The sequence below is a fragment of the Rhinoraja longicauda genome, chromosome 3 (assembly GCF_053455715.1).
Source record: "Rhinoraja longicauda isolate Sanriku21f chromosome 3, sRhiLon1.1, whole genome shotgun sequence".
NCBI classification, from domain to species: domain Eukaryota; kingdom Metazoa; phylum Chordata; class Chondrichthyes; order Rajiformes; family Arhynchobatidae; genus Rhinoraja; species Rhinoraja longicauda.
The window spans coordinates 85,545,596-85,791,643 of NC_135955.1; the positions used below are offsets into that span (position 1 = coordinate 85,545,596).

General features: G+C 43.7%; 2 protein-coding genes across 6 annotated transcripts in view; both read left to right on the plus strand.

Annotated features, from left to right (window-relative positions):
* The window catches only part of atg10 (ATG10 autophagy related 10 homolog (S. cerevisiae)), a 232,134-nt gene extending 114,969 nt beyond the window's left edge, over positions 1–117,165 (plus strand). Inside the window, exons 4-8 of one of the 3 annotated variants that reach the window (XM_078397047.1) lie at positions 48,261–48,387; positions 51,409–51,506; positions 75,220–75,317; positions 91,503–91,619; positions 116,581–117,165. In XM_078397047.1, coding sequence (XP_078253173.1) covers positions 48,261–48,387; positions 51,409–51,506; positions 75,220–75,317; positions 91,503–91,614 — 435 coding nt within the window. In that variant the 3' untranslated portion in view covers positions 91,615–91,619; positions 116,581–117,165. Of the gene's footprint in view, positions 1–48,260; positions 48,388–51,408; positions 51,507–75,219; positions 75,318–91,502; positions 91,620–94,404; positions 94,511–102,860; positions 103,163–116,580 lie in introns of those variants that run through there. The other 2 variants (XM_078397048.1, XM_078397049.1) reach the window with 2 other exon arrangements.
* Positions 117,166–130,117: 12,952 nt separating this feature from the next.
* LOC144592141 (xanthine dehydrogenase/oxidase-like) lies at positions 130,118–243,502 on the plus strand. 3 transcript variants are annotated; one of them, XM_078396558.1, is made up of 30 exons: positions 130,118–130,242; positions 152,145–152,258; positions 157,731–157,897; positions 164,245–164,414; positions 172,462–172,538; positions 173,783–173,865; positions 174,948–175,164; positions 177,192–177,409; positions 181,060–181,227; positions 182,143–182,220; positions 184,771–184,948; positions 186,017–186,120; positions 186,820–186,981; positions 187,662–187,805; positions 189,188–189,311; positions 194,019–194,248; positions 203,360–203,469; positions 204,712–204,816; positions 207,093–207,171; positions 210,406–210,520; positions 213,580–213,660; positions 218,805–218,969; positions 223,212–223,349; positions 226,706–226,788; positions 228,572–228,700; positions 231,027–231,160; positions 232,839–232,976; positions 235,374–235,521; positions 236,761–236,941; positions 240,394–243,502. In XM_078396558.1, exons 2-30 carry the CDS (start codon positions 152,162–152,164, stop codon positions 240,459–240,461), a joined length of 3,891 nt encoding a protein of 1,296 aa, XP_078252684.1. In that variant the 5' UTR covers positions 130,118–130,242; positions 152,145–152,161; the 3' UTR covers positions 240,462–243,502. The 3 variants fall into 3 exon arrangements, with proteins under 3 accessions (XP_078252684.1, XP_078252683.1, XP_078252682.1); XM_078396557.1 differs by having other exon boundaries at positions 130,119–130,224; XM_078396556.1 differs by having other exon boundaries at positions 130,133–130,275.
* Positions 243,503–246,048: the final 2,546 nt, after the last annotated feature.

Genomic DNA, 246,048 nt, shown 5'->3' on the forward strand with positions numbered 1-246,048 from the left:
CCCTCTCCCTACACCCCCCTCCCCTCCCCCTCCCTTCCCTCCACCCCCTCCCCCTCCCCCCCACCATCCCCCTCAACCCCCTTATCCTCTCTCCCTCCCCCTCCTCCCTCCACCCCCTCCCTCCCTCCCCCCCCCCCCCTCCCTCCCTAGGAGATAGATTTAAACTTTAAAATGTGAATAACTTTAAAAATATAACACCGATTTCAATGAAACTTCTTCCATTAGCACCAAAGGGATGATGGTGAGTAAGGTGGGCCTAAAATTGTTGCACTATCGTGTACTGTTTTGGCTGTAGTTCAGGATCAAACCAACAAACCAAAGAGAGTTTTAGCATATAGATATAGTCTCTTGCATAGCACAAAGTAATATTGCACAAGTCACTTCAGGTCATTGTTTCCAAGAAACAAATTCTGACATTCGCAAGTTTTTCATATATTTATCAAAGAGGTTCGAGTTTGTGTGTGGGGTTTACTGCAGCTGACCTTTGGGATCTCTTGTCAGGATTGACTCCAAATGTAGTACACCTCAGAAGGGAGATGCTTTGCTCTTCATCAACAATGCATCATATCCCAGTGTGAAATGAGCATCTGCGATTGCACTTCATTGTTGTTCTGCCCAATATGCAATGCACACCTCCAGATTCGGGGACAGTTTCTTCCCAGCTGTTATCAGGCAACTGATCTTGTGCGTGTGGCCACCATGGTGCAGCGGCAGAGTTGCTGCCTTACAGTGCTTGCAGCGCCCAGACCCGGGTTCAATCCTGACTTTGGGTGCTGTCTGTATGGAGTTTCTATGTTCTCCCCGTGACCGCGTGGGTGTTCTCCGAGATCTTTGGTTTCCTCCCACAATCCAAAGATGTACAGGTTTGTAGATTAATTGGCTTGGTGTATGTGTAAATTGTCCCTTGTGTGTGTAGGGTAGTGTTAATGTACGGGGATCGCTGGTCGGTGCGGACTTGGTGGGCCAAAGGGCCTGTTTCCGTGCTGTATCTCTAAACTAAACTGAATCATTCTACCACATCCAGAGAACAGAGAGCTGAACCACCACCTACCTCTTTGGTGACCCATGCTATCCTTGATCGGACTGAGCTGGCTTAACCTTGCACTAAACATCATTCCCTTATCATGTATCTGATATTCTTGCTATTGAGGGCGTGCAGCGTAGGTTTACTAGGTTAATTCCCGGAATGGCGGGAATTTTATATGTTGAAAGACTGGAGCGACTAGGCTTGTATACACTGGAATTTAGAAGGATGAGAGGAGATCTTATCGAAACGTATAAGATTATTAAGGGGTTGGACACGTTAGAGGCAGGGAACATGTTCCCAATGTTGGGGGAGTCCAGAACAAGGGGACACAGTTTAAGAATAAGGGTTAGGCCATTTAGAACTGAGATGAGGAAAAACTTTTTCAGTCAGAGAGTTGTGAATCTGTGGAATTCTCTGCCTCAGAAGGCAGTGGAGGCCAATTCTCTGAATGCATTCAAGAGAGAGCTGGATAGAGCTCTTAAGGATAGCGGAGTCAGGGGGTATGGGGAGAAGGCAGGAACGGGGTACTGATTGAGAATGATCAGCCATGATCACATTGAATGGCGGTGCTGGCTCGAAGGGCCTAATGGCCTCCTCCTGCACCTATTGTCTATTGTCTATCTGTACACTGTAAATGGCTCGATTATAATCAGGTAATGTCTTTCTGCTGACTGGTTAACAAGCAACAAAAGCTTTACACTGTACCTCGGTACAAGTGACAATAAACTAAACTGAAACTGGCAGTTCACTGATGAACAGTGGATTGTTTTGAACTAGATGGGGAAACTGGCTGACAGGTCCCATGCATTTTATGTGGCATGTTTGTACCTCATAAAGAGAGGACACTTTGCCCCCCACCCCCCGCCCGCCCTAAATCTAGGGTGAATATCTATCTATCCCTCAAGTTTAAAACAAAACAGTATTAATCCAGAGAGGTTAAACATTTGGTCCTAACACAGATTATGTCTGCACCCGAGAGGTTTACTGCATCCAATAATATGAGGTTAGCTCATCAGTATTCTTGGCAATGAATGGCTTGAGAGGAAACCAGTACATTAGGGAATGGAATTTCCTTGCACAAGCAGCTCTGTAATGTGCTGATGACTATGCTTTAAAGTTTGCTGTTTCCAAATACAGCGGGAACAAAGTGACCCACTGCGATGACCAGGCTTCATGCTGTTGCAAGGAATTCTACTGCAAAATGCTTGGCGGAGGTGTCTGAGAGCTAGAGAAGAAATTGCAGGCTGAGATATACGAATCACCTTTGGATAGGGGCGAGGTGCTGGGAGACTGGAGGATTTCTAATGTGTTGGAAGGAACTGCAGATGCTGGCTTACACCGAAGGTAGACACAAAATGCTGGAGTAACTCAGTGGGACAGACAGCATCTCTGGAGAGAAGGAATGGGTACCATTTTGAAGAAACTGCCAAGACTCACAGACCTGAGCTATAGAGAGAGGTTGAGCAGGCTAGGACTTTATTCTTTGGAGTTCAGGAGGATGAGGGGTGATCTTATAGAGGTGTATAAGATCATGAGGGGATTAGATAGGATAAATGCATAGAGTTTTTGTTACCCAGAGTAGGGGAATCAAGACCCAGAGGAGATAGGTTTAAGATGAGGGGAAATAGGAATCTGAGGGGTAACTTTTTCACACAAAGGGTGGTGGGTATATGGAACAAGCTGCCAGAGGAGGTAGTTGAGGCAGAGACTATAACAGAGTCAATGTTTCGGGTCCGTGATCATTCTTCTCAACCAGGATGACTCTGTCTCTCTTTATCTCTCTCACTCCAATGATGCAGTCTGACCTCGAGTCTGAAGAAGGGTCTCGACCCGAACCATCACCCATTCTTTCTCTCCAGAGATGCTGCCTGTCCCACTGAGTTACACCAGCATTTTGGGTCTACCTTCATGCAATCTGACCTGCCAAGGTATTCCAACACTTTGGTTTTGTTATGGATTTTTTATGCATTTTCTTTTGTCGTGTCCCACCCTCACAAACGTTGCTGTAAGAACACGGTTTGTGTCTGAAGTACAATTTTGTTTCTCCCTTACACTTGTCCAACCAGCAGATGTGCTCATTGGTTTCCTGTGACCATGCATTAAAGATGTATTAGCAATAGAAATAACTTGAGAAATTATGTAGTCGTTCAATTGCCCGTCAAGAAAACTTCAGGTTTCAGTCATTTTCTTTCAGTATTATTTGGATATTAACTTTTACATGCAGCTGAAGGTCTTTAACAAGGCCCTAAATGAAGAGAACAGGCCGCCTATGATGTTGGCATTGTTAAAGACTCCTGGTTGCATTATAGGGAGAACCCTTGAGTAGCATTAAAGTTTTGGCTATAAGGTGCCACCTTGCAGCAGTTTGCCACATTACATGCAGCAGAGGTTTTAGATGTTCTGTAAGCCTCAGGCTCCTGTTGCCAATATTATGGGGACCAGTGCATAATGCATTGCTGATTTCCATCAATGCATTATCAGGGCCACGTTATTGCCACCTGTAAATGTTGCTTTCTCTTCACGCAAGGCAAAATTATTATTTTTTTGTGATCCCTTGGGAAAGGGACAGACAAAGATTACATGCTGTGGGAGTGCAGCATTGTGCAAGGTACCACCTTTTAGATGAAAAGATGCAGGAATCTAGTTCAATAAATAGCATGCTTATTCGAGCATTCATTAACTGAGCTGCATAGGTTTAATGGAAAAGAAAGAATGGGGGGGGGGGGGGGGGGGTGGGTGGGGAGAGACTAATGACATCTTATTCACTCAGAAGGGAATGAAATTTGCTGCCTGAAAGATTGTCAGAGGCAAAAGCACTCATTACATTGAAGTAGTGCCTGGAATCAGCAACTTGTGCTGTAATCTACAAGGCCCTGGACTGCGACTAAATCTACTTTCCAGTTCTCAAAGAATGAAATGTTTACTCCTCTCTCTTTCTCTTGCTCTATCAGCATGGTTTGGATGGATTGAACATTTTTTGATTGATTGAAACCAAGGCTTTCTTTGACTGCTCAGCTCAAAGTAACGGATTTGGATTATCTGGAACCAATATCCCTAAAACAGATAACTTGATGATTTATCTCACTTGTTGCTTGCGGGAGGTTGGAGTCTGCATTTTAACAGCCTTGTTTGCCTCACCATCCTGCCTGAACCAGTGCAATGTTTGTGTATCACCTCTCAGTGCAATGTTTGTGTATCACCTCTCTTCTGCTGAGCACCATCCTGCTGACTACGCATTGACTAAGATGGCCGCCATCCACATTTTTTTGTCTGCTTTTATTTTCTTCCATCTTTTCTCCTCCTTTTAGATTCTTAGAGTTATAGAGTGACGCAGTGTGGAAACAGGCCCTTTGGCCCAACATGCACCAGGGTTTTCATTTTCCATTCCAGTCGACTGTTGCTATCCATACTCACCTAGCCAACGCACATAATGTTTCACCCTATTTTATTCTCTAGCAATTGCCTAGACCATCATATTGCTACAATAAGTAAAGAATTATTTCTCAGAAAACACTCTTGCTCATAAATATATCTTTTTTTTTCTCTTTCACTTGTTTCCTCTCTGGACATTAACTTTTTGCATAAACATCTACTCGTTTTTCCCTCACCCCTGCAATTCTTTCTTTTTTCTCTTGCAACTCTTTAGTTTTAGTGATACAGTGCAGAAACAGGCCCTTCAGCCCACCGAGTCCCCGCCGACCCAGAGATCCCTGTGCACTAACACTATCCTACACACACTAGGGACAATGGCACAGTCTACAATTTTACTAAAGCCAATTAACCTACAAACCTCTACGTCTTTGGAATGTGGGAGGAAACCGTAGCACCCGGAGAAAACTCGCGCAGGTCACGAGAAGAACGTACTTACTCCATGTCGACAGCACCTGTAGTTAGGATTAATCCCAGGTCTCTGGCGCTGTAAGGCAGCAACTCTACCGCTGCACCACCGTCCCACCCACTACTTTCTACTTTTTCCTTATCCCATCCTTCCATCTTTTTCTGTAGCACTCTTAACCTGCAACATTCAGAACCGTGTTTGAGCGCAGGTAAGCAACATATAAGAGGTAAGGGGTAGGCCATTTAGGACTGAGATGAGGATTTTTTTTTTCACCCTGAGAGTTGTGAATCTGTGGAATTCTCTGCCACAGAAGGCAGTGGAGGCCAATTCACTGGATGTTTTCAAGAGCGAGTTAGATATGTCTGATGAAGGGTCTCGACCCGAAACGTCACCCGTTCCTTCTCTCCAGAGATGCTGCCTGTCCCGCTGGGTTACTGCAGCATTTTGCGTCTACGTTAGATATCGCTCTTAGGGCTAACGGAATCAAGGGATATGGGGAGAAAGCAGGAACCGGGTACTGATTTTGGATGATCAGCCGTGATCATATTGAATGTCGGTGCTGGCTCGAAGGGCCGAATGGCCTACTCCTGCACCTATTATCTATGTTTTTATGTTTTATGTTTTTATGTTTTTATGTTTCTATATCTATATAGTTAAGAGTTGAAATAAAGAATGTTTGAAAAAAACACACAGAACAAGCTGTGAATATCTTGGGTTATTGCTGAGAGTGTAGTCTTGTGTGATGAAGTTAGGAAACGGAACAAGCCTTGCATATTTATGCTTGAGAGTGCTTTGGCTGGCAAGTTGCTCCTGGGAATTCCAGTTCTTGAGATCCAAGCTAACAAAGTTAACAGTAATTTTTGACCAGTTGTTTGCAAATTGGGGGTAGTAGCATCTCACAGTTGGAGATTTTCAGATGAGTGGCTGGCTGCTATTTGCTCCTCATTGAGGTGGTGGGGCAAATGTATTTACACATTTTTATATTTTACCGTGAAGAAACATTACTTTTAAGAATTTAGATCGAGTCAAGAAGGAGCTTTTTTTACAAGCAATTGCTTGTAAAACTTTGGAATGCGATCACCCAATGTTTCCTGCGTAGGTCCGATTTTTAAAATATGTTTGTTTTTTTCAATAGCATGAATGGTTAATAAAATTAAGAACAAAGAAATGGAAAGTAACTACTTGGAAAAGTAAAATCGCTTCTCTAATGAGGAAGTTGAAAAATGGATGATTGACCCAAGACCTTTGTGGTCTGAGCAGCTGCCTGTCGTTGTACACAATGACAGAAGTACATGAAGAAAGGGGTGTCCCTGCTGAAGGTGACTGAAAGGTCAATGCAGACCTCGGGGAGAAGGAAGGGAAAACGCGGTATAAATGAACGTGGATGCTGACACAAAGCTGGTGACAGCAAATCATCACCTTTTGCATTTTACCCAGTTCTCTCTCCGTAATGCCTTCAGTTTTGAAGGGAGATTGGGTAGAGAGAGCTGGATGTTGATGTGATCCCGTTTGGCACGTATGTCTCCTCAAGGTGAATCATTATCACGTGGAATCAAGATGATCGGGTCGTGAAACAAATGAATGCAGATTTTGCAGCGTGAGCATTCATTAAACAAGAAGGCTATGCAACGTCATGACACAGCAAGATCAATTATATCGAAACGTATAAGATTATTAAGAGGTTGGACACGTTAGAGGCAGGAAACATGTTCCCAATGTTGGGGGAGTCCAGAACCAGGGGCCACAGTTTAAGAATAAGGGGTAGGTCATTTAGAACTGAGATGAGGGAAAACTTTTTCAGTCAGAGAGTTGTGAATCTGTGGAATTCTCTGCCTCAGAGGGCAGTGGAGGCCAATTTTCTGAATACATTCAAGAGAGAGCTAGATAGAGCTCTTAAGGATAGCGGAGTCAGGGGGTATGGGAAGAAAGCAGGAACGGGGTACTGATTGAGAATGATCAGCCATGATCACATTGAATGGCGGTGCTGGCTCGAAGGGCCGAATGGCCTACTCCTGCACCTATTGTCTAATCCGCCCGGCGTGCCAGTGGTGTAGGCAGATAGCTTGATGCACGAATGCCAAATCTTCCTTAAGTGGCTACGTCTGCTCACTGTATGGAGTTTGTTGCCCTGGGGCCTGCCTAGCCTTCGTGGCTCTCTGTGGTGGTGACTGGTACCACTGTGACCTGACTTCTCCTGACTATTTGCAGATGATACAAAAGTAGGTGGTTTTGCAGATAGAGAAGATGGTTGCCAAAAATTACAGCTGGATCTTGATCGATTGGCCAGGTGGGCTGAGGAATAGTTGAATACAGCGAAATGTGAGGTGTTGCATTTTGGGAAGTCTAACATGGGCAGGACCTACACAGTGAAGAGCAGGGGTTTGGGGAGTGTTGTAGAAAGAGGGATCTAGGAGTGCAGGTGCATAGTTCCTTGAAGGTAGAGTCACAGGTAGATAGGGTGGTCAAAAAGGCTTTTGGCCTTTATCAGTCAGAGTATTGAGTATAGAAGCTTGGAGGTCATGTTGCAGTTGTACAAGAAGTTGGTGAGGCCACATTTTGAGTATTGTGTTCAGTTCTGGGCACCATGTTATAGGAAAGATGTTGTCAAGCTAGAAAGCATACAGAGAAGATTTACGAGGATGTTGCCAGGATTAGAGGGTCTGAGCTATAGGGAGAGGTTGAGTAGGCTGGGACTCTATTCGTTGGAGTGTAGGAGGATGAGGGGTGATCTTATAGAGGTGTACAAAATCATGAGATGAATAGATCAGGTAGATGCAGAGTCTCTTACCCAGAGTAGAGGAATCGAGGACCAGAGGACATCGATTTAAGGTGAAGGGGAAAAGATTTAATAGGAATCTGAGGGATAACTCTTTCATACAAAGGGTGGTGGGTGTATGGAGCAAATTTCCAGGAGAGGTAGTTGAGGCAGGGACTATCCCAACATTTAAGAAACAGTTTGACAGGTACATGGAGAGGACAGGTTTGGAGGGATATGGACAAAACGCGGGCAGGTGGGACTAATGTAGCTGGGACATGTTGGCCCGTGTGGGCAAGTTGGGCCGAAGGGCCTGTTTCCAAGCTGTATGTCTGTATGAATGGGTGGTTGTGTCTTGCATTTGTCAATAGGAATTTTGATTTTGTTTTTGACCTTAACCTTGTAAATGTTTGGAGCATTTGGCCGCTGCCAGCATTGCGAGTGGTTCTAGAATGAATAAAACCTTTGGCAGGTGATCTTTCAGCATGCCGTCTACAGCCCAGCCTGTGAAGCCTGTAGAGGAGTTCAGTACATCTGGTTCATTCAAAGATTCCAATGTTAGAGATCCATTGGTCCCAAGTAAGTCCAGGATGGATATCTGTAGGAAGGAACTGCAGATGTTGGTTTAAACACAAAATGCTGGAGTAACTCAGCGGGACAGGCAGCGTCTCTGGAGAGAAGGAACGGTCTGAAGAAAGGTCTCGAACCGAAATGTCACCCGCTCCTTCTCTCCAGAGATGTTGGCTTGTCCCGCTGAGTTACTCGAGTATTTTGTGTCTCTCCAGGATGGACAGTATCCTCACAGAAAATTGGCAGACACTCTTGCATTAGTAGTAGCTGACAGATTCTATCGTTACATTTAGGCTACATTGGCTGAAGGTTCTGGCAGCTCTGCTGATTTTTGCATGACATTTTCTATTAAGCCTCTGAGCTGGTGGGAACGGGGCCAAAGAAATGTAGATTTTCTTTGATGTTCGGAGATTTGCTGTTGAAAAATTTTGGGTGGTTCCCTGTGACATGATTAAAAATTTCAAGAAGTGGAGCAGTCTGTAAAGTCACCTCTCCGGGACCTTGTTCAGACCTGAAGACAGCATTACGGTCGGTTCTTGAGGTATTGCAGCTTTTCTGCAAAGGAAGCATATGATATCCATTATGTCTGTAAAAGGCAGATAGATTGCTTCTCGCACTGAAGCGTACTTGCTTGAATCGTTATGTCAGTGAAACAAAAGCATGTCTCAAAGCTGCCCTGCAGTTCTTTGTCGAGGAGGAGTGCCGTACATTGACACCGTGAGAGGTGGGTGTATCTGTATCTGCAGCAAGTGCAACCGGACATTTTTACGTCCTCAAAATACCGCACTCCTCTGTGGGATAGACAGAGAAGCTGCATGGATTAATCGTATGTGCACTTTCACTGTTGCAAGCTCGGGTCGCCAAGAAACATCTGTCTGATATTGGTTTTAACGATTTAGAGGGCAGACTCAGTTGGCCTCCAGCTTGTTCAGATGGAGAGCTGAACAGTTGCCAATTGTTACATGTGGGGTATAAACTGTCGCAGATATTCTCTGCACACATGTGAACGTATAGTTCCATTGTAATGGCGAGGAGGCAGCAACTACTCAGTCTTGCTGTCAAATTCCAGCGTAGTTCCATGATTTGGGCCCAGCGTTGATAAATGCCAATGGGCGACTTGGAGGGGGATCTTTAGGAGATGTTTTCGCAGGGAATTGCAGCAAATTGTGGACGCAGCCCAGACAATCACACAAACCAACCTCCCTTGTATTGACTCCATTTACAACTCACACTGCCTTGGCAAGGCCACCAGCATAATCAAGAACGAGTCACACCCCGGCCACTCCCTCTTCTCTCCTCTCCCATCGAGCAAAAAGTATAGAAGTGTGAAAACACACACCTCCAGATTCAGGGACAGTTTCTTCCCAGCTGTTATCAGGCAACTGAATCATCCTACCACAATCAATAGAGCAGTCCTGAACTACTATCTACCTCATTGGTGACCCACAGACTACCTTTGATCGGACTTCACTGGCTTTACAGTGCACTAAACGTTATTCCCTTATCATGTATTTATACACTGTGAGTGGCTCGATTGTAATCATGTATTGTCTTTCTGCTGACTGGATAGCACGCAACAAAAGCTTTCACTGTACCTCGGTAACACGTGACTAACCTGATCTGAGATGGTGTTGAATGGTCCTGATGTAATCCAAACAGGATATCAGAGTTAATAGAACATGTCACAGCATCAACTGATGATTCCTGCAATCCTGGTCAAGCTTAGTGGGTTTGGGAAATGCAAGTTGGAGTAGTTTAAGAGATGAGTTGTAGTGCATCATGCAGATGGAACAAATATACTGCCAGTGGCGGAAGGATGAATGTTTAGGTATGAATCCAGTAAACTGTGTTGGACCTGATGGTGTTAAGTTTCTTGTTGTTCAACCTCCGCGAATTCAAACATACAAAATGTGGCCCATCGTGCTCCTGACATTCTTGCAGGCATTACTGTACGCCTACAGTCATTACAGTGATGTGTTTGAGTCTTTGCTCAATGGTGACCCGCACAATTGTTTCCTCTGGATGCTCTGATTTCCCCTGAAGTGTACAAAATTGTAGGTGAATTAGTGAGTGTGTGTGTGTGTGTGTGTGTGTGTGTGTGTGTGTGTGTGTGTGTGTGTGTGTGTGTGCGCGTGTGTGTGAAAAAATCTCAGGTGTGGTTAATAGGAGCGTGGGGCAAATAGGTTAGGTCTCCATATATTTTTTTTAAGTCGGCATGGACTTGATGGGCTGAATGGCCTGTTTCCATGCTGCATCTCTGACTCATAAATCTTGCACCATGGAAACAGGCCCTTTGGCCCAACTTTCACGCATCGGCCAACATGTCCCATCTACACTAGTCCCACCTGCCCACATTTGGCCCAAATCCCTCTAAACCTGTCCTATCCTATCCATGTACCTGTCTAAATGTTTCTTAAACATTGCGATTGTACCTACCTCAACGACCTCCTTCGGCAGCTCATTCAATACACCTACCACCCTTTGCGTGAAAAAGTTACCCCTCGGGTTCCTATTAAATCCTTCTCCCCTCACTTTAAACCTAGGTCCTCTGGTTCCCCTACTCTGGGCAAGAGAATGAGTGAGTCTACCCAATCTATTCCTCAAATGATGCTGTACGCTACTTGACTATAGCAATCCCATTTTCTAGTACTTGCTCCACATTGCTGGATGCTTCTTGAAATCTTATGAGAGTATCTGCCTCCTCAGTGTGTTCTCAATTCCACCCGCCCTTTGGATAATTAAACTTTCCCCTGATCCCTTCTCTGTAAATGTCCTATCTCTTGTGTTAAACCAGGGTTTTAGACATTTCTGCGTTGGTGAATCGTTTTCTACTATTTACCTTATCAGTGCCCCTGGTAATTTTATATATCTCAGTCTGATCTTCCCTCAGCACCAAGGAAAGTAAAACTAGACTATCCAGTCTCCTTAACTGAAGAGTTCTAATCTGGGCAGTGTCCAAGTGGATCCCCTCTGCACCATCTCGAGTGTAATCAGGTCCTTTAAAGTAAGGCGAACAGAACTGGTCACAGCATCCAGCTGTGAACGCAGCCAATGTTTTATAAAGATAGACACAAAATGCTGGAGTAACTCAGCGGAACAGGCAGCATCTCTGGAGAGAAGGAATGGGTGACGTTTCGGGTCAAGAAGGGTCTCGACAATGTCACCCATTCATTCTATCCGGTGATGCTGCCTGTCCCGCTGAGTTACTCCAGCTTTTTGTGTCTATCTTTGGTATAAACCAGCATCTACAGTTCCTTCTTACACAAATACAGGAAGAGTGAGGTTGCTATGGTACAACTTTATAAAACATTGTGTGTAGGAAGGAGCTGCAGTGGTTGGTTTAAACCAAAGGTAGACACAAAATGCTGGAGTAACTCAGCAGGACAGGCAGCATCTCTGGAGAGAAGGAATGGGTGATGTTTCGGGTCGAGTCTGAAGAAGGGTCTCGACTCACAGAATCTCTTGCCCAGAGTAGGGGAATCAAGAACCAGAGGACCTAGGTTTAAGGTGAGGAGGGAAAGATTTAATAGGAACCCGAGGGGTCATTTTTTCACACAAAGGGTGGTGGCTGTATGGAACGAGCTGCAGGAGGAGGTATTTGAGGCAGGGACTATCGCAACGTTTAGTCAACATTTAGACAGGTACATGGATAGGGCAGGTTCGAGAGATATGGGCCAAACGCAGGCAGGTGGGACTAGTGTATATGGGACATGTTGGTCGGTGTGGGCAAGTTGGGTTGAATGGGCTGTTTCTAACATTGTATGACTGAGGAGAGGGGAAGGGCTGGAGAATGCAGACCAAGGTTGACTGGAACAATCCAAAGAGTGAGTTAAGCTTCTTCCACAGTGAGAAAATACTGAAATCGAAAAGTTTGAATGGCTAACAGACGAACTGGATGGATGGCTAAATAAGTTGATACTTTGGAAAGAATATACTTTGACACTGAGTTGAAGCAGGTGGTCTTTCCAGACTGGACATTCCCTGGATTGCTTAATCTATCTATATGAATAAAATTATACAGATTCCGGTCCCCTTGGAAAAAGACAGCATTTGTGTGCTGTGACTGAACAAGTGATTGGCATGCTCTTTGGGAAATTGTCTGGTTTGAGGCTGGACTCATTGATACCACATTTCTAACATTTTATTAGCATGCATCGAGATAAACCAGACTTTGCACTCGCTGACTATAATCTGACAAACTGTGACTGAAACTGAAAATGGATTTGCAATTATAGGATGCCTCAAATTTCTTATTCGAAAGAAGCCAAAATAAAAAAATTGAAACATTTTAAAATCGGAAACTTGTTTGGCTGCCTGGTGTATTGTGTGGAGTGAGTTCGTAATCAATGTACGAAAGGATTTAATTATCGATTACATTTCTTAATTCAGAGTTGCTAAAATATTTTCCGTTAATTTGCTTAAAATCCCGCAGAGATAGATAAGGCAGAGATCGACAGGTTCTTGATTAGTACAGGTGTTAGGAGTTATGGGGAGAAGGAAGGAGAATGGGGTTAGGAGAGATAGACCATGGTCTCTGGACAAAAAAAATCCAACATTAATGTGACTTGAAGCATTACCTTAACTATTAAACCCATAAAGATATTCAAGGGGCCACAGTTTAAGAATAAGGGGTAGGCCATTTAGAACTGAGATGAGGAAAAACTTTTTCAGTCAGAGAGTTGTGAATCTGTGGAATTCTCTGCCTCAGAAGGCAGTGGAGGCCAATTCTCTGAATGCATTCAAGAGAGAGCTGGATAGAGCTCTTAAGGATAGCGGAGTCAGGGGGTATGGGGAGAAGGCAGGACCGGGGTACTGATTGAGAATGATCAGCCATGATCACATTGAATGGTGGTGCTGGCTCGAAGGGCCGAATGGCCTCCTCCTGCACCTATTGTCTATTGTCTATTCCTTCTGAAGTCATTGTTATCAAGCACTGCGACAAGCTTTTAAGAAAATATGAAATAATTAAATTTCCACGTGTAGCGCGTCGATAAAGGCAAGGAGCCAGGTATTTCGGGAATGTATATTTTATTGTATCGTGGGTCTCAGACGGGTCTAGTCTGCCGGAATGGCTTGGCGCCCAAACCTTGTCCTTATATACCTGAGTCCAGGACCGCCTCCCGGGACTGGTCCATTCCCGTGCCGAGGGGTCGGTAGTAGTATGGCCCGACCCTTGGGAGCCGCCACAGTACCCCCCCCCAGATCCGGAGGCACGAAACGCACTGGTGGTCGCACAACCCGACCGGACCGCGTACGGTAATCGGTCGACAGAGGGGCCGGCGGAGGCACAGTTGGAGGGACAGGTGGTGGGACCCGCAAAGGGGGGCGACCTCGTGGCCGAGGCTGGGCCACCCGCACCGGTTGGTCGATGTCTAAGTGGGCCGGCTTCAGGTGGTCAATTGACACGGCCTCCGGCCGGCCCCCCATGTCCAAAACAAAGGTTGTCTGTCCGTGCTCCAGCACCCGGTACGGGCCTTCATACGGCCTCTGGAGTGGCGCCTGGTGGGCATCACGGCGCAGGAACACAAAGGCGCAGTCCTGGAGGGCCGATGGCACGTAAGGGCGGAATGTCCCATGGTGGGACATCGGCACGGGTGCGAGCTTGCCAACTCGCTCTCGGAGGCGCTGTAGGGTGGATGAGGGCGGTTCCTCTCGCCCCGGCAACGAGGGCACGAACTCCCCGGGCACCGTGAGCGGAGACCCGTAGACGAGCTCCGCTGACGATGAAGCCAGGTCTTCCTTGGGGGCAGTCCGGATGCCCAGCAAAATCCATGGTAGCTCGTCCATCCAGTCGGGGCCGGCGAGTCGCGCCTTCAGCGCTGCCTTCAGCTGCCGGTGGAACCTCTCCACCAAGCCGTTTGCCTGCGGGTGATAGGCCGTGGTGTGGTGCAGCCGCACGCCCAACAGGTGGGCCATGGCCGACCACAGCTCGGAGGTGAACTGTGGTCCCCGGTCCGATGAGATGACCACCGGCACACCAAAGCGAGCAATCCAGTGCGCGGCCAACGCACGAGCGCATGTGGCTGTAGACGTATCAGCCAGTGGTATGGCCTCCGGCCACCGCGTGAAGCGGTCCACCACCGTGAAGAGGTGGGTGATGCCCCGGGACGGCGGGAGCGGGCCCACAATGTCCACGTGCAGGTGGTCGAAACGGCGGCAGGGTAGACCGATCCCTTGGAGTGGCGCCCGGACGTGGCGTTGAATTTTTGACGTCTGGCACGGAATGCAGGTGCGGGCCCATTGGCCAACCTGCTTGCGCAGACCATGCCACATGAACCGCGCAGCTACCAACGAGATCGTTGTCCGGATGGATGGGTGAGCCAGCCCGTGGACCACGTCGAAAACCCTCCTGCGCCACGCGGCCGGGACGATGGGGCGCGGCTGACCTGCCGACACATCGCAAAGTATCGTCGTCGCTCCGGGGCCGAGGGGAACATCCTCAAGGCGGAGGCCAGAGATGGCAGTCCGGTAGGCGGGCATCTCCCCGTCCGTTAGTTGGGCCTCCGCCAGGGCAGAATAATCAATGCCGGGTGCCACTTCTAACACGGCATTGATGGCGGGGCGAGACAATGCGTCGGCCACCCGGTTTTCCTTCCCCTCGATAAAGCGGATGGAGGTGGTGAATTCTGATATGTAGGCCAACTGGCGCTGCTGTCGGGCGGACCATGGGTCGGAGACCTTTGCCAGGGCGAAAGTGAGCGGCTTGTGGTCCGTGTAAGCGGTGAACGGGCGGCCCCCAGAAAATAGCGGAAGTGACGAACGGCCAGGTACAGGGCGAGGAGCTCGCGGTCGAAAGCGCTGTACTTCTTCTGGGCGTTGTCGAGGTGCCGGCTGAAGAAGGCCAGGGGGCGCCAACCCCCGTCCGTGAGTTGCTCCAGTACGGCACCAACCGCCAACTCTGAGGCGTCCACCGTAAGGGCTGTCGGGGCATCCTCCCGTGGGTGAACAAGCAGCACAGCCCGAGCCAGGGCCTCCTTCGCGCCGTCAAAGGCTGTCACGGCCTCGTCGGTCCACACGACGGTCTTACGCTTGCCCGCCAGCAGCTCGTATAGCGGCCGCATGATGTGGGCCGCGGATGGCAGGAACCGGTGATAAAATGCCACCATGCCGACGAACTCCTGCAGGCCACGCACCGAGGACGGACGGGGAAACCGGCGGATGGCGTCTACTTTGTCCGGCAGGGGAACCGCTCCTTGCGAGGACACACGGTGGCCGAGAAAGTCGATTGTGGCCACGCCAAAGCGGCACTTGGCGAGGTTTAAATATCAGGCACGGTCTGTGCCCGTCGAGCAGCGCGACCATCTCCTTCAGGAGGCTAGATGGGCGCCGGTCACCGAGGCCTGGCATGTGGAGGAGCCTTTCGGCCCGCTCCATTCGGGTTAGCCCGTAGGTTTGGAGCAGCAGCTCCTTAAGGGCTTTATATTTATCGTGGGCCGGTGGGTCCTGGAGGAACTCCGTTACCTCTTCGGCCGTGTCCTGGTCAAGGGCTCCCACCAGGTGGAAAAACCGGGTGTTATCCACTGTGATGCCCTGCAGCTGGAACTGGGCCTCCGCTTGGTAAAACCAAACGCGAGCCCGGGTGGTCCAGAAGGTCGGGAGCTTGATTCCTACCGCGTCGACAGCTGGGGCCTGGTCGGCCTGCGAGCCGGACGGGCGGTCGGATTCTGCTTTTCTGTCCATCCTAATGAATGGACCGTCGAGGTCACCAATGTAGCGCGTCGATAAAGGCAAGGAGCCAGGTATTTCGGGAAGGTATATTTTATTGTATCGTGGGTCTCAGACGGGTCTAGTCTGCCGGAATGGCTTGGCGCCCAAACCTTGTCCTTATATACCTGAGTCCAGGACCGCCTCCCGGGACTGGTCCATTCCCGTGCCGAGGGGTCGGTAGTAGTATGGCCCGACCCTTGGGAGCCGCCACACATGGAGCTTTATTATGCCTGCAGGGTTTCTTAAAATTCTGTACAACTCCCCCCCCCCCCCCCATGTTTTACTACTCGCGCATACCTGAGGGGCAATTTACAATGGCCAATTAGCCTGCACATTTGGGACGTGGGAAGAAACCTACTTGATCATGGAAAATGTGTGAACACAGACACACAGACAGTGCCAGAGGTCAGGATTGCTTGATCTCTGGCACTGTAAGGCGCTTGTTCTACCGGCTATGCCACTGTTGCACTCTGAGGAGAGGCAATAGGTTACCATAATCAGCAATCTAACCGGCAAGTAATCTTATAGAGGTCATCCTGGTTACTGGGAACATTCCTTGTAAATAACATTTCATAAACAGATAATTACCGATATAACCATCTCATTTGTGGTCATAAAAGGAAATTCCCAGTCAGCCATCCAGCATCTACGGGGAAGTGAAGTGACTGGGTGTGTGACTATGTCAATTCCATGAGAATTGTTAATTAGAACAATACTGTACATCACACACTATTCTATACATAAGCCTTTAAATTGACAAAGTATATGTCTTACCCTTTGCCCTTTTAAATATAAATATTTTAATAAATACTAGTTGTATATTTTAAAGCTAAACAGTATTGACGTAAAATATAGCTAAATTAGAACAAATTTAAACACCATCACAAAGTGCCAATTCATCAAACTGTGCTGCTGTTCATCAGCCACAACTGTACTGTCCTTATTAATAAATAAATGAATGAATAAATGGATAAGTTTATTGGCCAAGTATGCATATACAAGGAATGTGCCTTGGTGCTCCGCTCACAAATGACAACACAAACATACAGTTAACAATTAAAAATAAAGCATAACCACATCAAAACTATAAAGCTACAACATTACGGTCTAAACATGTGGGTGAAAATAAGCCAGAACAAAAAAGAGACTACAGACTTTGGTTATTGAGTAGAACTACCACTCGTGGAAAAAAAGCTGTTTTTATGTCTGGCTGTGGTGGCTTTGACACTTAAATAAAGTGAAAATAAACTTTTCACACTTATTTTACATAATGTTTGAAATAAAATGCTTTATTTTCATGAAAGTAAGGTCAACCTTCCCACTAAAATCACATAATTCTAATGGCGGTGCAATCTCTTAATCTTCTGGATGATCTAAGGGCATTTTATCAGGTTAAACAGAACTTTTTTTGTGAGTCAAAGTCAAAGGCTGAAGAGATTTAGGTTCACTAACTTCTCGAATTGATCCCTTATGTCCACTTTCTTGCATGCCTTCCTTCTATCATGCAGAAAAATATGAATGAGGAAGGTGAAACTGCATTACAGTTTGAGCTGGAAAACAATTTCATTGCTCAATGATCTTCAAATCCTTCGGCACCAGTTTTCCAAGAGATATTTTCCTCTGGCTCCCATTCATCATCACTTTCTTCATGTACTTTTAGGTCGATTCCAGCATTTTGTGTCCCAGAGATGCTGCCTGTCTCGCTGTGTTACTCCAGCATTTTGTGTCCCCCCACTCCCCTGACATTAGTCTGAAGAAAGGTCTCGACCCGAAACGTCACCCATTCCTTCTCTCCAGAGATGCTGCCTGTCCCGCTGAGTTACTCCAGCATTTTGTGTCCACCTAAATGATCTAACCTCAGTTCAGTTTAGTTTATTGGCACGTGTACCGATGTATAGAGAAAGGCTTTTGATGCGTGCTATCCGGTCAGCAGAAGGACAATACATGATTACAATCGAGTCATTACAGTGTACAGATACATGATAAGGGAGTAATGTTTAGAGCAAGATAAAGCCAGCAAAGTCAGATCAAGGATAGTTCAAGGGTCACCAATGAAGTAGATAGTAGTTCAGCACTGGTCTCAGGTTGTGGTAGGAAGATTCAGTTGTCTGCTAACAGCTCTCCTTCGAGCTACAATAACCGCTACTCCAGGCAGCATCCCAGTGAACCTCTTCCAAACGCTCTCCAAAGACTCAGCATCCTTCCTGTAATGAGTGACCAGAACTGGACATACTATTGTAAATGTTGGCCGACCAAAGTTTCAAGCAGCTGCAACATGACTTCATGACTTTTATATTTAATGCGCCCACACTGATGACCGCAACTATGCCATATGCATTTTTTTCTCAACCATCCAATCTACTCGTGATAACACTTTCAGGGAGTTATGTACTTGGACCCCAATATGTCTCAGCACATCAACACTCTTAAGGTTGCCATTTACTGTTTACTGTTGTCTTGCATTTGACCTCCCGAAGTGTAACATCTCACACTTGTTCTGATTAAGCTCCATCTGCCATTTCCCGGCTCACATTTCGAGCTGATCTATATCCAGCTGTAACCTTTGCCACCCTTCCTTGCGATCCACAGCTCCTCCAACTTTTATGTCTTCAAACTTACAAATCAGTCCAACTAAATGTTTGTCCAAATCATTTATAACACAGAGATTCCAGGACTGATCACTGTGGAACACCACTGGTCACAGACCTCCAGCAGAATAAATGTGTAGGAAAGAACTGCAGATGCTGGTTTAAACCGAAGATAGACACAAAAAGCTGGAGTAACTCAGCGGGACAGGCAACATCTCTGGAGAGAAGGAATGGGTGACGTTTTAGGTCGAGTCCCTTCTTCAGTCAACCTTAAACATCACCCATTCCTCCTCTCCAGAGATGCTGCCTGCCCCACTGAGTTACTCCAGCTTTTTGTGTCTATCTCCAGCAGAATAACTCTTCTCCAAAGTACCCTCCATCTTCTATGGGCCAATCCAATTGTGAGTCTAATCTACCAAGTCTCCATGGATCCCATCTGCCTTAATCTTCCAGATCATCCTATTGAGAAGGGCCGTTTTGATTGTGTTAGGAAAGTCCATGTAGACAGCATCCACTTCAATATACTCATCAATTATCTATGTCATTTCCTCAAACAAAAAGTTCATAGGATAGGACCTCACTTGCACAGAGCCATGCTAACTTTCCTTCAGGCCACGCTTTGCCAAATCCTGTCCGTAAGAATCTTCTCTAATGATTTCTCAGCTGCTGAGGTAAGGTGAGGTAATTTGCTGCTTTACCCCTATTGGTTTTCTGAAACAATTGATATTCCTCATTCCTCTGGGACCTCCCTTGTGGCTGAGAATACAAAGATCTCTGTCAAGATCCAAGCAATCTTCTCTCTTGATTCCCTCAATAATCTGGGCCAGATCCATCAGATCTTGGAGACTTTTCCACCTTAATGTTTTTCAAGAGACCCAATTCTCTCCTCTTATCTTGATATCAACATGCCTTCGAAGACCATCATATCTTGATCTCACTATCCTCTTCATCCTTCTCCACGTAACTTATTTACTCTCTCTGGCTCCAGACATAAAATTCACTAATTTGTCCTTGATTTGTTCTACCCTTTTCTCAGCAACCCTCTTGTTTTTCATCTATGTGTAAATTGCTATGGGATTTTCTCTAATGCTACGCACCAAGGACATTTCATGGCACCCATATAGCTCTCCTGATTCAGTTACTTTCCTGCTTCCATTTGTCGCTCAAGGGCACTGCCTAATTTCAGCTTTCTAAAACATACACATGTTTCTTTTTACTTTGTGACTAAATCTACCAAAGTTCTTCACCCTTGCCTTGTTCACAGGATCATGTTGATCATGAATTCTGACCAGCAGTCCTTTTAAGTGACTCCCGCTGTTCGATGTGAACTTACCCGATTACAGCTGCTCCCAATCCATTCTTCCCAGCTCTTGCTTCATGCTGTTGTATTTAGACTATCCTCGATTTAACACTTTCACCCAAAGGAATAGGCGACGTTTCGGGTTGAGAAGAAGGGTCTTGACCTGAAACGTCATCCATTCCTTTTCTCCCGAGATGCTGTCTGACCCGCTGAGTTACTCCAGCTTTCTGTGTCTATCTTCGGTATAAATCAGCATCTGCAGTTCCTTCCTACACATTGCTTTTAGGTTCCATGTTCCATGATCCATCTACATATTTGGCCACATCGTCTAGCTGTTTCACTCTGCACCTGTTGCCATGTGCAAGACACATTTAAAATAATTGCATCTTATTTTGACCGAAAATGTTGTGCTTTCCTTTATAGTTCATCATGCTTTTCATACAGTGGCACTGGGGCCGCATCTATGCATGTTGCACTACACCTTGGTCTGCAGGGTGAATAAAGGGCCTGTCCCATTTCGGCGACTTTTAAGGTGACTACAGGCGACTAGGCTGTCGCCGGTGTGTCGCGGGGTGTTGCAGGGCATGGTCGTGAGTGGTCTCCAAAGAGTCGTAGCTTTTTTTCTGGTCGCTGCGGAATTTTCTCCCTGCTCGAAAATTTTCGGCGACTGCTGGCTTGTCGCCAATGATCGTAGCTTGTCGTTTCCTGTCGTGGGCGTTGTCGCCAGGTTGTCGCCAGGTGACTTTGGTTGTCGCCGGTGCTGATCCACCTTTTATAAGAATTTTGTTTGTTTGAATAAAGTTAATTTTGGACATTTTGACCAAAGATTGATGTTTGAAGTTATTGTATTTCAGAGTAGTTTCTCATGGCATCTCTTTCAAATATTTTCATTTCATTTATTTTGACCAATAAAACAAACACAAGCATTGCACTGCATTGAAAAGCAAACTCTTTTAATTTATTTTGACATTTCACTGCGTTGGGTCTCTTCAGGGACAAGGGCTTCAACCACACAGACCTCTTCTTGGGCTTCTTCTTCCCCATTCTTCTTGTCCTTCTGTCTTGCAAAATTTTAAGCATGAGGGCCGCTGCAAGCAGCAGGGCTTGTTCTTGTAAGAGCAATGCCATCATATGTTGCTCCATGGCAGTCATGATGCAGAATGATTGGAAACCCTACCCACATCCCTTTGGCGCCAAAATTACGTGAAATGGCTACAGTTGTCATCAGTTGTGACCGACAGGGTCGTAGCTTGTCGAGGGTGGAGGTAGGTTGACTTCGGTTGTCGTAGCTTGTCGTAGGCGCTGTCGTAGATGGACGTTGTAAGTCGCGACGACTGGGTCGCCGGTTGTCGGTAGCTTGCCGTCGACTAGGTGGTAGGTTGTGATAGCTTGTCGTAGACATTGTCGTAGACATTGTCGTAGGGGGAGTCCAGTCGCCGGTTTTTCGGCGATCTGCTACGACTTTGACAGTCGCCGGCAGTCGCCTTAAAAATCGCCGAAGTGGGACAAGCCCTTAAAACACCTCTCTTCGGTCGGAAGAAAAAGAACAAAAATATTTTTGTTCACAAGTACGTCTGCAGGAGTTTTGAGCATGGCAGCTAACTAGTAAAAGCATGATTTTACCACCTGCAACAGTCCCATTTGTGGAAATTTTTCTTTTGCGCTCAGTATAAAATCACAATGTCCTACCATATAAAGGTTTCTGCATCCATCCAAACATTAGTATGAGATTTATAATCAATGGGGAAATGAGTGAAACCTTTAAAACATTTTTGCTTTGATTACTTCCTGATAACAGGGTATCAAACTCAGGGGTTATGGGGAGAAGGCAGGAGAATGGGGTTAGGAGGGAGAGATGGCACATTGTCACAGTTAAGCGATCTTTATCTTGCTTAAAGCCTTGCCCATCTTATTTTGTTTGCACCAGCGAAGGCAGCATTGACCCTGTTTCATCAGCATTACAGATTTGCTCAGCTGTCAGATCGTGATCAATAACTAATTTCTTAATAGTTTCACAAAGTTCCTCTGTTCCTCTTCTTTCGTATTGGCAGATTTCTCTTTGTTGGAAATGTCCAGTCTTTGAATTCCACGCTCAATTGTGTCGCAAGTGAGCCGTCCTTGAAAACAGGCACACAGATCTGGGATTGCTTTAAATTCATAAAATTACTTTGCTTTTTCTATTAGCACAGGCACTGAGGTGCAAGCACACTCGAACTCCTTGAAATTAGTCATAGACAGCGCAAACAACATCAAAAAGATTTGGTGTGTGCATTGTATGACATTTAGTCATAGCCGTAGTGTCAAACAGCATGGAAACAGGCCCTTCAGCCCAACTTGCCCATGTTGACCTAGATACCCAAGCATGGATAAAGTGGGACAAATGGCAGCAATCTCTGCAGGATATCTGTCTAGGAGGGCCACAGGTGGCACAGTGGTGCAGCGATAGTGTTGCTGCCTTACAGCGCTCGAGACCCTGGTTCCATCCTGACCATGGGTGTTCTTTGCCTGTAGTTTGGATGTTTTCCCCGTGACCGGCATGGGTTTTCTCCGAGATCTTCGGTTTCCTCCCACATTCCAAAGACATACAGGTTTGTAGGTTAATTGGCTCGGTATAAATGTAAATTGTCCCTGGTGTGTGTAGGATAGTGTTAATGTGTGGGGATCGCTGGTCGTTGCTGACTCGGTGGGCCGAAGGGCCTGTATCTATACTAAACTAAACTAAACAAAAAATCTCATGGGATGCATTGGCCTTGGTGAATGCATGGATACCTTATTGAGGAACTTCTCTCACGAAGAGGCTGAAGCATATGCAGGTTTGGAAAATGGGAAAGCAGCGTATACCTGTTAGGTTACGCACAGGAGGCTTCAATGAAATAGGTGTGGGAAAGGAAAAACTTAGAATAGAATGAGCCAAGGCATTGAGCGAGCACCTGAAAAATGCTCAGATTACAGAACTGGAGATTGAAAAGCATTAATTACAATGGAAGGATCTGATGCAGTGGCTATGGAAGACTCAGCTTTGCACAGGACAGGGAACAATATTCCTGGCTTCATTGTTTTCAGGAAGAGTAAGGAAGGATAATGAAGACTGACAATGTCAGTAAAGGATTTTGTTACAGATGTTTAGGCAGAATCCAAAAGAGAGAGTGTGAAGGAATAGGAAAGGACAATTGCACAGTTCTAAAAGTTGCATGAGACACAAGATTGGAGATGGGACGCAAGTGAATGATTGCAGACTGTTCGGAACAATAATACAAAATTAACCGAGTAGTTTTGTTTCAGGGTAATTTTAACTGAGTGCAAAGTGAGGGGGGGAGAATAAAAGAAATGCAGGCATTGACATTGTTTTTGGAATGCACCTGGGGCTGATTTTGGATCGGTATGCTTCCTGTTCAACAAGGAAAGAAACATGACTCTGTTCAGGAAATGAAGCCGTACACGGTTTAGTTCTGGCAAGTAACTGATCAGGGTAGCACAACAATTGGTTAAATATGACCAGAGCATAGGTTTTTTAGATTTAGATTTAGAGATACAGCGCGGAAACAGGCCCTTTCTGCCCACCGGGTCCGCGCCACCCAGCGATCCCCGCACATTAACACTATCCTACACCCTAGGAACATTTTTTTAAACATTTGCCCAGCCAATTAACCTACATACCTGTACGTCTTTGGAGTGTGGCAGGAAACCGAAGATCTCGGAGAAAACCCACGCAGGTCACGGGGAGAACGTACAAACTCCGTACAGACGGCGCCCGTAGACAGGATCGAACCTGAGTCTCCGGCGCTGCATTCGCTGTAAGGCAGCAACTCTACCGCTGCGCCACCGCACCGTGCACCACTGTAAGAAGAGGACATTCGAAAGTCGAAGATAAGAGCATCAGACAGAACCAGCAAGGATCGAAAAACTCAAGTGAACAAAATTATCTAGCAGCTGGCAGATCGACAGTGAGAATTATTCAAATACAAAATGCTCAGTTTTATAAAACGAATACATAATGCAGAAGGGATCTCATTAAAACTTGAATTCTGTAGGTACATCAGGAGTTTCAAAGTGAATGAAAACTTAAAAGGAAGCAGATTAGAGAAAGGGTTAACATTGCTTAAATATAGTCATGGAGAATATTGTAAAGAGATATGAAAAGTCAAAATAATTTCAAAGACATTTTTATGTCCAAATTTTTTTTTTAGATTTATGAGAGATGAATGAATGAGCAAGATTTAGTAGAAGGTAAATGTTTGTTGGAAATACAAAATATTTTGCACTGACGTTTACATGGGGTTCTGAAAAGGAGAATGTAAATGTATAAGATATAGATTGAGCAATTTGCAGAACTAACAACATGAAAAAAATGGTCAGGAATAAAGTAGAGGCATTCAGGTGAGTTGAGTCCCAATGCCCTTATTGTATGCATCCGTCCAATATAGTATGGATGGAAGAGTCTTGTTAAATATTTACGATCCTCTAAGTATTCAAAGTGTCAACAGGAATCGCTGGGCGGCACGGACTTGGTGGGCCGAAAAGGCCTGTTTCCGGCTGTATATATATGATATGATATGATATGAAAGGCGAGCAGCCAACTTGCCACCTGTGTAACAAATGTAACCATAGACCTGTTGGCCAAATGACACTAGTGCTCAAGCTGGAAAGGGTGCAGAGAAGATTTACGAGCATGTTGCCTGGACTCGAGGGCCTGAGAGGTTGAGTAGGCTGGGTCTCTATTTCTTGGAGCACTGGAGGATGATGGGTGATTTACAGAGGTGTACAAAATCATGAGAGGAATAGATCGGGTAGATGCACAGAGGCTCTTAGCCCAGAGAAGGAGAATCGAGAACTAGAGGACATAGGAAAGAGGTGAAGGAGGAAAGATTTAATTGGAACCTGAGGGGTAACGTTTTCACACAAAGGGTGGTGAATGTATGGAACGAGCTATCGGAGGAGGTAGCTATGGCAGGTACTATCGCAACATTTAAGAAGCATTCAGACAAGTACATGGATCAGACAGGTTTAGAGGGATATGGGCCAAACGCACGCAGGTGGGACCAATGTTGATAGAACATTAAGGTCGGTGTGGGCAAGTTGGGTCAAAGAGCCTGTTTCCACGATGTATGACTCTATGACATTTTGGAATGCAGAATTTAAAATAAAATGGTGGTTGCTAAAAAATGATAATCCAGAAAGGCAAACATTGGATAATTCAAGAGAAATTTCTAAATGACCAGTTGGAATACTTAAAAAGATGACAGAGACACACGATACTGCAGATGCTGGAATCTCATCCAGCGGACCCACCCGGGGCTTTGTGACAACCAGCATCTGACCTGCTTCTGTCAAGGGAACTTTGAATTATTTTTAAATGTCCCTGACAATTTAAAGACCCATAAAAGCCATTTGAAATGCGCTTCAATAGCTTAAAAAAATAAGGACAGCAAATTAATTTCAAAATGCCTTTATGAAGTTAATTCAGAAACAAAGAAGAAAAATAGTTAATCACTTACCATACTTGCCTATTCACTCTGCGTCGGTGACCCTTTCAGAAAAATGGCGTCATGATATATGTTCACCACTGTGGTTGGCGTGAAGCTGAAAGATCAGATGTGCTTTGCATTTGGTCCATCTGATCATCGAGTCAGTGCCCTACAATCTGGCCATTCCCATGGTGGAGCGGAGGTCAGGGGCGAGGTGCTCCTCACTGAGCTATTGACAAGAGGTGGGCGCAAACTGGACCTGCAGATTTATAGGTACCGCACAGATTTTGAGCATCATTAACACACTTGTCAGTGTGCGGTGCGGTGCCGGTGTGCATCCACAACGGTGATGCCATGAATGAAAGAAATATATGGATTCACATTGCAGCTTTTGACAGCCTCGACGCGTCTCAAAGTGCTTCAAAGGCGATGAAATCGTTTTGAAGTGTTGTCACTTGTAACTTGACAGAAAATGGCAGCAGTTTAAGTGCAGAGCAAACTGACTTAAACACCAGTGTGATGTTGTCCAGATCGCTGGTGTTTTATGACGTTGATTGAGGCATAAATATTGGCCAGGACACAGCCATGAAAGCCACTGCTCTTCTTTGAAATAAATACCAGAGAATCTTTTACATGCACCTGAGACAGAGCGCAGGTTTAGTATCTCATCAAAAGATGGTACCTGTGACATTGCAGCGACCCTTAATGCCTAAATATTTCTCTGAGTCTCTCGAGAGGGATTTATTCCCACAATCTACTGACACAGAGACCAGAGTATTACCAAGTGAGATACAGCTGACACTGAAGTGGAGACTTGACATACTTGGCATTTTCCCTGCAATAGGGGTTCCTGTTGTGATTTAGTAGAGGTTTATAAGTCGTGGAGCGTTTCCGTACGGGGTATTGGGAAACATTGCTGGCTCTAATTGTAGTCGGCGATGAGTGATCATCAATTAAAATTATAATTAAGAGAGTGAGGAGAGGATTAAGGACTGATTATTTATGCAAGCATTTGTTAGAACAAGGATACTTTGCCATGGAGTGATTCAAATAGAAACCATTGCATGTTTTTTTTTGGAAAATAAAGATGTAAAAGACCCCCTGGCGCTGTTTTGAAGAGTAAGGAAATTGTTCCCAGTTTCTTTGCCAGCATGCAACTCACAAAGAGCACCTTCCTTTCTCCTCTCCTTCCCTCTCCCCTTTTCAAGAGGCGAAGGGGAGACCTGATATGGGAAGCCTAAAGGGAGTATATTATCAGAAACTTTTTTGTCCAGTGGAAATGTGTGTTCAAGGGCCGGTGGGAAGGCAGGGGCAAAAATCAGTATATTTCCTCATTGTTGTGGTGATATCATGTGCTATTGCATATGCAGGCTATACCCCATTGCTAAATCTCATAATGTTTGTAAATCATTGTTAATGAGCATTCTCTGAATCCTTTTCTCTGCAATTGGTACATGGACAAGAGAGGTTTAGAGGGATATTGGCCAGATGCATTCAGGTGGGACTTGTGTAGATGGGGCATGTGGGGCAAGTTGGGCCGAAGGGCCTGTTTCCACACTATGACCCTGTGACTGTAATGGTGACAGTTTCCCCTCTCGACTCTGTGAATGTTCTGCATCTCCCCTTTATCTTTTCCTTATCAATCTTCTTAAGTATTTTCTTTTTTTCAGTTAATGTTGCCAATGTCATTTTCCACTTCATTTAGTTCACTCCTTCTCATCTGTAATGGTCCTCTCCCCTCCCTTTCAGCATTCCGTGGGAACCATTCCTTTCATGACTCGCTGGTCTTTCCATCCTCACAAGCACTCCGTATTTCCCATGGCAGTGGTGGGACATGCCACACCTGTCCTTTTGCCCCTTCCCTCACCTCACCACCATCCAGAGGGTCACTTCCAGGAGAGGCAGAGATTCGCTTGCACTCCTTCCAAATTAGATAGAGAGAGGGTAGAAGGCAGGCAGGTAGAGTCCAGGAAGACTCCTCCTCAGGGGATATAACACCTGTCCTTGCACCTCCTCTCCCACTTCCAAACTAGATTATTGCATTCAGCATTCCCACTGTAGTCTCCTCTATATTGCAGAACCCAAGTACACAATGGGTGACCATTTTGTGGAGCACCTGAATTCAGTCGGCAAAGACGACCCTGAGGTGTTAGTCATTTATAACTGTAATTCTCCATATCACTCCCACAGTGACCTATCTGCTTTGTACTGTTATAACAAGGACCATCAGATGCCTGTGGAACAACATTGCGTCTTCCATCTGCATATATTGCAGTGTTTTGCAATCTATTGAATTTAATAATTTGACTAACACACTTTCTCTGAATGTGTCAGATCTGGTTAGTTCTGTTGTAGATTATTCATCTGCAATATTGACTCCGTTTTTCTCTCTTCACTAGTATGGCCTGACCTACGCAGTACTTCCAACAGCTCTGCATTTCACAGCTTCTGCGTCTGTTTTTCTCCAATCTCTCTAACTGTGCGCAATCGCCCATGACCAAATGGCTTTATCAACATGGCAACCCTCGTCTCACCCTAGCAAAGAGATTCCCCTTTTGTTCTATTCTTCTCTCTCACACCCTCTCTGGAACTCAAAACTAATGTCTTCTCTCTGTCCTCGCTTCTGATAAAGGGTTTTCAATCGGAAATGTGAACTCTGCTTCTCTGACATAGGCTACCCGTGTGTTTCCTTCATTTCCTTCACCAGTCCTTGTGCAATTGCGTTCGGAACACAAGAACTGTTTGACTTGTTATTTGATTTTTAATTACATTCAATTGCCACCTTTATCTACCAATGCATGACCCGTGCATTGTGATTCCCACAGCCTGTGAATAAAACTCTGAAATCAGTCTGAAGAAGAGTCTCGACCCCGAAACGTCACCCATTCCTCCTCTCCAGAGATGCTGCCTGTCCCGCTGAGTTATTCCAGCTTTTTGTGTCTGCCTTCTGAAATCTTTTGACTCCTACGTGACGTTGTTCCAGAGATTGCTGTGGAAGTCTGAATCTTGGAATAAACCACTGCAAGAATTCCTCTTAAATGTGTCCCATCCTGACTTTCTAAACAGCATTGGGTTGGAGATGGGGCATGGTGTATGACTGAAAACTGTGGAAAGCAGAAATTGACCTCAAGCACTGACTAAACAAGTGAAAAGCAGATGGTCGGTACGCAAGTGACTGTTTAACTTCCCTCTTCTGGCTTTCTGATGTTTGGGTTACCAGATGGAAGGAAAGCCACCCAACTGAAAGCAAAGCAAAGGGTATGATTAAACAATCTTTACAAGACTGCATTTTTCAGCTACCACACTCCCTGGGGATAACATACACACAAAAAAATGTTGGGAAGTCTGCCAGGGTGGCCTGGAAGCCAACCACTGCTATATACTAGGTGCTAAACTGTTCCACATTGAATGTATATCAACAATGTGTGGTGTATGCAGTGTGTAATCTGCAGACTGGAACCAAAAAGCAGCTCTTAAAATGTTGTGAAGAAAACCTCGTAACCGGGTTGAAAATGTAATCTCCACCATTTTCTGCGGCTGGAGTGTACTGTGTGATCAAGCGTGAAAGCGTCAGGTTTAATTCACCACCAACGTGCTTGGTTACGGTATAGTATGTGAAGAGCCCACCCATTAATTGGACAATTCAGTCACACCTCCATTTAGCCGACGCCTCATCTGGGCTGCGAATTGACAAATTTTGCAATTTATTTCACGTGATGGTCTGCGGCTGGAATATTCTGTGTGGTTATGGTTGGCGCATTATAGGAAGGACGTGGCTGTGTGGGAGAGGGTGCAGTGGAGATCCACCAGAATATTGCTAGAATAGATGTAGCTACATTCAACTCTGGGGAGAGACCAGGCAGGTTCGGTTTGCTCTTTCTCGAGGGGAGAAGGCTAAAGTGGGACTTGACAGAGTTTTGTGGGACAAGGATAGGGTAGGTATTGGGAAACACAGAAGGGCATATAGTGCTGGAGCAACTCTGCAGGTCAGGCAGTGTCCTTAGAGAACATGGGTAGGTGAGGTGATTTGGGTCAAGACCCTTCTTCAGACTCTTATACTTTTGGATAGGGTAAATATTGGGAAACCTTTCCCTAAGGTAGAGGTGTCTAAAACAATAGAGTATGGTTGTAGGTAAGGAGTAAGAAGTTCAGAGGGGATCTGAGGAGGAACACTTTCACTTAGCATTGTTCTTTTATTGCCAGATTGAGGCCAAAAGCAAACTGGAGGAGCAGCACCTCATATTCTGCTTGGGTACCTTACAATCCAATGGTACAAACATTGAATTCTCCAATTAAATAAATAAACCTCTCCCTCTTCTTTCCCCCTATCGTTTCTCCCCACCCACTCTTTTCCTCCCTCTCCCCTGTGCCCCACCTCGACACACCGATTTAACTCCTCCCCTTCCACCTATCTGCCTTCCTCCAGCTTCACAATGTGCAACTTTTCAATCCTTTCGTCTCACGCTTTGTATTTTTATCTCTGACCTTTGTCCATCCATCTGCCTTTCAACCCCCCCCCTGCCTCCCAACCTGTATCCACCTATCACTTGCCAGGCTTTGTCCTGACCCTCCTCACGTCCAGCTTTCTTTCCCCCTCCCCACCACAATCTGAAAAAAGTTTGTCCTGGAAAGTCATGTATCCATATTCTCCAGAGAAGCTGCCTGACCCACTGAGTTACTCCGGCACTTTGTATGTTTTTTGTTCCCGAATATTGTTAAAACTGCTTCTGATTGTTAGGCCTGACAGAGGACGAGTGTGGACAAATGAATAAGAGTTCCTTGATGCAAGTGGAAATAAAATAACTTTTTGCAACTCTGGTGCAAGTTATGCAATAAACTGAATATCATAATCATAATTATACTTTATTAGCCAAGTATGTTTTGCAACGTGTGAGGAATTTGTTTTGCCATACAGTCATACCAATAAAAAGCAACAAAGCACACAAAAAACATTTAAACTTAAACATCCACCACAGTGACTCCTCCACATTCCTCACTGTGATGGAAGGCGAAAAAAAGTTCAATCTCTTCCGTTCTTTGTTCTCCCACGGTCGGTATGTCCATGGCCCCGTGGTAGGGCTCAAAGTCAGTCTCGAACAAGGCCTCCAGCTCCATGATGTTAGGCCGAAGAGCGACCGGAGATGCGATCTGGAAAACTATCGCATCTCCAACAAGGTAAGAGATTGAAAAAAAGTTTCCCCCAACCCCCACATAAAACAAACCAGAGAACATTAACACATACTTTTAAAACACTCTAAAAATAACAAAAAGACAAAAACAGACAGACCGTTGGCGAGGCTGCCATCACTGACGGCGCCACCCGGTGAATATTTCAAAAGAGGAGCCAGTTTAAGTAAAGATTCATCATCTGAAAGGTGAAGAAACCAAAGCTAGCCGATTCACACTTGTTCCTGATACCAACATGTTTTCAAATGAGAAAGAAAATTGCTGGGAAATCTCAGGTGGTCAAACATCATCAAGGGAAAGACAAAGGAGTTGATATTTCAGTTCAAAGAGTCTGCTTCAGAACATCTTGTCTTAAAAAAAAGACAAATTGCTGGGGTCATAACATCATAAGTGATAGGAGAAGAATTAGGCCATTTGGCCCATCAAGTCTACTCCTTCATTCATTCATGGCTGATCTATCTCTCCCTCCTAACCACATCCTCCTGCCTTCTCCCCACAACCTCTGACACCTGTACTAATCAAGAATCTATTTATCTCTTTCTTAAAAATATCCACTGACATTGCCTCCACAGCCTTCTATGGCAGTGAATTCCACAGATTCACCACCCTCAAGGGTAATTCAGCGGATCAGGCAGCATTTCTGGAGAACATGGATAGGTGATGTTTTGAGTCGGGAGTCTCACCTTAAACCTATGCCCTCTCGTCTTTGACATTTGTACCATGGGTAAAAAGGTTCAGACTCTACCTTATCGATACTACTCATAATTGTAAATATTCCAGGGCTCGAGGGCCTGAGCTATAGGGAGATAAATATTTTATTGTAAATATAATAATAATTGTAAATATTTATATCAGGTCCCCCTTTTGCTCTCAGCTTTATAGAGAAAACAATCAAAGTTTGTCCAACCTCTCTTTGTACCTCATACCCTCTAACCCAGGCAGTATTCTAGTAATAGACACAAAATGCTGGAGTAACTCAGCAGGACGGAAAGGAAGCATGCAGATACAGCAGGCAGTGAAGAAAGCTAATGGCATGTTGGCCTTCATAACAAGAGGAGTTGAGTATAGGAGCAAAGAGGTCCTTCTGCAATTGTACAGGGCCCTAGTGAGACCACACCTCTGCAGTTTTGGTCTCCAAATTTGAGGAAGGACATTCTTGCTATTGAGGGAGAGCAGCGTCGTTCACAAGGTTAATTCCCAGGATGGCGGGACTGTCATATGTTGAAAGAATGGAGCAACTGGGCTTGTATACACTGGAATTTAGAAGGATGAGATGGGATCTTATTGAAACATATAAGATTATTTAGGGATTGGACACGCTAGAGGCAGGAAGCACATTCCCGATGTTGGGGGAGTCCAGAACAAAGGGCCACAGTTTAAGAATAAGGGGTAGGACATTTAGAACAGAAATGAGGAAAAACTTTTTCACCCAGAGAGTTGTGAATCTGTGGAATCCTCTGCCTCAGAAGGCAGTTGAGGCCAATTCACTGGATGCTTTCAAGAGAGATTTAGATAGAGCTCTTAAAGATAGTGGAGTCAAGCGATCTGGGGAGAAGGCAGGAACGGGGTACTGATTGTGGATGATCAGCCATGATCACAGTGAATGGTGGTGCTGGCACCAAGGGCTGAAAGGCCTACCCCTGCACTTATTGTCTGTTGTCTATTGGGACAGGATAGGAGTTACTCCAGCATTTTGTGTCGATCTTCGGTTTAAACCAGCATCTGCAGTTCTTTCCGACACAAATATGCTGGTAATTCTCTTCTGCACCAGTTACCATCTTTATTGATACCACTGCAGAAAATGTTGACCTTCCAAATGAATGGTTTAGTTTGCAGTGTGTACTTACACATTCCTCTGTTATCACAGATTTAAAAAATCCAATCATTACTTTGCATTTTTAGCATTATCTTTCGTACTGTCTGTAATCAAATTATTATTCTTGGCCTATGTGTATAATTAACTAATATTTAACCAAAGCTTCTGCGAGCTTGGTTGATCTTGCGGAGAGTAATATGCCACTAGTTTTCTTTGAAACAAAATATCTTCACATGGTGCACATCTGCAATAAGGCAACTAAACGATAAATAATTCTGGTTGTCAACCTTTGACCTTGCTTAATAAGTGAGGAATTCTAAGGTAGTTTTCGGTCTCTAAATAACATATTAAAGTACAAAAGAATCATAAAAAGCACGGTGTCTGAAGTGTACGTGAGAGGCTGAATTTGCCTCTGACATTCATCAGATTTAGAAAAAAATAAATACTGTTTTAAGTTTGGAAATACGTTTGAATGTTTTGTGTTTAAGTTGTTCCAGTATGGCTGCATGTAATTACCCCATAGGGTTTAACAAAGATGCCCTGTAGGAGGCATGCCAAGAAGCAGAGTATTTTCTGTCTGACAGTGGGGGTGAATGGTAGTTAACTAAATCCAATATTAATATATTACTTTTACCGCTTTTCAAAAAACAGTAAATCAAAACCTTTTCTGCCTTGTTCACTAGCGTTCAAAGTTTTAAATTAAAGACGTGTATGGATGAAATTTCCCAATACAAATGTGAACCTTTAGTTTAGTTTATTGTCACGTGTACCGAGGGACAGTGAAAAGCTTTCGTTGCGTGCTATCCAGTCAGCAGAAAGACAATGCATGATTACAATAAATCCATTTACTGTGTATGGGTACATGATAAGGGATTGACGTTTAGTGCAAGATAAAGCCAGCAAAGTCTGATCAAGGATCGTCTGAGGGTCACCAAAAGATTTGACTGGTAAAACTTTAACATGAAGATTCATCTCAAGTTGTCTTATGGGAGGACTGTTCAATAGCCTGATAATACTGGGGAAGAAGGTGTTCCTGAATCTCGTGGCACCTGCTTTCAATTTTTTGCCCAACGGAAAGGCGAGAAGAGGGAATGACCACGGTGAAAATGGTCTTTAATTACATCGGCTGCTTTCCCAGGGCAGTGTGACTGCATCCTTAACACTAATCTCTTGCGGTCTTGGGCACAGCGGTTGCCAAACCAAGCTGTGATTCATCCCGATAGAAGATTCTACTGCAGAGGTTGGTCAGAGTCGTTGGAGACATGAAGTAGAGGTGTTGGTGAGCTTTCTTGGCCGCAACTTCAATGTGGTTGGTCTAGGACAGATTGGTGTTTTGTTTGGTTTGGTTTATTATTGTCACGTGTACTGACGTACAGTAAAATGCTTTTGCTTGCATGCCATCCAGTCGAAGGAAAGTCTTGAACTTTTCTTTGTTCAAGACAAATCAAGCCATCCACAGTGCACAGACAAAGGTTAAAGGGTGCAACATTTAGTGCAAGATGTAACAGAGAAACATAGAAAATAGGTGCAGGAGTAGGCCATTCGGCCCTTCGAGCCTGCACCGCCATTCAATATGATCATGGCTGATCATCCAACTCAGTATCCCTGTACCTGCCTTCTCTCCATACCCCCTGATCCCTTTAGCCACAAGGGCCACATCTAACTCCCTCTTAAGTATAGCCAATGAACTGGCCTCAACTACCTTCTGTGGCAGAGAATTCCACAGACTCACCACTCTCTGTGTGAAAAAAAACTTTCTCATCTCGGTCCTAAAAGACTTCCCCCTTATCCTTAAACTGTGACCCCTTGTTCTGGACTTCCCCAACTTCGGGAACAATCTTCCTGCATCTAGCCTGTCCAACCCCTTAAGAATTTTGTAAGTTTCTATAAGATCCCCCCTCAATCTTCTAAATTCCAGCGAGATGTAACAGAGAAGTCCGATAAAGTCCGATTAAAGATAGTTCAGAGGTCTCCAATGATGTAGATGGTGAGATTTATGCCCAGGAACTTGAAGATCTGCACCATCTCCACATTGGCAAGAAGGATACAGACTAGGACATACGTCTATAACTAACTCTTTCATTTTGCTGACATTTAGGGAGAGGTTGTCTCGATACCATGTCGCTAAGCCCTCTATCTCTTTCTTTTTTATTTTAAATTTTTTTTTTTATCATATCATATATATACAGCCGGAAACAGGCCTTTTCGGCCCTCCAAGTCCGTGCCGCCCAGCGATCCCCGCACATTAACACTATCCTACACCCACTAGGGACAATTTTTACATTTACCCAGCCAATTAACCTACATACCTGCACGTCTTTGGAGTGTGGGAGGAAACCGAAGATCTCGGAGAAAACCCACGCAGGTCACGGGGAGAACGTACAAACTCCTTACAGTGCAGCACCCGTAGTCAGGATCGAACCTGAGTCTCCGGCGCTGCATTCGCTGTAAAGCAGCAACTCTACCGCTGCGCTACCGTGCCGCCCCATTGTTTGAGATCTGACCCACTGCAATGCAGTCATCTGCAAATTTGTAAATGGAGTCAGAGCGGAATTTGCCTACACAGATGTGAGTAGGGATGTGAAATAGTCTTCTCTTTACCACAAGGAACCTTGTCCAAAACTTTATTCGAGTCCATTTTCGCAACATCCACTGGCACTACCTTCATCCATTATCTTCGTTACCTCCTCAAAAAACATAATCACATTTGTAAGATGGGACCCACCCCACATACTTGATTAGTACGGGTGTCAGAGGTTATGGGGAGAATGCAGGAGAATAGGGTTAGGAGGGAGAGATAGCTCAGGCATGATTGAATGGCAGAGTAGACTTGATGGGCCGAGTGACCTAATTCTACTCCTATTCCTTATGACCTTATGAAATGTAGGTGGGCTGATAAGTAAGTTTTCAAACTGCTCAAAAATTGGCAGAGTTGTGGATAGTGAGAAAAGTTGTTAAAGGGTAGAGCAGGAGAAAAGATCAGTTGAAATTTGGGCAGCGAAATGACAGTTTAATCCGACAAGGTGATATATTTTGGTTTGTCAAGTGCAAGAGGAAGGTATATAGTGAATATAGGATGCTTGGGAGCCCTGACATACAGAGGGATATGGGGTGCAAGTCCATGGCTCCCTGAGAGTGGCAATAAAAGTGGATAGGGTGTTATAGAAGACGTACAATATGCTTGCATTTTTTGGGGGGAGTTAAATATAAAGGTTGGGAACTCGTGTTGCAGCTGTATGAAACATTTTGGCCGCATTTGGTGTATTGTGTGCAGTTCTGGTAGCTGCATTACAGGAAAAATGCGGAGACTTTGGAGAGGTTCACCAAAATGCTGCCTGGTTTGGAGTATATTCGCTGTGAGGAGAGGTTGGACAAACTTTGATTGTTTTCTCTCGATTGTGAAAGATTGAGGGGTGACCTGGTAATTCCATCTAAAATTATGAGAGGCGTAGATAGTCTTATTCTGAGATAAGAGAAGGTGTAGTGGCCTGGCGGAGGCCAGAGAAAAGGCAAGACGCCAGGCAGTGTTTAGTAAGATTCTTTTATTAGGCTGTGAGCTCCTGCCCACAGCGTAGTTCTCCTAGGGATAAGATACGCCTTCCCTTGGTCTGGCTTTTAACCCCTTTCGCCTGTCCGTCACGTATCGAGGGGGCTGACCCAAGGAGTGGCCTGATCCGCCACAAAGGCCTGGTTTTAACGGGAGAGGAGGAAAGTTTAATGGGGATATGCAGGGCAAGTTATTTGCAGAGTGGTGGGTGCCTGTACGGTGGTCATAGAAACAGTTCCGACAGCAACATTTGAGAGGCATTTGGAAAGATACTTGAACAGGCAGGGAATGAGGCAATGCAAAGCACATGCAGGTAGATGGGATTAGGCCATAAGGTCATAAGTGGTAGGAGCAGAATTAGGCCATTTGGCTCATCAAGTCTACGCCATTCAATCATGGCTGATCCATCTCTCCCTCCTAACCCCATTCTCCTGCCTCCTCCCCATAACCCCTGACACCTGTACTAATCAAGAATCTATCTCTGCCTTAAATATGTCCACTGACTTTGCCTCCACAGCCTTCTGTGGCAATGAATTCCACAGATTGATGGCATCATGAATGGCCCTGACATTGTTTTGTTGTACCGTTTGTTCTATGTGCTGTAAGGCAGATGAAAAGTTGTACATTGTTACATTGTTATCATTTCAGTGTCCTCCGCTGACTGATGGGGCAACTTAGACAAAGAACACCACTTATTCTTTTGAGTATCTCTCTCTCGTAAGGATCTCCACTTAAAGTGCATATTCTGCACATTATTTATCCCCTTCGAAACTTGCTCCTAAAATTCCCTGATTCCAATTTGCGGTAATCCCAAGCATATTATTGTTATCCATTTATCTGGTCCTTTAATCCTTTAACATCTTCCAGAAATCATTAAATTATTCCAGGCTCTTCCAACTGTCGAGAGAGCTAAGAGTGTTTAATTGTCGTATGTGCTGGGACCAGAATAATAATGAAATACTTACTTGCTGCAGCTTTACGGCACATTAAATGCAACAACACAACAAATAAATGATCAGCCCTTCCATGTAAGCCAGACTGTGATCGTGTAAGGAAAGTACATAGTGCAACCTCGGTAGTGCCATGTCCTTGGTAGTTTGGTGCTGAGGTAGGGTTATGCAAGATGGTTTCAAGAGTTTGATCATTGATGTGAAGAAGCTGTCTTGAACCTGGAGGTAACAGGTCTCAAGCTCCGACTTCCCGATGGTAGCAGCAAGATGGACGTGTGGCCAGGGTGGTGGGTCCTTGATGTGCAGGAAGGAACTGCAGATGCTGGTTTACACCGAAGACAGACACAAAATGCTGGAGTAACTCAGCGGGACAGGCAGCATCTCTGGAGAGAAGGAATGGGTGGCGTTTTCGGGTCGAGACCCTTCTTCAGTCCTTGATATTAGCTGCCTTCTTGAGGCAGTGCTTCCTACTGATCCCTTCGATGTTGGGGAGCTCAAAACCCACGATGGCAATACCCACTAACATTCACCACTTCTGCGGCCTCCTTTGTTCTTGAGCATTCGTAATTCCTCATGATTGATTAACCTTTTTGATGCGTCTAAGTTTGGTTTCATTTTTCAGTGCCTCCACATCAGAGTTGTCGTAGAACAATTTGTGCCTTGTGCCCCGCTTGGCATTTGTGGCTTTTCTGTTTGGGGTGAGAGATCAAAACCTTGTGAGGCTTTCCTTATTGTTGCTGCCTTCATGGGAACATGATCAGTCTGGTTGGCCCTTCAAAAGGCTTCCAAGATGGCGCCCAACCCAGGTGCAGTCACAGAAGCGGATCTGCAATTACACATTGCAATTACTCCACACTTTTAAATCTCTATCATGTATCTGTACACTGTGAATGGCTCGCTTGTAATCATCTATTGTCTTTCTGCCAACTGGTTAGCAAGCAACAAAAGCTTTTCACTGTACCTCGCTACATGTGACCATAAACTAAACTGAACTAACCCTGTTGCATCATCCACAATTGGCATACTGCAATTATCCCATCACTGCCTCCTGCTGAAGAAGGGTCTCGACCCGAAACGTCGCCCATTCCTTCTCTCCTGAGATGCTGCCTGACCTGCTGAGTTACTCCAGCATTTTGTGAATAAATACCTTCGATTTGTACCAGCATCTGCAGTTATTTTCTTACACAGCCAATTGACTTGCTGAATAGTCATAAATTTAATTTAAAAGAAAGAGTAGAGCCGAGGACTGACAAAGAGCAAACTTAATTCCTAGCTGTGAAATGGAAGGTTATCCAAAGAAAGCATGAACCAACTAGTTTGAGATCGGAGATACAAAAGCATATTTTCCAAATGATTAACAGGCAGACACGTTGCAATGGAAGATATGTTAAACACGTTAGTTATCAAATTGGCAAACTTAGCAAAGTTTTGGGAAAATTTCAGCCTTATTGAACCCTTGAAGAAGTAATGAAAAGCGTAGACCATGGTGATGTTGAACACTTGGAAAGTATTTATTGAGATTTAGCTTAAGACACTTATGACCAGAGTTGGGGTACATGAAGTCAGACAAACTTAGATAACAGAAATGATTGAAAATTGGCTGCAAGGGAGAAACTAGGGAGAGGTTAGGGGAATTTTTTTCAGCTGGCAGAAGTGGATAATATTTTTCTGCACGAAATTGCATGTAGATCCGTTATCAAATCAGGCTAAGGATTTGGGGCAGAAGTAAGATTTGTGTGGGGACTGAGCAAATATTGCAAGGATGAAGATAAACAGACCTTTAGACTAGGCAAATAAAAATCCATGTAAAGTGGTTGGCTTGGTGCTTTGGTTTGAATTTAATTATGTATGTGGATTAAATGCACATTATTAATATTCATGTCACCAGTTCAATTTTTTTTTGTGAATGGAAAGCTTTAATAAGTCATTTTCCCCCAAATAATCATTTTTTAAATTTCTATCGCTTATCTATGTTTTATTTAAAACTGAGCAAGTGGTTTGCAAGTCAAACTGAATGAAGTAAGATTAACTGCATGGTAATACATTGAGACATTCTATCTCTGCCCTGCCCACTCCCCTGACATCAGTCTGAAGAAGGGTCTCGACCTAAAACGTCACCCATTCCTCTACAGAGATGCTGCCTGTCCCGCTGAGTTACTCCAGCATTTTGTGTCTGCCTTCAGTACATTGAGATATGTCAATATTTAATTTTGTGACCTGCAGCTATTTAGTGATTGATGATTTTGTAATGAGTTTGCCTTTCAATTAAAATGGTCAGTGGGAAAGACTGGAAGAACCAAAGGCTTCTGCAGTGAAAGCTTCAAACTAATATCGATTTAGTAGAACTGTGCACGCCATGTGTAAATGTTCAGAGAAAAGTAAGATTGATAATATTAAATTTACAGTGACAGAGGATCATGTGTTTAAGCTGCAAAGTGTTTCAATTGTTATTAATGTGTAATAAATGTTGTGTTTCTTGAAAACTTAAGCATCTCAAGACAAGATCCAAACTAGGTGCTCATGTTTAGGAAGGAGCGGTCTGAAGAAGGGTCTCGCTCGACCCGAAACGTCACCTATTCCTTTTCTCCAGAGATGCTGTCTGACCCGCTGAGTTACTCCTGCTTTTGGTGTCCAAATTAAGTGCTCTCCATCCACTGGTTGACAAGTTTAGTGTGTTAAAAATGGAGATTAGCAGAATTTAAAACATCTATTGTTGAAAGTACTTTGCAAGTACGTCAGCAACTGTACAGAGAGGAACGGAATCGCTGTGGTGCGTCAAAAGCTTAGATGTACAAGTTTTTTAAGAGATAAAAGATCTAGGAAATGTTGGGCGGGAAAGGGGAGAAGAAAAGAAAGGAAGGTTAGTTAAGGGAAGTAAAGAACAAAGGGCAAAAGAGGTGACGATAATACAAGGCCTAATGATGATAATAAACGAGGAAATACTATGTGTTGGAAGGAACTGGAGATGTTGGTTTAAACCGAAGATAGACACAAAAAGCTGGAGTAACTCAGCGGGTCAGACAGCATTTCTAGAGAAAAAGAATCTGACATTTCGGGTTGAGACCCTTTTTCAGACTGAGAGTCAGGAAAGGGAAATGAGAGAGATATAGTAGACGGTGATATAGAGAGATATAGAACAAATGAATGAAAGATACGCAAAAAAAGTCATGATGATAAAAGAAACATTGTTAGCTGTGGGCTAGGTGAAAATTAGTTACAGACAATGAGATTCAACAAGGAAATACAATACCCAGGCAGGTGGGGCAAGTGTAGCTGGGACATGTTGGCCGGTGTGGGCAAGTTGAGCCTAAGGGCCTGTTTCCACACTGTATCACTCTATGACTCTAAATACAATATTCCTTGTCCCAATGCCACCTCTTTTGCTTAAAACCATCATTCCCTTTCTCATTTAATTATTCTTGACTTAACTCATCAGACCTTTTATTTCTCTCTCCTCCTCCTGCAGCTGAGTGCATGTTTTATATCTAACTTTTCACTGCACTGATGACAGATCCTTGATCTGAAACATTAATCTTTCTCCATCTCCATAGATGCTGCTAATGTGCGTAGTATTGCCAGATTTCCAACATCGTTATTATTTTGCCTCTGTGTTATTATGGTTTTATGGATTTGTGCACAGATTTATTGACGAGGGAGCCTGATAACGCAGAATGAACCACTAACGTGCAGTGCAAAAAGCAAACTGTGGGAGGAACTCAGTGATTAGGCAGCATCTGTGAAGACATGGTCAATGTTTTGGGCCGTGACCCTGCAAATTTCTATGTGATGAATAACTAAAACCTGAAACGAAATTCATGGAACCTAATAATGCGAAATAAATATGAACAATTCTGGAAACACTCAGCAGAAGTGAATCGAGCTGAAACGTTTACTCTGTTTCACTTCCCAACTCTGTTGTCTGACTCAAGGAGTATGCCTGACATTTTCTGTTTTTATCGTGGATTTCTAGCATCAGCAGTTTTTTTTAGATTTTCAATCTGATGTGAGCATTCTACAGAATATAATGACAGAAGCAAAAATAGTACACTTTGTTCTTTCTCTTACTTTCTTTCCTTTCCTTTTCAAGCTTGTCCTGCAGACTGAGAGTGCTCGTGTTATGCTAGTGTATATAGTGTCTGCAGAAGGGTCTCGACCCGAAACTCCACCTTCTCTCCAGAGACGCTGCCTGTCCCGCTGAGTTACTCCAGCATTTCGTGCCTATCTTCTGTGTAAACCAGCACCTGCAGTTCCTTCCTACACCTGCTAGTGTTATGGTTATGTTGCTGGAATGAATAATCCATAGCCTACAGTAACAGTCGAAAAAAAGTGTTGACATAAATTTGAGTTAAACATGTTTGTAAAGAAACTTCCCAATTATCAGTTCTCTTAGCTAATGAGTCCATCTGGTATTCCGCCAAGATGGAACGCACAAGATTACAAGGGAACTTTATATATTTGGATGGGAATCTCCACACCCATCATTTAATGTGCGTCCAATGGTGCCAGAAACAGGCCATGACAGCTGAACCCCGTTAGACAGGTCTATCTCAGGAGACCAACGCAAACCCTTGTCCATTGAGGAATATCTTGGATTGATTGAAGGATAGAACATGGAAAAAAGCCTTTCAGCAACTGAGTTCACACACGCCATTCGTTCTAGTTCTAGCTTTCTCATCCACTCCCTACACATCAGAGGCAATTTAGAGAGGTCAACTCGTCTACAAACCCACATATCTTTGGGGTGTGGGAGGAAGCCAGAGCACCCGGAGGAAACCCACACAGGGAGACCGTGCAAACTTTACACAAACAGCTCTCGAGGTTGGGATCAGACTGTGCCGCCCCGATACAAAATATAGAAAAGCAGCGGAGTAGCAACAGGATAAAAGTACATTCTTTTAGGAAGGAGATGAGGAGGAATTTCTTTAGTCGGAGGATGGAGAATCTGTGGAATTCTTTGCATAGAAACATAGAAAATAGGTGCAGGAGTAGGCCATTCGGCCCTTCGAGCCTGCACCGCCATTCAATATGATCATGGCTGATCATCCAGCTCAGTAACCTGTACCTGCCTTCTCTCCATACCCCCTGATCCCTTTAGCCACAAGGGCCACATCTAACTCCCTCTTAAATATAGCCAATGAACTGGCCTCAACTACCTTCTGCGGCAGAGAATTCCACAGACTTTGTGGAAGGCTTTGGAAGCCAAGTCAATGGATATTTTTAAGGCAGAGATAGATAGATTCTTGATTGGTAAGGGCGTCACGGGTTATGGGGAGAAGGCAGGAGAATGGGGTTAAGAGGGGAAGATAGATCAACCATAATTGAATGAAGGGGTAGACTTGATGGGCCGAATGGCCTAGCAATTATGAACTTATGAACAGTGTAAATCTGCAAAATAAGACTTGAATGCATGCTGTAAAGCAGATCATAGACTGAGTCAGGCTACACTACATTTATTGAATGATCCCAGCAGTTTGCTTTCATGTTGCACGTTTAATGTAGTAAAAGGTCAGAAATGGCTTCACAGTTGCATTTTCTAACAAATTTGGCCTGAGGCCATGTGAAGGAGTGTTACCACAGACTTGATAGGAGCTGGGTTTTATAATATCTTTAGTAAGAGGCTAGAGAGGCAAAGAGTTTAGGTAAGAAGATCCTGAATTTAAGGCCTTTGCAAATTCGAATACAAAGCCCAGGCATAAAGTAATGTTAAGAGACAATTGACTTAATGGGCAGGGGACAAGAGAATGAAGGGGGTTCCAGAGTTGCTGTCTAAACCCACATGTAAGCAAGAGTGAAAATAATTTTGTGCACAGTGAAATGTTCTCAAAATTAGTGGATTAAATCAAAGCTGTGCAGCCTTAAATCATCCTATGTAAATAGTGATACATAATTAAAACGAGGCAGCAACTTCAGCAAAAGCATTTAAGCTGCTCCAATGAAAATTATATACACACATAATCCAGTGGCATCCCTAATGACTTTTATATTTAAACAGAGAAGCCCAACACAAGCACAAAAGACTCATGTGAATCATTTACATTAATGACTTGGATGAAGGGATTAAAAGTACCATTAGCAAATTTGCAGATGATACATAGAAACATAGAAACATAGAAACATAGAAAATAGGTGCAGGAGTAGGCCATTCGGCCCTTCGAGCCTGCACCGCCATTCAATATGATCATGGCTGATCATCCAGCTCAGTAACCTGTACCTGCCTTCTCTCCATACCCCCTGATCCCTTTAGCCATAAGGGCCACATCTAACTCCCTCTTAAATATAGCCAATGAACTGGCCTCAACTACCTTCTGTGGCAGAGAATTCCACAGACTCACCACTCTCTGTGTGAAGAAATGTTTTCTCATCTCGGTCCTAAAAGACTTCCCCCTTATCCTTAAGCTGTGACCCCTAGTTCTGGACTTCCCCAACATCGGGAACAATCTTCCCGCATCTAGCCTCTCCAACCCCTTAAGAATTTTATATGTTTCAATAAGATCCCCCCTCAGTCTTCTAAATTCCAGCGAGTATAAGCCTAGTCTATCCAGTCTTTCTTCAAATGAAAGTCCTGCCATCCCAGGGATCAATCTGGTGAACCTTCTCTGTACTCCCTCTAAGGCTAGAATGTCTTTCCTCAGATTAGGAGACCAAAACTGTACACAATACTCCAGGTGCAGTCTCACCAAGGCCCTGTACAACTGCAGCAGAACCTCCCTGCTCCTATACAAAGCTGGGTGGTAGCGTGAGCTGTGAGGAAGATGCTATGAGGTTGCAGGGTGACTTGGACAGGTTGTGTGAGTGGGCGGATGCATGGCAGATGCAGTTTAATGTGGATAAGTGTGAGGTTACCCATTTTGGTGGTAAGAATAAGAAGGCAGATTATTATCTGAATGGTGTCAAGTTAGGAAAAGGGGACGTACAACGAGATCTGGGTGTCCTAGTGCATCAGTCACTGAAAGGAAGTATGCAGGTACAGCAGGCAGTGAAGAAAGCCAATGGAATGTTGGCCTTCATAACAAGAGGAGTTGAGTATAGGAGCAAACAGGTCCTTCTGCAGTTGTATATGGCCCTAGTGAGACCGCACCTGGAGTACTGTGTGGAGTTTTGGTCTCCAAATTTGAGGAAGGATATTTTTGCTATTGAGGGCGTGCAGCGTAGGTTTACTAGGTTAATTCCCGGAATGGCGGGACTGTCATATGTTGAAAGACTGGAGCGGCTAGGCTTGTATACACTGGAAATTAGAAGGATGAGATTATTAAGGGGTTGGACACGTTAGAGGCAGGAAACACGTTCCCAATGTTGGGGGAGTGCAGAACCAGGGGCCACAGTTTAAGAATAAGGGGTAGGCCATTTAGAACGGAGATGAGGAAAAACTTTTTCAGTCAGAGAGTTGTAAATCTGTGGAATTCACTGCCTCAGAAGGCAGTGGAGGCCAATTCTCTGAATGCGTTCAAGAGAGAGCTCGATAGAGCTCTTAAGGATAGCGGAGTCAGGGGAATGGGGAGAAGGCAGGAACGGGGTACTGATTGAGAATGATCAGCCATGATCACATTGAATGGCGGTGCTGGCTCAAAGGGCCGAATGGCCTACTCCTGTACCTATTGTCTATTGTCTATTGAATGATGAATGAATGATTAAGTTTATTGGCCAAGTATGTGCATAGACAAGGAATGTGCCTTGGTGCTCCGCCCACAAATGACAACACAAACATACAGTTAACAATTAAGAATAAAGCATAAACACATCAAAACAATAAGGATACAACATTACGGTCTAAACATGTGGGTGAAAATAAACCAGAGCAAAAAAGAGACTACAGACTTTGGTTATTGAGTAGAACTGCTACTCTTGGAAAAAAAGCTGTTTTTATGTCTGGCTGTGGCTGCTTTGACAGTCCGGAGTGAGAAAAGGTTTTTGACTGTCTACCTTATCTACCCTATCATAATGTTATATTTTTCTATTAGGTCTACCTTCAGCCTCTGACACTCCAAAGAAAACTATCCAAGTTTGTCCATCCCCTCCTCATAGCGAATATCCACTAATCCAAGCATCATCCTGGCAACCCTCTACTGCATCCTCTCGAAATCCTTCACATCCTTCCAATAATGAGGCAACCAGAATTGTAGACACACAATAGTACAGATGCAGCCTAATCAAAATTCTGTAAAGCTGCAACATGAAGCTGACTAAATGTGTGAGAAAGAACTGCAGATGCTAGTTTAAATCGAGGATAGACACAAAATGCTGGAGTAACTCAGCGGGACAGGCAGCATCTCTGGAGAGAAGGAATGGGTGACGTTTCGGGTCGAGACCCTTCTTCAGACTTCTTCAGTCTCCCGCTGAGTTACTCCAGCATTTTGCATCTGCATGAAGCTGACTCTTGTTTTCAGTGTCCTGACCGATGAAGGCAAGCATACCAGACATCTTCTTTACCACTTTATCTATTTTGTGTTGGTACTTTCAGGGAAATAGATCCTGAGTCTTTGGCAGGGAGCTAAGACTATTACTCTGTTCAAGAAAATTTCAGCTCATCCACTACGAAGTGTCAAGCAAGCAGTGTGACAAAGTGGATCTTTTCATTTATCCTCACTTGGACCTGCAGTATATAATCTCATTCTTTGAATAAATTTGAATGACATCATTATGAGCAAGATTATAAATTGAAGTGCTTCCACAATTGCATGTTCGAAAGGCGCTGTGCCTAATGTGCATGAATGAATGTTAGATGGCTTAAAATTTCAATTTTCATACTTAATAACGGAATATAAGGTGGTGGTTCCATGTTTTCCTTGGATCCCAATTGCATTGCATTTCACATTCATGCACATTTGGTTGGCAGGAAATTTAAGAGTAAATTGATGGTGACAAATTAGACCTAATTTCAGGTGTTACCTTCCTAATTTTGACCCTAGGAATTACTCTCCCAAATGGGGGAACAAGTTCAGCTTAACTAAATTACCAAGTTATGTTTTGAAAAAATACCACATTGTGGTGATAGATTTTTTTCTCTAGATTTTTTCCAACTGTTTTTGTACTTTTTCTTTGACAGCATAATGTCAAGTTTATTTTTAAACAGTATATTGGCGTCTGGTAGTATAAGTGGAAAGAGTGCACGATTGTGAAACAAATATTTTCATAAACGCTTTGTGTATGATTTTATTACGTGTATGATTCTTGCTATTGAGGGCGTGCAGCGTAGATTTACTAGGTTAATTCCCGGAATGGTGGGACTGTCATATGTTGAAAGACTGGAGCGACTTGGCTTGTATACACTGGAATTTAGAAGGATGAGAGGGGATCTTATCGAAACGTATAAGATTATTTAGGGGTTGGACACATTAGAGGCAGGAAACATGTTCCCAATGTTGGGGGAGTCCAGAACAAGGGGCCACAGTTTAAGAATAAGGGGTAGGCCATTTAGGACGGAGATGAGGAAAAACGTTTTCAGTCAGAGAGTTGTGAATCTGTGGAATTCTCTGCCTCAGAAGGCAGTGGAGGCCAATTCTCTGAATGCATTCAAGAGAGAGCTAGATAGAGCTCTTAAGGATAGCGGCGTCAGGGGGTATGGGGAGAAGGCAGGAACGGGGTACTTATTGAGAATGATCAGCCATGATCACATTGAATGGCGGTGCTGGCTCGAAGGGCCGAATGACCTCCTCCTGCACCTATTGTCTATTGCCTTGCGGCTGCGGCTCACCAGCAGTCTGCCTGTCTTTTTTCTGTCTTTGTCTATTGTTACCGTTTATATGTGGGGGGTGGTGGGGGGAACCTTTTTTCTAAATCTCCTCCTCAACGGAGATGCAACCTTTTTCCATGTCGCATCTCCGTTCGCGCTACGGCCTAACACTGTGGGGTTGGCGGCCTCCAGCTGGGATCGACCTTGTAGACTCCGATCGCAGGGCCTGGACTCACCATCTTACCTGGACTTATCTGGACTTACCGCAGGCTCTGTGGACCGCAACTTCGGGAGCTCGCAGGTCCCTGGCTGGCGACCGGCTTTCGGGAGCTCCAACCGTAGCAGCTTCGACCGCCCCGAATCGCGAGGCTCGATCGACCGGCTCGCAGGGCCTTCATCGCCCTGCGTGGCTCGGCCGCGGCACTTTCCATCGCCCGGTGGGGGCTTAAGACCTTCATCGGCCTGCTCGGCTCGGCCCTGGGACCTTCCATCGCCCGGCGGGGGTTTCAAAAGTCGGGAGCCTCGATAGTCTTGAGGCAGCAGTTTGACTGCCTGACCACGGGAGAAGAATGAGGAGGAGATAAGACTTTTCTTTGCCTTCCATCACAGTGAGGGTGTGCCTGGAGCAATCACTGTGATGGTTGTTTGTGTTAAATTGTAATTGTGTGTCTTGTGTTCTTTATTGTTTACTGTCAACCATTTACTGTTTATTGTTTATTGTCAACCATTTACGCCGGACCCTGACATGAGAGGACGCTGGCGCTGTTTGTTGGCCGCTTCTCCGTCTGGATAAATCTTTTGTTTGTTTGTTTATTTTTATGTTTTGTTTGCTCTGTAAAGCGTCTTTGAGTTTCCTGAAAAGCGCTATATAAATTAAATGTATTATTATTATTATTATTATTATTATTATTATTATTATTATTATTATTATTATTATTATTATTATTTGACCCAATTACAGACTAGAATTATTTTTTTTTAGACAGCAGCCGAATAAAGGTCAGAATATCTTTGATGTTATAGTGTTATGATATAATATTGCCAATGGAAGTGATTGAAGCAAATACAATTCTAACATATCACACAAGGGGTGGTGGGTGTATCGAACAAGCTGCCAGAGGAGGTAGTTGAGGCTGGGACTACCCCAACGTTTAAGAAACAGTTAGACAGGTACATGGTTAGGACATGTTTGGAGGGATATGGACCGAACGCAGATAGATAGGTAGCTGGGACATGTTGGCCGGTGTGGGTAAGTCGGTCCGAAGGGCCTGTTTCCATGCTGTATCACTCTATGACACTCTATGTACGGGACATTTGGACAGGTACTTGGATAGGAAATGTTTGGATGAATATAGGCCAAATGCATGCAAATGGGATGAGCATAGAGGGCCGGCATGGACAAGTTTGGCCGAAGGGTATGGTTCCATACTGTATGACTCCCTCTGTCGAAAATATAACAAAATGTTATCTTCGGCAACATTTTATCATTTAACCCTCAGAATAGAAACATGGAAAGTAGGTGCAGCAGTAGGCCATTTGGCCCTACGAGCCAGCACCGCCATTCAATATGATCATGGCTGATCATCCAGAATCAGTACCCTGTTCCTGATTTCTCCCCATATCCCTTGATTCCGTTAACCCTAAGAGCGATATCTAACTCTCTCTTGAAAATACATCCAGTGAATTGGCCTCCACTGCCTTCTGTGGCAGAGAACTCCACAGATTCACAACTCCCTGGGTGAAAAGGTTTTTCCTCGTCTCAGTCCTCGAATTTAGAATAATGAAAGTTATAGTGAATGTTATGGCACGAAGCTAAGCAATGTTTTATCTTTGATTTCAGGTTAATGTGGTAAATGACACTGAGGAAGCTCAGGTCACAGCGTCTGAATTGATGCGATATGAATACCATGTTGTCTACTCCAGTAGCTACCAGGCACCAGTGCTGTATTTCAGAGCTTGTTATTCAGGTATGTTATGCTCTATGAAAATGAAATTTAAGGTCCAGTTAACATAACATTTAACCACTTAACATTTTAATTATTCCTCCTGCTTTAACATATTTGTTTCATGGTTGACATCTTCGATCTATTCTCGTCCTAACCCCCTGGCCTTTGAACCTCTTCCCCATTCTTGAGTTCATTTATCAGATTTTCTGGATTTGTCTGGCTTCTCCATTTCACATTTATTTTTTTGCTACTCTGTTACACATATTTCCTTCACATAAACCCTCCACACAGTAACTTTCATACACTCGAACAGACTTATAACCACCCAGTAACTCATGAATCTCTCACTTTACCTGATTTGGCAATCATCTTAGCTACTGTAGCACAAATTTAGCCTTTTTTTCCATTTTAATATACGCAACCCTACTCATACACCCTCTAGCAACATGTCTTTCTAACTTGCATTCCATCCTTACATTCTTTTTTGGCTGCCTACTTCTCCAACCAACATTTTCTATCCACTCTTCCCACTCTTTTGGCCTTCATGTGTGTTTTTCACGCAGTGCTATGCAATTCTTGAACTCGAAAGCAACATCTTGTCGTTCACCCTCTGACTCTGAAAGAACCTTGTCACACCTGAATGGGCCTGGACTATGGCTTCCATTATCCATCTTTCCCCACTCTGCCTCTCCTCTGGCCCTCCCACCCTACCCTGCCCCTTGCCTGGGCCTCCTGCCCTGCCTTGCCTCCCCCCTGGCCCTCTCACCCCACTCTCCCTTCCCCTGAGCCTCCATCCCTATCTTGCCCTTCCTCCTCCCTGGCCCTCTCATCCCACTCTCCCTTCCCCTGGGCCTCCCACCCGACCTGCCCTGCCTCTCCCTTTCCCAGTTCATCTTTCTCAATGTGATCGTTTACATTTTCACACAAAAATTCACTTGAATGTCATCAACTGATGTCTCGTTTTCTCCAGAATAGAATGACTTTGGGTGAATTAAAGTAAGATGGGAAAGTCCCTCTGGGAACATGAGCATGGTGCAATTTGGGCAACTTCCCTTTTTCAAGGCTTTGAAGTGCAAGGAATTCATAAAAAGTGCCCAGCCCCACTCCTTCACAATTCATCAGTTGCCTCCAAAGTGCCTCAGTACAGATTATTATCTTTAAATGGATTAAAAGCAGGAAATGCCCTGGGGAACCACCATATTTGGCAGAGTTAATGAGAATAGTTTTGGCCAGGAGATGGTAAGATGTAATCAGATGTATCTCATTGCTCTGAGGGAAGAGAAAACATGTTTTCCTCTTAATCATTCGACGTTTCATCCTGATGCCAGTGCGAATCAAGATGTTCCTGTGGAAGTCCCAGTTTACACATTGGCTTGGGCCTTGCGCAGTAATATCTGGTAGCAGCTGCCCCTTTGCTGCTTTGATGGGCTGCTCATCGAGTCGAAACCTTAGACTTTATAGACACAGCACGGACACAGGCCCTTCGGTCCAATGTGCCCTTGCCGACCAGCAATTACCCTTTACACTTACACTATCATGCAGTTGGGCAGCTTACACCCCAACGGTATGAACTTTGACTTCTATAAATTCAAATAACCCTTGCTTTCCCTCTCTCTCCATCCCTCTCCCTTCCCAGTTCTACGACCAGTCTGACTGTCTCCGAGTACATTTTATCTCTGTTGCTGTGTTGTTACTTTCTGCCAGCTAACAATGAGCTATTCTACATTTTCCTTGAACTTCATCCCCTTTGTCCTGGTTTCACACCTTACCATTCCTTATCTATGTATCTCCCTCTCCCCTGACATCTGTCTGAAGAAGGGTCTCGACCTAAAACGTCACCCATTCCTTCTCTCCAGAGATGCTGCCCGTCCCGTTGAATTACTCCAGCATTTTGTCCATCTTGGGTTTAAACTAGCATCTGCAGTTCCTTCCTTCACAATATTATCATGCACACTAGGGACAATTCACAATTTTACCGAAGCCAATTAACCCACAAACCTGTGCATTTTTGGAATGTGGTCACAGGGAGAATGTGCAAACTCCATAGTTTAATGGAAGAATGTAGTCCTTGGGAAATTTGCTAGCTCATAGGTTAGAAAGCCAGTCTGTTGAGCTTCACCAGGTTAATGGTGACACAAACACACAATATCGTTTTAAGTGAATAGGAGACATTGATTCCCTGGAGAAAGTGCGAAGAAAATGGAAATCTGGGGCAGTCGAGATGGATATTGATGCTGGCTGAAGCTTAACCTCACTTTTGAATCTGAAGGAAAGGAGTCTTTAGTTTACTTTAAAGATACTTTAGAGATACAACATGGAAGCAGGCCCTTCCATCCATCGAGACAGCGCCGACCAGCGATCACCCCGTACACGCCGCGCATTATCCTACGCACAAGGAATAATTTACAATATTACTGAAGCCAATTAACCTACAAACTCGTACATCTTTGGAGTGTGGGAGGAAACCAGAGCACCCGGAGAAAACCTATGTGGTCACAGGGTACAATCTCTGTACAGACAGCGCCCGTAGTGAGGATCGAACCTGGGTCCCTGGCATTGTAAGGCAGCAACTCTACCGCTGCGCCACCGTGCCGCCCCATGAATAGGATGTGTTTGCAGAATTTGATCAATCTGGTTGGCATCACACTTTGTACCCTGCATCCATTACTGCTATTTTAGCCTATATCTATTTCAGTATTGATAACTGCTGGATTAACTTTGTATACTCGGGCAATTATTGTTAGCTTGAATAATTAACCCACACATGAGATCATATTTTTACAGCCCTTTTAGTCCCTACCACAACAAACTTGCTGAAATGAAACGTGTTTATACTCTAAATACCAAAATTGAATAATTTGTTGAATTGAATAATTGATAAATTGTTGAAAGGTTGATGAAACCTTTGAGTTACAACTGATTTCATTGTGATTACAACTTTTGTTGTTAAGTGATGTATAAAAAGATGTCGTAGAATACATTTCATTCAGTGTCATACTTGGGTTGTCAATTCGTTAACTTCTCTTTTTTTTAAAATTATAGATGGCAGACCTCTCGCATTAAAAGAAATTTGGGAAAGTGTTCATGATTGTTACCAAGAAACCCTTTCTCAAGGACCCTGGAACACTATTACACAACAGGTAATCCATCATTTATACAGCAAATGTAGTTCAAATCACTTTTGCACATAAGCTGGAAATGTGAGTAAAATTGAATATTGATCACTTCATGTTGGTCTACATTAACACCAATTTTAGGGTTCTTTCCTCTCAGGTATAACAATGAACTACATTTGAATTTCAGTTCTTTAAAGGTGGTAGGATGAAATCTTCCACCTGTATTCCTTCCTCTAGCTTCACAGTTCACACATCTTCAGTCTTTATCTCACACCTTTTGCTTTTCATCTCTAGCTTTTGTCCAATCGTCTGCCTATCAAAAACCCGTCTCACCTATCTCTATCTATCACTCGGCAGGCTTTGTCCTGCCTCCACTTGCCTTCGAGCTTCTTACCCCCCTCACCACAATCAGTCTGAAGAAGGGTCCTAACCCGAAACAACACCTAGCTATATTCTCCAGAGACCCGCTGAGTTACTCCAGCACTTTGTGTCTTTTATTGTATACCAGCACCTGTGGTTTGTGCATTTCCTTCCTATATTGTGGTGACCAGAACTGCACATCTGCAAAGATCTCTGGACCTGTACATTAAGTTCTCGTTTCTCGCTTCGATTAAGTCCTTGTTTCTCAGTGCTTCCAAGGAGCTTAACATTTTTGGTATCTGCCCCAAACTTCTTAGACTGCCCTAAAATGCATTACCTCACACTTATCAGGATTAAATTGCATCGGCCATTGCTCTGCTCAATTTATCGGCTGATTAATGTTATTCTGTAGGTTAAAATATCCTTACCACCAATATTTCCTGAGCCTCAGACTTTATTCTATTAATTTCTCTCCCCCTAGTGTTAACTGACTGGCCTGTAATTAGATAATTTATTCCTGCTGCCCTTATTGAACAAGGTTACCACAGATCTAGGCTGATGTTCCAGTCGAGTACCTGAGGAGCTATTGTCTTTCACGTCAGACCAGGACCCTGACTATCTCTCAGCTTGACGTAAAAGGAGAGAAGATGAGTCAGTCAGTGTCCTGGCCAATCTTTATCCCAAAATCAAAATCCCCAAAACAAATTGTCACACTGGGATCCCTCAGCAGGTCAGGTTGAATCTGTGCAACGAGAAACGGAACTAACTTTTCAGGTCAAAGACCGTTCATCATAACTGGGAAAGTGAGAAAACAAGTTATGTGTTGGGACGAATGGAAAAGGCAAATGGACATCTCAGGATGTGGCCAGTTTTTCTAACATGATTCCAATGACTATGGATGGAACTCTTTGTCCAATAGAGTAATAATCAGAGAGAAGGAAAACAGTTCAAGAGGCTTGTAAGCTGTGAAATGCAGATCAGAGCTGTTGCTGAGACCTGAAACCAAAAGGAGTATGGAGGAAGGAACTGCAGATGCTGGTTTACACCGAAGATAGACACAAAGTGCCGGAGTAACCCAGCGGGTCAGGCAGCATCTCTGGAGAAAAATGATGGGTGGCGTTTCCGGTCAGGACCCTTCTTCAGACCCATTTTGACCCTGCAGTCCCTCATGACCGAGAATATGGTCTCCATCAGCAAAATCAAAAGAGAGCATACCATACCTGGAATTATAAGCAGCGAAGGGGTTGGGATGTAGAGAAGTAGTTGGAATGGCGAGAATAACTATGGGTGCTGATCGTAGAGAGTTTGCACATTTGTACACTTTCCCCATGAGGGCGGCAAGGTGGCACAGTGGTAGAGTTGCTGCCTTCCGGCGAATGCAGCGCCGGAGACTCAGGTTCGATCCTGACTACGGGCGCCGTCTGTACGGAGTTTGTACGTTCTCCCCCTGACCTGCGTGGGTTTTCTCTGAGATCTTCAGTTTACTCCCACACTCCAAAGACGTACAGGTATGTAGGTTAATTGACTGGGTAAATGTAAAAATTGTCCCTAGTGTGTGTAGGATAGTGTTAGTGTGCGGGGATCGCTGGACGGCGCGGACTCGGTGGGCTGAAGGGCCTGTTTCCTCGCTGTATCTCTGAACAAAACCAAACAAAGGGGGTGTCTCCAAGGTGGAGGTCAGATTGTGTTCTCAAAGGTGAACTGTTAGCAATACAAATGGATGCGAGGCAATGATCAAGCTCTTCCAGCTATTGCAAATAATTTACAGGACTCTGCTTCCTCTTCCCACACCTGTGAAGGTAAATACATTATTAACATTCTGTGCCAATGATCTTCCCAAGTATTGCCAGAACAGCTGCAAGATAAGCATATTGACACTTCACAGCTGTGTAGAGCAACTGCTTAACACTGTGCTTGCCAGTGAAAACATCTTTATCGCATGCCCAGTGGAAATGAGACACAAAATGCAAGGACAAAACGTTTTTTATTGTCTGGCAAACTTCCCAAAAGTGCATGGTGTTCCAAATGGAACCCATGTGGCCATTAGAACTCCACATGTGAAGCTGAATGCTTCAGGAAATATGCCACTCTATAAATGTGCAGACTGTTTCAGATCACAGAAATCGTATCCAGTATATTAATGCCCATTATTTATTGAGCAGTTTGATGCTTTTTTTTTTCCTCAAGAGAATTTTTTTGCAGTATTTCGCTGATTGGTGTTTCTACCCAGTCTCTTCTGGTCGACCAAGAGATTTAGATCACGAGAAGGTAAACACAAAAAGCTGGAGTGTCTCAGAGGGTCAGGCAGCAGCTCTGAGCTGAGAAAAGGCGTAGGTGACGTTGCGGGTCAAGACCCTTCTTTAGACTGAGAGGGAGAGGGAAACTAGAGACATGAAACGGCACAAAGAACACATGAATGAAAGGTCAAAGAATGTTAGTGTCAAGGAGTGCGTGCTTAAAGTAATTAAATCCAAACTAATTAAATAGAACACTTACTATGGTTGGTAGAAACAAGGAACTGCAAATGTTGCTGTACACAAAAGGAGACAATGTGCTTGAGTAACTCAGCTGGTCAGGCAGCATCTCTGGACCAGTTCTTCAGACTTACTATGAGTGCCCTGTTGCTTTGAATATATATCCGGAGAAGCCCCCACTATTTGTTTTGATATTACTTGCTAGCTTTCTCTCGATCAATTTTCTCTCTCCTTATTCACTGTTTAGTCTTTAACTGCTGACCCGTGCAAAATTATTAGTCCTCTGATCTAGCACAAGCCCTTGCTACTTTCTGTGGTCATGTTTTTGATTTAACATTTTCCTTGATCTCCTTTGTTAAGCACATATGGTTCAAATTTCTCCTGAGATCTTTCTGCCCACTGACTTATCCCTTAGCCGATTTACCCAATCCTTTCCAGGCAACTCTACCTTTATGCAATTGAAATTCCATTTGAGTTGGGGACATTGGTTATGAAGGCCAGGTGTTCAATCCCAGACTGTATCCAGAATTCTACCATGTTGTGATCAGTAAATAAACAGTGGCAGATTGTGAAACAACTATTTCATTACGTCCAACAAAAGTTATCCGAATCAGAAAGAGAAACTCGATGAATTATGTGACACTGTGGAATTCTCTGCCGCAGAGGGCAATGGAGGCCAATTCACTGGACGTTTTCAAGAGCGAGTCAAATATAGCTCTTTGGGCTAACGGAATCAAGGGATATGGGGAGAAGGCAGGAACGGGGTACTGATTTTAGATGATCAGCCATGATCATATTGAATGGCGGTGCTGGCTCGAAGGGCCGAATGGCCTACTCCTGCGCCTATTTTCTATGTTTCTTTTTTATGTTTCTATGAGATAGATATACCATCAGTGGTTAAAAAAAGCAGGTTAAGGAAATATTAAATCAAAACCTAGAGTTTAGTTTAGTTCAGTTTGGAGAGACAGCACGGAAACAGGGCCTTAGGCCCACCGAGTCCACACCAACCAGCGATCCCTGCACACAAACACTATCCTACAGACACCACGGACAATTTTACATTTATTCCAAGATAATTAACTAACAAACTCACTTTGGAGTGTGGGAGGAATGTGAAGATCTTGCAGAAAACCCACGCAGGTCACTGGGAGAACGTACAAACTCCGTACAGACAGCACCCATGGTCGGGGAGCTTACAAAATTATAAAAGTAAAGGGGACTGGGATTTTTGTTGGAATCAGTAGCAGGGGGTTCCGTAGAAATTAATAAAAATGTAGAAAATTGATAATGACAGAAAACTGACCAGTAACATCAAAGCAAGCAGCATTAAAGTCTCTGAATGTGTAAAATTGAAGGCTGGGGGAAATGGTAGGCAATTTAAACTAATTCTTTGCATCAATCTTCATGGCGAAGGAAACTGCAACCATTCCAACCAGGTAGGCTGGTTGGAATGGTTGCAGGCAAAGACTAAAGGGCGTAGCTTTGAGGTGAGAGTGGCAAACTTTAAAGGAGATTAGACCAAGTGGACCCGTTGGGCCCAAACCTCTCCTGCATTGGTGCAGCACCGTCTCCTCCTTCCCCACTCCCCTCCCCTCCTGTCCCCTCCCCTCCCCTCCCCCCACTCCATCATCCTAAACCCCCCCTTATCCTCCCTCCACCCCCTTCCGTCCCTCCCTCCCTCCCTCCCTCCCCCCTACCTCCCTAGGAGATAGATTTAAACTTTAAAATGTGAATAACTTAAAAAATACAACACCGATTTCAATGAAGCTTCTTCCATTAGCACCAAAGGGATGACAGTGAATAAGGTGGGCCTAAAATTGTCGCGCTATCGTGTACTGTTTTGGCTGTAGTTCAGGAACAAACAAACAAACCAACGAGAGTTTTAGTATATAGACGTGCTGAGCAAGTTAATGTACACGAGGATGGGTGCATTTGGAACGCACTACTGGGGTGGTGGTGGAGGCCATTATGACAGCTGCAATCAAGAGGCTTTTGGATGGGCACATGGATATGCAGGGAATAGTGGGATAAAGATCACATGCAGGCAGATGAAATCAGTTTATTTTGGCAGCATGTTTTGGCATAGACACTGTGGGCCAAAGGGCCTGTTCCTGGACTGTACTATGTTACGATCCAAATTGATTTTTTTATGGACTGGAAGGAGGTAACACAAGGATAGGCACTCAATCATTTACCATCTGTGTTAATGACTTGATGAATGGGGAAGAGAGTAAGGTTTTCCATGTCTGCTGATGACACAGAAATACTGTAAGTGACAGAGCATGGTGTGAATAGTATATGTAGACCCTTTTTTCCCCACTTAGCATTGATATCAGCATGAATGTCAGGGTCATTGAGGCAAAGGTCTCATTTCTGTGCTGCACAAGCCTGACTGATAAAGCATTTACTTAGGTAATGACCTTCTGCAGTGTGCACAGCTAATTGATTGTTTACAATTATATAAAAATGAATGGAGGTGTTTATTATCTCAATAATTTAGTTGCCTGTAATTGCCCACATTTGATTTTACGTGTGTTTTCACGCTATAAAATCTTCGGCTAAATTATTTGAGTAAGTTATGATTTTTCGCAGGCTAATTGTAAAATCTGTTTGATAAAGCCAAATAACGTCTATTTGTTTTGATGTTTATTTTTCAGCATGGCAATTGCATTTTTAACAAGACATCTGAGGAAATTAATGATACTCTCACTCCACTCATATTCCTGATGGCCCAAACTGATTGTTGGCTTTCGGCTCAGTGGGACTCTCGCTTGAGCCGTCATTCTCCATTTTATGTGTACCAACATCCAGTAACTTGTCTTAACTACTTTCGTTTTAAATACTATAAATCAATTACAACACACAGCTGTTTAATTGAAACTTCTGAAACTTTGCTCGAAATCTCCATGGGCACTTCCTGGTGGCTCGTAATGACGCCAATTTGCCACACCTGGCAAGATGTGCTCCCACTGAAAGGGCCAATTCTAACGTGGATTTAAAACTGTTAACTATTTGAGTCCTGCAGTGTCTCTCGAGAAACATGCCAAAAAAGTTTTCTTTTACAAAATGAACATTTCACATTTGGCTAATTTCAATTAACTGTTGTGTAGGGAAGAACTAGAGATGCTGGTTTTTAGATTTTTTTAGATTTAGAGATAGAGCGCGGAAACAGGCCCTTCGGCCCACCGAGTCCGCGCCGCCCAGCGATCCCCGCATATTAACACTATCCTACACACACTAGGGACAATTTTTACATTTACCCAGTCAATTAACCTACATACCTGTACGTCTTTGGAGTGTGGGAGGAAACCGAAGATCTCGGAGAAAACCCACGCAGGTCACGGGGAAAACGTACAAACTCCCCCAAGTTTAAATCAAAGATGGACACAAAATGCTGGAAATCAAGAAGGGTTTTACCAAGAAGGGTCTCAACCCAAAACGTCACCCATCCCTTCTCTGCAGAGATGCTGCCTGTCCCGCTGAGTTACTCCAGCATTATATGGCCATCTTCGAATTAACTATTGACGCATGATAAATTTAACAATGCAAATAATTCGAACGGTGAAAGGCTTGGATAGAGTGGATGTGGAGAGGATGTTTCCACTAGTGGGAGAGTCTAGGACCAGAGGCCATTGCCTCAGAAATAAAGGATGATCCTTTAGGAAGGAGATGAGGAGGAATTTCTTTAGTCAGAGGGTGGTGAATCTGCGGAATTATTTGCCACAGGAAGTTGTGGAGGCCAAGTCAGTATTTAAGGCAGAGATAGATAGATTCTTGATTAGTACGGGTGTCAAGGGTTATGGGGAGAAGGCAGGAGAATGGGGTTAGGAGGGAGAGATAGATCAGCCATGATTGAATGGCGTAGTAGACTTGATGGGCCAAATGGCCTAATTCTGCACCTGTCACATGACCTGATGCTTCAAATGTTAGAACATGATCAATGAATGTGATTCTGTTTACAGTCTAGTCTGTAACTCTGAGTATAATTCTGTCGGTTTGAGAATTCAGTTGTTGACTTATTTTCCTGATTGGATAGGAAATTACATATCTGTTAACAGTATGCTGATTTTGAATCTAAGTTCATAAGAGTTAGGAGCAGAATTAGGCCATTCGGCCTGTCAAGTCCACTCCGCCATTCAATCATGACTGATCTATCTCTCCCTCCTAACCCCATTCTCCTGCCTTCTCCCCATAACCCTATCTCTGCCTTAATAAATATCCATTGACTTGGCCTCCACAGCCTACTGTGGCAATGAATTCCACAGATTCACCACCCCCTGACTAATCAACTGCTATTTGTGACTAAGGCAATCGAGCTTTACCGTCCGCAGTTAATTTCACATTGGCTCCAGACAAAATTGTTTTCTTACATCCATTCATTTCTGGAGGCATGGCCGATCAATAATGCAGAATCTCCCACGTGCACAGTGTATATTGGAAGCATCGTTGTACGTTGAAGTGGCCCCGAAACAAGGCTGCAAGGGCCTTTGCAATTTCTCAGTGAAAAATAACAAACTAGGGCTTTTCCACCATCTGGACCTGAATAGAAGACCATAAAGGGTTCTACAATTTTGAAAAAGGCAGCTGAAGCAAAAACTAACCATGATTAATAAAGGACATGTACTGTTATTAGTGTGGAATTGGAATGAGTGGAGTTTATGAATGATGCTCTGTCTCTGGAAAACTTCAACAGCCTGTGGATCAAGTTGTTTCTCGTAATGCGGGAATAATATCCTTACTTTGCTGTAAAGTAATGTAGCAACATTTGGATTTAGTCAGTCTTTTGACTAAATCTGAAATATCTGTATGAGAGTGAGTGCATAGACAAAGAATGAAATTTCTTTTGCCATACAGCAAAGAATTTTCCAATGAAAAAATACCAGTGTGCGGACCTACCACTGAAAAGGTCCAGAATTCTGTGCACAAACAAATTATTTTGTCGAATGAGGGAAATAGCTTCCAGCAGTGGAATGTATTGAAAGGAGCACATTTTGCGTAGTATCTTATTGTATGTCTCAGAAGAGCATGAACATGCGTCATATTGAAGTGCGGTCACTTATTGAGAAGTCTGCTGTACTGCATTTACTAAGATACTGCAAACGGCAAGAAGATTGCCAAGGAACTTCTTTAGTCAGAGGGTAGTTAATCTGTGGGGCTCATTGCCACAGAGGGCTGTGGAGGCCGTCAGTGGATATTTTTTAAGGCGGAGATAGACAAGTTCTTGATTAGAACGGGTGTCAAGGGTTATGGGGAGCAGTCAGGAGAATGGGACTAGGAGATAGAGATCAGCCATGATTGAATGGCGGAGTGGACTTCATGGGCCGAATGGCCTAATTTTACTCCTATAACTTGTAAACTTGTGAAGATGGGCCAAAACCGTTGTTGTTGGTTGAGGTGGGAAATCTTCGTGGGACTATGAATCAAAGTCAAACCTAATTGATCTTAGCAATGATTGTCATTTGCAACCTAGATTGGTTTTAGTCATGTAAATATCACATTTTCATTTTGTAAGTAATGTGTAGTGAGCTCAATGTAACAGAAAAAAATATCTCACCAGGTGTTACAAAATGGAGCAGCAAATATTGGATGGATAGAAACATAGAAAATAGGTGCAGGAGTAGGCCATTCGGCCCTTTGAGCCTGCACCGCCATTCAATATGATCATGGCTGATCATCCAACTCAGTATCCCGTACCTGCCTTCTCTCCATACCCCCTGATCCCTTTAGCCACAAGGGCCACATCTAACTCCCTCTTAAATATAGCCAATGAACTGGCCTCAACTACCTTCTGTGGCAGAGAATTCCACAGATTCACCACTCTCTGTGTGAAAATAAACTTTCTCATCTCGGTCCTAAAAGACTTCCCCCTTATCCTTAAACTGTGACCCCTTGTTCTGGACTTCCCCAACATCGGGAACAATCTTCCTGCATCTAGCCTGTCCAACTACTTAAGAATTTTGTAAGTTTCTATAAGATCCCCCCTCAATCTTCTAAATTCCAGCGAGTACAAGCCGAGTCTATCCAGTCTTTCTTCATATGAAAGTCCTGCCATCCCAGGAATCAATCTGGTGAACCTTCTCTGTACTCCCTATATGGCAAGAATGTCTTTCCTCAGATTAGGAGACCAAAACTGTACGCAATACTCCAGGTGTGGTCTCACCAATGCCCTGTACAACTGCAGCCTTTCATTAAAAAAGTACATTCAAAACAAGAGGTTGACCAGGGAGCAGGACCGCTCAAGGATAAAGGAGGGAATTTGTGCATGGAGTAAAATAATGTAGGTGAGGTACTAAACGAGCACATTGCATCTGTATTTACAAAGGAGAAGGACACGATGGCCAGCGAAATCAGTGTAGAGAATACTGATACGCAAAGGCTCCTTGAGATTAAGAAGGAGGCGGTGTTGGGGCTCTTGAAGAGCATTAAGGTGATAAATCCCCAGAGCCTGATGGGATTGAACCCAGGTTATTAAGAAGATGCAAGAGAGGAGATTGAAGGGGCTTGCTAAAGATCTTTGCAACATCTCCAGCCACATATGAGGTCCCAATGGTCTGGAGATTAGCTAATGTTGTTCTTTTGTTTAAGAAGTATAGATAATCCCATGAATTATTGGGTGGTGTGCCTTAAATCAGTGGTCGGGAAACTATTTAGAGGATTCTTATGGATAGGATATACCGTTTGGAAGTGAATGAGTTAATTAGGGGCAGTCAGCATGGTTTTGTCCATATCAGATTATATCTTACTAACTTGATCGAGAATTCTTGAGGAGGCGGCAAAGGTGATCAATGAGGATAGGGTGGTGGAGTTCGATAAAGTCCGCCATGATCAGCTGATGGGAAAGATTAAGCCACACGGGATTCACGGTGACTTGGTCCTATGGATTCAGTAGTGGAAGGGCGTTACTCAAGCTGGAGGTCTGACCAGAGGAGTTCCACAAGGATTTGTGCTGGGACCTTTATTGTTTGTGATGTACGTAAATGACTTGGACGTAAATGTCGATGGGTTAGTTAGTAATTTTGCAGGCAACACTAAGGTAGCCGGAGTTGCAGACAGAGGATGTATGGGGCATGTTTTTTGCACAGAGGGTGGTGGTTGCAAGCAGCACACTTCCAGGCGTGGTGGTGGAGGCAGGTACACTGGTGACAATTAAGAGGCTTTTAGATAGGCACATTGATAAGCAGGGAATGGAGGTATATGGATTCACAGGCAGGCAGATGAAATTAGTTTATCTTGGTTTTGTGTTTGGCACAGACATTGTGGACTGAAGGGCCTATTCCTGTACTGTTCTATGTTCTTTCTGCATCCTATTTGGCAATATAACAGCGAAAAACTATGATGTGTTTGTCTCTAGTTAAATGGTTAATTATGTTTATTATTTACCTTTATTTTAAATAGGTTGTCAGAAAAAAATGGCTTCTACCAAAAAATATTATGATTTTAGAGTGTGTAATGAGGAGGCTTCTTCATTATGCTAAATATTCATAATGCATAATAAGGTGTGGCAAAGGGTTAGTATAATGGCTAACTTGGGTTAAGTTGTCCTCGCTCTTCAATGGTAATCCAGAACTCTGCTGAGAAGCATTATAGACAATAGACAATAGGTGCAGGAGGAGGCCATTCGGCCCTTCGAGCCAGCACCGCCATTCAATGTGATCATGGCTGATCATTCTCAATCAGTACCCCGTTCCTGCCTTCTCCCCATATCCCCTGACTCCGCTATCCTTAAGAGCTCTATCTAGCTCTCTCTTGAATGCATTCAGAGAATTGGCCTCCACTGCCTTCTGAGGCAGAGAATTCCACAGATTCACAACTCTCTGACTGAAAAAGTTTTTCCTCATCTCAGTTCTAAATGGCCTACCCCTTATTCTTAAACTGTGGCCCCTTGTTCTGGACTCCCCCAACATTGGGAACACGTTTCCTGCCTCTAACGTGTCCAACCCCTTAATATTCTTATACGTTTCGATAAGATCTCCTCTCATCCTTCTAAATTCCAGTGTATACAAGCCTAGTCGCTCCAGTCTTTCAACATATGATAGTCCCGCCATTCCGGGAATTGCAGCTGTGATGTTTGAAAATTCTTGAAATTTTCTTGCACTGTTTAACATAATGTGGAGTTCTTGCAATATCTTGAAGAGAGATCTTGTTTTAAGTAACTGAACATCACAGTCTTTTGTTTTAGTTTGCACCCAGAAGGAAACTGGTTCTCCCTTCAATGTCTGACTGCTAGAATAAATCTGACTGTAAATATCAGTTCCAAGTCTAACAATGGGATGTTCAGTTTCCTAAAACAAGATCTGCAATGGGATCCGTTCTGTGACCAATGCACACATCTGGTTGGACAAATAGAAGTGTTTTCAATGAGAAATACCTGCCTTAAAATGCCACAACATTGCACTTGGTGTCAAGAGTTTATGGGGAGAAGGTTGGTGAATGCGGTTGAGAGAGAAAGATAGACCACTCATGGATCAGCCACAAAAAGCTGGAGTAACTCAGCGGGACAGGCAGCAACTCTGAAGAGAAGGAATGGGTGACATTTTGGGTCGAGACCCTTCTTCAGCCATGGTTGAATGGCGGAGTAGACTTGATGGGCCGAATGTCCTAATTCTGCTCCCATCACTTATGAACTTATGAACCTCAAGTTAATGTATGAGAAGTAATCGAGTTTGTTCGCAGGACTGTTGACTTGCCTTATGATTTTTGACTACAAGTTAACTCTAATGTAATGTCAGTACCAGTGTTTTTCTGAGCGCATTTGAAGTAGGCAATGAAGATGATAGGGGAGGGATATGTATGTGAAATTTCCATGTATTATTATATTCTTTGTGCCATAATCAGACCATCTTGTTTCTTGAGAACCTAGAAAACTATAAAATCATTTTGGTCCATTCAAACATTCACAGCAGGTTATTTAATGGTGGTGAGTTCCTGGAAAGCTCTGCCAGGGGTGGTTGAAGCAGATACGTCAGTGGCATTTACAAGACTCTTGCATAGGCGTATGGATACGCAGGGAATGGAGGGATATGGGTTATGCACAGGTAAATAAATTGATGTGTAGGAAATTTTGTAGAAATGTGTGGAAAAATGTGTCGGACCATACTGTCCTGGACCTCCTCCATTGTCAGATTGAGACACAGCGCAAATTGGAGGAACAGCACCTCATATTTCGCTTGGGTAGCTTACACCTCAGCCATATGAATATTGACTTCTCTAACTTCAAGTAGCCCTTGCTTTCCTTCTCTCTCCATTCCCTCCCCCTTCCCAGTTCTCCGACCAGTCTTACTGTGTCCGACTACATTTTATCTCTGTACCGCCCACCCCCCTGACATCAGTCTGAAGAAGGGTCTCGACCCGAAACATCACCCATTCCTTCTCTCCAGAGATGCTGCCTGCCCTGCTCAAGTTTCTCCAGCATTTTGTGTCTACCTTCTTGACAAATTGATGGTCTTGGCATCATGTTCGGCACAGTTGTAGGCTGAAGGGCCTCTTCCTGTGCTGTACTCTTCTATGTCATGACCTTGATCCTTATCTTCCAAAAATTTTTTATCTTTGGAGATTCCGTTGTATCGTCTATGAATTTACGATATTTTATGCTACTTGTTGAGTTTAGTTTAGCAGAAACAGGCCCCTCGGCCCACCCTGTCCACGCTGACCAGCGATCCCCATACACACACTATTCTACACATAGAGTCATAGAGTCATAGAGTCCTACAGCACAGAAAGAGGCCCTTCGGCCCATCGTGTCCGCGCCGCCCGTTACCAAACACAGTCTAATTTTAATCCCATTTTCCCGCATTTGGACCGTAGCCCTGAATGTTGTAGCATTTCAAGTGCCCATCCAAATGCCTCTTAAATGCCCTTACCCTGTATTTATGTCCCCTCGTTGTTGAACCTTCCACCAGTGGAAGAAGTTCCCCGCCATCTCCCTTATCTATGCCCCTCATGATCTTGTACACCTCGATCATGTCCCCTCTCAGCCTTCTCTGCTCCAGGGAAAACAACCCCAGTCTGCTCAGTCTCTCCTCATAGCCGAGGCCCTTCATCCCTGGCAGCATCCTGGTGAATCTCCTCTGCACCCTCTCCAAAGCTATCACATCCTTTCTATAATGTGGGACAATTTATAATTTTACCAAGCCAATTATACAAACCTGTACGTCTTTGGAGTGTGGGAGGAAACCAGAGATTCCAGAGAAGACCCACAGGGAGAACGTATAAACTCTTTACAGATAAGCACCCGTAGTCAAGACAGAACCGGGGTCTCTGGCACTGTAAGGCAGCAACTCTACCGCTGCGCCACTGTGCCGCCCAATATCTGTATCTATGATGATTATTGCACAGCTCCTCTGCGCAAACTAACTGAGATGAGTTATCTCACCACTGACAAAGATGTGGATTTTCATTGAAATTCTGGAAATTAAAGGAATCAAAAGATACAGCATAGGGAAGGGAAATGGACAAAGATCAGCGATGGTCTTATTAAATGGCAGTCCAGTTCCAGGAGAAATAGTCTTTCCCCTGGTCCTCTGTGGAGATTCCCTGATCTGAGGTTCCTCACTGCTCAGACTTTAGTCAACTGGGAACAGGTTTAGTTAAATTAGCTGCAGGAAGTGATGCTTCACTCAGTGCCTTTGGAACGCCATTCAATAGCTAAATCAATAACAGATTGGGGGCCGGGGCAATCTGGCAAATGATGTTTTATATAATGTCCACTCATCAAGTAAAATCTGGTAATCATCAAGACTAGAAAAATTGTTTGTGCAAATACTGATTCGTTGAAATTGTTTCATTTTGCAGCCCTTGGTTTACTGAGATAAAATCAGTTTTAACAAAAAATATGTCAGTGAAATAGTTCAAAATGTTTTAAAACTTGGTCGTTAATTCTTTTCTCTATCCCACGGCATGGAAATTTGTGACAATGGTGAATCAAAGGAAGGTTTCACGTAATCATTCCTTGCCAATGCAGACTTTATATTGACCATCAGTTCATGCTTATTTGTTGAATATATCTAAGAGAAGTGCTGGAAATGTCCAGATGTACCTTGATTGTGTGATTAAATATAAGACGTTGCAGGAGTGCCTCTAATTAAAAACAGATAGTGCTACGAATCTTAAGACAAAGGCTCTGATTATACTTTTTAAACTGTTTAAATAATCAAATCTTCCATTCTTGATATGAAACAAAAATCTTTGGAAATATAAAGTTGGACAAATTATTTGTGAAGAGAAAGACTGAGTTAACACTTACAGCCAATGACCTTTTATTGAAACTTATGAGGTAAACTCAACTAAGCTTTAAAAAGTGGTGGACCCTGCCCGATCCATAATAGGTTCTGACCTCTCCACGATCAAAGGGGTCTCTATAAGTGGCATCCAACGTCATCAAAGACCTACGCAAACCTGGCCACGCTCTCAATTCACATCCTACCATCAGGGAGAAGGTACAGAAGTCTGAAAACTGTGACCACCAGGTTTAAGAATAGCTTCTTCCCAACAACCATCAGGCTCCTGAATGGTTACAGCACTAACCTTATCTATGGGCTGCTTTTGATTGCACTAAGGACTTTGGGCTTTTTTTTGCATTGGTATTTGTGTTATTAATGTATTGAATTTGTGTTTATTATATATGATCTATGTGTGTAAGAAGGAACTGCAGATGCTGGTTTAAACCAAAGATAGACACAGAATGCTGGAGTAACTCAGCAGGACAGGCAGCGTCTCTGGAGAGAAGGAATGGGTGACGTTTCGGGTCGTGACCCTTAACCCTGTGTGTTGTGTGTACAGACATGTTATGTTGCTGCAAGCAAGAAAGTCATTGTCCCGTTGTCGGTATCTTTGACAATTAAAACACTCGGCGGCTTGAAATTGCCAGACAAGTGAGAGGAGGAAGGAGCAAAAGAATAGGTCTATGGATGGAAGTTGTGAATAGCTTGGACGAGGTTGGAGCATGTGGTCTTGGGGTAGTACAGTGGCTTCCATATGTTAAAGGTAGCATGCTGATGGAATGGTGATGTCAATCCACCAAATATTGCATTGAACACAAGGTTGTCAACCCATGCAGACAATTGTTTCAGTGAGGAGGGCGAGGAATATTATTTATGCTCGTCACTCATTGGTAGTGATGTCAAAAGGATTTTGGAATTTGAACCACGTGCACAGGTTTCTGAAGCTTTCACAGACTAATTTGCATGTGAAACCAAGATGAGTACATGCAGCATAGAGTCAAAGAGTGATATAACATGGAAACAGGCCCTTTGGCCAAACTTGCCCACACCGGCCAACATGTCCCAGCTACACTAGTCCCTTCTGCCCGTGTTTGGTCCATATTCCTCCAAACCTGTCCTATCCATGTACCTGTCTAACTGGTTCTTAAACATTGGGATAGTCCCAGCCTCAACTACCTCCTCTGGAAGTTTATTCCATACATCCTTTGTGTGAAAAGGTTACCCCTCAGATTTCTATTAAATCTTTTCCCCTTCACCTTAAACCTATGTCCTCTGGTCCTCGATTCACCTACTCTGGGCAAGAGACCCTGTGCATCCACCCGATCTATTCCTCATGATTTTATACACCTCTATAAGATCACCCCTCATCCTCCTGTGCTTCAAGGAATAGAGTCCGTGCCTGCTCAACCTCTCCCTATAGCTCAGACCCTCTGAATCAAAGGGTGATTGAGGAGTTGTAGAAATGAAATGAATATCTGACAAAAGGTATCGCCACCTCACTGCAGTTTCCTTTCATGACTTGTTGAAAGACTTTCGTCACAGTGGTGGTGGTAGGAAATTGTTCGGGAAACTCTGCAGTCAGTGCTTGATGTCAGTGAGCTAAAGATGAATGCTGGAGTTGTCCGTGTAAACACTGAAGCTGCCTAACATAGAAACATAGAAAATAGGTGCAGGTGTAGGCCATTCGGCCCTTCGAGTCAGCACCGCCATTTAACCATGCCTACCTGTACACTGCTTGGTGCTTCATCCACTCCACATCCTCACCATTGGTGAAGGATGGTACAATCTTGGGAACCGCAGCACGTTGCTTCTTGCATGCCCTCGGCCAGATAGGAGAGGGTGGATCAGCGATCAGGTCCACCAAACACCACAGCTTACCTGAGTAGACTTAATGGGCCGAATGGCCTAATTCTACTACTATCACCTATGACATAGGGTTTACTGATGGAGCCTTAGTGTCTCTGTGCTGGAGGAGGCTCGGGGTATGGAATTATGTGGTGGCAATCTTATTTCACCATAGCAGCAACAAGGTGTCCTGCCCACAGACTATACCTTCCAATGGCCATCAAGTAACTGCTGCCCTCAACATCTTTGTCCCAGAATCCTCCACTGAAGCCATATGCGACGTTTCATGGTTAGAAATATAGAAACATAGAAACTAGGTGCAGGAGGAGGCCATTCGGCCCTTCAAATGGCTGATCGTTCCCAATCAATAACCCGTGCCTGCCTTCTCCCCATATCCCTTGATTACACTAGCTCCTAGAGCATTATCTAACTCTCTCTTAAATCCATCCAGTGATTTGGCTTCCACTGCCCTCTGTGGCAGAGGATTCCACAAATTCACAACTCTCTGGGTGAAAAAGTTCCTTCTCACCTCAGTTTTAAATGGCCTCCCCTTTATTCTAAGACTGTGGCCCCTGGTTCTGGACTCGCCCAACATTGGGAACATTTTTCCTGCATCTAGCTTGTCCAGTCCTTTTATAATTTTATATGTTTCTATAAGATCCCTTCTCATCCTTCTAAACTCCAGTGAATACAAGCCTAGTCTTTTCAATCTTTCCTCATATGACAGTCCCGCCATCCCAGGGATCAATCTTGTGAACCTACGCTGCACTGCCTCAATTACAAGGATGTCCTTCCTCAAATTAGGAGACCAAAACTGTACACAATACTCCAGATGTGGTCTTACCAGGGCCATATACAACAGCAGAAGAACCTCTTTACTCCTAAACTGAAATCCTCTCGTTATGAAGGCCAACATGCCATTAGCTTTCTTCACTACCTGCTGTACCTGCACACCAACTTTCAGTGACTGGTGTACAAGGACACCCAGGTCTCGCTGCACCTCCCCCTTACCTAACCTAACTCCATTGAGATAATAATCTGCCTCCTTGTTTTTGCCGCCAAAGTGGGTAACCTCACATTTATCTATATTATACTGCATCTGCCACGCATCTGCCCACTCACTCAACCTGTTCAGATCACCCTGCAACCTCCTAACATCCTCTTCACAGTTTACACTGCCACCCAGTTAGCTGAGCATAAAAAGGCATTGGACGTAACTACCAATTATATTAACGTTGTTAGTGCTGTGGATATCAAAATGAGCAAATGCTTGGCTTTGTGACGCCAAGGTGTAAGATGTCACAGTCGACACTCTTGGGCTGTGGTCATGTTCTGTGGTCGTATGCCTCAGTCATAATAATGAAAGGGATGATGCTGTAAAGCATAAAGTGACATTAAAAGTGGCATTGATGTGATAACAATCGGAACAGACGTTGGTTCCACACGGAAGGGAGAGGAAGCAAGTAGGGAGAGGAGTCCAGAGGGGGAAACCAAAAATTAGACGGCCAATGATTGGAAGCACCTAATTTGAGGAAGGGCATTCTTGCTATTGAGGGCGTGCAGCGTAGGTTCACCAGGTTAATTCCCAGAATGGCGGGACTGTCGTATAATGAAAGAATGGAGCAACTGGGCTCGTATTCACTGGAATCTAGAAGGATGAGAGGCGATCTTATAGAAACATATAAAATTATTAAGGGATTGGACACTTTAGATGCAGGAAACATGTTCCCGATGTTGGGGGAGTCTAGATCTAGGGGCCACAGTTTAAGAATAAGGGGTAGGCCATTTAGAACTGAGATGAGGAAAAAAAATTCACACAGAGAGTTGTGAATTTGTGGAATTCTCTGCCTCAGAAGGCAGTGGAGGCTGATTTACTGGATGCATTCAAGTGAGAGTTAGATAGAGGGTTCGCGGAATCAAGGGATATGGGGAGAAGGCAGGAACGGGGTACTGATTGTGGATGATCAGCCATGATCACATTGGATGGCAGTGCTGACTCGAAGGGCCGAATGGCCTACTCCTGCACCTATTGTCTATGTATCTATGTATGAGCATGGAACCCTCTCTGCCGCCAAAGCCCAGAATTGGTGCGACAAGTTTGATCTCTCCAATTGAGTTTGAACTGCATAATTATAACTGAAATGAGTGGAAAACGAGTCTCCAGTTTGGAACGTGGTCATAGAGTCATAGAGTGATACAGTGTGGAAACAGGCCCTTCGGCCCAACTTGCCCACACCGGCCAACCTGTCCCAGCTACACTAGTCCCACCTGCCTGCGCTTGGTCCATATCCCTCCAAACCTGTCCTGTCCATGTACCTGTCTAACTGTTCCTTAAACATTGGGATAGTCCCAGCCTCAACTATGTCCTCTGGCTGTTTGTTCCATACACGTACCTTATTGCAGGAATGGATGCTGTTTCTCAAGATTCATTGCTTCTCATCGGAACAGTGCGGAGGATCACTAGCCCAGAGAGGACAAACTGTGAATAGGATGAAAAATGAGAGTGACAGGCAACCGGAAGCTCAGGGTCACATTTGCTGACTAAATGGTGGTCTTCTCCAAAGCGGTTTTCAATTTGTCTCTCTGTTGCAGAGGAGATTACATTGTGAAGAGTGAATCCACTCTTCAAATCTAACCACCGTTTTACTTCCATTTTGATTGATGCAAGCTGCTCTTGCACTCGTTGGACATCAATTCACCACCCCACGTGCAGTATCAAGGTAAAACGATAACCTCGTACCGAGGTAGCTGTGAGCAGATGAAGCCAGCCAGGGGTATGGCAATCAGATCACTTGAAAGGTTAGGATACCAAGATATTTTTTAAAAGATGCACAAGCAAGGTATACCTCTGGCTGAAACAGTAAGATTCTTGTTCTGGTGTGCCAAAAATGTCAAAAAGATCTTTGTTTCCTGTTCATAGAGTGGAAGAAATTCATGGTTCTATTCTTTTTGTGGCATTTTTATGTTATGATGTCTGTCACTTCACCATTACTTTTTGAATTGTATATTAATCCTAGCCTCGGGCGATTCCTTCAGTTATTTTTCTTCCATCATTTTCAAGAGGCTTGGACTTCTGCCAAGTTTAAGGGAACAGTACTGCATCTGTGTTTTCTTTCTTTTATTGAAACTTCTTGGAAAAAAAGTGTTGGCCTTGTTTTAGAGTGATCAAACATTTTGGTCAAAACATCTCTCTTGCCAAATTTAAAAACTGCTGTTTAACTGAGTTGCTGAGGGATTTAAAATTTCACTGGCCTTGTCAGGTCTTCATGGCCATGATCGTTATCTTCAGTGTCTGGCACTGTACCACTCTTTTAAAGATTACCTACGCTGGAGGAGTTTCCTCACCAGAGCTCAGAAGCAGTGATTTAAGCAGTGCGTGACTACACTGAAAGATAGATGGTCATATAGAATCGGATTGTGCTTATATTTTATTGCTGGGGAAGAACCTAGAAAATTAGCAACTCCATAAATTAATTCAGTCATTACTTTAGCATCCATGCTGATTTCAGTTGGGGTAAGAAGTTAACATTCTGATCCTGAAACAATGTTTTGGGAGTGGAGTGTCGCCTGCAACCTCTTGTAAATCCTGCCGTTGCAACACAGGATTGCCAAACCCTTGTTCTGTCTGAATCTGCAGAGTTTTCTGGCACCAAAGAGCAATGCTACTAACTTTTAAGAGTGGCGCTCCTCTTTCTGAGTTTATCACCGAATGCATCTCTTCGGGTGGGGAACGATTGCATAGGGATTCGTGGCAGCGCAGGCTTGAAGAAACCTGCTTAACAAATAAAAATAAAAATAAAAATATGCTCCCGTTGTCGATAACAAAAAAAAAGCTTGCTTTTGCAGGGCCTCATTGCCTTCCATTGTCTCCCGTGATTCCTTCAGAAAGCAGATCTTTGAGTTTTGGCGTACCTGGAGATTTTAGGGGATGCAAAAAAATCGATATGCTAGATATTTCATTTTGTAAGACTTAAAAAGCCATATAATTACCTGAACGCATGGTTGTTAGTGTACTCATTCTGGGAGATATTTTGGCATATTCTGTTACTAATATGTTGCATCTGGCATTTGCAGGTTGCTAAAGTCAATGGCTGCCTGTTTGTTATGCTGTGCTTAAAGAACGGCTTATTACAATACTTGCAAAAGTCCCAAGGACACTCTTCTCTATTGCAATTGGCAACCATTTACAAGTAGCAAACAATTTTAAATAGTCCGGAAAAGTTATGTGGAATTGCCTTTTTCCTCCTTTCCACAATCCAATTCGGTTTCACATCATTCTCGGATATTTTATTTGGTACGTTTACAAAAAAAGTAGTTAATGCCATTATTTATTTTGGTGTCCATCTTGATGATGTGAAATGCTATGAAGTGCATTATAAATTTGCTAAATACATTTTAACAAAGAAATTAGGGGGTTGGAAATTTCATGGAGTATAAAATATTCATTTAATAATTTAACTAGACGATCAGCAATCTGGTTCTTATTTTCATCGATGTCCAATCAAACTGCAGAATCCACATCCTGCCATTGCTACGTGATGCAGATTGATTGTGTCAGTGCGCGAATGCTTAGTGCTGGGTTCTGCTCATTTTCTTTCAATCTTGTTGCTTGTGTTCAACAGGATATTTATATATTTTCAAACTGATTCCCAAAAAAAAAATGTCCATAAAGTAGTGTGTACTACAGTACCAATATGTATAGTAGAATCCAATTTAAAATGTTTGGAATACCGATGCAATAAAACTACTGATCAAGACGTTGAATTTAGAAATAAGAGCATGGAAAGCAGTCAGTCACCCAGTAAGTCTGCACTGGTGTTGTATCAACTGGAACTATTTACTCCAGTCCCATTTCCCTGCCCTCTCCCACATTTATTGATATTTTTCCTCCCGCGAGTACTAGTGGCACGGTGGCGCAGCGGTAGAGTTGCTGCCTTTCAGCTCCAGAGTGACCTGGGTTCGATCCTGACTATGGGTGCTGTCTGTACAGAGTTTGTATGTTCTCCCCGCGACCTGCGTGGGTTTTCCCCGGGTGCTCCGGTTTCCTCCCAGGCTCCAAAGACGTACAGGTTTGTAGGTTAATTGGCTCTGGTAAAGATTGTAAATTGTCTCTCGTGTGTAGGATAGTGCTCGCGTACGAGGGTCGCTGGTCGGTGCGGACCCGGTGGGCCAAAGGGCCTGTTTGCGTGCTGTATCTCTAAACTAAACTAAATTCTTCTCCTAAATGCTACCTCAGCAGCCACTTCTAGTGAAACGGTCACAAAATCAAGAATGGCATGCATATCAGTATAACCGCAGAACAGACACGGAATTTCTGTGGCTGATCATGGGGTCCAAGGGAGGTTCTCTGCGTTGCTTCCAGTCCAAAACCAAAACCTTCTGCTATCACCCTCCGCGTCCTTCCATGAAGCGAATTCTCTACTAGTCGGCTAGCTCTCCCTGAGTCTCCTGCGATCAAACCTTCCAGAGCAGTCTATCATACGGAACCTTATCAAATGCCTTGCTGAAGTCCATAGACAACATCTATGGCTCTGTCCTCGTCATCCTTTTTGGTTATTTCTTCAAAAACCTCATTGAGATTCGTAACACACAATCTTCCATGTACAAAGCAATGCTAACTATCCCTAATCAACTCCTGTCTATCCGAATGCATAAATCATAGATGTTAGGCTCACTGGTCTTTAGTTCCCTGGGCCTTTCCTTACAGCTCTTAAATAGAGGCACAACATTAGTCATCCTCCAGTCTTCTGGCACCTCACCTGTATCTAATGATGATTCATATATCTCAGCCAGGGCACTTGCATTTTACTCTCTCCTGCAGCTCCACACAGAGATAACCGCTTTGGTTACTGCACGCTATTGTCTAGTCACCCTCTTTCCCTCAATATATATAAGATCTCTTTGGATTTTCTTCAATATTATCTGCTGCTTTTTACCCTCATTACTTCCTTCTTAACTATGCTCCTCCATTCCTGAAACTGCTCCAGGCCACTCAATTCCAGCTGCCTATACCTGACCCATGCCTCATTTCTCCAGACCAGAGCCTCAATTTCTTTAATCGTCCTTACTCCCGCCTGCCTTGCCCTTCACTCTAACAGGAACATGCATGCCTTGAACTCTTGTCATCCTACTTTATGGACATTCCTTTGCCCACGAACAACCTACTCCAATCAACTTTAGCAAGTTCCTTTCTGTTGTCATGAAAATTGGACTTGCCCCAATTCAGAACTTTAACTCATAGGCCCGCTACCTGTCTTTATCCATAACTATTTTAAAGCTAATAGAACTGTGGTCGCTGGTCCCAAAAGGCTGACCGACAGACAGTTCAGTCATTGCCCTTCCCAACTTCCTAAGAGTAGATCAGGTTTTAGCCTCTCCCTTTCAGGGTTCTCTACAAATCGCCTGAGGGAACTTCTCTGAACAAATTTGACAAATTCCACCCCACCTCAGCCCTTGGCACTATGACAGTCCCAGTCTCTATTGGGAAGGTTAACATCCCCCACTATGACAATCTTATTCATCTGGCAGCTTCCAGCAATCACTCGGCACATTTTATTTCAGGGCATATAGTACACAACCAGATAATCGCCCTTTGTTTATTTCTCTACTCCACCCTGTACTTTGTGTTTTCAATTTCTGATTTCCACACTGGCAATGACAAATTCTGTTAAATGGTACAGTGCTTCCCTGTTCAAGTCAAGTTTATTGTCAAATGCAGACGCAACAAACTCCAGATGCTGGAATCTTGAACAGAACACAGAGCTGGAGTAACTCCACGGGTCAGGCAGCATCTATGGAGGGAATGGAAAAGTGATGTTTTGGGTCGGGACCCTTCTTCAGACTGAAGAAGCATTCTAACTTGAAATGTCGCCTGTCCATTCCAGTCACAGATGCAACTCGACCCGCTGAGTTACTCCACCTCTTTGTGTTTTGCTTGAGTTTATTATCATGAATGGTGGGGTACAGGTACATTGAAAATCTTGCTGAAGTGTTGATTCTCCAGTCCTTTTTCACTTAGACACTGAATGCAAGAGTCAAGGGAGTCAAGAGTGTTTTATTGTCATATGTCCCGGATAGAACAATGAGATTTTTACTTGCAGCAGCGCAACAGAATATGTAACCATTGTACACTGTAAACAATATAAAAATCTAGAACAAGTGGACCCGTTGGGCCCAATCCTCTCCTGCATTGGTGCAGCACCCTCTCCTCCCCCCTCCTCCCCCTCCTCCCTCCACATGTGTAGACACACACACTCATATGTACACATAAAAAACAAATGCTGATCATAAAGATGGAAAGTGAGCCAGAAATTCCTGTGTGTTATAAAATCCTTTGCTCTGATTCTTACCGTATTCTCAACCTTTACCAGTATATAAAGGTCCTAATAGAATCGTGGGCGAGCTTAGCGCAAAGTGTGGGAAAATGTAAAGAGATAAAGTGTAAGCATGTGCTTGATGGTCATCGCAGAGTAGGTGGGTCAAAGGACCTTGTTCCCTGCTGCATAGCAAGGACATGCTGTGATACTTTATCCTTAACCCAATCATCTAAACTGCACCACTTATCATTACTGCATTGCACGTTTAACTCGTTACTTGAAGTTACTTGAACAGTACTTGAACACAAAGCTTAAAGAAAGTTTAGGTTGCTAATTTTACTTGCTTTACTGTAAAAAATAACTTGGAAAAATCTGGGAAATTATGTGATGGATAGAAGGAAACAGCTTGGATTACATTGATTCATTGTGGAGCTCAAGTGTAGAGTTGATATAATAGTAGCATCCTGTGGTGAAACCTCTATGAAATTGGTTCTTAAATACTTACTTTTTATTATTTCTGCAGGAACACCATATACTTGGGCAGCCATTTTTTGTTCTTCATCCTTGTCGAACTTCTGAATTAATGACTCCAATAATGATTGGTGCCACGACGGAGCAAAGGTAAAGATTATCTATACAGTAAGCCTATTGAATAGTTAACATTGGCACTAATTGAACAAAGCTGAATTAAAATGCAATGAATTATTATAAAGGCAATGAAAATTATTTTGCTTTTTAACCAAGTAAATCTCTGTTGTGTATATATTTAATATCAAATGATAATAAATCTTCTGATTTGATGAGGAGTAAACCCAAAAGCAAAAGCAAAAGGTGGTGCAGCGGTAGAGTTGCTGCCTTACAGTGCTTGCAGCGCCAGAGACCCGGGTTCAATCCTGACTACGGGTGCTGACTGCACGGAATTTACACATTCTCCCTGTGACCGCGTGGGTTTTTTCCGAGATCTTCGGTTTCCTCCCACACTCCAAAGACGTGCGGGTTTGTAGGTAAATTGGCTTGGTGTAAGTGTAAATTGTCCCTAGTGTATGTAGGATAGTGTTAATGTGCGGGTATCGCCGGTCGGCACAGACTCGGTGGGCCGAAAGGCCTGTTTCCGCGCTGTATCTTTAAAAACTAAAACTAAAGAAAAGTGGGTTGTTCAGAGTCAGGTGTTACTTTTTTTGTCTCTTTTCAGAATCTATGCTGATTTTTCAATAGGCAATAAGTGGTCTTATTAGCTGCTCTTATGATCTTATTTGTAAGCAACACAATGTTTAATATGTTTCAGTGATATTTTTAAACTTTGTCACAAATATTATGTATACAGATTTAAGTCATTGTTGATAAAACACGATACCTTCCCGTGTATAAATCTTATGTGTTCTGAGTCAAAATTGTAAAACATAAGACTTGCGTATTTTTAAAAACATTTTTTGCTTTCATTGTTGAAGCATTGATTCCTTCATGCTAACTATCATTTGAGCTTCATCATCTTTAACTAAGCAGCAGCTGAAACATCCTGAAGTAATTATTGTCCAGCAGCATAAGACAAAGATAACTTTGAATGTGTGGAGAACTTTTATGTATTTTAAACAAAAACAGTCTTCGAGGTAGAGAATGAGAGAAGGATGCGCTCAGGTCCGACTATGTGCTGACAAATGTCAACAAAATAACCAGATTTACTTGTTTGTTCTCAAGTTTTAATACATCTGCCATGTAGTAGAAAAATCATGGATTGATGATCTTTCAAGTTTTAGTCCTCAGTAGTCTGGGAAAAAGTGTATTATATTTCCTGACTCATCATCCTGCAAAAGAGGGAGAGAAGCAGAGTCTGAAGCAATGACAACAAAATGGAATACGTTACAGTTCTCTGTGTGTAGAATCGATTGCTATTCTAATTCAAGAGCGAGGGCTTGAAAGCACGCACCTCCAGATTTAGGAACAACTTATCAAACTAGGGAACAATCCTCTCATGGGGTAATGGGATAGTCTTGAGTTCCCAACCTGCCACATTGCAGCCCTTGCACTTTTTTATCTGCACTTTCTCTGTAACTAACGCTGTAACACTATATTCTACACTCTGGGATTTTCTCTGCTCTACCTGCTGTACTTGTGTACAGCTTGATTGTACTTGTGTAGTATGATTTGACTGGATAGCATGAAAACAAAGTTTTTCTCTATATCTCACTACACTTGACAATAATAAACCAATCCCAATACCAATTCAGATTTCTAATAATGGCCTTTAACTTACTTTGGCAACACTTTTGTGTCATTATACATTTTCCGATATCTCTATTTCTAAAACAATTCCACAGGTCCCACATCAGATCTCCCAGTTTAAACTTGCATTGGAATTGCTAGTTTGACCCTGGGTTATTCCAGAATTTAAATATCATCAATGTTATGTTACAAACCGCTTTAGAAAATGTAATGTTTGTTGGCTTTTTTTTCTATAAAGTGTTCTTTGTTTCTGTATCTTGACACTGAAATATGCTTATCACCAGTTGATGCACTTTAGAAATTATCCATATATTACAATGTACTTTATTAAATGCTAAGGTCATGACGCATGTACAGTGCCCGCCATAATGTTTAGGACAAAGACCCATCATTTATTTATTTGCCTCTGTATTCCACACTTTGAGATTTGTAATAGAAAAAAATCACATGTGGTTAAAATGCACATTGTCAGATTTTAATAAAGGCCATTTTTACACATTTTGGTTTCACCATGTAGAAATTACAGCAGTGTTTATACATAGTTCCCCCCCCCCCCCCATTTCAGGGCCCCATAATGTTTGGGACACAGCAATGTCATGTAAATGAAAGTAGTCATGTTTAGTATTTTGTTGCATATCCTTTGCATGCATTGACTGCTTGAAGTCTGCGATTCATAGACATCACCAGTTGCTGAGTTGCTGGGTGTCTTCTCTGGTGATGCTCTGCCAGGCCTGTATCACAGCCATCTTTATCTTATGCTTGTTTTGGGGGCTAGTCCCCTTCAGATTTCTCTTCAGCATATAAAAGGCATGCTCAATTGGGTTCAGATCGGGTGATTGACTTGGCCGCTCAAGAATTGATCATTTTTTAGCTTTGAAAAACTCCTTTGTTGCTTTAGCAGTATGTTTGGGATCATTATCTTGTTGTAGAATGAACCGCCGACCAATAAGTTTTGAGGCATTTGTTTGAACTTAAGCAGATAGGATGTGTCTATACACTTCATAATTCATTATGCTACTACCATCAGCAGTTGTATCATCAATGAAGATAAGTGAGTCAGTACCTTCAGCAGCCATACATGCCTAGGCCATAATACCCCCACCACCGTGTTTCACAGATGAGGTGGTATGCTTTGGATCTTGGGCAATTCCTTCTCTCCTCCATACTTTGCTCTTGCCATCACTCTGATATAAGTTAATCTTCGTCTCATCTGTCTACAAGACGTTATTCCATCCTATTGTCCATCCTGGACATCCTATTTTTGCGGCTAACCAATGGTTTGCCTTTGTATTTCTGTTCATGACGTCTTCTGCGGACAGTGCGGAATCCACACCTGACTTCTGAAGAGTGTTTCTGGTCTGTCGGACAGGTGCTTGGGGATTTTTTTAAATTATAGAATTCTTCTGTCATCAGCTGTGGAGGTCTTCCTTGGCCTGCCTGTCCCTTTGCGATTAGTAAGCTCACCAGTGCTCTCTTTCTTCTTAATGATGTTCCAAACAGTTGATTTAGGTAAGCCTAAGGTTTGGCTGATGTCTCTAACAGTTTTATTCTTGTTTCTCAGTCTCATAATGGTTTCTTTGACTTTCATTGGCACAACTTTGGTCCTCATGTTGATCAACAGCAAAACAGGTTTCCAAAGGTGATGGAAAGACTGGAGGAAAGACTAGGTGCTGAGATCTCTCTTATACCTGCATGAAGGAGGCATTTAAACATACCTGAGCAATTACAAACACCTGTGAAGCCATGTGTCCCATACATTATGGTGCCCTGAAATAGATGGACTATGTATAAACACAGCTGTAATTTCTACATCGTGAACCAAAATGTATAAAAATACCCTTTAATAAAATCTGACAATGTGCACTTTAACCACAATGATCTTTTCTATTACAAATCTCAAATTATGGAGTACAGAGGCAAATAAATAAATGATGGGTCTTTGTCCCAAATATTATGGGGGACACTGTAAGTATAGGTTACTTCATTATATGTTATTAGGGTACAAATGAGATGGCATCAACTTTGTGTCAGTGTGGGACGAAAACTGAACTGAAATATGGCAACCTTTCTCCTGCATCTGCCTTAAGGCATAATGTCACAGATCGTTTAACCTGAAAGTTGTCCATGTTTTCACTAGCTTGAGTGGCTCCAAAGAAAATTATGAATTTGGCCATTGACTTGTGGATTTTTGGGTGGCTGAAACATCAGTTGGCTCTAGACTTAGTGGCATTCCCTGGGTAGAACATTTACCCCAACAACGTGAACGGAAGATCGAAGGGGGGACCCAGCTGGGAGAGGCCGAGATCGAAGTGGGACGCGCCGGGGGTGGGGGGAGGGGACGTACCCTGCCGCCTCCTGTGGCGACAGGCCTGGTTCACCGCTGCAAGGAAATATAATAATAATAATAATAATAATAATAATGCATTACATTTATATAGCGCTTTTCTAAACACTCAAAGACGCTTTACAGGGTTTACTAAAACATAGAGAAGAAAATAAATAGATAAATAAGTAAACGAACAGAAAAGGAAAAAGAAGGTGAGGTGACAGTCAGTGGTTGAAGGCAGTGCTGAACAGGTGAGACTTCAGTGATGTTTTGAATGTGGTGAGTGAGGAGGAGTCTCTGACGGTTTGGGGTAGTGAGTTCCAGAGTGTGGGAGCAGCGATGGAGAAAGCCCTGTCCCCCCAGGATCTGAGTTTGGTCCGGATGGGGGGGGGGGACAGGAGGTTAGCAGCAGCAGAGCAGAGGGTACGGGTGGGAGTGTGTCTGTGGAGGAGGTCAGTCAGGTAGGATGGGGCCAGGTTATGGAGGGCTTTGTAGGTCATGAGGAGGATTTTGTACTGGATTCTCTGGGGGACGGGGAGCCAGTGGAGCTTGTAAAGGACGGGGGTGATATGGTCACGGATCGGGGAGTGGGTGAGTAGACGGGCAGCGGAGTTTTGGATGTATTGGAGTTTATTGATGATTTTTGAGGGTGAACCATAGAGGAGGCTGTTGCAGTAGTCCAGACGGGAGGTGATGAAGGCGTGGATGAGGGTTTCTGCAGCTGTGGAGGAGAGGGATGGACGGAGACGGACGATGTTTTTGAGGTGGAAGAAGGCTGTCTTGGTGATGTGTTTGATGTGTTTGTCGAAGGAGAGGGTTTGATCAAAGATGATTCCAAGATTCCGGATGTGAGGGGAGGTGGATACTGGGAAACCATCATATTGAGGGTGAAGTTTTGGGTGGATTTGGTGAGCGTTTTTGGACCAATGATGATGAATTCAGATTTGTCGCAGTTGAGTTTGAGGAAATTGGATTGAAGCCAAGATTTTATTTCAGTGATGCAGTTTGTCAGGGTAGAGTGTGTGGTGGTGGAGATTGACTTGGTGGAGATGAGGAGCTGGATATCATCGGCGAAGCAGTGGAACTTGAGACCATGACGGCGGATTAATTGACCAAGGGGGAACAGGTACAGGATGAAGAGGAGGGGGCCGAGAACTGAACCTTGGGGGACACCTTGGGGGAGGGGAGCGGTGGGGGATATAGACTGCTCGGTGAACTTTGTGTAACTTTGTTGGCGCCAGACTCTTTGTGCACTACCTGGGTGAGGTCTGCTAGATTGTATGCAAAAACAAAGAATTTCACTGTTGCTAGGTACATGTGACAATAAAGTTTCATTCAACTAGCATATCCCACAGATTTAGTTTGATTATATTGAAGCAGACTTTCACCTTGGCTTCAGCTCGGGAAAGGTTACTTTGCTGCACTCGATTGAGCCTACTTTGCGTAGCTACGAGGCTCATAGTTTTCCACTGAGTTAGGGGTTAGGGGGTTTTTGCTTCAGGGTTAGTCCACACGCATTTGAACCTTCAACACCAGGGAGATATCTTGAGCAGGATCCATCTTGGGTTAGAAACATAGAACATAGAAAAATAGGTGCAGGAGTAGGCCATTCAACCCTTTCAGCACCGCCATTCAATATGATCATGGCTGATCATCCAAAATCAGTACCCCGTTCCTGTTTTTTCCCCATATCCCTTGATTCCCTTACCCCTAAGAGCTAAATCTGCAATTGCTGTAAAACGAGGACAGCGTTGGCAACATGCATGCTCCTTCATTTACTTTTATAGGGTACAATGAATTCAGCATGAAATGGTTCAATTTTAAATTTTCATAAGCTCAAGCTAAAGTAAACATTTCTCCTGGTAGCCATTGGATATCTCCTCATTATCACTGAAGAACCCATTTCTTTTGTGCAATTTTAACCTCTAAGCCAAGTATATGCCAGCTTTGGATTTTCTTTTTTTGAGAACAAATTTTTTATCCACTGAAACTCATCCAAGAAATTGGACCCTTGGGGCCAGAAGGTGCTCTTGCAGGGTGTGCGACAAACAAGATTAGCTACATATGGTAACGTTTATCAGTCAGCAGCAGTTGAGAACTGACCTGCCGTTAGGCTGGCTCGAGCCTCTGTGATTGATAACACATTGAGCAGTTAATATGTAGACTGTAAAGCTGTTTCAACTGTATGCTGCACTTGAAGTAAGAGCACTTATTGACTCCTCTAGTGCATGGGCGCCTGATTACTAATCTCAGATCTTTTGAGGGTATTGCAGATAAATGTGCAGAGACTTCTTTCAGGAAAGACTGTTATACGTGGCACAAAAATGTATGTTGAATGCGTGCAGGGTTCCTTTCTCCAGCTCCAGCCCGGCTCAACGCTTTCCAAGGTTTACAGAATAGACGACAAAACCCATGAAAAGTGCATAATTATTGCAGCTATTTTCTCCCATTTACGCACATAACCATATTTCTGAAAGTCTCGACCCGAATTGTCAATGATTACCTTTCTCCAGAAATGCTGTCGGAAGCACTGAGTCTATCTTCTCTTTCAAAAACGGATCACAATTTTTAATCTCAATTAAGCTTATGAAATGTGTTCGCTTATTCATTTAAAAATGAATTGAAGAAAAGGAATTGGGCAAAAGATGGAGAAAAATATTAGAGCAGCTAACTGCACTAATTGGGATCCACGTACGTTCAGACTATAATATCTAATTTCAATCCAGAATCATGTCCTTGGAAAAAGAGAGAAAATCCAAGCCCAGTGATTTTGAAAGAAATTAAGGCCTTCAGGCAAAAACTTTAATAAAACCAACTATTTGGTAGATAAGTTTAATTATGTTAGCATCATACGTGACTATTTAAAAATATCTTGGCTTGTATAGATCCTCTTTTGGAAATTAAAACTCAGTTACTGCAGGAAAAGAAATCAATTAAAAAAATTATCAGGAGGTTTTTGAGTTGTTTGTGGAACTAGATAGGCATTGTCTAGAATTGTAAATTTCTGTCAGTATTTTTAAATGTTAGTGAGTATAATGGAAAAAAATAAAAATAAAAGTGTGGCACTGTGGCGCAGCGGTAGAGTTGCTGCCTTACAGCGCTTGCAGAGCCAGAGACCCGGGTTTGATCCCGACTACGGGCGCTGTCTGGACGGACTTTGTACGTTCTCCCCGTGACCTGCGTGGGTTTTCTCCGAGATCTTCGGTTTCCTCCCACACTCCAAATACGTACAGGTTTGTAGGTTAATTGGCTTGGTATAAATGTAAATTGTCCCTTGTGTGTGTAGGATAGTGTAAGTGTGCAGGGATCGTTGGTCGGTGCGGACTCGGTGGGCTGAAGGGCCTGTTTCCACGCTGTATCTATAAACAAAAACTAAACTAAAAACCATGACAACAGGAAGTTGCAGAGACATCATGCTGAACACGTATTTCATATTTACTTAACAAGACCAAACGTGGTCTTCAATTACAGAAGGCTTAGTGGTCAGGGATGGTTGCAGTGGGACCTGGAGAAGGAATTTGCTTTCCATTATAAACTTTATACACTCCGAGGACCCCACATGAAAACCAGCAGCTACCTATGCAACAATTGTCAACTGTAATTGTATCCTCCCATCAGTTGTTATAGTAAAGTCAAAGGTTCAATTTCAAATTATTTCCTTAAATAGTGGAAGGTCACGAATTTGCTCTTTGCTACTGCACCTTAAAAAATATAACTAAAGGTTAAGTTCTCAATTCTGTAGACTATACTAACGGCATATTTAAAAATGGGTGTGAAATTCAATATTTCCCTTCATTTTGGTCTGCAAATTGGAAATTTATTACAAGAAGTACCGCATCTTTCTGATCCTGGATTCCCATCCGGAATGGATGCTTGCAGCTCCTCCAGGTGGAGAAAACCAGTATAGCTGGTTCTTTTCTCGGAACAGGGCTTTGCCTGCTGCAAAAGCTGTTGTTGATTTTAAGTTTTAAATGTTTCTGACATTTAGGACAATTTAAAAACTCTTAAAGGGGAAGTAAGTCATCTATATACTAAAACTCTCGTTTGTTTGTTTGTTTGTTCCTGAACTATAGCCAAAACGGTACACGATAGTGTGACAATTTTAGGCCCACCTTACCGTCGTCTCTTTAGTGCTAATGGAAGAAATTTCATTGAAATCGGTGTTATGTTTTTAAAGTTATTCACATTTTAAAGTTTAAATCTATCTCCTAGGGCGGGAGGGGGGAGGGAGGGAAGGAGGGGGGTGGGGGGAGGGGGGTGAGGGGAGGGGGAGTGGAGGGAGGGGGTGTGGAGGGAGGGGGGATGAGGAAGGTAAGGGGGGTTGAGGGGAATGGAGTGTGGGAAGGGGGGAGGGGAGGGGGGGAGAGAGGGGAGGGGGGAGAGAGAGGAGGGGGGAGAGAGGGGAGGCAGGGAGGAGAGGGTGCTGCACCAATGCAGGAGAGGTTTGGGCCCAACGGGTCCACTTGGTCTAGTTAAACTTAAAATTTAAGTTTTATTACTGGAAACTTAATGAATTAAAACACATAGATCTGACCAGGTGCAGGATCTGAGTGTTAACTTCTCCAGTGTAAAGTCCAGAAGGATCTTGACCTGAAACTTCACCCATTTCTTCTCGCCAGAGATACTGCCTGTCCCGCTGAGTTACTCCAGCATTTTATGTCTAAAGGCCAGCAAGACTGTACTGTGCTTGAAACTCTTTTTCGTTGTTTTTTGCAAATTTTCCATTCATTTGTCATAAGTACCATCCATATATTTACCGGTTGCAGACCTCCCAACCCTTCCAAATTTGGCGGAAAGTTTTCCACTTTCTTATTTCATTTCCACCATTCCGATTTCACCTCACATTTTTCCGCAAAACACATGCCTCGCCGCCTGCCCTGCCTCTCGCCCCGCCCCGCCCCGCCGCTGGCCTCGCCTCGCCTCGCCGTTGGCCCAGTCACGCCTCGCCGTTGGTCTCGCCTCGTCTCGCCTCGCCGTTGGCCTCGCCTCGCCGGTGGCCCCGCCTCGCCTCGCCGCTGGCCCCACCCCGCTTCGCCGCTGGCCTCGACTCACCTCGCTGCTGGCCCGGTCTCACCTCACTACCTTGGAGAGTGGTGAGGGAGGGGTGTGGGGGGAGGACATGGACTTGTGATTTGCTTTTGAAGACCACTGGAGCAAGTATGTCTTCAATGAAAATTTAGGTATGTGCAGTTTTAAATGAAACTCTTTCTTCATAACTTAGTCATACATTTTGTGTATGGAAAAAGCAAAATAGAGAAAACAAAACAAAACAATTTTTTCTTTGTGTTGTAAAAAGTATTTTTGTTCAATAACCTTTTTATAAATAGCAGAATATACTCATGATAGGCCTGACATTGTACATGTAGTCCAAGAACTACAGACTGTTGGAAATAATAGTCGTTTTTCACACATGAATGTAGCGCAACGCGAAGGCGCATTTGGAGTGCATACTTTTTTTTGCTGAAAAGTTGCATTACACGCCATATTATGAATTTTGATGTAAAATTATGAATTTTGGACATCAAAATTCTGAATTTGTAAAATCAAATGTTGGGAGGTCTGCGGTTGTATTGAATGCCTACAGGAGATGCAAGAACTGCAGATGCTGGTTTACCAAAACTAAACACACAATGGTAAAGTACTTGTGGGTCGGGTAGCATGTCCATCGATTGCCTGCTGAGTGAGCTTAACCACTATATGAATTCCATGATGACACTGGACTTCACTATTCAGAATTTCTTTTTTTGTGAAGCGGAACTCGTTTTGATGGGTATTGACTAGTTGACTTTAATATCTCTTAACTCGTCGTAGAGTGATACAATGTGGAAACAGGCCCTTCGGCCCAACTTGCCTACACTGGCCAACATGTCCCGGCTACATGAGTCCCACCTGCCTGCACTTGGTCCATATCCCTTCAAACCTGTCCTATCCATGTACCTGTCCAACCGTTTCTTAAACGTTGGGATAGTTCCTGCCTCGACTACCTCCTCTGGCAGCTTGTTCCATACACCTACCACCCTTTGTGTGAAAAAGTTACCCCTCAGATTCCTATTTAATCTTTTCCCCTTCACCTTCACCAGAGGCGTATGTCCTCTGGTCCTTGTCCATTGTCTCAGACTGATCAATGACCTTTGCAGATAGTGAAGGCGCAGATGAGCTTGACCATGTGTAAATGTTCTGCCTGTTGAGAAGTATAGCATCAGGTTTTTATGCCATAACAGTGTAGTACACAATTAGATTGCTCATATTCTGTGTAATGAAAAGTTCAAGAGGTTCTCCTGTGATAAGGTTATTTCTCTGCGGCAAAATTATCATGATCTTGCAGTGTCATTTTACATTTGGTATTATTTTATCCCAAAAACTAATTGTACCTCGTCTATAAATCACCATTTTGGAATTGTTTCCTGCTAACATTCATGAATGCAGACTGGAAGGTTCAGAATATTCCTGCATCTTATACACCATTTTGTGGAATCTTATTTTTGTTCTTGAACTGGTTATACTCTTGTTTGATTTAGTTACTTTGCAGCCTTGAGCTTACAATAGAATCTCATTGTAATTAAATCCCTGAGGAAGATGGACAATTGCATGAACATAATGTAAAATACCAGGGAGAAAAACAGAATTTCAATGATAAATTACGCGCTTAATTCAAGAATTGACACTACGCCATTAGATATTTGAGTACAAACATTTAATGTGGTTGTCTCAAATTACGTTGTGTTGCTTTGGTAGATGTACTAACCTATTTAGGATAAACTGAATAATGTCTTCATGTTCATATGCTAGTAATCACCAACATAATTTCAGAGCCTGCTTAATAAATCAGCCAGCATTATTTAGCACCGTAATGCTTTCTGTATTGCATAGTTTAAGATTGATAGACTCCAAACACATAGAAAAAAATCCAAATTTCTGTCTGCCGCAAGCTACTTTGGATAATATATTTTAAAAATGTATTTAGAAATAGCCTTACAGTCCTAATTCAGAGGAATCTATTTTCCAAGTGCAGCATTCTGATCAGTTTTCCACAGTAATATTGTAAACCTTTAATTTTTATTTCACAGTAGACCTTAAGAAATACAGCATGGAAACAGGCCCTTCGGCCCGAGTCTCCATTGACCAACAATTACTCATGCACTAGATCTATACTAGACACACTAGGGATAATTTACAGAAGCCAATTAGCCTACAAACCTGTACGACTTTGGAGTGTGCGAAGAAACTGGAGCACCCGGAGAAAACCCACGTGGTCACAGGGAGAACATACAAACTCCATACAGACAGAACCCACAGTCAGACAATAGACAATAGACAATAGGTGCAGGAGTAGGCCATTCAGCCCTTCGAGCCAGCACCGCCATTCAATGCGATCATGGCTGATCACTCTCAATCAGTACCCCGTTCCTGCCTTCTCCCCATACCCCCTCACTCTGCTATCCTTAAGAGCTCTATCCAGCTCTCTCTTGAAAGCATCCAACGAACTGGCCTCCACTGCCTTCTGAGGCAGAGAATTCCACACCTTCACCACTCTCTGACTGAAAAGGTTCTTCCTCATCTCCGTTCTAAATGGCATACCCCTTATTCTTAAACTGTGGCCCCTTGTTCTGGACTCCCCCAACATTGGGAACATGTTTCCTGCCTCTAATGTGTCCAATCCCCTAATTATCTTATATGTTTCAATGAGATCCCCCCTCATCCTTCTAAATTCCAGTGTATACAAGCCTAATTGCTCCAGCCTTTCAACATACGACAGTCCCGCCATTCCGGGAATTAACCTAGTGAACCTACGCTGCACGCCCTCAATAGCAAGAATATCCTTCCTCAAATTTGGAGACCAAAACTGCACACAGTACTCCAGGTGCGGTCTCACCAGGGCCCGGTACAACTGCAGAAGGACCTCGGGTCTCTGGCGCTGTAAGGCAGCAACTCTACCACTGTGTCGCCGAATAAAACCAGATAATGTTGGAAACACTTAACAGGTTAGGCAGCATCTGTGGAAAGAGAAACGGAGTTAACATTTAATGTTAAAGAGACTTCCTTTATCATTTATTTCAGATTTCCAGCATAAGCAGATTTTGATTTCCAGTTTTTGTTTATAATATGCTGAATGAAGCAAGGGCACTCATCATTATTAATTTGTTAATTCGACAGTAACTATTCGTAACTACATCAGGAAGTAGCAGAGATGCAAAAGTAAAATGAATGAATTATTTTGAGAGAGACCTAGGTGTAGGTTTATTATTATCACGTGTACTGAGGAACAGTGAGAAGCTGTGTTTTTGCATGCTACCCAAAGATCAGATATACATGAAAATCAGATATACAAAAAAGATCAGATATACTACACATAAATACAACCAAGTTAAATTAAAGTACAATAGATAGAGCAAAGGGGAACATACATAGTGAAGAATATAGTTCTCAGCATTGTGGTCCATCAAGTCCATAGACTGTCCATTGTCCCCAATGAGGTAGCGGTGAATCGGACAAAACCCGAGCTTATGTAAGGACCATTCAGAAGCCTGATAACAGAGAGGAAGTAGTCTGGTGGCGCACACTTTCAAGCTTCTGTACCTTCTGTCGTATGTAAGCAGGGAAAAGGAATGACGAGAAAGGGACGTCTGACTATGTCGCCTGCTTTTCCAAGGTAACGTAAAGTGTGATGGGAAGTTTGGTCTGTGTGGTGGACTGAGCTATATCTACAACTCTCTGCAATTTCTTGCTGTTCTCAAACCAAGCTGCGATGCAACCCACTAGTGTGCTTTCTATGATGGATCTGTAGAATTTTTGTAAGAGTCATTGGAGAATACTAATAGTCCTCAGCCTCTTCAAGAGATAGAGGCGTTGGTGCGTCTTCTTACCTGTCGCATCAATGTGGTAGGTCCACGTCAGATCATTGGTAAATATTTTTGGCAAGGAACTTGAAGCTCTCAACCATTTCCACTTCAGCACCATTGATGCTGATTGGAGCATGTACTCCAGTCACAAAAACACATCTCCACCACAACCCTCTGTCTTCAGTGACCAAGCTAATTTTGGATCTAACTTACCACCTCATACTGGGTCCAATACAATTTAATTGTCTAAAGACCTTGTCAAATGCTTTCCTAAAGTCCATGTAGACAGTATCCACTGCCCACATGTATGTAAAAGTTGTCACTTGAAATCTTCTCGAATAATTTTCCTCTCTGAAGAACAGTCAAGACCCAAATGTTACCTGTCCATTCCCTCCGCAGATGCTTGAGTTTTTTCAAGCACTTTGTTTGTTGCTCAAGGTTCCCACATCTGCATTCACTAAATCTCCTCTCTTGCATTCCTCAGTATCATGGGGTAGACAACATCAGAACCTGGGAACTTATCCATCTTAATGTTTTTCAAGACACACAAACCACCTCTGATTTACAATCATCGTGCCCTAGAATATCAACATATCCTTCCCTGAAATAGACACAAAATGCTGGAGTAACTCAGCGGGACAGGCAGCATCTCTGGAGAGAAGGAATGGGTGACGTTTCAAGTCGAGACCATTCTTCAGACTGAGAGTCAGGGGAGAGGGTGACACAGAGATAAGGAAGGGTAAGGTGTGAAAACGAGACATCAAAAGAAGTGAGGTTGAAGGAAAATGTCGAATAGATCATTGTTGGCAAGGAGCAGTTAATCAGGGAACAGTCAGACTGGTGCGAGAACTAGGGAAGGGAGGGGTGGAGAGAGAGGGAAAGCAGCGGTTACCTGAAGTTAGAGAAGCCAATATTCATACCACTGGGGTGAAAGCTGCTTTGATGTCATGCGGTGGCAGATTGATTATTTTGTGAATGTATCAGTGAGTGAAGGCACTGGGGGTCAGGTTTTGATATCTGTGGCAGCGAAAGATGTAGTATGTGTATACGGGCGTGAGTGGTTATGGGGAGAAGGTTAGGAGGGAGAGATAGATCAGGCATGATTGAATGGCGGGGTAGACGATGGGCCAAATGGTCTTATTCTGCTCCTATCACTTATGATCTTATGATCTTATGAATAAGAAAGACAGAGGTTAATAAATAAACAAGAACATATGGGCCAAACACAGGTAGGTGGAACTAGTGTACATGGGACATGTTGGTCGGTGTGGGCAAGTTGGGCCGAGGGACCTGTTTCCATGCTGTATGACTCTAAGACACTTTGATATTTGCTTCAATATTATAATAATTGTTTATTAAATAAACAAAAAAATGTTCAGCTGAATTTAGTGGATGAACTTGTTTCCTGAAAGCTGTCATTGCATATTGCATGAAGGTGAACTTCCTTGGTTTATTATATGAACAATTGTATATACTGTGTTAAATGATTTAAGTATTAAAATAGCAAAAGTTGAACGTGAAAAATGTGAATCCATTAATGGATGAATCCCAAAAATGTATAGTATGCTTCCAATCATTTGTCTCCAACTTGAGTAATATTTCTTTATAAAAAGGCACAATTAAATGGTGAGATTTGTGCCGTTACATTTAGGAGGGAAAATGTTCAACCTTGGTCAGGTAGCGAGGAAAGAGTGACGAGGAGCTCCGTTCCCATGGAGATGGTGAAAGCAAGACAATATCTGGTCTGAAGGTCTCGACCCAAAACGTCACCCATTCCTTCTCTCCAGAGATGCTGCCTGTCCCGCTGAATTACTCCATCATTTTGTGTCTATCTTCGGTTTACACCAGCATCTGCAGTTCCTTCCTACACAAGATCCACCTGGTCTGCTCACCTGTTCTCATCATTCTGATACATTAGTGATTGCAGAGGGCGTGTAGTAGCTTGCCATCTTGTTTTCTGTTTCAAGTTGTGTCCAAGTAAAGGTGCACTTTCATGGTGTTTCCTCCAGTAACTACATATACGAATATTGTTTTCCACATCCTTCTAAGTAGAATTATACTTTATTAAAAGAAGAATTGTACTTTCAGGAACCACATGTCCAAGGTGCGGTTGCTCTGTAGGATGGGCAAGTCTAAAGCTATTTTTTTCGTTCAGTTTAGCGGAAACAGGGCCTCTGGCCACCACGTCCGCGCCGACCAGCGATCCCCCTACACTTTCAGTATCCTACACACATTTGGGACAATTTCTAAATTTTTAGCGAAGCCAATTAATCTACAAACCTGCACGTCTTTGGAGTGTCGAAGGAAACCAGATCACCCGGAGAAAACCCACGTGGTCCCAGGGAGAATGTACAGACAGCATCCGTAGTCAGTAGCCAACCCGGGTCACTGGCGCTATAATGATATGATATGATATGGCAGAACTTTAATTATCCCAGGAGGGAAATTGGTCTGCCAACAGTCATAAAACACAAGATACACGAAACATGAAATGAAAGTGACGAGTGGAGTAAGGCAGCAACTCGACCGCTGCACCACCATGCCGTCCCGTTTCTTTGGCTGTGTAGAACTTGCTAGTTTAGTAGAAAGATTTTGGAAACCTAATTGGGAAATTACCCTCAATAATCTTCATGTTTATCCATCAAAGAACAGGAAATGGACAGATTTGATGTTGGTCTCTGCTGAACCAGTCCATCTTAGCCATAGCAGAAATCCACTGTATTTGGTTGCCAGTTCACCTGGGTTAATACGTAGGAACTTGGCTGGGCGTATTGGTCTAGATCATTGTTCAGTAATGCCTGTGAGAAGTGAGAGTGTCTGGTTGGTGTTAAAGGACAGAATAGATTTATCCCATCTCCCCCTGCTAATCCCTCCCAAATGGTGAAATAGGCTGTGCCTAGATGTTGGTAGATGTGAACAACGGGCATCTGAGCAAGACCCTGGAGGTTAGCCTTGCCCACTACGTCTTCTCCCAGCAAGGAGTAAATCCCTCCAGGAAAGGGGAGTGGACGATACTGGTGAGTAAGGGGAAAAAAATGCAATGAAAGAGGAAGCATTGTAGGACCGAAACTCTGCCTCTTAGACGTCTAAAAATGTGACTGGTTTCTGCTGATTGGAAACACATTTCAAGAGGTTACTGACAATAGGATTCGGAACACTGCAGGCTGTATAAGCCATGCTGTCACGCAGGCAATCCCTTTGTAATTCATTATAACGTCTTTGAAAATGTCCAGTTTATTCGTGGTAGTTTGATGTGATAATGTAAAGCATACACTTTTTTGCGTCGCCCAAGGTTTTGTTTAAAACTGCCGTGACAGAGAGCAAAAATATTTTTAAATTGCAGTCCCTGATAACACGTATGATATCTCTCTCTTTTGTTTTGAAGACAATGCATGTTGAATTGCTGTTTCGTTTGTTTAGGAATGTAAATTACATCACAAGTTGGCTGAGTATGATGGGGCCAGTTGTGGGACTCGACATGCCATTGAGCTACGCCACAGCCATATCAAAGTGCTTTACTGATCTGGACTGAACCACGTATGTGTTAAAATCATTTTTATATTCCAAAGTGCACTTTCATCTTGCAGTGTTTAAGCATAGATCATAAAGTCATAAGTGATAGGAGCAGAATTATGCCATTCGGCCCATCAAGTCTACTCCGCCATTCAATCATGGCTGATCTATCTCTCCCTCCTAACCCCATTCTCTTGCTTTCTCCCCATAATCTCTGACACCCGTATTAATCAAGAATCTATCTATCTGCCTTAAAAATATCCACTGGCGGCCTCCACAGCCTTCTGTGGCAAAGAATTCCACAGATTTACCACCCTCTGACTAAAGAAATTCCTCATCTCCTTCCTAAAAGAACATCCTTTAATTCTGAGGCTATGACCTCTAGTCCTAGAATCTCCCACTAGTGGAAACATCCACTCCACATCCACTCTATCCAAGCCTTTCACTATTCGGCACGTTTCAATGAGGTGCCCCCTCTTTCTTTTATACTCCAGCGAGTACATGCCTAGTGCCATCAAACCCTCATCACATGTTAAGCAGAACTTAAGCAGAATAAAGCCTCATGCACAGTGATTACTAACTGTGAATGTAGATGTTTCAACTATTACCATTCCCATGTAATTTTAATGGTGTGTTTCAAACATTAAAAAACAGGTAAGGTGATTGATTATTGGTGAAAGTCAAGTAAAATTAACAGATGTTGGCATGTTTTTAATTTTTAATTTTTTTTAACAGCTCTCTGATATAAAACAATATAATTATGTTTGAAGAAGGGTCTTGACCCAAAACGTTACCCATTCCTTCTCTCCAGAAATGCTGCCTGTCACGCTGAGTTACTCCAGCATTTTGTGTGCATCTTAATTATTTTCCCATCTATATACTAAAACTCTCGTTTGTTTGTTTGTTTGTTCCTGAACTAGAGCCAAAACGGTTACCGATAGCACGACAAGTTTAGGCCCACCTTACTCACCGTCGTCCCTTTGGTGCTAATGGAAGACGTTTCATTGAAATCGGTGTTATATTTTTAAAGTTATTCACATTTTAAAGTTTGAATCTATCTCCGAGGGAGGGAGGAGGGAGGAGGGATAAGGGGGGTTGAAGGGGATGGAGTGGGGGGAGGGGGAGGGAGATGGGAGGAGGGAGGGGGAGGAGGGAGGGGGAGGGGGGAAGTAGAGGGGGGAAGGGGAGGGGGGAGGGAGGGGGGGAGAGGGGAGGGGGGTGGAGAGGGTGCTGCACCAATGCAGGAGAGGTTTGGGCTAGTGGAATATAAATGGATAATTTGTTACATATTATTAATGATGGGTCAGGATTCTGTAGTTAGTAGCGTGCCCAGCGATAATATTCTGTGATTAGTCAGTGCTTCTTCATGAAGTTGGATCCATGGTGACGGGGCCTACGGGGTGTGGATCCTGCCAGGTATCAGTCAGAGTGGTGGTGCCAGAACAATCCTCGCCCATGAAAGTACAAGAGGTTCCTTGACACCTGCTGTGCTCCAATGTACTGATTGTGCCCCACATCAATGCGAACAAAGTACCAAATGTTTCTAGCAATCAAAACATTCTAAAAGTATTGAATAAATGCATAAATTATCAGTACAATTTAGTTTATCTTAATCCCGAGTAGAGATGGTACTGGTTCTTAGTTGAGTTTCTTTATTATCACGTGTACCGAGGTACAGTGAAAAGCCTTTGTTGCGTGCTAACCAGTCAACGGAAAGACAATAAGTGATTATACCAACATATGTTGAAAACCAAAACATTATAACATTTACAGCCGTATAATATAACACAATCTGGGTAAATGAACTGGAACTTACCTTGGTTTCTCATTGCTGTTCCTCGCCATTCAAGTGGACCGCCAGTTCTTCCACCAGAATTAATCTTGCCGCAACTTCCTTCTGGACTCCGGCGCTGAAGAGCTGTCAGGAAGATCCTGACAAACAGCTGCCAGCAATTTTGGGACTCTCATGCACACATGGGAATCCCAAACTTAGTGGCTCTAGTCCAGGGAAACCCCAGCAGTTATGCACAGAACTGTCTAGGCTCACCACAAGGTCTGCGCCATAAATGTGATTTGCATGATGCTCTGTTATTAAAGGGCGCACTTTAACATGGCACCAACTCTTGGTTTTGGGTTGAATGTTCGAGCCCCAAGAGTGTTTTCTTGACATATGTCCCAGATAGAACAATGAAATTTTTACTTGCAGCAGCGCAACAGAATATGTAAACATAATACTCTATAACTAATATAATAAATGAGAAAAAAAAAGTTCAGTGTGTTTATGTGTATATAAATATATATATATACACACACATATATATACATACACACATATATATATATATACATATATATACACACACATATATATACATACACACATATATATATATATATCAACGCACACGCACTAACACACACACACACACACATACATATATATATATATATATATACACGCACACATAAAATTATTTACTCCAGCATTTTGTGTCTATCTTTGATTTAAACCAGCATCTGCAGTTCCTTTCTACACACTGAGTGTTCACAATATCTTCTGTTTTTTAATTTCCGTTCTAACGTATTTTATAGGCAGCCAGTTCCATTCATTTTCATCTTTCCACCTGACTTCTTTGCATTTCCTTCCGAGGGTAGATCAGCCAAGAGGTAAATAAAAATAGATAGGCAAAATAAAATGTTTGGATCATTGCCCCCTTCTAATGAAGGAGAGTAAGTCATGGGGGGGAATTTGGCTAAATAATGCTAAAGAAATGAAAGATGATTTTTTTTTGGATCTCTCTCTTGCTAGGAGATCAATGGAGCATATACATAACAAGTCCAGTTGGTTTATTGCTGGGAACAGTCATCAGTGAATTCTGAGAAGGAAAACAACCATCTTTATCCAAAATCAAATGAACAGCTGCTTGCCAGTGTTATCAAGCCTTATTGTCCACACTTGCTGGTTGAGATATATCGCTCTGCTAAAGAAAACTTTGACCTGTGATACAGTTTTGTTTTAATCATTAACAAAAGAATCTGTGTTCTTCAAGATATTTTCTTTAAACAATGAGATAGTTCAAGTTAATCTGGATCTGTGTACTGAACTGCAGTATAACGCACTTTCCACCATCACAGAGATTATACATTGTCTACTGGAATCCTGAGATGATTTGGACATGTTATGAAACTAAAACGGAAAATAAACTAGATCATTCCAACAAAGGAAGAAATCGGAGATTTTTTTTCTAATAAATTAGACGCTCTAATTGTTTACGACTGATGACTCATTCTCTTAAAACCCTTTCTTCTTTAAATAGCTTTTACAATGATTCAAACACTTGGATGTATATATTTTGTTTTTAACATAGTTTAGATTTTCTGCCTGTTTTTTTTAAAGTGTCACAATGCCTGCAAATCTGACTTAATGTTAACACACACTGTGCAGAAGGCATAAATGAAAATGAGATATTCTAAGAGCTGTTTCTGAACAGCACAGATCTGAATGAAAATACAATGGAGCCCTCTTCAGGTCGACTTAAGTTACCTCTGGAAATTCCTTTCATTGATAATTTAGGGGGAAAAAAATTTGATATTTCATTTTGTGGGAGAACTTTCTTGTATTTGCATTCACCGACTGTTTTCTTTCAGTGCTTTAATTATTTTTGTAGCACTCATCCTATGACGAACTGCTCAAATATATGTGATATTTTAATTCATTGCTTTTGCATTTGTTTCTGTAACTTGATTATAACACGGTTGCCGCTTTAAGCATTCGTCGGCTAAGGACGCAACCTTGGTTATTTGCACAACAAATACAGTTGACTGCCTTCTATAGACAATAGACAATCAACAATAGATGCAGGAGTAGGCCATTCGGTCCTTTGAGTCAGCACCACCATTCAATGTGATCATGGCTGATCATTCTCAATCAGTACCCCATTCCTGCCTTCTCCCCCATACCCCCTGACTCCGCTATCCTTAAGAGCTCTATCTAGCTCTCTCTTGAATTCTAAATAGTAAAAAACACAAGAATTGTCTCTGAAAAATATTAAGCTTCGACATCCAGCAGATTTTTAAATTAAAATGTACATAGGTTTAAAATTCTGGATCTTATTTTTTTTGTGTGTTTTTATGCTTTCATTTTCCAAGGGACCCCAGAAGATTCAGCACTTGAGTAAGAAAAACCTGCATATATTTTAGATAAACATAAATCAGGTACTCCCTGCGTATGTCGCAGTGGCTGTCAAATGCTAAGTCCATATTGAATGTAATTTGGAGAGTCTGGCTTATCAGCTACTGCTAGTACAGCTTACACGTGTGACAACAGGCAAACTAATTGCATGAGTCTACAGATTTCCAATCTTGAAACGAGGCAGCTAAACAGCAATCCCTTCTCCCCTTAAGAGTTCTTGAAAGATAAGAAGCAAACACCTTGCTCGTTCATTAACCTCCTCCCTCCATGTGCACATGCGCACACACACAGCATCAATATATATAGCTTTTTTTTTTAAATCCCTAACTAGCTCTTCTCCATTTTGTGCATTGAAGTTACGTCAAATTATTATTGTACCCTTTCACTCAAACATATTGTTCTACTCAGGATATCACAATGGAATCTGAGCCTCATTCCTCCTCTAAAGCAATCCATCATGAAGGAGAACACAGTACCTTCTGCAGAAGCAACAAATCCTTGTTTGGAAAATGTGTAATTAGCTCATTTAAAAATATTTGCTCCATTAGATTGCAAATCTTAAGCGAACTTCATGGCAGTTAAATACTGTGTATGTGTGGCATTAGCTCTCGATGTTTGACTGCTTGACCATTGTAAACTGCTTGAAGGCCAATTTATAAACTGTACACTTGAACATTTAACACAAGAAACAAAAGCGGGAAGAGGCCATTTGGTCGTTCCTGCCTCTCTCTGCCACTCAAAGATCATGGATATTATTTCACGTCAGCATCTAGTTGCCCTGATATAGACAATAGACAATAGGTGCAGGAGGAGGTCATTCGGCCCTTCGAGCCAGCACCGCCATTCAATGTGATCATGGCTGATCATTCTCAATCAGTACCCCGTTCCTGCCTTCTCCCCTTACCCCCTGACTCCGCTATCCTTAAGAGCTCTATCTAGCTCTCTCTTGAATGCATTCAGAGAATTAGCCTCCACTGCCTTCTGAGGCAGAGAATTCCACAGATTCACAACTCTCTGACTGAAAAAGTTTTTCCTCATCTCCGTTCTAAATGGCCTACCCCTTATTCTTAAACTGTGGCCCCTTGTTCTGGACTCTCTGAAAAATTGGGAACATGTTTCCTGCCTCTAACGTGTCCAACCCCTTAATAATCTTATACGTTTCGATAAGATCCCCTCTCATCCTTCTAAATTCCAGTGTATACAAGCCTAGTCGCTCCAGTCCTTCAACATATGACAGTCCCGCCATTCCGGGAATTAACCTAGAAAACCTACGCTGCACGCCCTCAATAGCAAGAATATCCTTCCTCAAATTTGGAGACCAAAACTGCACACAGTACTCCAGATGCGGTCTCACTAGGGCCCTGTACAACTGCAGAAGGACCTCTTTGCTCCTATACTCAACTCCCCTTGTTATGAAGGCCAACATTCCATTGGCTTTCTTCACTGCCTGCTGTACCTGCATGCTTCTGAATATTTGTTGCTCTGTTTGGAATATATTCAGTGACTGGCCCTCATTAACCCTCTTGCCTATAGCCCAGCTGGCAAAGTTTCTTACCTCTGCCTTCAATGGTCTTATTTCGAACAATGACTCTTGATTCTCGACAACCCCACATTGTCCTTCATTCCATGCCATCCTTGATTCTTCCTTATTATGAATTTTGCATGTTTCACTGAAATTACCTCTCATTCTTCAAAACTCTAGAGAATAATGGCCCGGTCACCAGATGCACAGAATCTCTTGCTGGGAGTAGGGGAATCGAGGACCAGAGGACATAGGTTCAAGGTGAAGGGGAAAAGAATTAATAGGAATCTGAGGGGTACATTTTTCACATAAAGTGTGGTGGGTGGATGGAACATGCTGCCAGAGGAGGTAGTTGAGGCTGGGACTATCCCAACGTTTAAGAAACAGTTAGAAAGGTACATGGATAGAACAGGTTTGGAGGGATATGGACCAAGCGCAGGCAGGGGGGACTAGTGTAGCTGGGACATTGTTGGCCAGTGTGGGCAAGTTGGGACAAAGGGCCCGTTTCCACACTGTATCACTCTAAGACTCTATGACTCTCAAAGGACCAATAACCCCAGCAACCCAGGAATCAATCTGGTGAATCTTCATGGCACTCTCTCTACCACATTCTTCATAAGGAGGTCAGAACTGCACATTGTGTCAATATGCAGCCTCACAAGGACTGTATGTTTTTAGTAGGATGTGCTCACCATTGTGCTCCAATCCCCTTGATCCTGTTTATTGAAAGCATAGTGGGAGAGTCTAGGACCAGAGGCCATAGTCTCAGAATAAAAGAATGTACCCTCAGAAAGGAGATGAGGAATTTCTTTAGTCAGATTGTGGTGCATCTGTGGAATTCATTGCCACAGACGGCTGTGGAGGCCAAATCAATTGAGGCGGAGATTGACAGATTCTTGATTAGTACGGGTGTCAGGGGTTATGGGGTGAAGGCAGGAGAATGGGGTTGAGAAGGAGAGATAGATCAGCTATGATTAGACCTGATGGGCCAAATGGCCTAATTCTGCTCCTATCAGTTATGAACTTATAACTCTCAGAATATTATATAAAAAATAAGTAAATGTTACATTTTAGAAAGTGCAAAAAATTGCCCTTTTTTTGTCATAATGAATTTCTGATGTAACTGCATTTTTTTTATTCAAGAGAACAGATGATTTATATTCCAGAAATTAATGTGGATTGACAGGTGAACATGCTGGCAATTCTAAGAAAGCAGTTAGGTTCTAATTGGTGAGAGGTTGGCTTAAATATCTCATGCTGTTAACAGAAGAGGATGATTTGGTCAGTCGGTTCTGAATCTGTGTTATCATTCAAATCCAATTAGTCTATCTTGTTTCAGAGTTTTGAAACCACTTTGTATTCTCATCAATGCTAATGTCTCCACTTAGTTTTGTGTCATTAGTAAACTTAAACATATTAGATTTGGTATCTTCAGTTAAATTGTTGATGTAGGCTGTGGACAGCAGAGACCCAAACATCCTATGAAATTCTATCCAGAAAGTCTTCCAGACAACTGAACTATCCAACCAACAACTCGAGAACAGACCTGAGCTACGATCTACCTCATTGTCGACCCTTGCACTCTCATTGATTGGACTTTACTGGACTTTACCTTGCACTAAACATTATTCCCTTTAATATGTATCTGTACTCTGCGGGTGGCTCGATTATAATCATGTATTGTCTTTCCGCTGACTGGATAGGACGCAGTAAAAGCTTTTCACTGTACATCAGTACACGTGACAAGAAAATAAACCAAACTAAACTAAGCTAACTGACCCGCTGAGTTATTCCAGCCCTTTGTGGCTTTTTGGAAAACTGCATCCGCAGTTCCTTGTTTCCCCATTAATACCTAGTCTTAGTTTACCACCACTCAGTCCACACCAGTTCATTATTCCAAATTCCTCTCTCCTTATTTGCTAACATCCTGTGGGAGATCTTATTTAAGGCCTTCTGAAAATTCAAATTCACCATATTCTCTGGTTCTCCTTTGTCACTCGACTAGACATAGCCTCAAAGAACTCCAAAGATTAATCAAACACAAGTTCCCTTTCATAAATCTACATTCATTCTGTTTAAGCATATTATTGTTAGCATGAAATGTTCCCGATGTTGGGGGAGTCCAGAACCAGGGGTCACAGTTTAAGAATAAGGGGTAGGCCATGAGGAAAAACTTCTTCACAGTTGTGAATCTGTGGAATTTTCTGCCACAGAAGGCAGTGGAGGCCAATTCACTGGATGTTTTCAAGGGAGAGTTAGATTTAGCTCTTAGGGCTAAAGGAATCAAGTGATATGGGGAAAAAGCAGGAACGGGGTACTGATTTTGGATGATCAGCCATGATCATATTGAATGACGGTGCTGGCTCGAAGGGCCGAATGGCCTACTCCTGCACCTGCGTTTCTATTTTCTAAGCGTCCTGATTTAAATCCTTTGTTATGAATTTCAACGTTTTTCGAACTGCTGATGTCATGCCAACAAATCAGTAATTCTGTGGCATAATGCAGAGGGAACCACCAGTTATGTAGAACTTCTTGTAGCCCAAGAATATTCCAAAATACCTCACAATCATAGAGATAACCAGGCAATATGTATTTAGTGGTGTTGGCTGCAGAATAGAAACATAGAAAATAGGTGCAAGAGTAGGCCATTCTTCTCTTTGAGCCAGCTTTCTCCACATATCCCTTGATTCCGTTAGCCTAAGAGCTATATCTAACTCTCACTTGAATACATTGAATGACTGAGACACTGGGAGAACTCAAATAATGCATGGTGTCAGAGCCCTGAGTTACTAACTCATCCAGAAGACCACATTTCCAACACTTTTGGACTAAAGTGACAGCCTAGATTATGCAGTAATGCATTTCAAATGGCCTTGGCACATAACATTCTGACTCTGAGGCAATCGGTTAAGACTGGCGCCTAAACAATATGACCACTGGAGGTCTCAAAGATCCAGGACTACTCCTTGTTCAAGTTTTTAAGAAAACATTTTCATCAGAATGCCAAAGGTAAAGAATATTTTACAGAACAAGCAAATTCAAATTTCAGGTGACATTAGTTCTCAAATTCTTTCAATACAAAAATATTTTTTGTTTCTTTTGCAGCAAGTATTTACTAAATTAAGTTCAAACTGTGTCATTTGCTACATCCAATCGAGGAGAAAAAAACTTAAAATTAGCATTGTTTACTGTTGAGCAAATGAATATTCAAAGCTTTAATCAGAATCTTTCAGCACCGAAACGGGCCCTTCAGGCGCAACTCGGCCATGTAGAACAAGATGCTGCCTGCATTTGGCCCATATCCCTCTATCCATGTACCTGCCCAAATGTCTTTTAAATGTTGTTATCGTACCTGCCTCAACTATATCCTCAGGCATCTCGTTCCATATACCCACCACCCTGTGTGTGAAAAAGTTGCCCCTCGGGCTCCTATTAAATATTTCCCCTAAAACCTATGTCATCAGGTACTTGATTCCCCTACTTGGGTAAACGACTCTGTCCATTCACCCTATCTATTCCCCGCATGATCTTATAGACCTCTATAAGATCATTTCTCAGCCTCCTGTACTCCAAGGAATAAAAACCTAGTCTGCCTAGCCTCTCCCTATAGTTCAGCCCCTCAAGTCCTAGCAACATCCTCATAAATCTTTGCACTCTTTCCAACTTAACAACATCCTTCCTATAGCAGGGTGATGAAAACTGAACACATTACTCCAAATGTGGCCTCACCAGCAGTTCACCACCCTAATTTTAAGCTATTTTTCTCCTTGATTGGATGCAATTATATTCATTATAACTAGGAATTTGGGCTTGAAAGAAATTTATGAAAAGACAATCACAAGTTATCTGTGAATTACTTGCATTTTTTAGTTCTTAATTTTAACGTGCATAACTCAATAAGCATATTGAGAATTGCTTCAGTGTCAATGATTTAAGGACATTTAGGTTGTAAACAATTTAGAATCCATTTTATTTTTTACAAATTAGTTGCTTGTACAAATTGCAATTTGTTTAAGTTATTTGAACATAGATTATCAACAGGTCGAAAAACAGTTCGAAAAACAGTTATTTGGGTTGTTACAATAGACAATAGACAATAGGTGCAGGAGTAGGCCATTCAGCCCTTCGAGCCAGCACCGCCATTCAATGCGATCATGGCTGATCACTCTCAATCAGTACCCCGTTCCTGCCTTCTCCCCATACCCACTCACTCCGCTATCCTTAAGAGCTCTATCCAGCTCTCTCTTGAAAGCATCCAACGAACTGGCCTCCACTGCCTTCTGAGGCAGAGAATTCCACACCTTCACCACTCTCTGACTGAAAAAGTTCTTCCTCATCTCCGTTCTAAATGGCCTACCCCTTATTCTTAAACTGTGGCCCCTTGGTCTGGACTCCCCCAACATTGGGAACATGTTTCCTGCCTCTAATGTGTCCAATCCCCTAATTATCTTATATGTTTCAATAAGATCCCCCCTCATCCTTCTAAATTCCAGTGTATACAAGCCTAATTGCTCCAGCCTTTCAACATACGACAGTCCCTCCATTCCGGGAATCAACCTAGTGAACCTACGCTGCACGCCCTCAATAGCAAGAATATCCTTCCTTAAATTTGGAGACCAAAACTGCACACAGTACTCCAGGTGCGATCTCACCAGGGCCCGGTACAACTGTAGAAGGACCTCTTTGCTCCTATACTCAACTCCTCTTGTTACGAAGGCCAACATTCCATTGGCTTTCTTCACTGCCTGCTGTACCTGCATGCTTCCTTTCAGTGACTGATGCACTAGGACACCCAGATCTCGTTGAACATCCCCTCTTCCTAACTTGATACCATTCAGATAATAATCTGCCTTTCTATTCTTACTTCCAAAGTGAATAACCTCACACTTATCTACATTAAACTGCATCTGCCATGTATCCGCCCACTCACACAACCTGTCCAAGTCACCCTGCAGCCTTATTGCATCTTCCTCACAACTCACACTACCCCCCAGCTTAGTATCATCTGCAAATTTGCTAATGGTACTTTTAATCCCTTCATCTAAGTCATTAATGTATATCGTAAATAGCTGGGGTCCCAGCACCGAACCTTGCGGTACCCCACTGGTCACTGCCTGCCATTCCAAAAGGGACCCATTTATCCCCACTCTTTGCTTTCTGTCTGTCAACCAATTTTCTATCCATGTCAGTACCCTACCCCCAATACCATGTGCTCTAATTTTGCCCACTAATCTCCTATGTGGGACTTTGTCGAAGGCTTTCTGAAAGTCGAGGTACACCACATCCACTGACTCTCCCCTGTCAATTTTCCTAGTTACATCCTCAAAAAATTCCAGTAGATTTGTCAAGCATGATTTCCCCTTCGTAAATCCATGCTGACTCGGAATGATCCTGTTACTGCTATCCGAATGCTCAGCAATTTCGTCTTTTATAATTGACTCCAGCATCTTCCCCACCACTGATGTCAGACTAACTGGTCTATAATTACCCGTTTTCTCTCTCCCTCCTTTCTTAAAAAGTGGGATAACATTTGCTATCCTCCAATCCACAGGAACTGATCCTGAATCTATAGAACATTGAAAAATGATCTCCAATGCTTCCACTATTTCTAGAGCCACCTCCTTAGTTCAAGGAAGGGTACTGAAGGACTGTGCTGAACAGCTGGCTGAGGTATTCACCAGGATCTTTAACCTATCATTATCTCTGGCTACGGTCCCCAAGTGCCTGAAGTCGGATATCATAGTTCCGGTGCCGAAAAAAGCAAAGATCTCCAACCTGAACGACTACCGCCCGGTTGCCCTAACGCCGATAGTCATGAAGTGCTTTGAGAGGCTGGTCCTCTCACACATCAAATCCAGCATCCCTGACTCACTGGACCCACATCAATTTGCATACAGGGCAAATAGATCCACAGAGGACGCCATCTCTCTGGCTCTTCACACTGTCCTGACTCACCTAGAGAGACAGGGCACGTACGTGAGGATGCTATTCATAGACTATAGCTCCGCCTTCAACACGGTCATCCCCACCAAGCTCATCACCAAACTCCACCAGCTAGGCCTCAGCTCGTCATTATGTGACTGGATCCTGGACTTCCTGCTGGAACGACCGCAGGCAGTGAGAATGGGCCCGCACCTGTCCTCCACTATCACCCTGAGTACCGGCACACCACAGGGCTGTGTTCTGAGCCCCATGCTCTACTCCCTCTTCACACACGACTGTGTTCCTGCATTCGACACCAACACCATTGTCAAGTTTGCAGATGACACAACGGTGATCGGGCTTATCACCAACGGGAATGAAACAAACTATAGAGCGGAGGTGCAGAACCTGGCGGACTGGTGCTCGGATAACAACCTGTCCCTAAATACCACCAAGACCAAGGAGCTGATCATCAACTTCCGTAGGTCACATAACGGGGAATATGCCCCGATTTCTATCAACGGGGACAGTGTGGAGAGAGTGTCCAGCTTCAAGTTTCTGGGCACTCACATTTCGGAGGACCTAACATGGTCCAATAACACTGCTGCGCTGGTCAAGAAGGCACAACAAAGACTGTTCTACTTAAGAACACTGAAAAAGTCTGGTCTACCCCAACAGCTGCTGACGACCTTCTACCGCTGCACCATAGAGAGCATCCTAACGCATGGCATCCCTGTGTGGTACCTCAGCTGCACGGAGGCAGAAAGGAAAGCTCTACAGCGGGTAGTCCATAGAGCTCAGAGGGCCATCGGAACACAGCTACCAGACTTGGAGGGCATCTACAACACACGATGCCTCAGAAAAGCCACCAGCATCCACAAAGACTCTTCACACCCCTGCAACAGTCTGTTCGAACTCCTTCCATCGGGCAAACGATACAAGGCCTTCTACGCCCGCACCTCCAGACTCAGGAACAGCTTCATCCCCAGGGCCATAGCTGCTATGAACCGGTCCTGCTGAGCCGGATGGCCACAATGCATAGATCAACTTGCACTTTACCCTGTCTAAAACTGTCACAATTGTTTCGTTTCGTTGGGTTGCTGTTGTCTAAATTACTTAAATTATTGCATCGTATGGGAGGCGCATTCCCAATCTCGTTGTACCCCTGGGTACAATGACAATAAAGATATATTGTATTGTATTGTATTGTATTAAGTAACCTGGGATGCAGACCATCAGGCCCTGGGGATTTATCAGCCTTCAGTCCCATCAGTCTACCCAAAACCATTTCCTGCCTAATGTGGATTTCCTTCAGTTCCTCCATCACCCTAGGTTCTCCGGCCCCTAGAACATTTGGGAGATTGTGTGTATCCTCCTCAGTAAACACAGATCCAAAGTAACGGTTTAACTCGTCTGCCATTTCTTTGTTCCCCATAATAAATTCCCCTGCTTCTGTCTTCAAGGGACCCACATTTGCCTTGACTATTTTTTTCCTCTTCACGTACCTAAAAAAACTTTTGCTATCCTCCTTTATATTATTGGCTAGTTTACCCTCGTACCTCATCTTTTCTCCCCGTATTGCCTTTTTAGTTAACTTTTGTTGCTCTTTAAAAGAGTCCCAATCCTCTGTCTTCCCACTCTTCTTTGCTATGTTATACTTCCTCTCCTTAATTTTTATGCTGTCCTTGACTTCCCTCGTCAGCCACAGGTGTCTCTTACTCCCCTTAGAGTCTTTCCGCCTCTTTGGGATAAATTGATCCTGCAACCTCTGCATTATTCCCATTTACAAAACATTGGAAATAGATCATCCTGAGGTCTTTAAACAAGCATGGCAACAAAATTGGTAACTGTTCATAATGTGATTAGTTATTAAGAGTTGTACTTCATGAGGAGCATGGGAGCTTTATTGCAACTGTGCAGGGCTTGGCGAGAAGGCAATTGGAGTATTAAATGCAATTTTGTTCTCCTTACATTAGAACCAATGTGCTTTCCATTGAATTACACGAGTCTTGTTCCAGGGAAGGCAAATTTGCAATCGGATCGATTGAACGGGGAGAGTATTCTTAAGAGTTTAATAAAATGTGAAGAGACCTCACCATAATATATTACAGCCCAAATGGTTTGACAGTCTATGTGCAGGGAGGATGTTTTCCCTTGGCTGAGGAGTCGGAATCCATGAGGCACAATTTGAGTTTAAGGGGCAAGTCATTTAAGGCTGAGATGAGCAGAGACATTCTCTCTCAAAGGGTGGTAAATCTTTTGAATTTTTACCTCAAAGTGTTTGCGGAGCCCCAGTCAGTGGGTTCATTTATAGCACAGATCAATAGATTCTTGGACTGCAAGGGAATAGTTCGAGTAAAGAGCACCGTAAAAGACGAGAAGACAGAGCAGGCTTGAAGGACTAAAAGGCTGCCTGCTGCTCTTAATTAGTATGTTCTTCACAGTTGTCATCCATCTTCTTCTATTGTGTTTTTTCCAGTTCTTCCACTTCTCTCTTGGCTTGCTGCAGTCCATCAAGCCTGACCTTGGTGGTCCTGATGATGAACTTCAATAATATCATGCAGTGAGAAAAATCTAACGGTGTCACTCTCTGTTCACCTTTGATTTGACGGCATCCATCTTACTGCTAATTCAGTGCAGGTTTTTCATTGTTTTATTTTGCTGTTAAATATAATTTATGAAATCGGGATACAATAGGAATACAGTACAAAGTACTGGTCAAGGTAAGCAATGACCTGGAATGATGATCAGAGGAGATCGGTACAGCAGCAATGGAAAATTTAAATTTAGTTAATTAACTCTATTCTCTCATTTAAAGACGACCTGATAGGCGTGATGGTGACCATGAAATGGTGAAAACAAAATGATTCACTCATGAAGACAAAAGATACTGCAGATGCTGGAATCTAGAACAAAAATCAAACACTGGAAAAAGTTAGCAGGTCAAATAGCAACCATGGAAACAAAAGGTGGAAGTCGAATGGATTGGAGAGGTTGAGAAAGACATTGGCCAAATGCGGGCAGGTGGATCTAGTGTAGATGGGGCATCTTGCTCAGCATAGGCATGTTGGGCCATAGGGTTTTACTTGGGGGGGGGGGGGTTGATTTAGAAATGCAGTGCGAAAACAGGCCCTTCAGCCCACCGAATCCACACCAACCATTGATCCCCGCACATTAACATTACCCTACACACACTAGGGGCAATTTTACATTTATATCAAACCAATTAACCTATGAATCTGCACGTCTTTGGAGTGTGGGAGGAAACCAAAGATCTCTGAGAAAACCCATGCAAGTCACAGGGAGAACGTCATGCGTACAGTCAGCACCCATAGATGGGATCGAACCCGGGTCTCTGGCGCTGCAAATGCTGTAAGGCAGCAACACAGGCTTGTGGAAGTGTAAGTATTGATGAGAATATACAGTGGTTTCAAGGGGATTTAGGCAAGATAGGTAAATTGGCAAAATATGGGCAGATTGAGTACATTGAGAAAAATGTGAACATCAAAAAACTGCAAATGAAACTAAAAACAAAAATGCTGGAAATACACAGTGTTATATTCCAGGTGGCAGAATGAAGAATTAGAGAACTAGACTCACACGTTAGTTGCTGGTATCATGTGCTTTTTTATTACCCAGCATTCCCTGCTTATATTGAACACCAACTCATTAACATAAAACATGAATATGTATGAATATGTTAGAACACCAACTCATTAACATAAAATATGAATATGTATGAATATGTTACACCGCTCTCCTTTTAAAACAAATATTAAATCTAAGTACGTGGTTACAATTTTGTTGCTGTGATACTTGACTTGATTTAAACCAGTATTGTTTATCCTGTATGTATGAAACTTAAATGTTCAAGTGTACATAATATATTTATTTTGCATATCTATACATTTTCTTGTTTTACTTGTGCAGTGAGTTATCTAACCTACAAATCTAATTTAATTACTGGTTTACGGATCATGCCTGATCGTTTAACAGTCACTGGTGTAACAGGTTTAGGTGTTGATTCAACTGTAGGCTTGTTTGGCTCTGTTTTAGTACACTGACTTTGACCAGAGGAATCTGTTTCTTTGTCTGTACTATCTGAATTTTGTGTTTCAACCAGAGTGGTCTTTTCCAACTCACTTTCAGATAAATACTCAAGGATTTGGAATTCATGCTCAGTTTTTGGTTCATCTTTGGCTGGAATCATTTGATCAGCATGAACACTTTTGATCTTATCTCCAACTTCAACTAAGTATCTTTTTGTTCCACACACTTCCACTATTTTCCCAACATCCCGTTTGTCTCGACCGGACTTGTTGGGAGGACTGAGAACACGAACTTGCTCATCTGACTTGAAGCTCCTTTCCTTTTTGTGGGAGTCAAAGTGGCGTTTTTGACTTAACTGTTTTTGCTCAACTCTCAAGGTCAAATTGGGTTGAACTAGACTTAGGTGTATTCTTAGCCTTCCCTTCATCAACAGTTCTGCAGGTGAGTAACCCGCTGTTGTGTGTTATGTGGTTCTGTACTTCAGCAAGAAACTAGACAAACGATGTTTCACGCTGAGCTTTGAACTACCCTGCAAAACCTGTTTCTTTTTTTTTTAATCAAAAATATTTATTCAAATATTAAAATAATATATACAATACAATAAAACCAAAACAGAACCCACCACCAGAATACTATACAAACAAATATACCAATTGACACTATTATACAATTATATTACAATCCCCATCCAGGATACATCCAATCCCCCGCGGTGCTCAGCGGTCCCGGAAATCCTCCAGGGTGCCCGTGGACAGCGCATAGTCCCTCTCCAACACCACCCGGGCGTGGATGTAACCCCGGAAAAGGGGGCAAAACCTGTTTCTTGAGAGCACCTTTGACAACTCTAACAGACCTTTGGATGGTATGGGGGAACAAGTGTGTGTTTTACACCATTCCGCTGTTTGAACTCTTTGAACTTTTCTGAACAAAACTTAGGCCCGTCATCGGAAACATGTTCTTCCGGTAAACCGTGGAGTGCAAAAATTGATCTCAACTCATCAGTGGTACACTCAGCAGTAGCGCTTGACCCCATATGCTTAACCTCAATCCATTTGGAATGACTATCTACTCGTACCAGAAAGTGATCATTACCCTTTTCACAAAAATCTACATGAACTCTTTGAAAAGGTCTACTTGGCCATGACCAGGGTTGCAGTGGTGTTTTTGGTGGTTTACTCCGGCAATTTTGGCACATGCTACATTTGCTCCAGTGACTCGATGTCACTGTCAATACCAGGTCAATACACAAAACTTCTGACAATTGACTTCATGCTTACTGTGCCAGGATGTTCGGCATGAAGTGCATCCATAATCTTGTTTCTCAAAGACTCTGGTACAACCACTCTGTAACCCCACTTAATGCATCCCTGCTCACATGATAATTCATGGCGTCGATTATGGAAAGGCTTCAGTTCTGAGTTCAATCCACTATCGATTTCAGTCCAACCGTTCAATGTCTGTTCATAGACACTCTTCAGCACTGTGTTTTTCTCTGTTTCTGCTACAATTTCTGTTGCAGTCACTGGAAAGTCTTCATCTACAATTTGCAGTGTGTAGATTGAGTTCTCACTTCCCATGTCAGTGTTCTCATGGGGCAACCAGGGCAACACATCTGCAACTGCGTTGCACTTGGAGCTTCTGTACTCAACCTTGTAGTCATACTGGGACAGCAGAATTGCCCAGCGCTGCATCCTTGATGCCGCCATGGAAGGTATAGCTGACTTGGGACCAAGTATTTAGATTTAGATTTAGATTTAGAGATACAGCGCAGAAACAGGCCCTTCGGCCCACCGGGTCCGCGCTGCCCAGCGATCCCCGCACACTAACACTATCCTACACCCACTAAGGACAATTTTTACACATGCCCAGCCAATTAACCTACATACCTGTACGATCTTTGGGAGGAAACCGAAGATCTCAGAGAAAACCCACGCAGGTCACGGGGAGAACGTACAAACTCCGTACAGACGACGCCCGTAGTCAGGATCGAACCTGAGTCTCCGGCGCTGCATTCGCTGTAAGGCAGCAACTCTACCACTGTGCCACCGTGCCGTGTCACTAGTAGTGGCTTGTGATCAGTCACTAGGGCGAATGGTCTGCTGAGAAGAAACTGGTGGAATTTCTTGATTCCGAACACGATCCTTTTCTATCTGTGCATAATTACGCTCACTCGGTGATAGGGTGCAGGATGCAAAAGCAATAGGCTTTTCCTGTCCGTCATCTATTACGTGGCAGATCACTGCATCTGCACCATAACTTGAAGCATCACATTGAGTCGAGTGTAAGTGCGAGACAAATCCAGTTTAGTGAAGACTTGCTCCGCTAAGTTCTGCATACAGATCTTGCGAGGTTGGCAACAGATATTGTTCGTTGTCAACGGCTTGGTTGATTGTGACTTTGTAGTCACCGCATAGTCAAACAGTTTTGTCGACCTTGGGTACGGCTAGAATTGCCGTTGCCCAGTTGCTCTGGAGTACTCCATTCCGGAGTTTCACGAGTACTCCATTCCGCTCCAACCTGTCGAGTTCTTCCTCCACTTGTTGCTTTAGCGCATATGGTACAGGTCTTGGTCGACAATACACAAATCTCACATCTTGCTTAAGTCGAATGTGCGCGGAGTACCCCGTTATTCTCGTGTAACTGTCGGCATATATTTGTGCATGTTTGCTTATGACATTTTCAAGACGTGATTTGGACAAATCGACGCTGAAAATGTTCTTCCAGTCTAACTTTATTGTACTCAGCCAATCCTTTCCAAGGACGGTTGGTCTAATTTTGAGCTGGCTACTATGATGGGCAGTGTTACTGACTGACCATTATGCTGAACTTTACAGTTCATTTGTCCGCATGTCTCCAAAACTTTGCCCGAGTAGGTTCTCAGCTTGATCTTACTCTCAGACAATGGTGTCTGTGGGAACTTTGTTTCGTACAGGTCTTTGCTCATGACCGAACAATCTACTGCCGTGTCAATACACATATCGATTAACTGTTCATTAATCAATAGTTTAGTTCGAAAGTCCTTGCCTTGGCTGGCTAGTCGGTTGCATAAATGGTGTACAGCCCAAGTTCACTTCCATCTGGGTTCATCTCCAAGTTGTGAACTCCTTTTTGGTGTTGTCACTTGTTTCCAGCAGGTTGTTTGTTTCCTGCTTTAAGCTTGGCCTGACATGCTGAGGAGATATGGCCTTCTGGCAGTTATAGCACTTGGCCGTTTTGAACTGACAAAATTAGGATGAGTGATTACCGTTGCAACAATAACAACTGGCTGAACTCGGCTCCCTGCCATACTTTGATTTTGGTTTAGCGCCTTTTGGTTTGGCCATAGGCACTGTTTGGTGACTGTAAACGGCCACTTCTGTCTGGTGGACGAAACACACGAGCATTCTTTGATGCCGTCTCCATTGTGGTAGCAATCTTGCATGCTTTCTCGAATGCAAGATCTGGAGTGTTCATGAGTTTGGACTGAATTCGTTCATCCACTAGACCACAAACAAATCTGTCGCGTAGTGCACGTTCGAGAAAGGTTCCAAAGTTACAGTGCAAAGTTAAGTATTTCAAGGCAACAATGTACTCACTGATTGTCTCATTCTGCTTCTGGTTTCTAGTGCCGAATTTATAGCTTTCTGCAATTTCCAGAGGCTTTGGGTTGAAGTGCTCCTTCAACTTCTTCATAATGTCATTGAATGGCACGTCGAGAATCACGAGTGTGCTGTACACTCCAGGACCGATCTCCGTGAGCAGAATCGCTTTCATGCGTTTGCGAACGGCCTTATTTGTTGCAGTCACTCCTTCACCGCTAATCTCCATTATGTTGTTTGCCGTGAAGAACATGTTCGCTCTTTCCATATAGGAGTTGAACGGCTCTCTACTTTCGTCGAAAGTGCCAAGGTTTCCGATGTTTTCCGAAGCCCGTGGACGCCGCCATCTTGTCCCTCTTTTTTTTAAAGGACGAGGAAAGTCCGCTCAAAACCCCCGATTTCCTGTCTGTTCTGGTGTAGCAATTCACCTAAAACTTACTGTACAAAGGCTATATAAGATAAAAGCTGTACAAAGGCTAAAAAAGATAAAAGCAATTTATCTTTTTTTGTAAACCAGCTCCCGCCGTTCCTCGTTTCTGCTACTCATCTAACTTTTCCCGATGGAAGCAGGTTTATCGATGCAAGGGAGTTCTGAGAACATGGAGAGATCATGTCAACAAACTCATGGAGGACTTGGTACAATATATCAGTAAACGTATTTAAGGCTGGTTCTGAGTGTTCGATGTTTGGTGGGATAGATCAGCATAGAAAGGTATTGGGAAAACAGATGGACGCAATAAAACAGAAGATGGACACAATGAGCAACTCAGCGGGACAGGCAGCATCTCTAGAGAGAAGGAATGGGTGACGTTTCGGGTTGAGACCCTTCTTCAGACTGGTTATGAACAAGGGAAATGAGAGATATAGACAAGGAGAGATGTAGAGAGTTAAAGAACAATGAATGAAAGATATGCAAAAAAGTAACGATGCTAAAGGAAACAGGCCATTGTTAGCTGCTAGTTGGGTGAAAACAAGAAGCTAGTGCGACTTGGGTGGGGAGGGATAGAGAGGGAATGCCGGGGCTACCTGAAATGAGAGAAATCAATATTCATTCCACTGGGCTGTAAGCTGCCCAAGCAAAATATGAGATGCTGTTCCTCCAATTTGTGTTTAGTCTCACTCTGACAATGGAGGAGACCTAGGACAGAAAGGTCTGTGTGGGAATGGGAAGGGGAATTAAAGTGTTTAGGTAGGTCCAGGCGGACTGAGCGAAGGTGTTCAGCGAAACAATCGCCCAGTCTACGTTTGGTCTCGCCGATGTATAAGAGTCCACATCTTGAACAATGGATACAGTAGATGAGATTGGAGGAGGTGCAAGTGAACCTCTGCTTCACCTGAAAGGACTGTTGGGGTCCCTGGACAGAGTCGAGGGAGGAGGTATAGGGATAGGTGTTGCATCTTCTGCGGTTGCAGGGGAAGGTACAAAAGATCTGGGAAGTGATCTGAGTGATGGCGAGAGATACCAAACTCTACTTGACTTTCTGGCTGTCTGAGCCAAGAACAAGAAGAAAAAAAAGTGCCATCACGTTGGCCTAGCTGGTGAAAAGAAATTGAAGCCATATGTACTTGTGTGCGTCCAGACACCCTTCAATGGACAACAAGCTGCCGACCAAAACTGTAATGCAACACGTCACAGAATGTCAGAAGCCACCCATTGCAGCCTGGATAGGAGTGGACACCACATACGTTGGGCACTTACAGTGACGGAGACGATTGGTGGCATTACATGCCCAAGGGTTCCATCAGCGTAGCCGCTATTATCTACCACTCCACTACCTCTCTAGACAGGTCAAAGAGGCCTACCAAGGGAGTTGTGATAATTCTAACTCAGACCTGATCCAGTATCCTCTATCACATAATACAACATGGACCAACGATCCTCAACCAGAAACAAATTACCAGCTCATACCTACATACTAAGGGTGGCACGGCGGCATAACGTGGAGTTTGCAGCGCCGGAGACCCGGGTTCGATCCTGACTATGGGTGCTGTCTATACAGAGTTTGTACGTTCTCCCCGTGACCGCATGGATTTTCTCTGAGATCTTCGGTTTCCTCCCACACTCCAAAGATATACAGGCTCATAGGTTGTGTAGGAAAATAACTGCAGATGCTGGTACAAATCGAAGGTATCACAAAATGCTGGAGTAACTCAGCAGGTCAGGCAGCATCTCAGGAGAGAAGGCACAAAATGCTGGAGTAACTCAGCAGGTCAGGCAGCACCTCAGGAGAGAAGGGTCTCGACCCGAAACGTCACCCATTCCTTCTCTCCTGAGATGCTGCCTGACCTGCTGAGTTACTCCAGCATTTTGTGATACAATAGACAATAGACAATAGGTGCAGGAGTAGGCCATTCCGCCCTTCGAGCCAGCACCGCCATTCAATGCGATCATGGCTGATCATTCTCAATCAGTACCCCGTTCCTGCTTTCTCCCCATACCCCTTGACTCCGCTATCCTTGAGAGCTCTATCTAGCTCTCTCTTGAATGTATTCAGAGGATTGGCCTCCAAAGCCCTCTGAGGCAGAGAATTCCACAGATTCACAACTCTCTGACTGAAAAAGTTTTTCCTCATCTCTGTTCTAAATGGCCTACCCCTTATTCTTAAACTGTGGCCCCTGGTTCTGGACTCCCCCAACATTGGGAACATGTTTCCTGCCTCTAATGTGTCCAACCCCTTAATAATCTGATACGTTTCGATAAGATCCCCTCTCATCCTTCTAAATTCCAGTGTATACAAGCCTAGTCGCTCCAGTCTTTCAACATATGATAGTCCCGCCATTCCGGGAATTAACCTAGTAAACCTATGCTGCACGCCCTCAATAGCAAGAATATCCTTCCTCAAATTTGGAGACCAAAACTGCACACAGTACTCCAGGTGCGGTCTCACTAGGGCCCTGTACAACTGCAGAAGGACCTCTTTGCTCCTATACTCAACTCCTCTTGTTATGAAAGCTAATATTCCATTGGCTTGGCTCATACCAGGCTCGTAGGTTGATTGGCTTGGGTTTGTATACTTGGTATAAGTGTAAATTGTCCCAAGTGTGTGTAGCCTTGTGTTAACATGTGGGGATCGCTGGCCGGTGCGGACTCAGTGGGCCGAAAGGCCTGTTTCCGCGCTGTATCTCGAAACTAAACTAAGTTAAACTAACATACTAACTACTTCTTGATCTTACATACTGTATGTATACTACATACTGTCTGCAATGACTGATGGTCTCAAAGTTACTCTGACCAAATGGCAACGGTATGAATGTGTGTCAAGGATGCAATGTATGCTGCAATGCGCTGCCGGAGGTCACGAAATGCCATGAATGGCACAACCCATCTTCAACATCAGCACCTTCAACAGCATGGACCTGACAGGAAGAGACCATGGACCATGCCTTGAAGCAACATAGAAAACATAGAAACATAGAAAATAGGTGCAGGAGGAGGCCATTCAGCCCTTCGAGCCAGCACCGCCATTCATTGTGATCATGGCTGATCGTCCCCAATCAATAACCCGTGCCTGCCTTCTCCCCATATCCCTTGATTCCACTAGTCCCTAGAGCTCTATCTAACTCTCTCTTAAATCCATCCAGTCATTTGGCCTCCACAGCCCTCTGTGGCAGAGAATTCCACAAATTCACAACTCTCTGGGTGAAAAAGTTTTTTCTCACCTCAGTTTTAAATGGCCTCCCCTTTATTCTAAGACTGTTGCCCCTGGTTCTGGACTCGCCCAACATTGGGAACATTTTTCCTGCATCTAGCTTGTCCAGTCCTTTTATAATTTTATGTTTCTATAAGATCCCCTCTCATCCTTCTAAACTCCAGTGAATACAAGCCCAGTCTTTTCAATCTTTCCTCATATGTCAGTCCCGCCATCCCAGGGAATCTCGTAAACCTACGCTGCACTGCCTCAATTACAAGGATGTCCTTCCTCAAATTAGGAGACCAAAACTGTACACAATACTCCAGATGTGGTCTTACCAGGGCCCTATACAACTGCAGAAGCTCTTTACTCCTATACTGAAATTCTCTTGTTATGAAGGCCAACATTCCATTAGCTTTCTTCACTGCCTGCTGTACATGCACGCCAACTTTCAGTGACTGGTGTACAAGGACACCCAGGTCTCGCTGTACCTCCCCCTTAGCTAACCTAACTCCATTGAGATAATAATCTGCCTCCTTGTTTTTGCCACCAAAGTGGATAACCTCACATTTATCTATATTATACTGCATCTGTCATGCATCTGCCCATTCACTCAACCAGGTCACCCTGCAACCTCCTAACATCCTCTTCACAGTTTACACTGCCACCCAGCTTTGTGTGATCCGCAAACTTGCTAGTGTTGCTTCTAATTCCCTCTTCCAAATCATTAATATATATGGTAAACAGTTGCAGCCCCAACACCCAGCCTTGCGGCACTCCACTCGCCACTGCCTGCCATTCTGAAAAGGACCCGTTTACTCCTACTCTTTGCTTCCTGTCTGCTAACCAATTTTCTATCCATGTCAACACCCTACCCCCAATACCATGTGCCCTAATTTTTAGTCACCAATCTCCCGTGCGGGACCTTATCAAAGGCTTTCTGAAAGTCTAGATACACTACATCCACTGGCTCCCCTTGATCCATTTTACTTGTCACATCCTCAAAAAATTCCAGAAGATTAGTCAAGCATGATTTCCCTTTCATAAATCCATGCTGACTTGGACTTATCCTTTTACTGCTATCCAAATGCACCGTTATTACCTCTTTAATAATTGACTCCAGCATCTTTCCCACCACCGAAGTCAGGCTAACTGGTCTGTAATTCCCCGTTTTCTCTCTCGCTCCTTTCTTGAAAAGTGGGATACATTAGCTATCCTCCAATCCACAAGAACTGATCCTGAATCTATTGAACATTGGAAAATGATCACCAACGCATCCACTCTTTCTCGGGCAACCTCCCTGAGGACCCTGGGATGCAGACCATCAGGCCTAGGAGATTTATCATCCTTCAGTCCCTTTAGTCTATCCAATACTATTTCTCGCCTAATGAAAATTTATTTCAGTTCCTCTACCCCCCCCCCCCCCCCCCCCCCCCGATCCTCTGTCCTCCAGTACATCTGGGAGATTGTTTGTGTCTTCCTTAGTGAAGACAGATCCAAAGTACCTGTTCAACGCTCCTGCCATTTCCTTGTTACCCATAATAATTTCACCCGTGTCTGCCTTCAAGGGACCCACATTTGACTTTGCTACTCTTTTTCTCTTAAACAGAGAAAAAAAGTGGAAGCACAAGAATCTAGACCAGTCTGAAGAAAGATCCTGACCCGAAATGTCATCTATCCATTTCCTTCCACAAATGCTGCCTGGCCCACTTAGTTCCTCCGGCACAGGATGAAATGATTTCAAGGTGGTCCCGCAGAGGAGGATATGGTCAAATCCCAGGAGCAACACATTAGATAGGGGTTATCAATGTTAGAGAGGGGTTATTTATGAATATTCAGAGGTGGCTTGTCAGCTATCATGTGCTCCCATTGTAAATATGTAACACAGTGAAACCATTCTCAGCACTCAAAATATTGATCCATGCAATTATAATTATTGAAATTTTATTCACTCAGCTGCTGTTATCTTTGTTCTTACAAGTATAAAAACTCAATGTATTTTGAGTTCAGTGAGTTTCCCCAGAGTGTTTCCAAGGGAGATTCTCTATAATGCCCGCTTGTGCTGAATAAAGACATTTTGCATTTACAGCTCCAGATCGACCCGGGTCTCCGGCGCTGCAAGTGCTGCAAGGCAGCAACTCTACCAATGCACCACCGTGACGCCCTACGTCCTACTAAGTTAAAAGTACAGTTGCGTGAACAAGCACCTCTGACTGCAGGGGACTTAATACGTTCACAGCAGGAAGCAGCTTAAAGATCTGGTTCGTAAACTGACGTGACCATGGAACATTCTTGCGTGTACGACCAAATGCACAGACAATGGAACTTTGTAAATTGGTCCACATCAAATCAGGCATCTTCAACTCAGCAACCAATGATTGGAGGTATTTGCGTAACCAAAGGGCAGTCCACACAACACGAACTTTGAATGTCTTCAGGGGTTTCTGTCCTCAGGCATTTTTGTTTACCATCCACGGAAGAGGTAAAGCTACCATATTGGCTTGGGTTACCATATATCCCCTTGTAAATATGTGCACAGTGACACAGTGGAACCATTCTCAGCACTCAAAATATTGATCCATGCAATTATAATTATTGACATTTTATTCACTCAGCTGCTGTTATCTTTGTTCTTACAAGTATAAAACTCAATGTATTTTGAGTTCAGTGAGTTTCCCCAGAGTGTTTCCAAGAAAGATTCTCCACAATACCTGCTTGTGCTGAATAAAGACTTTTTAGTGTTTACTGCTCTCGTCTCTGTGGCTCATTCAGTCCCAGCACAAGGCTAAAGGCAGAATGCAGAATGGAAAAGAATATAGTAGGGAATAGTTCCTGTTTGTAGAAAGACATTGACTATATCAAAAAATACGGTTACGATTTGAAAAACCTTTTGTTTTCAAGAATTAGAGGTGTCGGCGTGTAATTGTCCCATACACCAAGATACAGTGAAAAGTATAATTTTGCGTGCTATCCAGGCAGCAGGTAACGCAAAAGAGAAAACAGTGCAGAATACAGTGTTACAGCTACTGGGCGCAGTGGTATAGTTGCTGCCTTCCAATGCCAGAGACCCGGGTACATTCCTGAATATAGGTGTTGTCCGTATGGAGTTTGTACGTTCTCCCCGTGACCCGAGTGGGTTTTCTCCGGGATCACCGTTTTCCTCCCACACTCCAAAGACGTACAGGTTTGTCGGTTAATTGGCTTGGTAAAATTGTAAATTGTCCCTGGTGTATGTAGGATAGTGTTAATGTGTGGGGATCGCTGGTCGGGCGGCCTCGGTGGGCCGTAGGGCCTGTTTCCCCGCTATAAACTAAACTACAGAGAAAATGCAGATAAAAAACGCACAAGGGCTGCAATGGATTAAATTGGAAGATCAAGACTTCATTCTTAAGCTGGAATCATGAGCTGACATACCATAAGCAAATAGTTGTCAAAAAAGGGATGTGAAAGTTTGTGAAACTTTCTACGAGGTGGGATATAATATCATATCGCACCAGTGCTTCCTATATGCCTCATCTGACAGGGCTGCCATTGTCCATTTCCTTTCAAAGATGTGTGGTCTTGCATTCTCCTCTCCGCTAGGACAGGAATATTACAGAATCTAGACATCTATAGTCATCAGACCATCCTCTGTCATTTTCAGCATCTTCACTATAATGTCAGCGTTAAACACACATTGGCCTGCTCTTTCAGAATTTACACATGGCCAATCCATTTCGCGCTCCTATCTTTACCCATATTCTTACCCTTCCCTTGTGACTATCAGACATTTCAGTATGGTTACAGTAGACGCCATGCAACCCACAGGATTCGCACTATCTTTGTGCAAGAGCACTATCTCTGTGTGGTAGATGCATGGTTTATAAAGTAACAGTAAATTCTGAGAGGGGGTGTGGAATGCTGTTAGTCCCGTTGGGAACATCCAGGCTTCATTCAGCATTCCAGCAACAAGAGTGTTCCAGCATTATTTGGTTCCTCTCTCTTCTGTCCTCATAAATCGTGTTCTATTTCCATCTCTTCCAGACAGATCATTTGCCATCACCATCCTCCTTCAGCCAGCACTACTGCCACGTGTTCCACACCCTTCTCGGTCTCCTCCCTTGGACTGGCTCTCCCTTAGTTTTCTCCACCCTCTCCGCTTTGTGAAACTTAGGACATTTGACTTCTAGCTTTTGCTTGCGGCAGAGTTGCTGCCTTTACAGCACCAGAGATCTGGGTTCGATCCTGACTACGGATGCCGTCTGTACGGAATTTGTACATTCTCCCCTTGACCACGTGCGTTTTCTCCAGGGCGCCCTGGTTCCCTCTCACGCTCCAAAGATGTATAGGTTTGTCGGTTAATTGGCTTTAGTAAAGTTTGCAAATTGTCCCTTGTGTGTGTGTAGGATAGTGCTAGTGCATGGGCATCACTGATCGTTGTGGACTCAGTGGGCCAAAGGGCCTGTTTCCGTGCGGTATCTCTAAACTAAACGAATGAAGGATCGTCAATCTGAAACTTTAAAGCTGTTTCTGTCTACGCTGATTCACCCTAATCCTTATGCACTTTCGACCAACTGCAGCTTTTTAACTTTTTGAACATCGGTCACAAAAAAGCATCTTGCCTTCATTAGAATTTTTCTCCCACGTGTTTGCTGTGCAGCCAACTTTTAAAGGGACATTCTAGTATGTGAGCAACACTTTTGGCACTGGGGAATGAATGTAATATCAGTGCAAGGTGGAAATAAGTGAGATCGTACTTGCCGAGGTTCAAAAGGATACGGGCAGACTGACGAAGAACAGTGCCAGCAGGAGGGATGTTCTCTATGCAGAGACCATGGAGATCCTCCAAAGACAGTTGCCAAGCACTGCTTCCAATGTGGACTATGTAAGGAAATGACTGCAGGCTCTGAATATCGGCATTCTGGGTACGCCCCGATCTATCTCTGCTTGCTCCTGTGGGCTAAAGTAAAGTCAGATCATAAGGTCATAAATAGGAGTAGAATTGGGCCATTTGGCCCACTATTCCATCATTCAATCATGGTTGATCTATTTCAATGGTTTCAAAGGTCTTTTATTGTCACGCGTACCAATTAAGGTACAGTGATATTTGAATTACCATACATCCATACTAAAAAAAAGCAACAGGACATACATCTACATAAAAGTTAACATAAATATCCACCACAGCGGATTCCCCACATTTTTCACTGTGATGGAAGGCAATAAAGTCTAATCTTCTTTCCTCTTTATTCTCCCGCGGTCGGGGCAGTCGAACCATACCGCAGTTGGGGCGATCGAAGCTCCTGCAGCCAGTGGTCGAAGCCCTCGCATCGGGGTGATCGAAGCATCCGCATCGGGGCGATTGCAGCTCCTGCGGCTTGGAGCTCCTGAAGTCGGTCTCCCACCAGGGACCGCGGCCTCCATGATGGTAAGTCCTGCAGGCTCCCGCGGTTGGAGCTCCCGGTCGGTCTCCAGCAGAGGCCGCCAACTCCCCGATGTTAGGCCGCAGTGCACACGGAGATACAATACAGAAAGAAAATCACATCTCCGTCAAGGTAAGAGATTAAAAAAAGTTCCCCCCTCCCCCACATAAAACAAACCAAAGCACACTAAAGCATACATTTTGCACATACTAAAAAAAACCCACAAAGGGACAGACTGACTGTTGGCGAGGCAGCCATTGCTACCCCCATTCTCTCTCCTAACCCCATTCTCCTGCCTTCTCCCCATAACCTCTGACACCCGTACGAATCAAGAATCTATCTATCTCTGTCTGAAAAATATCCACTGACTTGGTCTCCACAGCCTTCTGTGGCAAAGAATTCCACAGATTCACCACCCACTGACTAAAGAAATTTCTCCTCATCTCCTTCCCAAAAGAACGTCCTTTAATTCTGATCTCTAGTTCTAGAATCTCCCACTAGTGGAAACATTCAGAGATGAAGCTCTGCATCTTTATGATCATCCTTTGGTTGCGTGGGTAATGCTGAAATGTAGCAGATCGCAGCAGCTGTGGCAACCCAGAAGAGTCCTAAGCTAGGAAGTTGTCCTCCAGAGGCAGAATAGTCCAGGCATATGTCCAAGGCTGGATCTGAGGTGCAGGAAACAGCGACTCCAGTGAGAGCAAAGAATGTAGTGCATGTGTTTTAAACAGAACTACTACCATCTCTACTCCGGATTCAGATAATTTTCAACTGTTTTTGAAGTTGTTTACGTTTCTTTGATCAACTTTTACATTGTTCTTGTGCACAACACAAAGCGCTGGAGGAACTTAGCGGGTCAGGCAGCATCTGTGGAGGGAATGGATAGGTGATGTTTCGGGTCAATACCCTTCTTCAGCCCTTTCTTTAGGTTGCTCTTTTGTGTACTTCCCTGACTATCCATTTGTTTGCTCTAGATATGGAATGTTTGGGATTTTTTATCCGTGAAAATGATGCGATCCAAATGCAATGTATTTAGGAAGGAACTGCAGGTGCTTGTTTACACCAAAGATAGACATAAAATGCTGGAGTAACTCAGCGGGGCAGGCAGCATCTCTGGAGAGAAGGAATAGGCGACGTTTCAGGTCGAGATCCTTCACACAGAAATTGTGTCCATCTTCTATCCAAATGCAAGTTGTATGTATTATGAATAAAAGCAGTGTTTTACAGAAATCTCTCCACTTTTCACTGTCAACAGGTACAAATTGTAGCATTGTGCGTGTCTGGTCAATTTGTTAGGTATCATTTACATTCCAAACAAAATGTGGTTAGTGACTGGCTTACAGCAAGAATGCGTATAAAATTTCCATTTGCGTCACAAACTAATAAAATTCATTTATTTAGGATTGTCTTCAAATCAGAAGTGTATCTAAATGAATTGACATGGATTTATGAAATATTGAAAATGTATTAACTCTTACATAGCTGTATCAGGCAGTTTATATTATTCATCACACAGTGAATTACGTTCATGGACTTGTAATTCTCTTAGCTCCTTAGTAATCTACCAATTGTCAATAAAGCAACCATCAGAATAAACATACAGTATTTAAACTGCGTTAACCACATTTTACAAGCGGAATATATAAAATAATATTTAACTTGCATTGAATATTGTTTTCAAAGCAATTTTGATTATTCATTAAAAGATACTGGTTTGATGTTGGCGAGAGTTTCAAAGGTTTCAAAGGTCGTTTATTGTCACGTGTTCCAATTAAGGTACAGTGATATTCGAATTACCATACAGCCATACTAAAAAAAGCAACAAGACACACAACTACATAAAAGTTAACATAAACATCCACCACAGCGGATTCCTCACTGTGATGGAAGGCAATAAAGTCCATTCTTCTTCCCTCTTTATTCTCCCGTGGTCGGGGCAGTTGAACCATCCGCAGTCGGGGTGATTGCAGCTCCCGCAGCCATCAATCGAAGCCCTGGGTCAGGTCGATCGAAGCTCCCACGTCGAGGCGATCGAAGCTCCCACAATCAGGGCGGTTGAAGCTCCTGTGGTTTGGAGCTCCCGAAGTCGGTCTCTAACCAGGGACCGCGAGCTCCACGATGGTAAGTCTGCAGGGTCCCGCAGTTGGAGTTTCCGAAGTCAGTCCCCAGCAAGAGGCCGCCAACTCCACGATGTTAAGCCGCAGTGAAGACGGAGATACGATACGGAAAAAAAAAATCACATCTCCGTCGAGGTAAGAGATTTAAAAAAGTTTCCCCCAACCAATCCCACACATAAAACAAGCTACAGAACAGTAAAACATACATTTAACACATAATAAAAACAACAAAGAAGGAAAAGGACGAGACAGACTGGTGCAATTAGCTTTGTTATTACTTTTGTATTACCCCAGTGACGTTGAGGTACACAACTGAAGATGTGTCTGAATGGTAGCAACATCACCTAGTGGTCACCCCCAAGAACAACACCAGTCAATTGTAGTGCAAACCTTAGGGATTGTAACATCTAGAGTCCTACTAATCAATCAGAGATACATCGTGGAAGCAAGCCCTTCGGCCCACCGAGTCAGTACCGACCAGTGACCCCGCACACTAACGCTATCCTACACACACACAAGGGACAATTTTACACATACACCAAGCCAATTAACTTACACACCTGTACGTCTTTGGAGTGTGGGAGGAAACCGAAGATCGCAAAGAAAAAAACCACACGGTCATGGGGAGAAGGTACGAACTTCGTACAGACAGCACTCGTAGTCGGGATCGTACCCGGGCCTCCGGCGCTGCAAGAGCTGTAAGGCAGCAACTCTACCACTGCATCACCGTGTCTGTAACTACCTGGTTTACCCTTACTTGTTTTGAACAAGGTTATTACATTTATAATTTTCTGGTGTATGGGCACTAATCCTAAGTCCACAAATGTTTGAAACATGAAGTCAGGCCTTGAAACCAAATATCTGAAGGCCTTGTTCATAATAGCTTGGGACTTCAAACAGGCCAACCTGTCGTGTGGGCTACCAAACTACCATCAACACATCCCCTGTCCCACCAGAGACCCAAACACCCTCAACCATTGTTATACACCCATCAAAGACACCTTCAGGGCAGCCCGGTGGAGCAGCGGTAGAGTTGCTGTCTTACAGCGCTTGCAGCGCCGGAGACCCGGGTTTGATGCCGACTACGAGTGGTGTTTGTACAGAGTTTGTACATTCTCCTCGTGACCGCGTGGGTTTTCTCCGAGATCTTCGGTTTTCTCCCACACTCCAAAGATGTACAGGTTTGTAGGCTCATTTGCTTGGTGTATGTGTAAATTGTCCCTTGTGTGTGTGTAGGATAGCGTTAATGTGCGGGGATCGCCGGTCGGCATGGATTCAGTGGGCTGACGGGCCTGTTTCCTCGCTGTATCTCGAAACTAAACTAAACCTGCATCACCATCACCTGACCATATTTTGGAAATCCTGTCCACCTGGCTGTGCTTCTATTCCCAGCCAACTAGCAGAAACTGAAGTGCCCAGCCAGATGGTAAGAATTTCCAAAATATGGTCAGGGGATGGATTCCATTGTCCTCTCCCCTTCGCTTACCTTTGCTACCTCCTCCAAAAACTCGATCAAGTTAGTAGGGCTCACCCTGCCACATACAAAGCCATGCTGACTGTCCCTAATTAACCCTTTCTCTTCCAAATGGGTGTAAATTGTCTCCAATAGTTTCTCTTACCACTGTCCTCCAATAGTTCTCTTACCACTGTCATGAGGCTCACTGGTCTGAAATTCCCTGGATTCTCTCTACTTCCCTTCTCAACTTCCCTTCTCTACTTTCCTTGCTCTACAACACTCCCCAGAGCCCTACCATTCACTGTGAAGGTCTTGCCCTGGTTTGACTTGCCAAAATGCAACACCCCGTACTTATCTGCATTACACTCCATTAGCCATTCCTCGGCCCACTTGCCCAGTTGCCCAGTTGACCAAGATCCTGTCCTAATTTTTGATAACCATCTTCATTATCTATGATACCACCTACTTTAGTGACATCTGCAAACTTACTAATCATGCCTTGTACATTCTCATCTAAATTGTTGATATAAACTACAAACAGCGATGGGCCCACGACTTAACCCTGAAGCACAGGTCTCCAGTCCAAAGAAAATCCTTCTCCTCCTGTGCTTCCATCCATTAAGTAATTTCTGTACCTAGCTCTCCCTGGATCCCATGTGATCTAACCTACCATTGCAGCCTATCATGGTGGAACCTTATCAAAGGACTTGCTGAAGTCCACATAGACAATGTCTACAGGTTTGCACTTGTCAACCATCTCCATTACCTCTTCAAAAAGCATGGAGGCACAATATTAGCCACCCTCCAGTCATCAGGCAACTCCAATGTGTCTTAAGCACCATCAAAGTATACAGCTGGCCATAGATTAGCCACCGATGTGGGCAGAGAAATGGCAAGAGAAGTTTAATCCCAGCAAGTGTGAGCTGTTGCACTTTGGAAGGTCGGATGTAAGGGGAAAATATACAATTAATGGTATGACCTTTAGCAGAGATATACAGAGGGATCTTGGGGTCCAAGTGTATAACTCCCTGAAAGTTGCAACACAAATAGAGTGGTAAAGAAGGTGTATGATATGCTTGCCTTGGTCGGGGCATTGAGTTTTAGAGTCAGCAAGTCAGCTTGATAGGACTTTGGTTAGGCCACATTTGGAGTATTGTGTGCAATGCTGGTCACCCCAATACAGGAAGAATGTGAAGGCTTTAGAAGGTTTCTCTCAGGATATAAATATCAAATACCAGAAGGCATAGCTTTAAGGTGAGAGGAGAAAGTTCTTTTTTACAAAGAGGGTGGTGGGTGTCTGGAACACACTCAACACGGTGGTGGAGGCAGATATGATAGTTGCGTTTCTGAGGCTTTCGGATAGGCACATGGATATGCAGGGAACGGAGGGATATGAATCATGTGCAGTTAGAGACGAGTTGGTCCTGGCAGGATTTTCTGCACATACATTGTGGGTCAAAGGGCCTGTTCCCGTGCTATACTGTTGTATGTTCTTAACTCCAGCTTCCCAGCCATCCATGATCCACTGCAGGTTCCTTACCTTCGCAACAGATCCTGGTCATCTTTTTAACAAGGACAGCTACATCAAACTCCTACTTATTGACCACAGATCTGCTTTCAACACCATAATTCCAACCAAGCTCATCTCCAAACTCCTGGACCTCAGCTCTCTGCTCTTAGATCCTGGACTTCCTGACCCTTAGGCCACAATCCATGAGGACAGGCGGCAAAACATCCTCCAGAATATTTCTCAACACCGGTGTCCCACATGGATGCATTCTCAGCCCCTTACTATATTCCTTACACGCTCGCAACTGTGCAGCCAAATTCTTTTCTAACTCTGCTTCCAAGTTTGCAGATGACACCATCATCGTGGGGCCAGATGGTGAACAATGATGAGACAAAGTACAGGAAGGAGATAGAGAGATTAGCAGCACGTTGTCAAGTACTGAGGCGCAAATATCACCGGCAAAATTGGAGCAACCCGATTGAAGTTACAGCCAAGATAGCACGCCAATGCCTCTACTTCCTCAGAAGTCTAAGGAATTTCGGCATGTCTCCAACCACTCTGACCAACTTCTACAGATACACTGTAGAAAGCATTCTGTCAGGATGCTTCACAGTGTGGATTAGCAATTTCTATTTTCATTTCAGATAAACAGCTTTTTTTAGCTGCACTTTTTCTGCAGCTGTAACACTATATTTTGTCCTGTTTCCTTTCTGTTGTATTCAGGAAAATCATGATTACTTCTGCTGCCAGCAAGAATTTAATTGTTCTCTTTCAGGACATACTACAATGAAACACCTATTGACTCTCGATTGTACTGGTGTATCATTTGATTTCACAAAATGTTGGAGTAACACAGCAGGTCAGGCATCATCTCTGGAGAGAATGGGCAGGTGACGTTTCGGGTCGGGACCCTACTTCAGTCTGAAGAAGAGTGCCTACCCGTAATGTCACTTATCCATTTTTCAGACTGAAGTAGGGTCCCAACCTGAAATATCACCTATCCATTCTCTCCAGAGATGCGGCTTGACCTGCTGAGTTACTCCAGCACTGTTTATAGAACAGTACAGGAAAGGCGCTTTGGCCCACAATGTCTATGCAGAAAATCATATCCCTCCATTCCCTGCATATCCATGTGCCTATCCAAACGCCTGTGGTGTAGGTGTCCTTGTGGTTATTTTTGGTATAAACCAGCATCTGCAGTTCTGTTATTGCAATTACATATTGTACGATTTAAATGGACATCAAACAAAAACAAGTTTTTCACTGCATCTGGTGACAATTAAAAAAAACAATATCTATACTTAGAAACATTGAAAAATAGGTGCAGGAGTAGGTCATTCAGCCCTTCGAGCCAGCACCGCCATTCAATATGATCATCCAAAATCAGTACCCTGTTCCTGCTTTTTACCCCATATCCCTTGATTCCTTTAGCCCTGAGAGCTAAATCTAACTCCCTCTTGAAAGCATCCAGTGAATTGGCCTCCACTGCCTTCTGTGGCGGAGAAATCCACAGATTCACAACTCTCTGGGTGAAAAAGTTTTTCCTCATCTCAGTCCTAAATGGCCTATTCCTTATTCTTCAACAGTGACCCCTGATTCTGGACTCCCCCAACATATGGAACATTTTTCCTGCATCTAGCCTATCTAGCATCCATCTAATCCTTTTAAGTATTTTATATGTTTGGAAAAGATTCCCGCTCATCCTTCTAAATTACAGTGAATTTACTAATCATTGTTGCAATTGTCAATGCTGGGGGTTCACACCATTGCAACGAGTACAACAAAATTAAAAAATAGCCAATCCTGATGGTGCGTAAAAACATATATGCAATAAATGCAAAAACAAATAAATACAATTATATTAAGTACAAAAGTTTTAACAGTGTTGCCTAGTGCAGAAGGTAGTGTTCAGTTCTCGTATGGCCCTGGGGTAAAAACTGTTCTTAAGTCTGTTTGTTCGGGATTTGATCGACCTGAAATGTCGACCAGAGGGCAGATGAACAAACAGACGGTGGCCGGGGTGGGATGGATCTATTATTATTTTGCCTGCTCTACTGAGGCAGCGTAGGCTGAACAGGTGCTCCAGGGAGGGCAGTGAGCAGCCGATGATCTGCTGGGCCGTCGTGATGACCCTCTGAAGGGCCTTCCTGTCCTTTTCTGAGCAGCTGGCATACCATGTGGTTATACAGTATGCCAGCACACTCTCAATGGAGCAGCGATAGAAGGACATCATGAGCTTCTCCTGCAGGTTGGTTTTCCTGAGGATCCTCAGGAAGTGGAGTCTCTGCTGTGCCTTCTTCACTGTGGTGATGGTGTTGGTAGACCAGGTAAGATCCTCTGCGATGTGCGTACCCAGGAACCTGAAAGCGGGTACCCTTTCCACACAGACCCCATTGATGTAGAGTGGGTCGTATTCTGCACTGGTTTTCCTGAAGTCTATTATAAGTTCCTTTGTTTTGGAGGAGTTCAGGACAAGATTGTTCACTGAACACCATGCTGCCAGCCTTTGGATTTCATCCCTGTAGGCTGTCTCATCTCCTCCTGAGATGATTCCAACCACAGTCGTGTCATCCGCGAACTTGATGATGGTGTTGGTGGGATGGGTGGGGGCGCAGTCGTGAGTGTAGAGGGAGTAAAGGATGGTGCTCAACACACAGCCCTGTGGTGAGCCGGTGCTCAGTGTAATGGTGGAGGAGAGGTGAGGGCCTATTTTGACGGTCTGGGGGCGGTTGGTCAGGAAGTCCTTGATCCATTGGCAGATGGTTTGGGAAAATCCAAGGTCAGAAAGTTTGGTGACCAGTCTGCTCGGGATGACCGTGTTAAAGGCAGAGCTGACGTCGAGGAAGAGCATCCTCACATAGCTCCCCTGGTGTTCAAGGTGGGTCAGTGCAGTGAAGTTCAGTCACTCCATCGAAATCACCTATACTGAAGTGTAGTAAGCAAAGGAGCGGGACATCCGCCATTTTCGTAGGCAAAACCCGCCGATCGCTATGCCTCTCGCAGTGTAATCAGTGTTGTGAGGGAACAATATGTGTGATCATACCATTAAAATGCAGAAAATATCTCATCTATCAACTCACATTTTTTTGTTATTTTTATTTTAAAATGGTTTTCCCCTGCTTAATTTCTCTGATTTTATTATTTCTTACTGTTTCTGCCCATTTCCTTACCATCCTTCCTCCCCAGTCCCCTCTTTTGTGCCGTTTACCTTGTATTGCTCAAACACACACTTTGCACAAATTTAACTTATAATATATACACACACACACATATAGTTTCTTTCTTGTGATTTCCCCTAATTATTTGTTTAGCAACCTTTTTCTTTCAATCTCTATCTATCTCTCTATCTATATCTATCTATATCTATCTCTCTATATCTATCTCTCTCTCTCTCTATATATATATCTATCTATCTCTATATGTACCATGTGCTGAGAACCATGTGCTGAGAAGTGTGTGGATGACATATATATCAGTAATGCACATACTTCTCAGCAAATGGTTCTCCCTATCATGATTACTGTTCTCTCACATACATTTCAATAGGGCCTACCATACACATTCGCAATCAGTGACATCAAACTTATTTCCAGAAATCTTAATATTGAAAAAAAAATAACTATGAACACCATGTCAAGATATTTTTTTCATTCTTTTCATTCTATTTTAGTGTAATAAAATGTAAAGCATACATACCTACACTGATACAGAAGTGCTAGCTTTAGACATGAATGATGTACATTGCTACCATAGTTTAGTTTTGAATTTAACATATAATTGAGGGGGGTCGATGCAATATAGTGCTAACCCTCACTTTTGTGAAAAATGTGTTACATGTATTAACTCGATACTTGCCCACTACCCTACAACCTGTAAAAATTTCATATTTAAATTCAACCGATAAGTTGGTCAAGTAACATAGGCACCTTCTTGTTTTTTTGTTGTGATTTATGGATTTTTCAAATGTGAATATCTCATAACGACACATTTGTGGGTTAGCAGTATATTGCACCAATCCCCTTCAATTTTACATCGTTCAAAAATGAACTTCATAAACAAGGATAACACTTTTTATTTCTGTCATTCATGGGAAGATTTACATCATTTTGTGTGCGAGATATACAGGGTTGCACTGTTTCGCATAATGAAAAGATCAGGTCCTGATTTATACCAGCTCTTCACCCTGTCTGAAGAAGGGTCCCAACCTGAAACATCACCCATCCTTTTTCTCCAGAGATGCTGCCTGACCCAGTGATTTACTCCAACACTGGGTCTATTTGAATTGGATTCATGCTTGGTCATTTTAGTGGCTGTCAAGGGTTTTTAACTAATCAATTCACCAATTAAAATGTTCTTGGCTCTAAGTATTAAGTTAAATGTCTTTAGAACTCTACTGTATCCACAATATAATTCAATTGTTTGCAAATGCCTAAATCTCTGCTTCCATGACTTTTGAAAAATAAAACAAAAAGAGGTACAGCTCGTGGAGGTGAAATTAAAATTAACAAAGAAAGCAAAGAAGAACAGTTCATTAAATATTCACAAAATGCTGGAGTAACTCAGCAGGTTAGGCAGCATCTCAGGAGAGAAGGGATGGGTTTATTAAATATGATCAATTGGCCAGATGCAGACATAGTGGATCACTAGTGCAAATATTCAATCAGTAACATCAAACGTTTAAAATACTTACCCACTACCCTACAACCTGTAAAAATGTCATATTTAAATTCAACCGATAAGTTGGTCAAGTAACAAAGGCACCTTCTTGGGTCACCCATTCCTTCTCTCCCGAGATGCTGCCTGACCTGCTGAGTTACTCCAGCATTTTGTGAATAAAAAATTCAAACGTTTAAAGATCACGAAGCAGCAACTCTTCAAGAAATAGTTATCAATGTCAACTATCAACTTATCCAAGAAGTAATTGTTTGCAAACATTTTATATACCAAGAAATCACACAGTTGTGGACACTGCCCAGCCTAGCACACAGAATCTGCTTACTAAAATGGCGCTGAAATGTACCCATGACCTACCACGGTTTTTTTTAAAGAGTCGAGTGGTCTATCTTGCTCCCCAAGTAGCTTTGGTTCACACTGTTTTGAACCAAGCGTGTTTTGTTTAGGTTTGTTTTGGTTGGCGGGAAGGGGAGCAGCAGTAGCAGCAGCGCTCCACTGTTGACAGACCGAGCGCTGCCAGGTGCTCGGCAGTGCTGCGACCGTGACCCTGGTGTGTGCGGCGACGACGGCAACGGTAACGCCAACGGCAACGGTAACGCCGGTAACGCCAACGGCAACGGCAACGGTAACGCCAACGGCAAGTGCGCGTGGCCCGCGGTTCGTTCACTCTCTGGCAAGTCCGGCATTAGACGCGGGGCCGCTCCCAGCCTTTAGCAACGACTCTTTAACTCTGCATTCTCGCTTGAAATGGAGATAATCTCCAAGATTGGGCCGGTTGCATTTAAACTGAGCGAGTTGGGGAGAGGTCCCGTCCAAATTCAGGGCGACTTGTTTGGTGGACCCAGCAAGGTAGGGCTTGCTCCAAGAGGAGCGCCGCGCTATTCCAGCCCAGTGAAACCCAGAGAGTGAGATTGGTTAGACACGAGCAACTGCAGAAACTGAAATCTTTGAGCAAAAAGAAAACGTAAAATGCTGGAGTAACTCTGCGGGTCATAGAAAACATAGAAAATAGGTGCAGGAGTAGGCCATTCGGCCCTTCGAGGGTCAGGCAGCTGGATATTTGCAAGTTGGCTCAGACATACTCAGCTAAATGGGCTGTTTTCCGCTGTAGGACTTTGACTTGTGAATTGTGGACTTTGGTATGTCCCGAGCTCAGCCTGTGATCTGGTTCTGTATTCACCACATCACGACTACTGTAGCTTAATACATGGATATAATTGCCTTTTATTAACCCCAGATGCAAATGCTGCAGATCATAGAGCTGACTGATTAACTTGCTAAAGACCTTACAAAAGGTATTTAACATTGTGTAATCACTAGCGATCATCCATATTTCTGAAGATGCAAAGGAATTGCATCTTGCAGAAAGACACACTGTGCTGGAGTAACGGCAACGCTTTATCTGTTGTCGCAGTTCTCAGTCTAAAATAATTAGTCATTAAAACGATCAGCTGTACAACGACGATAACATGAGAGATCATTTGGACCCAGGGATGGATTTGTACGTTCAAACCCCAATTCCAAATACTGTCCAACAGGGAGGGGTTTTCCAGAGCAGCTTCATTCCGGCTGTATATATATGATATGATATAATCATACTTTATTAGCCAAGTATGTTTTGCAACATACGAGGAATTTGTTTTGCCATAGTCATACCATTTAAAAGCACTATAACACACAAAATATATTTTAACATAAACATCCACCACAGTGACTCCTCCACATTCCTCTCTGTGACGGAAGGCGAAAAAAAAGTTCAATCTCTTCCCTTCTTTGTTCTCCTGCGGTCGGGGGCCTTGAGCCTTCCGTTGACGGGACGATCTTGACTCCCCTAGCTGGCGGCGTTTGGGCCCTCCGCATCGGGGCGATGAAACTCCCACATCGGGGGGGGGGGGGGAATCACAGCCTCCCCGCGCCGGGCGATCGGACCCAGGTCGAGTACTGGAGCGACAGGGCTTGTATACTCTGGAATTTAGAAGAACGAGAGGGGATCTTATTGAAACGTATAAGATTATTAAGGGATTGGACATGCGAGAGGCAGGAAACATGTTCCCGAACCAGGGGCCACAGTTTAAGAATAAGGGGTAGGCCATTTAGAACGGAGACGTGGAAAAACTTTTTCACTCAGATTTGTGAAGCTGTGGAACTCTCTGCCTCAGAAGGCAGTGGAGGCCAATTCCCTGGATGCTTTCAAGAGAGACTTGGATAGAGCTCTAGGGGCTAGCCGAGTCAAGGGATATGGGGAGAAGGCAGGAACGGGGTACTGATTATGGATGATCAGCCATGATCACGGTGAATGGCGGTGCTGGCTCGAAGGGCTGAATGGCCTACTCCTGCACCTATTGTCCATTGTCTATTGGTGGAAACCTTCTGCAATTTGGAGCTTCACGACATCATGGCCCCATTCTCATGCACCGTTATCCGTTTCACGGGTATTCATATTTACTGTTCAGTTACGGTGTGCTACCGTCTGTCTGAGGGATCCTTCCGATTCCCATACTACTTCACCGGCTTCCTTTTTTTCCCGCCATGCCCATGCCTTAGTGTCTGCAAATTTGGCTCCCCGAGCCTATGTCTCAAAATAAATTTGTTTAATTAATCAATTTCCCTAAATCAATTGTAACCCGTAACCACTCGGACCCAGTCCGCCAGACACCCCAATCCCCCGTTCTCCAACACCAAACCCTCATGCTCCGAGGTCTTTTTTTACCACAACTCACGGTCATGGTTGACTATGGCGTCATCCCCTAACCTACAGGGTGGTATCTCAAACACACTCGCCCAACCAGCAGCCTCATAGTCTTTTGCAACCTAGCAGGGTATCCTGCCGACTACGCCAATTGTAGGAGCAAAATGGACTGGCCATGCGGAGTTGGTGTTTGCAGTAATGGGTGATTTATATAAACTGGCGCGCAAGAGGCCAGCCAAAGTTGACCTGTCAAGTGTGACTTTGGTACATTTTTTAATATTCTCAGATGACAAGATTACAAGGAAACTTGATTAATAGTAACGAGGATTTGCACGGAGACTTGATTACAATAAAAACGAGGTCTTAATTACAGAATGGAACTCAAAGACTTAATTAGGTGACAAACAGAATGAGATAATTATCCACAAATATAAATTTGTTAACCGTTGATAAAAATGTCTGTTACACATAATCAATGACATTCCTGTTAGGTTTTGTCTGCAGTTTCCTGTCACCACATTAGCACAATCCACATCCCTATTTACTAATTATTAGCCCTCGCTGTTGTTTACTCTACAACAGGCGCGGTGGCAAAGTGGTAGAGTTGCTGCCTTGCATCCTTGCAGGGATTTAGCTTTCTAGACCACTGGGATCTCTTTTGGGGTAGGGGTGACCTGTACAAAAGGGACGGGTTACATCTTAGCAGCAGGGGGACCAACGTTCTGGCAGGCTAGTTTGCTAGTGCTACACATGTGGGTTTAAACTAAGTCATGGGGGGGGGAAGGGGTTGACAAATTGGGAGCATAAAGATGGAGTTAAAGGGGAAGCGAATACAGGAAAAATTGCAAAAGACTCGAATAAATGGGAAGGAAAGTTCAAGATGGGATAAGAGAGTATGGTCAGGACCAATGGTGACCGGTGTGAGAGGGGAGGTGAATACCGGTTAAAGTGTTGTATTTGAGTGCGCGAAGTATAAAAAATAAAGTGGCTGAGCTTGAGGCTCAGTTAGACAATAGCAAGTATGATGTTGTGGGAATTAGAGACACGGCTACAAGAGGACCAGGGCTGGGAACTGAATATTCAGGGATATAAGACCTATCAAAAAGACAGACAGGTGGGCAGAGGGGTAAGTCGCTCTGTTGGTAAGGAATGATATTCAGTTCCTTGCAAGGGGTGACATAGAATCAGGAGATGTAGAATCAGTATGGATAGAACTGAGGAATTGTAAGGGTAAAAAGACCCTAATGGGAGTTATCTACAGGCCCCCAAACAGTAGCCTCGACAAGTTGAATCAAGAGCTAAAATTGGCATGTCGCAAATGTAATGCTACGGTGGTTATGGCCGATTTCAACATGCAGGTAGACTGGGAAAATCAGGTTAGTACTGGACCCCAGGAAAGGAAGTTTGTGGAGTGCCTCCGAGATGGATTCTTAGAGCAGCTTGTACTGGAGCCTACCAGGGAGAAGGCAATTCTGTATTTAGTGTCGTGTAATGAACCTGATTTGATAAGGGAACTCAAGGTAAAAGAGCCATTAGGAGGCAGTGATCATAATATGATAAGTTTTAATCTACAAATTGAGAGGGAGAAGGGAAAATCGGAAGTGTCAGTATTACAGTATAGCAAAGGGGATTATAGAGACATGAGGGAGGAGCTGGCCAGATTTGACTGGAAGGAGACCCTAGCAGGGAGGACGGTGGAACAGCAATGGCAGGTATTCCTGGGAATAATGCAGAAGGTGCAGGATCAATTCATCCCAAAGAGGAAGAAAGATTCTAAGGGGTGTAAGAGGCACCTGTGGCTGACAAGGGAAGTCAAGGACAGTATAAAAATAAACGAGAAGAAGTATAACATAGCAAAGAAGTGCGGGGAGCCAGAGGATTGGGACTCTTTTAAAGAGCAACAGAAGATAACTAAAAAGGCAATACAGGGAAAAAAGATGAGGTACGAAGGTAAGCTGGCCAATAATATAAAGGAGGATAGTACAAGCTTCTTTAGGTATGTGAAGAGAAAAAAATAGTTAAGGCAAATGTGGGTCAATAGACGATAGGTGCAGCAGTAGGCCATTTGGCCCTTCGAGCCAGCACCACCATTCAATAGCTGATCATGGCTGATCATTCTCAATCAGTACCTAGTTCCTGCCTTCTCCCCATACCCCCTGACTCTGCTATCCTTAAGAGCTCTATCTAGCTCTCTCTTGAATGCATTCAGAGAACTGGCCTCCACTGTTCTGAGGCAGAGAATTCCACAGATTTACAACTTTCTGACTGAAAAAGTTTTTCCTCATCTCCGTTCTAAATGGCCTTGAAGACAGAAGCAGGTGAATTTAGTATGGGGAACAATGAAATGGCAGACGAGTTGTACCGGTACTTTGGATCTGTCTTCACTAAGGAAGATACAAACAAACTCCCAGATGTTCTAGTGGCCAGAGATCCTAGGGTGACGGAGGAACTGAAGGAAATTCATATTAGGCAGGAAATGGTATTGGGTAGACTGATGGGACTGAAGGCTGATAAATCCCCAGGGCCTGATGGTCTGCATCCCAGGGTACTTAAGGAGGTGGCTCTAGAAATCGTGGACGCATTGGTGATCATTTTCCAATGTTCTATAGATTCAGGATCAGTTCCTGTGGATTGGAGGGTAGCTAATGTTATCCTACTTTTTAAGAAAGGAGGGAGAGAGAAAACAGGAAATTATAGACCAGTTGGTCTGACATCCGTGGTGGGGAAGATGCTGAAGTCAATTATAAAAGACAAAATTGCAGAGCATTTGGATAGGAGTAACAGGATCGTGCCGAGTCAGCATGGATTTACGAAGGGGAAATCATGTTTGACTAATCTTCTGGAATTTTTTGAGGATGTAACTAGGAAAATGGATAGGGGAGAGCTGGTGGATGTGGTGTACCTTGACTTTCAGAAAGCCTTTGACAAGGTCCCACATAGGAGATTGAGCAAAATTAGAGCACATGGTATTGGGGGTATAGTACTGACATGGATAGAAAATTGGTTGGCAGACAGAAAACAAAAAGTGGGGATAAATGGGTCCCTTTCAGAATGGTAGGCTTTAACTAGTGGGGTACCGCAAGGCTCAGTGCTGGGACCACAGCTATCTACAATATACATTAATGACTTGGATGAAGGGATTAAAAGTAACATTAGCAAATTTGCAGATGACACAAAGCTGGATGGCAGTGTGAGGAAGATGCTATGAGGTTTTAGGGTGACTTGGACAGGTTGTGTGAGTGGGCGGATGCATGGCAGATGCAGTTTAATGTGGATAAATGTGAGGTTATCCACTTTGGTGGTAAGAATAGGAAGGCCTATTATTATCTGAATGGTGTCAAGTTAGGAAAAGGGGACGTACAACGAGATCTGGGTGTCCTAGTGCATCAGGCAGTGAAGAAAGCGAATGGTATGTTAGCATTCATAGCAAGAGGATTTGAGTATAGGAGCAGGGAGGTTCTGCTGCAGTTGTACAGGGTCTTGGTGAGACCGCACCTGGAGTATTGTGTACAGTTTTGGTCTCCTAATCTGAGGAAAGACATTCTAGCCTTAGAGGGAGTACAGAGAAGGTTCACCAGATTGATCCCTGGGATGGCAGGACTTTCATATGAAGAAAGACTGGATAGACTAGGCTTATACTCGCTGGAATTTAGAAGACTGAGGGGGATCTTATTGAAACATATAAAATTCTTAAGGGGTTGGAGAGGCTAGATGCGGGAAGATTGTTCCCGATGTTGGGGAAGTCCAGAACCAGGGGTCACAGCTTAAGGATAAGGGGGAAGTCTTTTAGGACCGAGATGAGAAAACATTTCTTCACACAGAGAGTGGTGAGTCTGTGGAATTCTCTGCCACAGAAGGTAGTTGAGGCCAGTTCATTGGCTATATTTAAGAGGGAGTTAGATGTGCCCCTTATGGCTAAAGGGATCAGGGGGTATGGAGAGAAGGCAGGTACAGGTTACTGAGCTGGATGATCAGCCATGATCATATTGAATGGCGGTGCAGGCTCGAAGGGCCGAATGGCCTACTCCTTCACCTATTTTCTATGTTTCACTAGGTTAATTCCCGGAATGGCGGAAATATAATTATAAATTATCCCTAGTCTGTGTGGGGTAGGTTAATGTACAGGGATCGCTGGTCGGCGAGGACTCAGTGGGCCGGAGGGCCTGTTTCTGTGCTGTATCTCTAAACTTAACTAAACTAAACAGGCTGATTTAATATATATGGCTTTTTTGTAACCAGTGCAGTTTTAGACATTTTTTCACATTGTTGATAATGTTGTAACTACTGAAATAGTTGGCTAGTTCTTGATTGGAAGTCTTCCAGCCCAGTATATAACCAGGTAGGATGTTGTGTGGTAGTGTGGCCTTTACCACATCCAGTGCTATCATCTACTTTTTGTCTGATATGGTCTTGTCAGATTATTGGGAGACTGCCTTGTATGTATCTCAAAAGGAAACGGAGTTGGTTCATCTATTTACTGCTTGTGGTTGAATGTAGTTGTGAATGCTGCAGAATGGAGGTTAGTGATCAGATCTGGGACATGCTGTTATTGATGATGTAGATGTGCTTGGAGGCTTTTATCTTCACCACAATTAGGCTGCAGAGCTTTGATCTGTTTGTTGTGTAATCTGTTACTAACTGATCAAAGCTCTGCAATTTATTTATTTCATCCAAAAGTATAGCATCTTTCAAAGCAATATTGAAACAATTTTCTCTGTTTTTTTTCATACTGATTACTTATTTTGGATGTTATAGAGACTTACAGTGTGGAAACAGGCCCTTCGGCCCAACTTGCCCACACCAGCCAACATGTCCCTTTTACACTGGTCCCACCTGCCTGCATTTGGCCCATATCCCTCTAAACCTGTCCTGTCCTTGTATCTGTCTAATTGTTTCTTAAAAGTTGCGATTGTTCCTGCCTCAACTACCTCCTCCAGAAGCTCGTTCCATACACCTACCACCATTTGTGTGAAAAGGTTACCCCTCAGATTCCTATTAAATCTTTCCGCCCCTCACCTTGAACCAACATCCTCTAGTTCTCGATTCCCCTACTCTGGGCAAGAGGCTCTGTGTGTCTACCCGATCTATTCCTTTCATGATTTTGTAGGTCTCATTATGCTATTAAACACGATTAAGTCCGTTTATTCTGTTCTGTATTTTCTTTTGTTTTATGTAGAAAGTTAAAGTAAAGTAAGGAGAACATACAGGGCAAGATTAGCAAGTTTGCTGATGATACAAAAGTGAGTGGTTTTGCAGATAGTGAAGATGGTTGGGAAAGATTGCAGCAGGATCTGGATCGATTGGCCAGGTGAGGTGAGGAATGGTTCATGGAATTTAATACAGAAAAGTGTGAAGTGTTGCATTTTGGGACGTCTAACATGGGCAGGACCTACACAGTGAATGGTAGGCCTCTGGGGAGTGTTGTAGAGCACAGGGATCTGGGAGTGCAGCTGCATGTTTCCTTGAAGGGCGTGTCGCAGGTAGTTAAGATGGTCAAAAAGGCTTTATGCACATTGGTCTTCATCAATCAGTATTGAGTATAGAAGTTGGGAGGTCATGTTACAGTTGTATAAGATGTTGGTGAGACTGTTAAACTGGATTCTTTTCCCCTCGATCTTTCCTCGGTAAATATACTGAAACCACACACCGTTCTTGCTTCAAGTTTATTCATCACCCTGGGGGACGTACTCTGGTCTACGACCTGTCACTCTTGGAGTTCCAAGTGTTCCCCCGAGTAAGTGGTTTACAATAGGCATAATACAAGTATATAAGCAGTAGCAAGCTAAAGCAAACCTGGCAAGTTTTCTTGGTCCTCCAGTCATATCATGACACGGTTTGTGTGTAAAATCAAAGGTCAGGTCCATCAAGACAAGTGACTCGTAAAGCGCATGATCTCATTTTCACCAGTGATCAGGTTAAATGACTCAAACAATTGAATAGCAAGTGCATGACAGAAACACAGAAAATAGGTGCAGGAGGAGGCCATTTGGCCCTTCGGGCCAGCACCGCCATTCATTGTGATCATGGTTGATCATTCACAATCAGTAATCCATGCCTGCCTTCTCCCCATATCCCACGATTCTTCTAGCCCCTCAAGCTCTATCTAACTCTTTTAAATTCATCCAGTGAATTGGCCTCTACTGCCTTCTATGGCAGAGAATTCCACAAATTCACAACTCTGAGTGAAAAAGTTTTTTCTCATCTCAGTTTTAAATGGCCTCCCTTTTATTCTTTGACAGTGGCCTCTGGTTCTGGACTCCCCCAACATTGGGAACAATTTTCCTGCATCTAGCTTGTCCAATCCTTTTATAATTTTATACATTTCTATAACATTCCCCTCTCATCCTTCTAAATTCCAGTGAATACAATCTTTCCTCGTATGACAGTCCCCCCCCCATCCCGTGGATTAACCTCGTGAACCTACGCTGCACTGCCTCAATAGCAAGAATGTCCTTCCTCAAATTAGGCCAAAACTGCATACAATACTCGAGATGTGGTCTCACCAGGGCCCTGTACAACTGCAGAATTACCTATTTACTCCTGTACTCAAATCCTCATTATGAAGGCCAACATGCCATAAGCTTTCTTCACTGCCTGCTGTACCTGCATGTTTACTTTCAGTGACTGGTGTACGAGGACACCCAGGTCTCATTGCACTTCCCTTTTCCTAATCTGACACTATTGAGATAATAATCTGCCTCCTTTTTACCGCCAAAGTGGATAACCTCACATTTATCTACATTATACTGCATCTGCTGCGCATCTGCCCACTCACTCAACCTGTTCAAGTCACCCTGCAACCTCCTAGCATCCTCATTGCAGTTCACATTACCACCAGCTTTGTGTCATCTGCAAATTTGCTCATGTTACTTTTAATTCCATCATCCAAATCGTTAATATATATTGTAAATAGTTGCGGCCCCAGCACCGAGCCTTGCGGCACTCCACTCGCCATTGCCTGCCATTCTGAAAAGGACCTGTCTATTCCTACTCTTTGATTCCTGTCTGGCAACCAATTCTCTATCCCTGTCAATACCCTGCCCCCAATCAGAATCAGAATAGCCTTTATTGTCATCCAAAAAACATGTCTTTTGGACGAAATTCCGTTACCCACTGTCCAACAATAAGAAGCAATAAAAATAAAGCAATAACACACACAACAACAAACCAACACAAAACAAAAAAACATCCATCACAGTGAATCTCCTCCAGTCACCTCCTCACTGTGATGGAAGGCCAAAATGACTTTTCTCTTCCCTGCCGTCTTCTTCCACGGTCAGGCTGTTGAACTTGCCATGTCGGGGCGGTCGTGGCTCCCGACATTGAAGCCCCGCAGGGCAGAGAAAATCCCGCGGCCTATTCCAGGCCGCGCCGGACAGTGAAAGATCCGCAGCGGGCCGACCCAAGCCTCGCGATTCGGGGCGGGCGAAGACGCTGCCGTTGCCGGAGCTCCCGATGTCGGCCCCCACCCAGGGGCCTGCGGGCTTCCGATGTCCACGCGGCCGATGCCTCCGGAACCTCCCAAGGCGAGTCGCAGCCGCACTCGCAGCGCCACCACAGCCTCCGAAGGCAGCCAGTCCGCGGGCTCTGCGAACCAGAGCCCCAGGTGGTCCCAACTGGAGGCCGCCAGCTCCGATGGTAGGCCACAGCGGGAACGGAGACACCACCCAGAAAAAAGGTCGCGTCTCCGTACAGAAGAGACAATTTTTACAGTCCCCCCCCCCCCCCACCACACATAGTACACAACCATAAAAAAAAATTACATCACATCTAAACACTACAATTAAGACCAAAAAAAACAAAAAAACGCAAAAGGCAAATGGACTGCAGGCGAGCGGCAGCTGCTGTGCAGTGCCACCACTTCCTGTGCTCTAATTTTGCCCTCTAATCTCCTGTGTGGGACCTTATCAGGGGTTCCGCAGGGAACAGTGCCAGCTCCATTCTTGTTCACCCTGTACACTGCGGACTTTAGGCACAGCTCTGCAAACTCCTATCTGCAGAAGTTCTCTGACGACTCTGCCATCGTCGGCCTCATCACAGGCGACGATGACAGGGCATACAGAGAACTGATAATAATAACATATTCCTTTATTCGTCCCACACCAGGGAAATTTACGGTGTTACAGCAGCGAAGTGGATAGAAAGAGAGCAAGAGATCATTCATTACAAAATAAAAGATACGTAAATTGTCATCAGTTTTTTGTGTGTTCTTAGCTGTTATAGTTGACTTGTCGGCTGGGAGCCCTTCACATACCTGGGGTGAAGGAGTCTGTCACTGAAGGAGCTACTCAGTGCAGTGACAGTGTCCTGCATGGGGTGGGAGTCATTGTCTAGCAGCGATGTTAGCTTTGCCATCATCCTCCTCTCTCCCACCACCTGCACTGAGTCGAGGGAGAAACCCAGGACAGAGCTGGCCTTCCTGACCAGCTTGTCGAGTCCCTTCCCTTCTGCCGACAAGTTGAATAAATGAGAAAGATTGAGAAACATGACTGAGGAAACGAGGGAGACCTGTCATGGAGTTTTAGCTTATCTGCAGAAATGGGTGGAGAAATGGCAAATGGAGTTTTACCGAAGGAGGTTTTGGGAGGTTTGAATCTAAGGTGAATCTAAGGTGGCAAGACCCTTAACAACATTGATGTGCAGAGGATTATTGGAGTCCAAGTTCAGAGCTTACTGAAGATGGCAGCACAAAGCGATTGTGTGGTATATGCTTGCCTTCGTTGCTAGGGGCATAGAATATAAAAGCCAGAAAGTTATGATGAAGCTCGATAGGACTTTCCAGGCCGCATTTGGTTGGAGTATTGCTGCAACTCTGGTCGCCCCATTACAGGAAAGACGTGGCTTTGCAGAGGGTGCCGAGGAGTTTCGCCAGAATGCTGCCTGGGTTAGAGGATTTAGGCTACGGGGTGAAGTTGGATAGACTTGGATTGTTTTCTTGGGAATGTTGGAAGTTGAGGGGAGACTCGATAGAAGTATATGAGAATCATATAATGCGCATCACAGACAGGGTAACCAGGCAGAACCGAGGTACCGAACGAAATTACATTGCAGTCACACACAAAAAAAAAAAAAAAAAGAACACAAGACACATGACCCCATCACAAACATCCAAACACCCCCTCACTGTGATGGAGGCAACAAAACTTCCACTCTCTTCCCCACGCCCATGGACAGACAGCTCGTCCCCGACCGACCCGCACAGTCCCCGCAAGGGGATGGAAGTTTCCGCGGCCGAGCCGCACCGGGCGCTGGAAAGTCACCACCAGAGGGCGCAGCTGTAAAGTGAGAGTGGGGGAAGTTAATGGAGGGCAGGTTTTTTGAATACATAGTGGTGGGGGCCTGGAACGCATTGCCAGGGATGATGGTGGAGACGGATACATTAGTTTAAGAGGCTTTTAGATAAGCACGGTTTTTAAATGGGGCGGCACGATGGTGTCGTGGTCGAGTTGCTGCCTTACAGCTCTTGCAGCACCGGAGACCCGGATTCGATCCCGACTACGGGTGCTGTCTTTACGGAGTTTGTACGTTCTTCCCGTGGCCTGCGTGGGTTTTCTCCCAGATCTTCAGTTTCCTCCCACACTCCAAAGATGTACAGGTTTGTAGGTTAATTGGCATGGTAAATATAAAAATTGTTCCTAATGTGTATAGGGTAGTGTTAGTGTGCGGGGATCACTGGTCGGCATGGCCTGTTTCCGCGCTGTATCTCCAAACTAAATGAAACACAGGGAAGAGTGGGATATAGATCACGTACAGGCAGATGAGGTCAGTTTATCATGGCACAAACATTGTGGGCTGAAGGACCGGTTTCCTGTGCTGTACAGTTTTATGTTCAATGATGATATGGCCTGCCTAAAGTAGCCTGAGAGTGTAACTAAAGCCTCACTGCTGAGAATATTTCATGGGGCAGGATACTGACTGGCTTGTTTAACCTCCTAAGTACCTGTAGGAAGGAACTGCAGATGCTGGTTCAAACCGAAGAGAGACACAAATAGCTGGAGTAACTCAGCAGGACAGGCGGCATTTCTGGAGAGAAGGAATGGGTGACGTTTCAGGTCAAGACCCTTCTTCAGACTGGTTAGGGATAAGGGAAACGAAAGAAATAGACGATGATGTGGAGAGATAAAGAACAATGAGTAAAAGATATACCAAAAAAGTAACGATGATAAAGGAAACAGGCCAATGTTAGCAGTTTGTTGGATGAAAACGAGAAACTAGTGCGACTTGGGTCCCAAGATATCTATTCAGTGTGGGGACTGGATCCTTGCTGAGGACAGATAATTCAGAATTAGAGAAGAGGTCGTGAAGATCTGGCAAGGAATAAGGAGAGAAGATGGAATGGGTCACTTGAAGGAGAAGAGACACTTGTGCTCATATTTCACAGTTTTATTCATTTCAATAACCTAAAATAGACTCCGAATATAGAATCGACAATAATATCGCAGAGTCCAAAGATGGTGGCGCAGCAGTAGAGCTGCTGCCTTCGCGCCAGAGACCCGGGTTTAATCCTGACTATGGGCACTGTCTGTACGGAGTTTGTACGTTCTCCCTGAGACCTGCGTGGGTTTTCTCCGAGATCTCGGGTATCAAGGTCAGTTTATTGTCACATGTGCCAGTTAAGGTACAGTGAAATTTGAGTTGCCTTACTAAGTGAAAAGCAACAAGACACACAACCACATAAACGTTAACATAAACATCCACCACAGTGGATTCCACATTCCTCACAGATGGTAGGCAATAATCTACTTCCTCTTTGTTCTCCTGCGGTCAGAGCAGTCAAACCGTCCGCAGTCATGGCGACAATTGACGCCCCCCCCCCCCCCCCCCCCCCCCGTCGGGGTGATCGAAACTCCCGCGTCGGGGCGGTTGAAACTCTCCACGGCATGGAGCTCCCGAGTCGGCCTCTTCTTACCAGAGATCCCGGGTTTCATGATGTTAAAGTCCACAGGCCCCGCGGTTGGAGCTTCGATCCCCGGCAAAGGGATCGCAAGCTCTGCGATGTTAAAGTCCCGCAGACTCCCGCGGCTTGGAGCGCCAGGTCAGTCTCCAGGAAAGGCCGCCAACTCCACGATGTTAGGCCGCAGTGCGGACGGAGGTACGATATGGAAAAAAATAGCTCTCTGTCGAGGTAAGAGATTGAAAAAATGTTTTCCCCCAACCCCCACATGAAACAAACCAAGGAACACTATAATACACTTTTAACACATACTAAATAACAAAAAAGAAGAAAGGACAGACAGACTTGGCGAGGCAGCCACTGCTGGTCCTCCTTAAGTTGTACAGCTTTGTAGGTTAATCGGCTGGGTATAAATGTAAAAAAATAGTCGCTAGATTGCGTAGGATAGTGTTAATGTGCGGGGATTGGTGCGGACTCAGTGGGCCGAAGGGCCTGTTTCCGCACTGTATCTCTAAACTAAACTAAGCTACAAAGGATCCCAGAGGAAACATGTTAAGAAACATTTACATGGATAGGACAGGTTTGTATGGATAGGGGCCAAAACGCAGGCTGGTGAGACTGCTGTGGATGGGACATGTTGGTCAGTGTGGGCAAGTAGGGCCGAGGGGCCTGTTTCCACACTGTATCACTCTGAGAAGGAAATTTACAAAATGCAGCTATCTACATATCCCAGCAATGGCTGCATGTAATGTATTTTTGCTACAAATTATGACCCGCTGGGCATTATAATAGGCTGTTTTTATATTGTCTTCAATGCAACGCTGTTCTGTTCCTGAAAAACATTGACTGTAAAGGAATTGGCTTTGTTTGTTGTAATTGAACATTTCAAAATAATACTTATGTTTCCAGCACCGGCAGTAAAAAAAAACTAAAGTAGAATGTTAATAGAATTCACCACAGGTATCATTTGAGGGAATGATCTTGCCAGAATGATATACATTTGACTTCTGCTTCTTTTGCATTTGGATTCTTTTTAATCTACCAAACTGATCATTTTCTCCGACAAAATTGTCTACCTTCCAGTCTCACAGCAAAATTTGCATATCCAAGGAGGAATGAAAAGTAGGTGTTGGCGTCTTTATTAATTCTTCGCTGACTTTTGTCAACAGCAGTGGAGCACGGTTTTGGAGATGAACAACTTGCCCTCCTTGAATTTAGTTTAGAGTTACAGCACGGAAACAGGCTCTTCGGCCCACCGAGTCCGCACCCACCGACCAGCGATGTCTGCACACTAGCACTATCCATCCTGCACGCACTAGGGACAAGTGGCAACATTTGTTCCTATCTAAAGCACAGTGTGTGCACTACACTATTTTAAAACTGAATACAGTATGGGGGGGGGGGGGGGTTGCACGGCAGGTGAGGTCACGACTCCTGATCCGTACTGTCGCCATGCAGCACCTTCTGGAGTGCAAGCGTTGAACTTCAGGTAGGCACTTACAATGGCTGCCATTGAAGAGTTGGGATATTTCCTTAGTCTTTTTCTTTTATTTTATGTTTGGAACGACTCCTGTTGTGGAACAATTCATCAGTCCTAATTTGAGAGGGTGTTGCAGTTGAATGTTGCGGCTGCACTTTGCTGCAGCTCGGCTTCCCCCGTCTTCTCCCATCAGCGCATCTCCGGCTTCCTCCCGGCGCTCCGTGTCCCGACACCCCTCCCCATTCCTGTGCTCCTCGCTCCTGCAGGCTCGGCGCCCCTGCTCCACGCCTCGCTTCCTGCGGCACTTCGGCCCTCCAGCCCTTCTCCCTGCTTGCCATCTCCGTCAGCTGGGCTCCATTTCCACTTGGCCGGCGCTCAACACCTCGAGGCTGGCGCTGCCGAACAGAGCCATGGCCTGGTCCTCCGCCTATTGCCTCGGCTCCCAGCGCCCGGCCCAGCTCTCGCTGCTGCTCGGTCTCCGCTGCCGATCGGCCGGTCCTCTTCCTCCTCCTCCTCGTCAGGCTCAATACTCCGCTCCTCCTCCTCTTCCGAGGCCGTCGAGCACGGCTCCCTGGGCCCTTCGCCTTCAGGCCCAAGCGGGTCGCCGACCTCCAGCGCTCGCTGCTTCTGCCTCTGCAGATCCTCCAGGCCCCTCGGCTCGGGTTCTTCCCGCTGATCCTCTCCCAGCTCACTCAACCCCATCCTTTCCTCCTCCTCCTCCTCTTCTTCTCCCCCCGCCGGCAGCCCTCTGCTTCTCGGCCTTGCTCTCCTGCTTCCCTTCCAGGCCGCGTTTCCCGCTGGCTGGCCAGACATCTTCCCAGGTGCTTCTTACATCCGCGGGCTTTGTAGCCCTTCTCCCGGTTCCTCTTCCTCCTCCGGATCCTCCAGCTTCTTCCCCATTTTTTACAGCACAAAAATTGACAATTTTTGCGGTTTTTTTCAAGGTAAGAGCGTCCGTGTTGCATGTGTTACTAGTGTATGCCAGAAGCTGCCACGTACTCCAGATGGCTTGAGCGACTCCGTGCGTCACGCCCTTTGACCTTATGATCTTACGTGCAATCCCCCTATTGCTGAGCTCTCTTTCCAAATAGAGGAATGATTAAATTTGTTTAGTTACGAGACAATGATAACAGAATCATGAAGGAGATGGCCAGACCTCCTTGTCAATGCCAACTTTGAGATTTATCTAATTAGTTCCACTCTCTTTTCATCTAAAGTGCATCAACATTTTTTTTGTTCAATAATCCATCCAGTTCCCTTTGGAAAGTTAACTATTGAATATTCTTCCATTTCCCCTATCATTCCAGATGTAACTTTGTAACGTTGTTTGCGCCCTAGATATATATATATGGCGCTTCTTGGCATACCTTGTGTTTGATGCAAAACAAAGAATTTCACTGTGACATGTCACGTGATAATAAAGTATCTATCAATCATGCAAACTAGCCTAAATGTCTTTTTTTCATCTCACTCTTTTGCCTCTCTTCAAGTTTTGAACCAATGATCATAAATGCTTGCCCTCCAGGTTCTGAACACTCCTACCAGTCGAAACATTTCCTTCCTGTCTTAATGATTCAAAATATCTCATGGTTTGAGTACCAATATTGCATGTTCACCTAAGTTTTCTTTCAGAAATTCAATTCCACGTTCATAAGCGATACGAGCAGTATTTGGCCATTCGGCCCGTCAAGCCTACTCTGCCATTTAATCATGGCTGATCTATCTTCCCCTCTCAACCCCATTCTCCCGCCTTCTCCCCATAACCCATGACTAATCAAGAATCTATCTCTGCTTTAAAAATATCCATTGACTTGGCCTCCACAGCCTTCGGTGGCAAATAATTCCACAGATTCACCACTCCCTGACTAAAGGGTGTAGTTTGGTATTATTTTATTTTTGTCATGTATACCAAGATAACCAACCAACCCTGCAGCCATCTATAACTAAAATTGATGAGTTGCCTCCCTCAACTCTTTTATCTACCTTTCTCTATATTTCGGAGATAAACAATAGACAATAGATGCAGGAGTAGGCCATTCGGCCCTTTGAGCCATTAACTGTGATCATGGCTGATCATCCACAACCAGTACCCTGTTCCTGCCTTCTCCCCATATCCATTGACTCCGCTATCTTTAAGAGTTCTATCTAACTCTCTCTTGAAAGGATCCAGAGAATTGGTCCCCACTGCCTTCTGAGGCAGAGAATTCCACAGATTCACAACTCTGGGTGAAAAAGTTATTCCTCATCTCTGTTCTTGATAAATCAAGTTATTTCCCTTCAGCCTGAATAATCACACAAATTACTGGATGAGCACATCAGCTTTATTCCACAGTGGGGTTCTTCCCGTGAGGATCTCCAGACACAATACTAGTGTCTGAAAAGATCTCAACTCAGGAGAGGGGAAGAACAACTTTTCCACGATTGTTTACTTTTTATACAGAAAGGAAAAAGGGGTGTGACAGAAAAGAAATCAACGACCAATTACAATTCTAATACAATTCCCACGGTTACAGAGAAAACAAAATCATTAATACAGGTCACATGCTTTCAGGGAAACACATCAATTTATCTAGAGTGGATTCAAAACTTTTCCGACTTTCACACGCACCCATATAAGGAGTTGTTATTGAGAAATAAACTTTCTTTATCTCATACATGAGCAATCTCGCAGCTGCACGACCTTGCTTCTTAGCTGTATTAATACACAAGCTAACACTATCGGACAATGGAGTAATTTAAGAACAAAGAACCCGTATATGCCTCTGTCTACTCCCTATCACTCCTAGAGGGACAAACACATTCCATTCCCAATGATAACATTTCTGCCACAAGCATCCATCTTACTGCTTTCTACTGAAAATAAGCATTCATTTTATATTAGCTAAAACAACAACAAAAGAAACCATCTCAACTATCTACAACAAAATATCAATATCTCTAATTAAGTATATCAGCTAATAGCATAGATTCTCATTCTAAATGGCCTACCCCTTATTCTTAAACTGTGGTCCCCTAGTTCTGGACTCCCCCAACATCGGGAACATGTTTCTTGCCTCTAGCGTGTCCAATCCCTTAATAATCTTATACTGTATGTTTCAATAAGATCCCCTCCCATTCTTCTAAATTCCAGTGTGTACAAGCCCAGTCGCTCCATTCTTTCAACATATGACAGTCCCGCCAGCCCGGGAATTAACCACGTGAACCTACGTTGCACTCCCTCAATAGCAAGAATGTCCTTCCTCAAATTTGGAAACCAAAACTGCACACGATACTCCAGGTGTGGTCTCACCGGGGCCCTGTACAACTGCAGAAGGACCTCTTTGCTCCAATACTCAACTCCTCTTCTCTTGTTATGAAGGTCAACATGCCATTAGCTTTCTTCACTGCTTGCTGTACCTGCAGTGACTGATGTACAAGGACACACAGATCTCGTTGTACTTCCCCTTTTCCTAACTTGATTCCATTCAGATACTAATCTGCCTTCCTGTTCTTGCCACCAAAGTGGATAACCTCATATGTATCCACATTAAACTGCATCTGCCATGCATCTGCCCACTCACCCAACCTGTCCAAGTCACCCTGCATCCTCATTGCATCCTCCTCACAGTTCACACTGCCACCCAGCTTTGTGTCATCTGCAAATTTGCTATTGTACCTACTCGGTCTTTGAACATTGGCATATGAGTCTTTTATGAACACTGTTAAAACATTAAAGTGGTTTCTAAATTCAGATTTACAAAAGCAATCACCAGTTTAAAAAAAGATATTGGTTTAATCCCCAATATAAATACCTTAGAGTGTATGACTTTGTAGAATGTAAAATGATTCAGTGCAATTTTTGCTGAGCCCGCCAGTCCATCTTACAAACCAGCCTCCCCCTCCCCACCAACTCCATTCCTGCTGCCTTGGGAAAGCTGCCAACATTATCAAGACCACTTACACATTGGTCAATCCCTCTTCTCCTCTCCCCCGTCGGGCAGAAGATACAAAGCTTGAAAGTATATAACCCAGAGGTTCAAGAACAGATTCATCCCCACTGTTTGCAGATTATTGAATGGACTTCTCAAAATATAAGGGTGTAGTCCCGATCCCACAACCGACCTTATTGCAGCCCTTGTACTTTTGTTATGAATCTGTGGAATTCTCTGCCTCATAAGGCTGTGGAGGCCGATTCACTGGATGCATTCAAAAGAGAGTGAAATAGAGATCTTAGGGCTAGCGGAATCAAGGGATATGGGGAGAAGGCAGGAACGGGGTACTGATTGTGGATGATCAGCCATGATTACATTGAATGGCGGTATCACAGAGTCTGAAGAAAGGTCTCGACCCGAAATGTCACCCATTCCTTCTCTCCGGAGATGCTGCCTGACCCACTGAGTTACTCCAGCATTTTGTGATGCATTGAATGGCGATGGTGGCTCGAAGGGCTGAATGGCCTATTCCTGTACCTATTGTCCATGTATCCATGTAATATAACTAGATAACAATGACCGTTGTTCCATTTTTCCATTTTCTGATGACTGAACATTTTATAGATGCGTTGAACATAGAAGACAGGAACAGGCCCTTTGGCCCTTAATATCAGTACCAGACATAATGCCAAATCGAACTAAAACTTAATCATCACTATCATATCTGTTTCCCTCACCCCTGCCATGCAATCAACACTCTCTGTATCAAAATAACTTGCCCTCAGCTTTCCCTTAATCTTTCCCCCTCTGAGCTTAAAGCGATGCCCTCTAGTATTTGACTCTGTCTTGGGAAAGAGATTTGACTGTCTATCCTTCTATGCCTCGCCGTGATTGTATATATTTCCGTCAAGTCGCCCCTCGACCTTCAATGAATCAAATAAAACAACCCAAGTTTGACCAACTTGTAGCTAATATCCTCTAATCCAGGCAGCATTTTGGTAAGGATAGACACCACATGCTGGAGTAACTCAGTGGGTCAGGCAGCATCTCGGGAGAAATGGATAGGTGACGTTTCAGGTCGGGTCTGAAAAAGGTCCTGAACCAAAACGTCACCTATGTTCTCCAGAGATGCTGCCTTTGACTGGCTGAGTTACTCCAGCGCTTTGTGTCCTTCTGTGCATGAAGCAAAGATCTTCATCAAGCCCTCTGCAACCTCCACCTTTCCTTTCTCAATAACCTGGGATAGAACCCATCAGGTCCAGAGAATTTATCTACCTTGATACTCTTCAAGAAACCGGGCCCCACCTTCTCGATGTCAATCCACCCTCACATGTTAATACTGATCTCATTATCCTCCGTGTTGAAGGCTATTTAAAATAAAATCAAAGTACTTGTCCTCTGTAAATATGAAATAAAAAGAGAAACTATTGGAAGTAACTCAACTGGTCAAGCACCACATGGAGAGAGAGAGGAAAACAGGTAATGTTTCAGGTTAATAGTCTTTCATCAGTGGTAAAGGTGAAGACCGGTTTGTCTTTATTCTGGGGAATGTGGATGATCACAATGAATGGCGGTGCTGGCTCGAAGGGCCGAATGGCCTCCTCCTGCACCTATTTTCTATGTTTATGTTTCTATGTTTATGTTTCCATGGAAGATGGTAAACAAGTCAAATTGGTGGATGTGATAGGGTGAGAGGTAAGAGAGATAACATTTATATGGTGGTCATAAAATAGAAAAAATGTCACAGAATAGGTGAGTGCTCCTGAGTTGTAACCCTTTAGTTACTTCAGTGTTTTTAGAAGCATCCGTGCCATTTTGGTGAAACTAAAAATCTTTAAAGCTACAGAATTTATATTTCAGAGTTTATATTACAGATTTATACCTGGCGCAACCCTCACTCTGGTGGACACAAGATGCTGAGATAACTCAGCGAGTCAGGCAGCATCTCTGGAGAGAAGGAATGGGTGATGTTTTGGGTCGAGACCATTCTTCAGATCCCTCCCCTCCCCTCCTTTTCCAATCCACCCCCCCTTTCCTATACCCCAGTTGAATGCACACTCATTTCTCTCTTTCCCCGCCCCCACCTTGTCTTCTTATCTCATTCCCTTTTTTATCTTTTCATCTCTAGCATTTGTCCAACTATCTGCCAATCGGCTTCTCTTCACCACCCCCGCCCCCACCCACCCACACCTGTATCCACCTATCATTTGCCAAACGATGTCACGCCTTTCACCTCTCTTCCAGCTTTCTCACCCCGACCATAATCATTCTGAAGAAGGGTCCCGATCCGAAACACTACCTATTCATGTTCTCCAGAGATGTTTAGTTTATTGGAATGTGCACTGAGGTACAGTGAAAGGCCTTTGTTGCGCGCTAACCTGTCAGCAGAAAGACAATACATGATTAAAATCGAGCCATTTACAGTGTATAGATACATGATAACTGCATAGAAGCTACCTGACATGTGAGTTACTCCAGCACTTTGTGTCTTATTGTGGAAACGGCCATCTGCAGTAACCAATGATGAGCATTTGTCGGCACTGGGCCTGTACAATCTGGAGTTTAGAAGAATGAGGTGGAACCTCATTGAAACATACAGAATAGTGAAAGGCTTGGATAGAGTGGATGTGGAGAGGATGATTCCACTAGTGGGAGAGTCTAGGACTAGAGTTCATAGCCTCAGAATTAAAGGACGTTGGTGCTGGAGTAACTCAGCGGGTCAAGCAGCATCTCTGGAGAACACGGATGGATGATGTTTCGATTCGGGATCCTTCTTTAGACTGATCTGTCTCTGGAAGGGTCTCGATCCAAAACACCTCCAACTCCAGCACTTTGTATCCTTAATAGAATACCGGTAGTTTAATTTACTTCATGTTTACATCTGAGAGATGTCTTTCTGCTGACTGGTTAGCATGCAACAACGGCTTTTCACCTCAGTACACGTTCCAATAAACTAAACTAAACATCTCTGGAGAACATGAATAGGTGGTGTTTCGGATTGGGACCCTCCTTCAGAATGAAGTTAAAGGAAGGAGATGAGGAGAAATTTATTTAGCCAGTGGGTGGTGAATCTGTGGAATTCTTTGCCACAGAAGGCTGTGGAAGCAAAGTCAGTGGATATTTTTAAGGCAGAGATAGGTAGATTCTTGATTAGTACAGGTGTCAGAGGTTATGGGGGGAAGGCAGGAGAATGGGGTTAGGAGGGAGAGATAGATCAGCCATGATTGAATGGTGGAGTAGACTTGATGGGCCGAATGGCCTAATTCTACTCCTATTCATTATGACCATATGACCTTATTGTGTCTAAACTAAATAGTCATTGAGAGATGCAACAAGGAAGCGGTTTCACGCAAGGAAATAAAACTATTGGGGATAAGGGAATATAAGCTCAAAAATGTAAATGCTTATTTTAGGCCATTTCATGAGCTTTCTCATATTTGGCATTTGTTATCATATTTTTGTTCTGCTTATGTTTCTTATATTTTTCTCTCTAATTGATTGCTCTTTTTTGTTGTTACAGCTCAGCTCAGCAGTACCATGGAGACTGTGTCGCCTCAGAAGCCAGGTTGTGATGTAGCTAAAGCGGTCACAGCAGGCCAGCTCATGGTTCGGGTGAATGGAGCTTTCCATAATGGTAAAGGCAGCAACTTTTTATTATTAATAATTTTTTTAATATTATAATTAATATCGAGCATTTCATTTTGTAACTCTCAACTTGAGACAAGTGTAAGCAACGTATGACATGCCCTCGTATATAGCAGTTTGCAAGCAAATTCCACAGATACCACCATTCCTAATCCCACAGTAAAATAAATTTCTCGTCAAAAGCCTTCACTCTCTTAAAGATGACTTGAAAAGTTAGAAACTATTAATTAGCATTTGTATACGTTGATGTATTTTAGATGTTAGCATGAAGTAAATTAAACTATCAGTGTTCTATTAAGGATACAAAGTGCTGGAGTAGGAGCTGTTTTGGATCGAGACCCTTCTAGAGACAGATCAGTCTAAAGAAGGATTCCGATTCGAAACATCACCCATCTGCGTTCTCCAGACATGCTGCCTGACCCGCTGAGTTACTCCAGCACTTTGTATCCTTGTGTATAGGTATCATGTAGGGGTGGGGCAAGCAATGCGACAGAACTGGAAATAAGTAGTCATGATAACATGCAAATGTCAACGTGTAAGGTTTGGAGCTGCAGACTGGTTGGAGAATAAAACAGAAGCCATTGCTGATCAGAAGACACAGGAGTAGATCAGGCAGTTCAGCCTATTGAATCTGCACCACCATTCAATCAAGGCTGATCTATTGTTCACTCACAACCCCATTTTCCTGTCTTCTCCCCATAACCTTTGACGCCCTTGCTAATCAAGAACCTTTCAGTTTCTACTTAAAAATACCCAATGTCTTGGGTTCCACAGCCATCTGTGGCAATGAATTCCACAGATTCACCAACCTCTGGCTTAAGAAATTCCTCCTCATCTTCATTCTAAAGATACTCCCTTTTTTCTGAGTCTGTGCCCTCTGGTCCTAGACTCTCCCCCTACTGGCAGGTTTGCTAGTGCTACATGTGTGGGTTTAAACTAAATAGCGGGGGGGAAGGGTTGACAAATTGGGAACATAAGGTGGAGTTAAAGGGGAAGGGAATAGAGGAAAAGTTGCAAAAGTTTCCCGAATTAATGGGAAGGAAAGTTCGAGAAGGGATAAGAGAGTATGGTCAGGGCCAATAGTGACCGGTGTGAGAGGGGAGGTGAATACCGAAGTTAAAGTGTTGTATTTGAATGCGCTATAATAAATAAAGTGGATGAGCATGAGGCTCGGTTAGATATTCGCAAGTATGATGTTGTGGGAATTACAGAGACATGGCTGCAAGAGGACCAGGGCTGGGAACTGAATATTCAGGGGTATACGTCCTATCGAAAAGACAGACAGGTGGGCAGAGGGGGTGGGGTCGCTCTGTTGGTAAGGAATGATATTCAGTCCCTTGCAAGGGGTGACATAGAATCAGGGGGTGTAGAGTCAGTATGGATAGAACTGAGGAATTGTAAGCGTAAAAAGACACTAATGGGAGTTATCTACATGCCCCCAAACAGTAGCCTGGATATAAAAGGTGCAAGTTGAATCAAGAGTTAAAATTGGCATGACACAAAGGTAATGCTACAGTGGTTATGGGAGATTTCAACATGCAGGTAGACTGGGAAAATCAGGTTGGTACTGGATCCCAAGAAAGGGAGTTTGTGGAATGCCTCCGAGATGGATTCTTAGAGCAGCTTGTACTGGAGCCTACCAGGAAGAAGGCAATTCTGGATTTAGTGTTGTGTAATGAACCAGATTTGATAAGGGAACTCAAGGTAAAAGAGCCATTAGGAGGTATTGATTGTAATATGATAAGTTTTAATCTACAATTTGAGAGGGAGAAGGGAAAATCTGAAATGTCAGTATTACAGTTAGCAAAGGAGACTATGGAGGCATGAGGGAGGAACTGGCTAAAGTTGGCTGGAAAGAGACCTGAGCAGGGAAGACAGTGGAACAACAATGGCAGGTATTTCTGGGAATAATACAGAAGGTGCAGGATCAGTTAATTCCAAGGAGGAAGAAAGATTCTAAGGGGAGTAAGAGGCGACCGTGGCTGACAAGGGAAGTCAAGGACAGTATAAAAATAAAAAAGAAGTATAACATAGCAAAGATGAGCGGGAAGCCAGAGGATTGTGAAACTGTTAAAGAGCAACAGAAGATAACTAAAAAGACAATACGAGGAAAAAAGATGAGATACGAAGGTAAGCTAGCCAAGAATATAAAGGAGGATAGTAAAAGCTTCTTTAGGTATGTGAAGAGGAAAAAAATAATTAAGACAAATGTGGGTCCCTTGAAGACAGAAGCAGGCGAATTTATTATGGGGAACAACAGACAAGGTAATGGCAGATGAGTTGAACAGGTACTTTGGATCTGTTTTCACTGAGGAAGACACAATCTCCCAGATGTACTAGTGGCCAGAGGTCCTAGATTGACTGAGGAACTGAAGGAAATTCACATTAGGCAGGAAATGGTGTTGGGTAGACTGATGGGACTGAAGGCCGATAAATCCCCAGGGCCTGATGGTCTGCATCCCAGGGTACATAAGGAAGTGGCTCTAGAAATCGTGGACGCATTGGTGATAATTTTCCTTTGTTCTATAGATTCAGGATCAGTTCCTGTGAATTGAAGGGTAGCTAATGTAATCCCACTTTTTAAGAAAGGAGGGAGAGAGAAAGCAGGAAATTGTAGACTAGTTAGCCTGACATCGGTGGTGGGGAAGATGCTAGAGTCAATTATAAAAGAAGGAGAAGCGGAACATTTGGATAGCAGTAACAGGATCGTTCCGAGTCAGCATGGATTTACGAAGGGGAGATCATGCTTCACTAATCTTCTGGAATTTTGTGGAGGATGTAACTAGGAAAATGGACATGGGAGAGCCAGTGGATGTAGTGTACCTGGTCTTTCAGAAAGCCTTTGATAAGGTCCCACATAGGAGATTAGTGGGCAAAATTAAAGCACATGGTATTGGGGGTAGGGTACTGACATGGATAGAAAATTGGTTGGCAGACAGGAAACAAAGAGTAGGGATTAACGGGTCCCTTTCAGAATGGCAGGCAGTGACTAGTGGGGTACCGCAAGGCTCGGTGCTGGGACCACAGCTATTTACAATATACATTAATGACATATATTAATGATTTGGAAGAGGGGATTAAAAGTAACATTAGCAAATTTGCAGATGACACAAAGCTGGGTGGCAGTGTGAACTGTGAAGAAGATGCTATGAGGATGCAGGGTGACTTGGACAGGTTGTGTGAGTGGGCAGATGCATGACAGATGCAGTTTAATGTGGATAAATGTGAGCTTATCCACTTTGGTGGCAAGAACAGGAAGGCAGATTATTATCTGAATGGTGTCAAGTTAGGAAAAGGGGAAGTACAATGAGATCTGGGTGTCCTTGTTCATCAGTCACTGAAAGTAAGCATGCAGGTAGAGTAGGCAGTGAAGAAAGCTAGTGGCATGTTGGCCTTCATAACAAGAGGAGTTGAGTATTGGAGCAAAGAGGTCATTCTGCAGCTGTACAGGGCCCTGGTGAGACTACACCTAGAGTATTGTGTGCAGTTTTGGTCTCCAGATTTGAGGAAGGACATTCTTGCTATTGAGGGAGTGCAGCGTAGGTTCACAAGGTTAGTTCCTGCGATGGCGGGACTGTTGTATGTTGAAAGACTGGAGTGACTGGGCTTGTATACACTGGAATTTAGAAGGATGAGAGGGGATCTTATTGAAACATGTAAAGTTATTAAGGGATTGGACATGCCAGAGGCAGGAAACATGTTCCCGATGTTGGGGGAGTCCAGAACCAGGGGCCACAGTTTAAGAATAAGGGGTTGGCCATTTAGACTGGAGATGAGGAAAAACGTTTTCACTCAAAGTTGTAAATCTGTGGAATTCGCTGCCTCTCTTGATAGAGCTCTTAAAGATAGCGGAGTCAAGGGATATGGGGAGAAAGCAGGAACGGGGTACTGATGTGGATGATCCACCATGAGCACAGTGAATGGTGGTGCTGGCCCAAGGGGCCGAATGGCCTACTCCTGCATCGATTATCTATTGTAACATCCTCTGCACGTCCACTTCTTTCTAAACCTTTCATTTTTCGGTAGTTTTCAATGAAAACCCTACCCATCCTTCTAGACTCAATCAAGTACAGGCCTAGAGACGTCAAGCACTCCTCATATGATAACTGAATCGTCCCCAGGATTATTCTCGTAAACCTCCTCTAGACCCTCTCCAACGCCACCACATCCTTCCTCAGATAAGGGAGCCAAAACTGCTCACAATATTCCAAATGTGGTCTGACCAGTCCCTTATTAAGCCTCATCATATTATCCTTGCTTTTATATTTTAGGACTCTTGAAATGAATGCTAACATTTCATTTGCCTTCCCTCCTGCCGACTTAACCTGACAATAAGCCTTCATGGAATCCTGCACCAATACTCCCAAGTTCCTTTGCACCAACGATTTCTGAATCTTCTCTCCATTTATAAAATAGTCAGCGCCTTTATTCTTTCTACCAAAGTGCATGACCGTACACTTTGCTACGCTATATTGCATATGCCACTTCTTTGCCCACCCTCCCAACCTGTACAAATACTTCAGCAGACTCTCAACACTACCTGCCCTTCCACCCATCTTTGTGATGCTAGGAAAAAGTGAAACCTTGCAAAGGGGAAAGGCACTCTGTCCTGATCAATATAAGACATGACGGTTTGTATTGAACCTCCTTGTAACAGTGCAGGAGGCTGGGATTTGGTGTATTATTGTCACATGTACTGATGTACAGTGAGAATGTTAGTTTTGCATGCTATCCTATCAAGTTGGAAAATACTGCAAACAAACACAGTCAAGCCAAACTCAAGCACAGAGGGAGCGTGGAAAAGGGGATTATTTTAACCAGGAGATAACCAGGAGATGAGGGTAAGGTTTGCATTCTGCATGAAGTGTTCTGTGAAGCAATTACTCAAAGTAGAAGAGACAGCATTATAATTATCCCCTGGATTTAGACTTTAAAGATAGAGCTCTAGGGGCTAGTGGAATAAAAGCATATGGGGAGAAGGCAGGCACAGATTACTGATTGTAGATGATCAGCCATGATCACAATGAATGGCGGTGCTGGCTCGAAGGGCCAATTGGCCTCCTCATGCACCTATTTTCTATGTTTCTATGATGCAGTGTGGGAACAGACTCTTCGGCCAACCGAGTCCACGCAAACCAGTGCACAAGCACTATCCTGCACATTTTGACAATTTACTATTTACAGAAGCCAATTAACCCACAAACCTGTGCATCCTTGGAGTGTGGGAGGAAACCAGAGCACCCAGAGAAAACCCACACCTTCACAGGGAGAATGTAATGTATTCAGGATCGAACCCGGGTCTCTGGCACTGTCAGGCAGCAATACCACTGTGCCACCTTGCCGCCCCTGTTCAAGAATTCCAGCACTTATTGTTTTCCATCCTGTAAAAATGTTTCCCTTTGCCTGACTTTTTTTTACAATCAATTGGATGTATTATCAACATATTTTGTTCAACAAACAGTGAAATATGAAGATCCACTGATGTCTCTGGCTGAATACCTGCGCACCACTCTGCAGCTTTGTGGAACAAAGCTCATGTGTCGTGAAGGTGGATGTGGATGTTGTGTGGTGGTGGTTGAATATGACGACCCCTTGATACCTGAGAAAAGAATCGAGTCAATTAACTCAGTAAGTTTCTGACTGTTATCTTCTTAGTTGGCAATATTGTTGCATTTTTAATATATTTCTTTCAAACATTTTCACCTCTACAGTTGTGAGGCCCAAGCAACTGGCATGGAAGGGCGCAGCGGTAGAGTTGCTGCCTTGCAGTGCTTGCAGCGCCGAAGGCCCGGGTTCGATCCTGACTACGGGTGCTGTCTGTATGGAGTTTGTACGTTCTCCCCGTGACCGCGTGGGTTTTCTCCGAGATATTTTGAATTCCTCCCACACTCCAAAGGCATACAGGTTTGTAGGGTAATTGGCTTGGTATAAGTGCAAATTGTCCCTGGTATGTGTAGGATAGTGTTAATGTGCAAGGATCGCTGGTCAGTGCGGACTTGGTGGGCCAAAGGGCCTGTTTCCGCACTCTATCTCTAAACTAAACTAAACTGTTCAATGCAGGATGAATGTGACTTCCTGTAGATATAGACAATAGACAATAGGAGCAGGAGGAGGCCATTCGGCCCTTCGAGCCAGCACCGCCATTCAATGTGATCATGGTTGATCATTCTCAATCAGTACCCCGTTCCTGCCTTCTCCCCATACCCCCTGACTCCGCTATCCTTAAGAGCTCTATCTAGCTCTCTCTTGAATGCATTCAGAGAATTGGCCTCCACTGCCTTCTGAGACAGAGAATTCCACAGATTCGCAACTCTCTGACTGAAAAAGTTTTTCCTCATCTCAGTTCTAAATGGCCTACCCCTTATTCTTAAACTGTGGCCCCTGGTTCTGGACTCCCCCAACATTGGGAACATGTTTCCTGCCGCTAACGTGTCCAACCCCTTAATAATCTTATACGTTTCGATAAGATTGATATCCAATGTATTAGTGCATCCATCACTGATCTATCCTTTTTGAATCAATGCAATTAAATATTGGGATCATTCTTGTTTGGCAGGTTTTCTAATTGGTATGTTTCAGTTGAGCTTATTGTCACGTGCACCGAGGTACAGGGAAAAGATTTTGTTGCGTGCTAACCATTCAGCAGAAAGACAATACCGGATTACAATCGAGCAATCTACAGGGTTCATGATACATTATGAAGGGAATAACGTGAATAGAAAGTAAGAAATGTTGCTGTCAGAGTGGAGATTTAAACAAGTGGAGTGATTGTAATGCTTGATTGCAGATCCACTTATGTGACTAGCACACAGAGAGTCACCTGCGTTGGCTGCCATCTTGGATCAGATGACAGAGACTGTTAAGATAATGATTCTGTAAGACTAACATAAAAGATTAAATTCTACTTTGGAGGTCCGAGGTCAACTTAAAAAAAATATATAAGGTGATCTCATTAAAACGTACAATTCTCAACAAACGTAAAACGCACAATTTGACAGAGTGAATGCATCATACTTGTAGGATACAAGGAACTGCAGATGCTGGTCCATGAAAAAAAGACGCAAAGTACTGGAGTAACTCAGCGGATCCGGCAGCAACTTTGGAGAGCATGCGTAGGTGACGTTTCAGGTTGTGACCCTTCTTTACACTGATGTTGGGGTAGGGAAGAAAGCTGAAAGAGGAAGGGCAGGACAAAGACTGGTAAGCACTAGGTTGATACATGTGAGGGGAGTTTTGTGAAGTAGATGGTGGACAAAGGCCAGTGATCAAAAGAGAGAAGGTTTGAGACAAAAAGGATTGAAGGATTGTGAATGTTACTCCAGCATTTTGTGTCTATCTTTGATTTAAACCAGCATCTGCGGTTCCTTCCTACACATTGAATCGGTAGGAAATGTGGGAGAGAATAATTTGCAGGGCTTCAAGGAAATAAAGAGAAGGGATTTGAGACTCGTGAGATAGCTCTTCTGAGAACCAATCTGGAACCATTGGGCAAATAGCTGCCTCCTGCTTTGTAGTTACTAACAGAGGTGGATTTGACAGTGAGCAGCTCAGAAGAAATTGGTTCCATTTTGGAAACAGGAGGGATGACTAACTGAAATGTTCTTGCAGCCAGCATCCTTGGGCAAGTTGGACTGAATGGCCTCCTATACTGTTGGATTCAGATTTTCATTGTCCTTCAGACACGTGGCACATTCCCAAAGACCATGTTAATCAGTTTACAACTCCATCTAAGCACTTATTCAAGTTCAGTTGCGACCAATTGTATGAATTCAATCCCCTCTTGCTTACGTTTTCTACCTTTAATTTTGGTTTAGTTGAGAGATACCGCGCGTAAACAAGCTGCTTCGCCCATCGAGTCCGTGCCAACCAGCGATCCCCGCACACTAACCCTATCCTACACACTTGCAACAATTCACAATTATACCAAGCCAATTAACCTAGACGCCTGTACGTCTTTGGGGTACAGGTGTGAGGAAACTGGAGATCCTGGAGAAAACCCATGCAGGTCACGGGGAGAATGTACAAACTCCGTACAGACAGCACCCGTTGTCAGGATCGAATCCAGGTCTCTGGCGCTGTAAGGCAGCAACTCTACCGCTGCGCCACCATGCCTCCCTGTTGGAACAGTTACGCATGGCATACAAGCTGCTGCAATTAATATCCCCATTAAGTGTAAAGTAGGCCATTTTGGAGGTTAAGTGACAACTTGGTGATCTTGAAAAAGCCATGGAACAATAATGAGTTTGTGATTCCATTGAACTGAAAATGGGGGGAAAAAGGTTCTGGTGTTCCAAGAGTTAAACACTCTTGAAAATGTCTAGAATTGATTACATTGATGCAAAATTCATTTTTCGAATCCTTCGACTGGTGACATTTATTATAAATAATTTATATGGAATAGATTTGTTTACAACAGAAATCATTGCTTTCGTGCAACAGTGCAATTATTTGTGGTGTTATAGGTAGTGAGCATGAGCATTCTGTCTGATGAAAGTTGTATTGAGGGAGATAATTAGTAGTGCACTGGGAAGTAAACATAGCACAAAAAGTAAGGAGATTTGTGTTTGGTAGATTATTTCTTTGTTGTAACAATGCTTCTTGGCAATAAATCTTATACCGTTGGAAAGCCTGTTTATTTCCCTTTTAAATGGTGCCACATTTGTAAGGAACATGCATTTGTGGGATGAGCAGCAGAGCTGAGTATATGGGTTGCGCCCATGAAAAATTTGCCAAATCTTCTCTGCCAATGCCAAACAGCTTATTCTGCTGTTGCTATTGACTCTTGTTTTGAGCTTCTGGTACCCCCAGGTGCTGACAATCAGGTGCCTGATTGGCACCTGATTGGCAGCATCTGCGAGCATGGGCCCTGCTACAGTGGTCAGTAGGTGTCTGCTCCAAGAATCGACATGCCACGTTTGACTGATCTGGATAGGGCCCGTGCGATAGGGCAACTTCAAGCTGGTATTCCGCAAAACCAAGTTGCGGCATTATTTGGAGTGAGCCCTAGTACCATCTCCAAAGTGAAGGCCAAGTTCCATATAATGGGGGATGTCAGAGACAGGCCGCGAAGTGGGCGTCCCAAGAAGACGACACCCGAAGAAGACCGTTTCCTCACCCTGTCAGCACTTAGGAACCGTAGGCTGTCTTCTACAGGTTTGCAGTCAAGGTTTGCAGGACGATATGGCCGACGGCTCTCTGCCCAGACAATTCGGAACAGACTGCACGCAGCCGATCTCCGGTCTCATAGGGCTGCCAGGAGGCCTGCCATGACTGCCCTTCACCATCAGGCCCGTTTGCGCTGGTGTCGGCAACACGTGCACTGGAACCTGAACATGTGGAGGAACGTTATGTTCAGCGATGAGTCCAGATTCTGCCTACGGCAGTTGGATCAAAGGGTCAAAGTGTGGAGAAGACGCGGAGAACGCTATGCTGATTGCTGCACCGATAGAGTAACATCTTTTGGTGGAGGCAGTGTGATGGTGTGGGCGACATCTCCCTCACTGGAAAAACGAGGCTTGTCATCATTGGAGGCAATCTCAAAGCAGAGAGATATCGAGATGAGATTCTGCAACCAGTGGCAATCCCATATCTCCACAGTCTGGGACCGAACTCTATCCTCCAAGATGACAATGCTCGCCCCCACAGAGCAGGGTTTCTCAGAGACTATCTCCAGAATTTGGGAGTGGAGAGGATGGAATGGCCTGCCAGCAGTCCTGACCTCAACCCCAATGAACACTTGTGGGATCAGCTTGGGCGTGCTGTTCGTGCCAGAGTGACCAACACAACCACGTTGGCTGACTTGCGACAAATGCTGGTTGAAGAATGGGATGCCATCCCACAACAGTGTGTGACCAGGCTGGTGACCAGCATGAGGAGGAGGTGCCAGGCTGTTGTGGCTGTGTATGGTTCTTCCACACGCTACTGAGGCTCCTGTTTATTAAATGAATAAATTGTTAAATTGCCAATATGTCTTGTTTCTTCAGACTTCAATCATCCAATCCACCAAACAACACCGAACAAGAGTCAATGGCAGAATAAGCTGTTTGGCATTGGCAGAGAAGATTTGGCAGATTTTTCATGGGCGCAACCCACATACTCAGCTCTGCTGCTCATCCCACAAATGCATGTTCCTTACAAATGTGGCACCATTTAAAAGGGAAATAAACAGGCTTTCCAACGGTATAAGATTTATTGCCAAGAAGCATTGTTACAACAAAGAAATAATCTACCAAACACAAATTTCCTTACTTTTTGTGCTATGTTTATATACATATGCAATAACAATATACATATTACTTTAATTTGTACCTGACGCACTGCGTTATAAAGGTTAAACACAAAGAGAAAATGCTGCTCTTTAATTTTTAATCTAGAATTTTCAAGTCACTGTTAAGAATCTGAATAATATATATATTTTTATTTTTGTAAATTAAAATGTGCTTTCTTAAATGCAAAATGTTTCCCCAGCCTCTTCTGTTTTTTGAGTTGTGGAGTTCTGCATATTTTTATTTACAAAAATAAATCTTGCTCGGATCAATGCCCCCTTTGTGAAAACATCCTCTGACTTTACTTTCTGTGTTCTTTTATCTTTTTGTTGAAACAGTGGCTTGTTGTACGCCAGCTGCTTCAATGACTGCCCGTTAACTGTGAAGCCACCATTCATTAATGAGCAAAAACACAGGGAAATGGGAGCTTAGGCACCGTAGGCCCCAAGCATGCCCTTGATGTTTATTGATGGAGCTGTATTGTGGAGGCTAACAAATTCAGTACTATGCATGTTACCATGAAGAGAAGTGGGGTGATATTTGTGCCTGTCCTCCATGTTCCTGATCAATTCCATCATCCTGTGTAATCATGCATTGGTTAGAAATGGAATCTAATAGGGGAGTGAATGAAGCAGGGTGGGGAGAAAATTGAGAACTGTATTAAGGTGTAAAATAGATTTACAAGGATGTTACTGCGTCTGGATGCTTTGTGTTATAAGGAGAGACTAAATAGTCTTAGACACAAAAAGCTGGAATAACTCAGCGGGACAGGCAGCATCTCTGGGTGACGTTTCGGGCTGAGACCCTTCTTGGAACATAGTCTTGATTGTTTATCCTAGAGTGTAGGAGGTTGAGGGATAACCTTAAAGAGGTTTATAAAACCATAAAGGGCATACATAAGGTGAATAGGTCTTTTCCCCAGGGTAGGGAGTCTCAAACTAGAGGCATAATTTTAAGGTGAGAGGAGAAAGATTTAAAAAGAACTGAGGGGTACATTTTTCACACAAAAGAAGGTGGTGCATATTGGGGAAGAGCTGACAGAGGAAGAGATAAAGGTAGCTACAATTAAGACATTTAAAAGACACTTGGACAGGTACGTGGATAGGAAAGGTGTGGCCTCCTATGGACCAGGTGAAGGCAGGTGGGACTACTTATCTTGACAACTTTGTCGGTATAGATAGGTTGGGACGAGGGGCCTGTTTCCATGCTGTAAAACTATGACAACTGTTTTGTTTAGTTTAGTTTAGAGATACAGCAAGGAAACTGGTCTTCAGGCCTACTGGCCATCGACGACCATTGACCACCCGTTCACACGAGTTATCCCACTACTCACTAGGGGCAATTTACAGAGGCCAATCAACCTACAAACCCGCTGAGGGATGTGGGAGGAAACCAAGACGCCTGGTTGAAAACCCACGGGGTCACAGGGAGAGCGTGCAAACTCCACACAGACAGCACCCGAGGTTGGGATCGAACCCGGGTCTCTAGCGCTGTGAGGCAGCAGCTCAGTCACTGTGCCACGGTGCGGCCCACTCTGGATGGGCTTAAAAACTGCTTTGTGAGTTTTCAGATCTGGGTTTGATTTCTATGCATGGTGCACTCCAGCCATAAATATTAGGATGCAAATAATAAATGTTGTACATTTTTTTAAACATTTCATGTGGATTTATTTCTAAACTATATATTATGTCATATTATTGAATTTTTCAGTGTTTGCTCCCGATCGCATCCTTGCTGTCACTAAAGAACCATAATGTCACCACTATAGAGGCACTGGGGTCTGTAAAGAACGGTTTACACCCAATCCAGCAGCGGCTGGCTGATTACAATGGAAGCCAATGTGGATATTGCAGTCCAGGTTTTGTCATGCAGATGTACGGGTAGGTACAAAATATTTTCGGTATGTATTTAAGTATATTCCACTTGCGTGACTTCAATTACCCTTCATGGTTTGGTCGGTCATCAAAGCAATTTTTACTACATGAAATCGACTTTCTTATTAAGCATAGTTAACCGAATAACTATGAATAACTATGCTACAGATGGCTGTGGAGACCAAATTAAATGATGTTTTTAAGGCGGAGATTGACAGTTTCTTGATTAGTAAGGGTGTCAGGGGTTGTGGGGCAAAGGCAGGAGGATGGGGTGGATAGGGAAAGATAGGGAAAGATAGGTCAGCCACGATTGAACGGCGGAGTAAACTTGATGGGCCGAATGGCCTAACTCTGCACTGAGAACTAATGACCTTATGAACTGATATAATAAATATTACGCACTGAGGCTCTGCTGGCCTTAACTTGCAAGTTCACATCCATGAGAGGTTATCTTATTGAAATGTTCAAAATTCTTATGAGACCTGGAAGGGTATATGCAGAATTAACGAGCACAAATTAAACTCAGCAAGTCTGATGTTTCAGGTTGGGACCCTTCTTTAGACTTCGTCTCGACTCAAAATGTAGACTCGCTGAGTTCCTCTACCAGTTGCCATGAAATGCCTTCTGGAAATGCTGTGCATCTGCAAGATGCCCTCTGTCAACTTTGCTTGTTATATCCTTGAAGATCTCTAGCAGATTTGTCAGACGTGCTTTCTCTTTCCTAAATCCATGCTGACTTGGTTCAGTTGCATTAAGCTTCTGTGAATGACTGGTTATTTCTTCCTTGGGCATAGACTCCAGGGTCTTGTCAATAATTGATGTTTAACTAATAATTTCCCCTCACTCAAGCACACATTCTGAGACCACTACACTCTGATAGCCATTGTGTAAAGAAATCTCAAGGTAAAGACTTTTCCCTTTTAAATAGGGATGAGAAGTAATGTCTTCCCTCATAGTGTTGAATTTTTGGAATTTTCTTCCCCATTCTCTGCAGGCTAAATCGTTGATTGTATTTAATCAGAGGTCCATTGATTTCTGCATGTTGGTCTAATCTAAAGTGGGGACAGGGCAGGAAAGTTATATTCAGATAGAAGATCGGCCTTTTTGAATGGCAGACACAAGGAACTGCAGATGCTGATTTACAAGACAAGGCACAAACTGGTGGAGTATCTCAGTGGGTCACGCAGCATCTCTGGGAAACATGGATTGGTGACGTTTTAGATCACAGCCCTTCTTCAGACTGATTGTAGTGGTGGGGAAGGGAAGCTGGAAATGAGGTGGGGGCAGGACAAAGCCTGGTAAGTGATAAGTGATACAGAGGTGAGGGTTTTTGATCGGCAAATGGTTCAACAAAGGTTAGAGATTAAAAGGACAACAAGTGTGACATAAAAATAGAAGTGCGAACTGTGAAGCCAGAGGAAAGATGGGGAGAGGGGGTAGGGGAGAAATGGGTGCAAATCCAGGTGGGGCACATTGGAGAGAGGGGAGGAGGGGGAGGGCGAAGGGAAAGGGGTTGTTTGTAGCTAATTACCTAGAATTGGAGAATCCATTGTTCATACCATTAGGTTCTAAGCGACCCAACGGAATATGGTGCGCTGTTCCTCCAGTTTGTGGGTTGCCTTACTTGGCGATGGAGAAGGCTCAGGAGAGACAGGTCAGTCTGGAAAATGAGAAGAGGCGTTAAAATGGTTAGCAACCAGAAGATCCAGCAGGCCTTGGCAGACTGAGCAGATGTGATCGGTGAAATGGTCAACTAGTTTATGCTATGGTAGAATTGGCTTCAGTGGTAAACAATAAACTAAACTGAAACTACTTTCTGCCTCATTGGAGACCCTTGGACTGTCTTTGATCGGACTTTACTGGGTTTATCTTGCACTAAACGTTATTCTCTTATCATGTGCCTGTACACTATCAATGGCTAGATTGTAGTCATGTATTGTCTTTCCGCCGACTGGTTATCCCGCAACAAAGGCTTTTCGCTGTACCTCGGTACACGTGACATTAAACTAAACTAAACTAAATCCCAGTGCCATCTCTACTCTGGATTTAGATAAGTGTGAAAACGCACACCTCCAGATTCAGGGACAGTTTCTTCCCAGCTTGTTATCAGGCAAGTGAACCGTCCTATCACAACCAGAGAGCAGTGCTGAACGACTATCTACCTCTTTAGTGATGCTCGAACTATCTTTGATCGAACTTTACTGGCTTTACCTTGCACTAAATGTTATTCCCTTATCATGAACCTGTACACTGAGAATGGCTAGATTGTAATCATGTATTGTCTTTCCGCTGACTGGTTAGCACGCAACAAAAGCTTTTCACCTTACCTCGGTACACGTGACAATAAACTAAACTAAACTAAGCTAAACATTTCCCTAAAAGTAGAAAGGCTAAATGTTTGAAAAGGTTAATTTAATACTAAGCATTTGAATAATGCTTGCAAAATCTAGATGAAAAGTAGCTTTTATACAATACAATACAATACAATACAATATATCTTTATTGTCATTGTACCCAGGGGTACAACGAGATTGGGAATGCGCCTCCCATACGATGCACTAATTTAGGTAATTTAGACAGCAGCAACCCAACGAAACGAACAGTTATAACAGTTTTGGACAGGGTAAAGTGCAAGTTGATCTATGCGTTGTGGCCATCCGGCTCAGCAGGACCGGTTCATAGCAGCTATGGCCCTGGGGATGAAGCTGTTCCTGAGTCTGGAGGTGCGGGCATAGAAGGCCTTGTATCGTCTGCCCGATGGAAGGAGTTCGAACAGACTGTTGCAGGGGTGTGAAGAGTCTTTGTGGATGCTGGTGGCTTTTCTGAGGCATCGTGTGTTGTAGATGCCCTCCAAGTCTGGTAGCTGTGTTCCGATGGCCCTCTGAGCTCTATGGACTACCCGCTGTAGAGCTTTCCTTTCTGCCTCCGTGCAGCTGAGGTACCACACAGGGATTCCATGCGTTAGGATGCTCTCTATGGTGCAGCGGTAGAAGGTCGTCAGCAGCTGTTGGGGTAGACCAGACTTTTTCAGTGTTCTTAAGTAGAACAGTCTTTGTTGTGCCTTCTTGACCAGCGCAGCAGTGTTATTGGACCATGTTAGGTCCTCCGAAATGTGAGTGCCCAGAAACTTGAAGCTGGACACTCTCTCCACACTGACCCCATTGATAGAGATCGGGGCATATTCCCCGTTATGTGACCTACGGAAGTTGATGATCAGCTCCTTGGTCTTGGTGGTATTTAGGGACAGGTTGTTATCCGAGCACCAGTCCGCCAGGTTCTGCACCTCCGCTCTATCGTAATGCATAGAAAGGTTTGCGTAGTATTAGGTGCCAGGATCTCATGTTCCTTGAAACCATGCAAAATAAAGTGTGTAGGAAAGAACTGCAGATGCTGGTTTAAGTCGAAGATAGATGCAAAATGGCGTATCGGGTCGAGACTCTTCTTCAGACTGATGTCCCGACCCAAAACGACACCCGTTTCTTCTCTCCAGAGATGCTGCCTGTCCTGTTGAGTTACTCCAGCATTTTGTGTCTATGCAATATAAAGTCCCTGTTTTGTGGTGAAACTGTGCTCGTATTTCTGTTTAGAATTTGACACATCTAAATCTTGAGCTGAAGATTTTTTTTTGGCCTCTGACTAACATGTTGAAAAGCACCCATTGCCTCAACTAAGCATGGAATGTTGCAGGAATTTTTGCATATCATTACAATTACATTTGAAATGCTAGAATGTTTCTTTATTGACCAATAAACCATCAGAAATATTTTAAAATCTTTTAAAACTTCCTATCGTATGTCATTATAGACTTTGGGCAATTTTCCATGCGGTTACGGTCAAAGAACTTATAATAGCATTAGTGCTGTTTCATGCACAACTTTTTTTTTACAAAAATCAAGTTATTTACGGTATGGTTTAAGTATAACAGTTGCGCTACATGTGTAAGGAGCCAAAAATAAGTGAATGGTGACCTGGATGCACTTGAAATTTTGTTCTATATAATCCAAATTTCTGCGAGCAGCTGGTCGCAAATTTAATTTATTGATTATATTCATTTGTTATTGATCACATTTCGTTTTCCTTTCTGGTCAGGAAACAATCAAATTCCTGGACATATTACAGAGAACAGCCTAATTCTTTACTTCAGGTTGAGTTCTGAGGAGAGGTTAGGAAACAAGACTTTTCAGCTTTTAGTTTAGTTTAGAGATACAGTGAGGAAACAGGTCCTTTGGCCCACCGAGTCCGCACCGACCAGCGATCCCCGCACATTAACACTATCCTACACACACTCGGGACAATTTTTACATTTACCAAGCCAATTAACCCACAAACGTGTACGTCTTTGGAGTGTGGGAGGAAACTGAAGATTTCAGAGAAAACCCACGCAGGTCATGGGGAGAATGTACAAACTCCGTACAGACAGCACCCGTAGCAAGGATCAAACCTGGTTCTCTGGCGCTGCAAGCTCAGTAAGGCAACAACTCTACCGCTGAGCCACCGTGCTGCCCTTTAAAAGGAAATAAATAGAAGGGGCTACCAAGCATATCCCAAGGTACAAAGAATGTGAGATCAGGAGTTTATCTTTCAATCTCTCAAGCTTATTCTGCTATATTGTGAAGTTATGACTAAATTCTAACCATCAGCCCATATTACCTCAAATCCATTAGTACTACTGACTTGCAAGTAACCAATCAATATCAGATTTCAAATTGCAAGCTGAGCTTGCCACCACTGTTTTCTGGTCCAGACTAATTGTTTGCATCTTTTGCATGGGCAAGTGTAGCCGTACATTCTTCTTGATCATATCATATCATATCATATATATACAGCCGGAAACAGGCCTTTTCGGCCCTCCAAGTCCGTGCCGCCCAGCGATCCCCGCACATTAACACTATCCTACACCCACTAGGGACAATTTTTACATTTACCCAGCCAATTAACCTACATACCTGTACGTCTTTGGAGTCTACGTTTGTAAGTTGTAATGTAAGTTTGGTGCTCATATCAGATCTTATTCGTGCAGTTAATATTGGTGGTAAACTAAGGTGTAATTCTTGGTTTGGTGTATGATCATTGGTGTAAGATTTCTTATATTTATTTTGTATGTTAGTGTGGAAAATCTGATTTGGGGAATTGGATTAGCACTGGAAAGCTTCCCTGAATGCAGTCATTAGTTGCCTCTAAAGGTTTGGATGGATGTTTGAATATAATATTTTTTTAGTTTCCTACACTGTAAACCCGACTTATTGCCCCGTTGCAACTCAAATAGTTGAATCCATTATCGGACAGTGGTCCACTTGAATGGTTCTGGTATCATAATGTTCTTCCCGTAACAATATTCTGGTGGAAGATAAGCTGTTGCCTGATATAACTCCTCCATTTGCTATTATTAAACCGAAGATAGTGTCACTATTGGTTTCTCTGCTGCTTACTGTGCAAATATTTACAATTATCTGCATACTAACATCCCTAAAAGCTATTCTTGTGATGTTTTATCTAGGCAAACAGCTTTTACTTGCACTTTGTTTTCTTCAACACTGGCCTCAGCAGTTTTCCCTTGTTGACAATTGACTTCCTTATGCGATGTTATCCTTTTTGAAAGCACATGATACAGAAATTGTAGCTTAATTTAGTTTCGAGATATAGCGGGGAAACATGCCCTTCGGCCCACCGAGTCTGTGCCAACCAGCGATCTCTGCACATTAACACAATCCCACACACACGGGACAATTTCCAATTTTACCAAGCCAATTAACCTCCAAACCTGCACGTCTTTGGAAACCGGAGATCCAGGAGAAAACCCATGCAGGTCAACGTTTCAAGGTCAGTTTATTGTCACGTGTACCAGTTAAGGTACAGTGAAATTCGAATTACTATACAGCCATGCTAAAAAAAAAACAAGACACACAACTGCATATAATTTAGCATAAACATCCACCACAGCGGATTCCACATTCCGCACTGTGATGGTAGGCAATAAAGTCCAATCTTCTTCCTCTCACGGGGAGAATGTACAAACTCCATACAGACAGCACCTGCAGTCAGGATCGAACCTGGGTCTCTGGCGCTGTGAGGCAGCAACTCTACCGCTGCGCCACCGTGCCACCCTGAGAGGAGGATGGTTTAAGGTCTTCGGGTGAATGCACAGGAAGAACATGTGACGGTGCATTGGGAAGTTGATTTACTGTGATATATATTGGATTAGGGAAAAATTATTGATGTAGATGACAAACAATAACGGGCCCAGCACCGAACCCTGAGGCACACCACTAGTCACAGGCCTCCAGTCCGAGAAGCAACCTTTCACCATCACCCTCTGCTTCCTTCCATGGAGCCAATTTGCTATCCTTTCAGCTATCTCTCCATGGATCCTATGAGATCTAACTTTCCAGCGCAGCCTACCATGCGGAACCTTGTCGAACACCTTACTGAAATCCATGTGCACAACATCTACAGCTCTGCCCTCATCGACCTTTTTGGTCACGTCTTCAAAGGTATCAATCAGATTTGTGAGACACAACCTCCCACGTACAAAACCATGTTGACTATGCCCATCCAAATGCCTGTATAACCTATCCCTCACAATATTCTCCAGTAACTTTACTCTCTAGTAAATTCACTTTGAAGCCACTTTGCATCCTCCTTTCAACTATCAATCACAGTTAACAGACTTCAACATATAGCATGTGTTCCCTCATCCAAATAATTGATATATTTTATGAATGTATCAATGGGTGGAGACACTGGAGGTAAGGCTTGGGTAACTGGTAGTGAAGGATGTAACAGGACAGACAGAGGTTCAATAACCATATAACCATATAACAATTACAGCACGGAAACAGGCCCGTTCGGCCCTACCAGTCCACACCGACCACTTTCTCTGACCTAGTCTCATCTACCTGCTCTCAGACCATAACCCTCCAATCCCCTCCCATCCATATACCTATCCAATTTACTCTTAAATAATAAAATCGAGCCTGCCTCCACCACTTCCACCGGAAGCTTATTCCATACAGCCACCATCCTCTGAGTAAAGAAGTTACCCGTCATGTTACCCCTAAACCTTTGTCCCTTAATTCTGAAGTTATGTCCCCTTGTTGGAATCTTCCCCACTCTCAAAGGGAAAAGCCTACCCACGTCAACTCTGTCCGTCCCTCTTAAAATTTTAAAAACCTCTATCAAGTCCCCCCTCAACCTTCTACGCTCCAAAGAATAAAGACCCAACCTGTTCAACCTCTCTCTGTAGCTTAAGTGCTGAAACCCAGGCAACATTCTAGTAAATCTCCTCTGTACCCTCTCCATTTTGTCGACATCCTTCCTATAATTTGGCGACCAGAACCGCACACCATACTCCAGATTCGGCCTCACCAATGCCCTGTACAATTTCAACATTACATCCCAACTTCTATATTCGATGCTCTGATTTATAAAGGCAAGCATACCAAACGCCTTCTTCACCACCCTATCCACATGAGATTCCACCTTCAGGGAACAATGCACAGTTATTCCCAGATCCCTCTGTTCCACTGCATTCCTCAATTCCCTACCATTTACCCTGTACGTCCTATTTTGATTTGTCCTACCAAAATGCAGCACCTCACACTTATCAGCATTAAACTCCATCTGCCATCTTTCAGCCCACCCTTCCAATAGGCCCAAGTCTCTCTGTAGACTTTGAAAATATACTTCATTATTAACTACACCACCTATCTTAGTATCATCTGCATACTTACTAATCCAATTTGCCACACCATCATCCAGATCATTAATATAAATGACAAACAACAGTGGACCCAACACAGATCCTTGGGGTACTCCACTAGACACTGGCCTCCAACCTGACATACAGTTGTCAACCATTACCCTCAACAACAACATATGGGCCAAACGCAGGCAGGTGGGACATGTTGCCCGCTGTGGGCAAGTTGAGTAGAAGGGCCTGTTTCCACGCCGTTAGACTCTATGATTCTATTACTAACTGTTTGATTTGGTACATGTTGAATTTGCTCCTGGGTTTATTTTTTGTGTGTTTTATTGTTCCATTTTTCTTCTCCAGGCTTTTGAAGAATGACGCAAATCCTAGTTTGCAGGAAGTGGAGGATAACTTTGATGGCAATGTCTGCAGATGTACAGGTTGGTAGAGTAGTCAATGATTTGGCAGAATGTGTTTGGCCGATTCAACTGGCTTTTTTGCAAACCAGACAAAAAACAATTTGCGTTAAAAATTTCATTGACCTCAATATTTTTGAATTTGTGCTAGAAGACTGCTTCACCTGATGTGTCCTGGACTAAACTAGCTTCTTGGTACTGTCGGTGGCCCTGGCCCTTGTGTCTCACTCTGCCCTTGAGCTGATATTGCATGTTGTGAAGCGCGTCAGCAAAGATCTCTCCAAATCTGTAACCACTTGTGTTCAAAACAACTCTTCATCATGGTAGCGGTGGAGTTGCTGCCTTACAGCGCTTTCTGCAGGTTCGATCCCGACTACGGGTGCTTTCTGTACAGAGTTTGTACGTTCTCCACGTGACCTGCGTGGGTTTTCTCTGAGATCTTCAGTAAAAATGTAATAGTCCCTAGTGTTTAGGATAGTGTTAGTGTGCAGGAATCACTGGTCGGCGCGGACTCAGTGGGCCAAAGGGCCTGTTTCTGTAAACTAAACTAAACTAATTGCACAACTGAGAACTTCAGATCAGTAGGTATCACAAAATGCTGGAGTAGTCTCGATCCGAAACGTCACCCGTTCCTTCTCTCCAGAGATGCTGCCTGACCTGCTGAGTTACTCCAGCATTTTGTGATACCTTCGATTTGTACCAGCATCTGCAGTTATTTTCCTGCACTTCAGATCAGTACAGTGATTCAAATGACATGTTTTGCAGACAGTAGAGGTTAGATGAGGCACAAGTGAATGGGATGTACAAGTGGACACAACAAATTGCAGATGCTGGCTTACAAGAAAAGATCCAAAGTGCTGGAACACTACCAATAAAACCTCCCTCACCTGTATTAACCTGTCACTTGCCAAACATCCCATCCCACCCCACCTTTTTTCTCAGCTTTCTCCCCCTTCACTTCAATTAGTGTGGGGAAGGGTCCCTACTGGAAATGTTGCACGTCCATGTCTTCCAGTGATGCTGCCTGAACCGCTGAATTACTTCAGCACCTTGTCTCATTACTTGGGATGTACAAATTAGTGGGGAAGTAACAATTACAATGTAGGTCAGTGGAATTGCTGCTCTTTAGATCAAACTATTTCCGATCTTTAGTCTACAAGTTCAATTTCTTCCACTTGTAACATTGGAATGAAAATAAAACACACTATCAGACTCTAATTGGACTGCCAATTCATTTTGCTAACTTGTTATCTCTCTCATAAATCTAGGGTATCGTCCTATTCTAGATGCCATGAAGTCTTTTGTAAAGGATTCAAACAACTGGCAAAAAGGATTCTTTGTCGATATTGAGGTAGAAACCACTACATTACAACCATTACACTACAACCTCCAAATAAGCTCTGAACTACATAGACTATTATTGTTATACTGATCGACCTTCTGCGACAGACTGGTTCCACCAAGAATGCAGCACAGAATGCCACAGGAGATCCTTTATCCCACTGGCTATCAAACTGTACAACTCCTCCTCCTTCTGTCGTGGGGAGGAGAGAGAACTCCTAGACTTCCCTACTCCCCCCCCCAAAAAAATCTTTGCACATCCCCAACCCTTTCCACTCGTCATTTTAATTTCATGTTTCATGGATCTTGTGTGTTATGACTGTTGGCAGATCAATTTCCTTCCTGGGATAAATAAAATTCCATCGTATTGTATTGTTATTGCACTATTATTGTTTGTTAGTTTTTTATGTGTACATATGTATGTGCACTAAACTTTTTGCTCATTAATTATATTGTTTACAGTGTACTATGTTTCCATATTCTGTTGTGCTGCTGCAAGTAAGAATTTCATTGTTCTATCTGGGACATATGACATTAAAACACTCTTGACTTGACATTTATATGCAATTCATTTTGAGACGCATATACTGAGATGTCATAATTGAAAAGTCGTTTTCTATACCAAGGCATTTTTTTGACAAAACTGACCCTCTTGTCCAGAATTTGGAACAGCCAAATCAGTCCTAGTGATTTTTAGTTTAGTTTAGCATTAGTTTCGAGATACAGCACAGAAACAGGCCCTTTGGCCCACTGTGTCTGCGCCGACCACCGGTCCTCGTACACTAACACTTTCCTATACACTGGGGATATATTTGTTTTACCAAAGCCAATTAGTCTACAAACATGTTCATCTTTTGGAAATGTGGGAGGAAACTGGAGCTCCCGGGGAAAACCCACACCGTCACGTGTAGAACGTACAAACTCCGTATAGACAGCACCCGTAGTCAAGATCGAGCCCGGGTCTCTTGCACTATAAGGCAGCAACTCTACTGCTGCACCGCAGGTTCCTTGAAGTAATGAAAGGAGTATCATAAAAACTCACAGCTTCTACAGTTTAAAATATGTTTTTATTGTGTGCATTTGTGTTTCAAGGATATGAAGCTTTGTTCCAAGACAATGAAACTCTGTAAGCGGGGCCATTTGAAGACATGTGGACGTTGTATTGGTGCAGCGGTGAACACAGCCGGCCTGCTTTTCTCAAACAAAGAGATAAAATGGTACCAACCCACCTCGCTCACAGACCTGTATCTGTTAATACGAGAGCATTGTGATGAAGCCGTCAAACTTGTTCACGGAGACACTGCCAAAGGTATCTGAGTAGACGGAAACAAAACTATAACTCTGTCTTTACTAAAGTTTGTACTTTTGTTTCTGCCCATAATTTACTGCCCCAAAGAAAAAAAACATACTGTAGACAAAATATCAGCAAGTGTTTCTCTGCCAAGAGGCTTCCTCTAACAACACAGAGGAAGCCTCTTCGCCCACTGGATCTGTATCTGCTCTGGATGCATTCCCAAGATTCATATTTCATAAGTTCATAAGTGATAGGAGCAGAATTAGGCCATCAAGTCTACTCCACCATTCAATCGTGGCACTTTCTCCCACTTATGTCCCTTTGCATCATTTTCTCCCTGGTTCTCCCAGCAACTGCTTACACTCAACCCTACTATGGAAGAGGCCATTTACAGTATCTAAATAACCGAACGATCAGCGTGTCCTTGGGATGTGTAAGGAAACGAGAGCAACTATTAGAAACCTTTGTGGCTCCAGGTGAATGTGTAAATTCCACAGGGACAGAACTGGAGATGCTTGGATTCTCCAAAATTGGAGAGCTGAGAGGCAGTAGCAGGACCTGTTGTGCAATTTGTACTCCTGGTTGACACTTTTCACCGAAGCAAATGTGGAGAAGCCATTCTGTCCGACAAGTCTGTCTTTTCCCCCTAGGACCAAGTACAGTGTACACCGTCAGGAATGTTACCCAACTTACTTAAAATCTTTGTTTAGGAAAGAACTGCAGATGCTGGTTTAAATCGAAGATAGATCCAAAATGCTGGAGTAACTCAGCGGGACATGCAGCATCCCTGGAGAGAAGGAATGGGTGACGTTTCTGGTCTGAAGGAGGGTCTCGACCCAAAATGTCACCCATTACTTCTTTCCAGTGATGCTGCCTGTTCCGCTGAGTTACTCCAGCATTTTGTGTCTATCTTGATGAGTATGAACCACATATATGATTCTAGTTTCCAACAACTCCAGCATTTTATCATATAAACGCAAGTCCTTTCTTTGAAGCTATACTGACAGTTCCAGTGAACTGTCTGTAAGCAGATTTTTTCGAGGTGAAAAATGTTTGTTTTCTAAAGCTATTCATATTATACCACTCTACATATACTTGCTATAATGTCTGTTGTGCTGCTGCAAGTAAGAATCTCATTGTTCCATTATCGAGACATATGACAATAAAACACTCTTGATTCTTGACTAGCAAGATGGCTGACCAGTCTGGAAAAGCCTCAAAATGCTAAAGACAAGTTTCTCTCAGCATCCCGACCACAGTCCTGTGACATGGTTTCCACTTAATAAAGCATAGAGTCATGCAGTGTGGAAACAGGCCCTTCTACCCAACTTGCCCACACCGGCCAACGTGTCCCAGCTACACTCATTCTACCTATCCCCTGTCCTATCCAAGTACCTGGCTAATTGTTTCTTAAATGATGGGATAGTCCCTGCCTCAACTACCTCCTCTGGCAGCTTGCTCCATACACCCACCACCCTTTGCGTGAAAACGTTACCCCTTAGATTTCTATTGAATCGTTCCCTTCACCTTAAACTTATGTCCTCTGGTTCTTGATTCACCTACTTTGGGCATGATTCTATACACTTCTATAAGATCACCCCTCAACCTCCTGCGCTCCAAGGAATAGTGTCCCAGCTTACTCAACCTTTCCTTATAGTTCCGACCCTCCAGTCCTGGCAACATCCTCGTAAATCTTCTCTGTACCCTTTCCAGCTTGACAGCATCTTTCCTATAGCATGGTGCCCAGAACTGATCTTAATACTCTAAATGCAGCCTCACCAATGTCTGAGACAACTGCAACATGACCTTCCAACTTTAATACTCATTACTCTGATTGACGAAGGCCAATGTGCCAAAAGCCTTTTTGATCATGAAGAAACAGATACGGTCAATTATCCAAACGGCATTCCAAACGGCCCACAGATTTCTGCCTCTTTATTTATTTATTTTTTGAAGACCCTATCCCCATCATAATTTTTCTGAAAGGCCAAACCATTTCAAAGAGTTAAGAATAAATGTGCGTTCTGATAATTTTCTTCTAGGTGTTTTCAAGAAAGATGGACCTTACAAAGTTTTAATTGATGTGAAAGGAATCCCTGACCTTTACGTGGTCACAATGGAACCAAGTGGCTTGAAAGTGTCCTCCAATGTCAGCCTGAATTCACTGATTGACTACTTGAAACAATATTCTGCCCAGTCACCATCCTACAACGTTATAGCAAGTCACCTGCTGAAAATTGCTAGCAGGCCAGTGAGAAATGTAAGTATTGGTTTTGTCAGGGTATTTATATTTTCGACAAGGATGCTCATCCTTTGTAAGTTGGTCACGGATGTTGAATTAGCAAGTTACATTAGCAGGAGATTAATTAATGTTTGGCTCTACTTTCAGAGTATCTTTGGAGCACCAATCTCCCGACGATTTAACAAATTTTCATGACCTGTTTTTCTGCCCAGATTGCATCTGTCAGGCTTTTTACACTGTCTATTTTTCTAATTTGTCCCTCTCAAGCACCTTCATGCAATCAGAGTTGCCCTGTTTTATTTTGGCATGGGAGTGCAGCGTAGATTCACCTGGTTAATTCCCGGGATGGCGGGACTGACATATGATGAAAGAATGAGTCGACTGGGCTTGTATTCACTGGAATTTAGAAGGATGAGAGGGGACCTTATAGAAACATATAAAATTCTTAAGGGATTGGACAGGCTAGATGCATGATAAAATGTTCCCGATGTTGGGGGGAGTCCAGAACCAGGGGCCACAGTTTAAGAACGTGGGGTAGGACATTTAGGACTGAGATGAGGAAAAGCTTTTTCACCCAGAGAGTTGTGAATCTGTGGAATAAACAGTGTATGGTTTAGCAACTAATCACCAAATCGTACTGAATGCTCAATATTTGTGCATCTTTCAAACAACCAATGATAAATTCAAAATTAATTATTTACTTTTGTCTGTCTCCTTATCCCACTCCTTGTCTCAAAAGGTGAAAGCTGATTCTTTTTGGTCAGTACAATTGAGACCAAATGTTTCATTTCTCTTGGTTGCAACGTCCAATTTCTCCTTGCGTGTGCCATAATTCTACGATTCATTTTGTTCACTTGTTTTTATTTTCTCCAACTCTGAACGTTTGATCATCTTCTGATCTATTTGGAATCTTCAAGATGACCTTGTCTAGCTGCAGATGCTGGTTTAAACTCAAGGAAGACACAAAAAGCTGGAGTAACTCAGCGGGGACAGGCAGCATCTCTGGAGAGAAGGAATGGGTGACTTTTCGGGAGGATCTGAAGAATGGGGGTCTCGACCCAAAACGCCACCCATTCCTTCTCTCCAGAAGATGCTGCCTGTTCTGCTGAGTTACTCCAGCTTTTTGTGTCTACCTTTTTGTCTCACTGATGAATGGGTGAACTCACCTAAACATTATATATATTTCCTTTTTCTTTTTGACTGAATTTGCAACATCTCTTGTCATCCACCATACCCAAACCTTGCCATCCTTTTCTGTCTTCCTCACAGGAATATGTTGGTCCTAATTCTGACCAACTGGCCTCTAAACGACACCCCCATCTCAGAATGTGTAGAAAGGAACTGCAGATGCTGGTTTATACGGAAGATAGACACAAAGTGCTGGAGTAACTCAGCGGGACAGGCAGCATCTCTGGAGAAAAAGGATGGGTGACGTTTCGGGTCGGAACTCTTCTTCAGAATCTGATGTGTTGACTCTGAAGAAGGGTCCTGACCCAGAATGTTACCCATCCCTTTTCTCCAGAGATGCTGCCTGACCTGCTGAGTTGCTCCAGCACTTTTTGTCTTATCTTCCCACATCTCAGATGTGGACTTGCTTATCTCAGAATAAAAGGACGGACTTTTAGAATGGAGATGAAGAGGAATTTCTCTAGTCAGAAGCTGGTGAGTCTGTGGAATTCATTGCCACAGAAGGTTGTGGAAGCCAAGTTAATAGATATTTTCAAGGTGGAAATTGATAGGTTCTTGATCAGTACGGGTGTCAGAGTCAGGGGTTATAGGGAGAAGGCAGGAGAATGGGGTTGAGAAGGAGCGATAGATCAGCCATGATTGAATGGCGGAGTAGACTTGATGGGCCGAATGGCCTAATTCTGTTCCTACCACTAATGAATGTACCCAATAATAGCTGTTCCCAAACTACTCTCCCCAGTTCCTGCTAATAGTGTTGCAATTGGCCCCCACCCAATGGACACTAATTGTTATTTCATTCTTTGCAATCCTTTGGATTTCTTAGTAGTTAGAAAATATTTTTCTTTGTTTCTGCATTTTATCTCTGTAGAAAAAAACTGTCTATTGTTCTGAAGTTGCTGTGATCATAATCTTAATTTATTTTTCCTTTTGCTTTAAATGCACAGTGACAAAAGTGAATAGGTTCTTTTTTTCCCTCTCTCTTTAAATCTAGAGTTACAAAACAAATCTATTGGTATTTTACCAATTGGCCAAACATTTCTTGACGCAATGTTGACTATGAAATCGAATGCAGGGAATAATCCACCTAATGTGATTTAGTTTATTTTAGTTTAGTTCAGTGCTACAGCGCAGAAACATGCTCTTTGGCCTAACAAGTCTGCCCCGACCAGAGATCTCTGCACATTATCGCTATCCTACACACACTAGGGACAATTTATACTTATACCAAGCCAATTACCTACAAAACAGTACCTCTTTGGAGTGTGGGAGGAAACCGAAGATCTCGGAGAAAACTCACATGGTGTGGTCACGGGGAGAACGTACAAACACGGTACAGACAGCCCCCGTGGTTGGGATCAAATTCACGTCTGCGGCGCTGGAAGAGCTGTAAGGCAGCAACTCTACCACTGCGCCACCGTGCCACCAGCCAATTTAAAACAAGTGGACTTTCTTGAACTGGAACTTACACTTAAACTTTAGGTTACAAGTGTACTTGATGATGGAAGTGATCTAAAACTATCAGCGACAAAAGTCTTATTTAGGAAAGTGCATAGGTTCTTTTTTTTTCTCTTTAAAACTAGAGTCTCTAAAACAAAAGGTATTTTACCTAAAATGGACACAAAAGTGTAAGTCAGGAATAATTAAATGAGAAAGGGAATGATGGTTTTAAGCAAAAAGGGTGGCATAAGGACTAGGAACATAGTATTTCTTCAGATAGACATAAAATGCAGGAATAACTCAGTGGGTCAGACAGCATTTCTGGAGAAAAAGAAATGGGTGACGTTTTAGGTTGAGAACCTTCTTCAGATTCGGGCTATGATGTTGGCTATGAAATCTATTGGAGCAAATAATTCACCTAACGTGATTTACTCCAACCAATGAAAAAATAATGAATTTATACGGGCAATTTCTTGAATTTGAACTTGGACTTGAATTTTAGATTACAAGTGTATGGTGATGTCGAGAGATGTAGAACAAACGAATGAAAGATCTGCAAAAAAAGTAACGATGATAAAGGAAACAGGCCATTGTTAGCTATGGGCTAGGTGAAAATGAGTTACAGGCAATGAGACTCAACAAGACGATTTTGACACTACCACGATGACTTGGGTGGGGCAGGGACGGAGAGAGAGGAGATGCAGGGGTTACTTGAAGTCAGAGAAATCAATATATCACTGGGTTGTAAGCTGCCCCAGCAAAATATGAGGTGCTGTTCCTCCAATTTGCATTTGGTTGGCCAAACCTTTCTTGAGGCAATGTTGGCTATGAAATCTATTGGAGCAAATAATTCACCTAATGTGATTTACTCCAACCAATGAAAAAATAATGAATTTATACGGGCAATTTCTTGAATTTGAACTTGGACTTGAATTTTAGATTACAAGTGTACTTGATGATGGCAGTGACCTGAAACTATCAGCGTTATTCTGAGAATTCTACAGACATTAAGTATGACACTTTTTCTTGTTTCATCTTAATAGGCCGGTGGATGGGCTGGAAATTTGATGATGAAATGGCGGCACCGTGAGTTTGTGTCCGATGTATTTGTGGTCTTTGAAGCTGCCGGAGCCAGAGTAACTGTCGCAGATGTTGCTGAAATGAGCACTTACAATTTAGTGGATTTTCTCAATGTCAACATGCAAGGAAAGGTGAGTTTCTGTGACCTGCCTGTGGCCGTTTGTCCCCATTGTAACTTCAGTTATATCACCATTTTAAATTAACCAAACACTTTAAAAGCTCTAGATAGGGAGGAGTTGAGTAGCCTGGGACTCTATTCCTTGGAGGGCAGGAGGATGGGGGGGGGGGATATTCTTATAGAGGTGTATAAAATCATAAGAGGAATAGATCAGATAGATGCACAGAGTCTCTTGTGAAGTAGGTGAATTGAGGACGGAAGACAAAAGTTTAAGGTTCTAGAATTATTATTTTTTTTAGACAGCTGCTGAATAAAGTTATATAGAGCTCCTGGTCAGAATATTTTTGATGATATAATGTTATGATATAATATTGCCAATGGAAGTGATTAAAGCAGATACAATTCTAACATTTCATACAATGGGTGGTGGGTGTATGAAACAAGTTGCCAGAGGAGGTAGTTGAGGCTGGGACTGTCCCAACTTTTAAGAAACAGTTAGACAGGTACATGGATAGGACAGGTTTGGAGGGATATGGACCAAGCGCACGCAGGTGGAACTAGTGCAGATGGGACATGTTGGCCAGTGTGGGCAATTTGGGCCGATGGGCCTGTTTCCACACTGTATCACTCTATGACTCTAAATAATTTTCTGAAAGTTGATTAATATTAGTCTTTATATTAATCTTAAGCCTCTTGCCTGTGATATCTATTGAATGCTTGCAATTTGTCAGCAATACAGAAAATCTGTCTGAGAAAGTTTACATGCGTATTTTCAGATTTGAAATATTTAAATGTTTGTTCATTCTTTCACATTCCTGTTGCAATATATCATTTAGATACATCCTTTAGATATATTATACAGTGTTGAGGCGATTATTGACTCGAGCGATAAAGAACGTTTGCAACCTGTTTTGTTTACTCCATTAAGATTCTCTTATACGTGGAAATTCCAAAGCTGAGCACGGGAGAATCAATGAGATCGTATAAGGTTATGCTGCGAAATCAGGTAAAGAGAATTTCAGTTATTTTTATTATTTTTTAGCTGCATAATTTTTGCTGCGTGAATTAAGAAAACCAGTAAATGCAAATTAAGAAAACCCTACTTGAATGAGATAAGAAAAAAATCAGTGCAACTGCCATGCTTTGAAGTATAAGAAAATAACTGCAGATGCTGGTACAAATCGATTTATTCACAAAATGCTGGAGTAACTCACCTGCTGTGTTACTCCAGCATTTTGTGAATAAATGCCATGCTTTGAAGTTTGGAAAAGTGCAAGATTATCTATTTTAGAGCCCATAATAGAAAATAAAGTATTTGTTAAATGGCAAGAGGCCCTAGGTGTGCTTGCGCACAAGTTACTGAAGATCAGAGACACAATATGTTGGAGTAACTCATCGGGTCAGGCAGCACGTCTGGAGAAAATGGATAGGTGATGTTTTGGGTCGGGACCTTCTACAGGCTGATTGTAATCGTACTATCAGCCTGCCAAAGGTCTTTTATACTTGAACATTTTTTAAATACTTTTAAAATAATTTAACTATTTTTGATAATCAGTTAAATGGGATTAAAATAATTTTAAAGGGTGAATATTTAAAAAAATACTTTGGAAAAATTAATTGTAATATCGAGATAAGTGTAATAAAGGAGAAAATGGCTCTTCCATTTATCAGAATATCTTCCTGGTGAGTTTATGATTTTGTGTGTTGCAATGTACAGCCACAGAAATTAAGCACAACTGATTTACCTCAGTCCGCAGCTGAAGTCAGTATGATTTGGTCCACCATGTGCACTGAAGAAGTGGCAAGCATTGAATTTGGCTTATCACCATATACTCAGGCATTAAGGGATGATCCATAAATACAATACAAACAAGGATGTAATATTGAGACTCTATAAGGGGCTGGTCAAGCTGCATTTGGAATATTGTGAGCAATTTTGGACACCAGATCTGAGGAAGGATGTGCTGGCCCTGGAGAGGGTCCAGAGGACGTTTACAAGAATGATCCCAGGAATGAGTAGGTTAACCTATGATGAGCGTTTGACGGCACTGGGCCTGTACTCGCTGGAGTTTAGAAGAATGAGGGGGGACCCTCATAGAAAGATACAGAATAGTGAAAGGCTTGGATAGAGTGGATGTGGAGAGGATGTTTCCACTAGTGGGAGAGTTTAGGACTAGAGGTCATAGCCTCAGAATTCAAGGACATTCTTTTAGGAAGGAGATGAGGAATTTGTTTAGTCAGGGGGTGGTGAATCTGTGGATTTTTTTGCCACAGAAGGTTGTGGAGGCCAAGTCAATGGATATTTGTAAGGCAGAGATAGAAAGATTCTTGATTAGTACAGGTGTCAGGGGTTATGGGAAGAAGGCAGGAGAATGGGGTTGGGAGGGAGAGATAGATCAGCCGTGATTGAATGGTGGAGTAGACTTGATGGGCCAAATGGCCTAATTCTGCCCCTATCACTTATGACCTTCTATCCTCATGATAAACATACCCATATCGCATTCCAAGTTTTTGATGTATTGATTTAAAAAACATAAAATGCATTTAGTTTTTCATAGTTTTTGAATGTCGGAGTCATTCAGCATTTTCATACGATTTGCATTCAGATGGCTCCATGTAGATGCCCATTTTTTTTTGCATTGTTATTATGGTTATTAAATAATTGATTTTTTGATTATTATATTTATTTGTATGCATTGCAATTATAGGCCTGTTTGTTAAACTGCTGCAAGTAAGAATTTATTTGTGTTTTTGATATACATGAACAATTAAACATTCTTGACTCTTGATCAGGCAGAGCAAACCTTGCTGAAGAATTTCCTACTCTCTCATTCCTTATTGTCGCACCTTCCTAATTGCCCCAAATCAAAGCCGAAAGGGTACTTTGGCACACCATACATTTACTTGGATTTTTTAAACAAGTGAAAGTACTCTTACTCAACGGGCGATGCCCACAATTAAATTAGGAAGGTTCTGTGGATACTGAAGACAAAATAATTTAAAATAAAGTTTATTTATTTAAAATTTAGAGATACAGTGTGGAACGAGGCCCTTCTGCCCATCAATTCCGTGCCGACCAACAATCGATTCACTAGTTCTATCTCAGACTCTAGGGACATTTTTACAGAAGCCAATTAACCTGCAAACCTGCACATCTTTGGGATGTGGGAGGAAACCGGAGCACCCGGAGAACTGTCACAGGGAGAACGTGCAAACGAGCATAGCCAATACCCGTGGACGGAATGGAGCCCGGGTATCTGGCGCTGTAAAGCAGCGACTCTACCGCTGCGCCATTATGCCACCCTAATATTTTGATGAAAAAGTTATTTTTCACAACAATACCTCTTCAACATGGAGCGTGATGTTGACATTCATCAATAAAATGGGTTTGTATTTGATTCTAAGGACCGGAGTCAAGAGTGTAGTTACATGAATCACTTTCCAATAGCCTCATTAAAGACATTATCCAAAGCATTTCTGCCGTTGCATGCCGTTTCAATTCTTTAAGCCATTGATATTCATGAAACAAAACATTGTTGATTTTTCCCATCTCTAGAATGCCCATACCTATGTGAGTGCTGCATTCCGTGTCAAAACAATAGATTCACATAAGAAGCAAATGGTAAAATCCATTTCAATGGTATACACTGGAATCAATAAAGACTTCATTCATGCTGCAGCTACAGAAAAATACCTAGGAGGCAAAGATCTCACTTCCAATGATACTTTACAAGGCAAGTGTGTGTTAACTTATATGAGAAGAGATGAATTAGACTGGGTGTGCAGGTAGGAACTGCAGATGCTGGTTTACACCGAAGATAGACACAAAATGCTGTAGTAACTCAGCGGGACAGGCAGCATCTCTGGAGAGAAGAAATGTGCAAAGTTTCAGGCCGAGAAGAAGGGTAAAAGATTAAACGACCTTTAAGTCCCAGACACCTGCATAGGATTCAAGCAATGGGAAATATTCCGTCCCCAGCTTCTGAGAGTTTTCATGGTGCTCATAAACCTACACTTTCTTCCCAGGAAAAAAACCCACAACCTGTTAAGGCATACACTTAGCTCATCCAAAAGTCCATTTGTACGACTGATAGATTAGTCCCTGATACTCCTCTCTCCACCAAGTTGTGAACCTCCGCTTAGAATCCACCCCTCACAGGGCTGAAATCAAAATGAACTTCCCTTCCTATCCATAGCTGGAAACATTCCCACCCCACCTCCTTCATTGTAACGTCCCTCCCATTGCTTACTCTCTCGCTCCTCTACTCATCCTCTTCTGCAATATTGTCATCTTTATTTCTCATTGCAACAGATGCCTCCTTTTCTATGTGTAGGAAAGAACTGCAGAAGCTGGTTTAAATGGAAAGTCGACACAAAATGCCGGAGTAACTCAGGAAGCAGGATCTCTGGAGGGAAGGAATGGGTGACATTTCGGGTGGAGGCTGAAGTCTGAAGAAAGGTCTCAATAGACAATATTGGCCTCGACCCCGAAATGTCATCCATTCCCACTCTCCAGAGATGCTGCCTGTCTGTCCTGCTGAGTTACTCCAGCCTTTTGTGTCTATCTTTGGTTTAAACCAGCATCTGCAGTTCCTTCGTACACATTTCATCGACACCATCTTTCCCTGCTTACTCACCCATACCCCCCAGTATAGCCCTGCCCCATTAAACGTTTTTATTGCTAGCCTTTATTTTTAGAAGGGAAGATGCACCTAATTGCATTTCAATTGAGGCAAAAGCAAATTGAATTGTTTTAATATCCTTGTTAATAGCCTGATTATTGATTGAAAGGGTTCTTGCAGGTGCCTTGGCTGTTCTTGACAAGGAACTAGTTCCTGATGATGCTGATCCTCTGCTGGCTAGTGCTGCGTACAGGAAAATATTGGCACAAGGGCTTTTCTATAAGGTAAGTAACTCATGTAAACACTTCGCATCGATTATCATGTTAAACTTTGGCTCCAAATTCTTAATTTTCAATGAAAGGACTGATGACCTATTGCGTAAATGCATCAAATAGAATAGCATTAAATGAAAATGAAACTATAGAAATATAGAAAATAGGTGCAGGAAAAGGCCATTCAGTCCTTCGAGCCAGCACCGCCATTCAATATGATCATGGCTGATCATCCTAAATCAGTACCCCGTTCCTGCTTTCTCCCCATATCCCTTCATAAAATTCAAGATGTGACCCTGGCCTTTGTTAAATTAATTGGTGTTGACGAGATTGGAACTAGAGATGTCACGGCACACCTTAGGGGAAAATGTTATTTTTGTGCTATATTGTATCCGGTGGAACCTCTTGAAGTATCTGCCTAAGGAAAGGGAATAACCTTGTATTTATCTAACCAGCTTCAGAATAGGAGAGTTTCACGCAAGAACACCGAATGTCCATGCATGAGTTTTGAGCTGCACGTATAAACCGGTTGCTGTGATGAAAGAACCATTGTGTCACCCAGTTCCCAATGAGTTCCCACCTTTTCAATGGTTCTAGATTGCTGATGAAGATTTTTGGACCATCAGCTTTAAACTTCATGCTCTGAAACAGTTACCCTCTGATTCTGAATTTTTTGATCTATAAATTTACTGTCAACTTTATTTTTAACAGTTTTACTTGTCTCTCTTGAGCGACAACATCGTCTCGCCACGTAACCGGAGCGCTCGATATTCTTTGGAGCGTCCCATATCCAGTGGAAATCAAACCTACAGCAGCAAACCAGAGGAATATCCTTTGACAAAGTCCATGCCCAAACTAAGCGCTCGCCTGCAGGTAGGATTTCAATATGTCTCGTGCTTGATTTGTTCTGCTGAAGGATGTGAAGCTAAAAATAAAGGATGTAATGCTGAGGCTCTTTTAGGTGCTGGTCAGACCGCATTTGGAATATCGTGAGCAGTTTTGGGCCCCATATCTGATGAAGGGCGTGCTGGGGCTGTAGAGGGTCGAGAGGAGGTTTACGAGAATGATCCCAGGAATGAGGGGATTAGCATATGATGAGCGTTTGACGGCACTGGGCCTGTACTCGATGGAGTTTAGAAGGATATACTAGAAAAATCCTTTGGAAAATACTAGATCTTAGGATGCCAGAGCAGATATCGTACGCAGGCTTCCCCGGGGAAAAGTAGCAAACTAAATTATCACGAGATGCCAAGATTGACCATTTAACTCAATGATCACTAATTTCTTTTGTTGAAGAATTGATAGCAGTTTCGTGGACTTGAAGACTTATTATCTTCAGCCATTTGAGGAGTCGGAATTGTCCAGCAGCAGTGACATCTAGGTCAATGTTTTATGGGCAGGCTTTTGGGAATAACTCCAGTTGTTGTCTTAAACCATGGTGAATGCGCCTGAGCCTTGTTAATGCACCGCTGCCAATGTCAGGTTGGTCAGATCAAAACATTGGATTAATTCGTTGAGTAACTTTAGTTTTTTGTATTTCCTTTGTCTACCAGACATCAGGTGAAGCTCAGTTCATCGACGACATACCTCTTCTTCCCAATGAGCTATTTACTGCATTTGTCCTGAGCACAGAGGGCAATGCAACTCTCGCCCATATCAGTAAGAGAGCAGCTATGACTATGCCTGGTGCTGTTGCAGTAAGTATTTATGAAGTGTGTTGTTAAATTAGTTTCCCAAAGCTGTCTTAAATAAGCAAATTATTTTTTTAAATGAAGCAATATTTGCAAATGCTTGTGTTTGACAGTCAGTGAGGGCGGCAGCAGTCGTGGATAGGCCACGTGGGGGCCGGAGGATGTACCGCCGGGAACAAAGAAGGACCCGGCGTGTGGGGAGGGGGTGGGGTGGTGGGGGAAAAGGAGGACTTGGTTGGGGCAGGGTGAGGGCAACGGAGGACCTGGTGGCAGGGGGGGGCCCAAAGGAGGACCTGGTGGGGTGGGGGGGGGGGGGGGGGGGGGGAAAGAAGGACCTGGTTGGGGGGGGGGGAGAACAAAGGAGGACCTGGTGGCAAGGGGGTGGGGTGTAAATTAGGACCTGGTGGGGGGTGGCGAGGGGTAGAGCAAAGGAGGACCTGGTGGTGGTAGGGGGGGTGGCAAAGGAAGACCTGGTGGGGGGGGGGTAGAGCAAAGGAGGACTTGGTGGTGGGGGGGGGTGGGGCAAAGCAGGACCTGGCGGGGGAAGAAATTAGGACCTGGTGGGGGGGGGCGCAGGGGGGAAGAACAAAGGGGAACCTGGTGGGGGGGGGAACTGCCACGAGGGTGGGGGGTGGGGGGAAAGAACGAAGGAGGACCCGGCATATTTTGGGTGTGCAAAACAAAGAACTTCACTTGTCACATGTGACAATAAAGTATTCATTCATTCAAATGCTTTAAAGTCAAAATTAATCTGGAAACCAACTGTCAGGGAAAACAATAGATTTTTAATTTGGGGGATGTGTTCCCTTTCTCAGAAGTCGTAAGCAGTTTAAAATGTAGCAGACTAAAACTTGCAAGTGTGTAATGTAAATAAAGGCAGTTTTGGGAATGTGACTCTATGCCATATTTTATTTTATGACACCTGTGTAATGTCTGGGCATTTTTCACTTTATGAAATGTGCTACATAAATGTTTTACTGCCGTTGTAACAAAAGTAAAGATTGGCGACACTAACATTAAATCAAGGTTTTCTTTCAATGGAAGAACTAACAGGTTTACTAATCATTGACAAATTTGTCATTTTTAAGTGCTCAGTTCCTATTTATCTGCAAGAAATATTTCCAAACTGTATTCCCCAGAATATGGTGCCAAATTGATGCCACGTTTTAACAAGTCACGAGTGTAGATGTCTCAAAAGTTGTGAAGGAGTGCGGACAACTACAGTATGTCCAATTGCTCAAGTCAGGCCAGACTTTTCCATTCCTGATTTTAACGTTCGTTGGGTAGGATGCGGGAGGGTGCATTTCCAGTGGCTATAACCTCACAAGCCAGAAAGTTCTCCAAGGAAGTGACTTCCATTTCCATTTTTGTCTGTTTACACATTATAGGTGATAACGGCAGAGGACATCCCCGGAAGCAATACATTTATGCCTCCACCCAATGAAGTTGAAGAGATTTTCAGCAGTGGTCCAGTTCTGTATGCTGGACAGCCAGTTGCAATGTGTGTTGCAGGTAATGCAATAATATGAGTCTGGGTATTGGAAGTAAAGTCCGTGTATAAAGTCAGTGGAATAGATAGGCCAAATACACAAAATCTTTTACCCAGGGGCATCAGGAACCAGCGGACATAAGTTTAAGATGAGGGGGGAAAAGATTTAATAGGAACCTGAAAGGCAACTTTTTTTGCACAAAAGGTTGCAGGTGTATGGATGAGCTGCCAGAGGAGGTAGTTAAGGCAGGTACTATCACAATGTTTAATAAACAATTGGACAGGTACATGGATAGACTGGGCTTAGCGGGATGTGGACCAAACACAGGTAGGTGGGACTCGTGTAGACTCGTGGGCGGCGTGGGAAAGTTGGGCCGAAGGGCCTGTTTCCACATTGTATGACTATGACCATTTGAGGCAGGCTCTCTGACTACATTTAAAATACATTTGAACAGATACATAGATGGGAAATGGCAGGCTGCTCTGGAAGGTTGGGTTGCATGGGATCTAAGGAGAGCTAGCTAAATAGATACAGAATTGGCTTAATGGTAGGAAATGGAGGTTCGTGATGGAAGGTAGACACAAAATGCTGGAGTAACTCAGCGGGACAGGCAGCATCTCTGGAGAGAAGGAATGGGTGACGTTTCGGGTCGAGGCTCTTGGTGTTTCTCATATTTGAGTCAAAGTGGGCCTCGGATCAATGCTGGATCATTTGTTCCTTGTCAACTATATCAACGATTTGAATGAGAATGTACAAGGCATGATGAGTGCGTTTATAGAAGACACTAAAATAGGTGGTGTTGTGGACAGTGAAAATGGTAATCAAGTATTGCAGCAGGATTTTGATCAGCTGGGCAAGTGGGCTGAGGAATGGCAAATGGATTTCAATTCACATAAGTGTGAGGTGCAGCCTTTTGGGAAGTCAAGCCAGGGCAGGGTCTTTATAATGAATGGTAGATCCCTGGGGGGTGTTGTAGAGCAGGGTGATTCAGGAGTACTAGTAAATATTTCTCTGAAAGGGGTGTTGCAGGTAGACAAGGTAGTGAAGAAGGCTTTTGGCACGTTGGCCTTCATCAGTCAAGGAGAAGAATATGGGAGTTGAGATGTACATTAAGATGTTGTACAAGGCCACGCTTGGAAGTACTGCGTTATGTTTTTGGTCATTCTGCTGTAGGAAAGGTGCAAATAAGCTAGAAAGAGTGCAGAGAAGATTTACGAGGAAGTCGCCAACACTGGAGGGCCTGAGCCATCAGGAGAGTTCGGGCAGGCTAGGACTTTAATCCCTTGTAGTGCAAAAGACTGAGAGGTGATCATGTAGAGGTGTATAAAATGATTGGGAGATAGATGGGGTGAATGCACAAAGTCTTTTCTCAGGGTAGAGGATTCATGAACCAGAGGACAAAGGTTTAATGTGTCAGATTTAAATGGAACCTGAGAGGCAACATTTTGACACAGAGGGTGGTGACAATATGGAATGAGCTGCCTGATGAAGTAATTGAGTTAAGTACTAAACAACATTTAAGAGGCATTTGGACATGTACATGGATATGAAAGGTTTGGAGAGAAATGGACCTGGACCAAGCAAATGGGACCAGCCTGGATGGGGCATCTTAGTTGGCATTGACGAGTTGGGCCGAAAGAAGGGTCCCGACCCGAATCATCACCCATCCTTTTTCTCCAGGGATGCTGCCTGACCCGCCGAGTTACTCCAGCACTTTGTATCTATCATCAGTTGGGCCGAAAGGTCTGTTTCCATTTTGTATGACACTATGAAACTCAGCAGGTCATGCAGCATCTGAGGAAAGGGAATAGTGTCAATTCTGCCAAAGGGTCTCAAACCTGAAATATTAATTCTGTTTCTTTTTCCTTGGATGTTGGCAGGCCAGAATTAGACTTTTTATTAGTAGGGGAAAAAAACCTGCAGATGCTGGTTTAAATCGAAGGTAGACACAAAACGCTGGAGCAACTCAGTGGGTAAGGCAGCATCTCGGGAGAGAAGGAATGGGTGACGTTTTGGGTTGAGACCCTTCTTCAGACCTTTTATTTATGACTGCTTTGTATCTGCAGGAGTGATCCTTAATTCCTGCAACTCCTCTTTTTAGCCAGTAGGTGACTCCTTGAAGCTGCTTTTGTACAATCAGATACATAAGATAACTTCAGATGCTGGGATCTGGATCAAACAAAGAAGGGATGCTGGAGGAACTCAGTGGGCCAGGGAACATCTGTGGGGGCAAATGGGGAGCTGTTATTTCGAGACAAGACCCTTCATCTGGACCAGTGTCCTGTGCATTTCCCTCCATAGTTGCTGCATGACCCGCTGAGTTCGTCCAACATTTCCCTAAGTGTCGCCTATTCATTTTCTCCTGAGATGTTGCATGACCCGCTGAGTTACTCCAGCATTTTGTGTCTATGGTACCTAAACCAACATCTGCAGTTCCTTCCTACATACATTTGCTTTCTATATTCAGACTACTTTCTGTCAGTCAGTTTGTTTTGCTTTTTCATATCATATCATATCATATATATACAGCCGGAAACGGGCCTTTTCGGCCCACCAAGTCCGTGCCGCCCAACGATCCCCGTACATTAACACTATCCTACACCCACTAGGGACAATTTTTACATTTACCCAGCCAGTTAACCTACATACCTGTACGTCTTTGGAGTGTGGGAGGAAACCGAAGATCTCGGAGAAAACCCACGCAGGTCACGGGGAGAACGTACAAACTCCTTACAGTGCAGCACCCGTAGTCAGGATCGAACCTGAGTCTCCGGCGCTGCATTCGCTGTAAAGCAGCAACTCTACCGCTGCGCTACCGTGCCGCAAGCAGTCTAGCATAAAGCAATTGGAATTGGATCAGCGTTTTCTCCACTTCTACCCCTCTCATCAGTAGAGACTAAAGGGAAATCCTCCTTCACTTTGTCTCGACCTTTGGGGCCTCACATTGGAACTGCCCGTAGAGCCGCTGCTTTGCATCTCCAGGGATGCAAGTTCATCACTGTGGAGTTTGCATGTTCTCCCTGTGGCCGTTTTGGTTTTCTCTAGCTGCTCTACTTTCCCCCCACATCCCAAAGGTTGGTGGGTTATTTAGTGAGTGTAAATTAGCCCAAGTATGTGGGTGAGTGGCAGAATAGGTGATGGAGTAGTTGATGGTATATGTGGAGAATAAACTAGGATTAGTGTAAATGAATGACCGAAGCTGGTAATTTCTTGGTCTTTGATTTTGATTTCTTTAGATTTAGAGATACAGCGCGGAAACAGGCCCTTCGGCCCACCGAGTTCGCGCCACCCAGCGATCCCAGCACATTAACACTATCCTACACCCTAGGGACAATTTTTACATTTGCCCAGCCAATTAACCTACATACCTGTACGTCTTTGGAGTGTGGGAGGAAACCGAAGATCTCGGAGAAAACCCACGCAGGTCACGGGGAGAACGTACAAGCTCCGTACAGACGGCGCCCGTAGTCAGGATCGAACCCGAGTCTCTGGCGCTGCATTCACTGTAAGGCAGCAACTCTACCGCTGCGCCACCGTGCCACCCTTTGGAGGCAAAAGAGACTGCAAATGTTGGAAGCAAAAAACAAACACAGAGGAATTCAGTGGGTCAAAAGTTGGTTATAGCTCTTAGGGCTAACGGAATCAAGGGAAATGGGGAGAATCAGGAAACAGGGTACTGATTTTGGATGATCATATTGAATGGTGATGCTGGCTCGAAGGGCCAAATGGCCTACTCCTGCACCTATTTTCTATGTTTCTTTGGGTCGGGCACCAACTATGGAATTCTGAGGATGGGTCCCGACCAGAAACGTCATCTGTGCATTTCTCTCCCACAGCAGTTCTCCAAGCAGTTTTTCCTCTGCATCCTGTTTTTGGCTTTCCAGCAGAGACGATTGCCTAATGAATGGTGACCTCATACATTTGGGGGAAAATTGAAAGTGCAAGTAAATGGCTCGCATAGTTTACTTGAAATATGAATCATGACAATCTGGGATTTTTGCTGGGGAAATGGGGAGATTGACAACAGAAATAATTAGTTGTAAATGAGATCAGTGTAAATGGGTGGTCATGGACAGTGTGGACTCAAGCTGAAGGTTGGTTTAGTTTATTATTGTCATGTGTACCGAGGTACAATGAAAAGCTTTTGTTTGTGTGCTATCCAGACAAGGAAAAGACTATACATGAATACAATCAAGCTGTCCACAGTGCGCAGATAAAGAATACAACATTTAGTGCAAGATGTAACATTGAAGGGCATGGTGTCATGAAATCCTAATAATTAAACATTATTCCCTTGTACTGCACTGTAAATGTACTGGAATACACTGTAAATACACTGTACACTGTATGGCTCGATGGTAATCATGTATTGTCTTTCCGTTGACTGGATAGCACTTTTGTGTACCACCGTACACGTGACAATAAACTAAACTGAAAGTAATTGCAATTGGACGTTGACTATCTGTCACCAATGCAAGAACTATATTTTGCACTAATTGACCTAACATTGCTCAGTATTAGGCAGAAGTTTTAGATTTTTTAATAACAGGTATGAAAGGTAATCCAGGATTACTTCAGCACAACACAAAGCATTGGAGGCACCCAGCAGCTCAGCCAACATCTGGGGAGGGAATGGACAGGAGATGGTTCGGGTTAGTCTTCAGACTAATTGTGTCTCCAATTTATTTCAGCACAAGCCGACTGATGTGTACCTTCTTTTCCTTCTAAGATTCACAAGACCATGCTCTACAGATGGTGGAGAAAGTGGTGGTCACCTACCAAGATCAGAAACCTCCAATTGTGAGTCTTGATGATGCTATCAAGCAGAAATCCTTCTACCCATCACCTGGTCCCGGGATACAGGTTGGAGATCCTGTCAATGCTATTTTAGAGTCTCCTTGCAAGGTTGATGGTGAAATCAGGGCAGGTGAACAGTATCATTTCCACATGGAAACGCAGGTAATTTTCTTTCATTCCTCACTGAATATTTTTTTCTTTACATCCTAGATGTTGGTCGGAAGTGTACAGTGAACAGTTTTGTTTATAAATTTAAGACTGAAATTTTGGTGGGAAAAAAAAAATCTGTATTCCTCGCCAACTTCCCCACCAACCTTGACTTTGAATTCCCAACATTGGTTCCAGCATTAAGTCCATGTTCGATCGGGGACTTGCACACCACACACACTGCCTCAATGGAGACCCTCGGACTATCTTTGATTGGACTTTACTGGCTTTATCTTGCACTAAACGTTATTCACGTTGTTCCCTTTATTATGTATCTGTACACTGTGGATGGCTTGATTATAATCCTGTATTGTCTTTCCACTGACTGGATAGCACATAACAAAAGCTTTTCACTGTGCCTCGGTACACGCAGGGCCGTTTTTACAGCATTATGGGCCCCCGGGCAAAGCAGTGTACTGGGGCCCCTACCGTTACTCTCCCCCACCCCCCTTTCCCTACCAGCCCCCCCCTGTCGTGCCGGCGAAAAGCACTTACTGAAAAGCACTTAGCGATGGACTTAGGGTGCTACATTGTTGCGAAAAGCACTTACAGATCGCTGTGAGAAGCACTTAGTGACCGAAAATGTTGCGAAAAAAGCACTTATTGAACCTACATTTTTAAAGTAGTATTTATTTATTGCAAGTCACTTAACATACACAGATCAGCATGGGGCCCCTATGCTCGTCGGCCCCCGGGCAAGTGCCCATCAGGCCCATGCGTTAAGACGGCCCTGGGTACATGTGACAATAAACTAAACTCAAACTCATTAAACAGCACAGATACAGGCCCTGTGACCCAACTCATCCAAGTCGACCAACTTGCCTGACTGAGTTAGTCCCATTTGCCTACACTGGGCCCATATCCCTCCAAACCATTCCCACCCATGTAGCTATCTCGTGTCTTTTAAATGTCAACTCCTTTGTTCTGGCAGCTTGTTCCATATATGCACCTTCTGTGTAGAAAAAGTTGCCCCTCTGTTTCCTATGAAGTCTTACCCCACACACCTTAAACTATCTCCTCCAGTATGAGTCTCAGTTTCAGTTCAGTTTAGTTTATTGTCACATGTACTGAGATACAGTGAAAAGCTTTTGTTGCGTGCTAACCAGTCAGCAGTAAGACAACACACGATTACAATTGATCCATTTACAGTGTACAAAACATGATAAGGGAATAACATTTAGTGCAAGGTAAAGTCAGCAAAGTCCGATCACGGATAGTCCGAGGGCCACCAATGAGGTAGATAGTAGTTCAGGACTGCTCTCTGGTTGTGGTAGGATGATTCAGTTGCCTGATACTCCCCAACCCTGGTAAAAATACTGTGTATTCACCTTGTCTATGCCCCTCATGATGTTATGAATCTCTTAACAGTCATCCTTCAGCCTCTAATGCTCCATGGTATTAAGACCCAGTCTACCAAGCCTCTCCTCATAACTCAAACCTTTCAGATGTAGGAACATCCTCATAAATCTCCTCTGAACCTTTCCAGTTTAATGACATCCATTCTATAACAGGGTGGCCAGAAACCACACAGAGTATTCCAAATGTAGCCTCACCAATGTCTTAAGTGGTCATAAGGAATAGGAACAGAATTAGGCCATTCAGCCCATCAAGTCTACTTCACCATTCAATCATGGCTGATCAATCTCTTCCTCCTAACCCCGTTCTCCTGCCATCTCCCCATAACCTCTGACACCTGTCTTATACAACTGTAACATGATGTCCCAACTTCTATATTCAGTACCCTGACCAATGAAGGCAAGCATGATAAGATCATCTTCACTACCTTATCTACTTCACTACTTTCATGGACCTGTGTACCTGCACCCCTCGGTCCATCTGTCTTCAGAGTCTGTAGTTCCCAGGCTTTTCCTGGCACTCTTTTAAACCTTGCCCCTCTCACCTTAAAACTCTCCCTCTAGTATTTGATATTTCCATCCTGAGGAAAAAGGTTCTGACGTTCCACCCTATCTATGCCTATCATTTTACGTACTTCTATCAGGTCTCCTCTCAACCTCCAGCATTCCAGAGAAAACAATCCAAGTCTGTTCAACCTCTCCCTGTACTAATGACCTCTAATCCTGGCATAATTCTAGTAAACCGACCGTGCATCCTTTCCAAAGCCTCCACACTCTTCCTGTGATGGAGAACTACATGCAATTTTCCAACTGCAATCTAACCAAAGTCCTTGTTAATCTTTAAGAGGTGTATTCTCTCCCTCTAGTATGAAGAAGGGTCTCGACCCAAAACGTCACCCATTCCTTCTCTCCTGAGATGCTGCCTGACCTGCTGAGTTACTCCAGCATTTTGTGAATAAATACCTTCGATTTGTACCAGCATCTGCAGTTATTTTCTTATATTCTCTCCCTAGTTTCTCTTTTTGCCCTTCAGAGACTTCCAAATCTCTTTGTATTCTCCTTTATCTTATCTACCAAAGTTACAGTCCCCTACATAATGTTTGGGACAAAGACCCATCATTTATTTATTTGCCTCTGTACTCCACAATTTGAGATTTGTAATAGAAAAAAATCACATGGTTAAAGTGCACATTGTCAGATTTTAATAAAGGCCATTTTTATACATATTGGTTTAACCATATAGAAATTACAGTAGTGTTTATACACAGTCCCCCCATTTCAGGGCACCATAATGTTTGGGACACAGCAACGTCATGTAAATGAAAGTAGTCATGTTTAGTATTTTGTTGCATATCCTTTGCATGCAATGACTGCTTGAAGTCTGCGATTTATGGACATCACCAGTTGCTGGGTGTCTTCTCTGGTGATGTTCTGCCAGGCCTAAATTGCAGCCATCTTTACCTTCAGCTTGTTTTAAGGGCTAGTCCCCTTCAGTTTTTTCTTCAGCACATAAAAGGCATGCTCAATTGGGTTCAGATCGGGTGATTGACTTGGCCACTCAAGAATTAATTATTTTTTAGCTTTGAAAACTCCTTTGTTGCTTTAGCAATATGTTTGGGAGCATTGTCTTGCAGTAGAATGAACCGGCGGCCAATGAGTTTTGAGGCATTTGTTTGAACGAGCAGATAGAATGTGTCTATACACCTCAGAATTCATTATGCTACTACCATCAGCAGTTGTATTATCAATGAAGATAAGTGAGCCAGTACCTTCAGCATGCATGCCCAGGCCATAACACCCCACCACCATGTTTCATAGATGTGATGGTATGCTTTGGATCTTGGGCAGTTCCTTCTCTCCTCCATACTTTGCTCTTGCCATCACTCTGATCTAAGTTAATCTTCATCTCATCTATCCACAAGACCTTTTACCAGAACTGTGGTTGCTCTTTTAAGTACTTCTTGGCAAACTGTAACCTGCCCATCCTATTTTTGCGGATAACCAGTGGTTTGCATCTTGCAGTGTAGCCTCTGTATTTCTGTTCATGAAGTCTTCTGCGGACAGTGGTCATTGACAAATCCACTCCTGAAGAGTGTTTCTGATCTGTCGGACAGGTGTTTTGTCATCAGTTGTGGAGGTCTTCCTTGGCCTGCCAGTCCCTTTGTGATTAGTAAGCTCACCAGTGCTCTCTTTCTTCTTAATGATGTTCCAAACAGTTGATTTTGGTAAGCCTAAGGTTTGGCTGATGTCTCGAACAGTTTTATTGTTTCTCAGTCTCATAATGGCTTCTTTGACTTTCATTGGCACAACTTTTGTCCTCGTGTTTTAAACAGCAATAAAAGTTTCCAAAGGTGATGGAAAGACTAGGTGCTGAGAGCTCTCTTATATCTGCATTAAGGAGGCAATTAAACACACGTGATCAATTACAAACGCCTGTGAAGCCATGTGTCCCAAACATTATGGTGCCCTGAAATGGGGGGACTATGTATAAACACAGCTGGAATTTCTACATGGTGAATCAAAAATGAATAAAAATACCCTTTAATAAAATCTGACAATGTCCACTTTAACCACATGTGATTTTTTTCTATTACAAATCTCAAATTGTGCAGTACAGAAGCAAATAAATAAATGATGGGTCTTTGTCCCAAACATTATGGAGGGCACTGTATCTAGTGTCCTCTTATTGCCCTCCTAACCTCTCTTTTAAGTGTCATGAACATGCCTCTTAACATGCTGTGAAAGATGCTGATAATGGAGCAGGTGTTTGCCTGCACTTAGTACACACAATCCTTTTATGTTCTAATTCTTTCAGGAAGGGACAGACGTAAAGCCCACCGTTTGACCAGTTTTTACAAAATGTTAAATGGTCAGCTCGGCATAGATTACCACATCTATACCAAACCCAACCCTATCAGGAGTTGACGAGGGCATTTGATTCAATTTGAGATACCAGCTATCAAGACAGATGTGTATAGCAATTCATTCTTCCCTCGCACAATTAAACCATGGAATAGTCTTCACCCTACTATAGTTACTCAACCAGACGCAACTAAATTTAAGGCAGCTCTTCTCCAAGAAGCCCTTCTTGCTTAAGTCCATACTCCGCAACCTCCAGTTTAAATTCCATTTGGAATATTTTGGAGGACCAAGAACCAAGGGGGTTTCACTCTTTTAACATAGATGAGGCCCTCACACGTGTCTCCTCGGTACCTCGCAGCTCTGTTTTTGCTCCCCCTCCGCCCAGTCGCATCAGGGACAGAGTCCCCCTCGTCCTCGCCTTTCACCCCATCAGCCGTTGCATGCAGCACATAATCCTCCAACACTTTCACCACCTCCAACGGGATCCCACCACTAGCCATGTCTTCCCATCTGCACTCCTTTCCTCTTTCCACAGAGACCATGAGTTTAAACTGGCAAAAAGGTTGTGGGGGTGATGGGCTGAAGAAACAGTTTCTGTGCTGTGCAATTCTATGATGTTAGGGCCAATGGAGTATTTTAGGATGCAATTAATTATTAAAGAAAATAGATTTTTAATTGGAAAGTCTTATTTTCATAGAAAATTATATAAAAGAAACAATGTTCGTCAATTATTTTACATTCGTGTAATGACACTCATACTGAAATCACAGTTGTTTTTCAGAATGCAATAGTGCTCTTAGGTGGCCACTTCTCCATTATACTATGTGAATCTTTGTTGATGTGCTCGGCAATGGCAGTGTAATGGGGTAAAACCCATGTCGGTGTTCCCATTAATATTTATCTGACTTCTGCTATAATTATAGCCTTCTGGCAGCAAAGGCCAAGGCTAGTTGTAATCTTTTGCACCAAGGGACTGTTTGTAGGTGATGTGCAGAAGTAGAGCAGATGCTTCTGGATGTCCGGAAGCTGTAAACCATGGCAATTCGATCCTTTTCAACTGCTGACATTATACACTGGGGACGCTGAAATATTTAAGATTGGAGGGCTGTTTTCGGATTGGAACCAGAGACTCTGGACTGTTATGCACAAGTGCATCCAGCATTTTGGACCTGTAGTGATGTAACATGGTGCACAAACATGTTTGATGTCACTTTGATGAAATGTTGTAGTGCAGATGTGGCCTTTTTGTGTTGACATTGTAGTTCTAAATTTTTTTTGTCTAATGAATTAACTTGGCACAGTGGCGCAGCAGCAGAGCTGCTGCCTTACAGCGCCAGAGAACTGGGTTCAATCCTGACTCTGGGTGCTGTCTGTACTGTGACAACGTGTGACAACATGGTTTTTCTCCGGCTGCATTAGTTTCCTCCCACACTCCAAAGCCTTACAGGTTTGTAGCTTAATTGGCTTTGGTAAAAAAAAAGTAACTTGTCCCAGCGGCACGGTAGCGCAGCGGTAGAGTTGCTGCTTTACAGCGAATGCAGCGCCGGAGACTCAGGTTCGATCCTGACTACGGGTGCTGCACTGTAAGGAGTTTGTACGTTCTCCCCGTGACCTGCGTGGGTTTCCTCCGAGATCTTCGGTTTCCTCCCACACTCCAAAGACGTACAGGTATGTAGGTTAATTGGCTGGGTAAATGTAAAAATTGTCCCTAGTGGGTGTAGGATAGTGTTAATGTACGGGGATCGCTGGGCGGCACGGACTTGGTGGGCCGAAAAGGCCTGTTTCCGGCTGTATGTATATGATATGATATGATAAGTGTGTAGGATAGTGTTAGGGTACGTGGTGATCACCGGTTGGCGCAGACTCGGTGAGCCGAAGGGCCTGTTTCCACGCTGTATCTCTGAAAAAAAAATTTGTCTTTTAAAAATAATTTTGCTATGTTCCTATTCTATGTGCTGATGATTTCTGTCCCAAATAATTAACCGTTTGAGTATTACACTTCAATGGCAGTGTGCAAAGAGATTTCATTTGTTCCATGAAAATCCAAAAAACAGGACATTGAAAAATGAAGAGAAAACTTGGCAGGTTTGGCAGTATCCGTGGAAAGAGAAATTTTCAGCTTGATGATCCTTCATTGAAGCTGGGAATGAAAGTAAACAAGCAAGTCTTAGGTTATGGAGATGATGAAAGAGGGATGGATAAGACAAAGGAACTATCTTTGATAGGAAAGAGCCAGGTTTGCTGTGGTGATAAAATATGGTGAAAGTGTCTGGTAGATAAGTTAAAAAGGGAAGTTATATGGAGAGACATGGCCTTGTTATCAGAGGCTGCTATTGTAACTTAAATCAGTTGATCCCACCAGACATCTGTATGTTTGTATTTTCTCAATCAGTCTGAAGAAGGGTCTCGACCTGAAATGCCACCCATTCTTTCTCTCCAGGGATGCTGCCTGTCCCGCTGAGTTACTCCAGCATTTTGTGTCTACCGATTTAAACCAGCATCTGCAGTTCTTTCCTACACATTTTGTTCCCTCCTTAACCCATGCGTCCAATGCATCATTAATAGCATTGTTAGTACAATGTTAGAGAGACTTTTAGAAATACATCATGGCAATAGGCCCTTCAGCTTACCGAGTCTAACAGACCATCGATCACCTGTTCACACAAGTTCTATGTTAGCCCACATTCGCATTGACTCCTTACCCACAAAGGGCAAACTTTACAGAGACCAATTAACCAACAAACTCGCACGTCTTTGGGATATGGGACGAAACCGGACCAGCCGGAAAAACCCCATGCGGTCACAGGGAGAATGTGCAAACTCCACACAGACAACACCCAAGGTCAGGTTTGAGCCAAGATCTCTGGCATCATGGGGCAGCAGTTCTACCAACTGTGCTGCCCTGGTTCACAAGTTCACAAATTATAGGATTAGGCCATTTGGCCCATTCATTCTACTCCGCCATTCAATCATGGCTGATCTCTGCCACCTAATCCCATTTTCCTGCCTTCTCTTAATACCCATTCTAATCAAGAACTTGTCTATCTCTGCCTTATAAATATCCACTGACTTGGCCTCCACAGCTCTCTGTGGCAATGAGTTCCACAGGTTAACTACCCTCTGACTAAAGAAGTTCCTCCTCACCTTCTTTCTAAAAGAGCGCCCTTTAATTATGAGGCTATGACATCTGGTCGTAGACTCTCCCACCAGTGGAAACATCCTTTCCACATCCACTCTATCTATGCCTTTCATTATTCTGTAGGTTTCAATGAGGTCCCCCCTCAACCTTCTAAATTCCAGCGAGTAGAGGCCCAGTGCTGTCAAACTCTCATCATATGCTGACCCACTTATTCCTGGAATCATTCTTCTAAACCTCCTCTGGACCCTCTCCAGAGCCAGCACATCCTTCCTCGGATACGGGGCCCAAATTTGTTCACAGTCTGCCAAACTATTTCTGCTCATGAAATGAGATATTTCCATTGTCCTGTCTACCCCTCTCTGCAACTGAAAAATAACTTCTCTCTTTTTCAGTTCTGATAAATCTTCGAACAGAAACATCAGTATCCAGATAGAGGTAGAAAGATACGGCATGGAAACAGGCTCTTTGGCCCATCTGGGTCCATGCTGACCATCAACCAACCATCTGTACTAATCCTACACTAATCTAATCCAACCTTTTTCTCTCCACATTGCTATTGATTCCCCCCAGATTCTACCACTCATCTACACACAAGGGGCAATTTAGAGTGGCCAATTAACCTTCCAAGCACATGCCTTTGGAGTGTGAGGAAAACTGGAGCACTTAGAGGAATCCCACGTGGTCACAGGGAAAACATGCATACGCCACACAAACAGCACCCTTAGTCAGCATTGAACCCGGTTCTCTGGAACTATGAGGCTACGCCACATTGCGGCCATCCGCACTATGTAGTCAGCAGTTGAAAGGAACGGACCTGTCATCGCCTTTCCACAGTTGCTGCCTGACCTGAGTATTTCCAGCACTTCTGTTTTTTTTTAAATTTCATTTGTACTGGAACATTCACAACATTAATACACAGAATTTAAAATATTTGTTTAGAATTGAATACATGAAACTGTCTTAATTCCGGAGAGTATATTAGAAATACTTTCCTTTTAACAGCAGGCAGTGAAGAAAGCCAATGGAATGTTGGCCTTCGTAACAAGAGGAGTTGAGTATAGGAGCAAAGAGGTCCTTCTACAGTTGTACCGGGCCCTGGTGAGACCGCACCTGGAGTACTGTGTGCAGTTTTGGTCTCCAAATTTGAGGAAGGATATTCTTGCTATGGAGGGCGTGCAGCGTAGGTTCACTAGGTTAATTCCCGGAATGGCGGGACTGTCGTATGTTGAAAGGCTGGAGCGATTGGGCTTGTATACACTGGAATTTAGAAGGATGAGGGGGGATCTTATTGAAACATAAAAGATAATTAGGGGATTGGACACATTAGAGGCAGGAAACATGTTCCCAATGTTGGGGGAGTCCAGAACAAGGGGCCACAGTTTAAGAATAAGGGGTAGGCCATTTAAAACGGAGATGAGGAAGAACTTTTTCAGTCAGAGGGTGGTGAAGGTGTGGAATTCTCTGCCTCAGAAGGCAGTGGAGGCCAGTTCGTTTGGATGCTTTCAAGAGAGAGCTGGATAGAGCTCTTAAGGATAGCGGAAGTGAGGGGGTATGGGGAGAAGGCAGGAACGGGGTACTGATTGAGAGTGATCAGCCATGATCGCATTGAATGGCGGTGCTGACTCGAAGGGCTGAATGGCCTACTCCTGCACCTATTGTCTATTGTCTCTAAGAGCTCCCATTTTTATTGTGTTGTTCACTGTTGGATAGATTTGTCGGTGTGTGCCTACTGAAGATGGTTTGAACATCCAGGCATCAAGCCAGTGGTTGGCTTTACTTCAAGAGGCCGTTGCTGATGCTATTGGAATACAAGCCAAGAAGTAAATTGATTTTCATTTCTTAACAATATGGGACTGTCTGTAATAACTGTGTAGCTCTCATTAGTTGTAACGTTGTCTCAAAACTTGTCCTATCCATGTACCTGTTCAATTGTTTCTTAAATGTTGCGATACCCCCTGCCTCCACTACCTCCTCTGGCAGCTGGGTCTGCACCCACCATCTTTTATGTGGAAGAAGTTACTCATCAGATTCCTAGTAAATCTTTCATCCTTCACCTTGAACCTATGTCCTCTGCAATGACAGGTTATCCAAAAGCAGCATTCTAGATTTATGGTTACCTAAATCAATAATGGGCAGTCTTGCTTCAAAGGTTTTTTTTTTAAATACTGGAAATACAAACCAGGTTGTCTAATCGGTCGGGTATTTTTCCTCCTTATTGTGCTCTGTGGAATTGATGTCACTTACAGGCCCAAGATTTATCTTCCATTCCTGTTTGCTGTTCAAAATCTTACGAAGATCTGCCCTCCGTTAGTGACAGGTCTCCATCCCCCACCCCCACCACAGTGTCACAGTGGTAGGGGCTGCTCCTTGCCTCCTGGCTGCATTTCTCACCCACCTTCCTCATCTTTGGACACCCTGTGCGTAGAGGAGAGGGTAGGGCCGAAGATGTCCTGGTTGGGTTGCTCCTGGGCCTGGCCAAGCTGGCCATCCGTGAGTCACGGTGCCAGGTGGAAGAGGGCTCTGCCCGATCCAGCTGCCTGCTCCTTTTCCGGGGTTACATCTGCGCCCGGGTGGTGTTAGAGAGGGACTGGGCGCTGCCCACGGGTACCCTGAGGGATTTCCGGTACCACGAGGGGGGGGTTGAATGCATCCTTGACAAGGAGTGTAAGATAGTTATATAATAGTTTATTGTTTATCTTGCATTATGGTGGTGGGCTCTGTTTTGGTTTTATTGTATTGTATATATTATTTTAATATTTGAATAAATATTTTTGATTAATAAAAAGAAAACAGTGACGCAGTGCTGTAGTTGCTGCCTTACGCCACTAGGGACTCCAGGGGGAGGGGGGTTATTGGCACATGCAGCTGCACGCAATAGATGGGACTGGCTGTTTGGTGCCAAAACGTGGCGACATTAATGTACTGTCTAGGCGAGGTCTGCTACATGATTTTACCGGGTTGAATGCAAAACAGCAGTTCATGGTGTCTGGGCACATGTGACAATAAGGTATCATTGAGAATTATTTTTTGCTCTTCGTTTAAATATGTTTTTGTTTTCACAGTATTAATGTCACAACCAAGCGGGTGGGTGGAGCCTATGGAGCTAAATCTACACGTGCCAACTTGGTAGCGTGTGCTGGGGCCGTAGCAGCCACTGTCCTTCACAGGTAGGATTCAGCCAAATACTGTACAAGATATTCGGGAGACTGGCTAATTGGCAACGTTTTAAAATGTTATGAGTTGAAATGTAATGAATGGCGGCACAGTGGCACAGCAGTAGCATTGCTGATTTACAGTGCCAGAGACCCGGGTTCCATCCTGACTACGGGTGCTGTCTGTGCGGAGTTTGTACGTTCTCCCTGTGACCTGCATTGGTTTTCTCCTGGTGCTCTGGTTTCCTCCCGCACTCCAATGACGGTACAGGTTAATTGGCTTCAGTAAAGATCATAAATTATACATAAATTATACAATAGACAATAGGTGCAGGAGGAGGCCATTCGGCCCTTCGAGCCACCACCGCCATTCAATGTGATCATGGCTGATCATTCTCAATCAGTATCCCGTTCCTGCCTTCTCCCCATACCCCCTGACTCCGCTATCCTTAAGAGCTCTATCTAGCTCTCTCTTGAATGCATTCAGAGAATTGGCCTCCACTGCCTCTGAGGCAGAGAATTCCACAGATTTACAACTCTCTGACTGAAAAGGTTTTTCCTCATCTCAGTTCTAAATGGCCTACCCCTTATTCTTACAACTGTGGCCCCTTGTTCTGGACTCCCCCAACATTGGGAACATGTTTCCTGCCTCTAACGTGTCCAACCCCTTAATAATCTTATACGTTTCGATAAGATCTCCTCTCATCCTTCTAAATTCCAGTGTATACAAGCCTAGTCGCTCCAGTCTTTCGGATAGCGCTAGTGTACGGGGATCGCTGGTCGGCTCGGACTCGGTGGGCCAAAGGGCCAGTTTTCTTGCTGTATCTCTAAAATAAACGAAACTAAACTAAATGTGTTACCTGAAAAAATGGTACAGCCGATTTAGTAGTAACTTTCAGTGGGGAAATTTGCGCTGGAAGAAAGTAAAATTATTCATTTGATTTCATTAAGTGGTTTAATCTGTTGCACTAAGTTCAGGTTCTTTGCAAGTGATAGGATTTTCCATGATAAGATTACCTTTTCCCATATAGTAACCCAGATGTCATTAAGGTTGCTGGCTGTGATATGCAGGGGTCATACGCTGCACGATTAAGCAACTCTTGTGGAAGTTCATTTGTATATAAATCATAGTTATACAGTGTGGCAATAGGCCCATCGACCCAACCTACCCACACCGACCAACATGTCCCGTCTAAACTAGTCCCACCTGCCTGCGTTTGGCTCTGCGTTTGCAACAGCTTCAAGTTTCTGGGTGTGCATATCTTTGAAGATCTTTCCTGGGTCCAGCACATTGATGCAATCACACAGGAAGCTGAACAACTCCTCTACATCCTTGGAAAATTGAGGAGATTCGATATGTCGACAGATACTCTGTTGAACCTCTACAGGTGTACAGTGGAGAGACTATTGACAGGTTGTATCAGAACCTGGTTCGGCAACTGGAACGCCCAGGAATGAAGGAAATTGCAAGAAGTGGTGGACAATGCCCGGGTTCTGACCTTCCCATCAGGGAAAGGATTTATAGAAACATCGAAAACATAGAAAAATAGGTGCAGGAGTAGGCCATCCGGCCCTTCAAGCCAGCACAGCCATTCAATATGATCATGTCATATAGGAGGTGCTGCCCCAAAAAAGGCTGCCTATATCATCAAATAACCACGCCATCCGGGCTCAATTGGCCCCTACCATCAGGAAGAAGATACAGGAGCCTGAAAATTATGACCACCAGGTTTAAGAATAGCTTCTTCCCAACAACCATCAGGCTCTTGAACACTACACAACACAAACCTCAGCAACTATGATCTTCTGTAGACTGTATTTAGTTGCATTTTTGCTTTTTGCACTTGTATTATGTTTATTAATTAATTAAATTTTATAAAAAATATATATTGTGCTAATGGGCATGTTAAACTGCTGCAACTAAGAATTTCATTGTTACGGTAAATAAACACTAGACTGTTTAAATGTACTTGCTGTCTTTGCAAACACATTTTTGAACTGTAGTGTGCTGGCTTTTAAAGTTCAATGAATCTGTTAAACTTTGCAACAAATTCACTGAACGTTGAAAACCTGCACACGTTAAATCTAAATGAGATTGATTGATCTATTCTACATAATTTAAGAGAGTTTTGGAAACATTTTTGCAGCACTCCTAGGATTTAACAAAAATTGAGTTGATTTCACCATTGGGTATTTGCTCTGTGCGGACTGTTGAGGAGGTTTGCTGCATTAGTCAAAGAAGGTACTCTTGTGTTGCAATGCAGATGAATGACCACACTTGTTTCTTGCAGACCAGTTCGATGCAAGATGGACCTGAGCACCAACATGAAGTCAATTGGTAAACGGCATGGTTATGTAGTCAAATACAAGGTTAGAACAAGCCTGTCTCTTTTGTTTTTGATTCGCTGCCTTTCTATGAACCAGATTAACCTAATGAAGCCACAAAAGACTGCTGGTGCTCTTCTCCACATTCAGTCCAGATAGAGTCATAGAATCATACAGTCATACAGCGCGGAAACAGGCCCTTCAGCCCAACTTGCTCACACTAGCCAACATGTCCCAACTACACTAGTCCCACCTGCCCGCGATTGGTCCATATCCCTCCAAATCTGTCCTATCCGTGTACGTCCAACTGTTTCTTAAATGTTGGGATAGACAATACAATACAATATATCTTTATTGTCATTGTACAGGGGTACAACGAGATTGGGAATGCGCCTCCCATACGATGCAATAATTTAGTTAATTTAAACAACAGCAACCCAACGAAACAAATTGTAAGTTTTAAGACAGAATTAAGTGACCCTGCCTCAACTACCTCCTCTGGCAGTTTGTTCTTTACACCCACCACCCTTTGTGTGGGAAAGGTTACCCCTCAGATTCCTATTAAATCTTTTCCCCTTTGCCTTGAACCGAAGCAGGGTCTTGACTCGAAATGTTGACCATCCCTTTCCCTCTACAGATGCTGTCTGACTATTTGAGTTCTTCCAGCATCTTGACTTTAGCTTCAAATTAATGTAATGATTCCCATAAACATTAAGAAATGAATCAATTACAATTGCCACGTTTAAGAAACATTTAGACGGGTACATGGGTAGGACAGGTTTGGAGGGAGATGGGCCAAATGCAGGCTGGTGGGACTAGTGTAGTAGATGGAACATATTGACCCATGTGTGGGCAAGTTGGGCCGAAGGGCCTGTTTTCATCCTGTAGGACTCTATGACAATTCACTATTTGGAGAATTTCAGATCAAATAGCTCATTTTATAACTTTATTGGTTATAGGAGCAGAATTAGGCCATTTGGCCCATCTAGTCTACGCCATTCAATAATGGCTGATCTACCTTTCCTTCTCAACCCCATTCTCCTGTCTTCACCCCATAACCCTTACTAATCAAGAATCTGTCAATCTCCGCCTTAAAGATATCCATTGGCCTCTACAGCCGTCTGTGACAATGAATTCCACAGATCCACCACCCTCTGACGAAAGAACATTTTAAGACATAAAATTGTTTGTGTTGTTCTTGGTGTTGTTCTTTCTGGCTAAAGAAGATTTTAAAATTTTGTGCTACTTTTATATTTGGAATGGTTTAACATTGTTGCAATTCTTTTACATTTGCAATGCAAATGCCACCCATTACTATGGAACCCTTTTACACAACTAAAATTGTGTACCTGCCCTGCATCACTCTGTGGTCAGCAGTGATCCTAGTACTCCATAGTTAAACGTTGGACAGAAGTACACTGCTTCTTTTAATCCATTCAAACTGCTTGTAAAAAATTTAGGATTCGGAGCTAGTATCAGGTTCAGAAGGTTCAGGAACAGCTTCTTCTCAACAGCCATCAGGCTATTAAGCACTGCAACCTCCAAATAGGCTCTGAACTACATAGACTTGGGGGCATTGGTTTTGTCTTGCACTATCATTATGTTTGTGTGTGTGTGACACTGAACTATTTATTTCTCGTTTATAATATTTTTTTAGAGTACTACGTTCACATATTCTGTTGTGCTGCTGCAAGTAAGAATTTCCTAGAAAATAGGTGCAGGAGTAGGCCATTCGGCCCTTCGAGCCTGCACCGACATTCAATATGATCATGGCTGATCATCCAGCTCAGTAACCTGTACCTGCCTTCTCTCCATACCCCCTGATCCCTTTAGCCACAAGGGCCACATCTAATATAGCCAATGAACTGGCCTCAACTACCTTCTGTGGCAGAGAATTCCACAGATTCACCACTCTCCACAACAAGCCCTGGGTCACCAGTGTCATAAAGGTCCTTCTCAACCAGAAGAAGAGGGCCTTCAGGAATGGTGACAGGGAGGAGGTGAAAAGGGTGCAAAGACCTGAAGGCGAGACTGAGACAGAAGGGAGCCGGAGTGTAAACTTCAGCAGAACACGAGGCCTCAACTACCTTCTGTGGCAGAGAATTCCACAGACTTCCCCCTTATCCTTAAGCTGTGACCCCTGGTTCTGGACTTCCCCAACATCGGGAACAATCTTCCCGCATCTAGCCTCTCCAACCCCTTAAGAATTTTATATGTTTCAATAAGATCCCCCCTCAGTCTTCTAAATTCCAGCGAGTATAAGCCTAGTCTATCCAGTCTTTCTTCATATGAAAGTCCTGCCATCCCAGGGATCAATCTGGTGAACCTTCTGTACTCCCTCTAAGGCTAGAATGTCTTTCCTCAGATTAGGAGACCAAAACTGTACATAATACTCCAGGTGCGGTCTCACCAAGGCCCTGTACAACTGCAGCAGAACCTCCCTGCTCTTATACTCAAATCCTCTTGCCATGAATGCTAACATACCATTCGTTTTCTTCACTGCCTGTTGCACCTGCACGCTTGCTTTCAATGACTGGTGCACCATGACACCCAGGTCACGTTGCATCTCCCCTTTTCCTAATTGGCCACCATTCAGGTAATACTCTGCTTTCCTGTTCTTGCCGCCAAAGTGGATAACCTCACATTTATCCACATTATATTGCATCTGCCATGCATTTGCCCACTCTCCTAATCTATCCAAGTCACTCTGCAGCCTCCTAGCATCCTCCTTGCAGCTAACACTGCCACCCAGCTTCGTGTCATCCGCAAACTTAGAGATGTTGCATTCAATTCCCTCGTCCAAATCATTAATATATATTGTAAATAACTGGGGTCCCAGCACTGAGCCTTGCGGTACCCCACTAGTCACTGCCTGCCATTCCGAAAAGGACCCGTTTATTCCTACTCTTTGCTACTCAGGGACATATAACAACAAAACACTCTTGACTCTTGGTAAAATAGAAAAGCAGACACAACAGATGCTGGATAAAAATAAAATTCCGGAAATCTCATTTGGGTCCAGGTGCAGCCTTGCCAAAATTAAGCTTCAGCGTCAGTTTCATGGCCTACACATTCTTGATGTCTGTGCAAATGTTTTAATTGGTTTCTTCACTTCAGTGGTTTAACAAGTCTTAAATGCACAATAATACATCGGTCTGGTGCACTGTTGAGGTCCATTACTGCACATTTCTTGTAGAGTAAATGGCTAGTCCAGTCATAATGCTATAAATCTATCAGAACAAACTATGTTTAAAAGATGATGCTTTTGATTTGTTGCAGGTTGGGTTTGATATGGACGGCACACTAAACGGCATTATCATTACTTACTACTGTAACAATGGAAGCAGCACAAATGATAATGAAGTTGGGGAGAGCTTGATATTTTCCGATAATGGTAAAGTATCTACCAATGTAAGAGATCAGTATCAGCATATTGTCAATGTTTAGCTTTTCACTCTATCTCTGTACACATGAGAATAATAAACTAATGTAAAGTCTCAGATCATATCAACTATCCATGGTTAATTGCCCTTCCCTTCCATCCAACTGGAGACCCACCTGCCCCCCTTTCTTTGTTAGTTTCCTTCCTCTTTTCCCCTTCTGAACTTAATGTTTAATATGCTGTTAATTTTTTGAACTTTGATGAGTGATGATGATCACTCCCCCTTCTCTCCCTCCCTCTCCACCCCTTCTCTCCCTCCCTCTCCACCCCTTCTCTCCCTCCCTCTCCACCCCTTCTCTCCCTCCCCCTCCACCCCTTCTCGCCCTCCTTCACCCCTTCTCACCCTCCCTCTCCACCCCTTTTCTCCCTCCCTCTCCACCTCTTCTCTCCCTCCCTCTCCACCTCTTCTCTCCCTCCTTCTCCCCCTCTTCTCTCCATCCCCCTGGTATTTTGCTTTAGTTTAGTTTGGTTTAGAGATACAGCGCGGAAACAGGCCCTTAGGCCCACCGAGTCTGCACCGACCAGCGATCCCCGCACATTAACACTATCCTACACACAGTAGGGCCAATTTACACTTATACGAAACCAACTAACCTACAAATCTGTACGGTTTGAGTGTGGGAGGAAATCAAAAGTCTCGGAGAAAACCCACACGGTCACAGGGATAACATACAAACTCCGTACAGCCAGCACCTGTAGTCAGGATAAAACCCGGGTCTCTGGCACTATAAGGCAGCAACTCTACTGCTGTGCCGCCCAAGTTCCTTAAGTTCCTCAGCTGGTCAACAAATGGAACCTTTTGAGCCAACAAATCTAATAGTCTGCCATTTCATGTTCACTAATGATTAGTATTATAATTTTAATACATAACTGTGCAAATAATGCATTGGAAAAATCTTTTTGGTGCTGAAGTTTGTTGGTATACGTTTTGGCAGGAAATAGGATTGCATTATCTTTGTCTCTACTGTTCATTTTAAATAGTATACAATAGAAAATAGATTTTTCTGCAAATCATTTTATTCCTCTGCTGGCAGAGGTGTAATTGCATAAAATATACTGATGAACATCTGCTAATTTCATCCTCAATTATTCTACCACCTCGAGTTATAAAGAAATTGAACACGGGTCAGTGCTATTATTTGGAGTTTTGGAATGTGATTGGGAAGAGAGAGCTATTTTTTGTCAATAATATCTTTTAAGGTAACACATTACCTTGTCTAAATGTGTAATTATATTTGGAATGTAGATAAGTGTAGCACAAGCCCCTTGGACCACAATGTCTGTGCTGGACTTGATGCCAAGACCAACTTTATCATCCTGCACATAATCCATATGTAAGGTTAATAAGTGATCGGAGCAGAATTAGGCCATTCGGCCCATCAAGTCTGCTCCGCCATTCAATCATGGCCGATCTATCTCTCCCTCCTAACCTCGTTCTCCTGCCTTCTCCCCATAACCCCTGACGTCTCCATTCCCTGATATCTCCATTCCCCGCATATCCGTGCGCCTATCCAAAAGTCTCTTAAATGTCACTATCGTGTCTGCCTCAACCACTGCCTCCAGCAGCGCATTCCAGACAGTCACCACCCTCTGTGTGTGTTTTTTTTTAAATTCCACGCTCCCCACATTTCCTTTAAACCTTGCCGCTGTCACCTTAAAGCTATGTGCTGAATGGTCATTGCTGTAAAATATTATCTTCCTTTCAACAACTTTTAGAATGTGCACTTGACCTCTTGGGAAATCAAAAACCTCCATCTTGATAAGCACAGACATGAATCTCTCAAATAAAAAATAGTTATTAAAAGTAGAAATGCTCAAAATATCCAAAGTAAAGTATCTCAAGTAAACGAACATCTGGGAAGGAGATGAGGAGGAATTTGTTTAGTCAAGAGGCTGGAGTATCTGGAATTCATTGCCTCAGAAGGCTGTGGAGGTCAAGTTAATGGATATTTTTACAGCAGAGAGAGATAGATTTTTGATTAGTACGCGTGTCGGGTTAAGGGGAGAAGACAGGAGAATGGGGTTGGGAGGGAGTGATAGATCAGCCATGATTGAATGGCGGAGTAGACTTAATGGGCCGAATGGCCTAATTCTGCTCCTATCACGTATGACCTTATTACCTTTTGACTATCCTACACACTAGGAACAATTCACAATTTTACCGAAGCCAATTAACCTACAAACCTGCACATCTTTGTAGTGTAGGAGGAAACTGGAGCACCTGGAGAAAACCCACATGGTCACAGAGAGAACGTACAAACTCCGTACGCCCATAGTCAGGATCGAACCCGGGGTCTCTGGTGCTCTAAGGCAGCAACGCAACCAGTGTGCCACTGTGCCCCCACTTCTCATTCAGCTTTCTCCCCACCCCCCACTACAATCAGTCTGAAGAAGGGGCCCGACCCAAAACGTCACCCATAAATGTTCTCCAGAGATGCTGCCTGCCCTGCTGAGTTGCTCCTACACTATACTCTTTTCATGAGTGATCTGCCTGATGTTTACTGATCATCTCTTTGGACAGATTAGATTAAAATCAAAAACAGAATAAGCTGGAAAAACTCATCAGGTTGTAGATGTTGTGACAAAAATGCGCAAATCTGAAAATGTTGTCTTTTTCTCTTTCCACAAACCTGCTGACAATTTTCAGCATTTATCAAATTTCTAGAATCTGCCTTTGTGTTTAGTTAAGATTAAAATTACCTCCATTAAATGCAACACCTCCATCTAATATTACAGGCATTTAATAAATCTAGCCACTGAAAACATGTTTGACCTAACTTTTCTCCCTCTACATTCATAATTCCGAGTTATCAACCAGAAAATATCCTTTAGTTATTATAAACTTTCGCTGCATTCATTTATGGGAATTGTTCAATTTTTGTGACATCTAAAATAGCCAGCAATCTTTCAAAGCTTAAGTCAATAATAATATTGCTGAGGTTGTAATATAGTTTGAGATGTGATCAGTAGCCTTTAGCATTTCTGCTTCATGACACTATTACTTTTTGCAGCCTACAGGTGTAAGAATTGGCAGCTGATTCCTGTAGCTTTAAAGACAAACCGTGCACCTCACACCTGGTGCAGATCTCCAGGTAAGAGATATGTGCATCTTAAATGGTTAAACTAGTCAAAGGGAGAAATTACTGATGACTGCTATCAACTATATCATGTATTGGAGATTGACCTGCTGAGTTACTCCAGCATTTTGTGATACCTTCGATTTGTACCAGCATCTGCAGTTATTTTCCTATACTATAGACAATAGACAATAGACAATAGACAATAGGTGCAGGAGTAGGCCATTCAGCCCTTCGAGCCAGCACCGCCATTCAATGCGATCATGGCTGATCACTCTCAATCAGTACCCCGTTCCTGCCTTCTCCCCATACCCCCTCACTCCGCTATCCTTAAGAGCTCTATCCAGCTCTCTCTTGAAAGCATCCAACGAACTGGCCTCCACTGCCTTCTGAGGCAGAGAATTCCACACCTTTACCACTCTCTGACTGAAAAAGTTCTTCCTCATCTCCGTTCTAAATGGCCTACCCCTTATTCTTAAACTGTGGCCCCTTGTTCTGGACTCCCCCAACATTGGGAACATGTTTCCTGCCTCTAATGTGTCCAATCCCCTAATTATCTTATATGTTTCAATAAGATCCCCCCTCATCCTTCTAAATTCCAGTGTATACAAGCCCAATTGCTCCAGCCTTTCAACATACGACAGTCAAGCTACCCAGACTCGATTTGCCTGCTATTGAGACGAGCTCTTTCCTGCAGCATATGCAGTGCTTTGGAAAGCCAGTTCCCAGTCTGTCCGAGAAGCCCAGCAGAGCAGAGGGTCTCTCCACGCATATGGAGCAGGTCCTGCCCCTGGGTTGCCATGACAGCTGCCGAGGCCTTGCCCCAGGCTCGCCAGCTGTCCACATTGTCGATTCCATTCATGAAGGGTTGTGCCAATCAAATTTAAAACCCCTTGGACACTATTAAAAATACCAGTTTATATATATATTTACACACACACACAGTCATTTTTATTGTTTTGGTTTTAAATCCTTTGGTGGTTTTTAAATTAAAAATATATATTTTTTGATCTTTTAGTTTGTTATATGATTTTTGTTTTTGATTAACAAAAAAACTTTTCATTATATATATATTTTATATATATATAATTAAGAATTAAGAAAAAATCTTTTAATGATACATAAATATAAGATTTTTTAATTCTTAATTTAGAGAATTCTATAAAGAGTTTTCTTAATTCTCTCATATATATATATTATACACACACACACACACACACATTGAGAATAATTTTCCTGCATCTAGCTTGTTCAGTCTTTTTATAATTCTGTACATTTCCATAAGATCCCCTCTCACCCTTTTTATAATTCTGTACATTTCCATAAGATCCCCTCTCATCCTTCTAAATTCCAGTGAATACAAGCCCAGTCTTCCTAATCTTTCCTCATATAACAGTCCCGCCATCCCGGGGATTAACCTTGTGAACCTACGCTGCACTGCCTCAATAGCAAGGATGTCCTTCCTCAAATTAGGAGACCAAAACTGCATACAATATTCCAGCTGTGGTCTCACCAGGGCCTTGTGCAACTGCAGAGGACCTCTACTCCTATACTCAAATCCTCCGAGGAATCCGAGGGGTAACTTTTTCACACAAAGGGTGGTGGGTGTATGGAACAAGCTGCCAGAGGAGGTAGTTGTGACAGGGACTATCCCATTGTTTAAGAAACAATTAAACAGGTACATGGATAGGAAGGTTTTGGAGGGATATGGACCAAGCGCAGGCAATTGAGACTAGTGTAGCTGGGACATTGTTGGCCGGTGTGGACGAGTTGGGCCGAAGGGCCTGTTTCCACTATATCACTCTATGACTAAGATGGCACTAGCTACCACCGATTGGTAGAACATCTGCAGCATCTTATTGCAGACGTTGAAGGGGCGAAGCCTTCTCAAAAAGTACAGCCGGCTCTGTCCCTTTTTGTACAGGGCCTCAGCGTTCCTGAACCAGTCCAGTTTACTGCCCAGGTACACTCAAAGGTATTTGTACTCCTTGGTAAACTGCACATCCACACCATTGATGGAGACAGGGGACAGGAATGTTCCTCTCCTCCTAAAGTCCACCATTAACTACTTAGTCTTGTCGGTGTTGAGCTGCAGGTGATTCAGCCCACACCACTCATAGTCGTTGACTACACCTCTGTATTCAGCTTCCCTCCCCTCACTGATGCAGCCCACAATTGCAGAATCATCCAAAAACTTCTGCCGGTGGCAGGAGTCCGAGTCGTATCTGAAGTCCGAGGTGTAGATGGTGAACAGGAAGGGAAAGAGGACTGTCCCCTGTGGAGGCCCTGTGTTGCCGTGGACACCGTTCAGTAGCCTGACATATTGTGATCGTCCAGTCAGGTAGTTTGTGATCCAGGACACCAATGGAGCATCCACTGGCATTTTTGTTAGCTTGCTCCCTAGTGGTGCAGGCCGAATGGTGTTAAAACCACTGGAGAAGTAAAAAAAACCATGACTCTCACAATGTTTCCCGGCTTATTCAGGTGAGCATAGGAATGATGGAGCAGGTGGATGATGGCGTCCTCAACCCCATCTTTGTTTGGTTAGTGAACTGCAGGGGGTCCAGGTAGGGTTTAACCAGGGGTCACAGATGAGTGAGCACCAGCCTCTCCAGGGACCTCTTGATGTGTGAAGTCAGCGCCCCCGGTCTGTAGTCATTGGAGGAGCTGGGGTGCATCCTCTTTGGTACCGGAACCAGGGAGGATGTCTTCCACATCACAGGAACCCTCTCCAGGCTCAGGCTCACGTTGAAGATATGCTGTAGTACTCCGCACTACTGGCTGGCACACCCCTTGAGTACCCTAGGGCTGACACCATCAGGATCTGTGGCTTTGCCTGGGCAGAGTCTGCTCCTAGGGCTGACACCATCGGGATCTGTGGCATTGCCTGGGCAGAGTCTGCTCAGCTCTTTCCTCACCTGCTCAGCCTTGATGGTCAGGCAAAGAAAGGGCAGAGGAAGTGGACCAGGGGGATTGAGGGGGACAGACTGTCGGGGAGCAGGGGGGAGGGTGGGCAGAGGCCCCACCATCAAATCAATTAAAAAACAGGTTTAGCTGATTGGCCCAGTCCTGATTGCTTTCCCTCCCCAGGCCACTGGTCTTCTTGTAGCCTGTAATGCTCTTCATCCTGCTCCACACACCCCTCATGTTGTTCTGCTGAAGTTTGCACTCCGGCTTCTTCCTGTCTCAGTCTCACCTTCAGGCCTTTCTGCACCCGTTTCACCTCCTCCCTGTCACCATTCCTAAAGACCCTCTTCATCTGGTTGAGAAGAGCCTTTATGTCACTGGTGACCCAGGGCATGTTGTTGGGGAAACAGTGAACAGTCTCCTCAGGGACAACGTTATTCACACAGAACTTTATGTAACTGGTAAAACAGTCGGCAAGTCCATGAATGTCCTCTCCATGGGGACTACAGAGTGCGTCCCAGTCTGACCTCAAAACAGCCCTGTAGAGCGTCACAGGCCTCCTGTGACCTCCTCCTCAATTACCTTGTGGTCACAGGCATCCTCTGGACCATTGGCCTATACCTGGATAGGAGGTGAACCAGGTTGTAGTGATTTCCCTCTGGTATCCATCGTTTCCCGCTGGTATCCATCGCTTCCCACTGGCATCCAGTTTTTCCCACTAGTATTCATAATTTCCCACTGGTAGATAGATTTTGTGGCTATCTTCGGTTTAAACCAGCATCTGCAGCTCCTTCATACACATTTCCCACTGGTATCCAGCATTTCCCACTGGCATCCCGCATTGATTTGGGTAAATGAGAAAATTTGTTTGTGCAAAATATATTGATAGTAGAATTAAACTTCTTATCGAATGTCAAAGCAAAATTTAGGACCGAAATAAGAAATAATTTTAGATTACCAATACAGCATTTATCGCAATTATTAATAATATAATATATTCCTTTATTCATCCCACACCAGGGAAGTTTACAGTGTTACAGCAGCAAAGTGGATAGCAAGACATTATAAATAAAAGTAAAGACAAGGATAAATTGTCGTCAGTTTTCTGTGTGTTCTTAACTGTTACTGTTGGCTCGACTGCTGGGAGCAGTGCTGGTTGTGCAGTCTCAAAGCAGCAGGAAGGAAGGACCTCCTATATCTCTACTTCACGCACTTGGGGTGAAGGAGTCTGTCACTGAAGGAGCTACTCAGTGCAGTGACAGTGTCCTGCATGGGGTGGGAGTCGTTGTCCAGCAGCGATGTTAACTTTGCCACATTTCTCCTCTCTCCCACCACCTGCACTGAGTCGAGGGTGCAACCCAGGACAGAGCTGGCCTTCCTGACCAGCTTGTCAAGTCTCTTCCCTTCCGCCGCTGAGATGCTGCTGCTCCAGCAGACCACTCCATAGAAAATGGCTGATGCAACCACTGTTGTAGAAGGTCCTTAGGAGTGCCTCCTGCACTTCAAAGGACCTAACTCTCCTTAGCAGATAAAGTCTGCTCTGGCCCTTTCTGTATAGAGCATCGGTGTTTTCGGTCCAGTCCAATTTATTATTGAGGTAGACACCCAGGTACTTAAGAATCCACCCTCTCGATGTCCATTCCCTGGATGTTCACCGGTGTCGGGGGGACCTGCCTGTGCCTGCGGAAATCTACCACCATCTCCCTGGTTTTCTCCGCGTTGGTCCGGAGGCGGTTCCACTGGCACCAGTCCACAAACTCCTTGATCAGTTCTCTGTACGCCCTGTCATCATCGCCTGTGATGAGGCCGACGATGGCAGAGTCGTCGGAGAACCTCTGTCGATAGGGGTCTGCAGAGCTGTGCCTGAAGTCCGCAGTGTACAGGGTGAACAAGAATGGAGCTAGCACTGTTCCCTGCGGAACCCCTGTGCTGCAGACCACCATGTCCGAGACCAGGACATGGACATTAAATGAATGAATAGGCAAATACCCAGACTTTGATGATGATGATGATAGAATGAGAAATTTTGGTTGAGAAACATAAAACTTAAGGCTCTTTGAATAAGTGCATGAGGTCGCTAATCTATTTGGAACAAGCTATTTCATCTGCAGCATTGTATCTAGCACAGAGTGGTGTTGGAATGGCAGCCGAACTTACACAATAAATTCAGCAGTGAAGTGATCATGACTTTCATCGGATAGAATTGTATCAATGTGGCCGAATTTAAACATGTAAACATTCTACACATACAGGTTCAAAGCCCATCATATTTGTCATCGAGACTGTTCTGGAACACGTGGCCAAGTTTCTATCATTGGATCCAATTGTCGTAAAGCAGAAGAACCTGTATGCTCAGGGTGACCTAACACCAATGGGCTTTACTCTGCCTTATTGCAGCATTCAAAACCTCTACGCATGTAAGTTTTCAACTTTATCACTGATAGGTTCTGATTTTGTTCTGAGCTGATATATTTCATGCTATAAGTGAGTGTTTAAGGTTGACAACTTAAATAGTGGTGCATAACTTGATTTCTGACCACTGAATATTCAATCTATTCAATTATGTCAATGCTATCTACAGATACATATTTGGAATTCCTTAAGGACACTCTAAAACATCACACTGATGTTTTGGCAGTTGCATCTAAAAGTGGTGCATAAATACCTTTGTGCACATTGCAAACCCCAGCAACAAAACGTTTTTTCTTTTTAATTGACGATTATTCATTGTTCTTTGATTTACCGACACTAATTCTGATTATAATCCTGAAAGACAAAAAACAAACCACTTGCAGGTTCACTAAAATGAGCCAATCTATTCAAAGGATAATATTTAATAAAGCTAGTCACAAAACAGCGGCCTATGACACCCAAAGCAAGTGTCCTGCACAGGACATTTATCGCTGAATAGTTTTTGGTAATTGGGCAATTGGTCATTCTAGAATCAACGTTTCTATAGCTCTCCAGACCAGCTTTGAATGATTTGTACATACTGTGTGTTCATGATGACCGGGAACGATCATCTGAGTGTGGAACAGCAGTGGCCGTTATGAACAATTCAACACTTCAGTGGCATGAACCAGTGAGAACATGGTCTTCCTGGGGCTCAGCGGAAGAGGTGCTTCCTACAGTGCCAGAGTCCCGGGTGCCATCCTGACCCGATCCCGGGTACTTGTTTGTACGTTCTCCCTGTGACCTGCATGAGTTTTCTCCGGGATCTCTGGTTTCCTCCCACACTTCAAAGATGTACAAGTTTGCAGGTTAATTGGTTTGGTATAATTGTAAATTGTCCCTAGTGTGTGTAGGATAGTGTTAATGTGTGGAGATCGCTGGTCCGCACGGACTAGTTGAGCCGAAGGGCTTGTTTCTACATTGTATCTCTAAACTAAATTGCACTACTGGAAATATCAGTATCAGCCACCAACCATCAATTGGGTTCTTACAGTTCCAAATAAATCATAACTCTTATACTCTTGTTTCCCATATTATATAGCAATTATAGCATGACCAAACCTGAAAACAAGTTACCCACCCAGCTTGGTAGAGTGTGGGCAGGTGTTATGGTAAGGGATTACAAGCAGAAGTAATTGGGTATTTAAAGGTCTGGATTTTGTGGAGAATATTTACACATGTCCCAGCTAACCATTCTTCACACAACTAGCAGCAGCATCAGGATTTCCATGCAAATTGGGAAGTCCAAAGAAGCTGTAAAATAATTCTCATTTTTCATTCTAATTTTGTAGGAAGGAACTGCAGGTGCTGGTTTACACTGAGGATGCTGGAGTAACTCAGTGGGTCAGGCAGAGTCTCTGGAGAGAAGGAATGGGTGATGTTTCGGGTCGAGACCCTTCTTCAGACTCTGGGTCATAAGATCAAGTGATAGGACCAGAATTTGGGCATTCGGCCCATCAAGTCTACTCTTCCATTCAATCATGGCTGATCTATCTCTCCCTCAAAACCCAATTCTCCTGCCTTCTCCCCATAACCTCTGACACCTATACTAATCAAGAATCCATCAATCTCTGCCTTAAGTATATCCACTAACTTGGCCTCCACAGCTTTCTGTGACAAAGAATTCTACAGATTCATCACCCTCTGACTAAAGAAATTCCTCATTATCTCCTTCCTAAAAAACGTCCTTCAATTCTGAGGCTATGACCTCTAGTCCTAGACTCTCCCACTAATGGAAACATCCTTTCCACATCCACTCTATCGAAGCCTTTCACTAATCTATACATTTCAATGAGGTCCCCCCCCTCATTCTTCTAAACTCCAGCGAGTACAGGCCCCGACGTCAAATGCTCATCATATGCTCAACCTACTCATTCCTGGTATCATTCTTGTAAACTTCCTATGACCCTTTCCAGAGCCACCACATTCTTCCTCAGATATGGTGCCCAAAACTGCTCACAATATTCCAAATGCGGCCTGACCAGCTATAGAGTCTCAGCACTACATCCTTTTTTTGTATACAAGCCCTCTCGAATTAAATGCTAGTATTGCGTTTGCTTTCTTTCTTACCGATTCAACTTGCAGATTAACTTTTTGGGAATCTTGTATCATATCATATCATATATATGCAGCCGGAAACAGGCCTTTTCGGCCCTCCAAGTCCGTGCCGCCCAGCGATCCCCGTACATTAACACTATCCTACACCCACTAGGGACAATTTTTACATTTACCCAGCCAATTAACCTACATACCTGTACGTCTTTGGAGTGTGGGAGGAAACCGAAGATCTCGGATAAAACCCACGCAGGTCACGGGGAGAACGTACAAACTCCTTACAGTACAGCACCCGTAGTCAGGATCGAACCTGAGTCTCCGGCGCTGCATTCGCTGTAAAGTAGCAACTCTACCGCTGCGCTACCGTGCCGTACCAGCACTCCAAAGTCCCTTTGCACCTCCGATTTCTGGATTCTCTCCCCATTTAGAAAATAATTTACTCCTTTATTCCTGCTACCAAAATGCATGACTCCACACTTTGCTACACTATATTCCAGTTCTCTGCCCACTCTCCCAACCTATCCAAGGCCTTCTGCAGAGTCCCAGCTTTCTCTCCACTACCTGCCCCTCCACCTATTCTTGTATCATCTGCAAACTTGTCCACAAAGCCTTCAAACCCTTCGTCCAAATCATTAATATACAACGTGAAGAGCACCGGCTCCAGCACCGAGCCCTGCGGAACTCCACTAGTCACTGGCAGCCAACCAGAAAAAGCTCCCTTTATTGCCACTCTGTCTTCTGCCATCCAGCCAACCTGCTATCCATGCTAGTATCTGCCCTTTGACACTCTGTGCTCTCATCTTTCTTAGCAGCTACCCGTGTGGCACCTTATCAAAGGCTTTCTGAAAATCTAGGTAAACAACATCTGCAGCCTCCCCTCCTTAATAATAATGGACTCTAAAATCTTACGAACCATCGGTCAGACTAACCGGCCTATAGTTCCCACTATTCTGCTTTGCTCCCTTCTTGTGCAGTGGGGTAATGCTGTCAATTTTCCAATCATCTAGAACCACTCCTGATTCTAGTGATTCTTGAAATATCACTATCAATGCCTCTACAATCTCTAAAGCCACCTCTTTCAGAACCCTAGGGTGTAGTCCATCCGGTCCAGGTGACATCCACCTTCAGCCCTTTCAGCTTCCCAAGCACCTTCCCCCTAGTAATAGCAGGGATATTATGATACAAGCTAGGTCTTATAAGATGGCTTACCATCGTCTCTGTGTTGCTGCTGAGGATCAGGTTGATTACATTTCTCTGCACGTTTTCCCCAGGGTGACCAGTCAAAGTATATGGAAGTATATGAAGATCTGAAGAAGGGTCTCGACCTGAAACGTCACCTATTCCTTTTCTCCAGAGATGCTGCCCGTCCCACTGAGTTACTCCAGCATTTTGTATCTATCTTCTTGTATGAAAGTCCCATCTTTGGTCAGATGCACTATGAGGTGGCTCGGTGCTTGCTGTGCTAATGGGAGCAACAAATATATTATTAGTCATTATTACTAATAATACAAAAAATATCAGTTGAGTTTAGTTTATTGTCACGTGTACCGAGATGCAGTGAAAAGCTTTTGTTGCGAGCTAACCAGTCAGCGAAAAAACACTACATGACTACAAGCAAACCATCCACCGTGTACAGATAGATACATGATAAAGGAAATAACGTGAATAATGTTTAGTGTAAGATAAAACCAGTGCAGTCCGATCAAAGATAGTTCGAGGTTCTCCAATGAAATAGATAATAGTTCAGAACTGCTCAACTGCTCTCTAGTTGTGGTAGGATGGTAAAGTTGCCTGATAACAGCTGGGAAGAAACTGTCTCTGCATCTGGAGGGCAAATTACCAGGGTAAATTAGTTAAAATGTGGCAAATTAGACATATGAATGCAGAACAGTGCGCTCTTTTCTTGCATAGTGCACTGTTCAACTATTTGCAAGCACAGTTCGTAGATCATCTAATTTTTAATTTCATTTCCAACCTATCCGCTGATGAATACACAAAATAACATTTAAACAAAACGGTTACTTCAAATTGGCCATTGTACTCAGAAGTCTACGAGACACTTAGGAGACATGGAAACAACACAGAGCCTTTTCTTCAGTGTGCCTCTGGTGCATTGGAGCATTAACATCTTTTGTTGGCTTCACTCTGGACAGCTCAGTTAACAAAAGTGGATGTGGCAGGACGCATGGAAACAATTAAGAAGTTTAACGCCGACAATCTGTGGAAGAAGAAAGGACTGGCGGTGGTTCCTCTTAAATACTGCTTGTACTGGAGCTGGGGATGTTACCTGTGTGAGTGTTGACACTAATACCGCGCGGTGCAGAAACTGGTTAAGAGTACAACTGAAAGCAGAAGGGGATTTCCTGGACATGGAAATATAATGGCCTTTTTGTTCTCTGCCGGCATGTGTAGTGGTTTCCCTTTTTGTGCACATGTTGAGATCACTGTTCACAATTATTCCGCATGTTGGCTTTCATGGTGAAGGTATCACTTTTATTGCATTTGACAGTAAAACAAATTGTATTTATTCAGAGCAGAGACCAGTGCAGTGCAGGAACAAGCCCTTTGAGCTGCAATGTCCATGCCAAACATGGTGGCAGGTTAAACTAATCTCCTCTGCCTGCACGCGATCCATTTCCATGCACAACCATGCGACTAAATAAAAGCCTCTTAAACGCTATTATCGTATCTGCCTCCACCTCTGGCCGTGTGTTCCAGGCACCCACCATTGTGCAAAACAATCTTGCCTTGCACGTCTCCTTTAAACTTTGTCCCCTCAGCAGACGAGAGCTTTGACCTCGAGTCTTCGATATTTCCACCCTGTGGGGGAAAGGTACTCATTTTTTACCCTATCTACGCAGTCACATACCTCCCAACCTTTCCGAATTTGGCGGAAAGTTTCCGCTTTCTTATTTCATTTCCGCGATTCCGATTTCCACAAAACACACACCTCGCCGCTCGCCCTGCCTCTCGCCCCGCCCCGCCGCTCGCCTCAGTCCGCCTCACCTCGCCGCTGGCCCCGCCTCACCTCGCCGCTGGCCCCGCCTCGCCTCGCCGCTGGCCCCGCCTCACCTCGCCGCTGGGTTCACCTCGCCTCGCCGCTGGCCCCGACTTGCCTCGCCGCTGGGTTCGCCTTGCTGCATAGCGTGAGGCCCGTTGATGTTGAGGGGGGATGGGGTGCGGGGGAGGGGGGGTGGGGGTCGGGGGGAAGGGAGGGGGGAGTGGGGAGAGGAGTGGGGGTGGGATGGGAGGGGGGAGGAGGGGAAGGGGTGGTGGAAGGGAGGGGGGAGTGGGGGTGGGAGGAGAGTGGGGCTGGGAGGGGTTGGGGGAGGAGGGGAGGGGAAACAGGGGAAACAGGCTTTTGGCCCAACTTGCCCATACTGTCCAACACGTCCCAGCTACACTAGTCCCACCTGCCTGCATTTGGTCTATATCCCTCCAAACCTGTCCTATCCATGCACTTGTCTAACTGTTTCTTAAACTTTGCAATAGTCCCTGCCTCAACTACCTCCTCTGGCAGCTTGCTCCATACACCCACCACCCTCTCATAATTGTCTCTCATTAATTTATATACTTCTATCAGGTCTCCCCTCAACCTCTGACGCTCCAGAGGAAATAATCCAAGTTAGTGGAGCATGGTGGGAGAAATGGTCCAAGGTGGGGGCAAATGCAAACTGGAAGAACAGCATCTCATATTCCACTTAGGTAACTTACAACCCTATGATATGACCATTGAATTCTCCAATTTCATGTAATAGCTACCCTAACCCTCCACCCCCTCTTTTCTGGAGCGACTAGGCTTGTATACACTAGAACTGGAGCGACTAGGGTTGTATACACTGGAATTTAGGATGAGAGGGGATCTTATTGAAACATATAAAATTATTAAGGAATTGGGCACGTTAGAGGCAGGAAACATGTTCCCAATGTTGGGGAATCCAGAACCAGGAGCCACAGTTTACGATTAAGGGGTAGGCCATTTAGAACGGAGATGAGGAAAAAACTTTTTCAGTCAGAGAGTTGTAAATCTGTGGAATTCTCTGCCTCAGAAGGCAGTGGAGGCCAATTCTATGGATGTTTTCAAGGGAGCTAGATAGAGCTCTTAAGGATAGCGGAGTCAGGGGGTATGGGGAGAAGGCAGGAACGGGGTACTGATTGTGAATGATCAGCCATGATCACATTGAATGGCGGTGCTGGCTTGAAGGGCCGAATGGCCTACTCCTGCACCTATTGTCCACTTTCCCTGCTCCCCACCCACCGCCACTTCGGTGCTTACCCATTTCGGCAGACGTCTCCCACCGCCCCTTCATCCAGCCCCTTTGCTCCCCTGTGTACTCCTCCTCCATCGCCCAATCCCATAGTTCCTTTTATTTTCTTTTTCCCCTTCCACCCATAGCCCTTTCTCTTGCTTTACATTTTGCTCCTCTCCTTTCCTTATCTGACACCCTTTTGTCTCGTTTTCACCTGTCATATCTCCATCCACCCCTCAATCACTCCCTTCACCTGCATTTACCCACAACTTGCCAGGCTTTGTCCCATCCCTATCTCTTTTCCAGTTTTCTTCCCCCTACTCCATCAGTATGAAGAAGGGTCCCCCCTCCACAATGTCATCTGTCCATTTCCACACTTTTTTTCCAATCAGCATTTATAATGAATTTGAAGATGTAATGAATTTGACTCACACATATATAAATTTCTGCAACTATAAACCTCGCCATTCCATCCTTTCCTTATGAGGAAAGAGTATATATCATTTATTCCCTTTATTCTATTACTTCATTAAACTGAATTGCAGATGCCTTATAATATTAATAACATTCTCAGTGAAGCTTTGCCTTAGGCAATTTAATCTTTTACTAACCCCAAAATAGTTATCTACAGGAAGCATCTTCTCATTGGCCTACTAAATAGATTACCATCTGAAATGCTAATTACAGGTTATCTACAGTTATTTCTCACATTTCTCAAAGCATTCAGGGGTATTAACTACAGGTTGGACAGACTTGGATTGTTTTCTCTGGAACGCCGGAGGTTGCAGGGAGACCTGATAGAAGTGTATAAAATTATGAGAGTCTCTGATCATAAGTGTTAGGAGTAGAATTAGGCCTTTCGGCCGATCAAGTCTACTCCGCCATTCAATCACGGCTGATCTATCTCTCCCTCCTAACCCCATTCTCCTGCCTTCTCCCCATAACCTCTGACACCTGTACTAATCAAGAATCTATCTATATCTGCCTTGAATATATCCACTGACCTTGCCTCCACTGTGGGTTCAGTCCTGAGCTTGGATGATGTTTGTGTGGAGTTTGCACTTTCCACCTCTGAGCACCTGGGTTTCCTTCAGGTGTTTCCATTTCCTCCCACATCCCAAAGGCATGCGGAGTGGTAGGTGAATTGGCCTCTGTAAATTGCCCCTACTGTGCAATGAGTGGATGCAAAACTGGGATAATATAGAACAAGTGTGAACGGGTGATCAATCGATGGTCGGCATGTACTCGTGAGCCGAAGGGCCTGATTCCACACTGTGTCGCTAAACTAAACTAAGCTTATACTATCAACTATGAGAAAATGTAGTAACTTTTCATTTTGGCATGTTAATTGTTCTGGAGTACACGCTGTGTTTCCTGACAACAATTATTTATTTCAGGCACTGTTTCAGTATTTGCCAGTGATGGTTCAGTTATAATATCACATGGTGGAATTGAATCTGGTCAAGGCTTAAATACCAAGGTAAACTGCTGAATCTGTGAAATAATAATCGCAGAGTTTTTCTGTGAGCCAGTATTTTTTTTTCTTTCGCCTTTTAATTTCTTGATCCCAACCTTTTCCTCTTAATTTTCCTCTCGTCCCACCTTTTATCTCACTTGCTGGAATTTCAGCATTTATAATGAATTTGAAGATGTAATGAATTTGACTCACACAATTCTCTGCTACCCAATTAAAGGCAAAGCTACAAAACAATGGTTGAAGTTTAATGTTTAATCAGCGACCTGATTGAAGTTTTAGTTGTTTGATTTGTGAGTGGATGAGGAGCTAATGTTGGTTAGCATCATAGATAAGGCGGGTGAATGAGAATGTATGAATGGACGTTCTCCACGACCTTCCGCAGGGTCCCCCCCCCCCCCCCCATTGTTCTTGGCAGTCCACCTTGATCTCAATGTCCACACTAGTTCAAGGTTATCCCACATTCTCATCCACCCCCAAACACACTTGGGGAAATTTACAGACTAACGGTTAATAAGGTTGTGCAGTGTGATTGTTTGTGCGGTGTGATTGTCCAACGCACAATTCAACTGCACAGGTAGGATAAGACAAAAGAAATGAAAAGATTCAACTGAATATCACCTGCTTCCTTCTAACGTGGATCAAAACCATTGTTTTGTAGCTTTGCCTTTAATTGGGTAGCAGAGAATTGTGGACGCAGTCCAGGCCATCACACAAACCAGCGTCCCTTCCATTGACTCCATTTTACACCTCACGCTGCCTCATCAAGGCCAGCAGCATAATCTCGCACCCTGGCCACTGCCTCTACTCACCTCTCCCATCAGGCAAAAGGTATAGTAGTGTGAAAACACACACCTCCAGATTCAGGCACGGTTTCGTCCCAGCTGTTGTCAGGCAATTGAATCATCCTACCGTCAACTAGAGAGCAGTCCTGAGCTACTATCTACCTCATTGGAGACCCTCGGACTATCTTTGATTAGATTTTTTTTGTTGATAAATATTTTTATTAAACATAAGTACATATTAATAAAATATACTTATCACATACATTCGTAATATTATTAATATTAACAATTATGTCTTATATATTTCTATACTTTGATTAGATTTTACTGGACTTTATCTTGTACTAAACATTATTCACTTATTCTCTTGAACATATATTTGTACACTGTTGCTGGTTGAAGTGTAATCATGTAATAACATTTCACTGCACCTCAGTACATGTGACAGTAAACTAAACTCAACCTCAAAAAGGTAAGAATTGAACAAAGGCGAGGCAGGCATACTTGGTTAGAAATGACTGGAGAAGCACAGTGTCATTTTGGTTGTCTGAAGAAACAGAGGGGTTGAGGGAAGATAATGTATCATGAGCACAAAGCTGCAGTATACTTTTAATTAGGGTTGCTTCAGTTAATGGCATCGATGGAAAACAGACTAAACAGGTCCCAACATTAAATTGTAGCAAAGTTGGCTATGAATTTGAAATAAGTACATTCAGCAAAGTTGACGGTTTAAAAAAATATATAATCCAAAATGCTCTTATTCAATTATACACAAATACATAGTTGTCACAAAATCAAGACTGCCACTGGCAATTTACAAGCAAACAGTTATCAGATTAAAATATTGTCAACTTTATCTACAATACACTCGACCCTCCCCCCAACTTTTGAGGAGTTGAAGTGATGAGGGAGGTTTTGGAGAAAAAAAGGCCAATGCCTTTTCCATTAAATGTTTTGATTAATGTTGAAATGGGTACCTGATTTCAATGTCTCTTGTAATTTAGGTTGCTCAAGTATGTGCCTATAAGTTGGGGATTCCAATCGAATCTGTCCTCATAAAACCGACCACAACTGATAGCAGCCCGAACTCTGCTGCATCAGGTGGCAGTATCACCAGTGAGCTCAACTGTATGGTAAGGCATTTATAACTTTATTTTAAATATAATCACAGTTTAATTTATTTTACGGTTGAGTTTCATCAGTTTCTGGCAGGGGTGGAATTCATTGCCACAGAAGGCTGTCGAGACCAAGTCAACAGATATGTTTAGCAGAGATTGATCGATTCTTGATTAGTAAGGGTGTCAGGGGTTGTGGGGAGAAGGCAGGAGAATGGGACTGAGAGGGAAAGATACATCAGGCATGATTGAATGTCGGAGTGGACTTGATGGGCTGAATGGTCCAATTCTGCTCCTATCACTTATGAGCCTATAACTGATAAATGTTGAGCTAGATCAAAATGTTTAAAGTGGAAATGTGCCTGGCTTCAACTACTCTTTCTCTGTAGAAATGGTGGAAAAGATTTTGAATTGGGTGTCTGTTTGCGCACAAAGTATCATGGGATGCGGTATTTTCCAATTCATTGCAGTCAGCATATGCACAGCACCTTTGTGACACTAATCATATCCAATACTGAGATAAGTTCATGTGATAGGAGCAGAATTAAGCCATTTGGCCCATCAAGTCTACTCAGCCATTCAATCATGGCTGATCTATTTTTCCCTCCTAACCCGTTCTCCTGCCTTCTCCACATAACCCCTGACACCCGTACTTATCAAAAATCTATCTATCTCTGCCTTAAAAATATCCATTGACTTGGCCTCCGCAGCCATTTATGGCAATGAATTTCACACTCTCTGACTAAAGAAATTCCTTTTCATCTTCCTAAAGGAACGTCCGGTAATTTGAGGAAGGACATTCTTGCTACTGAGGGAGTGCAGTGTAGGTTCACCAGGTTAATTCCCGGGATGGCGGGACTGTCATATGATGAAAGAATGGATCGACTGGGCTTATATTCACTGGAATTTAGAGCGATGAGAGGGGATCTTATAGAAATATATAAAATTCTTAAGAGATTGGACAGGCTAGATGCAGGAAAAATGTTCCCGACGTTGGGGGAGTCTAGAACCAGGAGCCACAGTTTAAGAATAAGGGGTAGGCCATTTAGGACTGAGATGAGGAATTTATTTTTCAGCCAGAGAGTTGTGATTCTGTGGAATTCTCTTCCACATAAGGCAGTGGAGGCCAATTCATTGGATGTTTTTAAGAGAGAGTTAGATTTAGCTCTTAGGGCTAACGGAATCAAGGGAGAAAGCAGGAACTGGGTACTGATTCAGGAGTATCAGCCATGAACATATTGAATGGTGGTGCTGGCTCGAAGGGCAGAATGGCCTAATCCTGCACCTATATTCTATGTTTCTATGCATACCATGTCTGGATGGAGTCAGCTGGCTATTACACTGCTGCTCATTCTGTCTCAGCACCTCTTGCTGTGAGTGAAATCGAGGGCAATGATATTGAGGTCCTTTTACACTAGATCAGGGCTGCCTCTCTGCTGGTAGGCACAAAATCCTGGAGTAACAGCGGGACAAACAGCATTTCTGGAGAGAAAGAAGGGGTGACTTTTCGGGTCGACACCCTTCAGTCTGAAGCAGGGTCTCAACCCGAAACGTCACCCATTCCTTCTCTCCAGAGATGCTGCCTAGCCCGCTGAGTTACTCCAGCATTTTGTGTCTACCTTTGATTTTAACCAGCATCTGCAGTTCTTTCCTACACACACTGCTTCTCTGCTGTTAACCCTATGGAGATCATGCAAGTTCAGGAGTTTATTCACAAAATGCTGGAGTAACTCAGCAGGTCAGGCAGCATCTCAGGAGAGAAGGAATGGGTGACGTTTCGGGTCGAGACCCTTCTTCAGACTGATGACGTTTCGGGTTGAGACCCTTCTTTAGACTTGTTCAGGAGTTTGTACATATCTTACTCTATATGTTCCTGAAAATTCCACGTTAATGTATGTTTTTGAGAATAGACAATTTTATAATAATCAAGACGGGGCGGCACGGTGGTGCAGTGGTAGAGTTGCAGCCTTGCAGCGCCAGAGACCAAGGTTCGATCCTGACTACGGGTGTTGTCTGTAAAACATTCCTACGTTCTCCTCGTGACCGCGTGTGTTTCCCCTGTGTGCTCCGGTTTCCTCCCACACTCCAAAGACGAGCAGGTTTGTTGGTTAATTGGCTTTGGTAACTTTTGTAAATTGTCCCTAGTGTGTGTAGGATAGTGCTAGTGTGCGGGGGATTGCTGGTCAGTGCGGACTTGGTGGGCCGAAGGGCTTGTTTCCACGCTGTATCTCTAAACTAGGCTAAACAAAAGAATTTAGTTTCTCATGGAATTGACAGGAATCCTTCTGGAGGATTTGGATAAATTTTTGGTCCTGAGTATATGAGTGATATGACTTCCACACAGGGTGTACAACGTTGTTGTGAGATGCTGAACCAGAGAATGAAGCCGATGAAGGATAAACTTCCTCTGGGCACCTCCTGGAAGGACCTGGTCGCTGCCTGCTATGCAGCGAAGGTGAATTTGACTGTACAAGATTGGTGAGTAATTAGATTACATTTCCTTGGATCACAGTGTATTCAGTTTGCGTTTGCAGCCTGATTTTAAACGTTTAAAAATAGTTCAAGTACAGGCTGAAACTTTCTAGTCAAACATACTGTGATCTGAAACCTCTGTGGTTTGGGGTGCATTGAACATATAATACAGATTTATACTAATTAATCAGATCTAACTTGGATTTAACTCAGATCTAAAATCAGGCATGTGAATTTTCCGCAGATTTCCGCGTTTTTAAAATCCATTTTCTGTGCTTTTTGCATGATTTCCGCATTTTTCACTTTGCCAAAATCGCGTTTACCAACGGAGAATCGGATCGAGAAAATAAAGAAAAAAAAATAAAGCAAACGATGTACAGCAGCGTTTCTCAAACCATGGTTCCCCGGAACACTAGGGTTCCGCTAGAGGTCGCTAGGGGTTCCGCGAAAAATAGCCGCTAATCATTGAAATCTGGACAAAATTACGAGAGCCCACTTGAAATCCTTCCTGCCCTGGAAGTCTCCCCGAAAATGTGGCACCTAGGCTGGGCAAGGCAGCCAATCTCGACCTCATCGGGACTTCCACGGCCGATCGGTGGGTTGAATTTGCAACCTGCGGCCGAGGCTCTGGAACTCCAGCCCAGCTGGAGCCAGCACATCTATCCCCATAGCCAACTTCCTTGGCCAGCTGGATAAACCAGCAAAGCTCTGGAACCAAGAGTGCCAGAAAATCAGTGGTAGAACTGTAATGAGCAAATATTAAATTTAAGTGCAAGATTATATAACTAAATGAATTAAAATAATAAAAATGTTATTAGTATACAGACATATTCACATTATTTTGTAATGTATGTTTTTACTTTAAAATGCACTAAAAGAGGCTTGACAATGGTAATTTTGTGTGTAAATGTTCAAATTTTTCAAAAAAGAGGCCATTACAAATCTCAAATTGTGGAGTACAGAGGCAAATAAATAAATGATGGCTCTTTGTCCCAAACATTATGGAGGGCACTGTTTCTGCGTGACCTCTCCTCTGATCCTTGCATTTGCTCGAGATTGGTTCCATTTCACCCTTCTCAACCATTTAATTCAAATGCAAATGAAGTGAACACTTGACACAGTATAACGATATTTCAGTGTGTATGCACGTGCACAAGGTACATCCTAATGTTTTTCACTGGGTGGTGGTTCAAAATATTTCAACTTTTTAATTAAAAGCACAAATGTTTAATCAGAATATTGAATGCATTCGGGCAGCAAGGTGCCGCAGTGGTAGAGTTGCAGCTCCAGAGACCAGGGTACAACCCTGACTACGGGTGCTTGTCTTTACGTAGTTTATACATTCTCCCCTTGACTGTGAGGATATTCTCCAGTTCAGCTCCAGTGTCCCCCCCCCCCCTCCCCCCCCCCCCCCCACCTCCTTCCCCCCCCCTTACACTCCAAAGACATACAGGTTTGTAGGCTAATTGGCTTGGTATAATTGTAAATTGTCCTCCGTGTGTGTAGGATAGAGTTAGTGTGCGGGGATCGCTGGTCGGCACAGACTCTGTGGGTCGGTGGGCCTGTTTTTGCGCTGTATCTCTAAACTAAACTATAAAATGTTTAATCGGCGCTGTACATTTTGGAAAGGTAAAGAGCATTGATTGCTGATTCTCTGAGTTGTGGCTTTGTATCGTTTGTACAGGGTGTGGCCTGACCCACAGCCCGAAGGTGCTCCACAGTATAACTCATACGGGGTGACTGTGGCAGAGGCTGAGGTCGACGTCCTTACAGGAGAGAACCAGATCACCCAAGTGGATATACTTTTCGATTGTGGTGAAAGGTAGGAAACAAAAATGTCAAGCCATATCAATACTCTGCAACAACGCTAGGGGATTGCCACTGCCCCGTAAAGTTTAGACGAGGTGGTCATTATTTTGGCATTCTTTCGCTCAGTTAATAAAAACAGTGAGTACTCATTCTGCTTAGTAAAGCAGATACAATTACACAAAATCTTATTTTGTGTTTCTTGGTGGATTGAGCACATTTTTAAAAATAATGGGCGAAGATTATAGACAATAGACAATAGGTGCAGGAGGAGGCCATTCGGCTCTTTGAGCCAGCACCGCCATTCAATGTGATCATGGCTGATCATTCTCAATCAGTACCCCGTTCCTGCCTTCTCCCCATACCCCCTGACTCCGCTACCCTTAAGAGCTCTATCCAGCTCTCTCTTGAATGCATTCAGAGAATTGGCCTCCACTGCCTTCTGAGGCAGAGAATTCCACAGATTTACAACTCTCTGACAGAAAAAAGGTTTTCCTCATCTCAGTTCTAAATGGCCTACCCCTTATTCTTAAACTGTGGCCCCTTGTTCTGGACTCCCCCAACATTGAGAACATGTTTCCTGCCTCTAACGTGTCCAACCCCTTAATAATCTTATACGTTTCGATAAGATCTCCTCTCATCCTTCTAAATTCCAGTGTATACAAGCCTAGTCGATCCAGTCTTTCAACATACGACAGTCCCGCCATTCCGGGAATTAACCTAGTAAATCTACGCTGCACGCCCTCAATAGCAAGAATATCCTTCCTCAAATTTGGAGACCAAAACTGCACACAGTACTCCAGGTGCGGTCTCACTAGGGCCCTGTACAACTGCAAGATTGAAATGGTTCTGGGTGGTAACCTTCTATTTCTGAGGATGGGACAAAATGTATTTCTCTGATGTGTGACCATCATACGTTCTAAGAACAGAATTAGGCCATTCGACCCATCATGTCTACTCTGCCATTCAAACACGGCTGATCTATCGGTCCCTCTCAACTCCATTTTCCTGCTTTCTCCCCGTAACCCCTGACACCTGTGGTTAAAATGTTACAGGATGGCAAATTTGTGGATACAACACAGTGTTGCAGAAAGTAGTGCTGCTGGCTCATAGCTGCGGCACCCAAATTCGATCCTGGCCTACGTGGGACTAGTGTAGATGGGACATGTTGGCCGGTGTGGGCAAGTTGGGCCAAAGGGTCTGTTTCCATACTGTATGACTCTAACTCTGAGACAGCTACAAATCATGGAGATCTCTACTCATTTGTGTTATGGAAGAGCACTTCACACCAGAAGGGTCTGCAGTGGTTCAAGAAGACCTCTTGCCACCTCCCACTGCAAGATCAGTTGGGGATGAGCAATTTCATTTGCTTTTGCCAACAATGTAAACAATAAGTTGGAATGATATTTGCACAAGGATGTATTATAGGAAGGAACTGCAGAATCTGATTTACATGGAAGATGGTCATAGATTTCTGGAGTAACTCAGCGGGTCAGGCAGCATCTGTGGAGAAAAGGAATAGGTGACGTTCTGGGTCGAGACCCCTTCTCAGACTGAGAGTCAGGGGAGAGGGAAACTGGAGGTATGAAAAGGTACAGAACAAATCAGAGCCGGCACCAATAGCCAAAGAACCCACAATGGTCCATTGTTGGCTGTGGAGGAGGTGATAATGAGGGGATACGAACAGTAAAACAAGCAGGACAACTCGGGTAGGTGGAGAGATGGAGAGAGAGAATGCAAGGGTTACTTGAAATTAGAGAAATCAATATTCATACCACTGTGTTGTAAGCTGCCCAAGGACGGTTGTTCGAAAGTCTGACCTTAACTATTGAACATTGATTTCTCCCTTATAGCTGGGTGCTAACCTTCTAAAATCACCAGAACTGGAAGGAGTACAATACTAGCAACTTAATTGATCCTCCGTTTAAAAATTAAAGATCTGGTATTGCCAGAGGCAGTACTAACATAGTGACCCATGCACTATTTCCTTCAAAAGTACAAACAAAAAGTACAAACAAAAACAAGAAAGGTAGATTCTTGATCAGATTAGTACAGATGTCAGGGGTTATGGGGAGAAGGCAGGAGAATAGGGTTGAGAGGGAAAGATGAATCAGCCATGATTGAATGGTGGAGTAGACTTGGTGGGCTGAATGGCCTAATTCTGGTCTTGTCTCTTATGAATTCATGAAAATCCTCTTCGAATGGAGTGGGGTGGGTGGTGGTATAATCTGTGCCTCCCAAATCCTAACACCATGTAATTTGTCTACCACTGCACCCAGCACTATTTTGATTGCTGTCTGTGGCATTGGTACGGAGAGAAAGATTTTAATGCCAAGTTCTGCACAAGGAGTGACGGGGGATAACTAATCAACTCTCGTGGTTCTCTGGTCTTGTTTCTTATTGCCACTTGTAGCATGAACCCTGATGTTGATATTGGACAAGTCGAAGGTGCTTTTATCATGGGCATGGGATATTGGCTAACGGAGAAGATGGTCTACGACCCTAAGACTGGGGATGTGCTGAATCCAGGGACATGGGAATACAAACCACCGTTCAGCAAGGTAGGTTTAGAGTTGATGGTGAATTTATTTTTTAATTGTAGAAGTTGCTACACAGTTTATGCTTTAAAACAAAAATCCCTTTTCAGGATAATCCAAGGCAAGAAATAAACTGTTTATTATATTTAGTGGAATTTCCAGCATGGAAACTAGCCCTTTGGCCCAATTTGCCCACATCAGCCAACGTATCCCACCTGCCTGTGTTTGTCCCTCTCAACCTGTCCTATCCATGTATGTTCTTAATGGTTCTTAAACGTTGCGATAGTACCTGCCTTAACTACCTCCTCTGGCAGCTCATCACCCTTTTGTGTGAAAAAGTGAACCTTCGGGTTCGTATTAACCCACGTCCGTTGAAAAAGACACGGGTAGTTTGTTTGTATTTTTCAAAGAGAACTTTTAGTAACAGCAACCAAAACTACCATCAAATACCATCCTCCCATTGCAGTCCAAAGGCAGAGAGGTGCTGTACTGTAACTGAATAAGTCAAATTCCAATTCAATCTTTCCCCTCTCACCATAAACCTATGTCCTCTAGTTCTTGATTCTCCTACTATGAGCAAGAGACTCTGGAAGTCTACCTGATCTATTCCTCTCATGAATTTGCCCACCTCTATAAGGTCACCCTTCATCCTCCTGTGCTCCAAAGACTCCAACTTTTAATCTTCCCAAGTTCGCTGATTCCCTTCATAAATTTCCACATCTATATACTAAAACTCTCGTTTGTTATCTTGTTTGTGACTGAACTTCAGCCAAAACGGTACACGATAGCACGACAATTTTAGGCCCACCTTACTCACCATCGTCAATTTAGTGATAACGCAAGTAGTTTTATTGAAATTGGTGTTATATTTTTTAAGTTATTCACATTTTTAAGTTTAAAAGGAGGGGAGGGGAGGGGAGGGGAGGAGGGAGGGGGGAAGGAGGGAGTGAGGGGGAGGGGGGAGGACAGGGTGCTGCACCAATGCAGGAGAGGTTTGGGCCCAACGGGTCCACTTTGTCTAGTAGCTTGTTAAAAATGATTGTAGACTGGAACTGCATACTGTCTGAGTTTAGTTTATTGTCATGTGTACCGAGGTACAGTGAAAAGCTTTTGGTGCTTGCAAACTGTATACTTTTGTAACTATAGACTGTATATTTTTGTTGCCCTGAAGAAAGGAAGTAGTTACACCAAAAACAGAAAACAAAGATGTGAGGACCAAGCCATTCATTTTATTGAAACTTTTTTTTGCATTTTGTTTACCAGTGCATACCAGTCAGCTTCAACATCGAGCTGCTGAAGAATGCTCCCAACCCAATGGGCGTTCTTCGCTCGAAGGCCAGCGGTGAACCGCCCCAGTGCATGGCCTGTGCAACGTTATTTGCCGTGAAGCACGCTATTGAGGCTGCGCGAGAGGATACGGGACAGTTCGCGTACTTTCCACTTGGTGAGTGCAATCACTGGGTACACTGCGCACGATTTCAGACCACACTTACTCTAATGCTACCACGGATCTCTTTATTTCAAACAGTCCAATACTCATTTTAAACGGCCAGTTGGAAAACATAGCCTTGTGTATCTATAGGAGTTAAGGGCCTGTCCCACTTAGGCGATTTTAAGGCGACTGCCGGCGACTAGGCTGTCGCCGAACGTTGGCCGGGATGTCGCGGGCATGATCGTGACGAGTCTTCAATGAATCGTAGCGGATCTCGGCGCGTTGTGGAAATATTTTCCAGATAGAAATTTCTCGGCGACAGCTGGCTTGTCGCCAGGTATTGTAGCTTATTGCGGGCGCTGTCGCGCGCTGTCGCGCGCTGTCCCCAGGTTTGCTAGGTTGTCGCAGATGCATTTAGAAGCACGTAATATTAAATTAAGAAAAGGCATTTGAAGATACCAGAAGATAGTTTTGTTTAACCAATTTATTTACCGTCAGGACATTTTTGACAGGTAGATTGGAGGCGACAGTTTGACGGTCAGGTAAGCGTGGGAATTTCACGATGTTTCCAAAGACGGTGTAATCTCTTAGCCAGGTGCTAGTTTCACAAAAAAAGTAACTTGTATCGACCTGACTCGGCATTGTCGTAGGGTAAAAGAAAATTTTGGCGATCTGCTACGAATTTGACAGTCGCCGGGAGTTGCCTTAAAAATCGCTTAACTGGGACAGGCCCTTAAATGTGTTCATCTGAATTGTTCCAGTTTGCAAAACGAGTTATCAAATCCAAGTATCCTGTCAGGTGTGGGGTGCTAACCTAAAATCTCCATTTCCATTAGCATGATTGGAATTAAATATTGTTCAACATATATAATCTGAGGTATTTATTCACAAAATGCTGGAGTAACTCAGCAGGTCAGGCAGCATCTCAGGAGAGAAGGAATGGGTGACGTTTCGGGTCGAGATCCTTCTTCAGACTCGACCCGAAAAGTCACCCATTCCTTCTCTCCTGAGATGCTGCCTGACCTGCTGAGTTACTCCAGCATTTTGTGAATAAATACCTTCGATTTGTTCCAGCATCTGCAGTTATTTTCTTACACTATGTAATCTGAGGAGCACCTTCAGCAACACACTGGTTCCACCAAGATGCAGCACAGAACGTCTCAGGAGATCCTGCTTCCCTGTGTCTCTCAAACTGTACAACTCCTCCCCCTTCTGTCATGGGGTAGACTGACTCCCCTCTCCACCCGCCCCTACTTTGCACATCCCCAATCCTTTCCACTCGTCACTTTAATTTCATGTATCTTGTGTCTTATGACTGTTGGCAGATCAATTCCCCTCTTGGGATAAAGTTCTATCGTATCGTATAATGCAGGAGTTTAGGGATGAGCTTTGGGTGCCTTCAAATGAGAATTGAGTAGACACTTCAGAGGGAATAACTTGCATGGCTGTGGGGAGAAGTGAAGGAATAGGGGTATATTAATATGGCTGTTAAGTTACTCGACTTTTGGATTGCTACGAGTCCACTTTTGCAAATGTTTTAGGGATAAATCCTATAGTCAGGGAGAGGGAGAACAAATTTTTGAAAGCTCCCAAAAATAAATTTGGGACCATGACACGGTGATTTCAGCATCCAACCTCAGCTAACCACTGTGTTGTGCTCCTCCACCCCTTGCCCTCCCCAATCCCCTCCCCTTGTCCCTCTGGTCCTCCCCCACTCTCTTCCTTACTCCCTCTTAGAGACACAGCGCAGAAACAGGCCCTTCGGCCTGCGATCTCCACACATTATCACTATCCTACACACACTAGGGACATTTTTTATGTTTGCCAAGCCAATTTACCTACATACCTGTACGTCTTTGGAGTGCGGGAGGAAACCGAAAATCTCGGAGAAAACCCACGCAGGTAATGGGGAGAACGTACAAACTCCGTACAGACAGCACCCCGAGACGGGATTGAACCCGGGTCTCCGGTGCTGCAAGCGCTGTAAGGCAGCTACTCTACCGCTGTGCCACCGTGACCTCTCCTGCCCTCCCTCTCCCCATCCCCCCCTCACAAAGTCCTCCTCCCCTCCTCTCCTCTTCCCAACCCTCTCCAGCCCACATCCTCTCGTCCATACTCCCGCTACCTTCCCCCTTCCCTTTCAATGGTTCAATGCTCCTTCATTGTCGCACGCAACCGAGCGAGGTACGGTGAAATTTGATTTACCATACAGTCATACAAAAAAAGCAACAAGATACAAAGCTATACAAAGCTACATAAAGCCACCACAGAGGCGTGTGAGAATCCCCAGGGCACACAGTGTAAGCGAAGACCCACAGCCATCAGTTCAATGTTCAGGCCACCCACACACGCTCCTTCACTGTGATGTGACCAGAGTTGTACCGACCGCTGTCACTCTTTCTGCAGTCAGAAAGCCGTCCACACTCGCACTAGACTCCGGGATGTCCTCATGGAGCCATGTCCCCGCAAAACACCGAGGTCACTGCATTCACGGCCCTCCCTCCGAGTCCCCACCGGCACAGGCAGCTCGTCGATCCTGTTTTCGGCAACCTCTCATTCCCCGCTGTGATGGAAGGCAAAACATGTACCTTCTTCCTCCTTTTCTCCCGCGGTCGGGGCAATCGAAGCATCTGAAGTCAGGGCGATCGAAGCTCCCGCAGTTGGCGATCGAAGCTCCCGCGATCGGGGCGGTCGAAGCTCCTGCAGTTGGAGCTCCCGAAGTCTATCCCTAACAAAGGGACCGCTAGCTCCACGATGCCAAGGCCGCGGTGCAGACGGAGATACGACACAAAAAAAGAGATTAAAAAAAAGTTTCCTCCAACCCCCACCCCCCCACGTAATACTAAACTAAAGATACACTAAAACATGCAAGTGAAACAAACTAAAAAAAACAAAAGTAGAAAGGGACGAGCGAGACAGGCTGTTGACAAGGCTGCCACTTATGGCCATCCACATCTCGCCTCCTCTCCTCCACCCCTCCCTTTCCCCTCCTCCTCCCACCCCCTATTGCTCTGTCTTCCCCTCTCTCTCCTACACGTGGATGAGACAGGGGTCTTTCGAAAGATGAATCCCTCACTCTCTTTCGTCTGAAGGGGTGAGAAAAATGCTTCAAGCCATAATAGAAATTTGAGGGGTTGCTTTTAAATCTGGCTCAACGTCACTTTAGACAAGTGCACTTCGCAAATGTACTGAGAGAGCAAAACATCAGCGCATCTTTTCAACATCACTTTTCAACAACATCAACTTCAATGCGCAGTCCTAGTGTGCAATTTAGTATCGCAGGAACATTTTCTCGACTATGGTCCTTCAAGGTACTTTAATTGCAAAGGATGGGAGACATAATGCATTGAAATAAGGATTCTGGAGGAAAAGTTTATTTAAACTGAATTATTGGTGAAAGGTGCTTTTGACCTAATCTCCCAAATCTTTGTTAAAATGTTTATTGCTTTGACTTTTCTCCACAGATGGGCCCGCAACTGTCGATGTCATCCAGACAAGCTGCCTCGTGGACTACAGAAACTTCACAATCTGAAAACCGTACAATAATATGCTGCCACCGAACAATGTTAATAATGTGACATTGTTTTGTCTTTACCCCTAAGCGCGACACCATGCAATATCACCACGATTGCCTTAGAGTCTTGTACTTCACTGTTTAAACCTATAATAATCGCTTGTTTATATCTGAACTAAAACCTGTCGGGTAAATGCAATTGGGGAAAGTTCATGTCTCATTGCAGGGTTTCCCCAGATTTCCACTTGAAGAGCTGGAATAGACTCCGAAGAATCCCCATTGAGCATCAATGCTATTATTCACAAATAAGGCTAATCTATTTAACAATTTGCAGTGTAACCTTCAACCAATGAACTTGAAATTGAGAGCACATACTGCATTTAATTTTGATTGGATTTGTTTAAAATGGGATTTTGTTGAAGCACACTGTTTTTAAAATTTCTTAATCATTTAATAGGAGTATGATTAGAGCTTAAACCCGAACTATTCACTTTGAATGGATAATTGAATTAATTTGTATTGTAGCCAAAAGATGGATATTTTATCATACGAGGAAGCCATTCAACTTGCAGTCCTTGTGGCACCTCTTTGCCAGTTAGGATGGAACAGTGCCGCAGTAGTTAGTGCTGCTGCCTTGCAGCACCAGAGACCCAGGTTCAATAGACAATAGGTGCAGGAGGAGGCCATTCGGCCCTTCGAGCCAGCACCACCATTCAATGTGATCATGGCTGATCATTCTCAATCAGTACCCCGTTCCTGCCTTCTCCCCATACCCCCTGACTCCGCTATCCTTAAGAGCTCTATCTAGCTCTCTCTTGAATGCATTCAGAGAATTGGCCTCCACTGCCTTCTGAGGCAGAGAATCCCACAGATTTACAACTCTCTGACTGAAAAGGTTTTTCCTCATCTCAGTTCTAAATGGCCTACCCCTTATTCTTAAACTGTGGCCCCTTGTTCTGGACTCCCCCAACATTGGGAACATGTTTCCTGCCTCTAACGTGTCCAACCCCTTAATAATCTGACCTCGGGTGCTGTATGTGTGGAGTTTGTGTGTTCCCCCTGTGATTGTGTGGGTTTCCTCCAGGTGCTCCAGTTTCTACCTCCATCCCAAATATTTGTGGGTTATTGGCCTCTGTAAATTGTCACTTATCTGAAAAGGTGTAGGTGAGAAAGTAGAATAACATAGAACTGGTATGAATGGGAGATCAACTTTTGGCGTGGTCTCGGGACGAACGCCTCATTCCATGTTTAGTTTAGCTTGGAGATACAGCGCGGAAATGGGCCCTTCGGCCCACCGAGTCCGCACCAACCAACGATCCCCGCACACTAACACTATCCTACACACGCTAGGGACAACAATTGACATTTGTGCCAAGCCAATTCCAAGAATGTGGGAGGAAATCAAAATTCTCGGAGAAAACCCACACAGGTCATGGGGAGAAGGTACAAACTTCAAACAGACAGTACCTGTAGTCAGGATCGAAGCCGGATCTCTGGCACTGTAAGGCAGCAACTCTTATCGCTGCGCCACTGTACCGCCCAAACTAAACTAAAATCAAAAACTCATTTCAATGCAGTGCTCCATCTCTTCAGCTCTGTGTTTCAAATGTATCTATGGCTAAGATTTCTACAGACTATGCATGGGAGATTTTTCATATCCATATCACCATATATCGCTTTCATAAAGTTCTCAACAATTCCACCACAGCATCTTTAGCTTGTGTAACCAAGGCCTAATTTGGATCATCTAAATTGCAGCAAATCTACAAGGTTATCATATCATATCATATCATATCATATATATACAGCCGGAAACAGGCCTTTTCGGCCCTCCAAGTCCGTGCCACCCAGCGATCCCCGTACATTAACACTATCCTACACCCACTAGGGACAATTTTTACATTTACCCAGCCAATTAACCTACATACCTGTACGTCTTTGGTAATTTACCATTGATGATTTAATACCCAACATCCGTCAACTTTTTTTCTTTGCTTACTCAGGCGATATGTCTGTCACTGACACAGCCAACAATTCCTGCCCATCTCTAATTGCCTTTGAGAATATGCTACTGAGCTGTGCTTTGCCCTGCTGTAATGTGTGAGGTGCCACAGCCTCGCAGTAAATGAATGAATGAATACTTTATTGAATTGAATTGAATAAGTTTATTGGCCAAGTATGCAGATACAAGGAATGTGCCTTGGTGCTCCGTTCACAAATGACAACACGAAGATACAGTTAACAATTAAGAAATTACCGCAGACAACACAAACAAACAAACAAACAAATACATACAAAACAGCAAGGAGCAGTACACCATGGCTGCCATCCTCAGCGCCCGCCACAGAGCTCAAGTTTGCTGATGATCCCACATTGGCACATGTTTTACTACTTTGCGTTTTATTTTAAATGGAACAAAAGAAATGTGGTTAATTCTTTAACATGGAGCAAACTGGGATAAACTTAAATGCTTAATAACCAGAATGATGGCAAGCTTTGGGAACGTGGGCAGCAAACTTGCCATTGTGTTGGAAAAGTTGAGATTTCTGGTGTACTTAAGTCAAGTCAAGTCAAGTCAATTTTATTTGTATAGCACATTTAAAAACAACCCACGTTGACCAAAGTGCTGTACATCTGATTAGGTACTAAGGAAAAAAAAAGAAACATACATTAGCACGCAAACAGTTCACAGCGCCTCCTCAATGAGCCTCAAACGCTAGGGAGTAGAAATAGGTTTTGAGCCTGGACTTAAAGGAGTCGATGGAGGGGGCAGTTCTGATGGGGAGAGGGATGCTGTTCCACAGTCTAGGAGCTGCAACCGCAAAAGCGCAGTCACCCCTGAGCTTAAGCCTAGACCGTGGGATAGTGAGTAGAATTACCTTCAGATCTTAACACGCAACCGTTAAGGTGAACGGGACCAAATGCATTCTTATTAACATGTGGAAGTTATTTTGCTGATTTTCAAGTCACCTGCATTCCTACTAACCAAGTGATCCAATTTCATTTTTTAAATTGTTGCCAATTTCAATAAATATTTTATTCTTTGCACGATAATCTTGAAAGTACTTGAGACTCAAGACTGTTTAATTGTCACATGTACCGACCACACTACAGTAGGAAAATAACTGCCGATGCTGGTACAAATCGAAGGTATCACAAAATGTTACAAATCGAACACAGTACAGTGATATTTTTACTTGCAATACATGAACAGCACCCAGATGTAATACACACGGATAAATATAATAATAAAAAAATTCAGTGAATTAAAATTGCAAAGCTAGTACAAAAAAAAACAAATTAGGTACTTCAAAATTCCAAATGAGAATTATACCAGTGCCTGGGAATTTACTCAGTTCTAAAGCTTTTGAGCTGACTTTTGGCCATATTATCCCTTTTTGCTAAAGGGATCAGGGGGTATGGAGAGAAGGCAGGTACAGGCTACTGAGCTGGATGATCAGCCATGATCATATTGAATGGCGGTGCAGGCTCGAAGGGCCGAATGGCCTACTCCTGCACCTATTTTCTATGTTCTATGTTTCTATTATCAGCTTCTAATGATCATCAGGTGATCATAATGATCATGATTGGAGCAGAATTAGTTCATTCAATTATGGCTGATCTATCTCTCCCTCCTAACCCCATTAGAAACATAGAAAACTAGGTGCAGAGGTAGGCCATTCGATCCTTCGAGCCAGCACCACCATTCAATATGATCATGGTTAATCATCTAAAATCAGTACCTTGTTCCTGCTTTTTCCCCCATATCCCTTGCTTCTTTTAGCCCTAAGAGCTAAATCTAACTCTCTTGAAAACATCTAGTGAATTGGCCAACACTGCCTTCGGTGGCAGAGAATTCCACAGATTCACAACTCTCTGGGTGAAGATGTTTTTCCTCATCTCAGCCCTAAAAGGCCTACCCCATATTTGTCAACTGTGACCCCTGGTTCTAGACTCTTCCAACATCGGGAGCATTTTTCCTGCATCTGGCCTGTCCAATCCCTTAAGAATTTTATATGTTTCTATATAAGATCCCCTCTTATCCTAAATTCCAGTGAATGCAAGCCCAGTTGACCCATTCTTTCATCATATGTTAGTCCTGCCATCCTGGGAATTAACCCGATGAACTCCCTCAATAGCAAGAATGTCCTTCCTCAAATTAGGACACCGATTTTGCACAATACTCCAGGTGTTGTCTCACCAGGGCCCTGTACAACTGCAGTAGGACCCTGCTCATAAACTCAAATCCTCTCGCAATGAAGGCCAACATGCCATTAGCTTTCTTCACTGCCTGCTTTACCTGCACGCTTACTTTCAGTGACTGATGTACAAGGACACCCAGCCCTCCCCTTTTCCTAATCTGACACCATTCAGATAATAATCTGCCTTCCTGTTCTTGCCACCAAAGTGGATAACCTCACATCCACATTATACTGCATCTGCCATGCATCCGCCCACTCACCCAACCTTTCTAAGTCACCCTGCAGCCTCATAGCATCCTCATCGAGGCTCACATTGCCACCCTGCTTTGTGTCATCCGCAAACTCGGAGATGCCTCATTTAATTCCCTCGTCTAAATCGTTAATATATATTGTGAATAACGGGTCCCAGCAACGAGCCTTGTGGCACCCCACTAGTTACTGCCTGCCATTCTGAAAAGGACTTGTTAATTTCAACTCTTTGCTTCCTGTCTGCCAACCAGTTCTCTATCCATGTCAATACACTACCCCCAATACCATGTGCTCTAATTTTGCACACTAATCTCTTGTGTGGGCCCTTGTCAAAGGCTTTTTGAAAGTACAAACCACTGGCTCTCCCTTATCTATTCTACTTGTTATATCCTCAAAAAAATCCAGAAGATTACTCAAGCATGATTTCCCCTTCACAAATCCATGCTGACTTGGACCGATCCTGTCACTGCTTTCCAAATGCGCTGCTATAACATCTTTAACAATCGATTCAAGCATCTTCCCCACGACCGATGTAAGGCTAATTGGTCCATAATTCCTCATTTTCTCTCTCCCTCCTTTCTTAAAAAGTGGGGTTACATTGGCTAACCTCCAGTCCACAGGAACTGATCCAGAGTCGAGAGAATGTTGGAAAATGATCAATGCATCCAAGATTTCTAGGGCCACCTCATACTGCATTTGAGTATTCTGGGATGCAGACCATCAGGCCCTGGGGATTTATCTGCCTTCCAACAGTTCACATAACACCATTTCCTGATATGCGGAGTCCCTTCATTTCTTCCTTCTAGATCCTCAGTCCCCTGGTATTTCAAGGAGATTGTGTCTTCCTTAGTGAAGACGGAACCAAAGTACTTGTTTAACTGTTCTGCCATTTCCTTGTTTTCCATTATAAATTCACCTGTCTGATTGTAAGGGACCTACATTTGTCTTAGAAACATAGAAAATAGGTGCAGGAGGAGGTCATTTGGCCCTTCGAACCAGCACCACCATTCATTGTGATCATGGCTGATCATCCACAATCAGTAACCTATGCCTGCCTTCTCCCCATATCCCTTGATTCCGCTAGTCCTAAGAGATCTCTCTAACTCTCTTTTAAATTCATCCAGTGAATTTGCCTCCACTGCCTTCTGTGGCAG

Excerpts from the sequence above, each read along its gene's own strand:
- LOC144592141 (XM_078396558.1), top strand. The coding sequence starts at position 152,162 with ATGGAGACTGTGTCGCCTCAGAAGCCAGGTTGTGATGTAGCTAAAGCG. Across the intron at positions 189,312-194,018 it reads AGTTGCAATGTGTGTTGCAG|ATTCACAAGACCATGCTCTA; the intron begins GTAATGCAATAA and ends TTTCCTTCTAAG. Across the intron at positions 226,789-228,571 it reads GTCAAGGCTTAAATACCAAG|GTTGCTCAAGTATGTGCCTA; the intron begins GTAAACTGCTGA and ends CTTGTAATTTAG.